The sequence below is a fragment of the Ammospiza nelsoni genome, chromosome 8 (genome assembly GCF_027579445.1).
Source record: "Ammospiza nelsoni isolate bAmmNel1 chromosome 8, bAmmNel1.pri, whole genome shotgun sequence".
Classification (NCBI taxonomy): domain Eukaryota; kingdom Metazoa; phylum Chordata; class Aves; order Passeriformes; family Passerellidae; genus Ammospiza; species Ammospiza nelsoni.
The window spans coordinates 4,575,303-4,863,660 of NC_080640.1; the positions used below are offsets into that span (position 1 = coordinate 4,575,303).

The 288,358-nt window shown below is 42.2% G+C and overlaps 4 protein-coding genes across 17 annotated transcripts; 2 read left to right on the top strand and 2 right to left on the bottom strand.

Annotated features, from left to right (window-relative positions):
- Positions 1-27,187: 27,187 nt before the first annotated feature.
- LOC132076372 (CD59 glycoprotein-like) lies at positions 27,188-30,863 on the bottom strand. The gene is made up of 3 exons (XM_059477419.1): positions 30,809-30,863; positions 29,881-29,997; positions 27,188-29,345 (listed from the first exon to the last, which is right to left on the bottom strand). The coding sequence occupies exons 1-3, from the start codon at positions 30,861-30,863 to the stop codon at positions 29,143-29,145; spliced, it is 375 nt and encodes a 124-aa protein (XP_059333402.1). The 3' UTR covers positions 27,188-29,142.
- Positions 30,864-31,455: 592 nt separating this feature from the next.
- Positions 31,456-159,699, bottom strand: TACC2 (transforming acidic coiled-coil containing protein 2). Of its 7 annotated transcripts, none has more exons than XM_059476624.1 (23): positions 159,597-159,699; positions 150,166-150,297; positions 145,626-145,703; positions 134,478-134,653; positions 120,952-126,561; positions 105,442-105,567; positions 99,825-99,956; positions 70,620-70,780; positions 62,804-64,106; positions 58,182-58,230; positions 56,910-57,117; positions 53,131-53,192; positions 52,203-52,318; positions 51,270-51,450; positions 51,017-51,157; positions 50,023-50,103; positions 44,131-44,274; positions 43,668-43,744; positions 39,551-39,594; positions 34,119-34,279; positions 33,689-33,795; positions 32,758-32,878; positions 31,456-32,023 (listed from the first exon to the last, which is right to left on the bottom strand). In XM_059476624.1, exons 3-23 carry the CDS (start codon positions 145,656-145,658, stop codon positions 31,958-31,960), a joined length of 9,099 nt encoding a protein of 3,032 aa, XP_059332607.1. In that variant the 5' UTR covers positions 145,659-145,703; positions 150,166-150,297; positions 159,597-159,699; the 3' UTR covers positions 31,456-31,957. The 7 variants fall into 7 exon arrangements, with proteins under 7 accessions (XP_059332607.1, XP_059332605.1, XP_059332606.1 ...); XM_059476622.1 differs by having other exon boundaries at positions 52,203-52,315; positions 58,182-58,242; XM_059476623.1 differs by having other exon boundaries at positions 51,279-51,450; positions 58,182-58,242.
- Positions 159,700-164,118: 4,419 nt separating this feature from the next.
- Positions 164,119-173,432, top strand: NSMCE4A (NSE4 homolog A, SMC5-SMC6 complex component). 2 transcript variants are annotated; one of them, XM_059476891.1, is made up of 11 exons: positions 164,119-164,622; positions 165,767-165,847; positions 166,405-166,535; positions 167,524-167,672; positions 168,617-168,716; positions 169,947-170,037; positions 170,522-170,616; positions 171,402-171,450; positions 172,117-172,208; positions 172,747-172,838; positions 173,337-173,432. In XM_059476891.1, the coding sequence occupies exons 1-10, from the start codon at positions 164,427-164,429 to the stop codon at positions 172,828-172,830; spliced, it is 1,068 nt and encodes a 355-aa protein (XP_059332874.1). In that variant the 5' UTR covers positions 164,119-164,426; the 3' UTR covers positions 172,831-172,838; positions 173,337-173,432. The 2 variants fall into 2 exon arrangements, with proteins under 2 accessions (XP_059332874.1, XP_059332875.1); XM_059476892.1 differs by lacking the exon at positions 164,119-164,622 and adding an exon at positions 164,923-165,287.
- Positions 173,433-174,299: 867 nt separating this feature from the next.
- Positions 174,300-244,474, top strand: ATE1 (arginyltransferase 1). Of its 7 annotated transcripts, none has more exons than XM_059476750.1 (12): positions 174,300-174,411; positions 175,623-175,686; positions 176,037-176,099; positions 176,599-176,702; positions 177,458-177,730; positions 180,193-180,422; positions 182,096-182,224; positions 192,419-192,451; positions 197,695-197,876; positions 200,673-200,772; positions 224,906-225,026; positions 238,926-244,474. In XM_059476750.1, exons 1-12 carry the CDS (start codon positions 174,324-174,326, stop codon positions 239,102-239,104), a joined length of 1,566 nt encoding a protein of 521 aa, XP_059332733.1. In that variant the 5' UTR covers positions 174,300-174,323; the 3' UTR covers positions 239,105-244,474. The 7 variants fall into 7 exon arrangements, with proteins under 7 accessions (XP_059332733.1, XP_059332737.1, XP_059332734.1 ...); XM_059476754.1 differs by lacking the exon at positions 182,096-182,224 and adding an exon at positions 183,139-183,267; XM_059476751.1 differs by having other exon boundaries at positions 174,344-174,401.
- Positions 244,475-288,358: the final 43,884 nt, after the last annotated feature.

The window sequence follows — 288,358 nt, forward strand, 5'->3', positions numbered from 1 at the left end:
CCCCTATTCACCACCATCCCAAATATTATTAATCAGCCCACAGTTTGCTCAGACAGGAAATTGTTACCGACCACTTTAATTTTACTAAACAAATGAAACCACCCCATTACTCATTCAAATCTAATAAACCGCAGCACACAGAGGAGGAAGTGAGCACTTCAAAATGGCTTGGAGAAAAGTTCTCACTTTGTTTTGCCATTTAATTAAAGCCAGGCTCTTTACAGGAAAGGGCATAATTAAATGGCAGCATGTGTACCATGATAATCTCCTCCATTGGCATCTCAACATGCAGCTGGCTACTGGAGGCAGACAGACTCTTTGTGCTGCTCTCTACACTCCCAGAGCCTCACCTGCTCCTCAGGAAGAAAATACACTGGGTACCAGCACAGCTCTCCTCTTCACACCATGCTGGATGATGCAGGGCTTCCTTAGGAAGGTGCCAATGAAATAAATTTCCTTATTGCTTAATGCCTGCAGATGTTCAGAGAGCAGCTTCCTGAAGATGGGCCCTGCAAATCACCTGGCAGCCATCAATTTATCAATGCCTTGGCATTTCCTGATCATCAGGTCTTTAAAACATAAACAAATAGTCCAGCTTTAATATTTGCAGTCCCAGCACTAGTTCAATATGTGATGTGATTTGTGTGCATATGTAAATATTGTCTTTGCAGGCAGAAGGCACACAAAGCATGAATGTACTTGTACCACAGAGAGGGATTGCTGTAATTGTTTGCCTTTCTTCTCGACATCAAATTACTGCTTTAAATGAAGGGAATTTCACAAACAGGCAGAAATGCCATTTTTGCTATGGGAATTCTACTTACTCCAGCTGCATGATGAAGTTTCACCTGAGAGAAGAGCTCATAAATGGGAATTATCCTTTGTGGTGTTTTGGCTCCCAAAAGATGATTAAAGACGAAAAACACAGATAATCTCAATAAAGGGCAAATATCACAAAGAAACCTAACACCCAACGTGTTTTTGTAGCACTGCAAAGGCCATGAAGGCGTTTTCAAGCACACACGAGTTTGTTCCTGTCTGTACAACATCCCCTCTTTGGGACTGTTGGCGTTTGGCACCTCCACACTCAGGAGATGGACAGAGTTTGCTGGAAGGTCCTTGCCAATTTCTTTGGTGTTTCACCTGCTTTGCCCTAGACAATCCTTAATCCAATGCAAACAGGACTAAAGTCAACAGGAAGATGTATTAAAGAAGCCTGCGTACTTAATAAATCCCCTATTAGTCACCATCAGAACGAACTGGTGTGTGATAAATCCTTTTTGTTACCGTGCTCTAGTCCCATGCATGCACCATGTTATCCACATGAAACCAGCCCCTCTTCCCTTCCCCATCACAGATGTGCTGCAAAATCTGCAGCACTCGATCTGCTCTCCTTCCCATTCTTCAAAATGTTCTCCCTACCACTCTCATTAGTCTTACTTAATTTGTTTTGCTCTTTGGAAGGAATTACAGATTTGCCATCCTAGAGAACAGCTGACATTTTTACAGGAAAAGAAGTACGTGATTCATAATTTTCCAGAAATCTGCACATTACAGATGAAGCACACTAGGACCTTCTGAGAAGCAGGAAAAATCCTGAGACTTGTACTTGTATTGTTCCTGTTTGTCTGCTTTATGTACCTGTGCAAACAGCACAACAAATCCCACAGGCAGCAAGGAAAAATTGCTGTGCCCTCTTGTGCATCATCATTCAGCTGAGAGTGGCTGCACCTTGAGGAGAAAATGATTTTAAACAGTGCCATTTTGCAATGGCATTTTCCAGTGGTGCAGAGGACTGTGGAAGATCCAAGGAGGTGGAATTTTGGGAGCTGTAGGATAGGCCTTTTTCTAAGCCAGAAAATGCACAAGAAATTGATAATGCAATCCTGATTCAGTGTTTGATTTCTGTCATCCTTTCTGCTTGTTGGTTTGATTTTGTGGGATTTTTTTTCTCTTTCCTTTTTAAAAGCAGCATTCTCAGCTTCTCTTATCAGGAACCATGGGGGGAAATGCTGTGATGAAACCAAGCTGTCCAACAAGGGTCCTGAGGAAAGCTGGCAAGAAATGCTACGGAAAAGTGCCATGGTCAAGGGGACATTCAGCTCCATCTTCTTGTCATTTTGAGAGGTGAACTTGAACATGTTGTACAGAGCAGAAAATACCCTCTGAGGTACTGGAAAAATATTAATAATTCAATCCAGTGAGCGTTTTATGTCAGTGAACACAGTCTCAGGAGGAAGAGCTGGATGTTTTTAATAATGTACTCCTCAGAAATCTTCAGAAACTCAAGAAATTATTTATGAAGTGCATGTGAGGACAACAGTGGTCTATCTACTAAGCTAAAAATGTCTTTACTTCTGTCCTCTACTTTTTAGCATCAGTCACAGGTACCTTATATCCCACAAGATGTACCACAAAAACTATTTTATATGTGCAACAGGGAAGCAGAAGCTTTGCAGGGCAGAGGTTGTTTCTCACACCCCTCTGGCCTTAATCAGAGCAGGACTTCAAGGCACTTTTTAGGATGCAATACCCTGCCTGGAGTGCTGCATCCAGCTCTGGGCCCTCACCCAGGAAGGTCCTGGACCTGCTGGAGCCAGCCCAGAGGAGGCCACGGAGGTGATCAGAGGGTGGAGCAGCTCTGCTGGGAGGAAAGGATGAGGGAATTTGGATTGTTCAGCCTGGAGAACAGGTTCCAGGGAGATCTTAGAGCCTCAGGTGCCTAGAGGGACTCCAGGACAGCTGGAGAGGGACTTGGGACAAGGGTGTGGAATGACAGGACAATGGGAATGACTTCCCAGTGCCAGAGGGCAGGGTTAGATGGGATTTTGGGAAGGAATTCTTCCCTGTGAGGGTGGGGAGGCCCTGGCACAGGGTGCCCAGAGCAGCTGTGGCTGCCTCTGGATCCCTGGCAGTGCCCAAGGCCAGGCTGGACAGGGCTGGGAGCAGCCTGGGACAGTGGAAGGTGTCCCTGCCATGGCAGGGGTGGCACTTTAACTAAAGTCCCTTCCAACCCAAACCATTCTGTGGTTCCGTGATTACTAAAAGCAGCGACCTGAGATAAGGAACAACCTCCCACATTTTCTGTCTCTGTTCTGGAAGTGACCCCTCCAGCCCCTGCAGGCTGAGGCACTGGGAGGAACCATCCTTCAGGCCCCTCCAGCTGCAGGAGCTCCTCAGGAGCCGCCGGTCCCACCCGATGCCGCCCTCAGCCCTGTCCCTACCCACAGCACTGCTGGGACTGCGGCATTTCCTGCTCTGGAGCTGCACATTCCCGTTGCTTCCTCGGGAAGAACAATCCAGGGTGAGTGAACAGCAGCCCTGGGAGGGAGGCCGCTCTCAGGGCCCTGTCCCTTGGCTCAGCACAGCTCTGGAAGTCCCCAGCTCGCGGTGCCACCGGGGCGGCTCCTCGCTGGTTTTTCCCTACAGATCCCACTCCAGAGAGGTGGGACACGACCAGCCCTCCTCTCCAGGGGTAAATTCCCTCCATGCAGGCTTTTGTGACATCCCTGGGCTGCAGGAGGCTTTGGAATGACAAATTCCCACTGGCACATGTAGCCACTTTGCCAGTAAAAAACGCCTCTCATACAAGGGCTGCGGTTCCTCTTTCTCCCCCAGCACCTTCCCAGAAGTTATATGAAATGATGGTATAGCTTTGTTAAACAAAAAAACAAAAAAACAAAAAAAAAAACAAAAAAAAAAAAAAAAAAACAAAAAAAAAAAAAAAAACCAAAACACCAAGCCCTAACTTTCAGAGCATTTTTAGAATCCTTTCCAGTGTACCTCATCCTTCATGTTTGCTCCAGCCACTGTTTAAACAGTTTGTGTTTGCCCAGGCAAGGAGATTTATATCCCGGATCAGTAAATAAACCTGTCCCTGTGTGCTTTCCTACAGATACTCCTACCTGATGATTGCAAAACACAGCAGGCAGGAGAGGATGACGTGCACAAAGAAAACTGGTGTCTTTAAGGAAAAAGAGCAGGAATTACAGCTCTGATTTGGTGTGTGGAGGCAGACACAGAGGCAGTCGTGGATTTAGCCCAGGATTTAGGTTTAGAAGTGTCTCTCTGAGCAAAAATGATGTCCAAGCTGGATGATAAAATATGAATCCAGAAAGTCTGTGGGTTAGATTTCACTGAGCTTTGGCTGGAGTTGCTAGATTGAGGAGCTCTGTCTCCTCTGGCTTAGACATTACATAGCAAAGCTTGTAATTTTTCATCTCCTCTGGAATGCAATTTTGCAAGAAATACCAATTCTAACTACTAGGTGCAAAGGAATTTTTTTAAAATAAACTTTTACCTTGTCCACCTGTGTTCAGAGTAGGTTAGAGAGTGGAAGGAAGGTGCCCCCCTATCCATGAGAGGTACCTGAGGGGAGCTGGGCTGCACACAGACCCAGCACTGATATTTCAAATCCTTCCATCTGAAAATAGGGGCTGGTGAGGTTTAAATCACAAACACACAATAAAACCCACTTGAAATGAGTCCATGTAAACGAAGGGATTGAAAAACAGCTCTGTATCTCTGTCCTATTTCCCTTTCCAGGAAGGAACATCTCTTGGGTAACCTAAAAACAAAACAAAGTAGCAGAAAACTTTATTTAACCTCCAGCTAATTTCCTATCCGGACTAAATTTAGCAGGTTGGATTTTGTTTGGGGGATGTGCCTCCAGCACAGTAAATTCAGAGGGATGTTGCCATTCCCCTAAAGCAACTCATGCAGTGCTCTGGTTAAAACTGGCTGGGTTAATTCCACATCACAGCATAAATTTTTAACATGAAATGTCACTTTCGGTTTAAACAGGGCAGCACAGGGGTCTGGTGGAGCTGTGGCTGAATTCTGCTCCCTGGAAAAGCCCAGCAGCAAACACACAGCAGAAAACCCACAGAGCAAACAGCTGCTGGAGCTGCCTTGCAGCCACCTCTGCCTCTCAGAGAGCACGGGAGGACAAAAACTTTGCCATGAAAGCTCCTCCACGCGTGTTTTGAAACAGACAGTCCTTAAATGAAAGAAGATCAAGTCAGGGACCAGCCCAAAACACTTAGATTATTTTTCCATGAGTCAAGGGTTATACTCAAAACAAAAATTAGCCTACAAATACCAAGGCCAGGCTGGTGCACTGAGCATTTCCCAGCACAGGTCACTGCTGCCAGCCTCCTGCTACAGAGAAAAAACCATCTGACAAACAACTTGGAAAGTTTCTGAAACTCTATTCACTCTGTCTGTCTTTGCCTTGCTAAAACCTTTCATTTCAGGGCCTGCAATTATTTGCACTGCTGTCAGCTTGAGGTGTAGAAATTGTGGAAGGAGCATAAAAGGACAACAAATACATTTAGAAACTCTCTGAAACTGGCAGCAAGTGTTTCTGCTGCGTGTTTGGGGAAGCTGGAGACCTGGACAAGGTGCTTCTCTTACCTAACTAAGAATTGCATCTTCTTTGTGTTGAGAATCTTTCCAGGGTATGGAGATACCGGGTTACCAAACTGTCACAAAAACCATGACTAAGAAGTGTCTGCTGCTCACATCAATCCTGAAATGCTGGAGGAAGAAGAGGAAGGGAAAAAAATCATTTTTAAGCAAGTGAATTAAAAAAAAGCACACACAAGAACTTGTACAAATAAAAAGCAGCAACACCTTTATTAAAGTAGTGCTTGAAGTTAATGTTTGAGCAGACAGTGTCTTTGATCCCATCAAAGTGAAATGATTGAAAGGGAATGGCAAATGCACTGGCAGGCTGGCTGGAAAAGGTGATTTCAGGACACTTCCCTGCACCACATCCCCCCAGACCCACCAGAATCCCTGTTCCAGCCCCTGCCCAGCCTCTGCCCTGTGCATGCAGAGCTCCTGGGGCTGGTTGGTTTTCCAGCCTGGCATTCATGGTCCCTGTTTTGCTACAGGGCAGAATCTGAATGCTTGAAATGACATAAAAAACCTTTCTGTGCTCATAAATGCAGGGGCAGAGGCTGCAGCCGTGTTTTCCTGCTGTGCTGGAAGCAGCAGCACCTGGCACAGCACTGGGAAGGGGCATCTTGCTCCTGACAGGTCTGTGGTTTTTTTATTTTCCTTTTTATTTTCCTTGTTTGTGAGCAGAAAATAAAATTAAACTGCATTAAAATGGACCCTTATTTTCGCCATGAACTAAAAGGTGCATTTGAGATTTTACCACTCACAGTAATGAACTGGATGTAAATGAAAAGAAAGCTGTCTTACACACATAATTTAGCCTTCTGTAATCATTAACACTCTTTCCTAAGTCCATGGTTGATTCACTTTGACGTTTTTTGTGGGATTTACAAAGCCATTTAGCCTCTGTTGGACAAATGAGACTGTGCCAGATGCAAGCCAGGGCTGAAGATGATTTAAGATTGTTTCCACTCTTTCAGCAGCAGTTTCTCCTTCTGTCTCTGGCGTTAACAAATAAACACAATTACAGGCAGAGGAAGAACAAAAAGTTGCTTACTAGCATGAAAGAAACTTTTAGGAAGAAAAAAGAAAAAATAGTTTTGCAGTAAGGGTTGTATTTTTCATCTGGTGACACTCAGCTCTGTCAGAGATCTGGGAAAGCTGATTCAGGGCTGGTTTGCAGAGCTCAGTGCAGGTGGTGTCAATGCCTTTAAAAAAAACCCTATGAATAATGAATAATACATAACCAAGCTTTTGTTGAGTAATTATTAATGGGAAACACAGCATTTGAGATAAAGGAGACTGTTTGCTGGCAGAAGGTGGTAGGGATCACCATAACACTGAAGTTGGCCATCCGTGGGGTTTACTTGGCACTCAGCAGAAAAGGAAATGTATTTTCCCTGCTATTTCCCTGAATAGTTGAGAGTGGAGCAAATCACCACCAATAGAAGGCAGGAAAAAAAAAAATCTGTTCCTGATGCAACTTCCCATGTTTTCAATCAGCATTTTCCATAAACTGCCTTTGGTGATGCATTTAAAAGTGATGTAAATGCTTGGATTGCAAAGAGTACACATATATTAAAGAGGCACAGTAATAACATAGATAATAATAAACAGAAAAATATATACATATATAGACATATGCATATATATATATATATATATATATATATATATATATATAAATGTATATACATATTTATGGGTTGGCTGAAGAGAGCCACTGCCAGGGCTTCTGTATGAAATGGGAGAGAAAAACTAATTATTTGCTTTTTCAAGTAGCTGTGCATTCGTGGGCCCTGGAAACACAGGTACTGTTTTGCAAAGGGCTCATTGCAAATGAGAAACGAGCTCCAACTCCATCACATCTCCTCCCCCTTGCTGTGAAAGGTCACAGTTGGCTGAGCTCCATTGTAGCTCCCCTCAGAAAGTGGGGAAGGAGTTCAGAAGTTGTTTTTCCCACCAGAAATAAAAAAGAAAAAGAAAGAAAAGAACAATTGTACACCATTTCCATTTTCTGAAGAGGAAATGGTGATTTGTCTCAGCTGTGCCATTGCCTGGGAATTCAGCAGCCTTTGGTATTAAAGGAGTTAAGCAGCAGGTTTGCCTTAAATCTGGAGGAAAACGTGTTGTTTGAATTGCTTTTTTCCATGGTAAATAAGCATGAGTCCTTCCTAGCACCTTCTCTCTTTCAGGTGCACCCTGCCCCTGGCTTGGCTGGTTTTTGCTGAATCCCACCTCAGCTCTCACCCAAATAATGTGCCACACCTGAGAGGTGCACCCACGCTGGAAAATCTCAGCCTAAGGAAAACAAGTGAGAAATGCACTGAAATGCTCTGAAATTCCATCTCCTGAGCAGACCTGAGTTCCAAGGCACCAATTAATTGTGTTCTGTGGGCTCCCTCATCCTGTGGGTCAGGGTGGAAAACCAGATGAGGATCCAGCAAATGGATTTTTCACTGTGACCTTTTAATCATCCCAACAGCATGGGTGCCCCTGGAAAAGCCCCAGATCCTCTTTTGTTGTGAACCAAACCCTACTGCAAAATTTCCCTCTGGGTCTCGTGTCCAAACACGAACCTTTTCTGTCTCCTCAGCATGAAATTCTGTATCCCAGCCGTGCTTTGGGGGGGAATCTTTCCCATATTTTTTATTTTTTTCATATGTGAAACCTGCTGGTTTCCCTCCCTGCAGAGGATGGAGCTTGTCTGGGCACGACCCAGGCTGATTAGGGAATGAGGCTGGGCTGCCTGTGACACTTGGATGGTTTGAGATGATCAATTCCTCACACAGGCACCAGCTATTAATGGGCTGCTTTCTGGAAACTTCTGATTCAGAGCTCCAGAGCTGTCAATAACTCATTGTGACCATTTATTTGCATGTCAAATAAACAAAATGCTGAAAGAACCCCAAGTGGAGCAGCATCTGAGGAGAACTGGGGAGCATTTTGGAACTTTTGATGTTCATTTCCCTCTGTCCTTCTTCCCCATGGGGGTAATTCAGAGGAGCTGAATCTTCACACCTCCAATTCATATAAAATCAGATTATTAATAATTTATGCTCACCGGGTGAGGGTGAGATGAGAATCATGGCAAACCTGATGGTGACATTTAGTATCACAACTTTGAAAAGCTGTTTTCAACAGCACATTGCAGGGTGCAGTTGCCAACAAGAAGACAGAACATGCAGACACCTCATTTTTGCAGGGTTTTCCACTCTACATCAGCCTTGTGATGACAGAAGTGGTTCTTATAACTATTTATTTAAGGCTTTATTATAATGCTCATGCCAGAGGGCCCTGGATTAAGATGAATTGCAAGTTTTAATTGTGTCATTTCATTGTTTTTGTGGACCTGCCTCGGCGCTTGCTTTTGGGCAACCGCTGGCTTTACAAAGAAAACTGTGTGAAAAGTCTGTCTTTTTCACTGCACTAACAATGGACAAACCCCCAGCTCGCAGGAGCAGTGTACATCCACTGTTCTGCACATTGTTCATGCTCTGAAAAGGAAGAGGAACGGGGCTGGGCTCCTCCAGAAATGAGACAGAAATGCCATTGAGGTCTCATTTCCTGCACGGGGCTGGCGAGAGCTGGGCTAGAGCTGGGCCGTGGTTTGTAGGAGCTGCTGCATCCTCCTGAAATCACTCACCCAGGGTGAAAAGGGCTAAGAAAGGGTCTGCTTTTAATCAGTTTAACATTCTGAGCTGGGGACAGTCCCTATGAGTGGGGAGCAGAGATCCCCTCATGTGACAGTGGTCACAGGGGTCTGAGGATGAGGGAAGAGGCGAGGATCTGACTCCCTGTTTCAGAAGGCTGATTTATTATTTTATGATATGTATTACATTAAAACTATACTAAAAGAATAGAAGAAAAGGTTTCATCTCAGAAAGCCAGCTAAGCTAAGAATAGAAAGGAATGATAACAAAGGTTTGTGGCTCAGGCTCTCTGTCTGAGCCAGCTGACTGTGATTGGCCATTAATTAGAAACAACCACATGAGACCAATCCCAGATGCACCTGTTGCATTCCACAGCAGCAGATAACCATTGTTTACATTTTGTTCCTGAGGCCTCCCAGCTTCTCAGGAGGAAAAATCCTAAGGAAAGGATTTTTGATAAAAAGATGTCTTCGACACCCTCATCTCCCCCCGGTGAGGAGTGGGAGCGAAGCCCCAGCGACATCTCAGCCTCCAGAGCAGCCCCAGTGTGTCTGGGCATCCAGAGACCATCCCTGACCTGTCCAGTGATGGTCAGCAGGGCCCTGGCCACCAGCAGCACCACATGATGCCCAGCTGGGCTTCAAACCTGCTGAAGTAATTGTTTAAAGTAGTCACAGCCAAGCAGAGTGGAAAATGTTAGAGCTGTTTTAGGTGCTGGTTGTACTCACTGCCACTCACACTCATTAATCAGACTCCAGAAATGATGGATGCCTTCAAATGTTGTTGCTTGTAAGTGAAGGTTTAGGGGCTCTGGTTGTTTGACACTGGCTTTGTGCCATTTGAGGGTTTTTTTGGGTGGTATATGATGATCCAGCTGCTTCCAGGGTGTGGGGCTTTCAAATCCATTCTTCCTCCCAGCTAAAAGTCATGGATTTGCGAAAAAAAAAAAAAATTGCGGTTTAGCAACACTGGGCATGTATTGTGTGGCTTTTATGGGACAAGAAATCATTGGTAGCTTCTCCTTTCCCCTGTGTGCTTGAATGGAGCATGGAGAGGCAGCTTCATCTCTTCATGGCTCTAAGAATATCAGTGAAATTGGAAACACTGCACTGCAAAATCCTTCATCACTTCCAGGAGCTACCCTGGGAGAACATAATGTTCATATCAACCAAAAGAAAACATTCTGAACCATATTTTAGTTTATATGTATATTTTAAATATATATTGTGTTTTTTTTCTGGGAAATTAATTTCCTCATCTCATCTTCCTCCTCCTTCCCTTTCACCTGAAGTGATGGACACCATGAAAGACATTTCTTGATCCCAGATGTGTTCCATTTCCTGCAGCTGAAATTGAAATCATTCTTCATAAATACCTGCCAGGGATGGAGATGCACTACTTAAGAACTTTCTGCAACTGCTTTGGTTAGAAGCAAATCAATCAGAAGGACTTGAGGAGGTAGCCAGTATTTTCTAATTTGTTTCTACTGGCAGAAGTGCTGCACTGAGGCTACATCCAAACAAATTTGGTGGCAGCATCTGCCTTATAATGACTTAAATGTCTAAATCTAACTTTAGAAAGTGACTTGCAGCAGGTTCAAGCAAGGCTTTCAGAGTTTTATTTCCACTGCTTGAAGTGAAGAGCTGGCCCATGGGGTTTGTGATTTTGGGATCCCTGGAGGGATTCTAAGCCCAGCACAGTCCCCAGCATGTCCAGAGGAGCCCATCAGTGCTGTTTGTGCTGTTCCACAAAGGGTTGGACACACCAAGAGATGGCTCTGGAGGCAGAGAGGATCTGTTTCAATTCCCCACCTGACAGCACTGGACTGAAATGGGCAAATGTGGCTGTTTAAAAGAAAAACTTCAACTGTTTTATGGTCCAGATCCTGCCTCAGTCTTTAACTGGGCTTTAGTGCACAGGACTCCTCTGAGTTTTATATATATATATATTAAAAAAAATAATAAAAATGCAAAAATCATATATATATATATATATATATATATATGATTTTTGCATCCAGGCTAAATAGATGCTGAAGAAAAAAGCTTTATTATGTCGTATCATACACACATTAAAAAATATAAATGCATAAACAATGCCGCATTTCGGAGCTACACGAGAAACTTTGCTCTTTAGGGGTATTTTAAATATTTAAGATGCTATTCTGGAATGAAATTAGTCACATTAATAATTCTATTAAAATGTAGGATCAGCGTCCAGAGATGTAAGGGATTATTACTGTACAGGATGTGAAGAAACAATTAAAGAGCTTATAAATGCCTCCTGTCCTGTGTAGTTTTGGCCTTTCAGGTATTTTATTGCAGGATTTTCTTTTCTCTAAAAGTTAGTGGTAAAAACACATCTCAGGTCAAAATAGTAAATAGTGAATCACCCACAAATTCAGCTCATTTCCTATCTCTCACTGCAAAAATGTTGATTCCAGGCATGGGAGCAGAGCTGTGAGCCAAACAGTAATTTCTTTATGGTGTGGATGACTCAGAGGAAAGAATGCCTCATGGGGATAGCAGGAGAAAAAACCAAAGAACAAGGAAAAAAAAGTAAACTTTCTTTAAAGAAACAGGCAATCAAGTGAAGGGCAAAAGGTCAGAAAAAGCCCTCAGCTGTTTCTGTGATGTTCCTGTGATCCTCTCAGTGCCCTGCAATGCCAGGTTTGTCCCCAAGGCAGGGGCAGCCCAGGCCAGGCTGAGCCCAGCCCCATCTCTGGGTTCAGACCCCCAAATCCCACCCAACCAGGATTGGGAACTCGTTTCACACCAGGCACTGGGACAGGAGTTTCCTTCCCAGCACTGCTCCAGGTGTGAAGCCCTGGGAGCTGATCCTGCCCTGGATCTCTGCTGGGAGAATGATGCAGAGCCAGCCACCTCTATTTCTGGGGAGGGGGATTTAATGTTTTCAATGTTCAATCCCTCTTTAGTAACTCTACTTAATATTTAGAGTTATTAACTCTACTTAAGGATTTTGGGACCTCCAGCAGCTCTTTTGTTTGTCCCTCTTTCCTTTTTCACAAATGTGAATAAAAGCACTTTAACCTCCTCCATTAATTGCTTTGTGATCTCTTGATGGGCCTTTAATTATTACAAATATTCCTTGCCCTCCCTGGGAAGTGTCTCCTCCCCCAGGCAGATTTATCCAGTGGGGTGAATTGATATTCATCAAGCCCATTTCATGAAGGCTGATTGAGAAATGGAACAGAATTTCAGCTCAGCTTTCAGCAGCAATATCTCATCTCATTGCCATTCCTTTTTTTTTTTTTTTTCCACGGTGATAATGAATGATTAATTTCAACAAGCATTGCTATCTACATTTACATAATTATTTATGTGCAATTAAAACATCTTGCCTGCTGTTCCAGAGTCAATATCACATGGCCAGGAGCACAAAACAAGATAAGGAGGCAACATTAAAATGTATGGTAGCTCGTCCCTGTGGGGTAACCATGTGCTGCTTTAATGTCACATATTTAAGGCCATGCTCAGGACCAATTAATTTCAGTCTGTGAAGACTGAGAAAATTATTTGTGTTATCTCAGTACAGATCATTACCCTCTCCCACGCATTTTAGGAGCTTTCAAAAAAAATGTCATTCAGGTTCCAGCACGATATAATTTGAGGCCTGAGGCAAATTTCCTGTTCAGCACCTTTCCTTCATAGGGATGCTGCAGCAAATGGCCTGACATTTATGTACAGTGATTGCTCTAAGAAATAAACCAGATTTCTCTGATTTTCCATGAACAGTTAAAATATGAAATAGAAACGTGCCTTTTGGAAGAATTATTTAAGAGTTAATTCTTGACAGTGTAGGAAAATGCAGTAAAAAATTAAAGTTTCTATTTAAAATAAAAGCTTGAATTAGAATTGAATTAACTTCTTTCCACTCAAATTCACTTCCTCACCTGCTAAAATATGGTAGAACTGTTTCAGGAGCTGGATTTATCCCTAGGAGTTGTTTCCAGAAGGTGAAATTCAGAGTGTAAATAATCTGCAGGAAGAAAAGACTTGTTAACAACAGATTGGCATAAATTATTTATTCCCTGTTAGCAGGCCAGGCAGAGCTGGGCCCTGTGACAGTTTCCAACCACAGCAGGTTGGGAAGCTCTGGGTGGGGAGTCAGAGCTTCCACAAACATTTGGGGATAACGAGACTGTAAATCCGGAGTGACCTTTGCTGCTGGGGTGGGATGGACATCAAAGGGCTGAGATTTCCCTCTGCCTGCCCAGGGCTGGGACATCTGAGCTACACCAGGCCCTGAGCAGCTTCTGACACACCACAGGTGAGAGCCAAGTGCTTCCCCTGGCTCTGGGCTGTCCTGGTTTGGTTTGGGTACAGGTGAGAGCCAAGTGCTTCCCCTGGCTCTGGGCTGTCCTGGTTTGGTTTGGGTTTGGGTGGTGATGGCCCAGAAGGAGCAGGATGACAAAGCTGTCACTTCAGAGGGCACTGCAGCTGTGTCACCTGTGCCACCCCTTGGTGCCCCAGCAGCTCACTGCCCCTCTCTGTGCTGCATTACAGCTTGCTGGAATGCTGGGGTTGAGTCCAGCAGGCTGCTTATCAAATGTCCTTATCAAAAGGATAAATGCCATAAATCCATGCTGTGCCCTCCTAACTGGAAACACACCAACCCCCCTCACTTTTTGTGTTGTCTTTCAACATGGGAAATGATTTCTCTGTTGTACAGATCTGCCTGATTAACAGGGAGAGAAATGGCAGGTTGTTTACTCATTGGAAGGGAAACAATGAGTAAAAGAACGGAACACATCCCATGAAGCATGTGGGAATTCCAGAAATCAGTTTTATTTAGAAATCTAGACAGATAGGAACTAAGTGATTAAGTTTTCCTTAAAAGAGGATCCAACTCTTTGCAATTGCCTGTGATTTGTGTCCTGCAAATGATGAAACAGCTGGAGTAGGGATACCCACACCATGACTTCCCATGGGCTGTGAGGATTTTGGGACCTCCAGCAGCTGGAGGATGAGTGCAGGCCATGGCTCCCCCATTTTGGCATGGGGAGGATAGAGGAAATTGCAGAACAGAGGTTCTGAAACAAGCTCAGGCTGCAGGAGATGGAACACCAGGAGCCCTGTGCTCCACACCCAGCGCTCCCTGCCCAGGATCCCACCTGAACCCCAGCAGGTTCTCCAGGCCAGAGAGTGGAAATTGTCCCTGGCTGTCCATGGGGAAAAACCCTGCCAGGGACAAGGTGGGTGTGGAGGAGGCTGCTCTGAAGGCGATCAAATGTGCAGGGATCCACTGCCAGGGGTGTTTGTGATGACAGCTGGGGGGAAGGAAAAGCTCCAGGTTTTCCAGTGGAAAAGGCGACATCAGGCGGCCTCAGGAGCTGGGAAAGCCCAGCAGGAACAGCTGAGGTCTCCACTCAACACTTGACGTGGAAATTGGAAACTTGGTTTGGGAAGGACAAGACAGTCAGTGTCAGTGGTAACCAACACCTCAGGAGTCGAGAGAAAGGGGAGCCCCTGCAGAGGGGGATCAGGAGGTGCCCAGCAGGCCGAGGGTGATGGTGCAGATGTGTCTGGCTGAATTAAACATCTGCTCTGGGTTTGTCTGTGGTTCCAGCAGCCCACACTCGGTGCCTCCAGCACCACAGGGGGTGGTGGGACACCCACACCCCCAAAAACAGCAGAGCAACAGCAAGGAGAGATGGATGAGTGCAGGAGCCAACTCTGCCTCAGCATCAGCCCTCGCTGAGGCACCTCTGAGAGATCAATGAGCAGCTCCACCACAGTTAAAGCTTTGCAGGCTACTCTTTCATTTCGAGTTAATTAACAGTAATGAGAATATTGCATGGATTAGGGGGTGGCTCTTGTTTAGCAAAGCATGGACTTTGTCTATCAGGACTATTCTCATTTTACTGACTCTCAGATCCTCATTAGATATTAAAACCAGGAACCTGCAGGGGAAAAGCCCTTCATCACATTTCTACTAAGTCAGTGTTTGTGTTGTGTAGGCTATGGTGCTCTCTAATTATTTCTAACTTTCATTAAATTTGAGGTTTCTTTCTTATTAAAACATAATTAACTGGATGGGATTGGAGAGAAAGTATGCTTAATATAAAAAAATTGAAGGTGGCAGAGCTTAGGAACAAAAGCAAGGAGGTGAGACTGTCAATATTTTGAACCTTCTGACAAATGCCCAGACTGTTTCATTTTAAAAGGGCAGCAACAACAAACCTTCCAGAAAATCTGCTTTCATGTTTTCGTGCCCATCGTCATTTCTTTGCTGTTTGTTTGTTTTAAAATGCTCCACTCCACTGGTGGCCATGGTATGCTGGGTTACAACACAGCGTTTCCAGACATGGAAGAATGTTTATATATCTGTGGGGAAACATTTAGCTATCTTTTAAAAATAAGCTATTTATGTATCTGGGTGTCAAAGACTGATGTTCAGTTCAGAGCCTGGTCCCATCAGCCTTCCCTCTGCTCTGGGTCACTGTGGTCAGATTTACAAGCAAGATCTGGAATTATATTTTATGGTTGTCCCTCTAGCTGGAAGACACCATCATGAACTTCAGAGCCTTCATAACAAGTAAACTCTCAACGATGCCAATATCACATAGAATATTTGCAGGAGTTTGAGATAGATCTGGACAAAACAGCTAAACAAAAAGAGGTTTCAATATTCTTTTTTAAAAGGGATCTTATTAAAATTTGTGTTCAGTGTAAGAGTTCTTACTTAGAACACAATGCATTACACCAGTCTTACATGTTGATTTTTATTTTTTGGGCCATTTCTCAGTGTATTTGCCTGGTTCTGCTTTCTGCTTTGGCATAAAGATGCAATCATTCTTTGTGAGTGAAAAGCTAAAGCACAACTAGTCCAGACACCAGCCTGGTGTCTCTGCAGGAAGCAGAAATTCCAAAAGGGAGCAGGACAAAGCTCACAAGTCTGGACTCATCCCACAGGAAAGGCTGGTGTGTGCTCCCAGAGCTGCTCCTGAGTGCATCCCAGGGAGACTCTGTCCTGCCTGTCCTGGGGCAGGGAGTGGCAGATCCAGGGTTTGCACACAGGGACAGATGGCAAGGGAGCAGCTTCTACCTCTGCAGACCCTGACAGGACAAGGGGGGATAATTTTAAACCAGAAAGGAAGAGGTTTATGTTGGATGTTGGGAAGGAATTGTTCCCTGTGAGGGTGGCAGGCCCTGGCACAGGTGCCCAGAGCAGCTGTGGCTGCCCCTGGATGCCTGGCAGTGCCCAAGGCCAGGCTGGATGGGGCTTGGAGCAGCCTGGGACAGTGGAAGGTGTCCCTGCCCTTGTCAGGGGGCTGGGAAAAGACAACCTTTAATGTCCCTTCCAGCCCAAACCATTCTCTGATTCTATGAATAAAACCAAACCTTCAGGCACATGGCTTGGGAGACATTTTTGATTTAACTTTCACAGGGGTGCTTTACAGGTAAGCTGACCCAAGGACAGCACAAATTTGGCTGCTTTGTGACGTTATTTTCATTGCTAGTGTTATCACCTTCCTCCTAAAGAACATGAACACCTACAAAGGCTCTATCTCCCTAATTCAGCCCTGGTTTGAATTAGAGATTTTTTTTTCCCGTGCCCGGCTCCCTGGGGCTGGCAATGGCTGCGGTGATTCCTCATCCCCAGCTCCTTCTGCAGCACTCCAGGGACGGAGCTGATGGATGCAGAGGGAAGCGCTTTTGGGAGGACGGCAAAATAATGTCACAGCCAAAGAAAGAGACCTGCCATCCTGTCCCACCTGGGCACGGGGGGTTCTGAGGGACACGGGTGGGATGGAGCCGCCTTTGGAAGGGGCTGTTTGCTGCTGGAGCGCAGAGCGGAGCTGTTCCTAAATGCCGGCTACCATCTGCTGGCCAGCGGGAGCAGTGCGGGATGGAGCGGGGACAGGGACAGGGATGGGAAAAGGGACAGGGATGGAGAGGGGACAGGGACAGGGATGGAGAGGCGACAGGGATGGGGCAGGGACAAGGATGGAGTGGGGACAGGGATGGAGCAGGGGAAGAGATGGAGCAGGGACAGGGATGGAAGAGGGACAGGGATGGAACAAGCAGAGGGATGGGAAAAGGGACAGGGACAGGGATGGAGCAGGGACTAGGAAGGAACAGGGACAAGGATGGGAGCATCGTCTGTGGCTGGGGAAGTGTTTGGGTCCAGGAGCATCCTCAGAGCCTCTGAGATGGAGCAGGGCTGGGAGCATCACCCCGGTCTCACTCAGGGCATTGCCCACTGCCCGTGGGAGTTTAACAAACAGAATCCTGGTTAGGATTAACAAACAGGCTGGGTTCAGCACATCATTCATGCCATACAATTCAAACCCCACAGAGAGTAAATTTATTGTCTGAAAACTTCTACAAGAGAGCTGGAGGACTTTTTGCAAGGGCATGGAGTGACAGGACAAGAAGAAAGGCTTTAAAGTGTCAGAGGACAAAGTTAGATGGGATTTTGGGAAGGAATTGTTCCCTGTGAGGGTGGGAGGCCCTGGCACAGGTGCCCAGAGCAGCTGTGGCTGCCCCTGGATCCCTGGCAGTACCCAAGGCCAGGTTTGCAGAGGGCTTGGAGCAGCCTGGGACAGTGGGAGGCGTCCCTGGGGCTAGAATGAGATGAGTGTCAGGTCCCTTCCAGCCCAAACCATTCTATGAGCTCATAAATTGACCTCAATGAATGGGCAAATTAATCAGCATCTCAATTTCGTGTAGGTGCCAGATTTCACCGATTCCAAGCCCAGTTTTTATCACCTAACACAATAAAAGCCATGTACAGAGATGCTTTACTCAGCTCAGTGCCTGCAGATGTTTTTCCCCAGAGCTCTGGGGTGTCCCCCAGCAGTTTGGAAGTTCCTGAACCAGATCAGCTCAGTCACTTTGAGACCTCCTACCCCAGGGAATGTCCCACGTCTGGCCAGCAGCTACAGATGCAGCTTGGCAAACTCCAGATTTGTTGAAACCTGTGATACAGAGAAAAAAAAATTACATTTATAAATATAATATTTTTAAGCACATAGAAAGAAATATCTCGATTTTGTGACCAAAAGTCAAAGGAAGTGAGTCTAAAAGGCCATTTTAGAGGTTAAGCTGGAGTGCGGGGAGGACTGTGGTTGCTAACAGCTGTTTGCCACCAGAACATTCTCTGGCATTTTCTTTGAGGAAAGCTCAAAAGGTCTTTTCACATTAGCAGTCCCCAGAATGGGTGTTAAGTTTCCTATTATTGTAAGAACGGCCTGGGAATCTCGGTGCCCTGCGTGGGAGCCAAGCACGGGCAGCAGCTGGGGAACAGTGCAGAAGCGCCCAGGAACTGCTGCCAGTCGGGAGAAAGAAAAAAATTCCCAAGGAAAAAGGAGTTCTCAGAAGGAGCTTGAAGTAGAGTTGGGGTGAGGAAACATGAATAAGTGATTATTTTAGTATATGGAGGGGGTAAAAACGGGGGGGAAATATGTTTTAGTGGTTGTGGGGAGAGCAGAGTGAGCAGGGATAGCAAGGAGGAGCTGGGGAGAGGGAAGGGCTGCAGAGCTCCAGGGCAGGACAGCTGCTCCTGCCCTCCACAGTCCTGGGAAAACAGGAGCTCTGAGCTGGGAGAGACTCTGGATGGATTCCACACCCTCAGAGGAAAAGGATTTTCAGTTTTGTACAACCTTGTCTCTAAAAAACAAATTGATTTTGGTATCATCAGTAGTGATTCCCTCAATTTCATTTTTATCAGCACACTCCAGGCCTGTTGGGTGGAATCAGCTTGGAGAACATCAGGCAGCTGTGGAGGAAATTATTGAGCCAAAAAAGTGACTCTGATCCCCCTGATCAGTCAGTTCTCCATTGCTGCTTGAGATCTTGCTCCATCACAGGAACAAATCACAGGCACAAATTAAATGCGATTTAAGGACACTTAAATATTAACAGAAGGGGCTGCAGATGAAATTGTAGTGGCTTTGAATCTTCATTTTCAGCATTCCTGTCAATCACTGTCATTACTTTGGATGTGCAAAACCAAGTTTTTTAAACACAAAAGATGAATAAATTGTACACAAACATAGGTGTGTATTCCTGTCTGTAAGAGAAGTTTGGTTGCTGCATGTCAAGAGGTTTCTGTGCCCAGAGAATTCAAGAAAAACTAAAAAGTTTAAATATTTCTGCATTGCTTCAGTTTAAATTGCCAACCAAGAGGAATTTAATATTATTTATATAATATATATATAATATATTTATACTTTTATATTATTTATTTTTAATATTTGCAGCAAGATAATAGTTTTTTGCTGTTCTCACTCTGGAGATGCTGTTGGGGAAGGGAAGGGAAGGGAAGGGAAGGGAAGGGAAGGGAAGGGAAGGGAAGGGAAGGGAAGGGAAGGGAAGGGAAGGGAAGGGAAGGGAAGGGAAGGGAAGGGAAGGGAAGGGAAGGGAAGGGAAGGGAAGGGAAGGGAAGGGAAGGGAAGGGAAGGGAAGGGAAGGGAAGGGAAGGGAAGGGAAGGGAAGGAAAGGAAAGGAAAGGAAAGGAAAGGAAAGGAAAGGAAAGGAAAGGAAAGGAAAGGAAAGGAAAGGAAAGGAAAGGAAAGGAAAGGAAAGGAAAGGAAAGGAAAGGAAAGGAAAGGAAAGGAAAGGAAAGGAAAGGAAAGGAAAGGAAAGGAAAGGAAAGGAAAGGAAAGGAAAAAGGAAAAAGGAAAAGGATACAGAGGGTCATGAGTGTGATGGTGACCAGTTTGCAGCCTCCTGGCTGTATTTCAGTTGGAGGGGCTGTGACAACTCAAAAGTCAGATAAATGCTGATGACACTCACTCTGATTTATGTGGTAATGATGAAAAGCACCTCCCCACTCCTGTGCCAGATCCTTCCTCCATGGCCCTGCTGCTCCTCAGCCCAGCAAGGGGTTCTGCAGATGCTCCCGTGATAAGCTATGCAAAAATAGGCTCAGTCTCAAACTAATTCAGGCACTAAGATAAGCTGAGAGTCTAAAGCTTTATCTGAACCTGCTCTCTGGATTCAGAGTGCACAGGAGCAGTTTCCACTGATACCTGCACACTGCAGATCAGCTCATCCCCTGCCCTGTGCTTGACATAATTATCTTAAATCAAATTACTGACAAGAGGCAGATTCTTCCTCTAGTGCTGCCACTTATTATCAATTTTAAGTTGTAATTACTTGGGTTTTGGTGGTTTGTGATGGTGTTCACAGGAGTCTCAGGTTGAGGGAAGAGATGAGGATCTGACTCCATGCTTCAGAAGGCTGATTTATTATTTTATGATATATGTTACATTAAAACTATACTAAAAGAATAGAAGAAAAGGTTTCATCTCAGAAGGCCAGCTAAGCTAAGAATAGAAAGGAAATAATGATAACAAAGGCAGCTGTCCCAGACTCTCTGTCCGAGCCAGCTGACTGTGATTGGCCATTAATGAGAAACAACCACATGAGACCAATCCCAGATGCACCTGTTGCATTCCACAGCAGCAGATAATCAATGTTTGCATTTTGTTCCTGAGGCCTCCCAGCTTCTCAGGAGGAAAAATCCTAAGGAAAGGATTTTTAATGAAAAGATGTCTGCGACAGTTGGGGTTTTTTTGTTTGTTTTGGTTTGGTTTTTTTTAATTCAGAAGGTCCCCAGCTCTCAGAAACAAGATATTTCATCCCCACAATTCAGGAAATGATGTGCTGAGAGGAGCAGACACTGTGGCAGGGGTTTCTCTTCCTGCCTTGATGCAGTTCTGTCACTGCTCTTGTTCCTGGGATAGCTGGAACCCCACAGAGCAGAGCTGGACTCTACCATGGTGTATTTGGAATTATCTGCTCTCTGTGTGCAGGGAACAGCTTGGGGTGCAGGACTCAGGCATTGCTGAGGAGCTGCTCCAGCCAGGGGCGTTTCAGGGCTGCTGAGCAGCACAGAATGGCCTGCACAGCCCCTGCTGCCTGCCAGCCCCAGCACGGTGCAGGGAAAGTGAAAATCCTCATTGCTGCCCTCAGTGTCCCTCTGTGCAGCTCTAGGGGTGTGTGTGTGCTGCTCCTGGCCACCCGAGCAGGTGATCTGACCTTCCCAGGGTTAACCCTGCCTTGTGCTGGCTGCTGGCCCTGGAGGCAGTGACAAAGCTGAGAATTGCCCAGCACTGCTGACCAAGGTGGTCACCCCCAGCTGCCTGTGCCTGCTTTGGTTCCTCTGAGAGAGGCAATTCCAGTTCAAGTGGGTGTGTTTGAACTGTATTTTGCAGTTAAAAAAAGCCACAAAACAAACAGCTTCTTCTGAGAACTCCCTGGATTCACCAGAGCCATTGTGGCTGAAAGCTGAATTCATTTTGTCCTGTCTGGAAGCCCTGAGCGTGTTCTGTGAGAGCTGCAGGTCCTGAATCACTCCCTCCTTCCTGGGGGGCTCACCTGGACAGGAGCAGCTCCAGGGAGAGCTCAGAGCCCTGCCTGGGCCTGAAGGGGCTCCAGGAGAGCTGCAGAGGGACTGGGGACAAGGGATGGAGGGACAGGACACAGGGAATGGCTCCCGCTGCCAGAGGGCAGGGATGGATGGGAGATTGGGAACTGGGAATTGTTCCCTGTGAGGGTGGGCAGGCCCTGGCACAGGGTGCCCAGAGCAGCTGTGGCTGCCCCTGGATCCCTGGCAGTGCCCAAGGCCAGGCTGGATGGGGCTTGGAGCAGCCTGGGACAGTGGGAGGTGAAATCACCAGCAAAGAGAGGAAGGTGATTTCTCTGCAGAAGCAATAAAGAACAAGAGCACTGATGCTCAATGAAAACACCTCAAATGAGCCCTGATTTGGCTCTGCAGCCTCTTCAGGCTTTTCATGCAGAACCAGGGGAGCCTAATCTGATTTTAAATGCATCCAAAAATTCCCAGCAGCAACAGCAGGGGAGTGGGACAGAGCTGACATCCAGACAGGCAGCCCTGAGAGGGGACCTGGAGCTGGGACAGGCTGGGACACCTGAGGGTCAGTGTCTGTCTGTCTGTGTGTGTGTCTGTCTGTCTGCAGACACCTCACCCCAGCCAGGGCACCTTCCAGGGCCACCAGCATCACTGAACATTGTCCCACTTGCAGCCACTGGGTCCAACCCCAGCTCCTCTGCCTGACTGGGGCTCGTGGCCCCCTCAGTCTCAGGTATGGAAACAACAGCAATGAAAAAGCTTCTGTAGGAGCTGGGCAAATCTAGAGCAAAAGTGGTTGAGACAAGAAAAATAAATATAAAAAGAGAGCTATTTTAAGGCATTGAGTGACTGAATTTCTTGGGACCAGTGCAGCCCACAGGCCATCTGTCTCCTGTTGGAGAGCTGCTCTGTGAGACTGGGCACACACACTGAGCACCCCAGGGCGCAGAAATCAGCCCCAGGACAGGCAGCAGTGTTTATTTGCTGCCTCAGGATGCCCATCCATGGGCAGTAATCCCCTCTTCATCCTCCTGAGGAAGCAGCTGAAGGAGGGGTCAGCAGGATTTGCCCCGAATAGCCTGGGCTCACAGCGCAGCCCGGAGCCAAGGCTTGGATAAGCATAAAAAGCTTTGGATAAGCCACATTAAAGCAAAGGTCAGATGAGATCACTCCACTCCTGATCATTCATGAGCAAAGTATTGTTCTCAGTTTCCACAAGGGAGCCTGACTTTGAGGAGATGGGTTTTCCAGGGACTGCTTCTGTCTGATGGTAACAGGAGCTGTCAAATCAATGCAGGGCTTTTTCCCCCCTGCTTATCATCATCCTCAGAAGAGTCCCATCGAGGCCAGCTCTGGAAAACTTCCTGGCTGGCACAGTTCCTCATTTATCCCTAATTTATCCCTATTTTATTATTTATTTATGAAATTGCCAGCAACTGATGAAACTCTGCAAGCTCCTCCTCATTTAAAGAGCACCAGACGTCCCTATGCTGCCATTCAGGAGAAAAATCTCCTAAATCAGGGAAAAAATGGGTGGGAAGGTGCTTTAGGAGAAGCTCCTCCTGTCCTAAGCTTTGGGGTGAGTGAACCAAAGCAACCCAGGGACAAACCTCTCCTTTTCAGCTGCTGCACAAAGCACTGCAGAGGAGCCTGGTGGATCTGTCCTGCTCACAGCCCTGATCCCAGGAATGCTGATAAACCTCTGCCAGTGCCCCCAGGCACAGCCCAGCTCGGATGATTTCCCAAGGAACATTTTTTCCTGCCCCCACTCCTGGATTTGCTTCATCTCAGCTGCTGATCTGCTCTTTGCAGAGCCCCAATCACTGCAACAGAATATTTAACAAAACCAGACGTGTTTATCCAACATGAGGAGTCAGAGCTGGCTGGGAGAATGTGGAAACAAGAGATGGAGACTGCCAAGTGCTCATGAGCACTGATCATGGTACAGTGCAAACAGACAGCTCCAAAAAGTGAAACTTAACCCTTAAGGACCAAAGGAGAGGAGGGCAGAGCTTGTTCCTTGCTGCTCCTCACACACCTGTGGTGGTGTTTGCAAGAGTCTCAGGATGAGGGAAGAGATGAGGATCTGACTCCGTGTTTCAGAAGGCTGATTCATTATTTTATGATATATATTGTATTAAAACTATGCTAAAAGAATAGAAGAAAGGATTTCATCAGAAAGCTGGCTAATAATACAATAGGAAAGAATGAATAACAAAGGCTTGTGGCTTGGACAGAGTCTGAGCCGGCTGGGCTGTGATTGGCCATTAATTAGAAACAACCACATGAGACCAATCCCAGATGCACCTGTTGCATTCCACAGCAGCAGATAACCATTGCTTACATTTTGTTCCTGAGGCCTCCCAGCTTCTCAGGAGGAAAAATCCTAAGGAAAGGATTTTTTCAGAAAATATCATGGCTACACAGACCCAGCTCTCAGGGATGCAGTGCATCACAAGGGAGGCTCCAAACACCACTGGACACTGCAGGGTGCTCATTTCCCTTCTGTGGCTGCAGATTTCTCCACAGGTGTGTCCTGACCATTGGGACTTCAAATGCTCACATAAAGCAAAATTAGAGCACAACTTACCTTGCTGATTAAGGCTGGTAATGAGCAGAGAGTGAGGAGGAAATTCAGAGGTTATCCTCCTATTAGAAATGTCATTCCAATGACACATAAGGATGAGAATTTGAATTTAATAACTGCACACTTATGGAGATTTTGCTTGCATTGGAAAGCCCTCAAAACATTGTAAAAGGGTTAAAGAAAAGTTGCTAAAAGGAGATGAACATCCTCAAGGATATGTTGCAAAAGTTCTCTTTAGGTTGAGAGAGCACACAAGCAAATCCTCAAATCAAAAGTTTCTTTAGGGAAAATCAGGCTCTGACCTGAAGAGAGAGCAGCCAGTCCCTCTGAGCTCCAGATCAACTGACACTGGGTTTTTTTCACTGAAAATTAGAAATTGAGAATGACTGACATTAAAACATGACATTGAATGTCTCCAGTGAAGGCAGCAGCAATCAGTGATTTGGACACCAGTCTTATTTTTTTGGCTGAGTCTCTGCCAGTGTTCCAATACCTTCTCCCCTTGAGTGTTTAAAGGAAAAAATTAAAACAATTTTGGTGAGGATGAAAGGCAGGAAGTTCTCAGAGAAGGGAAATAGCTTCAAGAGAGAAATTCCTCTTCACCTGTCAAGCATTACCTCACACTTGCAAATCTTTTGGGCTTGCAGCTAAAAGGGTTTTAGGAGGGCCTGTGGAGCTAAGTCAGGCTGCTATACAAGTTGTAAGGAATTTAAGGAAAAGTGCACTCCTTAAGGGATTACTAGTGCTAAACATGAAAGAAAGGAGGGTTGGGTGGCTGAAAAGGAGGGCAGGGTTAGGTGGGAATTTGGGAAGGAATTCCTCCCTGGGAGAGGCTGTGGCTGCCCCTGGATCCCCGGCAGTGCCCAAGGCCAGGCTGGACATTGGTCTTGGAGCACCTGGGACAGTGGGAGGTGTCCCTGCCACGGCTGGGGTGGCACTGGGAGGGATTTCAGGTCCCTTCCTGCCCAAACCCTTCTGTGATTCTGCGCTAAAATGCTCAGCCCCATCCTCCCACCCTCATTCCTCTCTTTAGTTGTGCTCCAGAAAAGTGCATCATCACCCGTCTCCCTTGGAAACCCATCCCTATGGCAACATGCAGGAATGTCTCCATGCAGGCATGGCACAGCTTTGGCAGCCCCTTCTCTGTCACACTTGTCATGGCACCGTCCTGAGGCTGTCGGGAGCTGACGGGAGCTCGCCTCTCTCAAGACACCACTTGGGAGATTTTCCACTGAGAACTTGTTTTCTGCAGTCTTTCACTCCCCTGGCTCTTGAACTCTCAGTCTGTGTATCACAACTGTGATTTTATATGAAATGTGTTGCAAAAAACCCCATGTATTTGCCTTTATCAGCAAAAAGCCCTAACCCCACATGAGATGTTTTTGACAATACCTACTTTCCATGGAGCCACCCTGCCAAGCACGAGCTGCTTCTGTGCTTTTTCCAAACTCAATCCCACACTGGCTTTTCACTTGTGGGGTATTTTTATCAGATGCTAAGAAAGTTCACCGGCACCTACACCACCAACACTGTGAATTTCTTGCTACACTTTTTAGGGGATTAACATTATTATCATTTTCCCCAGTCTGTTGTGAGTAAATATGCCACCTCTGAGTACATCACCAATTTTCCAATTAAAAACACCCCCTGCACTGCTGGCTGTGGGTGATAAGAGGGAGTGTGTGAGTATCCTGGGCTCCAGGACTGCACTCAGGAATTCTGATTTCAGAGGCATGAAATCCTCCCCAAGGGCATGTTACCAACCACAGCCAGCAGTGTCCTCAACATCTGCACGTCCAGAAAGGTTGAGACCCTTTGGAGTGATGCTCACAATGAAATCTGCCACAGCTGGGCTTTCTTTGCACACAAAGACATGGTAACACAGGCTGCAAGGATGGTTTTTGTTTAATCCCTACTGCATGAGTGAAATTTCACATGAGGAAAAAAAGGTTAAAAAATAAACTGTGGCTTGTGACAGCAAGATGTACTTGAAACTTCCATTAAATTGCACAGCCAGTATTGAGCTTATCTAGATATTCAAGACCACAAGAATTGCTTATTCCTCACCAAGAACAAGGGACAACTTGGTACCTTGTGCTCACTGTGGAAAAGCCAGGTGTGGAGGAACACTGACACAAATTAAATGGCAAATTCTCACTCTGTTTACAGAGAGCTCTAGGCTCTCTGCTCAGCTGTGCCCTCCTGAGAAGACCAAGAGGCTCTGGCTGCCTTTGACAAGACCAGGAAAATAAAGGAATGCTGTTTGTAGAGCCAAAAACAAGAGGATAGAAAGAAATAGTGGAAGTTATGATTTGGGGCTGTAGGTACAACTGAGATTTTCTCTCACTTAGAAATGAATCTTTTTGGACATCCTTCCTGGAGGTGAGAGAGCAGAGTTACACTCAAATACACTTACCCAGCTGAGCCATTACATAAATCCAGCTGATACAAGAGATGAAAAAGAAGTCCTGTCATTCTAAATTGCAGCAGAAAGCATTTCAGCATCAGATTCTCTGCTGCTGACATTAAGGAAGGGAGAAGGAGCCTGTGGCTGCAGCAGGAATTCACCTCAGAACAACCAACTTTCTATTGCACCTGTGACTGGGAATAGCTCTGCACAGACATGGCAACAAAACCATTAAAATGTTTTTTGCAATTTAATGGAGTTTAAAAAATATTCATCCTATTTTGTTTTTGTTTCTTTGTGCTTGTCTTCCTGTCAACGCTTATGCCAAAAACCATCACGAAACCGCTCTGAAAACACCAATCCACAAACGTGGTTCACCCTTCCTAGATATCCACATGCAGGCACACTTCAGGGTCATACTTGGGCAGGGAAAATGTATTTTTTTGCTGTAAAAAGCAAAGCAGGGCCTGTGAGGAGCTGGGAGGCAGGAGTGGATGGAGGCGGTGGGAGCTGCCTGAAGATCCCAGCCCTGGCTGCCGTCAGGAATGACAGATGGTGTTTGTCAAGAGGATAGAGATTTACCTTCTTATTTCACCATGGAAATACAGCAGCAAGAACACTACCAACATCCACTATTTTATCCAACAGATTTAAGAAATATATCCCGCATTAAAAGAAAAAACCAAAACAAAACAACAAAGACCAACAGGATTCCTGCAGGAAAACAGAGCACCAGATGCAGCTGGAAATTCCAATTAAAAGAAGCAGTTGTGTTTACCAAGAGACAATGTCTGCCATTGCATGTAATTTATTTTCTCATTAAGGAAATGCACTGAGCACATACAGAGATTACATTCAATACAGATTTATCATTACAGAACCATAGGAAGATAAAGATACAATCAATACCTGCTTCCTGTAGCAGAAGAGATTGAAGGAACTGCTTCAAGCTGAGAATGAAATTAAAAATACTTACACCAATTTAAATGATTTTTTATACAGATGAGACACTTGAATCCAAATCAACATTCTCAGCCAAGATCTGCTGCATTGTTGCAATCTTTATATTTAACAGCTTTATCAGAGTGGTGCCTAGAGACTAAAAACAGACCAAACTGCCTTGTCTGAGCCCACCTGAACAAACCCAGGAGAATCCAGGCAGTCTGAAGCCACAGCCCACATGAGATGATGGAAGGATCCATGCTGGGGAAAGGGCACAGCAGAACAAGGAGACAGCTCAGCCCCTGTGACAGCTACAAGGCAGGCAGGGTTACACTCTGCAGGGAGGGCTCACTCATTGACCTTGCAGCAGCTCTAGAGTTTGCAACCTGAATAAAATTTTGGTCAATGTGAAGAATTCTACTACACACTGCCCAGAACTGATTTTTCAAAGAATTGTACTGAAAAAAAGTCACAACACAAAGCTAGAGGAAAAACTACTTTGCCACTTATTTTGTGAGTTCCATAAATTTGATGACCTAACCTTTTTCCCACTAGGCAACTAAAACTAGAACTGGAAAAACCACCTCTACCTCAGCGACACCAGCTGGACTTTCAGCCAGTCCTGTGCATGTTGTGTGCCAGGGGTTGGAGCAGATCATCACAGCTGGACATTAAAATCTACAAATTTCACTCATCTGCTTGCCTGGAGCTCCGAGTTTTGGATCAAAGGAGGTAGTGATGCACAATGCCTTCTACTGAGTGACCCCTTCTGGATCATTTACTTGGTAAAACTGCCATGAATGGGTTTATTAAAAATATTGATTTAGTCCCTCTTTATGCCTCTAAAGCCCTCCAAGTAATTTCATTCACTTTGCAAAATGAAAAGATCATAAACCACCTCAACTCCATCACATCACTGAAGGGGGAGGCCTGTATAGATATATACACTTTTACTCCCAAAGACTGCAGTTTAGGGCAGTGGAGAATTATTTACATAACTGAAACCTCAAGAATTATAAACTCAAGTTATCATTTGCCTACAAGAAAGGGATTAATCACTTGTTTTTAAAACCAGCAAGAGAGAGGTTGAGCCAATCTTTGGATGGAGTACCAGTTCAAAAACAACTTCCAAACTCTTCTTTTTACTTCCTCTTCTGATGCTGTGGTAAAATTCTCAAGGGATCAGAAAAGAGAAGACTGGAAGGTGTTTTCTTCCAGGGAAATACAGACACAAGCATAGAACCATTGAATGGTTTGGGTTGGAAAGGATCTTAAAGATCATCCAGCCTCCCTGCCAGGAACATATCATATACAACAGAATATAACTCCATGCATTATTCTCTTAATGACCTTCTCTTACCAGTTTGTATTAATACTAAATCATCTGTATTTCAAGTTTCCTTTTGTCCAGCACGCCAATATGCTCTGGAAGATTAACTTGCTTGCTAGAATTTTCAGTCACTTTGTGCTTGAAAATTTTAGCTTGCTTTTGAATATCTGCCAACAGCAAAAAGCATTTGGCAGCCATTTGCCCTTGACCTTACTACCACGTTACCTGCAGCCAAGATTTCTCCTTATCCAAATTGCAGGAAAATAAGCAGCAGGGCAGCATTCCTTACACAGAGATCAAGACCTATTTAGCAGATGAAACAATTTTTTTATCTAAACATCTGTCAGGTCTTCCTACAGCTTTTTGCCTAGTGAGATAAAATGGTACATGGAGCAACGTGATTAGCAAATATTATCACCCCTTGCTAAGAAGGCAGAGTTGTTGCTTCAGGATACTCTTTTTTTCCTTTCCCCCCTCATGTCAGCTTCAGCAAGGGGAGCCAGAGCAGAGTGAGGATGAGGAGGGGGAGGCTGCAGGAGCTGGTGACCCTGGGAGCCAGGCTCCTGGCGTTGCAGTTGTTGGAGTAGCAGCAGTGGACGCTCACCCCGGGCGCCCTCGATCCGTCGCGCCTCGCCCGCTCGCAGAAGGACCTGAACGAGCAGGACTTCATGATGCCACCTGCAACAGAGCCACAGTGAGCCCACGGGGCTGCAAATGGCCTCCTGCACCCCAGCACCAGCCTGAGCACCCAGCACTGGGCAGCAGCCTCGGGTTGGGCTGCTCCTCAGGAAAATGAACACGGCCACAACAAGGCAGCGCACCAACAGCTCCCCCTTAAATAACTCTGAATTTATCTTAGAGGCAACTGGTGCAGCTTAAATACCTTTGGATGTGCCCAAGTGCTCATTAGCTTCTCTTCCATCCTAATTTCCAGCTAAGTCACTTAAGCAAAAAGTGGGCAATACTTAAAATGCTTCTTCCCAGCTTTCCCACAGAGTGGGTGCAGCTCATTGTGGCGCACCGACAAATCATTCCCAGTGGGATTTTGTGACAACAAAACCAGGACAGAGATTCCTTAATGGGGTTTATTTTAAGAGGAGACATTTAATTTTGGTTTGTCCCTTAACTTACTATGCAGTCTTCTCTTTCCAACACTGATTATTTATTTCTTTTGTGACAAATGTAACAGGTCTGACACATTTGTGACACTTACTTGCTTGTCCTCTAATGACTGCACAGGCATCTGCATGGCCTGGGCACTGCTGACTTCCTTGTCTGTTGCAGTCATCATCACTAGAACCTACACAGGTGTAACACTGCAGTGCTTCGCCTGGGTGGAGGGAGAAGAGACCATTTAGAATTTACAAGAAGTATTTAAAAGTATCAATCTTTCTAATAAGGTTTCATGCACACATTAAAAAAATGCAAAAAAAGCTTTGGAAAATCCAAAGAGTCTGTTAACCTTATCAATGTTTATTTTTTTTAGAAATGGGTCAAATATTGATAAAAAGATAATAATAAAAAACATCAACCACAGACTACTTAGTTGTTATAATCTGCATTTAAAGTAACACAAGAAACATTTGATATTCTGTAATTGCATCCGTATCTTCTTGTAATGTTTTCAGAGCAGAGCCCACAAATTGGTTTTTTCCCTCCCCATCATGATCTTTGGTCCACAGTACCATGAGAAAGCACATTGTATACACATAAAATCTTACAATGATCCAATTTTCCTCTTCTCCTGCAGTACCAATTCAGCTGGAAAGCACAGCAATGTATCTTGAGTTTTGCTCTTGTTTAAACACCACAACAACACCTCAATCCTCTTTCTTTTCCTTGCCTCAAACTACATGGCATTTTCAAAGGAAGGCAAGCATGAGTTATGAAGATTTCAAACACCACATTTGAAGCTTGCAGAGCAGAAATCCCACCCCTGCTATCAGTGGGGACATTTGGATCTGTTAGCACACACATTTGTCTTTACAGAGGTGCAGTTCTGCGCTGCCAACCACACACACAAAATAACCTGAAAGCACCCAGCCCAGGAGAGGAGCCCAGAACAGCAAAGAGGCTCAGCCATGCCTGAGGCAGGGAATGCAAATGAAGTAAAAAAAGGAAAGAAAAAGGAGCTGACTTACTTTTGAGGACAAAAAGGGAGCTGACAAGAACCAGGCTGAAGACTGTCCACATCATGGAGATCCAAGAGATGCACCATTAGGCAAAGAAAGCAGTTTGTTTGCTATTAGAGCCTTAATGCTTCTCCTCCATCCCTAATCCTGCGCAGAGGATAACTTACAGGATAAAGAGGTGTTCAAGAGTGCTACTTATGGAGCTTATTCTGGCTGCACCTCTGATCACACCAACCCCAGCTCCACCAGCCCTGCAGGCAAATTCTGCCAGGAGCAGGAAATTATTCACCTTTCAGTGCCAGACATGCTTAAAAACCATCCTGTCACCACATGGCACAGCCTCTGACTCCTCCAACAGCCTCATTACATTTGCCCATGGGATTTGCTGGATCAGGGTCAGAGCATTAAATATTTTGGAGGATTAAGCCCATGCTTGAGACTTGAGTGGTCCAAATCCAACACATAGACACATATATATATATATATTTAGAGAGACATTAAGATATAGACCTAGATATGTGCACATAAGCAGCAGACTCTTGTGACCCACAAAGTGTCCAAGCAGTGACCCATGAAGTGCTTTCTGTGGAGGAATTAATTCCCAAGAGCATCTGGTGCTGAAATAAGCAAGTGAAGGACACAAAAGAGAGACATACTTATCTTCAACTTTCAACGAAAAAATTTATTTACAATAGAGAATTTAATTTGTGACATGCATTTTCCTTCTTTTTTTTTTTTTTTGATTTTATTTTACAAATCAGCAAATGCAGATAAAGTTTACATTCCTTAAGGCAAGAGTCCCCATGCAAGTAATACATGTTTATATTAAATCCAAAAGACATCCAACATGGGAACTCATGTACAAAGGGAAGGCTAGGATCAGCAATTTGTATTTTCTTAGAGAACTTGACAATCTCCCTGATACAGGAACTTTGAGATCAACTTGCTATGAATTATACTATGAAAATGCAAACAATAGCAAGAAATTCTGATAGTCATCTTAGTACTGCATACAATTAAATCAACTTTATTTAGAAAGAAAATACAGTAGTGCATACGAAAAAGTGAAAATATAACCTGTCCACATAAATGTATGGACATCAGTGTGCCAATGGTCATATTGCACTCAGTATCGAAGTCCAGAAATTTGGTTAAAAGTTAGCTTTTCCCCATTTTGGCAATCAGTTCATCACAAATCTTTGTTAATTCTTCTATCTCTTTATTCTGGAAAATAAAATATGAAGTATTATGAAAAGGATTGTTGCATTAAGATGAGGAGTTTTTCTAATTTTAATGTTATCTAACCAGTGGGAAAGGTGTGGGAAAATTAACTTTTCTCCAATGCTGAGATCAGGAGATTTATACATACAGATATATGTGCAGATATAGTACAACTAAGTGTTCATATTCATAGTACAGCTACATGCATTCAAACAAATGCTTCCTTTTTTCCAAATTCAGCTCCTCCAGTTTTAATAAATCAAATTTAGCACCAAAGCAGACAGCCTCACAGCACTCATTCCTAGCACTCCACAATAATACAGAGTGGAAATTTGTTTCTAGGCTGCACTTTTCTATTTTTTTTTCATTATTTTCACCCTGCCTTGCAGAGCTGCAAGCAAGGACGAGCTGTTCTATGCCAAAGCAAGCTCCCTTGGCTGAGCTAGAGATATAAATAGGCATTTCCTACAGACACTTTGGAATTAGCATTGGAATTACAGCTAGCACTAAAAAGGGAAACAGAACCTGAGAGAAAAACCTGAGAACTGAAGCAAGCCAAGGCCTGGGCTGCACCCTGAGCTCTTCCCAAGGCTGAGCCAGCCCCAAACACTTGGGCTCACATCAAACCTGGCTCCAGCTGGTGCACACAGGGGTTTTGCCTTAAAATTTGGGGAGTGCTGCTGTCCCCAAAGCTGCAGGACAATCCTCAGGCAGGGCTTGGCTCCTGGTTTATTTACCTTTTGTTCCAGTGTTCTCTCCAAGGCATCCACTTTGAGCTGCTCCTTGCGAAGGCTGGCCTGGTACGCTGCCTGCTCCTGCTGGGCCTTGCCTCTCACTTGTGCAATTTCAGCATTGGCTCTGCAAAAAACACAGGGCTTGGTCACATCAGGGTCTCCACAGGAAAGGGCAGAGGGTGCCCAAGGGTGGACAGCACCTTAACAAATGGGGGGAGAGGGCAGGGCTGCCTTCTGCACATCCTGGGTATGTTGTGAGACTTGTCCCTGAGCACTTTGCACAACTCCCTCTCTTGCTCAGCAGGGGCTGCAGAGCCTTTTCTTACTGTCTGTGTTGCTCCCTTTGTGCTTCTCTCAGATATCTCTGCTGGGTTCACAAATATGACTCAGGTAGAAGTTTATGGCAGTTTCCAAACCTGCTCTCCAGCTCAGGGCACTGTACTATGAGCCCTGAACATGATCCCTAGAAAGGCTTAAGTGGTCATTATGTGGAGATCTAGAAAAAAGGAACTGGCTAATGGCTTCTTTCTTGATCCTCCCATGATAATACATTAACAAATGTAAAGACATTAGCTAAATATAGGAATTTAATGTGTTCTGTATGGTCAGGAGCTGGAAGAAACACCAGCACATTGCAGAAATTCTCATTATTACATTTCTTTCCACCTCTATCCCAGAGCAGCCTGTGCTTTGCATATTGCAGGATCAGTTTGGGATGTGAGGTCCAGCCATGGGAATCCTTCTGCAGCATGAACTCCTGAAAAAATGTGTACAGTCCATGCACCAGCCCTGGAAGTGTCCAAGGCCAGTTTGGACAGGGCTCGGAGCAACCTGGACCAGTGGAAGGTGTCCCTGCCCATGGCAGGGGGTGGAACAAGATGATTTTAGGATCTCTTCCAACCCAAACCATTCTGTGAATCCATGACTCAATTACCTGTCCAGTTTTTCCTCAGCATGAATTTTGAGTGCCTGGTACCTCTGCTCCTCCTTCTTCACTCGTGACAAGTATTCCTGCGCACATTTCTTCAACACTTCTTCATTCTTAAAAGAGAAGATGACATCAAATTTAAACCAAGAGGTTAAAATGCAGGACAGGGAGTCACATACACAGTTGTTTGAAGGGCTGCAGTCCAACACTGACACCCCCTGAAAGAGAATATTTCACAATGCAAAGAGTTTTACAATTTTTCTGTTTGCATTTGATAGCTGGCTGCAATCCTTCACCTGAAGATTATGGTTTGGCATGCAGAACATCAGAATCAGCTGGAAACAAAATTCCTGCCTTCTGTCCAGCAGCACAGCACATTCTGGTCCACAGAATCTGCTCAGCTCTGCTCTTTAAAGGAGATGTTAAGGTGACTCACCTTCCGAAACCCCTCCAGGACTTCCTTCATCTTCTCGTATCTCCTGAAAAGATCTGCCAGGGATTTCTCCACTGAGTTCAGATCGGCCAGAGCTTGCTCCTTCTCCACTATGAGCTGCTGAACAGTGTGGTGGGAGACAGATTTCTCTCTCTGTTCATCCTCTGAAAGAAGAGAGGAGTAGAGAAAAGAGAGGTTTTCAGAAGGGTAACAGGAGCAAGTCCACTGAGTTCACTATCATCTACAGTTTCTACTATGCTCTGCCCTATTTGTGTATTAGTAAGTTTACAGGATCCAGAAAAGTCAGATTTATATAAAGACACAAGCCTGGTTTGGAAAACAGTTGCTAAATACAGTGATATTTAAATATTTTGATGTTGGGGGAAAATGTGAATGTATCTCTGTACTGATTATTTCTTCACTCTGAACTCGAAAAGGCAGGTGCTAGATTTCCCCTGAAGATACATTAACTTAAAGAAAGGACATTTATGCACATTCCTAGCACTGGCCACAAGTTATTTGCCACTGTTGATAAATGCCTGTCATCTCCTGGCACCTTCTAGTCCTGCACAAACAAGGCACTTTGTTCAGTGCAATTCAATTCTTCCCTTGGAAAAGCAACGTTTTACCAGCTCTCAGGATTGCTGGAGCAAGTGGCAGAAAGGAAATCTAACATCAGACACACTTCCTAAGTGTAAAAACACTGCAAAAAACATCTGCCAAGCTCCTCCTGTTTATAGCTAAATTTGAGCCAGGGGTGGTGGGAAGAGCATAACAGGAATACAAATCCATATGGAGGAGGAATTTTCAAGGGACTTGACCTCATAATAAGTTGGAATATTCACATAACACTGGAAGAAAAGGTCTGGCATTGTCTTCCAAAATGCTGCATTTTTTCCTTCACATCCTAAACTATGATTCTTGTGCCCATGTTTTAAGGGGTACTTTGCATGATACTGAAAGGAAAACCCACCCACAAAACACAACAGTTTTATATTACCATTTTCCTTGGTTTATGATAGAAACTAAAATAAGGTTAAAAGTTCTCCTGTGGAAAAAGCATGGGGCATTTCGAAGTGTACCACTTTTCATTTGGGCCTTTATATCTGGAAACATAAAGAACTCAATAAATTTGTTGATTTTATTTGAATAGAAGATTTCATCTGAATTATTTACAGTGCCGGTCAGCTCCAAAATGCCAAAGCTGATACTGTCAATCCCCGAGATTCATCTCTTCCTTTTGCATATTCCATCCAAAAAATGCAATTTTTGTTGGCCTGACCAAGGCTAGAGCAGAGAAGATGCCACACTATGGATCAGCTCCTGGGCTCCTCTGCTCACCCCTGACAGCACCTGGCTGGGGCAGAGCCTGACCTTATTTTGCTCTGTGTGATACAGAAGATGAAAAGAACCAGAGAAGTTCTCAGGACCTGCTTGTAACACCTTTATTTTACTGGTGAACAAACACCTTTGACATGGCAGAGAAACCCAACAACATAACTTGGATATATTTAACACTTGATTAAAAAGAAACATTCTTTTCTATTTTGCTTTCTCAGAGACACCCTGTATTCCTCTCTAATGTCAAAATTATTGTGTTCTCAATTAAAACAAAAAAAATTGGTTATCTTTTGTTTATTTTTCTAAAGCTCAGAGGCTGTCTCCTTGTGTTCCAGCACTAAATCTGTTTAATCATGCTGGAGATTACACCCTGCCTAGATAATTCCAAACCCTTTCCTGGCAGGATCCTGCTCTCTGGCAACACTTCTGTCACTGCAACTCCATGGGCAAGAGATCCATGTGCATTCTCATCCAAAATATTTTAATGTATTTAATATCACATCCCTACTTTTTGTGAGACTGCTGTCTGAGGTATTTTAGCCACTTCCTTACTTGTTTCCAGGGCGATCAGGAAGTTAATAAAATTCATGTCACACTCCCTCACAACTACTGAGCTCCTCCTCTTCCTCCCAGCACATTGTGGGCCCTCCTCTCTGCTCAGCTGGATCAGCTCCTCCAACACTCAACGCCAAGCAACATTTAAACCATTTAAACTCATGGGAAATGGGCAAATGCTACAGAATCCCAGAATGGTTTGGGTTGGAAGATCCTTTAAAGCTCATTTAATTCCACCCCCCTGCCATGGGCAGGGAGACACTTCCCACTGCACTAGGCTGATCCAAGCCCATCCAAGTGATGCTCCCAAACCAAAGTGGTTAAATACAACAAAAGGCAGAAACTTGGCTGGAGGGAAACTAGAGTTTTATGTGATACTTTCATAAAATCACAGAATGGTTTGGGTTGGAAAGGACCTTCTATTTTCTAAGACTATGATTTAGTTTCGATAAAATGTGCTAAGTCAAATCTTAGATAAGCAGCCACACATCCTTAATTCTAAATATGTTTATGAGGTTATGTGATCAAAATATTTGAATTAAATGACTTCCACATCTGCAACACAGCCTGCCCAGGGCTCACCAACGATCACAGCAGTATGCTCAGGACTAGCACTATCCAAATTGACAGAATCAGAGCAGCACCACGGCAGATCCGCTTTCAGGCTCAGCTCACTACTACTCACACGACTTCATGGGAATGCAGCAAACAGAGAACAAAAGCAAAAGAAACTAAAGATGCAAAATGCTGGTGTGAAAGTTGGTGAAAAGCTTTACTTACCAGGCTTGCCTGTTTTGTTTTTGCAAGCAAATAGCAAGAAGCAACGAAAACGGAAGCAAAATAGAAAAATCGGGAATTGTTAGGAAAGCAGCAAATAAGTAATGCAACAACCTGTAATGCACAAAGCATAACATCTGTTTGTTTTTCACAAGGAGAATCTCATCATCTATTCAAATGTAAAGTAATAAAAAAGTCCTCATAATGTAAATCTCATAATGTAAAATCTCATAAATCTCATCATGTATTCAAATGTAAAAAAAAGGATACATTTTTAACAGGGAAAAAAAGACCAACAAACCAATATTAGAAACTTGTCAGTGAAAAGGAATTGGGGGTGGGGATTTTGGCTGTGAGCCAGGTGTGTGGAGGGTGCAGGAACACTGGGGTCACCCAGGCTCTGCTCCCTGGCTGTCAGAGCAAACAGCACCAAGCACAAAGCAGCAGCACAGCCCGAAAGCCTGGTCTGTCCTCTCCCCACTCCTCAGAGTAAACTAAAATGTGTTAGAGGCAAGTGTAAGAAAAAAAAGGGAAAAAAGGATAAAAGCACAAGTGAAAAAAAATACACCAAGTGACACTAAACAGGGATCTACACACTGGCAGCCTGCACAGTGTGGCATGAAGTAATCACAGCAGCTAAGCTGGGTAATTTTGGGTTCCATATATGTGAGACAGCAAATACTGAACCTTCCACAGCCCTTGGAATCAAAGGCAATTGTTTGCAATGCACATTTTTCAGTGCCTTTAGAAGCAAACATAGGCAGTCATATATTGTTAATATGGGACATTTTCAGTATTCATTATGCACACACCAGCCTGCAAAAAGCTCAGCAGGACCTATCAACCTTACTGAATATTCATCAAAGGGATTGGTGAAATTGGTTTATGTGCAGTGCCCTTCTAACAGGGCTGTATAAATAGTTCAGAAGGGTTAAATGATGAACAGAAACAGCACAGGCATTTCTTTTGTTAAGATGCATATTCTGCTTCAGCACTGAGGCATCACTAACAGGTCACTGAAGTACATGCAAATAACAAACACACATTTTCCTCCACATGTGGCATTCGGATGAGCGAATTCCTTTATCGGAAGGGACAGCAATTTACAAGAAATGGCATGACAAAGTGGGACAATTAGATCAAAAATTTACATTAAATGCAGGGAGAAGCCTCACATTTAATGTTTTACCATGCTGTAGGATTTGCATACTGCTCTAATTAACACAGAAAGGATGTTATCTGTGTAGCTGTTGTTGGTTCAGTTCCTTTGCAAACAGACAGCAAATTAAATTACTTATAGCCACAGCCCTTAAATACTCACCACAGAGCATCTGAGAGGCCCTGATACTCTGAATCTGAAGTTTAAAGAACTATTATATTACGGTCAGTGGCCCAATACTTACTGAACCTTCATTTCTTTGCAACAAGAGGAAGTGGCAATGGTGGAATGCACCATGTACACCAAGGCCTCTGCCTCAGGATTCCTATTCTGTATCTTACTGTTGCACTGCAGTCTCAAAATCTAAATTTTTTTTAAAATCTGTTTCTCAAAAATAGAATTCTAATTTATCTCTTGTTAACTGCACGCATAGCTTGGGGAAAAAAGGACAAGTCTTTTGTGTGTCTGTAGTACTGGTCAGGTTCACGGTGGAAGCCACACCAGGGTATGCAAACCAAAATGAAATAAGTTCTTTGCACACTCTGGTCACTCCTGATTGAACATTTGCATGATGACAATGACACACACCATGTCAGAAGGCAGAACATTGGCTCAGCTGCGCATACAAAAGGCAATGTAGGCATAATACCAGAGAGAATGAAGCCTGGCATATTATTATCATTATTATATGTATTTCATTAATTTATTAGTTATAGTTGTCATTACCATAAAACTTTGCAGGTGCATTTTACCCTTCACTTGAAATGAGACTAGGATGCCTCCCAATGGCCAAGAAATCCAGGAAGGCAGCAAAAGCACCAGGCACTGGTGCTCTTCTAAGCACCTCTGGCCTTGGAGACCCCAAAATTCCCCTCAACCATTTGCCTTTCTGGGAAACAGCTGGAGCTGAAGCAGTACAAGGCAGCACAAGCCACTGGTGCTTGTGCCTGCTATAGCCAGACTAATAAAAAGAGCTTTAGAAATCTTAGAGGAGGCTTTAAAATCACATCCCAGGGGCCAGACCTCACGTGCTCAGGAACCACACGAGCCCTGCAACCTTTGGGTTTGGAGTGCTACTGAGGGTAGAGGTTTTTATCTGTGAGACATGCTGTTAGCAAAGGTTTTTTAATTACTGAGAGGCAAAGCTTGTCACAATTTAGACTTGAAAGGAGACCCCTATGTCAGTAAGTTAACTGGGGGGGTGGACTGGGCACTTGTAAAGTCCCAGCTGGGATTGGAGTTAATCTTGGTTTTGGTCTGATCAATGCACTTAGCACAGATAATCCCAGTTGCTGTGAAGAGCTAACTTTGGTATCTGCCTTTAAACAGCTGTGAGCTGATGCCTAAGGGGTTTTTAGGTCACTGAAAGTCTCTCCTGGAGAAACCCATGAATTTGAACCTGTTTCCTAGGGAAAGCCCTGAGCTCTCTGTGTTACCTGAACTGCCCGGGGGCTGCTGGCTGTGAGACGAGGCCCTGACTTTTCCTTTCCTGGTGTCCTCAGATGCATTCACAATTCCCTGCAGCATCAGCAGATGCAGCCAGCATCAAAATGAAGCCCACAGACTTCAACCAGGGAGCACCTTTCACAGCAGGAACACCTACCTATCATCTGAGCAATCGTCTTCTCATATTCCGAAACTATTTTTCTGTAAGAGGGGAAAACAAAAAAAAAACTTTTGGCAAACAACATCATTACTAATGCTTACTTAGCAAATGACACTATCAGAAACTGAACTGTGGTGCTTTAAAGAGATACAGAATCCCGTCACACTTTTATATGTTCTTTATTGCCCAAATAACAAATAAAACAGAATTTTAACACTGCACCTGATTTTTAACTCTCCATAGGAATCCATAAAGGTGAGGGGAGCAAGAAGAGATTGCTTTGAAACAGATTCTGCTTTTTGAAACATCACCCATCATGATTATAAACACTGCCCTAACTCAAGTATTACAAAAAGCCTGATGTTTCCATTACTTTCTCCCCTCTTCTCCAAATTTGTGTTGGTTTCTTTTTAATATAAACTTCAAGTAAACTTATAATTGGCAGCAAGTAAACCTAACAGTAGTGTTGGCTATCATCCAAATTGTATCTCATCTTCTAAATTAATCTTCTCATGATTAAATGATTCACTACCACTTAAAAGAACAAGATCAAAATACTCAACTATGTAGCACAAAATCCATCATGTCCCATTTCCCAAATCTGTTTTTGAAGCAGAGGTGGCAAAATTTTACTTTTAAGACCATTTTATTTCATATACTCACAGTAGGCTTTGAATTTCCTTCTTGAAAAGAGGTTAGCCAAAATAAGCAGATTAAATGTGATTTAGAAAGATGATCCATCCCTTCCCAGAGCCAAATAAAGCTAATGAAATGAGACTAGCTTGATCTGTGCTTTGATTCATGAGCCACGCAGGACCGTCTACAAAAAACAAAATTATCCCACACTTCATCAGAAGTGGATATTCCAAACAGCTCACTGGAGTTGGAATACACCTCTCTTGAAACTCACTTTCACTTGCTCCATTTTCAAAGCTCTGCTGCAGTTGGTAAGATTACAGAAAGGATATGGGAATAAAAGTCAGTAGGGAAAGGAGAAACTTGCAGAGCTCCCAAAAATCAACAACAGCAACTCCAGAAGTGCCTCAAATGTGAATCACAGACAGAGCCCAGAGGCCTGAGAAGGTCACCTGGCCCTAAAGTCAGCAGCATCTCCCCTGCCCTGGTCCTGCAGAGCGCTCAGAGAGCAGGGCTCTAACCCCAGCACTGGGATTTTTCCTTTCAACCATAAATGACGCTTTGGAGAGCAAAGATAACAGCAAGGATTTTGCCCTAAAAGGAAGGGTTTGGTTTCATGTCCAAAGCAGATTACCTCAAAAGCCTGCTGTAAGCAAGGAGGATTTTAAAGCTCTGTCATGTCCTTGTGACACAAGGCACCTTTGGGAAGTTTTATCATCCAAGAAGGGGAAGCCAAGGACTCAGGGTACTCAGGGTAAGGAACACAACATTACAACACTGCAGCACTTCCCAGGGAAGGATTTGCTCCAGATTCATGTCAAAGGCCTCTTTCAGTCCAACAGCCTAAATAATGGTCATTAGAGCTGGGGAACCAAAGGATGCTGCCACATCATCCCTCTTTGGGAGGGCACATCTTAACCGCAGGCTGACACATTACACAGGCCTAAATGCTGCTGTTTGAGAACTCAGTCCATTCACTGACTGCACATTTGTAAGGCATAAAACCACCAGAATCTAAGGCTACAAAGGGCCTCAGAGGTCATCTGCCTGACTCCCCTTACAGAGTCATGATCAATCAGACCTCCAAATAACCATAATTAAGTATTTCTTGCCTGCCTCTGGTTAGACTCCTGGATTATGGTACAGCCACTGTGGTTCAGCTCTTTGATAGCTACTGCATTATTAAACCTCTCATTCTGCCTTCTGTTCTCTGGAGTGGAATTTCCTCCAAGTGATCTTTTCCTGGTAATTTAGATGAATTCAGGATGTTCCAGCTACACTATGCAGTACATGGGTACAGGAGCATTGCTTCTCCTTCTCTGGGAGGTGATGCTTTTGTGCCTGCAGCTCTAAATAATCCCTTCACTCCCTGCTTATCATTATGTCATATCTCATTGCTGCATCTCTAATTTACCACACATGGACTGCTTGAACATTTCAACTTCCAAGAGAAATCTTATCTTGGTGCACATATGTGTATTTATCATTTTGTGACAATATTAGCCAGATTTTTTTTCCTTTCATCCACACGTTCCAGGCATGTGCCTGTGGGAAATCTGGCTTGGTTATTGTGGGCTTATTTTTTTTTTTTTCAAATCAGACTTCATTGAGGGTGGAGACACACACAAGCAAATTACTGTGTGGAAGATGAAGGTGCAGCTGCTCTGTGTCACCCCTGGCTCTGCTTCCATGAGGGAAAAGGCTGGCAGTGCCCACTGGCAGCCAGCAGCCACGTGCACCCCGACATAGAGCAGACCAAGCCCCACACTCGAGTGTGAGCTGCACACTGAGACATTCCTCACAATCCCTCCTTCTGCTCCCTCCTTGTTTGGCTCCCTGGGTCTGACTGCTCACAGCCACTCCGTTCTGTTGCTCCTCATTAAGCATTTCAGGGCTATGCCAGGGCTTTGTTCCCCATCCCAGCAGAGCACAAGGGAGGTGAGAGAACTCAGCTGGGCACTGGGAGGTGGCAAAAAAGAAATAAAGAGGCTGCCCTTGCCTTTTGCAGATGCTTCTGTTAAGATGCCTTGGCTCAGAGCCCCGTGCTGCTGCTATTCCAATCTGCCATGTGCAATTCCTGGCATCCATGCAAGCGTTTGTGGAGCTCTGCACTGCAGCTCCCTTCTACTCTCCCTCCCTAAGCACAGTTTTCCTGGATATAAGTGATTGATTATGTAGGTCATCGCTAGATACAGAGTTTAGCTTTAAATCACTGAAACTCTGCATTTTTGGAAGAAGCTGGTGCTAGTACAGAAGGGATTTTGAAGAAAATACAGTCTCAGAAGTGATTTGTATAAATTATTATTTAAAAGAGGGATGCTAAAATAATGTGAAAGTGTCTTTTTTTTTTTGTTACTTAAGAGGGGGGACCATTTTTTCTGGTTTTGGAAGGTAGAAAATAATAAGCTTTAAAGCCTCCATGAAGTATTTTATACACTCTCTTCTGCAATTGATGGCTTTCTCAGATTCAGATCAATGAGCAAGCCAAGCTCATTGTTTTGTCCTCCTTATGGTCCTACCAACTGAAAAAAAAAAAAAAAGCTGAAAGCTTGAAAGGTTTTTAACTGACTGAATGGAAGGCATCAGTTTCTTTGAGCAGCACTGCTCACATCATCCACTACAGGGATTTTGCTGTCATCCTTGCAAGTGGTAGGACCTGGGCTAGAGAGGAGGATCAAACCATGTCCCAGTGTACAGATATTTAATGTAACAGAGGCAGGCTGGCACAGAAATAGAACAGATACAACCAGAACAAACTGAAAAGCTCCAGGTCCTTCTGTCAGCTCTCAAAGGGAACAAGAGAGCAAAAGCCAAGAGAACTATTGCTTTACTAAAATCAACCTTAGTGTGTGCAGCAATTAAAAAATCATCTTAGTTCAAAGAAAAGGGTGTAGAATCTCCCTAAAAGCCAACATTGATAGTTCAGAATGGTTCCTGTACAGGAAATGCTTTTCTACTGACACTGGTTTGATTTCTATTGTTGAACAACTTTACAATGATGTCCTGGAGGCAGCCTGTACTACTGCAAACCTGCATGTTCTTCCCTACATTCCTTCTTTTTTCCAAGTAGAACTAGAAGTGAATTTAATGTGCATTTAATGTGCACCCTCCTGCCAGCTCTGCAGCAACTCATCCAGTCTGCAACAGGAACCTCACCATGCAATCCTAGTGAGAATTCACACACAAATCAGAGGAACTCCTTCCCTGGCATTAACCTGGAGTAAAACCTTCCTTATCTCAGTATTCTGAGGGTGTGAATGAGATCACCAACACAGAAGTTTTCAGCGATTACCGTGAACAGTGGTGCACACCATACAAAGTAAAAAGACAAAGTATCAGTTCAGGATCAGTGCAAAGCCTTAAATTAAAAATAATGAAGCAAATTCAGCTAAGCAAAACAACTGTATGAGCCTGGTACTCTGTTGTCAGGCTGAGATGAAGCCTCATCTCTGACAGACTGATCAAGTTAATAACCCACCTCATTTCCATCACTTCCCTTCTGCTTTCTTCATATTTCTCTTTCCACTCAGATACTTCCCTGTCCTTGGCCACAATCTGAAACAGAAAACAAAGGGAATAAACCCCCCTGGATTATATCCATTTTTTCATTGCTATTGCTAGCCACACTAATATGATACATAGCTTTGTAAAATACATCATTTTATTCCTATTTCAAGCAGCATATATTTTTATATAATTATATCGCAATGTCAAGATGCACAGTGCACACCTGAGGTTTAAAACCATAAAGATTTGTGTTTACATCATATCTGCTTTTCACATCTGTAAAACAAGTAAAACTTGCAGTGTGGCACCTTTTGCTTTAGTGTGGCTGAGGACGGCTCCAAGAACAGAACAAGTGATCACTTTTGGCAGAAAACAGGCAAGAAAGGAATAACAAGGGGCAGGTTTTTCCTTTCCCAAGTTGTGCAGACAGTTACCTCTGCCCTGGCCAGCCGTAGTGCAGAGTCCAGGTCCTGCTGGGGGTAGAGCAGAGCCGTGGTGCTTTCTGCATCTGAGGCGCCGATGCGGGAGTACAGAGCACTTTTGGAGATGGAAACATCTGCTGGGACAGCAGGTTCTCTCTGTGGGTTTGTTTTTTTAAATACAAAGAAATAAACCATTAAATAGGTGTTTAGCTCATGGGTTTTCTGGGTGTGGTGCTAGGACTTCTAGTCTAAATTACAACACAAACAAGGAGCTCTGAATTCAGCAATCATAAAATATACATTGAAGATCCATAAGAAGCACCATGAGTCATAATTACCTTTACAGAGAGAAAACAAAGACAGCACTTTGCTATCAATATTTTAAAGTCTTATTTTAGAAAATATACTGTTTTTCACCACAACATCCACAAGAAATGCACATCAGCAGGAAGAATCAGATTTGAAGGCAGAAAGCTTGTTAAGGGGAATTCTGCTTCCATAAAAATAAATCAAGAAACCAGAAGCAAGAGGACAGCTCACTTTCTTAGGTCTGGCCTGTCAATACATGGCATCTATCATAAAGAATAACAGAAAAAGTGTGACTATGCAGGTGGCACTGCTGCCCCACTGGTGTCCAGCATGCGATTAGTCAGTTAAATGAGGCTTTTTTTGCAGCTGTCAATTCTGCTCATGTCAGCAGCCCAGATTAAATAAGGGAGAGCAGCATGTGAAATGAGGAGAGCAAAGAGCAGGAATGTGACACTGAGAGGCAGGAGATGTCTCACAAACAACTCTTGATGCAAACAACCCAAGCTACAGCACATGAAAACTGAGGAGATTCCAAAGGATAGTCCATAGAATGGTTTGGGATGGAAGAGACCTTAAATCCCATCCAGTGCCACCCTGCCACAGCAGGGACACCTCCCACTGTCCCAGGTGCTCCCAGCCCTGTCCAGCCTGGCCTTGGGCACTGCCAGGGATCCAGGGGCAGCCACAGCTGCTCTGGGCACTGCCAAGCCCCCACCACAATGGCTGGACCATGAGTGGGGAGGAAAGTCAGACTGATCAATGCCTTTTTCCATCCACTGATGGAAATAGATAGTCAAATCCTGTTTTCCTTGCTGCTGAAAAGGGGATAATGTATTTTCCCAGTTTACCTGTTAACTTTGTACATTAAAACAACGTATTCTGTTCATTCAGGTTCACTAATGCTGTTCCTAAGTCTTTAGGCTTTATCTGCAATAATTAAGAGTAGTAATCAAGAGTATTTCAAATATTTTTTTACATAAAAGAGAAAATAATTATTTTCTTGTATTTTCTTGTAAAAGAGGGTGGTGTGGTTTTGTTTTAGTTATTTTGTTTGTATTTTTTAAAAGAAAATAGCAGAATCACGCTCTAGTGACTGAAGCACAGGGATGTGAAAGGAGTAGATAATGTCGGGATCAAGGTTCAGTCCTCATTAATTTCAACATCACATGTTCTTGTCTCAGCACTGGTAAAGGAAACTTTGCCAGATGCTATTCCATAAAACATTCACCTCCTCACAGTTCTTCTCACACTGCCCAGCATCACAGAAAGCATCCAAACCCACTGCTAATTTTGTTGTAATCCCTTGTGAGTTCTTGTATCACACCTGAGTGAAGAAGCTGTATTTAAAACTGTACACAATGCACCCAGGACCAGATGTTCTGGATATCACATCTGTAAAGAACACAAAGAAACACTAACAACATTAAAAGACTAGGCAAGAAAACTGAATTAGAACAAGAATAACCTAAACAGTACTTACAGAACACCTCACTGCATCTTCATTTACAGGAGACTCTCACTAATTTATTGGTATTTTTTGTTTTTACACCTAGGAGTCAATTGACTCTCCTAGGATTTATGGAGCAGGCTATCCCTTCTCTGTTTTTGCTACCTTTAACATGAACACCTAAAATAATGATCAATTCCAGCACAATTAGGAGGTGCAAGCTCAAACTTGGTGGATTTTCCTAGCAGAAGAAAAACCATTCCAAGATCTGTCAAAACTGCATAGCCTGTGCTCTTAAAAGTATCTCCCTATTTAAATAACTACATAGGAAAAAAATCCACCTGGGACACAAGCTCAGACACCTCTGTAAATGCATAAATTAAAAAAAAAAAGGTTCTTTACTCCCTCCTTAATCACAAAGTAGAAATAACTGAGAGATAAAAGAAAGCCATTAGATCACAAAAGCTGTCCTCCAAAGAAAGGCCACCCCTCAGATCGATCTGTTGAACTGCATCTGCCACATTTCAAAAGCCTCCTGCAGCTTAATTTGCTGGATCTCATAAAGAGATTGCTGGAAAATATTCATTGTGCCAAGAAGAAACACAAACGTTTTTCAAGCTCATATAAAAACAAGTCAAAGTAACTGCTGGGAGGATGACAATTTTTAAAGAAAAAGATGTTTAGAGCATTTAATATGTACTTAGAGGTATTTTTATATAGTGCAGAACAGATCATTAATACAGTTATGTTTTCTCTAGCTCTCTTTGCATTTGAGGAAATTGTACAAAACAACAGCAATAATGACATGCAGAACAGCTTGAAATTTCAAAAAAATGACCATAAAAACTCTTGGAATTTAACCACTGAGCAGAAATGCTTGTAGCAGTGGTCCAAGCAGTGTTGCCCTAACTCTGCAAACACCCTGCACAAGTCACAGCTGGGCTCTCTGGCAGGAGTAACCAGTAAAAGTCATCATGGTTTTACTTCAAAAGCCAATTTTACACAGCTCCTAACTGATGCATATGACTCAGTAACTGTTATTTGCTGCCTGCAAAATATTCCTGCCCTGAGAAAATAACAGCACCTGACGAACAGGATGATGGTGTTACCCAAAATAACCCAATAATAATGCTTTAACACTTAATTGCTAAGAAGGTAAGCAGTTAATTGGGGTAATAATCATCACAGGGATTTGTAAGTCACTAAACCTCGCACAGAAAGATTAGAGTCTTCAGGGGAATTACTGCAAAATGTAGGTCACTGCAATCTTACTGTAAATATGTGAGAGCCCAACATGCTTCTCTTCCCAGCACCTTTCACAGAAACCAGGTATCTGACCAGAAGGGAAACAAATGCACATCTATTAACCAGCTGCAGCTATCTCACTTCCAGGAGGTCAGAGAGGGAGAAAATAGAGAAATGGAAGGAAAATGAAAAGTAGTTTTTATCCCAGCAGTTAGAGGAATGTGTGTTTAGCCCTGCTGGAAATGAGGCTGCCCTTTCCAAACCCCTGAAATGCTGCCTGGGTGTGCATGGAATGATGGATTCTTCTGATAGATATGTGAGCAGACAGGTCAATGCAGGCAAAGTGAGACCTACTTGTGCTTGCAAATACATGGAAAGGCAAGGAAAACCCAAGCAGAAGTTTTCTGCCTGTAAAGTTTTGCTAAAATTAATGGCATTGCTGTTTGTAGGAAATAATTCTCCTCCTGCCATGAGAGGCCCACAGAGCTGTAATGCACAAATCTCATTTTTGCCAATGCCTTTTCTTCCAGTTTTTATTTTCCTTGGATACTATCTCAGCACCCACAGGTGCTGGACACAAAAAATTAGCTCACAACATCCAAATGGAGACTGTTCAACAGAAAATAGTTCATTCATCTCAACACTGGAAGACAGAAATACTTGGCAATGTAAAAGTAGGTGACTGGGCCTGCTGTTGTTTAAGTCTGTGACAAGAAATTTGGGAGTGGTCAAATAACTCCTCTCTGCCTGAGAACAACAAACTGCACATCCTTATTCTCACTCCTAGTGCTAGCACAAAGTGCTTATATTTAATCTTCATTTTAGGTGATCTAATCATAACAAGTGCTTCTGTCTTTATTTATCATCCTATTCTTGTTACCCACTCAGTCATCATTTAGCAAATGTTAAATGTAATTATATAGCATTCAGAAAATAACAGAGGCCAGCCATCCAGAAGGGAATTCTGCCAGCAGCATCCAAATTTAAGTCACTGCAGTCATCTGCTGGTTTCTGTTCTACTTAATCCAGGCCATCAGTCACTGTAGGTCACAAGGGGTGTCATCACAGGCTAATTTAACACTGAAATAGCAAAGCCATGCAAGGACAAAAGTCCTTCCCAGCCTAACATGACACCCATGGTGCTGGCCTTCAAGCATTGCTGTGCTTGGACCAACATGGGGCACTGTCACCATCAATAACTGCTGCCAGTTCTCTGTCAGAGGGGGGAGTTCTGCCTGTTTTTCTCTCCTCACCTCTGCTTATCATTTTGTTATCTTTATTACACATATTAGTGACATTTTCTAAAAAGTCACGTGAAATCCGTTCCATATTTTTAAGTAGTTCAAAACTTGTTCCAACAAAACAAGGTGCTGTGATGATGCTGAACAACATCTTTAAAATGTAACCCCACATTCTGTAAAAATTCTGCAGCTCTCAATCTCCCATAGGTAACTCACAAGTACTCACAAACACACAAATGCATTCTCTTCAGTCTAAAAGAGTGCAACTTGTGAGTTTCTGAACAGCTGGCTGGTTGCAAAAATGCAGATTTTAAACAGAACAACATCTATGTAATATTATGTGTTTCATCTCAGGTGTTTCCTGATGCTGGAGGTCCTGAATCCTTCATGTTACAGCAAAGTGTTGGGAGGACAAGGAATTTGAGAGAGAATAAGGAGGTAGAGAGCATCTCACCATATTCTCTTCCAACACCTAAAACTCAGGGCAGCAGAGCAAGGGGACACAGTCACACAAAGGAAAATTATTTTTGTTTTTCCTCCTTTGCTCTTTATGTTCCTCATTACAGGTTTCAGCTTGGTTAGTCCTTCTAATGAAGACAACGCCATGTTTTTCTTAATTAAATAAAAGATTATAACCACATACTCTAAAATACTCTTAAATCCATGAGGAATGTGTTTACCTTAGTAAATATATGTGCACAGGAGAAACAAGGTGACTTATGGGCTTTAAGGTGTGTGAGATAAATCAAATATGATTATTGTTTTTCCAGAGGAGTACAGGTAGCCTTAAAAAACCCTTTACTTTTATGATGTAGCTGATCTTTAAAGCACAAAGAAATTCTACCCTGAAAGCAGCCCAAATGCTGTTGTGATGCAATGAACTCTAGACAATTTAGGATTGGGCAAAGACTTTGGGCTGACCTATTAATGGACAGTACAAGAGGAAGGTTACTGGAGAAGGGCATGCCAGAAGCACACTCTCCTCATTTGGAATGAGATGTCTCACTGCAGCAGGACACTGCCATCCCATTCAGCTGATACCCTTTCCCAAGACAGCCACCAACATTTATGGAATGACTTTTTTGGCTCTCCAAACACAGTGAGCTCCACGTGCATCCCTACAGAAGAGCAAAGCATCACTGTGAGGCACAATTAACCAGCAGGACCTGCAAGTAGCAATGAAAACAAATAAAGATTTAGATCTTTATGAATAAAGACACATTGTGATGTAAGGCTTTTTTTCCTTGGGAGCTCTGTAGCCCTTCCAACCCTGCTGCAGTCCCTTTCTTCAGATGCCTGAGGGCAAGGTTGACTGATTTCTTCCCTTCCAAACATTGAGGGTCAAAGGTGTCTGACTTCAAGCTGAAAATACTATCAGAAGACAGAATGTCCTTATGGCCAAAGCAGGCCTAGTACTCTTCACCATCAAACAATTCAGGACAAATCTTGCTTCAGAGAAATGACAACCACTACCTGGGCTGCAGAATCCATCTCCTGCTGCAGGAACGCTGCTGCTTCTTGCCTGTTGTTAATTGGGGTGTGAGTGGGGTGACAGCACTTCTGTGTCAGCTCTGCTGCCAGCATGCTCCTGGTGTCCCCCCAGGACAAGCAGCACTCGGGCTGTGCACACTCACACACACAGGGCAGGCACAAAGCAGGTACCTTGGAGCGCAGGGAGGACAGGGCAATCTGCCTGGCTAACTTCAGAGCTTCTATCCTCATGGCAGCAAACTCTAGCTCCTCCTGTCACAGGGTTTGGTGGGGGAGTCCCCCACAGGGAAAAAAATGCGGTGAGAGCATGGTAAGAAAAGTCTGACACACTCAAAAATGGGTTGTTAAATTTTAACGTGTAACTCAGACAATTCCTGGGTGACAAACACCCCAAATTCCTCTCATGGTGAGGACTGTGATGCAAAACTCCAGGGCTTGGTTAGTTTTGAGGTAGCTGTGCAGAAAAATAATTTGTGTTAGGTAATCAGTATGAACAATACTTCATGTAAAAGATATGTTTTTTGAAGTTAAAGATGTTTTATCACAGACTCCTCTCCCTTTCATTTCCATTTTATGTGAATTTATGCCACATGTCAATCTTAGTTCAACCTTTGCTTTTTTAAAAATTTCACTGTAAATATTCCAGAAAATATGTCCTGACATACAGAACTGCTCTGCAGATCCATTTGCTTTTCCTAGAAGAAACCATGCCAAATTCTGCATTAGAGAAATTACAAGAAAAACAAAGCCTCATTTTCATTTCAGCAGAATTAGGTCCTGAATCTCAAAAAATGAATCTATACATACAGACTTACTAAGGCCAGGTGACAAGACAACTCTCCACACATCAAGTCCTGTGCTCAAGCTTAAAATAATTTGCTTTGAAAAGACTTCTGGAAAATACATACATTAGAGGTACATAGGATAGGTGTTGATGAAATTTAAGGTTATGTGTTATATGAATTACATGAGTTAAATGAAAATATCTTTGTTCCTCAAGTCTTTGAAAGGGGAGAGTTAGTTTGGAAAGAATTAAATAATTATTTTAATTCTTTTCCACATGCCCTCCAAACCTCCCTCGACCCCTTTTAGATGAGGCAAAGCATTCCTTTGCCTGTGTATGGACAATGAGAAACAAAAGGACATTTATATTTCTGCTACAAACCTGAAGTTTCTGAGCAAATACTGGGGGGTTCTTTTCTGCTAGGTCAGGATCTAGGTATTCAGGCTGATCACATATTGAGGCTTTCTTAGATATCCTATTGAGAAGAGCATCAGCAGAGACAAAGGAGTCTTCAGGAGAAGCCTTAAAGGTAAAGAGGAGGCTGAATAAGCAACAGAGACTTTGCCCGAGTTGTTCGGGCCAAAAGCAAAACGCAGAATTTCTGGAGGAAGAGATTCCCAAACCATTATCATACAGGACTCACGATTTCAATGGCCTCTGGAGCTGTTCCCAGAGTCATGGGCTCCAGGTCCTTCTGCTTGGCCTTGTCAGGGGACTGTAGATGTGCCTCCTGGCTGGCAGCGAGGACTCGGGACGCTGGGTGTGGGATTTTCATGGCCGAGGACTGCTGGGCTTCGGGCTCTTCAAAACTCGACCTGGAAAAAGATTGTGCACATGTTTTCAGCTTCACAATTCTGCTTCTGGTAGCAGCTGGGCAAGTCCTCTTCATCACTTTCATGTGTATGTGCATATATAAAAATATATTTATACACACATTGTTTCAGCTCAAATTTACATCATTATATCTCGTAACACTTTGAAATATCCTTTCAAAACAATGCACTGGAGACATGAAAATAAAACCAGTTCTATCAGAAAGGTCACATTTCTTCAGTATTTCTCACTTGCCTTTTTACCCCTTTCTCACTGTGACCTACCTCTGTCCCAAAACACAACTCTTACTCACAAGAACAGATGTCCATGACAAGCAAAATTATTGGAAGTAAACACAATTCCCACATCCTGGTCTTATGAACAAGAGCCCTTGTTCAGAAAATGTACCCAGGGAAAACCAAGTGAAAAACTACAATTAACAGATTTCTAGATTAATGTGGAAATTACCTCAGTATCTGAGGAAAAAGCTTTAAGTAGGAGGCCACCACTCAGTAAAACAGTTGCCACTGTGATTATTTAGTCAGAATGTGAAGGAGAAATCCATGCCCTTATTCCACCATGAAACTTGTGTCTCTTTGCCCTCTGTTCTCTATCATATGTGCACACAGATGGGGATCTATTTTTAAACAAATAACTTGGCAGCACAGAGGCAGAGAGAGGAAGAAGTTCCTGCGTGTGTGCTCTGAGGGGAACCCAGTCCCCTGACAGCTCTGCACTGCTCACTGTGACCTACCCTGAGCAGGGAGTTGTGGAGTCAGACAATCTGATGGGAGGTGATTTCACTGGGCTCTCCTGCTGGGCATCAAACATTAGGTACAAGGACTGCTTCTTCTGGGTGCTGTCATCCTGCTGGCCACAGGGAAAGAGAAACTCATTAAGCAATTCAACCATTCTCCATTAAAGATAATTCAGGTCACTGAAGCCTTTAGTGAGCAAATGAGTTGACAGAAAACTAATAATACAGGGTTGTAATGCTGATACTGAGATGGATGCTCCCAGGAAGAAACCATTAAAGGACAAAACCTAAACTGTTCACTCTTTGTAGTGGCTCTTCTCCCAGTTTGGGGTTAATCAGATTTCTGGTTCTGTCAGGCAGGAGGCACCCCTTGGCTGAGGGTGTTACTAAAACATCCACTGAATATTCTCATTGCTTTAAGCACCACCTGAGTGATTTTCCTAATGTCCCCAGTGGATATCCCCTCATTGGATCCAGTCAGGTTATGAAATCCATTATTAAAAAGGTGAAAAAAGGGATAATGTACAGTGCAGCATTCCAGACCTCACACTAATTCTGTTTCTCTCCTGATTCCCTCCACCTTCTTCAAACTTTTACTCCAAATTTCTTAAAGAGTTCAGCAGTTGGTGTAGACAGCTCTGCACTCTGAACTGCTGGAAATACTGATTGGCTTTGAATCTCCAGAGAAAACTACTATGATGCTAGCTTAGAAATAAAAACATGAAATGGAACAAGCTTTACAGGACACAGGACAACAAAGCACAGGCAATTTACCCCAGTTATGCCAATTTCAAGGAACTGGCTTTGCAAATCTGCTGCAGGCACATTATGATTAATTTAAAGGGTGGTGAGGCTGAGGGCATTACCAGGGTAGTATATTCTGACAGGGGAATGCAAATGAATGGAAATAGAGGTGAGAACTTACAGGCACAGAGGAGCCTATTTTCTCCATATATTCTATTTCATATGAGTTGCCATATTCCAATTCTGCAACAGAAACAAAAAAAGAGGTGTTAATACATGCCATGACATGATTTTTTTTCAGAAGTAAATGAGAGATCTTCTCATTGACAGGGGCCACTCCCACTCTGCTCAATACTTTCCAATGACATATTAAAAATAGATTATACAGAGAGAAAGTAAAAGGTGTTAATATTCACTCATTTTCAACAATGAACCTGACACATTTCAGGCAAATCAGTTTGCCAGAAAAAAAAATCAGCTTTTTAATTTGCCCCAGGGACCAGAATATTGAGAAGGTTTCAGAGTAATTTCTGAGTACAGGCAACTTTCCCCTATCATATTATCTTATCACAGAAAACACATTTTTTTCAATAAATGGCAATGCTGATGCCAATTTCTTTTAAACATATTTTAACAGCTGTTGAGAAAAAATAATTTCTATTTTTTCATGTTTATCACGCTCTTAATTCAGAACAACTACTGGGCTATCACTGAAGAAAAAGGAACCTAAAATAGCTGAGTGCTTATGAACCAGGAGTGAGCCACCAGCCCAGCTTATGGGGCTGTTCTCACATTTTGTTTTCAGAGAAAGAGTCTAAGGCAGGAAGATTTACAAAGAACCCTAAGTCTAAAATTTAATAAAAATGCAAATCTTTACTGCTTCTCTGCTTCTAATCTCCCAGTTACACTGGAGGGGATAACCAGCATTTCTCCCCAGCCTGTGGTCACGCAGTAGTTGATATAGAAGCAGACAAATCTAACACAGGAAAAGAGATCATATCCTCCTGCACTCAAATAAAAGCAAACTTCCTACAATGACAACTTAATTTAAAATTAAATGCATAGTTAATTTGTCCAAATGCTGTACTTTGTTCTGTTTCCATGATTTAATCCAATAAACCACTTGCATAATTTGATTCCCACTCCAAATAAATCCTAAGGAAATGCACACTAGCATTTGCATTATCATAAAATCATGTGCTAAAATCCTTCTAGATTTGGGCAGCTTTCGAAAAATAGAGCTTGCATTAAGAAGATGATAACCACCATTAAAATGTTTGATGTTTAAAAACAAACAATCCTGAAGAGAATCTCTAGCCTGATTTGTTGATAAAGAAAGTTTTAGAGGGTTCAATGTCATGTTACAATGCTTGATTTGCTTTTTTAGTAATAAAAAACACTGCACAAGGACTTTAATTCCACAAACTACACTACACTATTTTGTCAAACGACCACTGAAGAGGAGGAGCCACAAGCCCTCAGTACTGGTTGGGAATGTTCACAGTAAAATCTGTAAGTGAAGAGAAAAGCTGTAATAGCAGGCTCCTCACGTTGAAATTCCTAGCACCACATGTTTTTAATGGTAATAAGGAGCCAGGCAAGATGGACAACCTCCTGGTGTCAGATACCAGCAACAGCCTTTCTCATTCACTTCTTTTCCCAGTGAAAGCAAAACCCAAACTGGAAGGATGAATTCAAACCCTCTGCGAGGAGCTGAACTGCAGGAGAAAGCCTGAAATCCCAGGTAAGAGCAGCAAGTGTTTAGAAACTGCCTCTCTGTACCCCATTTATGCACAGACAGCCCACTGAGGTGCATCAGGAGCATTTATGGAGCAGCTTTATGCTCCAGAGAGCAGCCCTGAGTGTCCAGGCAGCCTCAGGGGCAGCAGACGTTCCGGCACTGTCCTCTGCTGGCACAGCCACAGGGATCCTCCACCTGCCTGCAGCACTGCCAGCAGCCCTGCAATCCCAGTCCAAACTGGCTGCTGGGACAACACACACTTAACTTCACTGCTGACAAAAAAACAAAACCCAAAAACCAGGCAGGACACAGATGGAAACAGCCCAAGTAGAAACAAAAGGAATAACGCGGCTGGCTAAACGCAGTTTGTTTCGTCTCACTGCTCTCAGGAGTCTCCAGCACAATTCCTCTCTCTCTCTCCTCTCAGACATCATCTCCCCTCCAAAATCTTAGGCTCTAGTTATCTCTGTACATTCAAAATCAGACAAGCCCAGGATATCCCACTAAGCAAGATAATTATCTTTTATAAACACGTACAACAGACTTACTAAGTGATGTCCTCCAACTCCTCCTACAAATAGCTGCAAGATTACATCAGAATTTTCTGCTAATAATTAGAGCTTATTTCAGGTCTGTGCAACAGGAACAAGGCAGCAGCTACAGGCAGTGCCTGACACAGATAAGGGCTGGATGCACTGGCTGGCTCAGGAGCTGGGCTGTATCTGTACAGAAGCAGTGTTAGGTTACAGGGTAACACACAGGTGTCTGGGAGAGGTAAAAATATCTACACTGAGAAACAGCCCTCAAATTACTCAGAAATTTCTCAAAGCTGCAGGAGCAAGACTGTCAAAGAGAAAAAATTATTATTTTTAAGAGAGATGAAAAGCAGAAGCATTGTTGATTATAATGAGTGTGTAATCTGAAACCCTGACTGTACCATGCAGCACACATGAGACAAGACAATTACCATTTAATTAGGAGCTTTGCTCACTTTCTTCTACCCACTTTGAAAGCTAAAATGATTGTTTCAGAGTGTCTTTCACTATTCTTTTGTTCCATTTTCTTTCATATAGTTCCCATCTTCCCAGATTTAGGGGTGCTTATTTTCTAAAAAGTGTTTTTTAAGTTATTTTTTAAAATTCAAATACAGGGAAGTCAATGTCTAAAATTTATGAATTCATCCAGACTGAAATACTGATCTGTTTAGAATACTCAACAGATTTCAGAAAAGCCCAGGGCATGAAAGCATGTGCATATCAACAAAAGCACTGTGACTGTTGTTGCTTTTTGATGTCAAACACCTTGACCTAAAAGTTTTTAATCAGGCACAAATTTAGACCCAGCCTAAAATGGCAGAAAGTAGATTTAATAGTAGATTGGGACAGGGACTGAAAGGCTGGGGGGAAAAAATGAATCCTAATCAAGAAGAAAAAGTTTAAGCCAAGTTAAACTCAAACATGTTTCCCACCCACAAAGCTGAACATCTGCCTTTGGAGCAGATGTTGCAAAGCAAATTCCCTCTGGTAGCCCCAAGGAAGGCCACACACAAATTTTCTTAATTCTGTCCCTTCCAAATTTCACAGACCTGGAATGACAGTTCTCTAAACAGAAACTTCCAGCTTTAGCTCCCAGCTGCTTATAGGAAAGTATGGAAGGAAAAACTTTTATAGTTGACCTAGTAGGGAATTTTATCTGGAAATATGAATGGCAACTATCTTATAGAGGGGATATCCTGGACACTTTTATGCATGAAGATACTTGGAGCCCAGGAAGCTGGAAGAGAGATAGCATGGTATGGGTATTACTGCAATACAGAAAATTTGAGCAGAATTTTAACATGGGACCTTTCCCCATGCAGGTTAAGGAACAGGCTCGGGCAGAATCAGTAGTTCAGTGACTCTGGAGCAGTATCACTCCCCATTCTCCAGTAGAGAGAACACACTGCTCACAGAGAAGAACAATCAATCACACAAAGGAAACAAAACCTTTCTCTGAAGGCCCTCTCATTTCCCTTTAAGTATCTTTTCTTTCCTGAAAACTCAAGGCTGGACTGTTGGGGTTTTACATTCAGCTCCCCATAATTGCCATGCTCCCCAGAATGGCCCAGAGAGCACAGCACCATTTTTAGGGTTCCCTAGTAAGAGTCTGCATTCAGCAGAGAATACCCCTGGCCAAAGCAAGCCCTGTCTCTCAGCAAACCCCCCTGGCTGGAGCAGTACCCTCTGTGGGAGAGCTGAACTTGGTCTCATTGACAAAGGTGGACAGGTCAGAGGGCTGAGGGTAGTCCTGCTTGTCCGTGTTCAGGTCCACAGTCATGCAGGTCCATTTCTGCCCCGTCACAGAGGACGCCAGCTTCTCCTCATCCGTGGCGTGAACCACCGTGGAGATGACAGGAGGTGTTTCTGGAGTTGGCAGTGGAGTGGGATCCTGCAGCAAACAAGAGCCAGTTAATTCCATTATCTTTCACTAACACGTGGAACAGCTCCATCTCTGAATTCCCCTGCACCACCAGAGCCATCTCTTTAATTCCATAATCTCTGCTGCAGTGCTGTATAAAATACTTAATGGAAAATACTGACTCTACCAGCAGCAAGTTTTCCCAGTATAACTCAGCTCTTTGATGATAAACACTTGCATTGCAAAGCTGCTTTGATAACAGGGAAGAAAGAAGATCCAGAGCTGTTAAAATCTGTTATGCACTTGACACAAGTGGCACACATCACCCACCACTGAAATCCCTGACTATCAAAACTGACTTTTCAGGCTTCCTTCATAGGAGCAAACCCTTGTGGGGCCACGAGGTCACGAACCCTTTCCCCTCTCTTCACTTCTACACTGCCAAGCAGCACAAACAAAAGGGCAGGATGGAGAGCAGGAAGAGGAGCAGCAGCATGGAAGGAGCTGTGCCACATCAAAGCAGTCAGGCCTCTGTGGAAGAGCAGCTTTTGTCAACTTCTCTTCCAAGAAAACCACCTGCCAGCATTTTACAACATGGAATCAAGCTATCCAAGCACATGCTCCTGGGAGATCAGCCCACTTGGTTTATTTCTATTTCCCTTCCAACCCACCAATTTGATGCATTTAGTTTCTTACTTCCTAATCTAAAAATTCCACGGTGGATAGCGATGGTCTTGTTTTTCAGACAACTGACTGAAGATATTTACTCATATCCTTGCTCCATCTTAACAGAGGACTTCCCAAAGTACATTAGCTAATACTCTAGCTGGAATTCCCAGAGAAAATACTAGATCTACTATATATTGTATTTAGAGGACAAATGGTAATAGCCTTTATGGTAATAGCCTAATGTCCTATACTTGGGACTTATGCACATTTTTTACAAAAATCTCCTCTATTACTGAAACTGCAGGTCTACAACAAAAATATCTTCTGTTATTAAACATACAATTCTAATTAAATTAATAAAATTTCCTTCTTTTAATCCCTTCAAGGACACAAATTACATGCATCAAAATAAGGCAGCAATTTACCTGAGAAGGAGGATCAGATAGTGGAGATCTTTTTGGTGATTTTTTCACCCTAAATGTATCACTGAAAATAAAGTTCAAACTGTTAATATGGTAACAGCAGCAAGAATCAGGTCATTTCACACTTAGCAAGAGACATCCACAGACAATGCAACCTCTGTAACCCTTCTGCATTAAAATCCCATCCATTTGGAAGCAGCACCACAGAGAACCATGCCATGGGTACATATTTTGTCATGCATTTGGAACAGGCCTCCATCCCTCCAAAGCTGAGAGCAGCAGGATTGCCATATTTTTCATGCTAACTCCTGACACATTCACAGAGCAGACTGCATTTCAAATTCAGCTGCAATTCAAATCCCTGCTCCACCACAGGCTCCCTCCAGGGCCCTGTGGAAATGATTCAGCTTCTGTCTGCTTCAGTTTCACATCCCAAAATTAGGTCTAACCCACACCTTCACCTGAGAATTCAAACTGGGATAAACTTGGGCTCCAATGACCCCAAAAACCAGGAAGAAAAAACCTGGTTTGCTTTAGATGAACTATATAAAACCATCTGAGGCAGATGCTGCTCCCAGATGCAAGAATGAGCTGTGTCATTACAAATGGGCAGAACAGACCTTTTTAAAAACAAATAAACCAAGAAATATGGCAATTCTGCTTCCAGTTCCCCTGACACCTCACAGTGCAGAAGAAGCACAGACATTGTAGCCCTCCAAAACCCCACAGGTTTCAGTCAAGCAAAATGAATGAAGAATATAAATTATGTCATGATGGTATATAATTATTAATGTTGCCTTTACTCATAATTGGCTAAAAATATTTTCTAACCAAGAATAAACTAATTATTTGTCTATTTTCTTGATGCACATTGCTGGAGTTATTCAAAACTATTGATGTTACTAGCTACAAAAGGGAGAAAAATACTCTAGCAAACTCACTGATAAAGACTTTATGTTTGAACTGAGATGCAGTGGCAAAAATTACTGAGCCCACCAGCTCATCCCTGATCAATGACGGCAAGGCTGACACCAGAAATTCTAATGGTGGCTTTCCATGGGCCGAGGGTAAATCAATACCACATCTAGAGAGGAAAATAAATTGGGCAGCTGAATATTGGTGTGTTCAATGCCATTAATTATCCAGTTATGATGACAGAATTAATTAGGATAACTTTTTCCTTCAAGAAAGATAAGCATTTTATGTAGTATTTACAAGGAATTGATTGCACAATGTTGTTCAGTGGTAGAAATAAAACTTCCACATTTTAGCTCAAGGATACAAAATTTCTATAGGTTTTAAATGAGGATCTTCTTTGATAGGCAACAGATAATGAGGCAAACTCAATCACAGTCAGGCATCTTACTTAAAATAGCTTTCATATGTGCAAGTGAAGTGAAATCATTAACATAAAAGCTGCATGCTGAATAATAACTGATCATGCTGCAAAATAAATAAGTAAAATTAAAAAGCCCATAAATCAAAGAGGAAATTTGAATTGTTAGCTTAGAATTACTTACAACAGAGAACATACAGACATCACATCTTCTACCATCCTAAGACAAAGAAGACAAAGAAAAGAGAGACAGACAGAAGGAACTGACAAAAAAGATTAACCTACAAATACTGTTAATGTGTTAAGGCAATCTGATCATGCAGATTTTCTACCTGTATAATCTTAACCCCTACTTTTTATTTTGAAACACACAAGGAGAAAATAAAAATATTCATCAAGTCCTTCAATGTTTTCTAGTTCAATGTTATACTTTTAAAACGTTTTCATCTCACAAAACACATTTTTCAAAGCTGACACCTGAAGTTAATTCCTCTCAACACACTAACTGTCCTTGCCTGCCCTGATGGAGGCCCCCTGCTTGCTTTTCAGAGCACAGTATTTGTTATTATATGAGATGCAAAACTGTTGTTGAATGGCAGCTAAGCCTAAGGAGAGGGCACAGTTATCCCAGGTTTTGTCATGTTGGCTGATGTGTTGTGACAGCACAGAAAAAGCCACTTGACCATTTCAAGCCATCTACCCAGGTCAGGATAGAAAATGACATTTCTTTAAATCTCAGCTGGTTTGGTTCTCTCCAAAACCTAACCTGGTTTTCTAACACAGCAAATTAGTTACCCCCAAAGCAGAACCAAACCTTGCCAAACATCTTAAACTAAGAGAAGTTTTCATTTACTTATAAGCTTGGCAGCTTCTGCTCATCTCTCCTCACGTGCAATGCTCATGACAGCTGGCACCTTCCATTTCCAAACAGCCTCCAGCCATCCAAGGGCTGCCAGAGCCATGCCTGCACAAGCAATATCTCTACAAACCACTTATTTTTACTCATCACTGTGAGCTGGCTCTGGGGAGGCATCAGCTGCTCGTGCTCAGCATCACCTGAGCAGTGAGATTGTCTCCAAGCAGCTCAGCACTCGGGGAGATGAGAGCAGTTTGTGTCGAGCTCACATCTCTTGTAAAATCCTCATTTTTTATAGGGAGGTCAGTGCTTAAATTCTTGCAGTTTCATTCAAGAACAAAAATTGATTATTTTCACTGATTTAGCACATGTTAAACAGAGCACAGGGCTCAGATTCAAGGCAGTACAAGCTCAGCAAAGGCTTGAACTCATGCCTGGCTTCTTCACTCTAATCTAGAACTCACTGCCTTTCCACATGAGGAACTTGCTTCCAAACAGGGTTTGATTTTTCTGCACCCCTCAACAGGGCTAATAAAACCTCCTGCCACTGCCTACCCTGGCATCCCCTCTCAACCCTGAAGGTAATTTTCTTCTAGAAAGTACCACAGCTGCAGGCTGCAATGGGTTATTAATATTCAGCCTCATCTTTGTAAAAAAAAAAGAAAATCATTTGCAAAAGTAGGTTACAGGGCTGCAGTGAGAAATACACAACACAACCAGTGAAAGCAGAGCCAAGCACGGGCTGGGAATTCCTGCAGCCCTTCTGACCCAAGAACTTGTGAGCCCTGAGCTGGGGGAGCTTCACCTCCCCACCCTGATAAACACCAGCACTGAACTTTGGGATTCCAAGACAGAATGCTCCCATGATGGATTTTCTCAAGGACGAAAATGGCTTAGTAAACTCTCTGTAAACTCAACTTTGGAATTCTTTCCAGTATTCAAAGCAGATGGGAGAACCCAAGAGGCCACTCTGGGGGTCTGTCAGCTCCAGCTACTGGAAGACACAAGGACACTCTGGCTGGCTGCAAAATCTTAAAGATCTGGTGATATTAAAATTTCCCTCTGCACTTCCCCAGTAACATTCAAATTGTTCCTCCCTTGCCGTCAGACTTTTAAATCTTCTTGGTTTGGACCAAATCAGTTTGGACTGCAGGCATGGAGAAATGGCATTTACCACTAAATTTCAGGTAAACCTCAAAATGTAGCAACATCAGAAAAACCAGGCTCCTCTCCCAAAGAAAACAACTCAACTACAAAACTAAACTATCAATAAGTCAGAAACACCCCTAGAAACAAAATAAAATAAAGGCACAAGCTTCCTCAAATCTGACAAGGGACTTGAATTACAAGCTTAGAAGGCAGGAGGCTATTCAGAAAAATCTGAATAATCTCCATCTCACCCTGTACAGGAGATCAGCTTTTGTACTGCTTTACATTAACCACTTATCTTAAATTGGCATTTAAAAAATTTGCTCCCATGTTTGTTAGTCAGCTGAGACATTTAAACCATAAAGGAACACGAACTGAGATACTTTCTTACAGATATACACAGGAGATAAATTTCAGATATATGGGACACTTAAACTCAGTGGTCACCAACTCAAAATAACCATATCTGTGTAGATAAAGCAACATGCAAATCAGCAACCAGCCATAGGGGTTTTTAACCAAATATCTAACAGCAACATAGAATATTTATCCTGGAATTTGTCACCCATGTCTAAAAGCTGGATATTTCCCTAACATATAGTAGTTTTGGATATTTTAAACTCTGCACAATTGTAAGCTTTTTCATAAAAAGGAATTTTTTCACATCTCTTAGTAGTGTATATATTTTTAAAAAATGTATTTATTTCCATACTCCACTCTTCTGCTCCATGCAATTTTCTTTTAAATACCATAAGTCACTGGATGAAACCATCTTCCCGCTGTTTGCAGTACGAGATTGACACTGCCTTTCACTGTCACTATTTCACATCCCACGCTCAAAAACAATGATTCATAAAATAGTTGTGCTGGTGTGATTACTTTGATCATCTTAAAAGGCATCAACTTCCCAGAACAAGGTCACAGAAAATTGGGTACATAACTGATAAAACTGGGTACATAACCAATAAAATTGGGTATATAACTGATAAAATTGGGTACACAACCAATAAAATTGGGTATATAACTGATAAAATTTAACCAGGTTCAGAACTATGCTGAGCCCAAAGACTTGAAAAATGCAGTTGCCTAATGTGGCTTGGTAGTTCTGGAAATACCAAATTATTGAGGAAACAGGCTGAGAGCAAGAACAGCTCAGCATGGCTCCAGTTGTGGCCACCAACACCCAAAGTGACCTCCCTCTCTCTATTCAGCTATAAATCCTGTGTAACTTTGCTAAGGGATGTGCTGCTTCTATTCTAGAAACATCTTTGCCCTTTAACTTACGTTTTTAATGGCGTCTTCTTCTTCTTGGCAGGTTTGTTCAGGCTGTCTCCTTCTGTCCCATTTGTTTCGTTGGCACTGGCTGGTATCTCAAAGGAAGCTGGAGATTTGGAAGGCGAGCTGGCAATCTTAGAAGAAGTCTTGAAAGGATCAATGGAGTCCTCACACATGTCCGGCTCGAAGCTGTACGTTTGTTGAGGCAGTTTGGGAGACTCCTGCATTTTTGAACTGGACGAGAAGGGGTTAAAATTGGGATCGTCCCACTTGTCGATATCAAAAGTGTAAGAGCCTTTAGTGATGGGGATTTCGTTTGGATCAGTGGGCGACTTGGTCGGGGTGGTCGGAGCATTGTCAAGCTTCTCCACCGCCTTTTTAGTCTTTGGCCTCCGGAGCGGCATTTTAGCACCAGGCTTTTTCCCTGCTTTTTTGGGAGGAGGAGCGCTCTCCTGCTGCTCTTCACTCCCCCCTTTCACCTCGGAGTAGTCAAACTCCAGCCTCACTGCTTTGATGGGAGGGTCCTCCTGTCCCCCGGTGTCTGGTGGAGTCACCTCCACAGCCTCGGGGGCCGTGGTTAGAGGCAGCGTTTTCCTGCTGCCAGGGGGCGAGTTCTGCACCTTGCTGCCTCCGGAGCCGAATGCACCAATCCCTTCCAAATGGTCCAGATCCGAGGGCTCGGACCCTTCAGGCACAGACGGGGCCTCCTCTTTCTCAGCAGAGATTTTGGAAGGTTCAGTACATTCAGGCTTTGCTGAGTCAGCCTTCACCTCAGGTGCTTTGTCCTCACAAGCTGCTTGGCCAAGCTCGGGCGGTTCTTGTGGGGTTTCCTTCACCAGTGGAGCATCCAGAGGTTTTTTGGCTGACTGCTTCTTTTTTAAGGAAGCTGGTCTGGGTTTTTTTGTTCTCTTGAGGGTACTGGAAGCGCTGCTGGAACCAGTACCGTAGGCATCTGCTGAGGGTGCTAATGTCTCACTGTTGCCGAGGTAAGATGCTCCATCAAAATCACTGGCCTGCAGGCTGAGGGACCGAGACAACGTGGATTTGGACACTGGGACCGAATCCGTGGATTTTCTCCGGACATTTGCTTTGGGGTCACGATTCTTGGGCTCTGCAGAGCTCGGTCCTAAGGCATGGAGAGAATCAACCAGCTCAATGTTATCAAAATCCAAGTTGTAGGTTCCGCTGCTGGCTATGGGCTTGTCCTCGTCGAAGACAGTGGAGAAGGAGTGGCAGGGGGGACAGAAGGGGCTCTCCTGAACTGGCTCGCTGTGTGACACATCGGTTACGGGCTCAGCTTCTGCACACAGCCCTGCGGGGGCAAACAGAAAAATCAGGGCACTTCAAACACCTCGTCACAACTGGGGCTTAGGAGGTTTCATTGCAATCTAATATTACTACAAGCAAAAGGCATTAAAATCATACAAATTAGCAAACAAAAGTGATTTTCCAATATATGAACCAGATTGGGGAAAAAATAGATCTGTTCTCCCCGGAACAGGATTCAAGGCAAGTTTCACAAAAAACCAAAATATGTATTTGCAATAGCCTCTAAAGCACCCCCTCTAAACTACCACTTGTAGAGATGGATATTATCATAATATACTAAATATTGCCAATACCAGAAAAACTGCACATAAAGCACTTTTTTACTCCCATTTTCTACTACTATAAAGAGGTCACACAATTGTGTCAGAGCTCTTATGAAGTAAATCTCCTGTAAATTGACTGGTGCTTCAGTAACTACATGTTGACCTTAAGTTTTGTTCTCCATGTGCTATTTTTACCAATTTACCCAGAGGAAAATGGCTTCCTCTCCACAACCCATCAATGCTGCTCCTCTGTCTGCCCCAAGCAGTCAATAATTACAAGTTTATAATAAGACATGAATAATTGTGAACTTGATATGAAATAAATTATGGTAAAGGTAAAAGAAAAAAAGGTCATTTAGAGAACTCCACAAATATTTTCAGTTGAAAATTCTTCCTTTAAAAAGCTGGAAGCCCCTACTGGTTATTTAAACCATGTTTTTCCAAGTGAAGTTCTAACTTGTTGATGAAAAGAAAATTTTGTAGAGAGATTTATGTCAAGACTCTTAATCCAAGCAGCTTTCCACTGCAATTAAAGGTTCTCTTATTGAATAGAATCCTAAAATGATTTATTGAAGTCTCTTCACTTGGGATAAAACAACTGTTGGACAAAGTAGGGAAACAGTGCTTAACAAAAAAATTAGAGAACAGAGAGGTAGAAAAGCATGAAGGTGATGGTCCTTGCTGCCTTGTAGCTCATTAAGTTGATTATGCAAATGTTTTACTAATCCTGCATATGTTTTGCTCCTGCTGTGTCTGCACTACTCTGACCTGAATGACCCAGGGCCACCTCTGTCCCTGTGTGTCCCTGTGTGTCCCCCAGGCCTGGGACAGCTCTCTCCAGCTCCCAGCTCAGGCTGGGCTCAGCCAGCTGCTCTCAGCTCTCACAGAGGAGCAAAATCCCCCATGGCTCCTGTTGAAGCAACACAGCCTTCTTCACATTGTCATCTTTTTTTAATTATGCAATTATAAAGAAAAACAGTCAAAGAAAAAGAGTGTTTTGCTCAACCCTAAACGATTTCAGAGACATTTCTGCTCATCCTTTTCATTCCAATCCTGACATGTTTTGCAGAATAACTCTCATTTGGCCCTGCTACATTCATTAACACTGTTCATAAAAGCAATACAGACAATCAATTATTATGTTAGTGAGAAGCTATGAATGGATTAATAAAATGGAAAAAAATATTTCCTTAGTTTCAGAAGAAATTGTGTGTCTGCAAGGATTATTATTTATGGGTGTAGAGCACAGGAAAGGATTTAAGGGAATTGGACACATTTCCCAAAGTGGCACCATGTACTTCCAGAGATGGTCAAAGGGATGACAGCCACGCAGCTTTTCTTTTAAGACTGTGGAAGTTCACTAGGATACATCAATTAAAATAATATTCTAATGTGTTTTTTCAGCTAAATGAATGCTAATGGTGTAGCAGTACTTCAGAACAGTTTATTTTCCCCTAATCCCCACTGGTTTGGGTTGGTTTCAGCCTGGCTGAGGGGTCATTAATTAGGCTGGTGCTCACTTCACAGACACATCACTTGGTGACACTGATGGGACTCCTGTAAAGGGCACTCAGAGAGTGACACAGACCTCCAGCATCAGCCTCATCTGTCCCTTTCACCCTGAGAGGAGACTGGGAGGCACTTCAGGGGAATACATCACAATAAACATTGGGGTGCCAGTGGAGTACAAATGTAGGTCAGCAAGAAATCAAAGTGGGATCTGAACGAGGAGTCATCTGCAGTTATGCCCTGTTTTCATTCCTGCCTACGTCAAAACCCTCAACAGCATCGAGGCCCTCGTTCCAAGTAGTTATAAACATGCATTAAAACAAAGTAAAATATAATAAAATAAACCATTGCCTTGCAGGACTTGGACTGTAAATAGGAGGCTGAGGTTTGGGATGCATCATGCAAAGGGAACGTCCAAGGCTTTGTAGCTACTCCCAACAAAGCAGCATTTCAATTCTGTGTGCTCCACACAGTGCAAGGCTTTAATCTTCTTTAACTGCTTATTTCATGACTTCCTCCTCATCAAATCCCTTTTACTCAAGAGTACGGATTTCTGCAGAGCGCTGCTCGATATTTTCATTGTTTCTTTATGAAACAAGATGTGAAACTGTCCCAGCAAACAGCTCTTGGCAGAAGAGAAATGCTGCTGTCAGCCTCTTCTGGCTTTACAACAGGCCTGGCTCACTCCTGGCAGCAGCAGAATTGCTGGGGCAGGAGGCATAAATGGTACTCAAGGCTTTATTACCACAAAGCCATGAAGACCACACTTTCCTGACATTAACAGCCTGTTCAGAGAGCAGGGACATTTGTCCTTTTACAACACAAAATCAAGCCAATCAGTATCACTACAGTAGTTGATTAAAATGCAGTTTGAGCACAAAGGAACATACTACAGGATGCTCCTTTGGGATTTAAGGCAGGATTTACCTGCCCTAGAGAGAGACCAGCACAACATTTTAAATCAGGTTTATGCCTTCTATTGGTACTTGAGTCACCCACAATTTATACTGGTAAGAGCTGCCCACAAGAAGATATTAAATTTTATAAAGCTCTCCAAGAACGTGGAGGATAGCTGGGGAACTTACACTGCAATAAAAAAGCCAGGCAAGCTCCTCAAACCCCCAATTTCATTGATTAAAAAAGAAGGTCCAAGTTCTGCTCCTTCCACTGGGAAATTCCTCTGATTCAAACCACATTTTCACTGGATCAACTATAAAAAATTCCCAAACCCAAACTCAACAACATAAACCTCAGACTTCTTGTATCCAGGTGATGAGACCTAAATATCAGAGTTACCTGGCATATTTAACACTTGGCATTTTCACCTGGCACCTACTAGGGAAGAACCAGCAGCTGATGGAAAGTCACAGAATCACAGAATATCCTGAGTTGGAAGGAACCCACAAAGATCACTGAAGTCCAGCTCCTGGCCCTGCAAAGGACAAACCCAAGAATCCCACCCTGTGCCTGAGAACATGAATAAAATATTGTAACACTGTGTGTATTAATAAACAAAACAAATTTCTGCTGATTTTTTACAGAAGTAGCCAAGGCAAGGGGCTACTTTGCTGAAGTATCTCTAAAGCAGAAATAAACTGGAAATAGGCCTCAAGACTGCTGAGCTGGAAACAAAATGAAACACTCTTCTGACAGGCTTAGAAATAACATTTTAACAGATGTAATAAGCAAATATAGAAGAAATTGAATATCAGTTCTGTTTTCTAGAGAAAAAGCAAACAAAGGCAAACCTCTGGAAAATACATACAACACGCACCCAGTTACTATGTTATGAGGAAAAAATGCCAAAAGCATAGAGGAACTGGAATTGCCTTACACCAGAAATTTTGAAATACGGTTTATTTCAAGTCCCTTCTTGTTATGGAAACCCTTTGATGAGAGAAAATCAATTAGTACCACTTGTTTGAAGTTCTGTAAAAATACTTTTGTCATTTATTCTAAGATGTATTCTAACATTTTATATAAAAGTTTCTTTTCAAATTTTCCATATCAGGCTTCAAGAGGAAAAACTCTGAAGAAGAATGCTGCCCATACCAAAAATTTAATTTGTTTTTGTCTGGACCATTATGTCTGTATTGGAAAGCCTGACATCAAATTTCCCTGGCACCAGAAGGACTCAAAAATAGGATCTGCCCCATATCCTGATTGTTGGGCTGTAATGCACACAGGGGACTCCAGCTCTCACTTTTCCCCCTGTGAATACAATCTGAATTCAGTAATCATCTGGGGAAGGAATTGGAAGTGACAGAAAGTTGCTAAGCAGGAATTCCTGGCCAAGACCAGAGTATTTGGGAGAATGGGCTTGGGGGACATTCTGGTGCTCAGATGGATGAAACAAGGGACAAGAGGACACTGCTATGGGGAGCTGAGGAGACAAGTAACAATAATTTAAAACAATGACAATAATAATTGCAACCTCAAACACTCCAATATGAGATTATAACCGTGTTTCCCAGAATTATTCAGGGAGGAATGGAAGGGCTCACTGGAGGCAATTCCTGGGGCTCAGGGGGAGTTTCCATACTTGCTCTGCTGCTCCTCTTCCCCTCCAGACTTGCCCTCAGACTGACTCCCTCCTCTGCTCTGCTCTGATGGACCAGAGCCATGCAGCAGGTTTCACCCCACCAGGAGCTGGCACAAACCCAGCACCAGTCCAGCTTCGCTCACTTTCATCATATTCACTAAAGGACCACTGAAGTCAACCTAATTAAAACCTCTCCTCTTGCCTTTCCAGCAGTGGGGTCCAGCTGCTGTGCTAATGATATCATGCAACACAACTGCAGCCCTCTGCATAAGAAATTATTGTCAGCTAGAGATGAAAGAACCCTTTAAACACTTACTGTGCTCCCTCCTTCCACCCAAACACGCTCTGCCACCCATCCCTTGTGCAGACAAAGCCATGTGGCTGCTGAACCAGGAGCCCAGCAGGACACTGCTCCTCTCCCTGTGCCTGTGCCAGGCTCTCCAGCTGCCCATATTCCTCACTCCTCCTCCAGTGAATCCTGGTTTTTAGCTGTATGGTGCCATCCAGGAACTCTGCTTCAATGCCCCTGAGGAAGGGACTACAATTCTCTTTGTGAGCAGCCACATGCATAACTTATGAAATAAATAAACTATGAGACACTCAAGTGGTTTATACAGTACAAAATGTTTAACTTTTCTCATTTCTAAACACCTAAACTATAGTCTTAGTATTATTTATTTCTTCTAAAGATTTCCAAAACAAATGAATGCTTTGTGCTGCCCTCCTACATTTGGATTTTTTCTGCATTACGCATCTTCTTCCCCTCCAATAAATTCCCCTGTTGTATAACTGTGTTTTGTGTCATTTTGGATCACTGAACAGATCTCTGTCATTTTGCTGTAACTTGCCTCCCATGGACAATCTGATTTGCAAATGAACTGGTTTCCCTCTGCCATCCAATGGCCTCCAATAAAGTTCACACTGGCTGTGAATAGCTAAATTCAGTTTCCCAATTTTCTTCAGAAAGATCTGAAAAAAAAGGAGGGGGAGAACTGGGATGGAAGAAGACAAGAATCACATGTGCCAGGGAAGCACATGTGTAACCAGGGGCTTGAAGATAATCTACTGCAGTAATTAAAAGCACACTCCAACCCTGTTCAGCATGTGTGTTCCTTTTGTTCTCTGAGCACTTATTTTGTAATCGTTGGACTGCTAAAGATTTAAAAAAAGAAAAAAAGATGCAAAATGAGTAACTTTTGCTACAATGAAGAGGGAACTCTAACAGCAGAAAGGAAAAATCATCAGGGTGCCTCAGTATTTAGTTTTTATTTTGTGGAATCAGTTTGTAGAAAATCTTTGAAGGTTCTTAAAAACCTATCATAAATCAAGATCCTAAACAGCATTGCTTAATGAGTAACTCCCTTTGGTGGGATGCTACAACTCTTCCCAAACACAAGTGTTTAGCAGCTTTAGACTGCTGGGAGAAATATTATCTGCATACAATTTAGCCAGGTGATCAAGATGACTTGACTTTCAGATGGTAAAAAGACAGCATAATGGGGAATTCAGTCTCAAGCTGTTGAGCTGTCATCTGACAGCCCAAACAAAGCTATTTTGGGCTAATAGCATGCTTTCTACTCCCTCATATTCCATTACTCAATCTGGAGAACAAAGAACACTTTTTGGGGGAAAGAATTTCTTTGGGTTTTAAAGACATTTCTACCTTTTCAAAGATTTTAGTTTCCCAGTACGTACCAATTTTCACATATGTATACCATACATACATTCATATGCAGCTCCACGTTCCTCTCCTATAAAATCAGTAATTCTGTTTTCTGACTACCTCCTGTTCCAGTAACACATTTGAAAATGGCATTTTGTTACTTGTCATAGCTAATAGTGCTCACACAGGTACCTGCATCTGCAACCCACATCTCTTTTTTCTACTCAACTGACTCTGTAAAGATCCTAGAAAAAGAAGCTTGGTACAAAAGGAAGAAAGTTTTTTCTAGAGAGCTCCTCTTTTCTTTAATATTTTTGAAATGTTATGGACATTCTCCATACTTTATTTAATGGAGATTCTCCATTACTTTATTCCAGGAGGCAACAGGGTTTTTTCCTCTCTGCATGGGTAATTAATTAATATTCCAGAAGCCAATTTATTAGCATAATTCCTTGTCAGTGCTCAGAGAAACAGCTCCCTGCATATTCACCTCCCCCAGTGACATGTACCACTCTTTACCTGGATCTTCCACGGGCAGCTGAGGTTTTATTTCTTGCTCTGCTACGTCTGCAACAACTTCTGCTGCTGCTGCTTCAGGGGGAGGCTGTGGAGGTGAAGGTGGTGCCTTGACAGGTGTAGTGGACTCTGGGGTCTCAAATGCTTCTTCAGAGTCAGAGCTCCTGGGGAAAATCAAAGCAGAGACTGGTGAGCACAGGGAGGGCTCGTGTTTGCAGGTCAGGCTTGGCAGCACTGGGATTGCTGAGCTGGTGGCACAGACCTCAGCTCTCAGGCTACCCCTGTGTTTCCCAAAGGAGAGCTGACATTCCAGGATGGCTTCCAGAGCAGGATGTCATGGCTGTGGTTTTCTCCCTAGACGAGGATTTATGTCATTTGTGTTACAGAAGTGAACACACACTTGGAAATGAATCCATCCTGGAAATCCTGCTTCACTGGGTGAGGGAGGCTCAGCCCTCTCTGTGCACATCCCTGTGCTACTCCTTTCCACAAGCACACCTAAATAAACTAAAAAATACAAATAAAAAGACTATTATGATGAGAATTTCCAAACATATAAAACAGCAGCAAGTTTCTTTGTGTGCCCTCAAGGGTGAGAGAGCAGACATGAAGGTATCTGAGGTGCAGCCAACTCCTGTGCATCCTCCTCCCATGGAAATACTGCATCCTATTTCCAGCAGAATTTTACCAGAGCCCTTTTCAAACAGACCTTGTGACACAAGGGAAGACAGCCTGTAAAATGCATGGAATCCTGGTATTACCAATAATCCTTTTGTGGCACCATGTGCTCACAGGGACACAAAAACACAGAGACCACCATGGGTTGGTGCCAGCTCAGGAAATGTGTCAGCAGCACCCCAAATGGAGTCATTCAGGTGAAACACAAGCTTGAAAGGGAGCAACTCTACAAAATGATGAGTAACATAAAGATTAAGTGAAGATCTAAACCATTCAAGGACACATCACATGCTCTTGGAGGTATACAGCCATAAGAAAGTGTCCTAGGTCTGGAAACTATAGATCATACTTAAACTGAGCCCAAATGATAAACATTTCATCCTTTGTTTGGGAGCAAGGAATGCAGTAACAACGGTGTCATGTTCAATATGCACTGAACATATGCTCAGTATACATTCAATAAGCACTTCTGTTAGTCAGATGCAGTTTTGGACTGTTGATCTGTAATGAAGTAAATTGAACACAGCAGTTTGCTGAAGGACAGGACAGATTTGCCTCTTCCCAGTAGTTCTGTGTTGCCATAAAATGAGAAGCCATTTCATCCCCCAGGAGCACTCCACAACCCAGCCCAAATTAAGGACTCCTCTCATTTTGCTTGAGTTAGAAGGTAACTCAGAGCTGCCAGACTCTGTTTGGTTTCCTAGACCCATGATTATTTTAAGCAGCTCCACGTCAGAAGTACAAATACAGGATTTACATTCATTTGCCTAATTCTATCACAGTATAAAGCCTTAGGAGAGTTGGGGAAGAAGAGACCCCAGTGTCACTCCTGACACCTCAAGGAGCACAGTGGTCCCAATTTTCCCTCTCTCTCTTCTCTGCAGAATCCCAGAGAGAGCTCCCATCCCATCAGGATGCACATCATGACCCTGCACCAACCAAATCCTGGCTCATCACCCCTACTCCTGAAACAAAAAGAGCTCTACTAGGTTATAACTTTGGGTGTTTGGAGATTTCTTTATTTCCTCCCCAAACTTACACAGCTCAAAACCACTGTGTGTCGCTTTCCATTATATCTGCTCCTCAAAATCCCTTTGTGCCACTTCTTTAACCATCCTCATTCCTCAGGCCACAGAAGAGTCAAACTGGAACAGGCACACTGCATCACCCCCAAAGATGCACCATGTTTTATGTTCTACATATTTCAAGCCTAAAGAACAGCTGCAAACAAAAGGCTTCTATAAATAAAGCTTCACAATAGGTATTCAACAACAACAACAAATAAGCTTTCTCCTCCCTCCATGGAGCTGGTTCAGGAAACCTTAAAGTTGAAGAATCAAAGAGAAACAGAGTTGTGTGATATTTTCCCAGTGTCATAAAAATAAACCCAGGAAGTTGTCATCTAAACCAACAAAACGAGAAGTAATTCATATCTCTCAGGCTTTCACGTAGTTTTCATTGTGCTGCATTTAATTAATGTTTCACCCTTTACAATTTGAACTCCAAGTCTAGCTCTGTAACACTCAAACAATAATGTTTAGACTCCTTTTTCCCAAACTGTACAGCCTTGTAACATATACAGAAACTGGAATGGAAAAACCTCTATTTTCATATCCTACTCAAAGGAGGATTTGTTAAACTGCCTTGAGGGAGGAGTTCTGTGTCCTCCTTACTTAAATTATGTAAAGAATTGGTGCCTGTTTATCTACCTTTTAAAGGAGGTCCCTTTGTTTACTTGGTCTCTTCCTTGGATGAACTGGGCATAACCATTTGAAGTAAATAGAAATATTTGCTCTTTTTTTTTGTTCCCTGCTTGAGTTTCCACTCTGGAAAACCTCTTGAGTCTGTGGACAGACAGTTGAGGTGCCTGAGCTCCAGAAAATGGCTTTGTTTTGCCAATATTTAATAATTCCCAAAAGATTCTGATGCAATACTCCTGATTTTCAGCTAGTACAATCAAGTTAAGAACTGTCCTAACCATAACTCAAATCCTTGTTATGAGAAGCAGTTGTGTTCACAAAGAAAATTCTATTTAACAAAGAAACATGAAGGGAAGCTTAATACCAGAAAAACCTTCTTTATCATGGCCTGGGATCTGGGCAAGGGCATAAAGCCTGGAAGCACATTCCAGTACTGTGCTCCAAAGTCAACATGCATCCTGGAAATATTAAATATTGTGTTCAGTTTTCCTTAGTGAAAATACAGATGATCTGTCTTACATGAGGTATTTTTTCAAGACCACAGTCCTACGTTCAAATGGTAAGAAAAGATTTTCCCAGAACAACAGGATTTTCTGTGAAAAGGAAATTATGTATTTCAGCCAGTTCAATTCACAATGCCTTTTCTCTGAGAAACTCAGGGAATACATGGAACAGAAAGAAATAATGCTGCTGCTGTACAGTTCTTGGTGCAAAGCAAGATTGCCAAATTGTGACATACCCTGAGAGTTGGCACCAACTCAAAGCTGCACAAGGAGCAGCCACCACAGGTCCAGCTGTGGGCAGGCTCTCAGCAAAGGAAGAGTCTTGTACCTTCTAGAATATGATTCTGAAGCTCCAGCCAAGGATGCAGCAGAGTTTGAGCCTGCAGGACTTGTTTGTGGGGCAGTGATGAAGTGGGAACTACAGGAAGGAGCCCGGAAATTAGTGGGAGCTTACCTTCAGAACATGTCATACATATCACTCCACCTGTATCCTTTGGATTATGTACATAACAGGTGAAAAAATACAGATCACAGAAGTATCAAAACATTCTTTCAGACTGTCTCTTTCATGTCCCTTCTTGAAAGACACCAGTGAACAGTAAATCTAGCACATACAGATGGGGTCCCACAGTAGGGGAGAACAGGGAAATCCAAGAATCAGACCAGACCAACCAAATCTGGCAGCTCCACATCAACGTGTGGAGCCTGAGCACTCCCACTCTCACCTGGGAAGTCTGAGCTCTTGCCCAGCCTGTTACATAAATCCCTGGAGGAAATACTGAAGGCAGAACCAGGGCTGACCTCTCTTCCTCACCTCTGGCCATGTGGAAACCCAGCCTCATAAGTTACAGTACCTTTTTTTATAAACCACAGGTTCTTACAATTTAAATCCTCCCCGATTTCAGAAGGAAAATTTGCCTTTTTGTCAGTGTAGCTGGAAAGCAAGAATGAGATTTCTTCATTCCCCTGCCTCTCCTCCCTGCCTGCCCTTGCCAGGCAGACACAGCTCTGGAGTGAGGTCACCCCAGTTGCCACCAGAAAACTCAATTCATTAAAAAGTGGCTTTCAACAGAGGTGTGGCCTTGGGCTGTGGTGGGAATGCTGCCATCTGCCTTGGGTTCCTCCAATATTGACACTGCAGCAGCACAGCCAGTGCCACCCTGCTCCCTGCTCTCATTCCATAGCAGGGAAAGAGAATTTAAAATAAAATTAAAAGCAGGACTTTGACAGGAGGACTGAGCTCAGCAGCACCACCTCCCATGGAGGTGCTCAAGGGAGCAAAACTGGAAGTGGGATGTGCCAAGGGAGCTCCATGGGCTTTTGTGGGGTTACTTCATTTAATGCTAAATCTATACAGAATTTCTCTTTAGTGCATAGCCTGCTTCAGGAAACAAGACAAACAAGCCTGACTGCTTTATGGAGTACTGATCTACTGATGTGCAATATGAACAATCTGAAGAGGAAATAGGGGCTGATATTATGAATTTTTGAAGCCAGGAGCTGGAGCTGCATTACTGAGAAGTGCTGCCTGTGCTAGGAGTGAGGAGAGAGAGATGGAGCCAAAGGAGCTGCTCTCCATCAGCCAGGGTTGTGGATTCACAGCTAACAACAAGACTGGCTTCAGGGGGATCTGCACCACAGAAACAAAGGTGAACAGATTCTATTTCAATTTGTACATTTTCTTCCAAACTTTTCAATTAGGAAAGTGTATGGTTCATCTCCCTAATTAGCAGAACGTGTCCTGGACTAATTGAGGTCTCTCCTACCGGTCAGCAGCATCACTGAAGCCCTGCCAGCACTCCATAAACTCAACCTTCTCCCTGTTACCCAAAAAACTCTGTTCACCGATTGTTTTTCCCCTATATTTTATTGACATGACAATTTCATTCTCATGGTGTATTTAGAAATAGGACACATTGGGAGGAAATAAACCAGGCAATCTTACAACACACACACAACAACGAAACCAAACTGTGCTTCACTGCCACCCAGGAGTGCTCGGAGGGAGATGCAATGAAAGCAAGGACTGCAAAGGTTTGTGTGGATGTTTGCAGATTGCCCTCTCATTGTAGTGTGAGTGACATTTGGAGGTGTACAGAGAGACTGAGACTCTGAAGATGAGCAATCCCTCCCTGACCAGTTTTAACTGGCAATAACCCCTGCAGTCTTTTCCTGAGGTACAGCTGGACCCCCTGAGGGAGAGGAGATAGAAATGGACATTTTCTCTTTTTTTTCTCCATCTCATCTTTAGATCCCCATGTTCTTTACAACTGGCTAGAGCTGCAGCTCAAGGGGAAAATGTCTGTCCAAGTACATCCATCCCTCCAGGAAATGTAAACCCTCATTAAAGCTCTCTGCAGACCTGTCCCTGAGCCTCAGGACTCAAACAAGGAATTTGGCACCATGGGATCACCTCAGCTCCTGCACCAGGTACTGCAGGGACCTGAGGCAAACAGAGTCCAAGGCCATGGCATGAAGGACCCAGATGAGCAAACACTGCAGTGCTAATGCAAAAGCACCATCTGTGGCAAGAGCTAAAGGAAACAGATTCCATCAGGCCTGGCCCTGCAAAGCATTTGCAGCTGTTATATCATAAATTTAAGGTATAAATTTCACATGAGTATTTACTGAACAATTTATCATGCACCATGAGAGGAAACTCAATCAGAGAGAAAAGGAGAAAAAAGAAACCCAACCAACTTTTTAGATTGTTCAATTTAGTATTGAAGATTAATTTTGGCTTTCATTCTGGGTATCTCCCACTGGGAGATGAGCTGGAAATAAAAAGGAGGGATGAGTTCTGTAGTTTCACCTCCATCGATCATTTTCAGAGATGATCCTCATAAAGCCAGCATGAATAATTCAGGTGTGGTTTACTGATGAGCCCAGATCCAAGATAACAGGAGTGGCTGCATCCTTCTGAGGTCAATCTGGCTGTGTGTTCCTTAATCAGGCACCTTCACTGCAGTGGCAAGGCCCACACAGGCTGACAGATCTGGAAAGACACTCAGTAACTCCAGAGTTTCTAAAGCCAGAGAGACAAGGCACTCAGAGAGATGCATTGATTTCAGTCAAAGCTCATTCTCTGTAAAAATCTGATAAAACCCTTTCAGATTTCCAGGTGTCATTTTCAGTGGTTAAAATGATCTTCTCCTAAAAATCCCCCAAACCCAAGTAAGCTACAACACAAAAAGAACAGAGGCACGATGTTCCAGCAATACATCTCTCCAGATGAAGATCAATCCTGCTCTCAGCTCTGCCTCTGAACTGCTGCACATACACAGAATCATAAAACAAGTTTGGATTGGAAGGGACCTTTGAAATTCATCATGTTCAGTGCTCTTGGTGAGTTCAGTTCAAATTTGCCTTACCCACCCAGGCTGGGACCTTTAAACAGCAAGGACAGCTTCTTGTAGTAAATGTATGCAGAGTCCAGCGGGGGCAAATGACTGCTCATGACATTTTACATTTGAGGGCTTTTCCCTTTTGTTTATATAAAATTAAATAACTGACAATCTCTCATAATTCATCTTGTGGCATCACTTGTGGTTCAGTTACACAAATCTAATACAGAGACATATACAGTCTTTACTCCTTTTTTTCTTCAGACTCTTACAAACACAGCTCTGCATCACAATTCAAGAACATCAGGAGAGCCCAAATGGTAATGCCTTTCCTGGAGATCGAGTTACCACTTCAGGTCAGCAGCCATTAGCTGACCCAAGGGCCTACTCAAGAGGACCAAGAATGTTCTACAGCTACAAGAAAAGGTCATTTTCTTAACCCCAGCACTAGGTTAGGATAATATCAGAGATGGGCCAACTTTCTATGCTGTGATTTTTACATAATATTTGCCTACCCAGTGACTTCCAGCTAACATGACATTCCCCAATAATTAGCTTCTTTTTACATCATGTTAGCTATTACATGCTTTGAATATGAAATATCCCTACTGATTTTTAATTTTGATTTAAATTTGTACAGCAACCTACAGAAAACAGAGATGGAATGGTGGAGTTACCTGGTTATTTTAGGTATTAATTTTTGGCATCTACCAAATTGGAATTAGTCTCCCTATCAAACCCAGCACCCAACAGATCTGCTGAATACATGGTTTTAGAAAACAATGCAAATATATGTGTGAGCGGCATAAACCTCACAAACCATTTTCCCTTTCTCTAATAAAACATACCTTTGGAATTATAGGGTGTCTCAAAAGAATTCAGGGCCCTCTGGGGGTTGGAGCAGATGATCTCCAGAGGTCCATTCCAACTCCAACCCCTCTGATTCTGTGGAAACCTTTAGCCCAGAGCAGCGCACAGCCTGTAACCTCAGCCCAGCCTGCTGGAGCTGAAAGATGGGTGACACTTCAGGGACCATGGAAAGCCATCTGTCCTGCTGCCTCTGCCCCCTGGGAATGCTCTCAGTGCTGGATCTGATGCTTAAATTAAATCAGGAGCTGGGGGAGGTACCAACAAGTCACTTGGTGTCACCACACTCCATTTACAAGACAGCTCCTTCAGGGACACATTTCTGGCCATTAACTATTAATGGGCCTCTCTCACACTACTCTAGGGAAAAGTGACAAGATCACCCATCCTAGGATTGAATAAATTCACAACAAACCCATACTGTGAGGAAACCAACCACAAATGATGTTGGGAAGGAAACAGATCACCAAGCTTTCCTTCAGCTCCCATAGGCATGACACCATCATCCCAGAGGAGCTGGGATGTGCACAGACAGGATGAGAATAAAGCCTGGAGAATGTAATAAAATGATGTTTGGTACCTGCAAGGTGGACACAGGAAAACCACAGGGTACTGGTCTCTGAGGGTCTGCTCCAGTCATGTGCACAATGCCCCAGACCTCTGACCAGAAGCCAGTGGGAATTCAGATTTCTAGTGCTGAGTCTGCACTGAAAAGTGCATCACCTTACAGGGGAATCCCTCAGTCTGCTGGCTGGTGTGTGGGGCACACATAGAGAATATATATCCTACATATCATATATATAATGTGTGCACAGAAAAGGCAATCACACTTTGGGCTACTCGCCTGCAACACTCCTGCCACATTCTACAGGTTCCCTCCTGCCTTGCAAAGTCTGACCATCAAAACAAAGCCACAATTTCATCACAGGATTATTTCAGCTTAAACAATAATGCTAGAAAATAAGTCTAGTCCTACTTTACATAGATCCTATATTTAAGTCCTACTTTATAGCAAGAAGTTCCCCATATTGCTTTAAATCATGTTAAATTTTTCATTTTCATTTTATAACAGTCACCACCACTGAGTTACCATATCTCTTTTATTTTTACTTTAAAACTGGATATGGCTCAATGAAAAGTACAACTCCAGCTCCTTTTACCACAGCAATTTCAAATAATTTTATAGAAGAAATCTATGAACTGGGATGAGGTTAATTTCTTTGGTATCTTCATTATTTATTCTGCTATTTTTCTGATGCATTAAAGCAATAATTAAAAACAATACTGGAGGACAGACAGAATGAGGGCCATTTTTTAAAAAAAAATGTTTGTAAAAGAACACAATCAAAGCTGGAAGGTTTAAACAGAAATCATGTTTTGCATTCAGAGTAATATTCCACAAAATCCTCTGCAGTTTCTTTCTCAGCAGAGCCTTTCTGCTCAACCCGAGAGCAGGATAACATCACGTGTTCATTTTATGGCCTGAGCTATGGAGCAGAGAGAAGCATCCTTTGCAATTCTCACTTAAAATGAGAATCCAATTCTCACTTAAAATGTCAAATAAATCCCATTCCACCGAAACCACAATTGCACAAGAGCTCATATTGACAGGGATGTGTGCAGAAAGCAGGGCAGCCGCTCCTCTCCAGAGGAAGATTTTAATATTATTTCAGCTTAAACATTCTTACAGAAAACACAGCTCCCCAGTAAAATAACCACTATTACAACAAAGATGGCCCTTGCCAGCCCACAAGGATGTGTGGTGAGAGGCATAAAGCTGAATTTTGGGGCACAAGGAGAAGGGTGATCCTGCAGCCAGGTGAGAGGGGCGAGGCTGAATTTTGGGACACAAGGAGGATCCTGCAGCCAGAGGCAGGTGAGAGATGCAAGGCTGAATTCTCAGACACAAGGAGGAGGGTGATCCTGCAAACAGAGGCAGGTGAGAGGCACAAGCCTGAATTTTGGGACACAGGGAGGAGGATCCTGCAGCCAGAGCCAGGTGAGAGATGCAAGGCTGAATTTTGGGGCACAAGGAGAAAGGTGACCCTGCAGCCAGGTGAGGCACAGGGCTGAATTCTGGGACACAAGGAGGAGGGTGACCCTGCAGCCAGGTGAGGCACAGGGCTGAATTCTGGGACACAAGGAGGAGGGTGACCCTGCAGCCAGGTGAGGCACAGGGCTGAATTTTGGGACACAAAGAGGAGGGTGACCCTGCAGCCAGGTGAGGCACAGGGCTGAATTTTGGGACACAAAGAGGAGGGTGACCCTGCAGCCAGGTGAGGCACAGGGCTGAATTTTGGGGCACAAGGAGAAAGGTGACCCTGCAGCCAGGTGAGGCACAGGGCTGAATTTTGGGACACAAGGAAGAGGGTGACCCTGCAGCCAGGTGAGGCACAGGGCTGAATTTTGGGACACAAAGAGGAGGGTGACCCTGCAGCCAGGTGAGGCACAGGGCTGAATTTTGGAGCACAAGGAGGAGGGTGACCCTGCAGCCAGAGCCATCCCCTGCCCTGAGCAGCTCTGTGCCTCCCCTCACCCTCAGCCCAACGGGTGTCAAACCCTCTGAAGCTGCCCCAGAGCACCTCAGCTGAGGTGTCACTGATGGACACCGGGGTGGATTTGCTGTGAATGGGTGAACATGGTCACACACTGCTGCTCTGATGGCACTGAGTCACTTCCCAGCTCTTCCAGCAATGGGGGTTCCAAGCTGAAGTGCTGGGATAACTCAGTGTCTGAGTTCAGACATGAGAATCTGCATTTTCTCTTTTAACACAGGTGAGATAACAGAAATAAAATGCTATGGCTTCCCCTTTCAGATCATTATGTGGGACTTCAGCAAGGGAAAGTAAGACCTTGTGTGTTATCCAAGCCACAGAGATGGGTTTGGAAATGTGTCTGCTATAATAGATTGCAAAAAGAAAACTATGAATACCTTAAACATTAATCACTTGCTATAAAAAGGCTCGTTTTTCCTCACAGGATGGTTATATTTAGAGAACAGGATTAGAACTGCAGTGGAGGAGAACTAAAAGGGCATAATCATCTTAAAATAATGTTGAATTTTGGGTTTTAGCCTATTGTCTTATAAGCAGTCTTCCTACCATAACTGAAATGGGAAGAAGGAATTATTTTTTCCTGCTTTTTCTCCTTGTTTATTCAGCAATTTTGAGCACATTTTGTGCAGAAGCCAGATTCCCACTCCCCCAACAAAAGCCATTTCCTGCTTTCACACAGCAATGCTAGAGAAATGTCTCAAGCTGTGGGAAACCACATCTGAAGGAAAAAAGACTGCGGGATATAACATGGCACACTTACAGCAGCACTTCAATCTACTTAAATCATTTTTTTAACTGATTAGCAAGAAGTTCCCCATATTGCTTTAAATCATGTTACATTTTTCCTTTTTATTGCTTTTCCTGAGATCTGGCAGGGTATGTTTTTCAACACCACTGATATAAATGAATAATAAAACAATCCTCCATCCTTTCTGGCCAGCCTGCTTTCTCTTTTACTGGCTTCAGCCTGAATAATGAAAATATCTATGCCACAGAAACAGGACTCAGAATTGAAATTGTTTTTTAAATCCCTACGCTCTTCTCAGGGAGATGCTTTATTCCCTGAGGTACAACAGGAAAAAGCAATTTAATTAAAGGCACTCTTCTTCAGACATCACAACTGCAAATATACTAATGTGTCCCTAAATCACCAGAGGCTGCTGAATATTCAACCACAGAAATCTTTTAAGAAAGATGCAGACTACCCCAATATCAAAGGTGGGAAATGCCTAAAACAAATATAACCAGTTAATACACAATAATCACAGGCAGTGATGCATTTTGCTCACCCTAGTGGGTTAGGGGTTGGGGTTTGAATCAGTGGTTGATGTTGAAATATTTAATACCCCTGGTAGGTATCTTTCCTCTTCCTTTAGTCCCAAGGTCTCAAATTTTAATCCAGGAATCATCACTGTGTGAACTGTGCCCCATGAAGAATCACCCTGTGCTCCAGCTACACAGCATCACCAATGGGGAACGGATCAATAATTCATCAGGAGCAGAGCCACAGGTTGGGAATTGCTTTGTTTACTGCAGCCACCCTTTAAATGCAACAATGTGCCTTTGCAGAGCCTCCTCTCAGCTCTGCCACGCAGCTCCAAAGCAGGACTGGGGACAGAGCAGCGCGGGGGGATGTGTGACACCCACCATTCCTGGGCACTGGCCAATCCTGGGAGCACGGAGATGCTGAAAGTACCGGAATGTGGAAGGGGTTTTGCTCCTGCAGTGCCTGTGCATGGCCCTTCCTTCCAGAAAGGAGACAAGGATTACACGGGGGTGGAGAAGAGAGGCGGGGGGAACCTTCACTGAGAAGGAAACAGAGGAGGAGAGACCCTCTGCCTCCAGCCTGCCCCATATTCTGCATTTTGGGCCCCTGCACAGCCTCCCTGCAGGACTTTGCAAGATCCTCTCTAACCCTTACTCCTCTATTTCAACACCTAAAGCAGATGCATGCACAGACATGTGGCCAGCAAGCAGTAGGAAAAAAGAACAAAAAATATCTATCTTGACCTCTTAATAACAACAACAACAAAATCTCTGCTTGGGCTGTACTCATTCCATCTCCTGCCTCGGGTGGGTGAGATCCAGCTGCTGCTCCAGCTCGGTGCAGCTATGCAGGGTTTCCCACTGCCTTCATTCACCTCTTCCATGGGCACACGGTGCTGCTGCAACTCTCAGGGAAACCTTCCCTTCCCTTCCCTTCCCTTCCCTTCCCTTCCCTTCCCTTCCCTTCCCTTCCCTTCCCTTCCCTTCCCTTCCCTTCCCTTCCCTTCCCTTCCCTTCCCTTCCCTTCCCTTCCCTTCCCTTCCCTTCCCTTCCCTTCCCTTCCCTTCCCTTCCCTGGCTCAGGAAGCACCAACTCAGCACCACAGAGTGATGGAAAGAGCAAATCCTTGATTTCCAGTGGCATTTATTTCCCCAGCTCAGCCAGGTGAGGAGCAGCCTGAACCTTCCCTTCCCAAGCTCCCACTTTGGTCCTGCACTTGGGAACATAAACAAAGGGATCTGAATTCCTTGCCCATCTTTTCTCTCCTTTATCACCAAACCCTTTTCCCAGCACAATGCTGGACTCATTTCTAAGGAGAGCAATGGGCTGTTATTAACAAGAGCAATAAGTGCAGGTTTTTATGCTGAAGGAAATCAAAGCTCTAAAGGAGCAGGAGCTTATGTGACTGTAATTGTACCCTGTGTCAGATACAACCTGGTTTACATTAAGCTCTACAGAAAAAGCTGCTTTTGTTTAGGAAAAACGTACCATGTAAATTTGGACATAACTCTGAGGATTCTGATTAATCAAACTCAAATAAGCCTAAAATGGAAAGACACAGATTGTCTCAAAGTTTACATATTTGCCCCAACAGAACCAACAGCCCCAGTTCTTCCTCTCAGAGGTTTCCCAAGCATCCATTCATCCCCTGAATCACTCCCTGCAGCAGAGGGAGAGGAGCTGTAGCAAACAATACTGCAGGGCAAACAAGAAACAGAGCTCTACAGCTGTCCCAGGGTCTGTCTCAGACACATCCACAGTGGCTTCAACCAAAATTCAGTTCATGTGCAAACTCCAATTTGGTTTCCAGAGCCAGGGAAGGATCTCACTATCTTATCCAGTGTCACCATCAATGAAGGCTCTCAGGCCAACACCTGCCTTACAAAAAAATTTAAGACTGTAGCGGAAATAGGAAACTAATTCAATTTTTTCCCCATTAAGCTGCTTCTAATGGGAATACAAAACATGATATCCATAGCCTGCTACTAAATTCAGATGGTTCCTTAAGAGCATTTAAGGATCTGAAGAGAAATGACACTTTTCCTTTCTTTGCTTTTTCCAAAGTAAAAACACATTTGCTTGTTTGCTACTAACAGCAAACCCGCCCACTTTCTCCAAGAGAATGCAAACTGCATTGAATTTCTAGTGTAATTACAACTCTGCCTCTTGCCACTCAAAGCCTGTTTACCTGGACTACATAAGAAGCTTGGTACACAGCTAAATCCTTACAAAGCATCAGTGGTGGATAAGGATACTGTGTCCATAAGACATAAGCAAATATAAAAATGATGAGTGCATGGTCTTAAAACAAAGGAAATGTGCTTGTAAGAGACAGAACTGCTTTTCTGTGTGCTGTAATCATGTTAGAGAAACATTCAAAGCACCCAGACTATTATCTCTTGAAACACAGAGCGCTGAAGATCATCTTTGACTTAAATCTAACAATCAGTTCCTCTGACTGCTGGGTCAAGGCAAGCAAAAAGCAAAAAAGCAAACGCAGCCAGGGAAGCAGCTCTGCTGGTAATTGACAGCCACAATGCATGTGCAGGAAATGCCTTTTCATTCATGTTTCTACCACCTCACATCAGTTTTTATTTTCCAATTTGCCTGCATGTCATAATCCATAATAGATGACAGCAGCTCCATTCCAGGTGGCATAGGGCACCCCGCTCCGTATGGAGAGCTTTAGAGCACACATGGCTTTGCCAGACGTGTGCTGTGCCTTGTTAACACAGGGCTGGGGTCTTTTCATTTTATTTTCAAGGCTAAACGTGACCTGCCTACTTCCAGTGACAGAAGAAGTGGTTGATGTAACCACCTCTCCTATCAAAGGGAGCGCTGTCATTGACTTCAGAGATGAGATCCTTTGGGCTCAAATAAGGGAGGCTGGAATGAAAGACAGGGAAGCCTGACAGAAGAATCTCCTCGTTACTCCTGGTACATCTTAAGTAAAACATCCCCATGGCTTCCAGCAATTCACCCTGTTTAGCAGACAAGCCCAGCAGATAGAGCATCCTCTAATTACTGATGGGGGATGCTCACTGAAAGCTGTCAGTAAGAGGAAGAAGAAAACAAATTTATGTTTCTACATAATAAGCTGACAATAGGCAGAACTGTCTGTCAAGGGATTAACTCAGACTAAATATCAATTCAGTAACATCAGCTTCCCCTCCTCCCAAGACTCAAATTCTTTCAATATGTTTAAATTATATATATATATATATATATATATATATATATATATATATATATATATACACCCCACTCTTCCATGTATATCTATTTGGACCATTTTCCTCATTTTCCTATGTATTAGCATATAATACTGTGCAAATATTTCACCAGACTGATTTTCTTTCAAACTTTTAAGAACCGCACAATCGATTCTTCCAGGTTTGAAAGACAGACAACCTAGGGCTGTTTTTTTACACATATGGAGCCATAACTTTTATAAATGCATGTGTTTACAGACCCTTACACAAAGAAAACTGCTCACATCTCCTGTGCAGAAGGCTGAGACTATCCAGTTTATATTTTTCTGAGTCTCTCCGGTAACCAACAAACAAAAGAAAAGACCACACAGCAGAAGAAATATTGAAAAACAACTCACTGGGACACCAGCAGCCTGGCCTGCTACCAATGATCAGTGACATTCCATTTCTTTCTTGGAGCCTGCTCCAGCTCCCACTGAAGTCAGTGGGCGTTTCACTACCAACTTCAGTGGGAGCTGGCTCAGGCTTCAGTCATTTTCCTCTTGGATTGGCAAGGGATGCAAACGTTAGAGACGCAGCATGTAAAGCTCCTGATGGGAGGAAATAACACATCAGCACCCCTTTGGCTGATCAAGGAATGGGCACTGAACGTAAATCCTGCCAGTTGCTGCAAGGACAGCAACCATAATGCAACCAGAAAAGCAAGGTGCGGTTCGTGCTCAGGAGAAAGAAACCCTTTCCCCTTAAAAAAACCCCAAATGATTCAGGGATGACAAATGCCTAAGAGCTCCCAGCTTTTAAAACCCTAGCAACGTTTCCAGTTTGCTAATACTTAAAAAACGTTGCCAGGAGATAGAAATATACTGCTCTTACAAATCAAAGCACTGAAGATGAAGGTGGGAAATATAGTGCTTTCACAAATCAAAGCACTGAAGATGAAGGTGGCAGCGCTTGGCAAGCTGATCTGTGCTCACACCCTGAGCAGGGCAGCAGTGCCATGTCAGACAGAGCACACAAGGATGCCATCTCCAGCTGGGTGTGCACCCAACAGATCCGTGCACACTGAGCATCATCTCACTGTCACTGGCTCTGGTTTCAGCAGAGCTCACTCCTGTTATCTGATGGAAACGCGCCCCCGATTGAGCTCGGTGTGTGACCACCAGGGTGCCTGCTGCGATTTGCAAAGCACACGACAGAGCTCATCACGTCAGCAGCGAGGCCTGAGCCACCCCACTTTCATCTGCAGTTAACTTTTATTGTCAGGGGCTTCCCTTGGGCTCTCCCTTTTTTATCATTCCAAATTGACTTTTCTTTTTTCTTTAAATAAAAGGGCAATTGTCTGCTGCCAGCGAGTGCTAACAATCCACAATGAGCGACAGAACACCCCGGGCTGTCAGTAGCAATAGCGAGTTTATTGCAAATACTTTTATCCTGCCTGAAACAAATTTACATTAAAATTGGGAATTTGGCATATGCATGCAAAAAGAGCATATTTAATCACAGATAAAATCTTAACCTAGACCCCTTTTCAGCATGGATTCTAACACCAATTTATTTCTACAACTTTCCCTAATATTTCATCAAGAAGTCCATCATAGGATGGACGTTGGATACTTTGGAGGAACTCCTAAAGCAGCAGCTATGTAAGGAATTTGCCTCTGAAGTTTTTTTGATGCTGTTCTACTCCAGTAATGATTCCTGACTGACACCCTCCTACTCTAATGAACTCAGGGCAGGCAAAGCCAACCCTGCTGTCCCTTTGTGGAGCAGCTCTCCTCAGGTCAATGCTGATGGCAGCAGTGATGGCTTCAGGGATGCTGGAACTGCGTGGGCAGCTGCCCAACTTGCCTGGGACATGGCCAGATGTTTCTGCCTCTGAGCCATCACTGCCATTAAGGAATTTGCTTATGTGTGCACATCAAGCCAAATGCAACCTCATTTAAAAAGCACTGGTAAAAGTTACAGTGATAAGGGTAGAAAGTTAAAACCTCACACCAGAAGTGATGACCATGACATGCTACAAGGGTGTTCTTGTTTCATGAAACAGGCCCATGATAGAGAAACACCTCCATTCTTATCTCATTTTGAATAGTGTTTAGTTGTAGAAAGCAGCACAATCTCTTGGTGATTTATTTAATACAAGATTAGTAATACCTTCCACAAACTCTTTCCAATGACATCAACAGTTGCTGAATGATGGCTGTGCTAAAAGTGCATCTGTTGATTATGTCAGACCTTAAAAGATCATCTTGAAACCCCACAGGAATGACTTAATGCAAAACATGAGTAGGTTTGTATATAAAAGGAATCATTGAGAGAGATGACAATATAACCTACTCAAGTGCCCCTCAAATGTGTGTGTGTATATATATATATATATATATATATATATATATATATATATATATATATATACACCTTCATCAATATATATATAAATATATATACACACACCTTGGTCTTGTTCATCCAACAGAATGCATTCTTAAAAGGCTGTGAAAATTGAAGACAAAAAGCCTGAACACTGTTTTAGCAACATGTCTTTTATTGCCCAGTCCTTGGACCGCTGTTAATAATCAACAGCAGTGTGTGCAGATGAAAATGTCATTTATGGTGCTTTAAAGACAATGAGGCATCCTTTTATTCCACCATATTATTAAAATAGATGCTTTTTATAGGAATGTCAGATGGAACTATAGGGGAAAAATATTAATTGCTGAAGCTACGCATCAAAAGAACAAAGGATGCAGAAATGCTGTTAGGCCTGTATCTTACAAATATAACAAGACACTGTCAAGCAAAGCTATCTGCTGATATCCTGGAATATGACAATAGGGAGCAGATACCCACTTGTAAGGCCTATTACAGAGGCAAAACTATCAGTTACTGCTCTATCATTCCCCAATGGCTCTGAGGCACTTATCTCAAACACACAAATGATGTTTCAACCATAATCAGAGCTACCTTAACAAGCACACATTAAATTGAAAAAAAAATTTAAAGAGACCTATATGAGGCTCGTTTGTAGACTAGCCCTAATGGATAAATACCTAAAACTTACCAAAATACATATTCAGTAATGAACACAGTAGTCAGGCATGTTAAGATAAATGTGATTTATACAACTGTAATGACAAAAGGAGACAAGGCAGTCCATTCTAAAACCCATGGTAAGGTCCATGCTCAAGCATTCCAGCTTACCAGCCCGGGGTGCAGGGTTAAGGAGAAAAGACTGTTGGCTAAGTAAACTGCCAAATCCTCTACCAATAAACAACAAAATCCTATTTACAAATGGGAAACGATGCTGCTACTCCTACATGCACATTTCTGCACTTTTATATGTGATATAGCCACCCAGAACAGTGCTAACTCGCTCTGAACAAGCACAAATTGCCTCCTTTTTCCTTCCTCCCGCAGCAAATCTTTCCGAGCCGGCCTTCAGCGAGGAGAGACCTAAGGACACCTTGCTTATGCTCCACAGAGGATCTAACAGCATGGCAGGGATGGATGTGACAAGGCTGATGCTGAAAACACAGCATCCGTGCAGAGAGAAGCCCTGAAAAAAGCCCAGTGAAACGGAGCCCCACGCTGGGCGTTTTAAACCGACAACACCGAGGCGGCGGTGGGCTCGGGAACGGGGAAGGGGCCGGGGTTTTGTTCGCTGGCCATGCTCGTTGTGTTTGACGGACCAGGCACCCGAAACACGGACAGACAGAACGCACAGTGGCAGGCACACACGGAGCGGGGTGCCCCGGCAGCGGCACGGAGCTCTCCCACACCCCGCCGAACAAAGGCCTCAGACACCCCCACGGCAGCGCCCAGCCCGGGCGCCGCACGGCACCCGCACTTACATGGCCTCAGACGGCTCCCGGACCAGGCCACCTGTCTGTGCCTGCTGCAGGGACTGCGAGCCTCCCATCCTCAGCGTGCCCTGGGCTCGGGGCTAGGCGACAGCAAGGCCGGCTTCCTGCGGAATCCCCCCGGCGAGCAGCCCCGGCAGCTCCGGCTCTGTGGAGGCTGCGGTGCTGCACTGCAGATGGGAACAGCTGCTCGCATCAGTGGCAGCACAGGCACGAACACTTCGGCAGCTTCTCCTCTCTGAAGCGTTGCCAGTTTTGGCGGTGGGTTGTTGTTCGGTTTTAGGGCTTGTTTTGGTTTTTTGGTTTTTTTTTTCCTGCCCAGATGAACGGTGTTTATAAAATAAAACAAAATCGCGGCCGCCGTGACGGGGTAATCATCTGCTAAACAGCTCCGGTGCAGGCGCCTGGAACGGTACTATTGGCTATGGAAACCGGCTTAAAAAAAATAAAAAAATTAAAAAAAAAAAAAAGAAGACGAAGAAAAGCAGACCCTCCCTTTAAGCACACATTGTCAGCTACTGTGGCTCTCTAAGGACCTGCAGGCAGGACCATTACATTGTGTTGACTCAGCCGATTTGAAATGCAAATGCCCGTGTGCGCCGGGCGCCGCGCACACATCTCCCCCCAGCCCGAGCAGCCGCGCTCATCGGGACCCGGGCACGGAGCAGGAACGAGCAGAACGGCTGATTTCTGCTCCTTTCACACACCAGCTCATCCCTCTTGCGGGGGAAAAAATGGAATCTTCCGTGAGGAACGTAGCGAGAATATCATGAGCAGCCAAGGTAAACAAGCCAAAGTGGGAGCAGCTCCATCCGACACTGGGGCACTTTAACCATTCTGCTCCTGCCTGCACAGACCCCCTTGCTGGACAGGGATGCTTAATAAAGGTGGGGAGGATCTTTAGGACCACAGATTTCCAAATCCTGCAAATCAGCTCGTCCTTTTGCCATCGAGGAGGTACCAGGGCACTGGGAATTCTGAGATGCTGAAAAGGATGGGCACCATCGCTCTCCACATCCCTGTCGTTGGCAAGTAACAGATGATTCACATACAAGACGTGTTTCACATCATTAAAGGAGCAAAAAAAAAAAAAAAAAAAAAAAAAAAATCAGCTGCACTGCTGCCTGTATCAGGGATGAAACTCTAGGGATACAAATGGCTTGAAGCTATGTAACAATTCTGGATACATCACAGGGCGGAGGGGTCAAAAGGATCAGATAAATTTAACAAAAATATTAAAACGTGCTGACTTCAATGCCCCTATCAGTGCACAGCTTTTATGCTCTAGTGGAGGCCTCATTAGGCTCATGCTTTCAACAGTTTTGGGATTTTTTTCTCTGCTTGCATAAATCCAGTTGGGTTTTCTTGCTTGACAGAAGAATGACTACTGAATACATGTGTAATGTTCTGGTTCTCTGGGTGCACCCACAATAAATTGTTAGTGAGATAAGAGGAAACAAGAATGTTTAGAGAAGATTAAGAAATTTTCATTTCCAGAGGCTGCCTAAAATTTAATTCTGTTTTATGAACAGTATGAAGATAAATTATATTCTTCTTTTCCTTACTTTTTTTAAACTATAGGGGAAAGCCTGTGAGCCAGCACTTTGTTCTGCCACAAGCTTCCGAGCAAGTTATAATTTTGGGGTTGTTTAGTTTCTGACAAAAGCCAAACCCTCATTTCTAGCATCTCATTGCTCAAGACTCATCCCAAGTCCATCAGAGAAGCAGCAGCAGTGTCTCTCTCAGGGACTGAGCTCCAGAACTTCTGGAGCAGGGCTGGTGCCTGAGCCACAAGTGACCCCCAAACCCTGCAGCACTGAACACACAGAAAGTGCATAAAGTGTATGAAAATGTCCTATATACTCTCTGGCAGCAGATTTGAAATGGTTAATAACTCCAGGATTCCCATCCAGTATGGGAAATCAATGGTATTGGCCAACACACTAAAATTCCATCTCTGTATCCAGAGTCCCTCAAGTTGGTGTGTGGTAGCTCTACCTGGTCTTTGAATATCATAATAGCTCCCTGCTGGATTTCATTTCTACAGAAAGAAGAAAAATCCCTAGAAAGGCAAACACCAAATTAAGTAAAGCCCTACCAGGTACCTGGAAGCCAAGAGGGAGAACACAGGCACTGTTTGTCCTGGCACTGAGGGAAACAGGGATACTCCTAACAAGTGCAAAGAGTACACTTAAAATGCCTGTGTCAACTCCTTCAAGTTTCACTTGTACATTTATTAAATAAACAAAAACCTAATAAAAGAAAGCTGGGATTGAATCCTACTCTGAGTCAGCGTGGTCCTTTCAGGAGCTGTACAGTGCAGGTTTGCTTTTTTCCCATTCTCCAACGTTTCTATGCAACAAACATTCAAACTGAAATAGAACTGCAGGTCTTGGCAAACCTGCAGGACAGGAGGAAGGGCTTCATTCAGCCTTTGGAGCCCAGCTGTGGCCCTGCTCACTCTGTCTGGGTTAGAGGGGGCTCAGGGTTATGGTGAGGGGTGTCACAGGCAAGGCAGTGCCTCCTTCTCCCCTCCATCCCACCCCAGTTCCTGTGCACAGCTCAGAGATTCACCAGAGGACGGCTCAGCGCCTCTGAGCTTCTCCTGCTCATGAGGAGCACAGGATTTCTCTCTTCCCTGTGAGAAATTAACCACCCAAGCAGCTCAGCTGCAGCACTGTGAACTCCTGCTGGCCATGGTCTTGCACAAAAAGCTGTGCTGTAACTGAGCCTTGGACTGGAGGGACTTGGTTGCCTATGGGATGCAATAACAAACACTAAACTGATGTTTCTGGCCAACACGTGCAAGAAGCCAAAATGCAGATTTACTCCTGATTTGGCCATGAAATCTGCTACACTACAAAGCTGCAGCCCATCCTGACTGGTAAGAAATACCTCAGATGAGAGGAGCTCCACCTCTCCTGCCTGGCCCCAGCTCACCCTTCGGGCCTGCCAAGAAGCATCAACTTAGCACTAAATTTAGTGTGGGCTTTTAAAAATACAAGAACCGTGTTGACACTCTGAGTACATTTGGTAAGAACTTCTCTGGAACCTTAAAAACACACAGATGTAGCTCAGAAAGAAAAAAATCTCATTGTAGCTTCAAAGGATTTTAAAATGCCCCAGGCACTTCAGCCTAGGGTTTAAAAGCCATGTAACAACTTATTGTGATCCCACTGCTGAAAATCCTATTTAAGTATTCAGTACCATCCTTGAAAATTAATCATTTTCTCTTTCTGCCTCTTTCACCCATTTAAGCAAGAGCCATATTTTGGCCTCTACTAAATTAATGTTTTATTGAAACTGGATGTCCACTGATTAGTTGCTTAAAACACTCTACAGACTCCTAAATATTTGGTCTTATTCCATTTTGTGTTTATATATCAATTCAAACTTTGGTCACTTGCACCCAATTTGAAAATTTTGGCTTCCATCAAAAAACAATACTGAGCAGGACATGATAAGGTTTGAGATACTGAAATTTATGTTCTGTTTCTTTGCTCTTGGCTTCAGTGTCCATCGTGCCAGGCATTTACACAAGTTATAAACACGACCACACATACACACACGCACACAGAGAACATCAAAGAGCCTGCTGAAAGAAAAGCCTTCCTCACACATCTGTTCCCCAGGGAAGCAGGGCTGAATATTGAGCTGTACCTCCTAGCTGCAATGCATTATTGAGGTACTGTGCACAAACAAGCACCACATGAAAGAAAATGCAAAGACAGAGCAAAACCAAACATCCCAAGCAAAAAGGGGTTTCTCTGGTATCTGAATGCTGCTGCCAGAACTCTAAGGAACAGTACTTCCTATAAAAAATAAAAAAATCCAATCAAACAAAGGGTGGGGAAATGTTTTACAAAACAGATTATTGTTTAAACATAATTCTAACCCTCAATAATTTTTATGTATATATATGTATATATTTTTATTTAAATATATAGTATATATATATATATATATTTCAATATATATATGTATATAAATATTCAATTTTTTATTTATTTAAATGATACTGGTTTTGGGCCCCAAAGCCTTGAAGGCAGCTTGGGAAGAAGCTTTCACCCCAAAGCCTCTCTTACTTGTAGGCTGCCTGGAATCAAAGGGTTCATGGCAAGGCTGTCCACAATATCAGAGGAAGTATCTTATAATTTCCACCTCCCTAGAGGACAGTAATTTAAAATTCCTTTAATAAAAAGATTAAAATTTTTTATTCCAGCCAGGTCCCTCCATGCTCCAGCTCACCACCTGCACTGCTGTGGGACAGGAACAACATTTAGCACTGCTGCTGTCACAGAAACCTCCTTCAGAAAGTCACAGCTAAGCACAGAAACCCAACCAAACCATGTGATTAATTTTTTTTTTTTTTTGTTCCAGGGAATAGAAGAAAATTAACTATATTCCAGCCAAAACCAGGATAGCACAGAACTGCATGTGAGCAAACCACAGTTTAAAATTAAAAATCTTTATTATTTTGAAAGATGATAACCCAAACCAACCCTGGAGGGCCAAGCTATGACCTCTTGCTGCTATCAGATAATGAGAGCAATGAAAAAAAAAAGCAAATTTCTTTCTCTCCCTTACTTTTATGAGCACCTTTGTGCTACAAATAAAAGAACAAATACAAAAGTTAGCTGAAACATGTGACAAATGTATCCCATTTTGGTATACTGGCAAAAACCAGTGAAAGGTTAACACAAATTGGAACATCTGTGCTTTAGCAGTGCCTAATAAACAGATAGGTACTGCAGTTCATGGCCATGGTATACTTATTATTATAGTCTATAATTAGCCATTTAAAGATGCATTTATTGCCATCCTTCTAAATTCCAGTTATCCTTAGCTTAATTTCATTCCAGTATAGATAAATCAGAAATTCCTACACAGAGTGACAGACCTTCAGATTGAAACCATGGGTTCGTTGGTTTGGTGGTTTTTTTTGCTAGCTGTAGGTTTTGGATTAGTTTTTGCTCAGCATTTATCTTTTAATGGTCTAAGAGTGGGGCACTGATTCACCACTGGAGAGTGTAAATGAAATCTGAGCAGTAAAATAATTGCAGAGTGTTAAATCAGTGGGATATTTTTCAATACAGTTTTCAAGGAAAACAGAAGCAATTTGTTCAATTGCCTCTGTGCATCACCTGGCACAACTCAGCCTTATCCATGTCACCGTGGTACAAAATGATCCACCGCCAAACAACACCAGGAGATGCTGGGTGTAAAGCTTAACAGACTTAACTTGTTCTTACAGATCAAATACTTAAATAGACACATTGTCTGCTCCACCACTTATCTAGATTAACATAGAGTGAGTGCTTTATTTGCATTGATACACTCCTCATGAAAACACACAATGTCCCAGAGTTTTAAGCCTGAGCCCACTGACATCTGCTAATTCCAAGAAAACAGGAGAGACCTGTGACGATGCAGCCAGGATGGACACTGAAGCTGACAAGAAACAAACATTAGTGTGTGTTTCAAAAAAAAATAAAACCAAGACAAAACATAAATAATTGCACCCCTCCCCACTGATCCCTGCTTGGTTGCTAAGGTCACTGCTTAATCTAAATTGCAAGTGAGATTAATGGCATTAAGAGTTATGAATAACCAAGATGCCTGCTTAGTTATTGAAATGTCCAGCACGGGAAAGGCAGGGGAGGACAACAAAAGGGGCCCTGCTCGGTGCTGCTGGGGGGCTCCAGGCTCTCAGGGGCCGGCAGTGAATCACCGTCAGCGACGTGAGAACCGCGCACCCCGCAGGATTCCACGTTCCAAAGCCTCCCCTGGAACTGAGGAGCCACACCAAGAGGGACAGGAGGTTCCCAGGAGCTGAGCTCAGCCCTGGCTGTGGGTGCTGCCCGGCAGGAGCGGGGCTCTGCCCCACACAGAGCCTCAGAGGGGGCAGAGTTTGGGGTCAGGGCAGCCAAACCCCCACACCTCACTCTGCAGCCTCTGCTCTGCTGTTCGCTGCTTTGCTTTCCCTCCTGCCAAGGCGCAGACATTTCTGTTTTGGATTTTGGGCTCTATCATGCTACTGCTGTAAGAGCCAGGCCTGAATTCCTCGGATCACAAACAAAACTTTAAACTCCTATTTACCAAATTTCTGTCCTGGCCTTCAGACTGGGACCACAAGCATCACCACACCAAAGGAGGGATGTTGTCTTCCTGCTGAACATGCCTCTGCAGACCATGTCCACGAGCCAAATACCCAAATTCTGTTGGCATTTCCAAACAACAGAGTTGCAAAAACACCATCACAGACGACAGGAGATCATCCTGCTTCCATGCTTCTTTTTAAGTCTCTGAACATCCTGAGGTGTAAGATCCCTAGGGCAGCTGGAGCCAGGCTTGTGAGGGAAGGAGCTGCCTCATGCCAGGAGGGGACTGACATTTTTAAGGATTTTATGCACCTGCCCTGAGCTGACAAGATCAGTGCTGAAAATGCTCTCTGGGAGCACCTTGTTGCAGGAGATTACAGCAAGCAGAATCCAAAGGCCTGCTGGCCTCAGGGCCCAAGTAAAGAATTAGATGATGAAAATGCAGGATGAAGAAAGCAGACAAGAACAGCATCCCCCCTGGTGCGATGCTCTGCTCTGGCTGCTAAGGATGGGTGGTCAAATGACTGCCTTAAAGAAGTCAGCGTGCAGCTTCAATTTGATTTCATGAGCGTTAACACAAAATTGGTCTGAAGTATGTCTGGTGTGTTTCAATGGCTTCTTTAAGCTTTTGCTTTCAGAAGATTTAGCATTAGAGCACCCCAAAAGCCCATGCCATATTTTAGCATAAAATATTTTGTACTGAGAAATACAAAACACACCTGACAACAGTTTTAGCTTATTTATTACCTGCTCTAGGACAAGAGGTGATCCCATACAAATCCTCCACCCTCCTGGCAGTGTCAGGAGCTGTCCCTGTGTGTGCCACAGTGCCAAGGAACAGCATCCCAAGCCTAGAGTCTAATTTCTGAATATTTACTGCCATGGTTTTTGTAGGATGCAGAATGATCAGTGCTGTTCTCAGACTCCTTGTGGATGGATTAATTAGCGTAACGACATTTTCATTTTCATGCTGCTGAACCTGTTCTAGCAGCAAGGAAATTACCATAAATTGCCTGAGGGAACCTGTAAAATACACAGGAGTAACAGGCAGACAGAGGGCTACCATCACCCTTTTGTCCATGCCCTCAGACTGAGAGCAGCTTTACCAGACACACAAACAATTGCTCTCTTTGAGCAAACCTGCAGGCAGAGCACCCCAGCGAGCCCAAATTCCCAACCAGCAAGTGCTTAGAAAACAGGTGACATTTCCCACTTGTGTCAAGCACCCATTAATGCTTTGCCTTTTAAAAATGGAGCTGCTGGCAGCTATTTGTTGACTGTCCCCCACATCCTGGGTTCACCCAGATAACCCCACCACGCCAGTCCCACACCCAGCTACAAGAAAATCCACAACACTTTGGGCTTGAAACACAACAGACACCCCAGAGTTTGATGTTGTTAGTAATAAATTGAAAATGTCTACACAAAGCATCCTCCTGCCTGGGGCTGAGCAGTTCTAAACACAGGACTCAGGAGACAATCTCCTGTAAAAACTTGGAATGATGGAAAGGGATGAAGAGCAGCACTGTGGCTCATTCCTGTCCATTTTTTACAGGCTGGCTAGTTATGTGTAAGGGATCTATTTTTGCGCTGTTTTTCATGGTGTCAGCCACAAAGCCTCAACAAAAATCCTTGGGTTTAGTTTATAAGAATTAAACAACTTTATTTCAATGCCTTCTATCTGTTGCTATCCTCAAAAAGGCATCACTTCACTTGTGCACCAGACAGTCCAGACAAACACCTACTATCCAGTTCACATGAGAAACATAAAACCCACAAAAACTACACATTCCTTCTGCCCCAGAAAACTCCAAACCCAAAAAAAACCCTGCAAATTCCCACATTTTGGAAGGAAAGAGGCATTTGTATCCCTCAATTCTCATCTCTTCCTTGCTCAATGCACTTGTAAACTTAAATGTTGTAACACATTCCTTTCAAAAGGGTTAAATTCAGTCAAGAGAAAAAAACTGGTTTCTGAAACCCATTTAATTCCTTCTTGGTTTTGAATATATCATTAAAATCAACTCAGTCTAGGATTATCAGTGTTGGTCCAAAATGAAGGCAATACATTGAATTTTATTTCCTCAGTTTCAAACCAAGCCTCTCTGAAGGTGGGCAAAAGGAGAAAACTTGCTTTCAACACACAATCAAGCAAATAAAACCCAGAAGTCATAAAGCTTATCCTGTTTTTCTGCCTGACACCAATTCTTCAGCTTTGCTTCCTCCCAGGGAAGCATTATGAAACATTTTGGAAACCAACAGCACAGAAAGTAGAGCTTTGTGTAAATGCTGTTGTGACTTTCTGCTTTCAGAGAGATTTGTTGCCGTGCTCCCAATTGGTTCCAGGATCATTTCAGGAAAATTAGGTAAGACAGAAATGTGTATTTGATTTTAGAGATCAACAGACATTCCCTGTCCATCCAAAGTCTCTCAAAATGTTCAGACTCCAGTCTGCTGTAGCTTTTGGAAGAAAACTGACCTGGTATCTGACAACAGGGAGGGCCCAGCTCTGCATTCCCATCAGCCACACAGAACATCACAGGTGCAATTTTTAAGTGAGACTGCAGCAGAGGACAAGCTCAAAACCAGCACTTGGTTTTTGTTCTCCAGAACAAATCATGTCCAGCTCTGCTCCCCACAGCACAAAGAGATGGAGCAGCTCCCCAGAGACTTTCCAGCTCTGTCCATAGGCTTCCATAAAGAATCAGCTATTCTCTAGCAATATTTCAGCACTTCTCTCCAATTATGAAGTGTCTGTGACACGGTTCATAATGTGATCATCATAATCATAGAGGAGACTGCAATGCCTCAAGGATCCATTTTACAGAAAATCAGAGAGTGGTCCAGCAGCTGCACAAGTTCAGCACCTTGCCAGACATTTCTCATCAATGTGACAAAGTGAAACAGAACCCAATTTGCAGGCTATTATTTTCCATGGTTGATTTGACTCAATACACAGGAACCACATAAAAATACAAGGTAATCTCAGAAGCATTCACATAAGGGGCTGATTACAACAGCAGACAGCTATTTGAACAGAAATATTTTTTATTTTCAAGAGGGTGCAAGAGTGATCTTTTGTCCAACAAACAACTCTAATTCTCACCTCTATGCTCATCTAAAGTCCATCAAGATACAAACGCACCAGTTCAGCTGCAGAGAAAGAAGCTGTGGGTGACAGGATCACTACTCTCAAGGCATAGTGATGTGAGAAGTAAAAAGATTTCTAGATAGCTGTAAAAGCAGGCTCCAAACAGATAATGAGGGTGCTGGGAGTGCACATTTGGGCTGCTGACATCCTGGGCTGGATTTGGATTCTGCATTAAGAAGTTCTACTAACACAACATTTTTTTACATTTTGCCTGAACATTTTGCCTCTTTTGGCAACAACATGTTGCCCAAAGAGGCTGTGGACTTCCCACCTCTGGAAGTGTCCAAGGCCAAGAGTTTCTTATGCACACACAGACATTTACACTATTAAACATACATCAATATCAAAACAAAACAAACTTCAGAGGCACAAGCCAATCTAAATATGTAAGCACAGCAGCTGTGCTTGCCTGCAGAGTTCTGAAGTTACTTCTGTTGTTGAAGCTGAATTCTAGTGAAAAGGAAAAGAAAATCCCCATGTTTTAGTGGTTACAATTTGGATTTGTAAACAACAGTAATTTGTGACTGCACTACAGCACTCCCAGAATGTGAAATCCAGGCTATCTGTGAAGCTCAAACAATTCTGGATGATTCTCTGGAAAGAGCCAACATCTTGGGGTGAGCATTTTCCAGCTTAAAATCTCATATGCCCATTTTTCTCCAACTTCAATCCTCTCCAGATGACAGAAGTTGCATACTGCTGCAAAACACTTGTTCTCCATCAATGATACACAGGTTTGTGCACTGCAGTGTCATGGAAGAAAACTACAAAGACCTGGCCTAACTGTGCCTCAGCAGCACACACACTAAAGGTGAAGACACCATTTTTCTGATCAAAACAATCAGGAGTTAAGAAGAAATAATTAATCAACATTTCCTAGATATTAAAGTCAATAGTTTTTCACCAGCATTTGCTAATAGCTCTTTGTGCACTGTTCACAGCAGAACACGTCTATTGTGCACATTTTAATTCATAATTCAGAGTACCCTCCTGCTGACAGCAGCATCTTTTGGCATTTCTGAGCAGAGCTTTAGTGGCATAACTGCATTTCCTGTGGTGTCTCCTGTCGTGCATCCCACTTGTCACAAGCTGCCATGGGTATTGGTGGGGTGGAGAATGCTGCTCTCCAGGGAGTGCCCATTTCATCTTCTCAGCTGTGCTGTGACCTTTTCCATTAATAGATGTCACAATAAGGGCAGGCCTTGATTGCTGAGCCCCAAGAGCAGACTGGTTAATCACCACAGACAGGAATATCCAAGCACATGTCTTGTCTATATTTGAGATGGGATGGTTGGGACATGATCTTTATGGTTCCTTCCAACCTAAATAATTCTGTGAGTCCAACTCAAATTAGGGGTTTTCAAAGCAAAAACGTGCTGGAGCACCTGTGAAACACTATGGCAACAGTCAGTGTAAATCTGAGGGAGTGAAACATTTAACTTTGAAATCAAGGTAATATTTATTCAGCAAGAGTGAAACCAGCTGAAAAATTTCTTCCTTCACTACTGACAGTGGCAATGCAAATCAGGTGTGGGGTGGGGAAGTTGCTGGCAGCATCTCAAGGGGAATGAGCAGAACAGTCCTCTTAAACAGGACCTGATCTTGCACAGTTTCACACCCAGAAACAAATTAAAAAAAAAAAAAAAAAACCAGCAAAATTTAATTCAATAAAGGAAAATATTGGGGGAAAAAACATAAAAAAATAATAGTTTAAAAACAGAAGGAAAGATCAGCATAGTAATAACCAGTGTAGCCTAAGCTCCCTCTTCTGGTATTTTGGAGTAGATACACTGGATTAGCCAGGTATTGATAAGTCTAACATTTGGATTCAAAATCCAGCAGCAAAATGTTCATATAACTCAGACAAAACACCTGTCAAACTTAGTCAGCCTCTTTCACACTAGAAACATTTCTTAAGCAAAAGATGTAAAGACATGGCAAAGTCTTGTAACAACTGAAATCACACAATACCTTTTCTTTTCCCTTGTGAAACCTTTGGTTTCTTCAGCAGGCAGCTCTACACCATCACCAGGGGCCACAGTCAAAGGTGCATCCTCAGAAACGTGGTTATCAACTCCCTTGCAGCTATCAGGATTGGAAGTGCTGCAAAATAGGTATTAAAAATATGCTGACACATTTCAGAAATGCCCATGAAGCTTTAATACTCTCTTTATAGGATGAACTTTGGCTGGATCTACAAGGAGCTGTAAGGAGCACATCATGCCCTACCAAATTCCCTCTCTCCCACTTCCCAAAAATTACTTCTTCCTCCAAACATTATTTCACTTCACTTCTGGGCTGACCACATCATCAGCCTCTATAGACCATAACATTAAGTGCTAGACTTTAACTGTATATGAAATCAGTATAATAAATAAATAAATCACTAATGACTGCTTTGCTGTTCCCACACAGCCCTTTCTCCTCACTGTACAATATAAACATTTGATTAAGCAATTTGTGTTTTTGCAAAAAACCCTAAAATCTGGGACTAAAACAATCTCCTACTTTAAAAGCTCTCCCCAGGCTGCAAAGCTGAACAGAGTAATCCCAGAACTCATCCCATGGATGTGAGGTCCCCCTGCTCAGCAAAGCCCCGTGCTCAGGAGCAGGGCAGTGACCACAAACTCCCCCTGCTCTCAGCCACACTCATTAACAGAAAAGGAAATAAGAACCAATGACTTCATGTCTCAAAAGCAGGAGCAGTTCAAGGTCTTGTCATGCCACACTGGCCCTTCCAGGACAGAGGGACACAAATATCCTGGGGTAGCAGCCACACACAACAGCCTCTCCTGCTGCTGCTGCCAGAGATACAGACACCAACGCTGATGGAAATGTTGATGGAAACAGGATGTGACTGAGAAGGTTCTTACAGGTTTCCTGAATTAAATATGAACAGCTATCTTAGTCATTCCTTTCCAATTTTTCTCTCCTCTTCCCCCAGTAATTACACTGGGATTGCAGGCAGCAGATGGAATTGTGTTACTGATGGAGAGTTAGTGAGGTCCAGGGACAGGCTGTTCCCTTCTCTGGTGCACAAACAGAGCACAAGCCTAAACCACATCCCTGACTTCAGTCACAACAGGAGCACGAGAGCAGCCACCTCCCCAAGTGCTTGTCCACTCAGGCACTGAGATCTCCAAAGCTCTTTGTGAGTGTAGTTTACCTTGATTAGCTTATATCCACAAAGCTGCTTTGTGCCATATGGGGCAACTACCCAGCTATCTCTTCCAAGAAATTATCTCTGCTTTCCTCACTCCTTCCCTCCTTTCCTTCCTTCTGTTTTCCCAACTGCCCTGATGCTGACAGACACTCGAAATTTTCAGCCCCATCAAGCGAATACAAATAAATAAATAATGATTAAGAAGCAGGCTGTTTCCTTTTTCATGCAAAGGCCTTTGTCCTTGGCTAAAAATGTCTCTGTACTAATATAGTAACAGCATCCTCTCTATAGCAAGGCTGTGACTATATAGGGGCACAGGGAGAGCAGTGAAAGTAAGATTTTTAAAGCAGAAAGAAGTGAACTGCTAAAAATAAGTGAATGCTGAACATCTGTTTGGAGAGCAAACAAAGAGCTGCAAAACCCAAACAATTCACAAGAGGGCCCAGCCAAACGAGCACCAAAGGCACACAAATTATGGCCCTGGTGTTATGGACACACAAAGCTGCCCCAGTCTTACAGAAGCACCTGTGTTATCCACACTCTTCACACAGGTCCTAAAGATCATCTGCAGCCCTTCAGCTTCCCCTCCAAGCCTTTCCACACCAAATGAAACCATTTTCAGAGATATTCTGACTAATGAGTGTCATTCCCAACAGTAAAGCAAAGCTTGCCATCAACACACCAGCATTTCTGGAAAAGCTCTGCTCCCCATCCTTCCCAAAGCCCTGTGTCCACTCCTGCTCCTGTTCTGACACACTGCAAAATTGAGGCAGGGAGCACAGAACAGAAACCCTGTCCAAAACAAAGACTTTCTGTCCACTCTGAGCTCTCCAGCCTCACCCTGCATCAACTGGGGTCCATCTGGGACTTTCATCACCTCAGACGTGAAATGGCTACATCAAAACCTCTCCACAGCTCTTATTAAATCAAGATTTTCCATTAAACTTTTTTCTCAACTGGTGATATTTTAATGCTTGCAAGAAGAATACTACCAAAAGGCCCAAGCCTTCTCAGTGCACTATATACATTGACCAGTATTTATCCTACGGAGGTGAGCTGCTTAGAAAACAACAATTTTCAAGCACTATCTCTTATAAGAAAACCTCAAAAATAATTTTCTGACTATCTGTGTACACAGACAAGCGTGGGTACTCCCTGTTTGTGCTGCCAACACTGAGAAGTACACCATAAATACATGCAGCAAGTGCCTTCTAAGCTGTCATTTTTTCCTGGGCATTTGCAGGTTTGGGGTTTTTTGCCCACAAGCCAGGAAGGAAGTTTCAGGGAACAGACAGACACTGCTCAGAAGTGTTTCATACCCCTAACCTGGAGCCCAGCTAAGCTGTGGCCTTGTACAGACAGGGCTTTATTTGCCTTCTCTACCTTTCCAAGGCAAACATTCCTCCTACAACACACCAGTCCTGTTGCAGAGCTCTGCACCTGCAGAGCAAAGAGAAACCTGTGCCTGGCCAAAACTTCTCCTAGAGCAACGTGTACTGGCAAATCAGAGTGAACTTGGCCTTTCATTGCTGAACAAAAATGCTTGGCAGAACCACCAGTGAACTTTTTACCTAATTCTTTCCAGGGCACTTCTCTGTAGAGAAATAAAATCTTAATGAGCAGATGCTAGCATGTTGTCCTGATCAATATGGTATCAGTCAGTCTCCCCCAAGAAGCCAAACAAAGATAGAGTTTCTGACTGGACAGATGGAGGGACAACCTGATCTCTGACTCTGCCCTGCCATCTGGAAGCCATTTAGCACAAACTGACCCCCACCATCCATGCACCATGATTTTTCCCTTCAAAGTGCCCACCATCTGCATTATGTGACACTCCCCATTCCTGATGGGGAAATACACAGAAACAAAAGCAAATTTAGTAAATTACTAAATATTTTGGGGAAAAACACACACTATATGATTGCACCTTACTGCAGACAGACTGGAATAACACCATGGCATTCAGAGCCCCTGTAACATTTCCATTTTACAGAGGTACCCAGCAGGCAGCACAGAGACATCACATTGTGCATTAGGGAATTGTATCCACTCACACTGAAATGCACTGGTGCAGTGCTTCTACATAAAATGCCATAAAAGCAGAGACTTTAATAAGATTATTTTACTTATATCAGCAATAATCTGCTCCATGAAGGTGAATTGCTGATGACAGATAAGGCATGGAAGAACAAACATCACTGAGGCTCCTCCCTTGGGTGAGAGAAGCCCAGTCCTGCTATGTGAGCATAATCCCAGTGTTTTGACACTTTCATTTGCTACCAACTTTATATTGTTGGCAGAGCCCAGGGAAGCCAGCAGAGCTGCTGCTGCAGGAGGAGCTGCACCAGAACTGAGCACACAGGAGTTCATTAAAGCAGGGCTGCAGCTGCACTGATTTAACCCCTCCTCTGCCAACCTGCTGCCACCTGGGGGTGGGCACAGTGGCAGCCTCTGGGTTTTCTACTGCTGGGACAGCAGAGAACCCCTCTGCAAGGCTCACAGAGAAACTGGCAAGTGGCAACAGCCTGGACAGGAAAGGCAGGTGAAGGAGAATGGACAGGCTTTTATATCTAAAGCTGCACACGGATGCAAAATAAGGGAGCAAGGAAAACAAACGACACTGACAAGAGTTAACTTGTGCAGCGCTTAGAAAACAAACAAAGAGTTAAAAGCAACAAACAGAAGAAGCACTCACTGCCAGCTTCACTCCAACGTGTATTTCTCTGTCAGTTTCCTCTGTTGCAGGAATTGGAAAACTACCTACACCCAACGTGAAATACCCCTGGTTTGCCACTTTTTAGTGCTGAACCCTTGCAAAAACCCTTGCAGCTCCCTCAGGGCCAGGATTTGGAAACCAGCAGATGCTGTGGTTGCTGCACAGTCCCTGTGCCCTCACCCCTACTGGGCTCAGCCACCCTGGATGGGGCAACCACAGCCCAGCACCAGCACGGCCTGAGCACTGGGCTGGAGCAAGGAGACACCCTCAGACACTGACAATAGCACATTTAAAGGCACAAGTTGTGGAGGAGATCAAAAGGAAAGGTATAATACGATTAACGCGAAATTCCAGATTGGTGTGAGAATGCAAACAGAGGGAATTCATGAGGTTTACAAGAAACAGTGAATTAAAGCACTCTGAGACTGCTCTCCCTAAATGTTTAATCATAGACAGCTTGTGTGCCTTTTTCCCTGCAAACAGCAAATTATCACCCCAAGGGCACACAATCTTCTGTTCCAGACTGTAGTCCAAAGACCATATACAAATCTTTCTGGCACTCTTGGTGCCTTTTTCATGCTTCCACATTCAGAAAGTAGCTCACAGCTCCACCTCAATTAATGCTCACTCTTTTCTAAGTACCTCACTACTACAGCCAACAATCCATTAGCAAGAAAAGCAGAATCCACAAAAAAAAAAAACCCACCAGTAACCCAATTACATTTGTTAAAAACAGAAGAAACACAACTTTTTGAGTAAAAACTTACAAGAACTGAAAGAAATCCACATCATTAGCTTCCCACTGACAGCTTCTCTAGATCATCTTACTCTGACTGTAGGAAAAAGTTTGTTTCTCACAGTCTCTCCCAGCCAGCACTGGTGACTAACCAGCTTGGGGACTGGTGGCAGAGCAGGATGGGCTAAACAGCAAAGTCACCCAGCTTTTAAGGTGGATTGAGCAAACCACACAAGGTCCCTCCAGCCTTTGATGGTGTGTTATTGTGACTTCAGCTAACAAATGTAATGCTAGCTTAAATATACTGTGTGTGTTTACACTCCACTGAGCTCCTGGTGATTGAAGGGTACACACACCCTACAAGGCTTCCTCTATTGTTCAGATAAATTTATATGCCCCAAGATCCTGACAACCCCACCACCAGCAGCACAAAGAAAGCAACAATTTCCCTTTTCAGTGCAAGCAAAGGCAGACCAAAAGGCCAGAGTCCAAGAGAGATATCTGAATGCTTTATAATCAATGTTGTGCTGTTTAAGAACTTCTCAAAGAAAATGCTCCAAGGATTATTTACCCTGTACTAATGATAATAATAAAAAGTATAAGCACCTAAAATAATATAGGAAATATATTGCACCTTCAGACACCATGTGCTGAAGTGACAGAATCTCAGGGAAGGGTAAACAGAATTTTCATTGGAAGGCTTAGACAAGAGGGGATTTAAACTCTGGTCCAGATCTCTGCTGATAGATAGAGGCAGACCCAGCAAACCCATCAGCAGTGGCTCCAGCAGACCTTTATCCATGCAAGGAGGGTGGCAGCAGCTCCTCAGCCAGTGCTGAGCTCCTGGTGCTCCAGTCCCCTGCAGCAGGGAGCTCTACACCATCACCAGGGGCCACAGGCAAAGGTGCATCCTCAGAAATGTGGTTATCAACTGAGCAGCCCCTGCCTGGCCCAGGCCCAGCCCTGACAGTACCTGGCTGCAGTCAGCTCAGCAGCTCCCACGGGGACAGCATTGCCAGAGGCTGCACACACAGCTGAGGGATGCTCACAGGGATCCAGGGGAGAAGCCAACTGATTATCATCACCTGGCCCAGCAGGGCTGTGGAGAGAAAAGACAGAGAGAAAGGCACATTTAATGTCTGAGTTATTGCAGAATTACTCTGCTTATCCCTCTGAATCCCTGGACTTAAGCATGAATGAGCTAACTTGTGTGTTAGGGAACACAGAGGAAGTTGGCATTTTTAATCTGAGTTGCTTTTGTTCCCACAGGACTGAAGTTTCTGGGTTTTTGTCTGACTTACAACTGCAGAAGCAATGAGACAGTACAGCCCAACAGCAAATGAACCCCATTGTGCTCCTGATTATGAACAGCAAATGAGTAATGGAGCTGCAGTTTGAACAAGAGAAATGACAAGATTCCCTCTCTCAGAAACCACATAAAATACAAGGAGCTCAATGCTGGTTTCCACCTGAGCCAGGGGGGCTCATTGGTGGGGGCACAGAGTCAAAGGTGTCCAGGTGCTGTGGGGAACACCCACAGGGAGACATCCAGCCTTGTCCCATTCCTGGGAAAAGCAGAGTGCCACTGGGAACCAGCAGCTCAGGACGGAACAAACCCATTTGGAAACACTGCTGAAGCAATAGGAAAGGAGCTGTGCTGAAAAGAGACTTTGTTTATTTTTACAAGACACCAAACCATGGGAACCCCCTGAAAACAATGTTTTTGCTGCTACTTCAACCTGACTTTGCCATGTGACCACCCAGAGATCAGAACCCTTGAAACATCAGTTTTCCCTGAAATTCACCAAAATTCTCAAGCTATTTGTAAACCATAAAGTGTGACCTTAAACTGCTGATGGAATTTCACACTGCCCCGGATCCCTTCTGCCCATGATGTTTCCTGTAGTACCTAGTGAATACAGCACTGAACACACAGGGATGGTACCCCATACACAGATGGATTTGAGGGGCATAAACTCAAAACTGTCACTCAGCATTTGCAATTCCAGCTCATAAATAAAAAGCTCTAAATCAGAGAACTCAGCTTTGACTCTAAGTGATTACTTCCTTACCTAACTTCAAATCCAGATATCCTGGATGATTTCCTACTACAATTTAATTTTGAATCCAAAAAACATAAACAGTTAATTTTACTGTAACAATGTCAGTGCTATTCTGGTAATGACTGAAGGTACACCTGAATGTACTCACACTTCCCATATTTTATCTGAAGGATTCTGTACCGTGTTTATGTGGGAAAAACAATTACAACTCTGAGCAATTGACTGCCCACAGGTTCTCTGGTTGAACCACACCTGAGGGCTCTGCCTGTTCTAGGGACCTTTGAGCCAAGGTGTTTCCAGGTTCTAAAGTCCTCTGGCTTATTATCATAAAGGGACAGGTTTTCAATCATTGCTGAGCTGCAGCTGGGGTGTTCCCTCTGTTTTGCCTTAAAATGAGTGTTCAAAAAGTCAGTTTTGACAACAGCACCTCACAATTTATTCTTATGTACATAATGAGTGAAGTGAGGAGATGGGCAGGTTTTCTTCTTGCTGTCACAGAGCTCTAAGGCTGTTCCTGTAAACACCTAAAAAACACAGCACAAACCCAAACTGCAGCTGGAACTGCTGTGCCCCAGCCTGGTGAGAAGTGTTTGCTCCTCACCACTCACGTTTCCTGCACAACCAACTCCTGGACAGGCATTTTCATAGTGCATGGACAAAGTAACCTGAAACTCAGGCCTGGGGAGGTGATGGAGAAGCTGCTCCTTGCCAAGCCACCCTGCTCTGCGCGCCCAAACAATGGAGCCATCCACGAGCTGCTCAGACGAGTTCCACAAGTGACATTCCCGGGAATCTCAACTGCCCTTGGCTCTCCAGGGGCTGCCACCAGCCCTCTGCAGCCACCAGCCTCTAAGGCCAGCTTGCTGCAAGAACTGAGCTCCATAAAAAGGCCATGAGCGTTTTCCATTCTGCTGCCTCAGTTCTGGATCCAGCCTGGAAAAGGATCGACATAAAACGTTTTCCATTCTGCTGCCTCAGTTCTGGATCCAGCCTGGAAAAGGATCGACATAAAACTGCTTCCAAATTCTGCTTATGACAGGCATGACTGAAATAGTTTGCAGAGGAAAATACCTCAGAGTTTAACAAGCAGTTGCTCACCAACAGCTGCAGCAAGCACACTAAATTCAGCCCCAAGACCACGGGGCTCAGTCTGTTATTAGTGTGTCACAAGAGAAAGACACTGCCCATCAAGTGTCCTCAGGCTCTTGAGTTTCACAATTTCACTTTTAAGGCCTCTACTTAGCCCTGAAAAGAGATTTTCCAAGTCACTGTTAGAAGGCAGGTATGCAAATAACAAGTTTCAGGCAAAGCTGGACCCACAGTATTCATTACATATCAATGAATGAATGAGAAATAACTTCATAAACCTGTCAAATTTCTTCTTAAACACAGCAGGTCTGACTCTATGTGAGAAGGCTTCAGACCAAGGCAGAAATTTAAGATACCCACAGGGACACAATTTGGCACATGTGGACACAGAGACAGTGAGTGCTGGGTGCTCTGCTGGGTCTGTTTGCTGCTCTCCTCCTGACACCCCTGAGATGCAAGCCTTAAACCCCTAATTTCATAGTTATAAAACACTCTGATACTGGTGCTGGAGACAGAAGGCAGCTCCAGGCCTTGGCATTTACTCCCAGTCCATGTTTTTCCAATCAGGAGAGCTGGATGAGGCTCCCTTTGAACACTCAACAATAGCTCCAAGTTTACTCCAAGGGAAGCCAATCAGCATTTCAAACTCTGCTATCTCCCAGCCCCAAACATTTGGCTGCTTTTAATGAGATAAGAGCAAGATTTGTGGATCCTGCTCTTACTCCAGACATCTCTGGAAAATGGCACCAACAACCACGAGGCAGGACTGAGCTCTCAGCGCTCTCATCACCCAATGTTTTGTTTTCTTCAGGACACAAGATGTTCTCACTGGGTACAGCAAGGCTGACAAACAAAATCCTTCATATTTCATACTTGGCTTTCTAATACTTTGGGCCAAAGAGTCAAATTTTTAAGCCTCAGTTTACCCATACATAAGAAAAAGTATTAATCAATCCCAGAAAAATACTGAGAGAACTTGCTATTTCTGTTCAGTTCTTATACTGCAATTCTTTGGAAAGGAAAAAGATCTAGCAGCACCTACATCAGTTTCAAATTAATTCATTAAAACACAAAACTTGATCCATTTAATCAATTCCTTCATAATATTAACCTTCTTACAGTTCAGTTTGCAGCTTATCTCTTACATTAACCATATTCACTGAAATTGCCCTGGTGTCTAGAAAATCCAACAATAACCTGTTACAGTGACTCTGTCCCTTTGGTGTTTCTGTTGTTTAAAAGTATTTCCATGATTACTGGGATTCCTTTCAATGATTCAGCAGAGAAGGAGGTAAGAAGTTATTTCTCATGTAAGAAAACAACATTACAGATATCACTAAGTAAAACTAAACTTGTTTAGGACAGCTCAGACCTGCTGCATAAGATACAAACAAAGCATTAAAAACAAACAAATCCCTCTTTTTTCCCCTCCTGCACTACTACTTATGAACTTATTTAAAACCCATTTAAATATCAACAGCATTTCAGGGAAAATATGAGACTGTAAGATTAAAATGGAAAGTGTGGCTTTATTTCCCAAGGAACTAAGGGAACATCCATCCTCACAGAATGAGTCCATGCACCAGCAGCAGCTTAAAAGCTCAGACTGGGGGTCACTTTTGCTGGTCACTGTGTATAGATTTAGCCAAGGTTTTACTTTTGCCAGCTAAAAACACACAGTCATAAGTTCAAGTTTTGGGCAATACACTGCCTTTTGTAAACCCAACAAAAGACCTACTTACGCATTTAAGTATGAGATTTTGGAAAAATCTCTCAAATTCCATACTCTGAAGTAGAAACTATGCCTTAAGAGACTCACACCAGCACTTTGTATTTAGGCTCAGCCTGGGCCAGGCTGAGCCTGCTGAGCTGGAGCTGTGCAAACACAGTAATGAAGGTATCCAAGAAATGAACTGGCATGTGTTAATTAAAAGCAAATAAAACCCCTGTCACACGGGGGGGAACACGAGTTTGATGCCCAGTGCATGGCAGCAGAACTACACTTGGGAAAAAAGACACTGTCACTGAGAGACCAGAGCTGGCTCCTGGGGGAATGATTCCACATTTCCATGGTGTCCCTCTGAGCAGGACTCGAGGAATCCACAGAACAGGTCTGGGTGCCGGTGCCTGGGGCACGCAGGGAGGGTGGGGCAGCCCCCGAGTCACACCTGTCCCCAAGGGAGGGACGTGCCACCACCCCGGCTGGGGACACAGGACACGCGGCTGCCCAGCTCCGCACACAGCAACGGGAGAGCCCCGTCCCTTCCCTTCCAGCACAATCCCACCCCAACAGCACCAGAAAAGCAAACAGGAGCTGGTTCTGGAGAAATGATTTTCCCAAGGCTTGCTGAAGGCAATCCCCACCTGTGGAATGAAAGCAGCCCAGCTGTGCAGCAGCTGGCAGTGCCTGCAGGTAACTCCAGTGCTCTGCTGGAGCTGTCAGGGACCCTGCACAGACATTGCCAAAAAGTGCATTCTTCTGGCACTCCTTGTGGAAACCCTGACAAGATACAGGAGTTATCTTGGCAGGGGATGGGGTTTAGTCACACATTACCTGGGGGTCTGCACTTCCTCCCTCACCCAGCCCTCCTTGCTTAGAAACACCCTAATTTCTGTAACATGTGCACCCAGATTGATCACTGATTTGATTAGCTATAACAACAAAACAGATTTTTTTTTTTTTAGTGTTCTACACTACTATAGTCGCACTAAAACTCAGGGTGAGTTACTACATTAAACAAACACAACTACATTAGATCCAAATACTTAAAGGCACTGAAACATGTGCTACAGCACTACTTCCTTTGCAAAGTAAGAGAGGGACAGCAGAAAGCCACATAAAAGTGTCAGAAGTATAAATCACGCCTGCACAGGATGAATAAGCATATTTGCTGTAATAACTGTCAACCATTAAAAAAAGCCCATCACGTCACCACGAGCAGCTTTTAGAGCTCGGAAGGGCTCGGGAAGGGCTCTCGGTCACATCCTGATGTCAGTGGACCAGAGCTCCCAAATCCCCAAAGTTCCCAGCCAGCAAACCTGAAGCAGAAGTTCCGCAGTTCAAACAACACACACAGAGTCTCCTCCTCACTCCAGCAGAAAGCCCAAACCCGGCCATAAACCAGGGCAGGAGCCACAAAGCCACGGAGGTTTGCTTTTTTTGTGGAAGGGGAAGGAGAGTTAATCCTGACCCAGAGCTGGAGGCAGCGCTGTGGGCGCGGGAGAAACAGCGTGCAAAAAAAACTCAAAAAAGCCCTCAAAAAAAAAAAAAAAAAAAAAAAAAAAAAAAAAAAAAAAAGGGAGGGAAGAGTAACTTTCCCACTCACAAGTGTGTACTTACCAACGCCAGGAAATAAGCAGCAGCGCTCCTGCCCGCGGTCATCATCCTCGCCGTGAGCGCAGCCCCCCGGCGCAGCCCCTCACACGGCCACCACCGCCCCGCGCTGCCCTCATCGCGGCCAGGCACCGCCGAGCCCCGCTGCCTGCGCTGCTCCCGGAGCCCACACAGGCCGAGCACTGCGAGCCCGGAGCTGCCGCTGGAGCTGCTGGCAGGCTCCTCCCATGAGGCTCCCCGAGGAAAGGCCGGAGCGGCCGCGCCCGGGTCCCGGATCCTCCCCCGCTGCCGGGCCCGCGGAGCTCCGCCACGAAGCGGCCAAAAACACCGACTAGCCCGGCTAAACACCTCACACCTGCGCTGTCTTCTTTTTTTATTGAGGGGTTTTTCCCCCCCTCTCCTTGGTTTTACGGTGGAATTTCGGAGTTTCCATCCGCTGGAGGGGAGGGGATGTGGGGAGATTAAATTACGGTGTGTGTAACGCTTAAAGCGCACACACACACAGCTCGCTTTAAGGCTTTAAAAGTCGCTTAAGAAGAGCCTGGTTTAATTCATGGTGTTTGGCAATTTTTTTTTTTTTTTAAGTTTCAGTTTTGCCCAACTTTAGAACTTTCAAAAATGTTTTCAGGATGAAGATGTAAAGTTCTTAACAACTTTCACTGAAGCATTGTGTGTTTATAGCTAAGCAAGTAACATTTTTAAAAATCCAAACCAAACCATTTTTAATCCTGGTTTAATTGTTGGGTTAGATTCTCTCCTAAGGCTTTAAAAGTCGCTTAAGAAGAGCCTGGTTTGATTGATGGTGTTCAGCATTTTTTTTTTTTTTTTAATTTTCAGTTGTTTTGCCCAACTTTAATATAACTTTTAAAAATGTTTTCAGGATGCAGACGTAGAACTTTTAACAACTTTCACTGAAGCATTATATGTTTATAGCTGAACAAGTAACATTTTTAAAAAATCTAAACCAAACAATTTTTAATCCTGACTTAATTGTTGGGTTAGATTCCAGCTCCTAAAGTCACCCAGGTTTTCTCCTAGTTTTTTTTACCTGCCTTCTTTATAGGTTAATCTCCTTTTTCTGTATCTTCTTTCTCATGGATTTCTTTACCTGCCTTCTTATAACTTCCTTTACCTGCTTTCTTATAAATTTCTCTTTCTTTCCATAGTTTTTACCTATTTTCTTACAGCTTTCTTTACCCAGAAGAAAACTGAGCAGTTTTAATTATTTACCTGCCCTTATTAATTTCTTGGTTTTCCTATGGGTTTATTACAACACATAAGAAGGGTTTTACAGGTAATTAAGTCTACATGGGGATACACCAAATTGCATATACGAGCTGCCAGCACCCAAGGAATTAATTGTCTCTCCCCAGAGAGATTATTATCATGTTTATATCACATAAGCTTTATGATATCTCTCCCACAGCAAGAGAGTTGGTATACTGGGTATTTGGTAAGCAATAGAGATATACTGGATAAAATCTGGGGTTACAGAGAGTCAGTTCAGCTGAGTTAGTTTCCTAGCTGGCTCCATGTCTCCAAACTCCTCAGCTGTGGTGCCAGCCACATCATGGATGACAAAACTAAAACTTCCTTCTCAGAGCTCTGTCCAGCCCCTAGCAGGACTGTGCATCTCTTTTTAATGTTAAGGCACAGTAATGATAAGTGCTCGTGGACTTCTCAAAGCATCATTCAGAGCTGGGCTGCAGGGGGGAAAATGTATTATTCCATTTTTAATTTTTGACTCTTTTGTTAAAGAGTTCAACTGTTTCTATTTCTAGCCCTTGTCTGATCTTTTATAAGCAAAAAGAGGCAGCAGATTTTTGTTCAGGTCAATTTTGTGTTAGAGGAGAACTTTCCATTTAGTCTGAAAGCAGAAGACAGGGATTTCCCCTCCACGTGCTCATTGCTGCTTTTAACAATTCAGATACCTGAACAGGAAAAAGAAGACAATACCAGATGATCCCCAGACACCAAATCAGGCCCTGTAATGGGTTAAAATGCTGAAGGACATGTAGAGAGCCAGCACCATCTGGGCTGCAGGACATGGCTTTTCATGGGACAGACACCCATGAAAACTCCCCATGGTGTGGGGAGAGCTCATTTGGCTGCAGGAATTGGAGCCAGCATTACCCACTCTGAGAGCAAGAATTGAGCCTCCGAGTTAAAACTTTCTGGGGAGAGCATCTCTATCATATCCTGCTTCCCAAGCAGTAGGAAACCAGCCATGGAAAAATTTACAGTGATTTTTGATACAGGTACAAGGATTCAGGCCCTCTCTCATTTTGGGGGAAATTAACCTTTTTTTTGCCATCTGGAAGCCATTTCACAAATAGCTGCTGCAGGTATAACTGCCCTTGGTGGGGGGAGGGAAAGCCTGAAAAGAGGATGATTCATTAAAATAAATTTTTATTTTCTCTGCAAGCAACAGTGTGGCACAAAGCCACAGACAAGCCATGTTCCTGCTAACAGAACCAAACGCAGCCTTTTTGGAATAAATGGTCATTTTTCTCAAACAGCATACCTCTACCTGTTTATTCCTTAGCCTTTTGTCGTGCCAAAACCCTTTGACCTACAGTGATGCAATTTCAAGGCACTTTTGTCACAGAAACATTTGCAATTGTCTCCCAGTGCCCTCTGGTATTTAAAGGTGGGAGCCTGAAAGGCTGAAACTCCAGAACAGCATGCCCAGGTGTGTCTGGGCTACCTGAACCTGGGGAGTACAGAGGGAACCAGCTGAAAATCACAAGGAAATAAGAGATAAAAGCTCCCAGCAGACAAGGACAGAGCGAGGGTGGCTGGGGCAGACCAAAGAGCTGCCAAGGAAAGCCTTGCAAAGGTTTCTCTGGAGGCCAGAGCTACACCAGATGAGAGGGACTGGGAGCAGGAGACATCCCAGCTGTGCCAAAGTCTAAACCCTTCCCTGGCTCACAGGGAACCACAAGGAAAAGTCCAGAAAGCATCAGGATGGGTCATACCAGGGGGGACACTTAACAAATGTAAACTGTGATATCACAGAGTGGGTTTGGCTGGAAGGGACATTTATTTGAGCCACCCCTCTGCCATGGCAGGGACACCTTCCACTGTCCCAGGTGCTCCAAACCCTGTCCAGCCTGGCCTTGGGCACTGCCAGGGATCCAGAGGCAGCCCCAGCTGCTCTGGAAAATCTGTTCCAGGGTCTCACCACCCTTTCAGGGAAGAATTTCTTCCCTATAGCCAATCTAGCCTTGCCCTCTTTGATTTTAAAGCCATTCTCCCTTGGCCTATCACTACATAGCCTTGCAAAAAATGTATGTGTGATTTTAAATTGCTCTTTGTGAAAACTTGGTGCCTGTTTTGAGACTCTTCTGCAACAAATCCATATAAATGTGCTTCAGTTTTAGAATAGAACTGAAGTTTTATTCTGAACTATTCTGGAGTTTCTTGTTTGCAATTCCTGACCAGAGGTTCACAGTCTGCAAAACCACAGACCCAATTAACTGAGAGACACCAAGCCAGGTCTGTAACAAACACCTGAACTTTATATTCCCACTTCTTTCCACACACAAATTGCCCACAACCATCATTTGTGGTGGCTGAAAATTAGGTTGTGCATTTCCCAGCAATTTGTACTAGAGAGGCTTTAGGATGGCTGTCTCTTTAAGTTCCCAGATTTTAACCTTAATCTAAAGGAAAGTTCAGTATTAATCCATTTCATCTTGGAGGATGAAAGTGATGGGAAACTGCCATTCTGCAAATTTCCAATTAAGTAAGGCTGGTTTTTAGAAAATCCTGGGCTAGACTCAAAACCTCACAAATTCCCATGATAATTTCTCTAGGAAATCAAGTTTTTTTGAGTTTCTACCAGAAGATTTGGAAAATGGTAGATGTAATATAAGTTTCATGTACCATCTCAACATTCAAAAAAAAAAAAAAAAAGGAAGATGTGGAAAATTGTGGAGACTTTTAAATATACAGCAAAACTATCTTTTGAGTGTTTAATGACATTGTTAGGAAGGGGAAATGGAATTTTTAAGTGTCTATTTATTTTTTTCCATAGTTGTTAGTAACTGAGCAATGTATTCATGCTTTTGCTTCCATTCCAGGAAACAAATCCAATCTTCTCTGTCTGCTGCAGAGTTATTCTTAGCTGGCTTTGATATTTCTATCAGCTAGGAGAGCATAACAATGTTATCATGGTTACAAATTCCAAAGATTTTACATAAGCTCTTGAGTGCCTTAAAAAAAGTAAAAAGGCTTTATTGATTACACTGTTTGTGTTTCAATAGCCAAAGCAGCTAGAGAAAACAGTCTGGAGAAGAATTATTAAAAGGCATTTTGATGAGTTTCATGGAGCACATGCTCTGCGTTTTTCAGAGCACCATGGACAAAGAGAAGCCAAGAGGGACAAGCTGGAGGCTGGGAAACACCAGGCCAATGAATCACTTAAATCCTACTTGCCTACACACAGCCTGTCTTCCTAATTGGGTTTTTTTATCTGTTGGAAACAACTAGACACCCCTCTTGTTCAAGCAGAGCAGGACAACTGTGGTTGTATATTTATGTATATATTAATATATAATATATAATATATAATATATAATATATAATATATAATATATAATATATAATATATAATATATAATATATAATATATAATATACAATATATATTTTATATTTTATATATTATATTGTACATTGTATATTATATGTTATATATTATATATTATATATTATATATTGTATATAGTATATTATGTATATTGTATATTGTATATTATGTATATTATATACAAGCACTATATACACACACAACCACATATTTATATAAATATATGGCAGAATTTTATATATATATATAAATATAAGGGCAGAATTGTCCCTGGTTGAGCTGCCAGAGGCTCAGGGCCAAGTCCTGTGCTGGGATCACTCCAGTGGAGCAGAGATTTTGGGCCAGCATTTACCCCCTTGAAGGGCAGGCTGCAGCCTCTCCCACAGCTGTCTGGAAAGGAATGTACCAGGAGGGAAAGCAAGTCAATTAGTGAAATTAAATTGGAAACAACCCTGTGCAGTCCTGGGGCACTTTTGGACAGCTGGTTATTTCACTGAGGATGGTGGATACCAAACAGGGGAAGGGAAGAGTTGAACAAAGGGGAGGTGCCAGCACATTTCAGCCAGGAGGACAAGGAGGTTGCCCTCACATTTTGGGGCAGGTCCTTCACCACAGCGCAGGATGGTGGCAATCAGCATTTCACAGGGGCCTTAGGATCCAGAGCAACCCCGCTTTGAATGCAGCAGTTAACATTTCTGCAGTTATTTCTGCAATTTTTCCAAGGTACCCAGATGTTAAGGAATTGCAACAACTAAAAAATCCCCTCTTGTTTTTAGCAATGCATCTGTGGATTTCCACACACCTGGACCAGTATAAGATAGGCACCGAAGACTCAACATAAAAGACAGGAGGGGAAAAATAGAAAGAAAAGGCTAATGCAAAAACTATGGAGTTCTAGCTCTTCATCCCTGTGTCTGTAATTCTGTTTTCAGATGTCCTCCATGGGGTTCAAAGCTCGGTCTAATCCTATTTTGCATATTCTATTAGACACAGGGACCATGGAAGAAGCCCCATGGTATATCCAATTTCCCAAGAAGCCAGAAGATATTGTGTTGGAACAGAGAGAACAGGGGATCTGTAAGATGCAGAAATGATTTTGAGAAAATAGGCAGATTACTTGGAAGAAGCAAGGTTGAAAAATACATCTGGGGAAATCTAATTAGGAGGGAAAAAAGTAATCAAAGTAATTTTTCACTTCCTAGAAAGCAATGGGAGATGTCTGTTGGGTAGGAGCAAAGTTATCTTAATTTTTACTCTTCTGTGAATAGAAAAATACCAAACTTAAATGTCTCAGACTTCACACAGATGAAATTCCCACAGAACTGCCCATCCTGTTAATTCAGTTCAGGACTGCAGGCATCTCCAAAGGCACAACTGTACTGACAGCTGCACCTGCTAAGGATGACAGTGACAGTAAGAAGGGAGGAAAATAAAAAGAAAGAATTTAGATACAAAGGAAGAAGGAGAGATAAATAACCTGGTTAATTTTGTGCATTTCATTTACACAATCCCCTCCAGCTACTTTTTCCTTTGTTTGTGAGCCTGAGATGCTACACATCTGAATCGATTTTGAAGTTAAAAAATAAGGAAATAAAGAGCTGCACAATCAGTGTTTTGACAAGATTCCTTTTAACTCCAAACTCGTTTTCAGAGGCTAACAAAGCAAAGCCTTAGTGCTCAAAACCCACTTGCCTGATCTGAAAAGCAGTTCTACATTCCCCACCTCATCCAGCACGACTGTTAAAATATTTAATACTGTATTTGTCATGCAGACAAAAAAAAGACCAAGTCATATTTACTAAGGAGCGAACATTCTTTTTGGAGTTACTGAACCTGCCAATTTTTGATGGCAAGAACAAAGAATGAAGCAAATCCAAAAGTATTTCTGGACCAACTTTAGAGATCTTGTCTGACCTATGCAGAGGACGTAAGGAATGTTTTTGCTGACTCCAACTGCCATGTCCTTCCCATACAAAAATATTGTTTTGATTGGTAATTGATGGGAGTCAGTGCAGCAGAACTGTGCATTCTCTCAGAGCATGGGTGCCACTGCTTGCAGTGTGCTCACAGCTCCCTGTGCTCCTTCCTGACTGCACTCCCAGCCCAGCTGAGCCCCTGAGCATCTCTGGAGCCTGGAGCACCCAGGGGCTTGTGAACAAACCCAGAGTTCTGCCAAACCAGCACATCAGCCCCCACATGCAATGTGCTCTCTGCACCTGCACATCTGGGAATGGATTCACAGCCTCCCCTCTAAAATCTCCCTCTGATTTTTCCAACAGACAGTGGCAGCCTGCCTGTGCCAGCCATTTCAATTACAAGAGCTTATCAAAAATCCATCCCACCTCTAAACACCCCTACAATTTTGCCATAATTTCCCATTTTATTCCGTGCTCTGCCCAACGTCTGTCACAGCCCATGGTGCAAACAGGAGCATTTCAGGGACTTAAGGACTCCCTCCATAAGAGAAAGATGTGTGGGTTACATTACACAAATGTAGGTTACATTACACATATGTAGTATCAATTGCAAAAGGAGAAAAAAACAACAACAAAAACCAACCAACCAACCAAACCAAACTAATCCAAAACAAAAAAACAACCCAAATCTTGATCTTCTTTTCCAAGTAAACCTCAGAAAAGTGAAGCAAATGGATGCCCAATAAGTAGGAATAGTGGCATTTTGATGCCAAATTGTGGCCATTAGGAATACAGGTTTTCTGTTATAGACTTGGTAAAGAGAGTTAAAAACAACAAAACAAGTTAGGTTTGGGTTTTTTTAGTCTTTTTCTGTGCTGATAGACAGGTTTGCCAAAATCCAACTCTTCCCTGCTTCTGCTGCTGACATAGCTGTACCTTCTCTTTCTCATTAAGAAGGTTCTAAATGGTTCTCAGAACCATTTCCTGCTCCTAAACAGAATTTACTTCTTACTGATATTTATTTTGAGAGCTGGGGAGGAATCTTTCTTCCTGGAGTTCTTTATATCAGGTCCTTATCCCCACAGCCAGCTCTTAGAAAGGTGCACCTCATTTTGCATGGCTGTAGTAGTTTATCCTCTGAGGATGAACAGGGCAATAAACCACTGCAATAAATATCTTATTGGTATTTATTATTTATTATTATATAAATAATATTATTATTTATTTGTAATTATAAATAATAATCTTATTATTTATTATATAGATATCTTATTGATGTTTATGTTGCAATAAATAATTTTGTAATAAATAATTAATAATATTCATTTTGCAGTGGTTTATTAGGGCAATAAACCACTGCAATAAATATCTTATTTATATTTATTATTATTTATTATTATATAAATAATAATAAGTATTATACTTATTATAAATAATAATATTATTATATATATATTACTGATATTTATTTTGAGAGCTGGGGAGGAATCTTTCTCCCTGGAGTTCTTTATACCAAGTCCTTATCCTCACAGCCAGCCTTTAGGAAGGTGCACCTCATTTTGCATGGCTGTAGTAGTTCATCCTCTGTGAGGATGACAGGGCAATAAACCACTGCAAAGCACTCAAGGCTTTGTGGCTGACATACACAGCATATGGAATACACCTTGAAATTTCATGATACAAACAAAGCCAGTTTTAATCTCAGAGGAAAACTGGATTGGTCAGTGTGTTGGACCTGGTGAAGACAGACCTGCCAGCTCAGCTAATGCTGTCTGCTTCTTTTTTCTTTTTTTTTTTTTTTTTTTTTTTTTTTTGTGATATGAATGCATATTGCTCTAAACAAGATCCTGAGCAGAGCAGAGGCTCCTCTGGCCCCCTGAGAGTCCCCAGTGTTTCAGCCTTTTGGACAGCCACAGGCCAGAATGAGCAGCTGCCTGTTGATGCAAACCCTCACGCTGGAAAAACAGGTGATAATGAATTCCTGAAGCATATGCAAGCATTAAGCAACTACTCCATGAACTGTCAGCAGCTGTTTCAAGAGCCCTGCCCTGCCTGCCACAGGTATTTATTTAAAGCATGGTACCCACCCTGATATGAAACACATGCACAGACTTATGCACTGCCCTGAGTCCCTTATGGCTCCTGAACCAGCCCCTGCCTGCAATTTGTTTGGGAATTTCAAAGCTACCCCCTGTGAAGGGAAGCAAACAGAAAAGGAAGGACCTCGGGAGAAAGAGCAAGGTCTAATTTCCTTGTCATTTTATAGACAGATCCTTCAAGAGAAAGTCATGTAGCTGTCCTGGTTTCCAACACTTGTAATATTTTTCTAATAGGCATTCTGGTCACACAATTAGATAAATCCAGCCTCCATCCCAGTAGGCAGAACTCCCCCACATTCTCACCACAACTGAACCTCTTCAGGAATTTTCACTTACAATATGGTTTTATCACCTCAGCCTTGAAGGAATGTGGCACTGGGACATTTTCCCTCATTGGTCAGTTAGTGCCATCTATGTTTTTGGGATTACTTAGAAAGTTTCCACCTCTGCAGACCATCCATTGGCATTGTCTGATATAGTTTAGCTTTTCCCTGTGCTCTGCTGCTGTCTCAGCCATCCCTGCTTCCTCAGATACAGAAAAGAGAGGGACAGTGTGCAAGGAAGTTGGGAGGTTACAGAGGAAGCAGTGACATGACTAGATAAAGGGAAATCACCTGTTCTAAAATCCTAATTATCCTAAATTAACTGCACATCAAACTAGGAATTCAAACAGCAAAGTAAAAGCTCGTTAAAAAAAGAAAAAAAAAAGTCTTAATTTTAATAAAGCAGTTACTGCTAGGTTTAAAATAAAAATAAAAATAAATAAAACCAAAAAAGCAAGGCTCAACAAGTCCCAGCTCAGAAGAATTCACATCTGAAACAACTCCATGTCATTAGAAACACTGAATAACACGGTGATCAAAGGCACTGTCAGTGCAATTACTCTGTACAGGAGGATAAGAGGGAGGCCCAGACAACTAACTGTGAGTAATTGGGTTACTCCTTAGGCTTGTTTTTAAACACTGCACTACACCATGTGAATGCTGCAGGTCTCATTTAACTGGGTCACCAAAACTTGAGGCAAAACTCTCCTAACTTAAGGCTAGGAAGTGCAATTTGTATGCCTAACTTCAGGTGATGAGGTGAGAACACTGGGAAGCAAACCCACGCAGGTAAGGACAGGAATGTGGCCCAGCAGATGGAACAGCTCAGATCTCTGCTCCTCAGCTTTCAGGACCTCTCTGTCCTTACAAATAGGTATTTCCCCCCCCCCCTCCCCCCCCATAATCCACATTTAGAAGCAACATATATTTAAGATAAAGTAAAGAACAGAGTGAGTGACATGCCCTCCCAAAGTGCCCAGACAACGGGCACCTGCCTGGAAAATTGCAGCCCTCTCCAGCCCTGGGCTCCTGCCAAGCATTTCACGTAGTAATTCAAAGTAAATACCTTTCAGTGGGTAATCCTGCCACAGCCATATCTTGAGGTTCACTGAGGTCAAGGCTCTTAGGCTCAGTTAATGCCAGTGGTGATAGCTTTCCTTTGGCATCCTCGAGGGAGATTTCGTGCTCGGAATTCATCTTGCTTGGCTGATTTTCAGCAACAACATCACCTGCACATGCAGAATGCTCGCCCTGCTCCATCACAGGGAGGGCTGGAGAGTGATTTCTGTACAGGTGTGCCTCCTGCTCCTCAGTGCTGGTGTTTATAGCTAGGTTTCCCTCAGCAGTGACTAACATCCTTGCAGTACCAGTTTCAGGGATGTCTCCACTTTTTTCATTACCTGTCCTTGCTGAGCTTAACACTGTGTCACTGCTATCTTTCACCTCTCCCTCAGTCATGCTGCCAGACTTAAGTTTACAGTCAGATTGCAAGCAATCATCCTGGCTTACTTCAGTTTTTAAGTAATCTATTAACCCGTGCATGGTCACGTTCTTTTCTTGCTGCGCATCTTGAGAATTCCCCGATGTTTCCAAGCATTTCCTATTTACTGCTTCATCCTGTATCAACTGCATGTCACTCTGAGACCTAATGTCATGCACAGAACTGCTGTGAATGTTTGCCTCCTGATTTTCCTCAGGTGACACCCTGAAACTGTCTGGCAATTCTTCATGTCTGTAAGATCCTCCCGGGACGAGCGTTGGAGCTGCCATGTCAGAGCTGCTCTTGGCAACCTCTGCATCACCGTACTCACTTTCCCCCTGTTCATTTGGCTCAGGATCCTGGCACTGTGCAGCAGGAAGACTTACATCCTCTTCAGAGGGAGCTGGTTGTGCATTGCACTCTGTAATTAAGTTATTTCCCTCTGTAGCAGCAGCATCTTCTACGTCCCTGCCCTGCCCATCGCCGGCAGAGATAACAGCGCCGCTGGGTTGCTGCTGGCTCTCGGAACACGCAGGGAAGTTCTCAGCTGCTGCTGCTGCTGCCCCATCAAATGAAGCTGGTCCTTGCTTCTTTATCTCTAAGCTTATTAGTGATTCAGGATCAACGCCACCAGCACACACGCCCTCCTCTCTTTCCATCTCACTGCTCTCAGTGGGTTTGCCTGGCTTCCGCAGATTTTCCGCGGCTCGTTCGGCAGATGGAGCGCCATCCAAGCCAGGGACCACTTCTGAACAGCCAGAGGGCTGCCTGCTTTCCTCAGGGTCCTGGAGACTTGCTGGTGGCAGCTCTGCCCCTGTGTTTTCTTGTTGCAGAGATTTGCCCTGGGCAGCTTTGCAGGAAATCTCAGTAGGTAAAGGCAACTCTTGCCCCTCTGCTTCTGAGGTGCCCTCGGGAGCTCCTTCGCCCGCCTTGTTTGGTTCTGAAAAGTTCTCAGCACCACAGAGTTCTGCTGTGTCCTTGGCCACTGGGCTCTGCTTGAAGCCTGCATGGTTTTCAGTCAAAAGCTGGGGTAATTCAGCACTCAGTGTGCTGTGGACAGTTTTCTTAAAAATCTGGCTGATGTGCTCCCTGAAGTCTGGGATGCTGGAGCCAGTGTTCAGAGAGCTGGAAGTCAGAGCCTCATGCTCCGTTCCAGAGTTCTCTGCAGACTGCTCAGAAACACTTATGTCTGCCCTGGTTATGTTATTATTCTCTTTTGAAAGCTCTTCCATTTTTTCTGAATTCCCAGGTTTCTCTAAGATCTTGCCGTACTTGTCATCCACGCAGATATTGGTTGCAATTTCCTCATTACAGCCTCCTCGTAATGATGAAAGGCTCAGCAGCTTCCCCTCTGTAGTAGGGAGTGCTAACAGAGACTCTATTGAACTGTCACTTTGCTGTTCTTTGAAGTTTAGCTCACTTTTTGTTGTTTTGGATTTAATTGCAGAGATCTCTCTCTTCAGCTTCTCCGAATTGAAGTGTGATAAGTTTCCAGTTCTCTGCCCTACATTCAAAGTCTCTGACAGGGCAAATGTTTTGTCTCCATCACCCTGAAAACTTTGGTCTGGACACTCTTTTTCACTTACACACATATTCCCTGCAGAGCTGTTTTCTGAGTTTGCTGCTTTACCTGCGCTTACCCTGGGTGAGGGACCTAAGGGTGCTGACACCTGAGGACCTGGGGGACCCTGCAAATTAGAGTTACCTCCTGAGGTGTTTTGGGATGCTGCAACTTCCAGCTCATTATTTAGTGATCTCACCCCAGTATCCTTGTCCTTGTTATTTCCAGGTTGCTGGCTGGGATGGCTGAGTGCAGAAATTGTAAAGTCTGCTTGACAGTAACCAGGCTGCTCTGCTGCATTTTGAATGCAGCTGGATTTATGTGAGTTATCAGTGGGACTGTCCTCCCTGTGTGCCTGTAATGGTGAAGGAGATCCTTGTGCCCCTGGACTTGCATCAGGCTTTATATTGCTTGTTTCTGGGACAGAAGCACTGTCCTCACAACTCATCCCCATGTTTCCATCTTTCTGGATGATTTCCCCATCAGCAGTCAGAATATTTTCTGAGTTTTTTGCCATTAATGGCATTTTCCTTTGCATTTCTGGACGAGACATTTGGGGATCATTTTTCTCAGAATTATCAGAAGTATGTGCTATTTCCGTATCTCTTGGCAAAGCCTGTGATGTGTTAGTGGCACTTGCTGAATCCTGTGTCCCTGCAAGAGAGTTTACAGCAGCAGAGTTTTCAGCAGCATTATCCTCTCTCCTGCACACGCTGCCTGGCTGCTCATTCTTTTCAAGTCCTTCACAAAACGTGTCTCTCTGACATGCTGCTTCATGCTGCCTCGCTGAGATCAAAGAATTATCACCCTGCTCGGGCTTGCTGGAGTTGTGCTTACTGCAGCACTTCTCTCCTGCCTGCAGATGGGTTTTGTTTTGCTCCGCGCAATCTCGCAAATTACGCGCGGTCACACCAGCAGCGTCGTGCCCGTGTTTGCTCACGTCCTCAGCTCTGCTGTCATCCTTGTCCTGCTCTTTTGGGCTGTCAGAGCCACTCTGGGGCAGTGCTGGGCCTGGCACAGGAGATGGTTTCTCAGGGCTGTTTGAAATGTCCGGAGGTATTTGTGGTGTGTTGCTGTGATTGTCTGGGTCCGGCTGCTCGGGTTGTGGTGTCCTTCCCTTGTGCTGCTGATCACCTGCTCTGCTGGCAGCTCTCACCCTGCCCTGCTGCTCCTGCTGCTCCAGTTCTGTGTTTGAACTCCAGCCTCTGTCACCAGCAGCAGACAGTGACTGCTCTGCGTGCTCTGCTTGGGGAGGAGTTGCTGGAACACCTTCATTTTCCTGCCCCTCTGGGACACTGCTCTCCAGCACCTCTGAACAGCTGCTCGTGTCCCTCTCAGAGGGGCAGCTGTTTGCAGTGACATGGCTGTCACGCCTTTCCTCCATGTGAACGTGGTGATCAGTAAGTCCTGAAGTGCTGACTGCAGTTTTGGGGGGTTCCGAACCAGCCATCTGTGTATTTCTGTGACTTTCTGCAGCCAGCTGAGCTTGCACATCCGATTTACATTTACTTTTCTGAGCCAAATCTTCATCCTCCACAGAACTTGTCCCTGCAGTTTGGTGCTTCCCTTGTTGAACACCCTCATTCTGGTTTCCATCCCCATCACTGCTGTGTGCAGCTGCAGGTTCCTGCTCTGGATCTCTGTGAGGTGCCGTGGTGATGGGACTGTTCTGTTCTTTGGTTTCCTGTGAGGCCTCCTTGGTTTGTCCCATGGTCTCTGCCAACTCATTTAAGGCCTGGAGATCGAGTTTTAATTCAGGCATTTTTGCACTTTCTCCTGACTTGCTGGAGCTCTCAGGCTGTTCTTGACTCTCAGCTTTGTACTCAGATTCCAGCACAGCTTCTCTAGCAAAAGCCTTTTCCCAGGACTCATCCTGCTTACTCTGCTTGATATGATTGTTCCCAGGGTGTAGGAGCAGTGAACTGTGTGCACCATCTAAACAAACCTTTTCAGTCCTGTCACAGCCTGACTGCTCCCAGGGTTTGCCTTCTGCCTCAGTGTTAAGGCAATCAAAACTCCCTGGGCATTCCTCCCTTGCCAGCTGTGGGGAAGCCATGAGTTTGTTCTCCAGGCCATCTGGGGCAGCTGTTTTCTCCTTGCTCATTTGTTGTTCAGGTTCACGAGGCTGGGAATCCTCTTTGGGCAATTTAAAGTTATTGTCCAAATTCAGAGGCTTTCCCCCACCTTCTTCCCCCAGGTCACCTGTTGAAGGGTTTTTACAAAGATTGAATTTTTCAGGATTGTGTTCCAAGTGGGTATTTTCCATGTCCTGGTGGTGGCTACTAACAGAGCTCAATAGTTGTTTTCCTGCCCCACTTGAGCCCTCAGGTAATTCACTGATTTCCGACACTTGTGCATCCTCTGTTCTGATTCCATTTTTTCTTCCTGTTACATCCACCCCCGTTTCTTTTTGATACAGCTCTGTGGATCTGCTCAAAGAAGTACTTAATGCATATTCTTCCAGTAATAATCTTTTATCTACCACTGAATTTTCCTTGGTGGGACTGATAATGCTTTCTGTTTCAGAAAGTGTGGTGCTTTCTCTAGACACATAATCAGCTTTTATAATTTCATTGCTATTGGCTTCTTTTGGGCTTTCAGTTGTGACAGCTGATTTTTCTTCTTCCTGTCTCTCAAATGATAAAGGCACACTGAACTGCTCAGCACTAACAAGCTCATCCTCCTTTTGAAGCTCTCTTTGAAAAAGGGGTTTGTTTTTCTCAGAGGCTGTTTTCACTGCTTCACTCCTCACTGGATCTTGACAGCCATTTCCAGGCACATATTCCCTCGAAGGCTCTTCAGGCTTTGGTGCCAGGAAGAGATTTGGAGGGCTACAAGGACACTCTGACATTAAAGCACAGGGTTCTGATTGCTCCCTTTTGCTCCCAGATAGAGCTGGATTTGCCTCATTCCCTCTAGCTGTTGTTTCAGCCCCCATCTGTAGATTACAGATCTCACTGAAGCCCTGGGCGTTCACAATTGCTCCAAATTTTTCACCGTCTGGGCCTCCTGTTGCTGGATAATTTGGGATTAAGGTTTCCTTTTCCATTAGCAGACCCTCTCCACCATCTGTGTTCTGTCTACCTTGCTGCATTGCTGCCTGCAGCTGACCTACTTCCCAAACTCCCCTCTGCTGCTGCTCCTGAGCAGTAAAATAATCTCCTGCTGCTTCACCCCAGGGAAACGTGCTGCCATGTGGCTCCCTCCTGCCACCCAGCTGCTCATCCTGCTGGGGTGATCCTGATTCACCCAAACCCACTGCTGTGAGTGCAGGGCTGGGCTCCTGGGGCGTTCTGGGCTCGTTCTGGCTGGTTTTGGTGCAGGAGGCAGCAATATTGTCCACATGTGCTGATCCCTCTTCTTTGTCCTCCCCTGGGCCTGGTGGTGGCTGTGCTCTGTGGCAGCCTGATGAGGCGTGTGGTTTGTCACTGCTGCCTGTGACAGGTCCTTTGGCACAGTCTGTGGCAGGCAGGATGCTCTCCCTTGCTGCGGCAGAGTGCTTTAAGAAATCAGAGTCTGTTTGTCCTCCTTGCTCTTGCAAGGCAGTGCTCTGTCCCGTCCCTTCTGGAGACCCCAGGCTGGAATTTGGGCTGGAATTTGGGCTGGAGAGCTCTTCAGCACTGTGGCTACTGATGCTGCCAACAATGGAAACGTTTATTTGTTTCATGTCAATAAAGAAGCAAAAAAATAAGAAGCAAAGAATGAAAACCGTTTTGTGGCGCTGATGTTTCAAAGCCATGCAGTGCATGCACTGGGAAGCTGATAATCTGCTTTCAGCAGTTAAACCAGCAGATGAACAGTGATTTAAATGCTCATTACTCAGTGAAGTGTGTTCCCAGTGTTACCTGAGAGCCACCGTGCTCATGTCATGCATTTTAACCACTCCAGAATCTCAGGTAAGTGTGGGGAGAGGGGACACACATCTGACAGACTAAAGGAGCAACAGGGGAATAACAGGAAAAAAAAATAACACTGGGAAAACCCACAGCACCTCAAAGAAAGGCTTTATGTTTCTGCTTCCAAGAGACTGCTTTGGCAGAGCTACACAGTAAGTGCTGTTATCTGGCTGTGCTCGAGTGTGTGGCAGAAGATTAAGAGCCCATCTGCTGGATGTTTTCTCCAACTAATCAGCACAGTTGATTCTCACCAAAAGGTCAGAGGCTCACCCTGCCCAGTGTGGGATGCTGCCGTGCCACCATCCACACCCAAACGATGAGCTCATTTCATTGCAGTATTTGATTTCAGTGCATCCTAGCTATAACCCTTGGTGTGATCTCTTTCTCCACCCATTAAAGATATTATAGAAAAAAACAGAACCAGAGATGACCAACTGCAAGAAGGAAAAAGTTATTTTAAGTATTTTTCACTGTGTGGACCTCAGTTTTTTCCGCACTGAGGTTTGTAGGTGATGAAATAGGTTAACCTTGTTCTCTCACTCACCTTCCATGCCTGGGCATGGGAATGTGGACAGAAACATCTATTTCAGACTGGATGTGGGATTGTACAGAGGAGCAAGGGGCAGAGTTTACTTGACATGAAATAATGAATCCCAAGCAAAGCAGGACACAGAAAACACACTGCCAGGTATGTGCCAGGGCTCAGAGCTTTGCCACAGCTTAGCAGTGACAGGTTACATTTCAGAAATTCCCAGTCCTCTTTAGGCTGGAGCTAGAAAAGATGCTTAAAACACCTCCTGTACAGCCAAGCATAGACTGGATTTTCAGTAATCTCCAGAAATCTGAGAAGCCTCTCTCTGCTTCTCTGCCCAAGTTTTACACACAAAATACTTTGATGGAGAAGTGAGTCAGTGACCAGCTCTGGGGTAGGGACCAGAGATTAGGTTGGTGTTTATGCAATCACAGAACCTTGGGCTGTGCTGCCATGCACAAAATTCACTTCCAGCTGGGGCCAAGCCCCCTCCTTATTCTGAGAACTGCCCAACAAACCATTTCTTTAGGGACAGCTGACCTAAAGCTGAATATGAGTCTGTCTAAGGTCCTAAAAACCTTCTTCAGAGTCATTGCAGTGGAAAACAAAGTGGTCTTTAAAGAGCCATTGAAATTTACCTGTATTAAGGCTAAGCCTCAAATCTAAGGTAAAATACAACTTAAAATCCATATATAGTTAAAACAAGTTTCAGCAGTGCTTGGCATGGATTTGAACATTTAATTCATAGCACCAATACGTTTTATTTAAATGTTCAAAAAATGGTTTTGCTCAGAGGGATATTTCTTTCCCTAGCACACTGAAAACACTTATTCATATGAAATTTATGGGAATACCAGAGATGGCAACAGAATATTTGGTGTCTGCTGGGGCATGACAGGGCATGAGCAAACAGCAGGGAGATGCCAGGAGGTTTTCCCCAAGCAAGGAATACACTTTATTATTGACATTAATTTTGCACTCAGGGAAGCTTAATTAGAAGAGGGGGGACAGAAACCACAACACTGAACTGGGGAGGGGGTGGAGAAGTGGGAGTCAATTGTTATTCAGGATTTTTGCTGTGTTGCAGGTCTATCTTCTTACTGACTAAATTGCTCATTAGCTGTTTTGTGCCCAGGGTTCTTCACCCTGGAAGCCAGCTCCTGTCAGAGATCTGGTGATCAGGAGGAAAATAAAACTGGGTGGGGGTTGAGGGGGGAAAGCCACTCTACCCTCTGTGAAACTGAGCACTGGAAGAAGCAGAAAACACCATCCACAGTTATAATTGCTCCTTATCATTTATCTTTAATCTCTGATTGTTTCCTTATCATTAATCCCATCTGTCAACAGAGCTGGTAAATGCACAGTAATAAATCTGGGATGGAAATGTTGGTAACGTTCACTATATAGAGCATTCATCATCATATATTTGCTTTTTTCAGATTTCATCTGACTCAATTTTCTCTTAAGACTTTTACACACGACTTCTTTGTTACATTAGACTTCTGTTTGCAGCTATTAAATATGAAACAGTTCCAGACACGTCTGGAGTGGTTAAATATTCTTGATGACAATATCCAAACCCATGAACTGCCATACTGGTGTCAACCTTGTCAAGAGTTATAGTAATAAACTTGTGACTTAGCAGGTTCAAGGGAGATGGCAATCCTACCAACTAAGTTCAGCATAATGAATCAATCAAAACAATTTTTCTGGTATTCCAAAATGCTGAAAAGTTGTTCATTTTGCTGAGGAGCAGATGAAGGAATTGGGGCAAGTTTGTAATTAATGTATGCTGAAGAGAATTAAAATGAGAGTGCTGGCACAGGCTGTGACAGTGAGTTGAGCTGTCACTGTTAGAGTGGAGCAGCACAGATTCATCATCCTGCGGCTGCAGCTCGCTCAATGTTTTATTCAGAACGCAACAGAACTGAAAATCTGAGTTTTCATTCAGCAGGATTGGCCCAGGCTGACCTGTCTGGGACATCTCTGTTTATATTTCTCCCTCTGATGGAGCTAACAAGGAAAACTATTCAGGGAACATATCCTACATCTTCCTTTTCATTATTTGCAATCTTGCTTTTCTGTCTGCGAGGCGTGCTGGGGTTAGACAAACATCTGTTGGGAATGCCTTAAGCACAGCTGATCCTGCTTTGGGGCAGAAGGATGGACTGGATGACCCCTTAAGGTCACACCTAGTCCCATTATCTCCCACTCTTTTTAAAGGGAATAACACTACTGGGAAATTACACCACATGCTGAGGATAATTCCCCTGAGTAAAGCCCAATCTACATTAAATCAACAATTACTTTCAGGGAACATGTATTTTTAGACAACCCATTTAATACAATCAACATAAAGCTATGGCCCTAAAAGTTGGTATTTTTAAACACAGGAAAATAAAGTATGGTCTCTTCTGTGGGTAATCTGATCTAGCTCAATATTATTAAGGAGAAAATTAATTCCTATTTAAAAAAACATGCAAATGACAAAGTGTGGAAGAAACTTTGAGTTCCTCATAGTTCATGTAGAGTTTAGGGCAGAAAAAGTCATTTTGCTGTGAATAATTGCTGCATGTGATGGATGATGTGGAAAAAAGAGAAAATGCAGTCATTCAAAGACATAGGTGCATCTGAAACTTGAAATATGGGTGTCCCACTGCACTCAAGAGTTACCAAAGGGAACTTTTCCCTCAGCTTAGAAGTTAAGAATTTGCAATTTCAAGGCCCTAACATACTGAGCATATGAATATTTTCCTTCCAGTTACAGCATCAAATAACAACAAGTTAAATCTTTACATGCCTCAAACATTTGTTTTGCATAAACAATTATTGACAATTCGCTTGTTTGGAAGCACATTGCCAACTTAGCAATTAATTTTTTATAGCTGCAGTATACCTCTTCCACCCTCAGAAGATAATGTGGCAAGTCTGAATTTTCCTGGAAAAAATTAGGAGTCCTGCCCAGTTACTAAGCCTAGTTACTACATTGCCTGCTCTGTGTTTAGGGTGTGAAGCTATAAAGGATAATAAGAAATCCATGACTTTTGGTGCACACCCCATAAATAATTCCAGATTAAGAGCCATGCCCAGTCTATCAACCATTAACCCTTGAAGTCACAACTCCATCCACAGAAAAGACAAAGGGCCAGGAGATAAAACCAGCAGCAGCCAGACAAAATCTCTGGCATTTAGCATTTACTATCTGAGTGGGAGTGTGTGTGGAAAGGGGGTTTACAGATGCCCAGATATGATAAATGTACTGGATAAACAACAAGAAATGAAGAAATGAAGATATCAAGAAATGAAGACACCAGAAAATTGTAGAGTGTGTGTGGAAAGGGGGTTTACAGATGCCCAGATATGATAAATATACTGGATAAACAACGAGAAATGAAGATATCAAGAAATGAAGATACCAGAAAATTGTAGATAATTCAAAAATTCCATTTCTAATTCCTCTTCTCCCATTCTAAAACATGCAGTAGTTATTGAAAGGACAGGCAGCTCCCAACCCAGCCCCACTTGTGAGGGAAAAGCATCAAGTGCCCAAGGCTCTGGGTCCCAGAGGTCACACAGGGCTGCCATCCACGCTGGTGTCACTGTGAGCTGGGTGACTGCACTGCCAGGAGCTGAAATCTGAGCAGGAATTCAGAAAGCACCCAGGGGAACAAACGAACAGCCAGCTCTGCAACCACAGCACACGGAGAGCTGCCTCCCAAATGTTTCTGTTCTCTTTCCACCGACACATGAGAGATCAGTGCCTACATTTTGAGTTTACATTTGGACACAGTGTGCTGGAGCGCTTGAGTTAAGGAATCCTGCATTTTAATCTGTCCCTAAGAGGTACTGAAATTCAGTGAGGAACATGGAATTCATTGCCATATTCCCGTTCAAAAACAAAACAAAACAAGGCAAGTGACAGTTCTAGAGACAGGACAATTCACTTTTTGAACTTTTCAGTGTAAACAAGCACATGAGAAATCCATCACCGCTGAAGGGCTGCTAACAGCAGCCAGGCTCCCCCGCCCTCCCTGTGCATCTAAGCTTTCAGGAAAAAGTAGGAAGCAGGAATAATGATCTGTACAGTCCTCTGGGGAGCCATCCTCCCCTTCTCCCCCACCCCCAGTCACTTTTCACCTCCTTGTTCCATACACAGAATAAAAGGCAGGCCCTGCAGTATTTTATGTATGACCAAACGAAATTATTCTAACATGAAAGAGGTAAGCAAGCAGGGCTAGGCCTCCCATTCCATTCCAGGAGTGGCTCCTGGTCTCCATCGGAGATATCTGGAGTTCCAGCAGGAAGCAGGGCACTGACAGAGTGTCCCACAGGGTGTGTGGCAGCTTTGTCACCCCACAGAGGCTCTGTGGGTCCCACAGGATCTGTGTCCTGCACTCCGGCTGGGAGAGCAGCCAGGGTCATCCACAAAGAGTGCTGCACCCCCTGAACTGTTTCTGGGTGTGTTGTCTTTTAAATTGATGAGTTATATTTTAAATTGATGAGTTATCTTTTGAACTAATGAGTTACCTTTTGAATTGAGGAGTTATCTTTTAAATTGATGCATCTGCTTCTTCCTGGACCTGCTGAGAGAAGTGCCAGCTGGGGATCCTCCAGGCTGTGCGCCAGGAGAAGGGCATGGTTACACCTCTCGTGGACACCACTGCAAAGCCTGACCCTTCCTAACTGTCCTGGCTCTCCACCGTTTTTATTCCATGTGCAAAGTTCACAGATTAATTGTGTAGTAATTACTGATTCTGTGTATTAATTACTGATCTTATTTTCAGCACGCAGCACCAGCGAGTAACAGGTAAGAAAAAAATGGGGCTGAAACAATTACAAAGTTCGAGCCAGAGACATTTTGAGCTCCAAAGGACAAGCATTTAAAAGCAGCTTGTGAGGATTTGTGGAGGGCAGGAGGAAGGCACCCAGAGGAAAGGGAAACGTGGTAATTTTCCACGCAGAGATGCTCACACGCCCTGCAGGCTCTCAGGGTTCACTCCGGGGTGGAAAAGATGCGCTCAAAGCAGCACAGGGGAGCGGGTTAAAAATAAACAGCTGGAATGTGGAACTTCAAAGACTTTCCGTTCATTGTCTTTGTTTCTGTTTTGGCAAGGATGTAACTTAAAAGACACCCAGAGCAGGCATGTGCCAGCGCTCTCAGGAGTAAGGCTAAAGGACAAGTAATTGCCTGAGCTCCCGCCCATCCAGTAAATTTCCTGAAACAAGAATCCTGTGAATCCTTTCAAGCTGACTCATCCATGTAACATTTCATCTCCCACGAGTCAGAATTTTGCATGCTGCAGTGCAAAGCTCCTCCAGCCAGCTTGAATATCAATCTAAGTGTTCTAGGTACTCACATTTTGGGAAGGAGCCCCTACAGAACTGCCCTTCTGCCATTTTTGAACAATACATTTTTAAAATGCAAATTAGCTGCAGAATAGGATAAAGTTGCTATATTAATGTTAAAAAACAATAATAAAAAGCAAGACTGCACTTGCTGCAGGCAAGCCACATATATTCCAAGCCCAAGGTAAGAGTCTCCACTCTTACAGATCCACGTGGATTCTGGTACAAATGCTGTCTGATATTGTGAAGCTCCACAAACTCCACTATGCAGCAATGTTAGTTATGATAAATCTACTGTAAATATCAGCACTTAGCAGCACTCATCATTTCCTCTCTTTTTCCCCTTTTCCATAACCTGCATACTGATCAGAAGGGCAGAAAATTACTGTTTTGCTGTCACAAATCAGAATGCATAATTTTTTTAGATAGCTTCCTAATTTATCAAATAATTATGTTTTCTTCAGCAGGACAGCATGGTTACTCACAAACAATACAGTGATTATGCACAATACCATCAAGAGGAGCTAAAACTAGAGGATACATGTGGTATTTGTTAACTGAAATAACAAACAAACAAAATGCACATTAAAAATCTCACCCTGTCCAATTTTACATCATTATTCCAAAATTTTATTTTTTCCTAGATACTGGGAATGACATCTATGGCTTCTCTCATTAGAGGCACTCAAAGACAAGAGAAATTTATCCAAAAAAAAGGTGTTTAATGTGTAGACCTGGTGCTCAACAGTAGTGATTAAGCCATGCATCTCTAGGAAAGAAGTACAATCTCTCATCACTCTAAATTCATGCCTAAATACCTTTATCACTGTAAATTGACTTAGCAGTCTTAAGTCTTGCTCAGACTCCATTATTTTCAGTAGATAATTAAGATGTGCTAGTGGCAGTCAAAAGAAATAGAATTAATAGCAAAAATCCTCCTGTGTAAGAGCTCCACAGCACAGCCAAACTGTCCCTTCCAGAAAACAAGCTGCTCTTTTTTCCATAAATCCTTTTAGATTATGTCATGCGTCTGAATTTCCCTGAAATGTCCCCAGTGTGGTCTGTGATGATCTTATTTAATACCTAAATTAGGGCTTCAGCTGCCAGAAACTGTTGCAAATATCAATAATTTTAAAACAGACTGGAATAGAATAGAATAGAATGGAATAGAATAGAATAGAATAGAATAGAATAGAATAGAATAGAATGGAATGGAATGGAACGGAACGGAACGGAATGGAATGGAATAGAATAGAATAGAATAGAATAGAATAGAATAGAATAGAATAGAATAGAATGGAATGGAATGGAATAGAATAGAATAGAATAGAATAGAATAGAATAGAATAGAATAGAATAGAATAGAATAGAATAGAATAGAATAGAATGGAATAGAATAGAATAGAATGGAATAGAATATTGGAAGGGACCCACTATGACCCAACTGCCTGAGCCCTTCAGGGCTGACCAAGGGTTAAAACAAAGACTCTTCAGTGTTGCTCTGTCTCAGATGGGAGTTTATTAGTGCAAGCAAAAAGCATGGAAAGGTTGGGTCAAGGGTTACTACAACAGCTGGAGCCTGGTTTACAGCTCTGCAGTAAGGCAAGAAAATCAGTTTGGTGCTCAGTGAGCAGTCTGGTGATGTGAGGTTATTTTGAGGAGTGCATCATCATCATCATCATCATCACCATCATCCATCAGGATGACAGATCTCCCCTCCAGCTATCAACAGCATCAGGCTCCAATGCTTTTCCCAGGAGGAAATTTCATGTCTTACCCTGCAGGTGCTGCAGTGGATGGGGATGAGCTCTCCTCAGGCAGTGACACAGCAGCAGCGAGAGCATCTGAGGGGTCCCGACCTCCAGGCTTTGCTGTGCTCTTCTTCTCAGGGCTCCTTTTGAAATTGTGGCCATTACCAGGAGGTTGGCCCAGTTCTGAGTCTTGTGGAGTGTTCTAGAATGAAAAGAGAGAACAAATTAAACAGCTGCTGCTGTTTTGGCGAATACATAAACCAAAGGAGTGTTGTTATGCCCACAGACAGACAACATCTGTGGTGGATTTCCCTACTTTGATGGAACTTGCAGGTTCTAAAGACTTTTTTTTCTTAACAGCAGAAAAACAGAAGGAAATGGTTGGGCCAAAAATAATTACTAGGAAAAGAAGAGGGAGAGAAGAATGCAGCAATTGTTCTGAAGCAGCCAGGGCCTTTACTGACCCAAGGAGGGTATCATCTTCTCTTCCTCCAAGCCTGGCAAATGCTTCCTTGCTGAGCTGGTTTAAAATGAGAAAGGATGGAAACAAGAAAGGCTATAAACTTGGGCACTCATAATATCAGCAACATATTTGGAGTTAAGTTAGAGATGAAGCCAATAGCACTTGAATCCAAGTCCAGATTCCTTCCCTCCCACTTCAACAAAAGCTCAGAATGCCTCTGAATTGAAACAGAGGGTTTGATTCTTCACCAGGCTGCCCTTCTCTGATAACAGTGCCAGGAAATGCTGCAGTTTCTCTAGTGACAGCTAGAAATGCTATTCCACAACTATGGCTATGCTGCATCACCTCTTGTCACAGGGAAATAATTACCAGGCATCTCTATCCATGGAGAAATGCCTTACATGAGTGGATTTTTTGGTTTGTTTTTATTGCAAATTATTGGTTTTGCTGCAGAGAGGAAGAGAGTCCTGGGCAAGCACAGGGTTACATCAGTTAGTGAGTGGCACCTTCCTACTGAATTTTTTTTGGAAGAAGTATCTTTAGAACATGAAGAACTGGAAAAAGCTGTCCTGAACAGTAGCTGAGGATGCTCTTTGAGCATAGCAAAAGAACTGGAGCAATGGAGAGAAACAAGTGAAAAGCAAGAAAGTCTGAATGAAGGCCTTTATGAAATCCTCTGGCACATCAAGCAAGAGTTAAAAAGAAGGAAAGCTGCTTCACCACATCACCCTTAACATAAAGTCGCTGTGGTTTTAATTCTTAAATTAAAAAAAAAAAAAAACTGTGTTTTTAATTCTCAATTCTAGCTGTGAGAAGCCTAAGGCACACTTAACCTAAAGCCACATAAGTGTATTTACTGATGGCAGAGCCACTGCAGGGCAACACCAGAGTCTGAAAGCACAGTACACAATTCTATCTCATCTCTTGGGGTTTTCTTCACTCATTTTAATGTTTGTTTTGTCCTAGCAGCAGTCAGTAAATTGCAGAGAGCTGCTGTTGAGAGGATTACCCTGCTCTCTGTGAACACGGTGTGCTCCCACTCAGCCAAGAGCTGCCGGGGCTCTGAGCCAGCAATGAGACACCCAGTGGACAAGCACAGTGTAAGGAGCAACTGAGAAGGTCAGGGCACGCTGAAAACACAAAAATACTGCCTTTATACTTAAGACAAATTTGATTAACTCTCATATCCCCTGCCTCTCCCTGGAGGAGCCCCTTCACCACAGCTTTGTTCTCCTTTATCTCTCCGTGTTCCTCTGGGAGAGACCAAGGGCTCTTGGTTTCATGGTCATGAAGCACTTACCCAGCATGTGCTGACATCTGGCATTCAGAATATTTATATAAGTATGTATGTTGGCTGCAAACCCAGAGTATATGGCAAAAAAATACTAGAACATCAAGAATTATATGAGGAAATTTGTTTCCTTCAGCCAGGGTAGAAAAAAAATAGAGCTGAGTGAGCCTACAGGGCTCTGTTCTGATTTTGGCGCAGAGTTTTGGGCAGCCTTGATTTCGTTTGCATGAGAAATCTGCTTGGAGAGTTTATTTCAGTGTGCAGAGAGAAAGAGCAATGAAAAAAAATGTGTTATTAAATGAATTACCAGGAAAAAGCCCCAGTCAGTGGTTGGGTAAATTCCCACCCAGCCAGGTGAGGCAGCCGCAGTGCCATGCCCCTGCTCAGTCCTGTATCATGTCTCACCTTGGGAGGTACAGGTGGGCCAGATGCAGAGCTGGGCCACAAACAAATGCCTCACAGCAGCAGCCAAATTTAAAAATTTTAAAAAATCATTTTCAGGCCCCTTGCAGACAGAAGTGACCTCCTTTGCTTTCCCAGCAGGGCAGGCAGGGTCAGGAGAACCACACAGAGAACCCCAAGAAATTAGTCCAATTTATTAAATTGTCCAGATGCCTCCAGCAGTTGGCAAGAGCGGTGAGAACTAGTTATTCATTTTTTCTTCCTTTCTACTGCTGCCACCTCAGATTTTCTCAGCTGCTTTGGGTGCCAGGCAGGAGGAACACCTCACGTCTCTCCTGACATGAAGAGCTGCATGTTTTGTCTCCTTGTCTCCTTCTCTAAATTTAACATTTAACATTTTCCATAGATTGTTTGAGGTCAGGTGACTGGTGTTTTTTTTTTTGTTGTTGTTGTTGGGTTGATTAGTTTTGACTTTTTTTTTTTAAATAACTTTGTGCTTTCAGGGAACTAATGTTTAAGAAGTTGTGGTTCATCTCCAAATGATCCCCTAAGTGACTGACTTTGGCCACAGAAAAATCTGATTCTTGTTCTTGCAGTTCATTACCAAATTTAACATGTATTAAAACAATTTTAGCAGCACAGGCCCTGTTGGAGCAGAGGAGTCTGAACTGTGGACACTTCATTTCTTTCTGTTGGATGTTTGAGTGATCAAAAAGCTGCTCTAATACCTAGTAAGGTAAAAGTACACACATATGTTCAAAAGAAATTCAAAAGAGTATTTTAGCCATAATCTAAAATAAATCTTAATGGAGATATTTACATGCAAAATGAACTACTAATATGACAAGATATAGAAAATCTTTACAGATTGCTTTTCTGCATTTAATGTACTCATGTAATCATACAAAAGAATAGGCTTTGTGAATCTAAGCCAGACAGCAGAAAAACATAATTCGATTTTTTGATTAAATTTTTAAAATTTAAACTAGTTATGCAAATCAGGTGCTCAACAAGCTTTGCAAAGAAAGCTTTTTAATTTTTTAATTAACATGTGTGAAAACAATTATAAAGACTGTGTTTTGTTCACAAGTACCATCAGACAGCTGCAGTTAAATAAATTACTTTTGAGTTTCAATACATGCATCCTCTGAAGTGATTGACTACAGAAGCTTGCAGCTAAATTTGCTCTATATTTGTTTCAAGTGTAAAAGGATTCTCATTATAAAGAGTTACTTAACTGGAAGACTTAAATAATTATAATAAAAACCAGAACACAGAAGTTCTCAGCATTTTTAAGTCTAGGCTAATTAAAAAAAACCCAACAACAAACCAACCAGCTTTGTCACAGAGAACATACAAACAACAGGAGGAAAACTAAACAGCTCATACTTTTTCCCCCCTTTTTGGCAGCACAATATTTAAATGAATACAAGTGATTCTCCCGAAATATGCAATGTAATTTCCATTAAATCCTTCCAGAAACATTGGAGTCTGCAAGAACACAAAGTAAATCTACAGGATCACTTTATTTTCCCAATGACTTTGAACAGGATGCAAAAATAAGAAAAAAAAAAAAAAAAAGGAAGAAAACTCCATTAACGCTGCAGCCAAAAGGATTATGTGCACTGCTGCACTGGAGTTATCACAGCAGAAAGAAATGCCTTTATTGCTTCCTTTTCCAGCACTGCTGGAACCTGCCAGAGCTCTGAGGAGCTCAGAGTGATCTTTGAGGGGTTACATTGAATCTCCATTCCCTCCAACTCCCTCTGGTTTCATGGAGAGGAAGCTGGAGCAAGCCTTTACAAATCTCAGTCAATAAACCAGAAATTGCCTTTCCTTGTCCTCCATGTCTTCCATTACAAGTTGGGGGAGGGAGGTGTTTGAACAGGTTATTTTTACAAAAAGTCTGCTGCTAGAGGTTGTTCACATGGTTGGGAAATCAGAGTTTTAAAATGGTTCTTGAAACTTTTGAAGACAGAAAAGGATTTGTTGAAACCACATTTTCAGTCTTCTGGCTTTTGTTGTTCTGCAGGAACAGTAGCCAAGCTGTAAGTTAAGAGTTTTTTAAAACTTCATCTCTTTGGAGAGTCATTGTCTCCCCCTTGTTTGGAGAAGTGGTACCAAAACAAATAAGTAGACAGTGAGTGGATATTGCTCTAACAGCTGGAACTTTGCATTAAAACCAGTGAACACTGGTCAGCAAAACCAGTGAGCCATCACAGAAGAGTAACAAATTACTACCTAACACATTGAGCCAAGAATTACACTAAAACTCAGTTTTATCACCTTGCAAGCGAGCTAAATGTGATTTTAGCAAACAGCTTGGTGCATTGCTGCCCCTTTGTGAGAGCAGCTTGCAGGGGATGCCTGCCCTGACCTCTTCTTGCTTTTCTCCCCAAACACTGTGACTGCTCCATCAGTTGGGTGTAATTATGACATGATCAGATAGGAAGAGCAGACTCCATCCTTGAGGGAGTCTCTGTATAGGATTCTGCAATTACAGTAGATTTTTTCTTTAATCAGTAATGGTGTAATTTGCTGTTGCTTCTGGCGTGGTTTATTTGTCTCTCACGGGAGGAGAATTTTAAGTTCATACCTATTCTAATTAAAACCCTCAAAGGGGCAGGAATGCAAAAATTGGCATTGGCTTCTCATTTAATTCAATTTGCTTCTCACAAACACAAGAAGCAAAGTAAGTTGTGATATGGTAACAATGGTATTTAAAAAATTCTTACAGCTTTTGATTGCAAGCACCCATGACCTTCTCTTAGAGATAAAGGGCTGTTTTTCCTGCTGAGAAACATCTACTGAAATGACTCTGGCTGAGAACACAAAAATAAACACTGCTGTGTGTAGGGGTGGGTGTGTATGCTTATATATTCATAGTCACCACCTTATCCTTGATTTAGCTTTTTCCCCAGAACACACAACCTCCTCTCAGCCACAGCAGGAACAATTCAAACCTTCCGGCTTCAGTGCTTGTGTTTATGACTCTTCCAGTCCACTGAGGGCACCAAATTGTTTTCTTTAGATTCCTGTAATGTCAACATGGGTGTCTTCTCAACCCCCTGAGACTCCTGGCTGTGTTGGAGGAACATGCAGGGAGTTAATGATGCCTGGCTGTGGAACTCCTCCGTGGCTCTCCTTTATTTCACCTTCCCACCTGCCTGATGGGATCTGTGGTCAGCAAGCAAAGGAAAATTCAGAGTTAGCTTTGGATCTTCACAGTTGTTTTCCTTTGTCCCTTTCCTGGTGTTTGGGGAGTGCCTGGATTATTTTCTTAAGGATGGCAGGTGCATGAGATACAGCAGGGGAGAGAGAGAATAAAGGTGATGAATTTGGGAAGAAAATCTTCATCCCCTAACTTGCAATTTTCTGTCAGCATAGTTTTAGCTAATTCAGCTTTCTGCTGAGTGGTCCTCAGCAGCCTGGCAATGAATGACTTGAGAAGGTGCTGTTGGATTTAATAAAGCACTATAGGAAAATAATCTCCAGGTTGAGTCCCAAACTCTGTTGTGCTTCCCAGCCAACAGTGTTTGCCTGCCTAGTCATTTCAGAGCTGTGGAAAATGCAGGTCCAACATTTTCACACTATTTTTTAAATGGAGAAATGTAGTAAATAATTACAGAGGAACTTTATAAATATAATGTATTTTTCCTTTTCATCTCTACCCATAAATTCATGTCCCATGAGAAATGATGATGGCTTTGCGAAGGAAACTTTAACCATTAATTCAGAAGAGAAGGACCAGTCTCCCAACCTCCTTTTCACTGTACTTTCAAATTAAGAACTCTGCCACAACTTTGAATCTTCTTCTTTCATCCTCTCTCCCTCACTCACAGGAAAGATGTAAATAATAATGTGAATAATAATTATTCATTGCAGTGAGAGGTGTCCCAGAATTTGCTGCATTTGCATGAAAGGACATATAATTCTCTGGGAAAAACATGTTCTTTTTGAGTAAACTCAAAGAAATACTTGACATTATTCGCCATGGAATATTGGACCAGCAGTAATTACCACTGGAAGTAAGAATTAATTAATTAAAGTGGTGGCTGGAGGTCTGTCAGGACTATGTAAGCATCAGGAACAGACTGCAGCCAACTGACAGAAACATCCTGATATGCACTGGGTGAAATGGAAGGAAAAATGAAAGAGAATCATAATTCAGGGAGTAAAAATTGTGAATCCCAGTGGACACAACAAACCCAGAGAAGAGCCTGTGTAGGGTAACAGAGAATCACATTAAAATGCTCCAGGCAAAATTTCTGTGCAGAAAATTGGGGATGAGTTTTTGTTCCCAGCTGACCATGAACAATGGGATGTATACAGATGTTACTGCACTGTTCAAAAGGTGTGTAAACACCCAGTTTGAGCCCCAGAGCTCAGAGGGCTTTGCCCAGTTCCCATCTGTGGCATTGGAGGCTGATGCTGGGACAGAGCATCCCCTGCTGATCCCTGCAGCACCAGGGTCTGAAGGGAGATTCATCATCACAGCAATTACCCAGAGCCACTGCCACAGACACGTTTTATCAAAAATCCTTTCCTTAAGATTTTTTCTCCTGAGAAGCTTAAAAGCCTCAAAAACAAAATGCAAACATTGATTATCTGCTGCTGTGGAATGCAACAGGTGCATCTGGGATTGGTCTCATGTGGTTGTTTCTCATTAATGGCCAATCACAGTCAGCTGGCTCAGACTCTCTGTCCGAGCCACAAACCTTTGTTATCATTCTTTCTTTTGCTATTCTTAGCCAGCCTTCTGACGAAATCCTTTCTTCTTTTAGTATAGTTTTAATATATTATATGTCATAAAATAATAAATCAGCCTTCTGAAACATGGAGTCAGATCCTCATCTCTTCCCTCATCCTAAGACCCCTGTGAACACCATCCCAAGCCACCAGTTCAGAGGGACTGAAATCAGCTGAAAGATGGGAAAAGTAATAATGCAGAATATGAGCTGCAGGATGCTCAGCAGTCAGATTTGTTCCTAGGAAATAAGTGGAGAAATCTGAGCAGGATCACAGCAGGACAACTCCAGACTCCTGAGAAGTTGTGGCCCCTCTGAAAAGTGTTGCCTGTCTTCCACATTTCACAGCAGAAAACAGGAACAAAAAGATAACCACACATTAAGATCTATGTTTAAAGAGAAATGAACAGTAATAGAGATGTGGAATAACCAGCTTTGTTTGCTTTTTTTGCTTATTTCAGAAAACCAAGAGGAAGAAAGGATAAAGCAAAATATGTAGAAATAACTTATGTCTAACTGACTTTGAAATTCCCTCTTCAACTCTGGGGCAGAAGATGCATTACTGGAACTTCAATTCAGCAGCAGTTTTCACCTTCAAAGAGCATTAAAATTACTTGGTGACTTTTACTTTTCTGTAGTCGTGAGAAAGGCTGTGGAATATGACAGTTCTCCTCTTCAGAACTCTGAGTGGCAAGAATTAAAACCCTGAGTTAAAAGTATTCCATATTAGAAAATCCGGCCTATTCAAGTTTTACAAAATTTTATGCTCACGTCTCCAGTTATAAAGAACTCTTTTTGTTTTTAACATCCTCCACCCACCTCTTTAAAGTAAGAGGAAAATTGCCTTGGTAATGGCATCATTGTAGTAAAAATAAAGATCAAATAAAGTCAGGGAAGTCAATGATAATCCTGTAACGTGCAGTCACTTTGGGAGCTGTCCCTGAGCTCTCTGCACAGCTCTGGAACAGCATGGATGAGGCTGGGACACATCTGGGGTCACTCTGCATCCCACAGACCATGTCCCTGCCTGTGTCTGACATTTTAGGGAGCAGATTTGTGGGTCCTGCTCAGCTTGGTCTCATTTCTAAGTGTGGCTTTATGAGCTGGCACCTGAGCCCAGAAGTGCAGGGCTGAGGAAGTGCAGTTACATCAGCCTCTGTCAAAGTGTTTTCCTTTTATTAAGGCCATGTGGATGATTTTTGGACATTTGGCTGTCCAGAAAAGTCAAGGAAAAGAAGACAGTGTCATTCCTCCATGACACCCAGTTTTTTTGGGTGGGTTAAGAAAGATCTTTTTGATGGGCAGCACAACAGCTGAGACCTCCTATAGTTCCCTAAACTGCAGCACTTCCCATTAAAGAACACCTCCATTACTTCACCTGCATTTTGCTTGCTAAAGGCTGGATCCCAAGCATCAAACTGGGTCAAAGTATCTGTTCTTCCAGAATGTTTCTTTATCAATTTAAAGACCTTTCTCTTCATGTGGGGTTTCACTATTCAAGGAAAATGCATCGTAAAAATAGCTTATATTTAATCCAGCATAAGCCTAATAACTGTGCCACTGCAATAGGGCAGGGCCCAATCCTAAAATCTCTCAGCAGTTTGGGCTTGGTGTGCTTTACAGAGCATGGTTAGTGTCAGTATATGTGAAATCACTCTGTTAAACATACTGCTGGCCCCAGCCTTGTTTTATTCAAGCATTTTCTTTGTTCAGTGCCATTAAATTTAGCTGATATTCTCCTCAGAGGCTGGTCTCTACAAGCTAGATTGGGTATTTACTTTTTCTCCAAGTGTCTGCTACAGTCTTCCTAGTAGCACATTTATTCCACAGATCTTCCCACTCATTAAATGAGTTCTAAACTTAGCACAGGCTCTCCCAGCTTTAATGCAAACCATGTGTGAGGCTTCCAAATGACTCACTGAGAGCATGAGCCATGCAGGGGTGTTCTCTGATAAACACACAAATAAAAAACAACTCAGACCAACTGGTTCTCAGCATAAGAACAAGCCCAGCTGAGCTATTTCAGTGGCTGCTTCTCCAAAGCATTGATTGCTACTAAAGAAAAAAAGGTTAAAAGAAACCAGATTTTTTTTTTTTACAACTTGCTGAAAACTCAAATGTATCTGCCTTGCAAATGTGCAGCCAGTGTCACAAAAGCCAGAAGCAGATGCAGAAGAAAAGGAGCAGCCAACATTTTGAATGGAAACCATTTCAAATGGTGATGGTGCTAACATTTTGAATGCAAACCATGCAAACCATGTTCATCATCCACTGCCTGCTGTGCTCCTTGGCTTGGTGGTATAAGGATGGCTTTATTGACATTGGGGAATTTCTGACTCAGAATCCAAATATTTAAGTTTTGTTGCTACTTTTTGTTATCTCACTGTTAATAGTGGTTTTTAAAATAATTTGGATTCTTAGCATATTTTGTTTTGCTTTGGATGGTTGGGTTGTCTTTTGTTTTGGTTTTTACAGTCTGAAAAGGAGACCAGAAGCTTCCTTTCCTTTTAGAAGAGGTTTTTTACTACATTTCTTGAAAAATTCAGTCATTTTTAAATAAAGTCTTCTCAGCCTCAGGATGACTCCTGAACAAATCTATTTGACTTCCAAAAGCTTCCTGAGTACAAGCTGTACACTATGGAGAAGAAATTCTCATTACTTAGTTATAGAAATTAAGATATTCTCCTCTTCCCAAACCTTGAGGAAGGCTGGGACCAAATCTTGGGCTAACAATAAAACTTGGTAAGGATAACCATGAACTATGGAAGATTTTTCTTCTAAAAATGATTTATTAAAAGATTTGTAATAGTTGTAATAGTGATTGCCTTGAGAGGCTCCACTTTGCAATGCAGAAGGTGCAGCAGATCTGCTGATACCTGAAGTGGAAGCAAAATCAATCCTAATGCATTTTAGCAGCTACCACAACATAAGGAGGAGGAGAGGATAAAATTTATACCAGTGTTTTAATTGTCGAAATTAATGAATTGCAACTTTTATTCCAACTTGTATCAGCATGGAAATTTCTAATGTAATTGTACACCAGTAGCCAGAGCATTTCACTGCCTGCCTTCTGAAAATCTAAAAATAAACCCCCAAACACCACCATGCAGTAGCAGCACACCCTGGGATCATGGGTGCAAACAAGGTCCTTTCTGAGCCAGGAGCAGCTGCTGTGTGCCAGGGCTCTGAGGGCACCACGGGCACTGCCCAGCCCCAGGGCCTGCCCATGGCCCAGCACCCCATTTCAGCCTGCCCGGGGCTGCCATCCCCTGTGATGCCACAGGGCACACTGGTGCTGAGCCTGGCTGCCACCCTGGGCCCTTCCCTGTGCTCAGGGATGTGCCTGATGCTGGGGTGCCCCAGGATGGGGTGCTGGGATGAGCCAGCCCTGATAACAGAATTAGTGTTCCTTTAGTACCGCCTACATCCCATAAAAACCCTACACTATTCAATTTGCTGATAGTCAGGTGGCAATCAGATCACAGAAACAGAGAAGAGATGCAGTGGTCATTTGTGGGTTCATGATTCCAGTTGTGAATCCCAGTCCTGAATTTTGTGTTGATTTTTGAGAGTAAAAGCTTCCCTAAATGTGAAGTGGTGTCGCAGACATCTTTTCTGAAAAATCCTTTCCTTAGGATTTTTCCTCCTGAGAAGCTGGGAGGCCTCAGGAACAAAATGCAAACATTGATTATCTGCTGCTGTGGAATGCAACAGGTGCATCTGGGATTGGTCTCATGTGGTTGTTTCTCATTAATGGCCAATCACAGTCAGCTGGCTCAGACTCTGTCAGAGCCACAAGCCTTTGTTATTCTTCTTTCTTTTTCTATTCTTAGCCAGCCTTCTGATGAAATCCTTTCTTCTATTCTTTTAGTATAGTTTTAATGTAATATATATCATAAAATAATAAATCAGCCTTCTGAAACATGGAGTCAGATCCTCATCTCTTCCTTCATCCTGGGACCCCTGTGAACACCGTCACAGAGTGGGGAGGCAATATAAGGAAATATTTGCTGTGATTATTTTCCCAGTAGTAACTCCTAAATGTCAGTAACAACTCCACTGCCCAAACCGTGCCCTGATGCTTTGGAGCACTGTCATTGCCAAAGGAAAAAACCACACCAAGCTGCTTTCAATTACCATTAATGACACTTAAATATGAGTGTAATGGGGAGCAGAAGACAAATATGGGGTAGGTGGCCCGTGGAAGCAGTTTCTGAAGGGTTTGCTCCAGGCTAGGAGGGAGGAGGAACAATTGCCCAGTCACGCTCACCTCATTCTCTGCACTGCTGTTCTCGTTGCCCATCTCAACTCTGATGTCCAGGATCACACAGCAATTAAAGAAAGATCACTGGAAGAAAAGAAAAAGCTCTTAATGTGCTGTAAAAAAAAAAAAAAAAAAAAACCAAAATAAAACAACAAAAACCCTGGAAATTTTGAAGGGCTCAGCCACCCAGCCAGCTGCCCTTTCTGACATTCAGCCTTACAATGATTCTAAGTCATAAACTGGGGGAAAAGAACTCTTAGTGCTTTTATTTCCTCATGTCTCTCTGCTGTCTTCTGGAAAGACAATCCTTGAAATTCAATTTTGTTACTCTGGATTATCCCATGACACTTGAACATGCCAAAGAAAGACATTTCCTTGCCAAAGTCACTTTGAATGGACAGCCCATAGGAAAACCTTACTGGTTTAATTGTATTCAAACCATTTTTATGTTTTTAAATTCCTGACCAAGCTGCCAGCTCACATTGCCAGAACCATGGTGTAAAACCTGAATATCACTGTAACAAAGAATTTTCAATCAAAGCACTCAGAGAAAGAGTAAATAGATTTTTTTCTCCTGATCACTGGCATTGTTCCCTGCTTTTCTTAGGCATTGTTCTGTTACAATGTTGTGTTCTAAACACATCCTTTAGACTTAAGAGGATCTGCCTTCCATAATTACTATTGGTTTTATACTAGTTCAGTTCACGCATTGAAATTCATTGTATTTATTGTATTACTGAATAGGTGAAAATTACACATTATTACAGTCCCTTCAGTTTTTTTTCCCCAAAGAATTTGGGATTGCTCTGCAGTGTGTGTCAAGAAAAACTCCATTAAAGTTAGGCTGTAAAAGGGAAATTGCACTTTGAACCCCAAGGAAACCATACAAGCTTTTAAGGAATGTTGTTACTTATTACTACAATGCATTTTTTAAAGCTTGAAATATTATTTTTCTCCACAGGAGGCTTGTGGAGAGGGAAGTTTGGTGCTGTGTTTTAAGCTGTGTTCTGTTTGAACTTGATTGTCTTCAGGGGATACAGCAGTGCTTGAACTTGCTCCTGCTGGAATCACTGGGGCCAGGATTGCACTTCCAGTGATTAATTAGCAGCGTGAGGTTTTATCTGCTGAGACTGCTGCCAAATCCTCTCCTGTTTTAAACAGTTTTAGAACTGTTTTGAAACAGTTCTGAGCTATGCTGAAGGCTGGATATAACATTTTCAAAATCACTGTTCCCCAAGTATGAAGTACTCCATCACGGAGTAATGTACACACACAAATCTTCCCAGCTCAGCCCAGTGAAATGTTCCAAGACAACACATTAAGATTGTAATATTTTAAGTGTGTATTGATAAAATAAAGCATTCTCACACTGACTAAGGTTTAATGCACAGGAGGGAAAGAATAACTCCACTATAGCCATGTGCTTCCCTCCACAGCCAGCACAATCCTTCAAGAGTGAATATTGTGGCATTTCTGTTCCCCTGACCTGCTGAGCTTTTCTCTTCCCAGATCTTTTTCTGTCCCTACAGACATCATGTGAAAACACCTGAAAATTCAGACTGTGCCCTCACAAGCACTTGCAGTAATAACATAAACTGGGGAATTAATGAAATCTCCCAAATTCCCATGGAATTCTTTAGTTAGTTGGAGTGGGGTCTTATACATCAATTGTGCAAAATGCAGATTTTGCTCTTCCAGTTCTTCAATAGATTAGCCAATGTATGTCATAATGTTGTCCTATTTATTTTAGAGTAAATTCACTCCAGTGCATAATGTACTGTCAATATTTCTGCACCAGCTCAGCCATACTGACTGTTAAGGACAGCAGCTGCTAATAGAGGCCAAAGTTCTAATATTGAGCTGAAAGATAACAATACTTTTTTTACAGTTTTTAAATTAAAATGCACAGGAATCAAAGTAGAAAATGACAAGAGCACAGCAGAAGTGCCAGCTGTCAAAAATCTCCTCTAACACATCATATCATATTGTCTACCCACTCTTTTCTTTCCCTAGAGCATGAAATTTCACAATTTTCACACAATTCTCACATTAACATCTGCTTAATAATGAAGATAAATGTCGTAAATAGGAAATAAAGACATTATAGACTTTCCAATAATGAAACAAGCAATAACAATATTAAAGTGTGAATTACATTGCAGAGTGCTAAGATCATTTTTTAGATTACAGTGTTACTGTAATCCTTTTTACATACATTATTTCTAAATCATTCAATGCACAAGCATTACTTAGGTTGCAAACTAAAAGTGCTTTATCATATGTATAGACTTTCAAATAAACATTACAAACATGCTAAAAATCCATCCATTAAATAAACATAGCGTAACCAAAAGATAATATTCATCATCTTTCTGCAGTATCTTTCACAATTTACATGTCATTATTGAAATTATTTGAACACTACATATCTCAGAAACAGCTCAAATTGTTCTGTTCAGCCTGCAGAGACTTTTGAGCAGAACAACTCCAAAGTCATTTTCTGACATGGCTTTTTGAGCTGAACAAGAGGGAGCAAACAAGAGGATGTTGAACGTTGCACTTACATTCCAGGATTCATCTGGCACCTTTGGCTTCACTGACGCTCTTAGAGCCTGTCTTCAAACCATTCCTTCCATCTTCACCTCACCAGTTTTGCCCTGATTTTCCTCCTGCTTCTCCTCAGACTCATGAAATGCAGGGTTTCTCTCCGGGACCCACCTTCATAACCTGCTCAACAACCAAGCTGCCTCCACCCCAGGCGAGAGGGAAAACAAGTTACACCTCCTGAGCCCGGCCTCCCCCTGCTTGCCAGGCTGCTGAGCCTCCCCGCCTGCCAGAAATCCACTTTTCCACAAAAGCAGCCCCAGAGAACATCAATTTTGGGTCAAACATATTTCACTTCTACCGTTTCTTGGCATGTGGTATCAGCGGTGCTTCTTGCAGAAAATGGTTCAGTGGAACTGTGTCAATAACACACTGGAGTTATGTGTTGTTTTCAAGGGAAAATTAGTAATTGGGGAAAAGAAAAATAATTTATTCTGAATTTTGTGTCCAGGTTTGTTTATGTGTTTAAGCTCATCCTTCATTTTCTCATATTACCCTTGAAAGCTGTCAGAAATACCTGCTAGCAAATGTTGATGTGCCTGTTCAGGTTATGGTGAAATCATTTCCCATTTAATCATCCTGAAGGGTGGAGACGTGACAAAAACCCTTTGAAATGTGATGTTGCAAGAAGTACTGGTTTATGGGCGAGCTAATTGTTATTATTAACCCTGATTGTCCATTCCAGCACTGCTTCCACAAAACAAGAAATGCTTCCACAAAGGGTGCTCAGAAACACAGCTGGTAACCAAACACAGAGTACTTCTCATTAGTGGCAACTCCAAGGGATTCATGAGTTTCTGTAAATACCAGTGGTGCTTTTTGGGGCCACAAACCAAAGGAATGGGGCACTGTGGGTTTATTGCACCTCCAAGAGTGTGAGGAAGCATTGCTGAATGCAGCATGGAGAAGTCATACCTGGTATGGCTAAAGGGCAGGATTTCTTAGGGCAGCAAATGTGTTGTCTGCTGACTTTTGTTCCACAAAATATTGGTGTCATAAAATCTATAAACTCCTGACTTGGAAACATAGAGCCTGTTATGAGCTGGAATGCACAGTTGCAAGATCAAGGGCTGAATGAATAGCCCTGCCTTTTAAATCTTTCCTTTTTTTTTTTGAAGTTGGTGATCCAGCATTCTCTGGTCTCCCCAGCCCAGATCAGAATCTGAAGTTCATAAATTCAAAATTTTAGTGTGTTCTTCCTTAAAACCAAAGAAGGGGGCATTGCACAATTGATTGTCTTATAGACAACAAATTATGCAATGTTTTTTGTTTAGGCTCTCTGCCATGAATTTAAGAGCAGGGATCCTGTGGGAACTCAGGAAAACACAAGCCTGGTAATACATCCTCACTTCTGCTAGCTGCATTATTTCCTCATCAAAACAAACTGAACTCACATTTGGGGCCATTCCATGTCTAAGCTAAAGCCAGAAAATGCCACAAAGTGAAAGTGAAGAAGCTGCCTTCCAAAACAATTGTCTGGCAGAAACTTTGGGGGAAAACAACCTTCAGTAATCTGTAGATGATGATTTCTGATTGTGTGCTTTTATCAACATGCATGCAAAGCATAATCCCTCTGTTTGGCTGAGTTGTGTGAGGTTTGCAAAGCCACACAGGCAGCTCCTGCACTGGGGACAGAACTGTGAGCCCTGGGAATGAGGGCAGTGACACCAACACAGCCACCCTGTGCTCTGACCTGTGAGCCTGTAACAACTGACAGCACTGCCACTGTAGCTTTGGGTCAGTCTCCTGACCCACTCCCATGTCTAAATTAGGATTCACTAATTCACTTCTACCCCAGCTATCCCTTCTTCACTGCAAGCTGTTCCCACCTCGGCAGAGGCTGAAGTGTAAACCACCAGCTCTGAGAGAATTCCCCATGCTCTCATGTCTCTGTTTATTCTCTTTGATTTTATGATGGAACTGGTGGGGGAGGAATACTCACATTGAGCTGCTTTACTGTTGTTGGCTGGAATTTCCCCTGTGGTTCCTCATCCACTCTTCATGCTCATCCAGGGAGAGATTGTCTTTTCTTGATCAAAACAGGATTTAACCGAGGAGGACTGGAAGACTTAAACTAGGAGAGAATACAGCTCAGACTTAAAGGTAAGCTTTGTAGTGGGTTAATAAGTTGGTATTTCAGTAATATCCAAATAATTTGTCATGAATGATCAAATTTAATCCCAGTATATACAGTATTGGGTACACTTACCAACCATACTACACAGTATGTCAGTTTCTTGCATATTGAAGACATGCTACCTTAGGTAGTTTTAGAAGACCATTTGGTTTGAGGTCATTTTACTTTATGGTACAAATGCTGCCAATTTAAGACAAAATGTTTTATGTTCCTTACTTTCACATGATTGATGCTACATATGAAACATTGCAAAGTTCTGCTGAAGCACTGAGCATTACACACCAGCTGTTCCCATAGGCAAGAGAAGAAAGGGAAGGTGATCAGAATTTTACTCTTCTCCAATCTTGATGTCATAGTGCAAAACCATTCCCAATTTCTGCATATTCCAACAATATCTCAGAGATCTGCAAGAACGACTGACCTACGACAGTCCTTTGTCTTTTGCTTTCTCACAAATTCTAGAAGAGAAATACCAAGATCTGGGGCAGAAACCATAGCCCACCATGAGAATTAATGAACAAGTAATGATTTCAAGTGCACAACTGGATGGGGAGGAGGTTGCTTGGTAACATCAGCAGCTGGAGCTGCTGTAAAGCCGTGAGGTCACTTGGCAACGCTTGGAAAGCTGAACTGGATTTTTGGGAGAGTTGTGAAATTGTGTTTTCGTGCCCTTCCCCCAAGAAAACCAGATCTCTGCCTATGGAGATCACATCACTGAGCCCGTGCAGGACTGAGATTCAGAGGACAGCAGAGGATGCAGTCCAGCCTTGGCTGATGTGCCCCACTCATGTACAAGTGTGAAAGAAAAGAAGCAGGGATGCTGAGTTCCTGCCACTCAGTACCAAAACAGGTTATGAAAGTTAAAAATTATTCTTCCCATTTCTGGCTTATTTTCAGTCAGGATGATTGAAATCTGATTCAGCCTGGCCTGGAAAAATCCAATTGGTGATTGCTTCCAATCAGCCCCATGTGGCACTTCAGGGCACTCCTGCATCCTTCAGATGTTTATGTTTTATGGCACAGAAGTGCAGAAGATGACACATATTTCTTTGGAGATTAATGGACTTGCCCAAGGTTAAAAAGCTGGCCAAGTGGCAGAACTAGGATGTCAGCACTGGCTCCCCAGTTACCAGAGCCTGCTGGAATTTGAGTTAATGTTACTGGAACCTCCATCAGGAGGTGCCTTTCCTAAGGAAACATGGGGGTGCTAAATAATTTTGGTTTACTTTCCATCTAGTAATATTTACCCAGGTGAAAAAAGAAAGTCTATCATTTCAGCTCTTAACAGAACTTTCCTAATACTGTATAGTTTCAAGCAATAATAAATAAAAGTGATTATGGGAACCTTAAGTGTGATTCTGTTGTATTCTACTTATCCCCTAGCTGCCTCTCTGGAAGACATGGGTTTCAGATAATTTTGTGTTTTATCTGCTAGTCCTATGAGGATGCCATGGCTACCTCAGGGTGCCTAAAATGGTGTTCAGTGCCTACATCTGTGGATCTCAAAAATCTTTCTCTTCTGCATTGAGCATTAAATGTTTTCAGGTCATGTACATTCCCTTCTGCTGCTCTGGTTGCAGATGTCAAAAGAACTGCATAGGGCTTAGTCCTTAAAGTGATGACAAAAGTTTTTCATAAAATATATATGATCCAAATAAGAATATCCAAGCATTGGAACGTTTCTCTTTCCAAACCACATTAATACCAGCAGTATTTCAGCAGATTCCATATGCAGCACTTCAGTCAGTGGGGAGGCTGTGGATGCAGACAAAACACAGCTCTGTGTACTCTCTCTCCATGCCCACATGCACATTCCAGCTATGGAGAGCTGGACACTGATTCCTGTTGAAGTTCTGAACACCAGCACCAGCTGATGGGGCTTGGGAGCTATAGGGGAGGCTGATCTGCATGGCTGACCCGGTCAATCTGTGCCTATCATTGTGCAGGACTGCAAGATATTTCCTTATTATTACTGCTGGCCTTTTATAAACAGCTTATTATGATTTTTAAACAGTATCTCCTCAACACTTGTATTTTGAGACATATATGACTGTATAAATGTAAACTTTACATGTGTTTTCACACTCTAAATGCAAACAGTCATTCAGTCAAAGTGAGGAATTTCTGTTCCTAAATCTCCCAGCTGAGGCTGGAAGAACATGTCCTGTGATTTGGGGCAAAATTCTGGAAGTAGCAGTGGTAGGTCTAATGTGAGGGGAGGATTTTTAGAACCTGGTCTCTGCTCCTCAAACTGGTCTGCCTGCTCTGGTGTCAGTCTCAACACTGGGAATGGTGGGACACGACTCAGAGAGACAAATCCACATTATGTGAGGCAGAGGAAGAAACAAGGTGGGGATCAGTTGGTTTAACATGTCTAGAGGCACATGTAGGAAGAATGCATCACAGGATGAATTATTTCTTTCACAGAATTCACAGAATTTCTGGGTTGGAAGAGACCTTCAAGACCATCGAGTCCAACCCAGCCCCAACCCCTCAACTCAACCCTGGCCCCCAGTGCCACATCCAGGCTTTGTTAAACACACCCAGGGATGGGGACTGCACCACCTCCCTGGGCAGCCATTCCAGAACTTTATCACCCTTGCTGTGAAAACTTATCCCTGATATCCAACCTGTATTTCCCTTGAGGCTGTGTGCTCTGGTTGTGTCAGTGCTGCTGCAGACAGAGCCCAGCCCCAGCTGAGCACAGGCACCTTTCAGGAGCTGTGAGAGTGATGGGGGCAACCCTGAGTCTCCTTTTCTCCAGGCTGAGCAGCCCCAGCTCCCTCAGGGGCTCCTCTCAGGGTTTGTGTTCCCAGCCCCTTCTTGCCTCTTTTCAGGTCCTCCCTCCTTCAAATTATTTTTCTTGCTTTCCCTTCTGAGTTTACCTGTTCTTTCTGTTCATGCACTCCCTTTTTTCTCCTCCCTTTCTCCACGAGATTCAGTGGGAATACAAGGCAGAGCAGAGTTGCCACAGGCACTGGTTTTTCTGAGAGCTGATGGGCAGATCAGGGGAAAGGGGCTCCCTCCTGCTTGTTCTGCTTCAGCTCTGGGGTCTGAACCAGCTGCCAGCACTGTCTCTCCTAGCTGTGGATGGCAGCAGTATTTAATCTCCCCTTTCCTGGCCTGAGGTGTGTGTGTGTTGACATGTCAGGCTTGGCAGGTTGCAGCTGCTCTCTGGGCTTTGTGCTCACACACCCTCCGTGCCCACACAAATATCCCAGCAGAGGAGAACTCTCCTCGGGCTCCTGGAAAGCCTCCAGCACTCAGGGACTCTCCTGAGGATGTTTATTGGTTTTATTTCTGCTGACACAACACAGGTACACAGCCACCTACCACACAGTCACACATTTATACACATGAAATATTCCGTATATAAAAATGCAGATATCTTATGCAGATTATATCCTTCATCCTCAGTTAGAGGCCATGTAGCCTGAGGCTGTTTTTAATAATTTCATGATAGCTGTTAGATCATTCAGTGAGAATAAATTAGATAAAAACCCAGCTATTGAATATTTTGCAGTTGTCGATACTCTTACTGCAGAAATGCTGTGTTTTGTCAGTACTGAGAGCAGGCTATGAAAATAAACCTCTCAGGAGAGCTGCACACCAAGACAACTTGTTAATGGCCAGACAGGGGTTGGATTTCATATTCTGGTCCAAGCAAGTGTATTAGGTTTTTGCAGGACTAACTCTGGGAACTGAGTCACTGACCTCTGAAATTGCAGTCAAGATAGTGCTCATAAGTTGTTTACAAAGATTCCCAAGTTTGGATGAAAAATATTTACTTTGAAACTAAATTTGTTGAGTTTCTTCAGTCTTCTGCACCTTGAAAAAGTCAGATTTAGTAAACACAACACTTAGGTGCACTCTGAGCATTTAGCTGGATTACTGTGCAAGTTCCTCACCAATTCACAAAGCAGGAGAATGCTGCTGACATTTGAGAAAAGCAGAAATTGAGGCACAGGGGAGTTGAGTGATCAGGCTGTTAATATGTAATCCTGGACTAAGCAGGAAAGTACAGCTGGTGTTCAGCCCTCAGAATCATGATACAGAATGAAGATGATTACTGGTTTGATTTGGCATGACTGTTCTAAAAGAAGATTTTCTATTTTACATGGAATATTCCCTGGGTTATGGACTTCTCTAAGTATGATCTAACCCTGCACAAAAGGACTCCATCACATTTCAAGGCTAATCAGGACCAAAATGTTTCCTAGGTTTATTTGTAATGTCAGCCAAGAACAGTTTTGTGCAAAGTAACATCATCCATAAATTAAAAAAAAAACCAAACTAAACAACAACCCAACAGTAAGGTTAAAATAAATTTATGTGCTTTTCCCAAAGGATAATAATTACATACTAATAAGAATGTTTCATTCCAGACATTACCATAGTTTCATACCTGTTAACAGGTTAAAACTAATGTAAGGAATGAATGTTTATGCTATAAACATAATTATATATAAATTATAAATTATAAACCTATTTTCCTATAAACCCATAAATTATAAACCTATTTTCCCCCTGATTCCTTTGATTCAACTAAGCAGAATTGCAAAACAAGATTGAGAGGAGTCAATTACAGCCAGTCTTCCATGTATTTATGATGCCCTGGTGCCTGAACTGCATTATCCCCCTCCAGACCAGGTTTGATGTTTGCCTTTGTGGCAGTGGCTTTTTTAGAAGATGATCTAATGCTGTGCTGGTGGGAAGGGGTCCTGGTGATCCCTGATGGTTGGTGGAGATAAAGTTACCTAAGCTGCTCACTGTTGTTACAGATGGCACAACTCTTCATCCTCCTGACAGACCTAAACCTAATCAGCTTCACCTAATGACAGATCTAAACTCTTATAACTTATTGCCTTTCCCAGCTGAGTCTCCACTATTTATATTCATGCTCTCATTTTCCACTCGTTTTCCACAATATCCAGTTTCAGAAGTTCACTCTTAATTTACAGGTGTATTTTTTCATTGGCATTTCATCATCACTAAGGAATATGCCAGTTGCAGGCTTTACAGTACCTTAATCTCAGCTTTGGTTTGGGGAGGCCTCCCTGGAGACCAGGCTCACAAAATCGTTGTTATACATAATTATGCACTACACTGGCACTTCTAAGCAGGGATTATAACCTTGAATATATAAAAATTCCACTTTAAATAGGAAACCATGACAGCATGCAGGCAACCCAGTACCAGTCACCAATACCTAAACATGGATATTAAGCATATTTCAAGCCAGTGGAATGAGCACAAAATAAGGCCTACAATTGTTTGTCCAGTTTAAAGTTCATACGAATAAAGATTTAGGTTTCTTCTCACATAGGTACCCAAATGTGAGTATTTTGCCCTTGTTTGAGAAAACTCTTAAAGATTACTTGGTAAACTCCTGTGCATCTAGAAAGAAGTAATATTCTTCTCTGAAAAGTGTGATAGCCCATAGATTGACTCTTCAAAACTCTTCATACTTCATATGTAAGAATAGAACTTGCCACAAAATGATAATATGTAATATAAGAGTAAAATATTATAATGTAATAATGTAATACACAATATGAGAGTGCAATATATTAGTGCAAAAGGCTCAAGCATAATTCCTGAAACTCTTGAAATCTTTTTACCAGTAGAAATGGTTTAATAGTGCCATGACTGAAATATTTGTTTTGGGCTGGTGAGTCTTCATGCAGGAACTAAATATAGCATATAGGACAATTAAGAAATGTTAAGGCTTGTTTATTAGAATTCAAGAATATTTCCATGATCGGTGCTCCTGACACATTTCACCCCTTGGTGTGAGCATTGTGTGATTTAAGAGTCTATCAGAGAAACTGAATAAAACCCACTTTAGGCCATGAATTTAAACCTCCTGCCCCTTGCATCATGCAGAGATTTTCATATGGGTTCAATAAAAATGTGCAATGCTCCAAAAGTGTGGCTAAAATCAGGTCTTTCTCATCAAGAAAGTGGTTAAGTGTAATTTTCAGTTTACAGTTGAAAGTTGCATGGAAACTGTGAGTAACAGCAAAAATAAAAAGTAAAAAGCATGCAACTGAGCACAACAGATTCTAATAATGACTGTATTTTCAATAGTGTCAATATGCTGTAGATATAACACACAGACACAGAAGCACAGGCAACAGATCCTACTGCTGTTAGAACTGACAGCTTTGCATAATGGAGCACACACATCCCCCTGAAGTGCTGGAGAATAAAAACACACATTAAAATATGGGCAGATGAGGTCAAAACCTGCAGGTTTATGAAGCTGTGCTGTGAAAACTGGGATTTTGATACTCATGAACAGCTTCTTTGTACTTTTCCCCCCCTTCCCTTACGGCAGCAGTTGTGTTTCTGCCTTCAACCAGGAGTTGCTCACGATGTCAGTTTGTCAACATCAAAAATTGTTGGTGCTTCAGAAGATCTAGGAGGATCCTCTCTGCCTTTTTTGGAGGACTTGTGAAAATCTGACAGTGCCCTCCGTGCACAGAAATGGTGCTGCTGACACTTCACAGAATCACAGAAAACAGAGCTGAGGAACAAATCCTTCCCTATTTTTGCATCTCCCCCAAAGAGGTATTTTTTTACAAGTCTGTTGGAGGAAACAAACACATTTTGGGATGGGACAAAATGTTCTGAAATAATATTTACCAAATAATTCCTTTGTCTCAGTTTGTCAATTCCTCAGATCTGCTCTGCAGAAACATCTATAGTGTTGGTTCACTGATAAAGTTTTCTGGTTTATTTCATTGTTTCTAGGGAGATTATCTCATCATCCTGCGTTCTTACTCACAATTCTACTGCTCATGTTCCCTTCTAAAATATTCCTGTAGAAAATATGACAGCTGTTCATATAAAAACAAAAACATTAGCACTATATTAACCACAGTATGTTTTGGTAGCAGAAAAAAACTATTTTCACCCAGTCAGGTTGCCATGAACCTGCAAATCTTTTCTGATTACTTATACTCAGAAAAGCAGATTTCATCTAGGTAATAAAATAAATCATTCTTACCTTTTATTTATGCACAGACCCAATAAAGTCCTACAAAGCTCCCTGCAGCACACTACTGTTTACACATGAAGCAAATAAATATAAATATCTGAATCCATTTGCAGGGACTCAGAGCTGGCTGAAGCTTGGGTTTGACCAAGAATAAAGAGGGCTGGCTGGATCTTATGCTTGCTGGGAAAGCAGGGAAGTAAATGAGTCTGTCAAGTCCTAACTAGCATTTAATGACAAATTTAATTTGGCAAGAAGATATAGTTCAGTATTTTGTCAAGCTTGCTGAGGCTTGTATATTCTCTATATGGATCTTGACCAACTGCTGTATTTTCATAGGATCCTGCATTAAAGAACTTCTAATGAAAACATAGAAAACTTCAATCAAACTTTGTTTCACTGTGTGATTTTTGGTACTTAGAAAAGGATTATGTCAAGAAAAATAAAAACTAGAATCTCTGATGGCTCAACTCTTATCCTGGCTGTCAGCAGTGCAGCTCTTCAAACCATTAGTTTCTGCAATTAAATGTGGAATCAATTAACTGCACTTAAGCCATTCATTTAGCATTAAGCCTAGGCCATAGAAGTAGGGTAAAATGTTACTCTTTTCACACTTGTAATGGACTTTACTGATAAAACCCCAACTTTACAGATAAAACCCAACTACAATGTAACTCAGGTCAGCTCAGACTGGCTTTTGCCCAGACTGGGTTGCCTCCCACAGAGTGTTACATTGCTGGATGAAAACACTCCGTAGGAAATTCATGCATGTGCAAAGTGCCCTCTGATCTCCTTAGGCCAGGACAGCCAGGCCTGTCATTGTCACAGGACTCTGCCTTAGAGATGGGAAAATGACTGGATGTGATGCAGATGCAGATGGAGATGTCAGGCTACTTAAAACTAAGCCTAAGGTCATCCATCCATAGGCCCATCTGCCTTTTCTGGTCAACTTCCAGCATTTTTCCTGTCCAAAATCCTTACAAAATAAGATGTATAGGTTCTAAGTATTAGCATTGAATTAAAACTTGAATCTATAGGAAAAACATTTTGGCATGAAGGGACAGATTTTTTTTTAACTCCTATATGTATATTGCAGGTTTCTAATTCATCTTTTGGGTTTGTAAAGGGAAAATAGTCTGCTCCTAAGTTGTTAGCAGCTTGATCTTAAATAGTTGGATAATGAAGACAAAATTCAAGCTATAAGCACTCTATTTTGAGAGATTTTGTGGGAAATATCTGCTTTATAATACAGATAGAAGCATGCCTGCCATTGCCATCCTTTGCCTGCCAATAAGATTGTTAGTTTTGCCTGAAGATAACCCCATTTTGTTAAGCTTGAAAAACATTTTCCAAAACATTATGATAATGTAATTTATTGCTGTTCAGTAATAAAATCCTGAAATAACTGAAGTGGCCATGGACTTAGACACTGACAACAGATTTCAATGTCATGTCATCAACGTTAAAAACAGTAACAATTAAATTTTTGCTCATCTTATTTTGATTTAATTGGTTCTCCTTAATGGGTAAGACTGGAACAGACTTCAGCTACCTGAAGATCCATAAGTTTTGGGTCACCAGAGCCAATATTGCACCTACAACTGCTCAGTGTTGTGTTTTACAGCCTGAAACAAACTTTGCTATGCATGAAAGACAAAACATCATAGACAGTTCCCACTTCAGAACATCATCAAACATCTGCATAATCTGTCTAGTGAGCAGCCAGCTCATTTCAGCCCTGAAATTCTGCATGAGAAACACACATTCTTGTTGTTACATGGCAACTTCAAAACAACAAGCAATCCTTTCTGACACAAACCCTCAGAACTGTTTCTGCAAAAAAAGAAGAACAAGTGGAAGGGAGCCACATTTAACAGCTCCAGCATTTGCAAATAGTTATGACAGTCTGTAATGTTGTAACTTGTTTTTAAAACAGCTATTTTAGGACACGCACATTTAATGATCAGTCTCTTGGTCTTAGAGAGATACTGACTAAACAAGACATCATCCTGTAGACACACTATATAGGGTATGGGATTGTAAAACAAGTTATACAAGAGATCATGAAACTATAGAACCTCAAAGGAGACACTCTTTTTTTCTGGTAGAGAGAAAAAAAAATTCTTTTACTCATCAGACACTCCCTTTGCCTTTTTGTAATGTCTAAAACATAATTAGTAAACTGTTTTGAGTCTAGACATTTTTAAATTTAAAGAACTAATGAAAAATTACTTACCCAATTTTCCTCTAGACTAAAAATGAAAATGCACCACTCTGTCCCTGATTTTTATAACCTTCTGCACTCCTTCCCTCCTGGCTGGTGTGTGGATCCCCTTTCTCCCTGGATCACATGAAAGTGTTCTATTAATGTGAATTGGCTGATGTTTGAGAACACTATGCTGGAGAGCTATGAAGTGTAAGGAATCTGACCCAGGGAGCTGTGGGGCTCTGACACATCAGTTCTGCACAGGAATTCTCAGTTGCTGGATGGGAATGACAAGGGACAGGTCCTGTGCACCGGGTGCAGCACATTGGCACTGTGTTGTTGTTGTTGGGATATGGATTTTTTAATGCAGGGAGACAAGTTCCATGTTAAACCAATGTAACTGGGATTCTACTCTCTGGCTTTTTACTCCAAGTATCAGGCTGTCCCTTTCACCTGACCTCACAAGCAAAGATTGGGAAAATTCATCAATCTGGCATGTGACAAATGTAAATAACAACAGCACTGCTGAAAGTGACAGCTGCCTTAAGGAAACCACGGCAAGGCAGCACTGCTCTGCCTATTTCCTTGGAATCCTTGTGGAGCTCAGGATAAACACTGCAAGCCTAGCAATGCTAGCAGATTAGCTGGCAGGATGGAGAGAAGGAAAAAGAAGTCTTCTGCCCCCGTTGCATCCTTCATCCTTGGCCTGTGTGCAGTTTTCCCTTGCCCACGTGGGCAGGAGAGAGGGAATGCAGCTTTGTCCTTTCCCTCGTGGGATGAGATGGAGCTCTCAGCACTGCTTTGCACAGGGTGGTTGGAGATGGAGTGTGAGATGTGAGAGCCTTTCAGGGAACCAGCCCCTGCCGCCTCAGCACAGAGCTGCCTCAAGCATACACCCCAAAGCAATGGCACTGCAATGGGAAACCCACACCAATCACAGCAATGTCCTTTAGGCAGAGCATGTTTTCACTTATATGGCACTTTTATAAATCCTCCCTTGGAATACACTGCTCCAGAAAGGAAAGAAAAACCCATTGCTTTCCTAATAGGGTGTGAATTACAGGCCTTTAAAGTCATAAATATATATATATCCACACCAGTACAAGATATAAAGGGATAGGATTAAACCTATCCCAGAAGTGCTCAGGCTTAAGTCAGTTGTCTGCATGGTATTGGCAAGGTCCAAGAGGTGATAATTTCTACAGATTACTATAAGAAATAATGAATTTATGAATTTTCTGTGAATACAGAAATGATTAGCACATTAAAATGTTTATGTCCAAAAAATTGCCGTGCAGTTATGCAAAATATGTGCACAAATCTTTATAACACTTATTGGCTTTCTGCTTTTGCAAAAATCTGACATTGTTCCACATTTGCTTTTAATTTGTTTATTCCCCCATTCAAGATGTTCTGGATGGACCACCAAGGCTGCAGCAGTCTGGCTATTCTCCACTCTGAGGCACCACTGATGTATGCATATATTTCCTACTCCTTCTTGCAAAGATTTTATTTTATTTTATTTTATTTTATTTTATTTTATTTTATTTTATTTTACTTTATTTTATTTTATTTTATTTTATTTTATTTTATTTTATTTTATTTTTCTACATTGCTGTTTGATTGTGGGGAAAAAGTGGAAGGTTTTCAGCATTTTGGTCTCCAGCACCATGATTTCCACATGTTGTAGTAGTGACCTGGTGTCAGTCTTTCACTTAATGAAACCTTCCAAGTCCATAAAAAGAAAGGGCTCCTGGTGCCAATGAGGGTTTGATCCTAACAGGGTTTTTTTCCTTGACATCTCACCAAACTGGGACTATATTTTTTCATAGTTCTATTAATAATTGTTCTTTCATGTGTCTCTGAAAATACCTCCTTAGACTGGCACAATGTATATGGTGATGTGATGGGCTGTAACCTAATCCACACTGCTGAGGGAATATCTGGTGCCAGATTTTCACCTCCCACAGGATTATCTGTAAATACAGAAATAAAAGCTGCTGCAAGAACCAAGTATACTAAGTCACACTTCTGCATTACTAAAACAATTTTTAAAAATTACCTACACTCATTAAAAGTTTTCCCTCATCTGTGTTTGCTTGCAGAGCTGGCAGCTGAATGCCAAATATCTCAGATGTTTTATTTCTGATGTTTTCAATCCTGTGCTGCCATGTTTTTAGACAACTAATTTCTTGCTTTATCTCTTCATCCTGAACAGGAGCATTTATTTTCGGGTATTCAAGGGAAATGCAAAAAGGTTTATGCTTTAAAATCATAAGCAACACTCTGGGGGTGACTAAAAGGTCTCATTTAAAGACAAATCTTTTTCCATTAATGGCTGGGAACATCTGCTAGCAAATCAGGGATACTCAGATCAGGAGGGCAATTTCCAGAACTGCACAAGTGAATAGATTTGATAGTAAATGAAACAGTGGTGGATCCACATTTTAGGGGCTCTAGATAAGAGCACCATTGTGCTGGGTAGTTCCCAAGCTGAGGTGCACTGTGAATCCCTCTTGTAATTCACTGCTCAGCACCATAAAAATACCACATTATTGCTCTCTATTTGGTGACAATGGAAACTGACCTTTGCTTGCTGAAATACACTATCTGTATGATCATGGTATATAAAAATTATACAATTTTACATGAAATTCGGTTGGAGATCTGCTGCTAAATGCCAGAAACTCTACATTCATTTCTGCTCCCTGAGAGGACCAAAAGAGGGAATGATGAAAACTGCACACAATGAAACTCTCCTGCTACATCTGAAATGTTTATTTTAGGATTCCTCTACGTGTCTCTTCTGACTTCAATGAGAACAAGGTTTTATGTATGTGCATGAATGAGAACTGAATGAACATCAGACAAAAAATAGTGTTGTGTGTAAAGGCAACTGGAAAATCTTGCAGTCAGCTGCATGTAGGACACTTTTTTCACTTACTATTTTCACTGCTGACAGCAACAATTGACATAGATACACAGTAATAGCTAGGAAAGCACACATCTGCTCATCTGGACAAGCAGAACTCAAAACAAAAACACAATGCAATGTACTGCAGTATTGGGAATGTTGAGTTCTTATTAAGCATAGTGAGAAGACAGTAAAAAATTGTAATTCACATTTGCTAAGCCTGTATTTGCATCCTGAATATTTTTACCATGTGTTTATGTACTGCAGTGTACAGTGGGCCCTGGTCTTGTTTGGATCCTCTCTTGAGCCTTTCTGTGTCAGCATCTGAAAGCAAATTACTAATATTGAATTTGCAATGCAAATTTGAAAGCATTCTACAAGTCACACAAAGAATAGAAAATGGTTCAAGAGCTCAAATATAATTTATTAATATTAATCTGAAGTATTACATATTTTAAACATATTTTGAAAGGTAGCTTGTGCATAGTTGCAGTCTGTAGTCCAGCTGAAGTACTGGTTTGGGCAAACTGAAGTAGATCCACGTCTATATACTGAGTCAAGCTGATCTATGAAGATGTTTAAAAAAATACTCCCAAAAATACCTTAAAACCCCCACCACAATAATTAGAACAACATAATAGTATTAATCAACAATGAAGGGCTAAGTGTTATGATTTCCATTTTGCAGGGACCGTTTGCAGGAAAGTGATGATCCCTCTGTTCTCAGCATTATACCTCAAGAGGTACATTCAGTGTTGGGGCCTTCCCTATAGAAAGGACATGGAGGTGCTGGAGAATTTCCAGAGAGTTCTTCTGAGGAATGGATGAGGGAGCTGGGAGTTTTCAGGCTCAATAAAAGGATGCTCGGGGGCCTTCATCGCTGTCCTCATCGCTGACCTGCAGGAGGGTGCAGCGAGGTGGGACCAGTCTCTGCTGGGCCTGCAGTGAGACAACCAGAGGAAATGGCTTTAAACTGAGACAGGGATATTCTGATTAGATATTAAAAATTTGTTTTCACTGTCTAGGTGCTCAGGCATTAGGAATAGGTTCCCAGGGAGGTGGTGGAGTCGCCATCCCCGCAGGTGTTCGGGAGGAGCTGGGTGATGTGCTTTAAGGGTTACAGTGACAGTGCCGGGTAGGCAGCTGGACTGGATAATCTTGAAGGTCACTTCCAACCCTGATAATTCCATGATTTTAATCAATGGTCCTTAAAGTCCCTTCCGACCCAAACCATTCTATGACCCTATAATTTATTTCATTTGCCAGAGCACAGATCCCTGCTCGGCGACTAACGCAGGCGTTTCCATGGACCCATCCCTGTATTAGAGGCGCTGGGACAATCGTAGCGCTCCTTTCCCCCTCTCCCCTCAGAAGTTGCTTCCTTTCTCTCTCGCTTTCCCCCGCTCCCCTCAGATGTCGGCTCCTTTCCCTCTCGTTTTCACCCGCTCCCCTCAGAGCTGGCTGTCCCCGCCTCCCTCCTCATGGCCCGCGGTTCTCCGCGCCCGCAGCGCCCTCCCGAGGCGCCGCTGGAGCCGCGCCCGCAGCGGAGCGGCCTCGGCGGCCCCGCCCACGCCCGGCTTCATGCACCGCCCGCCGCCGCTCACGGCGCCCGGCCCCGGGCAGCGACCGGAACTCCGGGGAAGGAAGTAAATGGCAAAGGAACGCTGAGGCATCGGTAACCGCCCCTACGGCGAGTCAGAAAGGCCCAACCCTGTTTGCCGGGGGACAGGCAGCGCAGAACCGGGGCGACAAACAGCGCCAAGATGGAAGATCGCGATCAGAGCGCAGGGGCTCAGCGACCACCGGCGGCGCCCGCAGACCCCTCCACCAAGACCCTCTGAAGCGAATTGCGCAGGCTCGAGTCGGTGCGTGAAGCCCGGCAGACACGCGGGCCGGCGTCACCCCGGCGGCATCCCGCGGTTCGCGGTGACAGCTCCGCGGCCGCCATGTCGCACACCGGCAGCAGCGGCGACTCCTCGCCGGACTTGCGCCGCCGCCGCTCGCGCCGGCCGCACGCGCAGGAGGACACGGCGGAGGCGGCAGGCGAGAGGCTCCGGCAGCTCAACATCGGCGAGGGCGACGACAGGGAGCACAACAGGATGATCCGCAGCCAGTATCGGGAGCTCATCTCCACCGTGCAGCGTAAGGAGGCGGCGGGGGCAGCGCCGGGGCTGCGGCTGGGCGGTCCGGGCTGGCGGCCGGGGGGACCTGCGGGGCTGGCGGCCGCTCCTCGGCGTGAGGGGAAACGCCTGGGCGAGGGAGCGTTCCTGGCAACTCCGCTTACTCGGGCTAACGACGCTCTGGGTTTGGACTTAGATCGAAATTTGACTCTCAAGGAAGCAGGGAATCGCAAATCATGGATTGCCTGGAAGGGACCTTACCGGTATTCTCGTTCCAGCAGTGGCAGGGACGCCTTCCGCTGTCCCAGGCTGCTCCAAGCCCTGTCCAGCCTGGCCTTGGACACTTCCAAGGATCCTGGGGCAGCTACACCTGCTCTGGGCACTCTGTGGATACACCCTGTATCTAAACGTTTTCCAGCGTGAGGCCGTTCTCCCCTGTCCTGTGCAAAGTCCCTCTCCTGCATCCCCTGGGATAGCGAGGTTACGAGGGGTTCACTGCATTAACACACATGCGGTGCCTGCGCTGGTGCAGTAGAACTTTAGAGATGCGGCGAAATCCTTTAATTTCACTTTCGTGATGTCTGAGCTTTAGTTTGAAACTGCAGGTATCATTATGTGCCTGGATCAGAAAGATATTCTTGGGACTTCCAAAAAATGCTCTGTAGTTTTTAACATTTCTCCAGACAGGTATGTGAGTCCTTCTCCTATGTGCATTTGAGTGAGTTGTGCTTTTTTCTTTACAAAAATGTGGCCGTGGTTGTGTCAGTAGCACTGCCAAGTTCAGCAACATGTGGGATTAGTTGTTTAGTAAATACCTGATAAATTTGTTCAGTTGTTTTACAAGAGGCTGCAGTGCAGTTTTTGGGTGATCAGCCTGTTTATAGAAGTGACCAAGCATACAGTTTTAGGGACTGGTTAGTTTTTTTCTTGGAAATTCCACTAATTTCCCCAAGTCAAGCCTGTTTTGCCAGTGAGGTAACTGTTGAGTGATCTCTCCCTTATCTAGACCCATGAGCTTTTTGTTCTCTTTTCTCTCCTTGGCCCAGTTGAGGAGTGATGAAGCTTTGGTGGGCACCTGGCCTCCAGTCAGCATCAAACAAGTGCAGTGTTTCTCAGTGCTTCTGTGTTTAAGTAATTCAGGATTTCCTTTGTGTCTTTTCCCACAGAAAATCGAGAATCCATGCTAAATTCAAAAAGCAATAGGCTGACAGAAGCTTTGGAAGAAGCCAATAGACTTTTTGATGGAGGTAAAACAAATTCTGTGATCTTTCATTGATGTGTTTGGCCAAGTGCGAGGCAATAATGGCTTACAAACAAAAGAGGGCAAGAGTGAGGTCCCAGTACTTAATCAGAATTTTTATAAAATAGAAATGTTAAGTTGAAGATTGGTTGAGTAAGTTGATGTGAGAAAATAAATGTCATTACAGTTTATTTGCTCTTAGAAATAACTCCTTGCTTTATTTTGATTCACTGGAACAGTGTATATCAGTAATACACATACAAGATAGCAGTGTAGAGGGGTTCTTTCACTTGCAATGGTGGAAGACATGTCAATAAAAATGGATTTGTTGTCCAAGATCATCTGTTACTTTTCCATGGTTTGTCATTCTTTCCCCTTTTAAAATATAAATATAAATATAAATATAAATATTGTTATGAGGATTATGTGTGTTAGAGGTCATTGCAATAAAAGGATTTCCAAAGCACTAAAGCCAGGATAGTCCTGTGATAGTCCTGTGCTGAATCTGATAATTCTATTTGTGATAATTTCATATTAATCACCATAAAATCCTTTCTGTGCCAGTTTGCCGGGCACGAGAGGCTGCACTGGATGCCCAGTTCCTTGTCATAGCATCCAATATAGGAAAGGAGAAGGCCAACGAGTTACACTCAGAGATGTCAGCATTTGATTCAACAGCATTTGCAGAAGACTTGGTAAGTTCCAGGCTCTGAATTGGCCAACATTTCTGCTGGAGGTTTGTCCTGTTTGTTACAGAACTATAAAGCCTCAGATTGTCAGGCAGTACTTGGCAGTTCTGGTGGAATTTAATGCTCTTCCTGTCAATTTCTTTGATAAACTTTCTGGTGACTGTTGTTAATTGTCTTAAACTACCTATTAAGCACTTGCAGTAGGGGAAAATCTGACTTTAAATGCAAACACCTCCCCCATTATTACACTGCTGCTCCTTTATGGTTCTGTCAGTTTGTGCTCTTAAAGTCTTCTGCTCTTTTTTCAGTCATTCTCAGTAGCTAAGTTGTTTCTTTATCATGTCCACTGGTTTCTATGTTTTTGGATAGAGTTCTTGAGGCCCTGTGTCACTGACATGAAATGGGACTTTGGGAGACTTGAATGCTTTCAGACTGTTTGTCTCTTTGTACTGGGGGGAAGAGTTGGACCAGAACAGCTTTTAACCAGGCTGTTGGCTTCTTTGCTCCTTGAAAATGCTTCCTTATGTTACAGCAGCTCAACAAGGAATCATGAGTGTTTGCTTAAGTCTATAAAAAACATAAAGTTCAATTAAAATTTTTTCCTGGGTTAGTGTGCAGTGGTGGATGCAGGGATAGGCCAGATAAGGTCTGTGATATTTGAGGGGCTGGGCTTCCTGTGAGTGTGTGGTGTTTAAAAACTGTGAGACATCTGAGCTCTGAAATGCAATATGAGTAATGTTCTGCTACTTCATACATCACTGAAAATGTGTTGCAATCTAAGCAGTTTTGTTTACCTATGGCTTTCATTGGCTGCTGAACACAAGGGTGAATTTGAGTGTTTATCTGTTTTCATGGTGTCCTCAGGAAAGTCAAAGTTCCTAGGCAGTGGTATCAAATGCTAATTTATCAGGAAAACACAACAATTGTGTCACCATGAATGTATCTACTGCTTTACCTCGAAGTAATTTCTTAATGCAGCTTTTTTCTTTTGCAGCTGACCTTCATGGGTATAAATCGCACAGAAGTGGAAGAAGCTGATGACTCTGAGGACGTTCCAGGTGATTTTTTACCCAGTCATGCCTGGCAGAAAATGGGGGAAGAAGCACCCAAGTACTTCAGGAGAGCACCCACTTTTCACTACATGTAAGTTTCTTCAAGGAAGTAGTGTGTACTGCAGCTCAAGGTAATGGCCTTGGCTGATTCTTGTCTTTGATGCCCTGGCTTGAAATGAGTTAAACTGAAGTCACAGCAGAGTGTTGACAAGGTATGAGGCTGTCAACATACTGGAACAACTTTTGGGGCTGGTTCTTTGCAGAAATCTCTAAATGCGATGAAGCTTTAGGTATCAGTCATCACTTTGCACTTTGTTGAGGAGATCCACTGCTCGCTATAAAGATTCCTAAGCATGCAGCATAAACCAGATTTGCATGTGCGCGTTTGTTGTGTTGTGTCTGTAGGGAAGGGTTCTCCCTTCCCTCCCTTGTGCTTCCAGTTATCCCGACTCCTCCCCAGTTGCCTTGGAGATTAATGTATTCTTTCTCAAATCCCTCCTCAGTGCCCTGTCCATCACTCAGCGCTCCCACCCTTTTCTCTAGAACTCTCTAGAAACTTCAACTGGAGCATCGAGTGATTGGCTCAGGGGCCGGGGCTCCACCCTCGCCCTCAAGTTATCCCCATTAGTGTTCTCCCTAAGTCAATCTTTGTATCCCACTCCCCTCTGAAACCTTATTCATCCAAGGACTGACTCCTCCCTTGTTTCCCTCCCTCCTTATAAGCTGTTGTAACTTCCCGCTCTTTCTCTTGGCTGTCGGTTTCCCCTGGGATCCATAAACCTGCCTTCGCCTCAGCTGGAGAGCGCGCTCTTCTCTTTCTGCTGCCTGTAGCCATAAGCCCAGGCACGTCCCACCACAAGGTAGCGCTGCTGTCACGGCACAGGGCGTTCGCCTTAGGCGCTGTCCCGAGCCGCGGAGATCGGGATAGCGCCCACCTACTGCTAGCGGTGCTGGCTGGATAGCTCGCCGGGACGGCCCAGAGGGACAGTATTTCTCCAGCTGGAGCGCTTCATGTGTTCTTTGTGTTTTGGTTAGGATGGGATCCTTCAAGTCTGAGCCTCCTGTACGAAAGCAGCGGATTGAGAGGCAGAAGAAAGCTAGCAGAGGGAAAGCAGAACGGGCAATGCCTGCTCAGGTTTGTTAAGTGTTATCTTTATTAAAAATCACTTTAAAATCTTGGTTTGTTTTGGGTTTTGTAATTATAAACTGTGTAGTATTTGTGACATCCCACCCTTAAGGGGAGGGGAGTATCCAAGATCCTCAGTGCTTGTGCTGTGCTGTGCTTATCTCCAGGAGCCTGAACAAGGACGTTCATCCCAGAAAAGTGCTGCCCTACCTTCATATGGCTCCTTCTCCAGCTATATCCTGTTGTTTCTCACAGTGTGTGATTACCAGCACTCCTTGGCTGTTACTGCCAACAGTCCTTCATTGGGTCCACAGCCATCCAGCTGGAGTTGGAAACACACACACCAGCCCCTTTCCTTCTGAGCTTCTACTAATCCATTATTAGGCATCCTGATTTGTTTTGTGTGGACTGCAGTATTTCACTGAGTGGAAGGAAGTAAAGCAAGATTTACAGACCAATTTCATGTTCAGAAGTAGGGTTTACCAACTGATTTTCAAGTTATGAGCTTACTTGTTCTGTTGCCTGTTGCTTTGAAGGAAACAAAAAAGAAACTTCTTTACATTAGTGTGGTGTCCATTTTTCTTTAAGAAGTGTCTAACAGGGTGTGGCATTTGCACTAAAATGTGGTTAATAGCAGCAAGCTAATTAGCTCACATAACCACTTTTTTATATTTCCTTATTCTTTGTGTCATTCACTAGCAGAAAAGCAAAAGTCTGGGAATACTGCAAGAGGCTCACATCTGAAACTGCAAATATAATCCATGTTGTTACAGGGAAGCCTTGGCTGTGATAATGCCAAGATATAGAGGCAAATGGTTGATTGCTGCCTTTTAAAAGGCAGCCTGCTCAATCCAAATAGTGCTAGAAAGGATTTGTTACAGTTTGTACTGGGAACAAGAGGAGCTGGAGACTTTGTGGGTTGCTTCTAAATGCTCATCTTCATTAAACTGGCAGACTGTAGCACTGTGTGACCCAGCTCCTCAGAGCTATTGAAAAGTAAGGATACACCTGTACACAGGCTCAAAACATGCAAGCCATGGCCTTTCAGATTGGCATTGTCAGATGGGAATTAAACCTAAAGCTCTTCAAAGTTGTCTCATGTTTGCATAAGTGTGTTTGTTATGTTTGCATGTACAGAGAAAAATACAAGTTAATGTTACATGTTCAAAAGAAGCCCTTTGCATGTTCTGGTAGTTCTACAACAGTTATTTGAGGTGAATCTCTGTTTCTTTTTCCCAGTTAAAAGAAATGGAGCAGTCTCATCAAGAAGCTACAGAAAAAGAAGTAGAGAGGATCTTGAGAATACTGCAAACTCATTTTGAAAATGATCGTAAGTATGATGAAATTAAGCATTAACTAGGGAAAATTAATGTTCTCTGTCTTCTACAATTTGGAGTGGTAAAACTACAGAGACAAAATGAGATGAAGTCTGCAAGTAGATATCTTTGGTGAAGCACATATACCAACTATGTATTTTTTATGAACACTAATCAGCTGTTGTTTGACTGCAAAGTAAATGTAAATCCTCTCTCCTGATTAAATTCTGCCACTTTTAGATGGTAGTTAAATAGTCAAATATATGGATTTGTGTGGGGGAAATGATGGAAGAAAATAATACACTACATAATCTACTCTAGAACATCTGTTACTGCAGGCAGCTGGGAATTCTGGATTATAACTAAATTGAAAAACATCCCTTTAGCTTTTGAAAGGTGCACTGGCTCTCTTAAGTTTGTATTTACATGTGTCAGCTCTGTGTATACCACCTGTTTGTTTATTTGGTTGTTTGAACAAAGGTGTTTTTGCATCCCCAGCTAATACACCCATTTCCTACTTTGATTTTGTGATTGATCCGAACTCGTTTGCACGGACTGTGGAAAATGTGTTTCATGTGTCCTTCCTTGCCAGGGTAAGGCATGATGTCTTTTTAAAATATCCCTTTAGATACTAGAGTTACCTAGAAGTACTGACCTGGGTTTTTTCCTGGCTTTGATATTGAAGAATTAGGATTTAAATAGTAGGAATATGAATTTATTTTCTGCAAGCGAACTGGTAATCAAATTTGTAATCTTTGATTACTTTGGTAATCAAATTAAAAAGGAAACAGAGTTGACTTTATTTCTTTGCACTGCAGTCAGTTTACCAACAAAACAGCAGTGATATTTTTGCAGTCAATATGTTTATCAAAAAAGATTCTGGCTTGCATTTTCTGCACATGTAGAAAAATTCTCACAGAGTATGGAAGAGTTACTGAGGCTGTAGAAAACTATGTTAGTGCAAGGTTTTATATTCTTTTTGAATCCAGGGATTTACACTTCAAAACTGTGCTTAGTTTGACTAATAAATAAAATTAATTATGGAAAAAATGAAAACTACCAAGGATATTTTGACTAATTCAGGTTTCATGTTGAATAGATACATTATTATAAAGGGTTAGCTCAAGTATATTTAGAGAATAACAATTATTTTAATAAAGCATAACTTTTATAATCCAGCAGTTACACATTGTTGCTATATGGACTGCATTATTTATGCATAATTGCTGTATTAAACTAGTTTTTTCTTATGTGGTATTCTTTATCAGTATATGTACCTGTTCATGATTATGTAGTAAGTAAAAATACGAATTTTCAGTACATTCTCCTAACTGGAAAACTCTTAAGTTATAAACCTTTAAATCCCACTGTTGTTTAGGATGGTCTTGCAAAAATAAAGCTGGATGAAGATGCATTGCCAATAATAGGTAAAATACAGTTTTAAAATGTTCTAATTGTAACAACATTACATGTTACATGTTCACAAAGTTTTTAGGTATATTTTTAACTGGGGATATGCAGTGGATGTAATTGAAGGTATGAAGAGATCTATGGGCAGCTGAAAGGATTGAATCTTTTCAAATATTAATATATTTAAAAGATCATACAAATTAATTCCATTAATAGAAATCAAAGGTTATTACCTTTCAAGTTATATTTTTGCTAATAAGTTAATGAACATTATTACACTTGGCTGAACAAAGACATCTTTGGGTGTAAGAACTCTCTTGTCTCAGAGTTGGGAAGTGCTGCAGCTTCAAAACAGTTGGAAGGGAAATCCTTCATTCAAGGTTGAATGAGGAGTTCATTCTCCATTCTTCATACAAGATTGGCTTTCATTCCCACAGGATATCAGTGGGGTTAAGACTTTGGTGGGATATTGTAAGGAATGAAATATTTAGGTCCTCCTGAAAAAAGTCAGTCCTAAGTTTTTAAGATCTGAGACTTAAGGAAGTATCTCAAGCAGTACATGGTACAGGTTGCTGATAGAGACTAACTGGGTGGAATGTGTAGGATTGATCGATTTTTGTGAAGCTTTTGTGTGGAAACTGACTTGACAAGTGTAAATCCTGAAAATGCTGTGTTTGGATCAGAGCCTGTCAAACCCAGCGAGGGAGGGGAGGAGGACAGCAGAGCTGCAGCACAGAACCAGGTGGTCATAAGTCTGGACCAGAGAGAATGGAAGGTACCATGGACAGCACTTCATCCTTGGGATCAGTTCTTTTTTATTTAAGCCTCTGAGAGCTGTGCTGGGGAGGGCAGCTGTTCTGTGTGCAGAAACACTGCACTTCACCTTATGCATGCCAGAACAATCTCAGATCTAAGGGATTTTTGTAGCTGCAGGAAAACTGAGAATTTGGGTTGTGATTCCACCTTTGATTCCTGAAGCCTGGTCAGTTTAAGTGCTTTGAAGCTGTGCACTGGCTTCACTGTTTTATACAAGGCCTGGGTAAATATGGGATCTGTTTCTTCCCTGATGTACAGTACTTGTCACTGGAGGCAAAGTTATCCATGCAATTGCCTCACTGTTTGTAATAAATCTTAGACAAAAAGTAGTTTTGAGCACACATACTTCTCCTTTGTCCCTCACTCAGAATGTGCAGCAGAAATGTAGTAATTTGAAATAGTGCTTTAGTATCAGAAACTTTATTCCTTGCTTGGTGGTAATTAAATTGAAATAGTTAATCTCTGCTGACTGACACACTGCTGTCATATCTAACCAGGAGATCATAGAAACATTTCAGATAACAGAAGCTATGATTACCCCTCTTTATCAGAGCACTGAAGAAGAAATGGAGACAGAGTAACTGTTCAAGTAAGTTCTTTTAGCACAACTCAGTAAGCTCCTTATGCACGGGGGAGAACTTCAGGGAATCTGTGTGTGACAAATGCAAAAGAACTGTAAGCAGGGTGATTGTAACACCTGGAATTGCTGTGTTCTTGCCCTCTTCATGAAACAAAATGTCATCTAGCCATGTATGCAATGATTAACTGGGAAAAAAACCCCTTTATTTTTGAGTTTGATGGTCAGTTAAGTGATGAGTTATTTTTTGGAACTTTATACTCGGAATGCAGTGTTGGAAAGAATCATAGCTTAGTTTTTCTGTTTGGATTCTTAACTTCCTGACAGGTGATGATGTTAATAAAGTAGTGTGAAGAAGGACTTAGAGGGAACCAGGCTGTCTTTCCCTTCTGCTTCCATAAAATTCTTCCAGTGATTGGACTGAAGTCCTGTCACAGTTCTTTGGTCAATTCCAGATCCTAATGCATATTATCTTACTGCCTGCTCTTTTTTGTTTTTCTTTCCCCTTAGGTGCCTTAAAGAAAATACTTCAGGACATTTCTTCCAACAACTGTTTTATATGTATATGTTGTAAAATTAAATATATTTTTTTCTGGAACATCTCAATGCTTTATATGAGCTGCTTTGTTTTAAACCATGGAATGGGTTGGGTCAGAAGGGACCTTAAATCCCACTTAGTGTCACCCCAGCCATGGCAGGGACACCTTCCACTGTCCCAGGCTGCTCCAAGCCCTGTCCAGCCTGGCCTTGGACACTTTGAGGGACCCAGGGGCAGCCACAGCTCCTCTGGGCAACCTGAGGAAGTCTAGACTTGTGACAGAGTTATTGATGTATTATGGCTCAGTTTGCTACTTCATATGAAGTTTACTGTCACTCATGAAAAAGGTAAAAAGCAAACACTGTCCCTTCTTCCCTCTCTTGTCCCACCCCAGCAGCAGCAAGTGCAATTCATATGGTTAAACATCCCTGCTGGGATAATCTTGCTATCCTGTATGATTTTGGGTGCTGCAGGAGAATGGGTACTGCCCTGCTGTTCTTGCTACTCTGGAAATAAAGGTTTGAGTTTGGAAATCCGGTCTCAGTTACAGATAGCAGTTCCCCCTTCCTTCATTCCAAACTCCTCCTGTATTTGTTTGGTACTTTGGGCATTGGGCAGGCCAGCTCTATAGGGCCAGAACATTATTTTATTAAAAGTACTTGTATGGAAGTCTTGTTCCTTCTCAGAAACCGCTCTGTGGAAGAGCTCAGGATCTCTCCCACCCTTTTATCCTGCTGTAGAGGGTACACAGGGCTCCATCCCCACGGAAGGGCTGTTGGAGCGTGTTTTTGGGGTGAGGAGCTGCTCAGGCCGTGAGGGTGAGGGGGGACACGGCTGAGGAGCGCCAGAGCCTCAGCGCTCTTCGCTCTGCGATGCGCACGCGGGGGAGGCTGGGCCGGGCCGGGCGCGGCGGCTGCGGCCGGGCAGGGGCGCTGTGGGGCTGCGGGGCCGACGGCGCCATGCCCGCCGCCGTGGTGGAGTACAAGGGATGGAAGGAGGGCTACGGCTGCGGCTACTGCGGCGCGGCGCGGGGCAAGGTGTCCGCGGGTGAGCGGGTCTGGGGATGGCGGCCGGGCCGGGCTCGGGGCTCCTCCGGCCCCGCCGCGCCGCCCGCCCGAGTCATGGCGGCCGCGCCGCTTCCTGTGCGCGCCGCCCGCGCGCCGCCCGCGGCAAAGATGGCGGCGGGCGCCGCTTCCGGACGGCCCGGGGCTCTGACCTGAGGCGGGCGGGGATGGCGGCGGGCGGCGGCTCCCCGAGCATCGTCGAGTTCTTCGGCGGGGAGGATGGCTACCGCTGCGGCTACTGCAGGAGCGACACCGGCAACATCTCGCACGGTGCGGGCGGGGCGGGCTGGCAGCGAGGCCGCCCCGGGCTGGCCGGGAAGCGGCGGCTGCGGGGCCGGGGAGGGCGGCCGGGACAGGCGGCGGCTCGGCAGCAGCTCCCGGCAATCCAGCCGGGAGATCGGAACGGCTCCTACGGCCCGGTGCTCCCCAATGACTGTGACAGAACTGAGCGGCGGTTCTGTGTTGTTTTCCTTGTATATTTCTGGGGAGTGGGAGGTGCACAGGGGAACTTAGCGCTGGTGCGGTCAGAGAAATGGTTAATTGCATCCCGGATTTGTGTTGGGCTTAGGGTTTTTACATTTAATGTGGTTATTGAAATCAGTAATTACCATATTTAAGAATATGTCAGATTCCTGTGCATAAGTGGCCATTAGCTACTCAGATTTGCAATAACCGCAGAATCACAGAATTGTTTGGATTGGAAGGGACCTTAAAGCCACCCAGTGCCACCCCTGCGATGGGCAGGGACACCTCCCACTGTCCCAGGCTGCTCCAAGCCGCAGTGTTCAACCTGGCCTTGGGCACTGCCAGGGATCCAGGGGCAGCCACAGCTGCTCTGGGCACCTGTGCCAGGGCGTTTCCTCCCTCACAGCCACGAATTTCCTCCTATTATCCCATCTAACCCTGCCCTCTGGCAGTGAGAAGCCATTCCCTGTGTCCTGCCCCTCCATCCCTTGTCCCCAGTCCCTCTCTGGAGCTCCTTTAGGCCCTGGCAGGGCTCTGAGCTCTCCTGGAGCCCCTTCAGGCCCTGGAAGGGCTCTGAGCTTTCCCTGGAGCCTTCTCCTCTCCAGGGGAGCACCCACAGCTCTCCAGCCTGTCCCAGAGCAGAGGAGCTCCAGGCAGTTCTGCAGAGTTTGTTGTATTTTACAGACAAACCACGGTCAGTCAAGTGTGCTGCTGTGTTGTTTATTTCAGGTATGTGGGCGCATTCGATGACAGTTCAAGATTACCAGGATCTCATAGACAGAGGATGGCGAAGGTACATTGAAAAAGAAAATACAAAGCCATGTTGTCAGTTGATATAACAGTTAGAATCCACATTTAAATTTAGAATCCACATTTAAATTTAGATCTATAGATACACTTACATATCCATGAGTAATTGAACTATTTGTCCAGTGCTCTGTTACCTTTTGTAACATGACTTTCAAACAGGGAAATATTCTGTGATTTTAGAAGGACAATGCAGTCAGCAAAGAACTGAAGAACTTGCTCTTTGATATTTCAGCATGACATGCTTTGATGTGATTTTTATAAAAAAGCTTCTTCATTTATTTTGTAGTATAAACAGCAACAAAAAAATGAATGCATATTTATTACTCTTTTCAGAAGTGGAAAATATGTCTACAAACCTATCATGAATCAAACATGTTGTCCTCAATACACAATAAGGTAAGAAACTCAAAGTACACTTTTGTAAGGGATTTGACCACTTCAAATATGTTCCACCATATGTGTTTGCTGCTTGAAATACGTCATACTTGAGGAGTTAATCTACTTTTAATGATACTTTGAACAGTAAATGTATGCTTTTGGGTTTGTGCATAGGGACTTCAGCAACTCTGGGATATTTTTCTGTAAGGAAATAACCTTGTCTGTAACCCACAAACACTGCTTTAGCAGCCCAAATAAGAGAGGCTTACATTTGTATTTTAGTAATTCTAGAGATACACATAAAAAACATGCCCTAAGGACTGATATTATTCAGTAGAAGACAATGAAATTTCATGATCTCAAAAGTGTTGATAAAACATTTGACCACTCAATATAGAGAAACTTAAGAAATAAATAGAGATTACAGTGTAATTTTTGTAAGTGGTTCCTTAACCTTTTTTTTTTTTTTCCTTAAACAGTCTTTCACAAAAGAAATGTTCTTTTTGGTCTTTTTTAGGTGCCGGGCTTTGCATTTTCAGGCCTCCAAGTCCCACAAGAAAGTTCTGAAGAAAATGTTGAAATTTATTTCCAAAGGAGATGTGTCAAAGGTAGCGAGTGAAGGTAAGAAACAGTGAGTGTTTGAAAACCAATGCTGACGTGTGGAAGGAGGATTTCAGTACCTGCTTCAGTGGTCAGATGGCAAATGGGCTTTGAATTCTGTTTGTACACCCCTGGCTGGGCTGGGTCTTGAGCACTTCAGTAGCCCAGAAACCAAATTGTTCAGGGGGCTGGGGTTATTGAAGAAAATATTTCCTTACTTTTTCTATTGACCAGCTCATTTTCCTGGGCATGTCCTCACTTTCTAGCTGGGTGCTGCAGAGAATTAGATGCTCTTTTTACTTTTATCATGAAACTGATAATCTGGAGAGGACTAACTGGTGGCACAAAAAAGGAAGAGCAAACAGAGAGGGATTTTCCAGTTACCTTCCATTTATACAGCACCAAATCCAGCAATTCTTTGTGCTGGTGAAACTTGTATTGGTTCTGAATCATTATAATCTGCCTCTTTTGTATGTGTGGTATGCTAGATTTGTTTGTTATTTGTTTGAAATAGTTTATTATTTATTTGATTGTTATTTGTTTGAGATATTTGACTGTTCTGTTTTAGGGGAGGAAATAAAACTGTTCTAATAAATGAATTGATGTTCATAGTTCAGGATCATAAAGGAAACTCTGTGTTCAGACTGTTGCAATACTGTGGGAAAACACTTGTAAAATTGGAAACTAGTTAGTTTGGTACTAATTTTAGCTGTGGAAAAAGTGAGCTGTGGTTGTACAGAGAGAAATTCACTCATGCAGGTTTTAATTCTTGACAGAAGAGCCGATGGATTCCCATATAGAGGATGTGGCCACGTGTGATTTTGCATACAAAAGTGAGTCTCAGGTCAGTCAGTCTGACCTGACTCCCTTGGCTGTGGATCAGGCTGAGAGGGTGGAGAATGAAGATGAGGACTCAGGAGAAACAAAAGAAGAGGGCAATGTGCAGAAGGTGGAATCAGATTCTGTTCAGATCCGTGCAGACAAGGACACCCCAGTCCCTGCAGAACCATCACATTCAGCTAAAGCTGTTCATGCACCACCCAAGCCAGGTAATTTCTGCTAGTCATTGGAGTATCCTCTCATCATTTCACATCTTCTTGAACTCCCTTCTTTTTATCTTGCTTAGTAAGTTAATAATTGTTTTATTTTATTGTTTTGTTTTATTCCCTGCGTTCCTCCCAGTTTATGGAATTACAGCATGAAAATTGAGAGGTGCTGGATTTTACTTGTAATACTGTAATTTATATTTTGTTACATGAAAAAGTTATATTTATCTTCTTTTCCTCACCTTAAGTAAGAGTGAATCTTTAAGATCTGAAGCTAAAGAGGGGAGATTTAGATTAGAAACTTTTTATGATGAGGCTGGGGGTGCCCAGAGCAGCTGGGGCTGTCCCATCCCCATGTTGGATGGGGTTTGGAGCAGCCTGGGACAGTGGAAAGTGTCCTTTTAAAAGTCTCTTTCAGCCCAAACCATTCTATGATTCTGCCTTCTCTTGGGACATGGGTGATTTCTGGCAGAAAGATGGTAAGGGGTGGGTGGATAATTTATTTAAACCAGAATAATTTATTTAAGGTAGAATTGCTGACAGACACTTTGTGGCCCAGAGGCTACAGGTGAGGCAGCCTTGTCTTACAGATCTTGTTTCTCATTTTGTGTACCCTGTTTTAGCAAATAAAGGGAATTTCCTTCATTGTGGTGTATATGGTAGGGAAAATCCTACTGGAAACTTGTGGCTTTAGAGTTTGTGCCTGTGTTGGGACATCCTAATAATTCCTGATTTCACTCACCTCTTGCATGTTGTGCAGTATGTAGGAGAACAAAGTACTTCTGTCTTTTTCTGTAGCATTGCTGATTTGAAGTGAAATAATGTTTTTTCCTTAATAACCGCTCATCCCTATTGTATCTGATTTTCACCAGCTTAATAAACAATTTTTGCATCTGAATAAAAGGAAAATTTTCAGAAATACTTGCTCAGAGAATCAGCAGAGTTGCATAGAAATACTACAGAAATTTTAAAACCGTATTTAGTATTTTGATCTTATACAAACCTTTACAGCCCTTATATAGTTTATTGTTCATATCAATTTTATTGTGCAAATTTTCAAAGCTCTCTTGTTTTAAATAATAAATTAAAAACTTTGGCCCATGTAAACTTAGTATTGGAAAGAAATGAAGTAGTTGTTGACAGCAGATGGCAGACTTGGGTAAGGAATAGGAGTGTAAAAACTTGCCAGTGCTTTGGAAAAGGTGAGGTAAGGTCTTCACTTAGGTTAAGAAGAGCTTTGAATCAAACTTTAATAAATAAATGCAGATAAATAACATTGAAGTGCATTTCAGGAAAAAAAGGTTTAATTTTACAGAGCAGAAATATTCATGAGTGTGCTTCTTTCTTGTGTTTTTTTAAAGATACAAGTGAACAATAAGTGCATCAGAAGCTTATTTAATTTTTTTTTTTAATGCTAGCTGGTGTCACAGGTCAAATTTAGTTTAAAATTTTCCAGATTCAAAAATGTTTAGTTTTCATCTTGGAAAATGTAGACTTAGTCTGTAATAAGATTGTTTAATTGCATTTTTATTCCTTTATAAACAAAACAGGTCATTGTCCTCTAGGAATAATGGTCTGTTTCTGCACAGTTTCAGATAGAAAAGGAGGTTTGCTTATATCTCTGTAGGCACGGTCACTGCTTGAGGAAGTTTTTCTTGCTAAGTTACAGCTTACAGAAGATCCAAGACATGAAACAGATCCTGATACAGATGAAGTACTCATTCTTCAAATACATCATGGGAGTTTTAAATAAACTCTTCCTCTGACTTGTTTGCCTGAGGACAGGTCACACAGTGTCTGCAATTCCCTCATGCCTTTGGATCTGTGTTGCTTTACAACTCACAGTTCTTGTATTAGTAAGGAACAAATGGATCAAGGTGGGAAACAGTGCGTGGGTTTGACTTCTCCTTTCAGCAAATACCACTTCACAGATAGAATTCTATAAATGACTCATCTGTTAAACTGCAAAAAGTGAATTTATTGATTAAAACAGACAATCTGAAGATAGTTTTAAGCAAATATGCAAATTTGTGGCCTTTTCCATTACATGACCATAATAGCATTGGCAGCATTTCTACACCCTGCCTATGGATTCCGGGTTTTATTTTGGGGTGTGTGTCTTCACAGGAGTCTGTGCTGTAGCCACACACACACAATCACACGGGCTTTGAATGCAGAAGACCAATTCTCTGTGATTTTGTGGTTGTATTTCAAGTTTTTAAGCACACCCTTGGCTTTGGGGTGAAGTGGTCAAGGTGACTCCAGATTAGTGCTGCAGTAAGAAGCTGTGGGAGAATCACTGCATTAGTGTTGCATCAGGTGTTGGTGGTTGTAAATGTGAAAGGCCATGCTGAGTTCAGAGCCCAGGCTGCAGTAAATGGTGATTTTAACCATTTCCTTCCAATGATGAGGTGAGAGCTGTTTGTTATCAGGTGTGGTGTTTAACTCTGCCTGTGCCCTCATAGGGAAAGGGGCTGATCTGAGCAAGCCCCCGTGTCGGAAAGCAAAGGACATCAGGAAAGAGAGAAAACTCCAGAAGCTCCTGCAGAACCAGATGGGCACAGCAGAAGGCTCTCAACTTCAAGGAGATCAAACTTTCCTCTTGCAAAACTCTAAACCTAAAACAAACCAGCCTAAAAACATTGAAGACTTTGTTTTTGTCCCTCTACCTGATGATGCACGACACAAATTAGAGGTAATCTCTTGTTCACTGTTGTTGGAGGCAGATGAAGGAAAGGTCCAGTTAAGGAGTTTTTGAAAAGCTTAAGTGTGTATTTATGGCTTTATGAAGTAGTTGTGGCTTAAGTCTTGAAATATATGTGGTACTGAATGATGTATATTTATTTATATATATATAGATATATATATATAGATGTAGGTACAGATAGATATATATATAACTATACATAGATACATATATATAGATATAGATAGATATGCATCATAGGACTGTGTATATATATATATATATATATATGTATGTATATGTATGTATTTATATAAATTACACACTCATGGTGCAGCTGCACTCTTTTTAACCACAGGAGGGTACTCTTGTACTACCATGTTCTAGCAGTTCAGTTACTAAAATAACTTGCAAATTAATTTCATACGGAGTGACTTGAAAATGAAAAACTTTGTATTAACCAAGTGTTAAATAATGAGAGAAATTCACTATTTAGGTCTGCAATATATAAATACTTAAACTACCTAAGCTAATGAAATTTGACAAAGAAGCAGTAACTTCATTAAATTAATCAGATAACAAGGTAGTTGCTCTTTACACACGTCATTGGTGTGTGCTGATGTCTTTGAAAGCTGCAAAAATGAGAATAAAAAAGTTTGCTTAATGCACTGGTTGCCACTACATCTATGAGACAGTAATCTGGAAGACTTTTGGACTTTATAACATTTGTTAATCATAAAACCATTTTTCCTGCTATTTTTTCCATAAGCTGGAAAGCTGACTGAATGTTTTCTTGATCATTTTCAATGATGCTAATGGAGATGAAAATATTTGCTGACTAGAAGCCACAAAATTGATTTGTCTCCCTAACTCCACATTTCCTGAGGAGTTCTTTAACAGAAGCATGATGGCTTTGTCTGAGCATCTTTTTAGAAGATGAAGTATTAAAAGACATTTGCTCTTTGTGAAAATAGAACCATTCTGAAAACTACATAGTTTTGGAAATTAATATGACCTTAAATATTTTTGAAAAGGCATGCACTGCTGCCCCTGTTGTAGCATTATTTTGCTTAGGGAGCAATCATTTTTGCTAAGAAGAATGTTTAATTTATAGATTATTTTTTAAAATTATTTTTGCGTGTTTAATGGTGATGGTATGAGGATTGGTAACTCCTTGTTGTGGTTAACTCATAATTGAACATGGAAACACTACTTCATCTTCCTTTTTCAATTTCAAAAGTACCTGGAAATCCCCTTGGGATTATTGCCATAAAAACATGGATTTTGGGTGAAGAGCAGAGATTTGAGTCTTCCAAGCCTTTCAGGTATTTTTCAGTGTAGTGTGAGACTATGAGAGAATATTTTAAGTAGCACAGAAAATCTCTTTAAAATGATGATCTGCATACCACTTGTTGGTATTATTTCCTGAAAATTGTGTAGTTCTTCTCTAGGCATTTTAGTTAATTTGCAGTTTGAAAACCTGTGTTATTCAATGTCAATTTAAAAACCTTCAGTAGCATAAATTGAGCTGGAGAATTAGAAGACTCTTGGCTAATAGTAATTAATTTATGATGGCCCTTGTGCAGGAGGGTGAAATTTCTCTCTGTTGTGATGTTTATGTTATGTATAAATGTACAGTCATTGCATGATATTTTAATAATAAATGTGTTTAACTTCTGAAGGTGAGGGTGGTGAGATCATCTCCACCAAGTTCACAGTTCAAAGCCACATTTCAGGAGTCTTACCAGGTCTATAAACGTTACCAGATGGTCATTCACAAGGACCCACCTGATAAACCATCCATAAATCAGGTCAGGAGACCAAATTTAATTCTATGCAAAGCTTCCCCTCCATTTCACGTGTCCTGTTTCTAGGAGAAACAAATGTGGATTTTATATCCATTGTATATTCCAGGAGCTTGTAAAATACTGTATCCAATAAAATCAACATCCTGAAAGTGCAAACTCTTGATACCTCTCTGTGAGTGCCACAGATATTTGGTTTTAGTTGCAGGCAGAGAAGTTCTGGATGCTGTTGGGTAAGAAATGGAGAGGGTGAGGCTCTTGGAGATAGAGATGGGCCTTAAAAATACAAATCCCATAAGAACTAAATCCAGCTGGACACTCAGCCTGGTAACTGCTCTCCTTGGCTTTGGTTTGAGTGTTTCCATAAAAAGGATACAATGATCAGGGCCAACATGTGAGCAAAAGTTTGTCACACACACAGATTGTTGGTTTAAGGTTCACCAGAATGAAATAATTCTCCTCAGTTTCAGTTTAAGCCTTTAAAAAGTAACCTGTGCACTCCATCTGAATTTATAATTTGTTGCTGCTTCCTGCAATGAACAGGTGGAGTATAAAAGTGAACTGTCAGATGTGTTACATCTCTATTCTAGAAGGAAAAAAAATATATCATGAGTTTGGAGAAACAGTCTGAGTAGCAAGAACAAGTAATTGTTGAACCAGGGCAATCAATGAGTGATGTGCCATTAAAAACAAAACATTTTAAGAAGTCCTTGAGACTGTACAATAAAATTAAAATTTGTCGTTGATTGTTAGATATCAGTAAAAATAAGGGAGTTGTCTTATTATTTTTAAGGTAGAAAACTGACTTCAGAGGCTTTGAAGTGCATAGGAGGAGATCTTTCACTAGCCTGACCTTCAGAAGCAGATTATGTGATGCCATGCACTCAAAACAGAATGCTTCTATTTCCCTTGCTCTGAAGGTGAGGTTAGTACCTGTCTCCTTTGAGGACCCCCAGTTCAAATCATCCTTCAACCAATCTGCCACTTTATTTGCCAAGTATCAGATGTCTGTACACAAGGACACACCTTCTGACTGTGGGGAGAACGAGGTACAGTTCACTGCATGCACCTTTCTGCCAACAGCTTCTTCAGATGCACACCTAGATGCTGGGAAATGCTGGTCTAAATATGAAGTCATTGAAATTGCCATTCCTGAGGGTTTTTTGATGGCAAAATCATCTCCTGCTTTAAAGTTCTTTGGTACCTTTTTTATGTTTCTTCCTAATTTTTTTGTGTTCTCGCTTAATTTAGCAAGTGAAGGTTTTAAAAATCTCAGTTTTATTCCCATTCCATTGCTAAGCACACTGCTCAGCTGGAACTCACCTTTACAGTAGGAATAGTGCAGAAATGTCTCACCAGTTGATCATTTGAGGCTTGATGAGAATATGTTGCATATGGATAAGCCCTGCTCCTAAAAGGGTGTTTACAGAGGATAATCCTAATCTAATAATTGAAAAATAATTAAAAGTACTCGTGGGGTTCTGAACAAGCAGCAGTTCTCCATTTCTCTGCCAGGTGGCACAACCTCCTCATTGGCAGAATTAATGAAAATGCTACCTCAGATCTCTCTCTTCTATCTACTGCAGATGTGCAGCTTTATTATTGGTCAGCTAGTCAGGATTTTCTGTTCCTGAGAGTGAACTATCTGCAGAAGTGAAACCTTGTAAACTGGGGCTGCTTTCCAGGTAGAATTGTAAAACCACATCACAATTTTTGGCTTTAGTTCAAGAGTGTAAGGAGAGCTGGTTTTTATTTTTTTGTGAGATGTCTGTAATGCTGCTCTGAAAAGCCATAAAATCCATTTCACTTTGTTTAGTAAAATAATAGCTCTCATAACAGTAAGTAGTAGTCTCTACCCTTTTTATAATTGCTGGCCTAAGTGGGTTTAATTATAAAAATGTAAAAGTTGGAGGCATGCCAAGAGAGACAGAGCTATTTACTGGATTTGTACCCAGCATTACCTGGGCAGATTAGAGACTTGAATTTTCTGCTATGGTGGAAGCATTTCAGCATGGAAAGATGTGTTAGGGACTGTCAGGTTTCCACCTCCTGAAGGTGTAAAGGCTGTCCTGGGAATTGCTGTTGGAAGGAGATGGATTTCTGTTCACTGCTAATAGTTTAACAGATTTTTATCCTCTTTTTCCTTATTACTTGCCATAGGGGTTTCCCTGCTTTGCTTTAATCTCCTCTCTTTGGCCTCATGTTTGTGCAGGCTTAGAAAATTTCAAGGGAAACATAAAAACCTTCTCTGAAGCATCTACTGAATGTAAAAACTTGGTCTGATGCTGATGGGTTTGAATTTAGGTTCTTTTTCAGCCTTGGTAAATCATATTTTGTGTCCATGAGACTGCCTGGCCAAAAAGGTTTTTTTATTCACAGTTAGGAATTAACACTCTCCCTTCAGTCAACATTTTGTATTTGATCTCTGCAGGAAGTAAACTGAAGAATGTTTTACACAAAAATGTGTTTTCATGTAGTTTAGAATCCTTTTTTAATATTAAATTTGTGTGGGAAGAGTTATCTGAGTCACTTCTAAGGTACCAAGTAGGGTAAAACTGATCCAGATTACTGAGAGGAAGGGTAGAAAATGCTACTTGTAAGACCTCAAAACTTTTTCTGCTTCCTCTTTTTCAGACTTTTAAATATATCCTACAGACATTATGGGACCAAGGAGTTTTTTAAGCAAAGGGAATAAAATTCTCTCCTATACACAGGACCTTTTATCAGGATAGTAAGAAGTCTGCTTTGTGCTTTAAACTGGCAAATATCCAGGATTTTTTCACTTTTAATTTGTGCAAAATACTCTGTGAGGTTGTTGGGGTTTTTTGTTAGGGAGAGTGCTGCACACTTTTGTGTTTGGAAAGTTTCTAGTTTAGAAAGAGTCTTTAGTTTTATATTAACACTTCATATTTAGAAACCTGCCTATATTTAAATGCAGAATCATACAAAGATTGTTATGGGACTATTAACAACTTCTTTTGGGAATATATTCTTAGATTGTTTGCATTACAATACACTATCTGTTGCTAGGCTAGTTTAATATTAACCTTATTATATTACAAAGCAATTCTGAGAAGCAATTTAGAGTTTTGGTGGTTATTTGAGAATAACACTAATGGGAAAAACTGTAAAAATGTTCACAAATAGTAACAAAAAATATTTGAACAGGGAAGGTGGTTATTGCACAGTGAGTGTGGAGAAGGCCTTTTTGTACCTCAGTAATGTAAATTCAGCTTTCCATCAGGAGTTTAAGTCAGAAGGGAGAGTAGAGGATTGTCAGGGCAGGGAATTGTGGAATTGAACTTGTGGGCACTCTGGTTAATGCCAGTTTGAGCCAGTGATAATTGGTGTTTTGGTGCCCTTCATGATGCTGAATCTCTTTACATTTTGCCTTTTCCTCCTTTCCTTCTTCTGCTTCCCTGCTGAAGACTGCACAGCACTAATTACAGTGTGTTCATTAAAATATGGGGATTTTGCTGGGGAGAATCCTGCAGCACACTGTGGTGATGCAGTACTGATTCCTGAGTGAGGCAGTGACTTCTGTTTGTTCTAATAAAAAGCAAGGTGGAAAGTTGTGAAATCAACTTTTCCCAAGTTCCAGACTTGTGATGAAACTTTGCTTTCATGGAAGCATCACCAAAATCTGTTCCTCTTTCTCTGGCAAGGAGAGGATTGGGTAAGGTAGAAATAGAGTGTCTCTCTGCCAAGTAGGTTAATATTCTAGGAGCAGTTTAAAGTATTCCCTTGCTCCTGGAATTAAAACCAATTTAGCTTGCAAGAGAAAAAAAAAATCAAATTGGTTTTTATCTTGGCATAGAAGCCACAACTATTTTCTGCATAGTCTTTTAAAATATTCATTATGGCATTTTGTTCTTAGTTGGTCTGGTACAAGTTGAATTTACCCTGGAAATCCTCTCACCCCTCTCAAGAACTTTTGATCACTTGCTGCAGGAATTCAGCTTCAAAACTGACCTGGCTGTGTCTGTGCTTTGGAGTGGAGTCAATTCCTGATGTTACACAAACTTGTTGGCACTGAAGAATGTTTCTGTCAGCATGTTTGTATTGTATGGAATTGGTGTCCTGAGGAAAAACATAGCAGGCAATTTTCATACTGGAGGTTTCTTTATAGTCCTTGCTCTTAAAAAGGCCTGAGGAAAAATTGATTTTTCACTTTTCCTCTGTGGGAGCACAAAACTTTATTCAGCTACTGTGTAAATGCATGAGCATCCACTGTTTGAGGAATATATGTATTTTTATTATAGTTGTTGGAGAAAATGAGATGAATTAGGGGGAGCCTGAACAGATTGTGAAGTTAAAGTATAAATAGCAATGAAGGAGTTCAGATAAAAAAATGGAAATTAGGAATCCCTGCCTATTGGAGAACTTTATCTAAGGCTGCTCTTGAATTAGCCAGTTTCTGAGCTGCTCATTTTTGGAAGCTGTTGAAACAATCTGGATTAGTGTTTGCCCCATTCTTTGCATTTCTTCTGTCCCTTTATGAAAATGTTTGATGTGGCTCTTTATCTCGGGTTCAAAATGATGGTCCCATTCCCAGTATAACAGAGCTGTCTTTTTCTTTTTTATTTTCAATGGCTTTGTTTTGTTGTTGTTTTGTTTTATTTTGTTTTGTTTTGTTGTTTTCTTGTTTGTTGGGTTGTTTTTAAAGCAGTGGAAGATATAATCATGCTTAGCATGAGGAGCTGTGTCTGTAACATACAAACCCCCCACAGATGTAATCAATTGCAAGGATTTATTTGTTTGGGTTATTTCCTGGCTGGTTATATTTATTTTGTGAAATGGGTCAAGCTGTAAGGAAAAGAAATTAAAATCATGAAAACTTAGAAAAACTGAGAAATGGAGACCTCTAATGAGCAGAGAGATGAGAGTAGGCTGAGCATCCTTATATTGAAATAACCTTGGGACCCTGTGGCATCAGTGAAAGATAAGCTGGAGCATAAATTATAGAGCTGATCAGCATATCAAGAGTAAAATAATTATGGAGGAAAATTATGTGGGTGAGGGTTTGTCCACCTTTTTTTTTTCATTTTTCATAAGAAAAATAGTAAATGCTAATACAACTTTGTTGTAATAATTCATGCACAGAGAAATAGGTAAATATGGATTTAGGGTCTGTTTTTAAAATTGAGAAACTTTTAATAGCCTTTGGTTATATTTCTGTGAGAAAATGTGTAGATTAATATATGGAAGGATGATCTGAGAATAAGAAAAATGGACTTGTGTCTTGTATAATCCCAAGATTTGGCTCTTTGGGTGATCCAATTCCACTGGATTTATGGAAGCTGTGTAATGGCTTGTCTGTGCTTTGCTAAGAGCAGTCCTTACCTGCAAATGTTGTAACTTTGCTCAGCACCAAAAATCCTGTTTCGGGGTAAGAAATGCAGGGAGGGCTGTGCAGAATACAAATCACCTGGAAGATGCTGTGATCCAGCTTCAGGATGATTTATAAAATACCCGGAGATAGGTATTTCAGAACATTTAGATCATTTCAGATAGGTATTTCAGAACATTTAGATCATTTCAGATTGGTATTTCAGAACATTTAGGTCATTTCAGATTGGTATTTCAGAACATTTAGATCATTTCAGATAGATATTTCAGAACATTTTGCCACCTGAATCTCTTGTGTTTTAAATGAAGAGATGTGATAAATGAAATTATAGGTGTGGAACTGTGGAGATCTGGATCAAAGATTTTACATGAAACAAATACAGCCAAAACATTTTTTAGTCTTTTCATGCCAAGGAGGAAATTTTTGATCCCAATGCAATAATCAATGGCTAATTTGGATAGAACAGAGGTGTCTTTAGCAATTCTTAATGAAGTATCATCTCATCAGAGGCATCACATTTCTGACCTCAAGTCTTTTTAGAGTCTTTGTCTTTAGGAAACCCAGCTGAAGTGTAACTGAAACAAGCTTATGTGGCAGCTACACAAGCTAGAAAACATTTCCATAAAAGATCATAAAAATTCTACAGTAGTTTCCAGAGAGAGCAGGAGTGAACAGTTTATTGCTATTGCTCCTGAAGCAAACGTTTTATTTAACTTTTCACAAGGGTTTCATAATGACAAACTTGTAGAAAAACAGTATCTGTCTGTTCCCTCTGTGAAAGTAGCTGGACTCTCTCTTTGCTTTGTGCTTAGCTAAATATTTGTCTTGGAAGAAAAGAATTTCAGGACACACAAAAGATACACTGTTTGAAAAGGTGCAAAAAATTACTGAAATACGTGGAGTGGGGTTTTTCTTTCACCCTCCCCCTTTATTTTTTTTTTCTAAATTGCTTCCCAGGAATCCACTTGAACCAATAGAAAAAACTGAGAAATGCCAAGGAGCACGTTCTGATCAGCTCCAACCTGGTATCAGCAGCCAGTTGGAAACTTTTAGGTCTCCCTAACCTACTTTCCTCTCTTATATTCCAGTGAGAGAATGCTGAAAAATCAATAGCCTTTGTGGTTATTTTTAGCTTTCTGTACATTTTTATTCAGCTCCTGGAAGCCATGGCAGAACACCTCACTGCAGTGAACTTGGATTTCACATCCTGGTAGCTCTGACTTCAGGACTTTGAATGAGTATTTCTATATCAGCCCAATTTCTTCTTTTTATTTGTGTGGCCCTTGTGACTGCAGTGCTGTGGATTCATGGATTTTATCATGAAATATCTATAAAAGCAAAATGATTCAGACATCCAGACAATTAAATAATTTGTCCACAGTCATATCGTTTCAGTTCAGATTCTTTCTGCATCTCAGTTTATATTCTTCATTTTGCCAATGAGTTTTCTCAGTAAATCCATATATAATTAAATAATATTTACTATAATTCTGATAAACCTTCAGTATATGAGAGGAGATTTTTTTCTGAGCAAGAAAGCCATAGTGACTTTTATCACTCCATAAAGGAATTGGAACTGAAATAAATGTACAATATTTCATTAGTCCCATCCTTGCATTGAAAGCTACTTTTGAGACATGCATTTAAATTTTAAATCCCTCATTCCATTGTAAACTTTAAATCCTTCTTGCTACTTTTGAAGGCTCTTTCTTCACCTTTAGGTCTGTGAATATCTCTGAAACTCGGTTGTTTCTGCATGTCTGTATTTTTGTAAGCAGTTGCTGTAAATGCTAAATAGAGCCAGCCCTGGGATAAGTCTTTGATTCCTCTGCTGAACTCTAATTTATTGTCTGGTTCCAAGGTAAAAATGCTACATTTTGTCCTATTTTCCTGATTTCTACAGAAAGTTAAAGAATTTACTTCATTTTTCATCTCAATTTCATTGTATTTTCCTAGTGACTTTGTTTTTATTGTTTGGTTTGTTGTTTTCTTTTCTGTGGGAGAGGGTTGTTAGCAGCTGCTCCTTGCCTTACTGAAACACTGATTTATTTTTACTTTTTTACTGCGCAACTTTATGGTTAAGACTGATTCTGATCTGTTTTGGGTAAGGAAGATTATTTCAATTAAAATATGGCAGCACAGAAGCAAGAAGAAGATGCACTGGATTTGCAGGTTTTATGACTTGCCATCTTTATTTTTTTAGTTTCTTATGAGCCTTGGACCTCTGTGAAAAACAAAGCAAAAAAAAAGTGACCAAAAAATAAAATTGGTTTATTTTAATCCTATTCAGAAATTGGATTTTAAAAACATAAAGAAGGAAGGCCCACATCCCGTATTCATTGCTTATCCTTCTGTATCCCAAAAAAAGGGCAAGTACTCAACTTTCCTTGGCAGTGAATTGCAGATACGAGCAAACCCTTAATACTGTCAAAGGGGGGATGATAAATGAATGCTTGTTGTGGAATATCTCAGATAATTGTGCAGCTCCTGCTGCTGGCACCTGGAAGGTTCCTGAGGAGGACGTGGTGTCCTCCTGTGACATCAGGAGCATTTCCCTGCAGAAATCCTGAGCTGCCAGGTGAAACCCATTCCAGTTTAGCTCCTGAATCTCTTCCCCCTGTGCAAAGGGAGCAGGTGTTAACACTCTGCTTTATTGCCTCTTTTTAAAGCTCCTGCTCTACTCCAGCAAGAAACTTTGGGCTGAACCCAACCTGCTTTTTATTTTTCTGCCTTTTTTTCCTCCCTTTGATTTCATTCTCACTGATGTGTTTCTTCTTAGTTTTAATAATTATGTTGAAACTTACTCCCTGTTGTTGAGTTGATTCCTTCTGGCAGCTGTAATTAGCTTGCACCAAAGTAAAAATGATGTGGACTTCTTATATATTATAAAGCTTTTAAAAGTTATGTAAATCAGTTGGAAATTAAAATTAGAAAAGGGTGGCTTTGTGAAAGGAATTTGAATTGTGTTTGTGTGACACATTGAGTTATTTTACATACAACATCAGCTTTTGGCTGTATTTCCTTCATGCTTTATTGAATAAATTTTAATTGTGTTCATAGTAATCTTGCAGTGTTAGATGAGTTTGTTAATTTAGAAGCTGAATCTAATACTTTCTTTTTTACATAGATGTATAGATTAGTTTAAGAAAATTAAAATTATCTAACCTCTGAACTTCACCAGGTTATCATCAGGTGAAATAATTTATGACAAGACTTGGGGTTTTTTTTCCCTTAACGTTGTGATACAAATTCAGGTGCAGTTCAGAGGTTTTTTTCCAGCAGCTGTAACAGCAGAAGTCATTAAACTTCAAAAGTTCCCCTTCACCCTCAGAGCCAAGGGACTGGGCAGCAGGGCCTGGAGAATTGATAAAACCATTTGAAAAGTGTTGTGGGCTCAGATTTCCCACCACAGGGTTTAGTTTGCACTGTACAGCTAAAGTTACAGATTCAGAACTATTGGGGGTCTTCTGACATGAAAATTAATTACACATGGTTTATTTTTTTTGAAACCTGCACTTTCTAAAACCACTGGCTGTAGGGATGGATACACTCATAGTGTAGGAATTTGTAATTGTATTTTTACTTCAGGAAAATAACTCAATAATTCAAAAATTTAATTATATTTTTTTTCTTTAAATATTATTGGTGTTTTTTCCCCTTATCCACCAAACCAAAATAATTCTACAATTTAATTAAGATACCACAGTAATTTGTTCTTCCAAACTGTGAGTAATTTAGAGTGATAGTGACTAGATCTGAAATAGGAAATGTACAATCCCCTGCCTTCACCATCACAATATGGAAATTCAGTGTTCTTCCATAATTTCTGTGTCCAGAGGTTTCCCATCAATCCATAGATCAGCAAGATGAGGCAGCAATAATCTCAGAACTTAATGGAATTCTTGACAACAAAATCTTGACAACAGTCAGGTTTTTGAAGGTGTCCATATGTATTCTTTTTATCTAAATTTTAATTAAAAATTCCTATTTACTATTATTTGCAGTGTGGGAACTGCTGATTTATTAAATCACCCAGCCATTACAAGAGGGGGGATTAAACTGTATCTTAAAGCAGTTATTTAACAAGGGAATGTTTGGAGTTAAACACATACCAGAACTCTGTAACCTCTTTAATGTGGACTCCACCAATAAGGAAGTGTTTGTATCAAATAAGTAAATGATAGTAAGTGAATAACTATTGTATTTTATTACTCTAAGAATCTTGGACAAGCTCCAGATCATTAAAACATTGCCTTTTTGGGTAATTATCAGCAGCACATCATTTTGTATTGAGGCAAAAATCCAGGTTTGAAATGCTTGCACTTTCAGGTGGTTGATTTTCTTTCTTTTCTTTGCCCTTCCTCTTCTTTAAAATTAAAATGAGCTTGCTTTTAATTTTGAGTGTAAATTAATCAATTTTTGTTGAGAGGTATGAGGGCCCCATGCTTTGGTGATAGGGGAGGTATCAGTGGAACAGTGGGAAAAGACTCCCTGTTGCAATGAGTCCCAGAGGAGATTAATGTGTAATTTAAAATAAAGGACACAGAAACAGACCTGTATTACTGGGGGACAATTCTCTCACATCACATTTTAAAAAACCATCTCCTGTTTTATAGAAAATAAAGTACTTTGCATAGTTAATTATTATGTCTATTTGTACTTCTAAACAGAATGTGAGAGTTGAAGGGTTTAAATGAAATTTCCATAAACAAAGTCTGATGATGCTTTTCAAATATATGTATTTGAAAGAGTATATTTAAATATTAATGTATCCTAATGCATTGCTGATGGTTTTCTTTCTTTCTGTGCTTTGCATGTTCTTGGGCACTGCTGAACCCACCTGGGTGCAGTTCACACGATTCCTCTGTGATTCCCCTCTGGAGGTATGTGTTCACTCAGGATGGGAGTTTGGAAATGAATGTATTTCATTTATTTTGATTAATGAATGTATTAGTGTCCTCTATGTTGTCTGTAGACAGCCTGCCATGGTTAGAGGTGGTGGAGGTGGCTGGCACAGAATTCCTGTCTGGTAAGGAAGGTTCTGCTGTGTTTCCGAAGGAGCCTGAAGACTCCTTTGCTGGGTAAAAAGCTCCCTCTGAATTTCACAGCACTGCATTTAAAAATTGAAGCACAAAAGGCCGTGTCTTTCATGGTTTTTGATTTATTTCTATAGAAGAAAAGAATGAATTACTAAATAACTTGCTAAACTTGTATTTGACTATAATCTGAGGTAGAAGTTGAGGAGAGATGCTGTTCCTTCATTTCAAGTGAGCAAACTGCCATGGAATCCTTGCAGTGTCTCTCTTGTTAGTCTCAAAGAGCTCAGGACAGCGTGCCTGCAATGAAATTGTCAGGTTCTAGTAATTACACTGGTAATTTGATCTGTCGCACTTTGAGTGAATCCATGTGTGCAGAGTTTGTTGCTTTTCTCTGCTGAGCCCACTGGCCTTTGCATTCCTGAAAGCTGAAGAGTAATAGAGCTCATTAGACTTTATAGGAAAAGGGCTTTTATCACCTCATCAACTCGTGCACCAGACTGCCATTATATTCTTAATTTTGTATGGCTACGTACATGTTGATGCACACTACCCTGCCAGCTTTATACCCGTATTGTTTCTTACAGACACTTTTTATTGACATTTCCAAGCTTGAATTAAATTTTGTGTGGCACCACTACAGATGTCTTCAATTAGATGAAGTTAAATAAAAGGGGTTATGTATCAGAGGCCAAGGGATTCTTGAAATTCTTTATTCTGAAACAGTTGCCACAAGCAAATCTAGCAGTGTGTAGTCTGTTTACTCTTTTCAACAAAAATAATTTAAAATAAAATTTAAACCTTACATGTTTTCAATTTGTAATTTTTGGAGTTTTTAATGTTATCGTTAGCTGCAAATAGTATGAACACCCAAACTCTTCCTGTCTTTTTTATTTCCTCATTTTATTATCCAGTTTAGTTTCTGTTTTGGCTACGGGCTCTGGCAGAAAAAATGAATGCTTTAAAGAAAAGATACAGTATGAAGTAGCAGAAAACGAGGCAGTTTTCTAGCAGTAAACAGCATAATGTAAAGTGAATTGTTTGAGGTGTTTTTTACTTTATCCTTTGATTTTAGAGGCTGCATTTAACCGTTTTAACTGCATTTTAGCAGTTCCCACAGGCAGATGTGGAATGGTGGTCATGGTTCAGCACAGGGGAGCAGCCTGCAGGACTCTGTGGGCTGGGACTCTGCTATTGCCAAGGTGGGGGATTCCTGGAGAAAGTTCCAGGGGAAATCCAGACTGTTCAGGGTGATTCACCTTGGTTTTGGTGCTCAGTGAGCGAGGGGGATGTCAGGGACCAGTTGTGTCATCTCAGTGTTTGTCCTGCCCAATTGCTCCATCTTGTCCTGAAATAGCAGCTGGAAGGAGCCTCAGCCCTTGGATGGACCATGGTGTTAGGCAGTTCAGGGATAATTTTGTTTTATTCTCTAATTGCTGCTTGGATTTTTTAGTTTTCATCTTTACTGATGTTAAGCATTAAACTGACAATTTTCTAAAACTGTTGTCAAAATCTTCTCTTTGAGAGAGCTGCTGATTTATGCCCATTGTTTTGGGTGTGCCTATAGCAATATGTTTTCCAGCATATGGATGGGTTTATGAACATTTGGTATCTCCTCTGCCTTTTTGATCACTCAGTATTACAGGATCTTTCTGGAGCTATTTACATTCAGTTCTTTCTTAACCCTCCTGAATACTTCAAAATCCTCATCTTGGTTTGCTGCAGCATCATTCAGTCCTCACTGGAGAATGTGATAGATCCAGCAGGATGGAAAGTGATCTGGTTTCTGTTATGCAAATGATCATTTGTTCTCATTAACCATGCTGAGATGCTTTTGGATTCTGAAGAACTGAAAGATGTTTGTGAATCTCAGTCTTTCCTCTTCAAAAAGCACATCAGCCTCTGATTTGCATTGTTTTGTTTATTGATATGTTTTAATTTTCAGGAGAACTAATAAGTGGGAGCATTACAAGCCTGTAATTCCCAGGATCATCTTGTTATAAAATGATTTTTGACTCAAATTTGATGCAGTGTAGCTCAAATTCTAGACTTTTCTAGTCAGGCGCAGAATGTGGCTCTGTAAGGAGTGTCCTACCAATCCCTAATGGGAGTAGGACAGAGCTCTGGAAAAGAAATGTGTTGCTAACCAAGACATAGAAATCCAGGCAGGTTTCTGTGTGTGCCATTGGGAAAGGAACTGCTGGAATTAATCACTTTGCTTATTTGGCAAATAATTTCCACTGGAGCAGAGAACTCAAGGGTTTCCTGGCTTTTTTTTTTTTTTTTCTTTGATAGCATAAATTTAATATCTTCCTCTTCCCACAGCAGAAGGTAAAATGGAAAAGTAGAAAACAAGAAATTTCATTAGTTTCTTGAGAAATTTCATGAACCTCCCAGAGAAAAATAATCATGCATTGTACAGGCAGGACACATTTTTGGTAATTATAATATAGAAATTTTTGTAATTATTATAATAAGCAAAATACCAGTTAATATTAAAGTAAAAGAATTACCAATGTGCTTTGAGGAAATTCTAGTGCTCTCACCATCATTGAAGTTCAATTATGAGCAGTTACTACACTGAAGTACTAATTGGGCAATATATAATGACAGTTCTGTTAAATATTTAAATTTTAATAATGGGTTATAAAATGTGAGCAATGAAATGTGTTCATGGGATCATTAGCTAGCAGGATATGAAGACAGGTAGAATGAACATGGAATAAGTTGTATTTTTTTCTGCATGTGAACATTGTGAACATTGGAGAGAAAATTGTGGCTTCCATTTTGTCCTGGATTTTTTCAATATCATCAGATTCTAATAATTCATTATATTGAAGTAGGACTATAAACTGTTAATTTTAAATACTTTGGTCCTTCTGGATTGATTCCAGGGCTAGTGTATAATTTTGGGTAGATAAGATAAGCCCTTTCTGGTGGGGCATGCTCCCCTGATGTCACTGGTGTATTTTCCATCACCCTCGACAGACACAGTCCCAGTGGAGATGTCAGTGGTGTGAAATCCTGAAGCCTGCTGCAGGAAAATGTTTCCTATTCTAGACCTGGTTCAGGTCAAATTGCCTGGATAGTGCACAGGAAATCGAGTTAAAGGAGCCAAGTATTCATTGAGGAATGGGAGCAAATGGAATACCGACAAGCATTACAAAGGATTACATTGTATGAGAATTTTTGAAGGTGGAGGGAAACCTTACTCTTTTAAAAATGTTATTTGCTTAATGTAACAGAGATCCCTGTCTGTTTTGCCTGAAATCAGTGCTGTGCTCATTATGTTTGTTCCAGAACATAGACTCTCTTATGTTCCTGACATTTCACTGTAATTGCATTAGTGAAATAACTGCAGATTGTGCTTTAGCAAAAGTTTTAACTGATGTTAATGCTCAGTTTGCAGAGGTCCAGTGACCAAATCCATGTGCTGCTCTTTGGAGCTTTGGGGTCATACACAGACATTTATTTAAGTTCAGAAGAGCTTGCTTTAGTGAAAATCTTTTCCATGGTGGCTTAGACTATCTTCTTTAGCATTCATTAAATCCTATATGATGAATTTTTGACTAAGAAAGAAAATCTGTTTTAACTGAAGCTTACTTAAGCAAGTCTGTGTTCTATTACCAGCTACATCTCCCTGTGGCTTTGAGATGTTTCATTTTTCTGTCACTGACTGCGCTCTGAGAAGGGAACTTAACCTGTGCTGAGAAACCCTTAGAGAACATCTTTTGCCTGAAAATGTTACCACTGACCATGTGATTTCCTTTGGCTCTGCTGAAAAGCTGATGCTACTGAATGAAACCATAACTGCTGGATAAGTGGGCTTTACCTGAACAAGAAAAGCTGAGTTTAATGTGCTATATCTGGATTTAATGTTCTCACACACTGCAGATGGAGCTCTCAAATGTTTTCATCATTTCACTTTTAGAGTAGTTGTAGCTCCACACTTAGTTTGATGGTATATAACTATATAAAAATTCAAACATATTGTTATATGACCTTTATTTTGGGGCTTGCTGGTTGGGTAAAACAGTTGAAATGATTTTTGCTCACGTGATTGATTTCTTTTGACACATGTGGTACCAATTAGAGTAACTTCTCCTGCCTATCATCTCTTCAATCAGGGCTACTGTATCAAAATACTTGATTAAACCCACCTTCTGCTGATGTAATGCAAAACAGTTGGAAATAGCAGGCAATATTGTCAGATTTATTGAGTGAGAAGCAGCTTTCTGAAGACCTGGCAATGCAGTGAAAAACATGACTAGATGGATAATTAAGTTGAGCACAGTGGAATTCAGGATTAAAGTAAACTTGACGTGGGAGAAAATGGCATGCCAGAGTTGCTTGTGTAATACAGTTTAAATTAGGGAGATCATTTTCTTCTTAACTTCAAGCATCAGTTTCTGGCTCGAGGTGCTTTACCCCATCCAGAGTCAAACTTCAGTGCACATCCAAAACCACAGCACACAACAATAGCAATCCCTTGGTGCTCCTGCAGGATTTGTGCTCATGTGGGCTGACAAAGAAGAGGTTCCACAGATTTTGTTGCCACACAGTTTCAGGTTCTTGGATAAAAGGTGTTTTGTTATAGAGAGTAAACATCTCATAAAGAGTGGGCTGCTCAGTTTTTTTTATAAATGGTCATCTGAAATAAATTCAGTTGCCACTCTGAGGAAATAAATTTCTATGCTGAAAGTGTTTCCAGTGCTTGGGGACGTGGAGGAGAGAACCTGGAGGTCCTTGCTGTGACAGGGACTGTTGGAAGCACCAGGTTTGCATGTAATCATTCATTAATCACTTGAAAAATCATGTTGGTTTGTCCTGTCAGTACTATAAGTGCTGGATGGCAGAGGCTATTTCAGATTCATGTTGGGATGTGTTATATATGGGTTATACCCACTGTGACAACAGCAAAGGGCACAAAAGTTCCAGTAATAACATTGTTTTCCCTGCTTTTCAAATGCCTTTTTTCCTTTTTTTTCTAAATACAGGTGGCCAGCAAAAGTTTTTACAGTATTTACTTAGGTGTTGAAATTCTCTTTAGGATTGTTTTCATACTAAGTTAATTCCTCTCTTGTTCTTAGGCAGAGCATGCCCCAAACGGACCAGAGTGTGGCTATGGCTCCTTCCACCAGCAGTACTGGCTGGATGGGAAGATCATTGCTGTTGGTGTCATTGATATCCTGCCCTACTGTGTGTCCTCAGTCTATCTGTACTACGACCCAGACTTCTCTTTCTTATCTTTGGGAGTCTACTCTGCGTTACGGTAAGAGAACGTTTTCCTTATCTGGATGGAATTAATACTTGTTTCTAAACTTGGAGTTTTATTTTTAGTCTGAATATATGCTAGTAACACTACCTTTAGCAAAATAGTTGTGGGGTTGGTTGCCTTCCAGGTAAATTTTTAATTGTCATCCTTGACTAGGGATGTATCCTTCTAGTTAGCTAAATACTTTTACAGGTTAAGAAAACACACAGAAACGAAATGCCTCGTTTTTATTGCCACTGAAAATAATTTAATATTGCTTGGTTTCAGCAGGAAAAGCCCTTTTTTTTTTTTTTGTCTGAACAGAAATAATTTTTCCTTTGACCTTTTTCTAAGCCCAGTTACCAAATGAAATTAATCACTTTTATAGTTTTATGCACATTGAGATCATAAATAACAGAGTACCCAAAAAGTATTGTCTACTGAATTAGTGCTCTCCTGCTGTACTAGCACTATGTATATTTTTCAGGTATGTTAATCTCATTATCTTTCTCTTCAGAAAGCCTGATGGAGAGAGTAATCCTATGAATTTTAAAGCTTTAAATTAACTATCCAGCATGGTCTTGTAAAACAGTAGGAATTGTGGGTATTGCTTTTCACTGTGAACAAAACTTGTATGTGAAATTGCAAGTTACTGCTTTTCTTCCACGGGCAATTTTATGATTCCATTGTTACTATAAGTGAAAAATATCCACCCTAAATTAGTGGAAATACTTGTGTAACTCTATTTTTTCCTTACCTTTTTTGCTTCTGTGTTTATATGAAAGAAGTTGGCCACAGACAAATGTGGTGTTCTCATGAGCAGCTGGGTTTGAGCCGCGTGCCAGACACGTCTGTGTACAAGTCTGAGTGTGAGAAGCTGTACATGAATCTTTTCACCTGTGGGGATTTGCACTGCACAATGTCAGGTGCAAAAGGAGCCCTGGAATTGGGAGATCCAGCTTTCCCCTTTCTCCAAGGGCTCCTTCTCTCTCTTGCTCAGGGTCACTCTCCAGGGTGGGTAAATTGCATACCTTGAGCTGCGTGAAGCACAAACAGCACTTTTAGGAAACTTCTTACCACAATTAGTTCATAAACCTTTTCTATAATTAATAAACCACATGCAATTTAATATCTCAAAGGTCTAATCTGAAGTTGATTAGATTTGGATTAGGATCTGATAATTTTATAGAATTAATCAGAATTAACAAATGTGGAAAAACATTGGAACTCCTATAACTTAGAATTGATCTTTTTTTCTCTTAATGGTTTAGATTTTTAGAACTATTCCATTACAAATATCAGATACTTGAAATTAGAATAATATTTTCCTTGCAAGATGAGCATATAAAATACTAAGTCCTCCTAAGAATTATTTTCTAGTATTTGTAATATCACATTACTTTATGTAATAATAGACTGACATAATCCATGCTTACGAATTCTTTAAATGATTTTAAATTTTTTACATCATAAATTTAAAGGTTTGTAGCTGCACCATGAGTGCATGGCTCAGCTTGTGAAAAAGCAGCTTGTAAATTCTGCAGCGTTTAAGGCAATAAAAATGAGTTCCCAACAGTCTTGGAGGGAGCCAACCTTGTTCTTCTTTCAAAAAGGGGAAGAAAAATGTTGGGTTAGGGAGGACTTAGGAAGCTGCAAAGGAATCTGATACCTTCAAAGCTGTTGCCAGTTTTACTCCAAGGAGGTTGGACTGCATTGCTGTCACTTCCACTTCGTGGCACTCTGAGAATTGTTGCTGCTGAGTTGTAGAAAGGATGGGATTTGAGCATCATTGGAAATATGTAGGCATGTAAGTAGAGAGCAAGGGGAGAAGAAACTGCTTGGAAATGCCAGTCTTGCCACAGGAAAAAAAATCACGAAATACTGAGTAACAGTAATTTAATTTTAAGGGATAAATTGCCTCCAGTGTTTGTAGATGCTTCCTACATGAATGTACTCATGTCTTGGATCAGAGAATAGTTTGTGTTGGAAGAGAGCTTTTAAAGATCATCTATTCCAGCTCCCCTGCAGTGAGCAGGGACATCTTCTTATCCCTTTGACACAAAGTAAAACCAGCATCCTTTTTTTATCCAGTTTGTTACAGGAGTGATCTACACAGATAGAAATGCTGCAAAAACGATCATTTATAGAGGAAGCACTGGCTGAGGCTTTGTGGTAACAGTGCTTTCCTTGTGCCAGTAAAATAAAAAGCAAACTTTTTTTGGAATATATTGATATTTTTCTCTCAGGATAAGTGAGCAAATCATACTAACAAACATGGGATGGGTAAAAATACCTTTTTGCATAAAGATGGATGTTTTTACATGCAAATTGCTGGAGCATAAATGATAGAACAAACAAGAGACTTATTGAAGCTTATTTTTCAAAAATACCCTGATGTTTTCCTGAGCCTTGTTAACCAGTAGAATTCCAGAATACCAGTAGGTTTCTGTAGAATTCCAATGTACACAAATATTGATAAGAAACATTAAACAGAGGGTCTTAGTAATTTCTATTTAGATATCAAATTAGACAGCTGGCAGACTAAAACACAAAAATGAAAGTATTTTTAAGCCTGACATGGTGTTGTGCATTTTGATGATTTGTTTGTTAGGTTTTCAAGTAATAATTTTCAGTTTATTATGTTTGGGATTTTTAAAAACATTAGTTTGGAGTTTATGCTGCTAATTTTATAGAAGTCTAGTACTTTTATAAGTCCTAGATTAAGAGACAGCTGTAAAATATTTCAATATGAAGAGGTAAAATGCCTTTAAGAATTGTATTCAAATGTAATTAGTCTTTTCTTTCCCCTCCCAGGGAAATTGCTTTTACCAGACAGCTTTGTGTAAAAGCTCCTGATCTCTGTTTTTATTATATGGGTTTCTACATTCATTCATGCCCCAAAATGAGATACAAGGTAAAGTGTGTTTTCACTTATTTCCTTTGTGTGCTGTTATTCAAAGCTTTTGACAGTGTTCATAGTAATATAATATTTTGTAATTGTCACTTTGCATTTTAATGTAGACTTTATATGGTTAAATTTGAATGCTGGTTATTATTTAACTTGGCTTAGGGATTTTTTTTCCCAATTTAGTTGCATGTGCTGTTTATTACATCTTGGCTTAAGAGAGGTTTTCAAGGCTGTCAGATAATGTTTGTCATTTGGTTACCTGGCTATCTCATGTTTACAGTGTCTCCTTCATACACTAAAATTCTCCCTTTTTGAGGCTGGCATATTTGTACCTGTTGCTTAGTGACTCCAGGCAGTGATAAGATGTTTTCTTGGGCTTGGCTGGGTTTTGCTTTTTATTTTTTGTTAGAGGCTCTCCCCATGAAACCAGTGAGAAGTTTGGTGAACAGAGATTCTGAGGCAGAGCAGATTTTGAGGAGGGGATCAGGAAAACCCAAGAACATTTACAGAAACCATTCTGGCTGCCTTGTAACCCCTGGTGGCTTCACCTTTGTTCAGACCTCAGTGCCTAAGAATGTCTCTCTTGTGGTTTTAGATCTTGTGAATGTGGTAGCTTTTCTCTTTAAATGCATCGTTGCTTTTGGATATTAATTTCAGAGTAATGAACATTGATAGCAATTGCTGAACACTTACACATAGCCATTTTTATCTGTTAATAATCTGGAAAGATAAAAAATTCACAAAATCTAGAAAAAGAGGCAAAGTGTTTTCATTTCCTTTTTTTCCCCTCTCAAAATGTGCTAAAAATCTGCAGTGTTTTCAAATGGCCAAAAACTATGAGGCTCATTAAAGTGATGGTTTTGAAGGAATTTCAGCTTGATTATGGCCTGCACTACTGGTGACCATGAGGATTGTTTTCTGAAAATAAGAAATCCCTCTGGTTTTGGTAGATTATGTGTTTGTGTGTGTGTGTGTGTGTGTGTCCCCTTGGCCAATTTGAATTTTTATGTCCATCTGCTGGCCAAACAAAAAGAATATTAAGTTTGATGGAAGAAGATGGGTGAGTTGGAAAAATCTGCCCTCTCTCATCTGAATAATCTTAAAGGCTGTCACACAGCTTGAAACAAAGGTTTTGATTACTTTATCTGCTCTTTGGGGATATTTAGAAGTTTGGGGTGATTTGTTTATGTTGAGACACTGCAATTTAACATCCCTTGTCTCTTTTACAACCTGCATGGTACAAGACTTGTAAAATGAGTGGATGTTATTTACCAGGGCACTTAAAAAACAAATGTGGCAATAATAGCAAAAAAAAAAACCAAAAATCCCATTTCTGAAAGATATCATGGTTAAGAAACTTTTGGGTTCAGCTGCTTATAGTGCTGTGCTAAAAAAATGAACTTTGTGTATGTGGATTAAATGAAGCTCATACATCAGGCACTGCATTAAAGGAACCACTCTACATTTGTATTATTTATTGCAATGTTTTGTTGAGCCTGTGCTGCAATTTGAAAATGATTGCATCAAGAATACAACACTCCCACAATGCTTCTAGATTTCATTCTTAAATAATGGAAATTGATTAAATTGTAGTGGGAGTATTTTACTTTTTGTTTCCTTCACAAAAGCTCCTTTTCTTCCCTTGCTTAGAATTAATGACTATTTGATATGACTGTGATTTGGTAGAATATACATTTTAGTCTTCCAGAAACCTAGACAAGTCAATGTGTTGGGTAATTAAAGCTGGAGCAGGGACTGGGGAGGATAAGAAGAAAAGCCTGTACCTGTGTGATTAGAACTCGCAAAATGCTCTCTGCTGGGACAGCAGTAATCCAATAAATGAATTGCAAGGGCCTTTGTTCTAGTTTATATTTCCTTTCCTGGATGCATTTGTTTGAGAAGTAGACAAAAGGAATGAAATTGAAAATCAGGTTGACATTAATTCTGTAGTTCCACTTTTCCCTCACTGAAACAGAACACCAGAACCAAATTATCAGGCTAAGCTCTGAAATGCATCTGGATAATGCTGCTGCTCCTGTAAGTGATTGGGAGTGGTGAGGTAGGGTGGGGAAGTTCTGACTTTGCAGATTAAGTAATTTCAGTAGTGCTTGGCTGACTTGGAGGCATTTAACATTAAAGACTTGGCTTTATTGCAGTTTAATAGAGAAGTTAGAGGCTCCCTTCCCTTAATGATGCTGCTGTGGAGGAGTGACAGGCTGTGGGTGACTGATGTGAAACTGGTGTCAGGTAAAGAAAGAGAAGGAGCTGGAAAGCCATCCACTGGGTTTCTAGCCTTTTTTTGTAATTTTATTTGCAAATTCTTTGTTTTGGGACCTTCAGAAAGGGAGGCTGACCACAGGAACAATTCTCTGTATGAGAAGTGTCTTATGTGAACACAGAATTTACTTACAGTGAAGGCAAAGATTTGGGGGATATTATTGGGGTCAGTGTGTGACCATTTCCTCTGCAGGGTTCTCTTCCCACAACTGGTACAATTTGGTGTATGAATATGGGGTAATCCAGTGGAAGATATGAGGCCTGAAAGTCCTGGAAGCAGATCCCAGAGCTGGGGTTCCTCTGGCACAGAGACAGAGTTGGAGAATTCTGGATTCTCAGGCAGGAAGATGAATGGTTAGAGTATCAGCTAACCCATGGATCAGACATAATTACAGAGGGTTTTAAAATAAAGCTCCCTTTTGACTCACTGTTCCCATTCCTTTTGTTCCCCAGCAGCCAACATTGATTGCAATGTGATTTTGGAACAGTGGATTCCCTGTGAAATTTCTTTTAAGATAGGGGAAGGGATTCCATTGCAAAATTAGAATATCTTTTAGTTCCCAGCCTCTCTCTGATTTGTTCCCATGTATAGGTTAATATTTACAAACTAGTAAAATAAAATCTACATTAAATTGAGACAAAAAGATTCCTGTAGTCCTATTATGTTAATATGGAAAAATCCAGTGAAAAACCTTAAGCAATGGCTTTGTTCCATTTTTTCTGTGTAGGTTAGGGTAATACAAGATTTAAATGGTTCTCTGAAGAAATTCACAACCTTGTGGGAAACCTTCTCAGGCTCTGTTAGATGTGGTGGTTCTCACATTGGAAAATAGGCTCCTGGAAAATTTTCCAAGAGTCATAAGATGCAAAGTCTTTTTCCTAATGCATTTTGGAGTGTGTGATGAAGTTTTAAGCATAAAGTATTTTACTTGAAAATGAGGTTGGTCTCAGGGTTGCTTCTCATGTGTTTAAGTCCTGTCTGTGTGGTTGTTAATGTTTTCAGTTAAATGCAATAATTTGCAAGCATATTTATGGAATTACACAAATAAAAGAAGCACCTTTAGCAAACAGCCATGTCAGAGAAATGCTTGAGAGGACCTGGGATTTTTCTTCCTGGATTAATATTCTGTCTATTTTATGCTGCATCCTTCAAGTAAAAAATGCCACTCTGTGGCTCTATGTTACTAAATTCACATTTTCCAATCACTTCTGAACTCTTTAAGGTCCTTTCTGTTCTTTCCATTGCAGTCCTTTCGCACTGATTTTGAGTCTCATGGTGAGTGACATTGGATAGATTTTGAGGTTTCTGGTATAAATAATCAGTGTGTTTGCTGCCTTGCATTAGCCATTTGGCCTCAGTTGACCTTAAATCCCTTTCTCCTCTAAGTTCTTGTGCTGGGAAGGATTTGGTGGCATTTTTCTATGTGAGTTTCCTTAGTTCTGGGTTTTGTGAGGCTTTCTCAGTGTTGGGATATGCATAGATCTTGTGAATGTAGTGCCTTTTCTCTTTAAAGATATCATTACTTTTGGATGATACAATTTCAGAGTAGTGAACATTGATAGCAATTTGCTGAACACTTACACCTGACCATTTCTATCTGTTAATAATGTGGAAAAATATAAAGATAGAAAGTTGGAGCATGGATCATTCCTTGTTTGGGTCAAGGATGTGCTTCCCCTGGAGGCCACCCCACTGGTGCTGGTAAATAACTCTCAGAGCACTTGGAAGTGCACAGCAGATTTAATGTCTTTGTGCTCTCTTATTTCTGTGTGCCATTTTAAGGCCATTCTATGATGTGAAGAGGTGTTTTGACTGAAACCTTTATCCAGACTTGTATGGAGGCCAAAGTAAATGGAATTATTTCAAACAGTCTCCTTTGGTATCAAGTCATGGCCAGACTTCAGATAGATGGAATACTAGAAAGGGCTCTGAAATGTCAGAAAAGAAACAAAAGGCTGATTCAACTGTGATTAATCATTCTTAAACTAAATACCTCAGACTGATTGTGGTTGTGAGTGGTGCCCCTGGAATTTTATGGCACTTGAGAGCCAATTTCTTTGGCTGCTTTCAGGAATTTCAGCATCACTCCTCGTGCAGCAGTGAAATGCATCCAGGGGTGTCCTGCATGTCCACATCCACGAGATCCACAGGAGCCTGGCTCATCTTCCCCTGCCCAGACTCTTTCACCATGTCCCACTGTGGAATTTAGTTAATGTTTTCAGTAAGCTCAGATTTGCTGTGTGAAGTGAAATTGTGAGGGAAGGAGATTTAATGTGATCCTCTGGGATTTTGGGGGGTGTAAGCACATGCTTGTTATGGTTCTGCCACTGACCAGCAAAAAGCTTTGCTAAATGTGTCATTAGTTCCACATAAAAAGAGTTGGTCCTTTCATACCTTCATGTGTCACCTTTTTATTCTTATTATCATCTTTATTGTTCTTTTTTATTCTTTATTATTTTATTCTTTTTAGATATAAAAAGAATATCTTTTCTCATTGGTCTTACTATTTACTTTAAAATGGGAAAAATATTATTAGCTTGGAGTAGTTTGGAGGACTGGAGTTGCCCTGAAACTAGTGACTTTTCCAGGATTAATTTTGTAAGTTTGTAGGAATAAATCTACATTGCAATTAGCACAAAACAACTTTTTATGTAAACAGGTCATAAAGAGTCAACTAAATATCCTGAAGAGTCAGTGCTTGTTATAGAGTGCCGAGTTGTTGCTTGCAGCACCATTTGATAATAAAGAAGTGAAGTACCTGCATTGTAAAACCATTATTTAAGAAAGCAATAAAAGTTTTGGCAACACAGTGGTTTTGGGCTTTTTTTGGCAGGATCATTAAAAACAAACAGCAAATAATAAAGACAAAAAGATACAGTAGTAAAGTGCTGAGAATGATAAGCTGCACAAGTGAGGAGGTAATTCCTGCTTTTGTGTCTTATTAACATCATTTTTATCCTCCTCCTGCCTTCCTTCTGTTTTCTCCCTGGACTTGCCTGGGATCCTCCTCTGCATCAGCAGCTAAAATTGAACATTGATTTCTTCAGAGCTCTGGCCTTACCCAGCTGCTCCTTCTGAAGGGCTGGGTCAGTGCCTGAAGAGAGACTCCTGAATTCTGCTGCAGTTTGGGCGTTAAAACCCAAAGGGATTTTGAGAAAAGTCTTTTAGAGTGACCAGAACTTCCAGAAGGATTTTGCATGATTGACTTGATGTTCATGTGTTAAATGTGAAAATCAAGCTGCTTTAATGTTCATTCAAGGTTTATCTGCTGCAAAAAGTCCTTATCTCTCTACTTGTATTTTATCACATATGTTTGATTAGGAGGAATGTCTGGTTTTTGGATGTCAGAAAGCAGGTGCTCTTTTCAGGATTGCAGAGTCCCTTAAAATCTTTTTTCTTTTTATTTCTTCCTTCCATAAAAGCATTTTCCTTTCACCTTTCCTTATCTGAAAGCCTGCACCAAATAAATGGAACTTAACATGTTGAAAGAAACAACTGTGAGAATGTGGGACAGAATAAAAACACCATGGGTGAAAAATTATTAGTTCTTTAGTTATTGATGTCATGCTAGTGATGAATATTTAAAATCTTTTCTCCTTTACTTTTAACAGCTTCTTACAAAGTGTTTGAGGTTTGTTTTCTTCTTCAAGACACTTGTAGAGAGGTTGTGAAAACCACATTATTATTAGCATCAGCAAGCAGGAATAAAGAGATTCTCCATTCTGGATAGCAACAGCCATAAGTGAATGCTGACAGGGGATTTCTACTGAAAATGTAATTATGTAAAGCAGAATATCAGTCTCTGTGTATATTTCCATGTTTTCATAGCAGGTAAAGATAATGAATGTAATTACTCAATTGCTTCTTTATTTTTTCTCCTAAGCTGTTGTTTTTTACTGTGTATAATTGGTAAATTATTACAGTTGTTCCTCAGTCCAGGTGTTGAGGCTGTGCTGAATTTTACATGGCATTTTTCTGCAATTCCATTTTTCTTCTAGAAACAGACACAGACCCCAGCTTGTCTTTTGTCTTAACTTTATTTCTTTACTTTTTTTGTCAGTCTGAACTCCCTTGGGAGAGAATTGACCATGTCCCTGGGGATTTATTTTTCTAATCTTAGAAATGTTTATATTCCTTGTGTTAGAAATCCATGTTTCTTTTTATTTGTTTCTGGAGCTTATGATGAAGTTTGTAGCAGAAATGAAGTGAAAGGAATATGGATATTTATGTTTTACTATTATTTCTAGGCTTTATCAGGGCAGATGATGGTTGTTCTGTAGGTCTCAGCTGACCTCTGACATCAACAAGTCTCTTTCTCGTTATTGCACCTTGAGAAAATAAACTTGGTTTGGATCAAGTTATTTTCATGTGGTCCATAAAAAACCCAACCGTATTCTGTATGTTCAGGATTCCCAGTTCAAATGTTGTGAAGAATAAACATAGAAATGTGATTAATGTGGCATTAACTACCTACATTTGCACAGCAGGGATGTGCTCTACACCTTTTACTTGTTACAGGAATTTTGTTCATTTGGGACAACTTCACTATAATTTTTTTCTTAGTAAATGTGATTTTGCTGATTTGTGTAAAATTTAAGTGAGCTAAAATCCTGCCTTAAAAACCCAGGAGTAAGAGGCACAGCTAAATTGTTGGTCAGTTCTGTGCTTGTGGATGTTTTCAGATTTACTAGTGGTAACTTCCCTGTCTCTGTCAAAGGGAGCTGCTAAGAAGATTTATTCAGGATCATGTTAATAAACCTGAGACAAACCATCCTCTGAATGATGGTAGCTGGTGGAAATTCATCATGTCTAATTCATGACTCAGCACAGTCATAAATTCCCTGCTCATTTCTGACTTACACTAAATCTTAGTTGAAGGCTCATTTGGGGACTCCATAGCAACCACTGGCAGTTAAAGTGAGAACTGTAAATTGTGAAAGGCTGAGACAAAAGAGCTGGGGACTTTGTTTGGGTGGCTTTCTTGTGCTTTTGGTTTTCTGTTTTTTGGTCTTTATTTTTTTAAGGGAGAATAATGTATTTTACAATTTATATGTCTTCAGTTTTTTCCTTCATGTGAGAAATGAGGTCAACATTCCCATTTCAGAATTTGCCAATTATAATTCTACAAACCCATTAGTCCTTGCTAGTAACTGTAAGAATGCATGGAATTAAGAGTATTTTTAAGGTTTCTATCAAGCAAATGAATTGATGTAGTGCTGCTTCATCAGCTTCAGTTTTGTTGATTTAATAATTTTGGATGGTCCTCAAACACTATTTAACACCCTGTATTCTGAATTTTGTCTTTGTAATTTGTCTCTTTGTGAGAATTCCCAAAAGCGAGGTAATTTCAATATTCAGTGATGGACACTGTGCAGTGCTGTGATGAAAAAGGTGAAAACATATGGAGATAATTCTCTTCACTTTCCTGACACAGTCCCTGTGTAAAGCTGTTCACAGCCAGGCCAGCTCAGATGTTGGACAAAATATTTAAGTTCTTGTGCCCTACAGAAAAGTCAATCTGTCACCAAAGTATGAGTCCTTGAAACTGGTTCATTTTATCTGTGCACCACATTTATTGAAGATGGCAGCACTCAGAGTGTTGGCTCTCTCATTTAACTCCAAATCCAGCTGCTCTGATTTTTGCTGTTTTGCTGATTATCTTAGCTCTAATTAGGCAATATTGTCAAGTGGAATTTATTTGGTTTGAAAGCCTGGAGCTCCTGCTTTTCCTGGCTCTGCCATATTTCACTTGTGGCCTTTACAGTAGGAGCTGGCTGACAAGCCAGTTAATCTACACAAGAGATGCTTTCTCTCCAGTTTTCCAGGAAAGGTTTAATGGGAGATACTTTAATGAGGCCTGGTTTAACTAAGACCTTATTAATTTTACAGAGGTATCACAGTACACTCCTCTGAAGTGTTGCATGTAATCTAGATGACAATTCATTATTATGAATGATTATTTTCTTTCTCTGAGTTTGTTTAGCTGCTGACTGCATGGAGTCTACAAGTAAGAGTATAATTAATGAACAGGGTATATCAATGAGGTTCTATTATTTATCCTCAACCCTGATGTTAAACACAGCCTAGTTTGTAAAAAGCACAACATCAGGACTTGGATGGGAATTTAAGTCCCAGAATTCTATAGAGGTGAATGATGTGGAGCCAGGAGGGAAAAGTGGAATCATGGATTGTGTAGTCCATCCCTTACTGCAATACAGGTTCAGTTATATTTGTGTTAACTTTTAAAACCTGTAGGATGTGAGCCAAGGGCCTCCCTTGATACACTCCTGCACATCTCTGCCTTGCTGTGAGTATATAACAATATATAACATATATAATATGTAAAACATACATAATAATATATAACATATAACATGTTCTAATCTATTCTTGTTCTTTAGTGGTTATCGCACTGAAATTCTTTTTCTTAATGTCTCACCTAAGCTTTTTTTCCTAAAGAACAAGATTATTATTTATTTGTTGTTGTTGTAGTTAATTTTATAGAGTTTTTTGCAACACCCTTACTTTTAAACCTGATGGCTACGAACATGTCTCTTCCTGGTCTTCTCTAAAAATCCCAATCAACCCTCCATCAAAAATACCCCTCAATTTCTTCTCCAGCTCTCATTTTTTAAGCTGTTTGTAATTTTTTTACGCAGCCTAGAAGATTTTCATCAAGATTTTGTCCTAGAGAATGGTGGCTAAAATTAGTCCCTCAGCTGTTGAGGTCAGCTCGTAGCATTTGTTTATATAATATGAGTTACTGCCTTCATTGTGCTGAAGATGATAGCAACCTCTGGAGGCAAGGAGAAAGGGTGGAAAGGAGGAGAAGAAAAGGGAATTCTGCAAATACAAAGTTTTCAGAATGGACTAAATTGGGATATGGGCTGAGTTATTTTTAGTGTCAGGGTTCGTGACTGCGTGACTGTGAAAGAAAATCTGTTTGTGCTGTTGAATTTCTCTGCTGTCCATTGTGCTTTAGCTAAGTCTGTGTTAAAACTTGACTGTTTCTTTCAGGAGAGAATATTGCACTAAATGAGTTGACAGGGCATATAGGGTTTTATGGTTTTTCCTTCCACTGCTTATGGAGATCTGTTGGATGAATTGTATCTCCCTTATAGTAGTAAATTATTATTTATAGTATTACAGTAAATACCTGAAGTGACAGCTCAAAGTAAAAAATGAAGACTAAAACCTAGAGAAAGGCTATGATAGTACTGGGTTGCAGATGATGGTAATTAATTGTGTTTTCACACCACCAGCATATCCCTGGTAGGGGAGCAGATTATTTCATGTCATCCTGTGGTAGCCACCACTGTTACTTAGATGCAAATAATTTAAAAACAAACTTGTATTTTCTTTAATTGGTATTAGAGACAGTAGTTGAAGTTTGTGAAGTTTGTGGAGTTGGTTTAGCAGGCTCTTGGGTGGTTCTGAGTTTCCCAAAGTTCCATGAGGGCTCCAAGAGGCTGCACAGAGCAGGGCCCAAGCAGGAGGGTCAGTGGAGAAGTGAAATATTTTTGTTACAGCTTCTTTAAAGTTTTTTCTCATTCTAATAAAATCAGTTCCCAGAGGCTTTCAAAGGTTGCCTTATTGTGGAGACCTGGGAGCTTGATGAGTTGTTGCCTTTTCCAGTGCAAATTAAAAAGAAACCCAACGAATAAACAAAAATCAACAACCTCAAAGTCCTCCTTGGTGTTTTCAGACACTGCCCCGAGGTTTCTGCTTGTCCTATGGGAATTAACCACTGCCAAAATCTTTATTTATTACTAGTTATTCTCAACTGAAGAGTGGAACTGTTCTGAAAGGAATGGCTGAAGCTGTTCAGAGCAGTTATTTGCTGTGTTAGATGTGTTGGATAATTTGGGGATTCTTACTAGAAAGGTTTCAGGGGAGTAGATCATCCTTTTTAACAGATACTGTTTGCTTCCTCCCCTTGCCTTGTTCAGAATGAAAGCGTTTTCACAAATAACACTGAGATGGGATGACAAAAAAGGCTGTGAAAATGACTCCATTGTTCATTAATTGAAGAAGAATGGGTCTGTGGAGCAAAAGTACGTAGCACCCAAAATCCATCTTTGTCCCAACACAAATGCACTGTTGTTCTGTGAATGGACAGAAGACGAGATGAGCTTTTTGTTCCCCTGGTTATTGATTTTATTTATTTATTTAAGTTATTAGGGCTAGTGTTCTCAAGGGGTGCTTAGTGATAGTATGGGCGGTGTATCCATGATTTATTCACTGATTTTTTTCTTATGTTCTTTCCATTTTAGTCTTTACCAGTTGGCATTGTGTGGCTTGTTCATTGCTTTTAATTATCTTCCATTCAGGGAAAAGGGAGGAAGGTGGAGAGATGTTACAGTATGTTTTGAGGCAGAAATATTTAGGACCATTTTTGGCTGCTGTCCTTTAGATGTGCAGATCTCCATTCAACTTACTTGACTCAAATTGATTAAAGTTTTAATCATTTAAACTTATATTATGCCAACAAATATTGGCCTAGTGTATGCTAAGCATACAAGTGTTTATACCACTTTGCTGTCTATTTTAGAAGTGTGTTAAAAGTGCAGGGAAGTGCATGAAGCTGCTTTCTTCTTTCCAGATATGCATGCACATGAGTACAGGGTGCAGCTTATTGATTTTAAAATAAAGCAGGGTGATTGCCTGGGCAATTTTGAGTTATTTTTAACTCTGAAAAGCAGGGATTGTAAACTGTAGAATGGCAAAAAAGTGCTTGACCTCTGTAAGTACAGTTCTAACTTAATACTCCCCTAATCCTATATTGGTGGATGTTCAATACACCCTTGAATTACCAAGTTTTGGAATGATCAGGACTTACACAGCCTATACTATAGTTGCTAATTCCAGCCCATTTGCCTCCAAACTTTTTTTTTTAACGTGAAGGTGTTTATAAAGCAAAGTTTTCAGGTGTTTATAAAGCAAAGGTTTCAAACATCTGGCATTAAGAGAAAACTGAAGTGTTGATGTTTCAGCTCAAAGACTTTGGGGGATACATAATGTTAAACAGTCTGTTTTCCTAAACATGCAAGGAGACATTTGTGTACCTTAAATGGCAATAATTCAGATGGAGGCATAATGGGGAACGTGTTCTGCCCAGCTGAGAGAAGTGTTGGGCACTTTTACAGGGCCACAACCTTAATGGATGCAAAGCTGCACAAGGAGTGACTGCTGCAAAACCTCCCATATAATTTCATTTTGTTCAGCTTGTGTGATAAAAATGAACTTACTTGACAAGAATTCTAGGATTACAAGTTTTATGTTTTGTTTATAATTATGGAGACAGAGTTTAATAACAAAAGGAGGGGTTTGAAAACAAGTCCATGTCAAAAAGAACATGTTGAAAGGATACAATTATTTTTACTGTATTATGTCCTCAGGCAGTTTTTACTTCCTGCAAAACAGCTTAACAAAAATTCAGTACATCTCCATCTAGCCATATTTTGTGTCTTATCCCTCCATTTGTTTAGTGTCCCTATTCTTGGATTCTTTCATCAGTTTCTTATATCTAGCATGATCTCAGAGGGAATGAATGCATTGAAGCCCTGGAGCTCTCTCAGTTCAGTATTTTTTCTGACAATTAATGTAGCTACAGCCTGGTTTTCAGTTTGGAGGAGAGAAGAGAAGGAGAAGGAGAAGGAGAAGGAGAAGGAGAAGGAGAAGGAGAAGGAGAAGGAGAAGGAGAAGGAGAAGGAGAAGAGGAGAGGCAAATATGTCCAGGGCTCTGGGGACACCTCAGAGCCTCTTCCAGTGCCTGAAGGGGCTCCAGGAGAGCTGAAGTGGGACTTGGGACAGGGATGCTGGAGTGACAGCACCAGGGGGAAAGGCTTCCCACTGACAGATGGCAGGGAGAGATGGGATATTGGGAAGAAATTCTTTACTGTGGGATTGCCCAGAGAAGCTGTGGCTGCCCCATCCCTGGGTGTTCCAGGCCAGGTTGGACAAGGTTTTGGGATAGTGGAAGGTGTTCCTGCCCATGGCAGTGGGATGGCATGAGCTGAGCTCTGAGGTCCCTTCCAAGCCAGGCCATTCCTTGGCTCTGTGACTGCAGGATGATGGCAGCTGGTAGGGGCTGTGGTGGCAGTGTGGATTTTGGAGGCTGTTGCCTCTCACAACTGCTTGGGCTCGAGGTGGATGTGGCCCCACTTCACTCCCTATTTTCCAGGCTGGGACACCACCAGCCATCCCTTCTGGGGTGCCAGAACTGTCATGGTGTGGCACCCCAGGGTTTTGCTCTGACCTGGTGCAGGGATGGCTTCAGCTGAGCCCTGTGGCTGGAGCTGCACGTGCCAGGATGGTCCCAAGGTGGTGGGATGCTCTCCTGCTGAGGAGGGGCTCTGGGAGAACACAGAGGCTCTGGTTACAAATTCCCCTCTCCCAGCAAACAAAGCAGGCTTGTTTAACAAACCCTCCACAAACAACACGGACCTAAAATTAGAGTGCTTGTTTCATGAATGAAAACTCACTATGAAAATAAACATTTTTAGGGACAATAGGAGAAACTTCTTTTAAAACACACGTGTTTTGATGGTCTGGAATTTTTCTGCAGATACTCATTGATCTTTTGTGCAGATAGCTGTTGCTTTGGTTGCTGTTAAGGTTTAAGTTCTAACACATGCTTGGAACACTGGTAAAGTGAGCCTCTGTATTTATTTATTCAGTTTTTAATCTGCAGATGTAAGGGAGACAAGCGGGTTTAGATTTTTTGGCAGAGATGCATTACTCTATCCTTGTAATACAAATTGTAGGCACTGAAAGACTGAGATTTATCATTGCCCATTTTCCTCCTTCAGCTTTTTAGTCTGAATAACATGTTTGTATGTGCATTGGGGATATATTACCATGAATTTCACAATATTATTTAGTCAGGATCCTGCAGAAATTAAAAGTTCACTAATGAACTTTTCTGTGCTGTTGTCTCCCTTTGTCCTACAATTTTGCTCTTTTTCTCCTATCCTAAAGTTACTGTTAGTATGTATTTGCCTGTATATGCCACTGATTTTGAGGTTGTTTCTTCAGAGACAGGCTGTGTGCATTTCAGTGTTGAATGACTAAAGATAAATTACTTGGCTTTTACTCAATTTTTCATTGCTGGGCTTAAAAAGACTTGTCTAGTGTACCATGTATTGGTAGAAAACCTTGAAGTTAAAAATCTCATACTGTTCTGAATTACTGGCTTCAGAATATTATTTTTTTGTTCTTAGATGTATGAAAACAGCTAGAAATGAAAAAAACTGGACTGACAAATTTTAAAGTGACCTTGTTTTTCAACATGATCTAATTGTGTAAAGTTTTAAAACCCCACATAGCAAATCTTAATCTAAAGCCAACATCATGCATCTGAATTCTTAATTAGGAGTATATTTCAACTTGTGAATATCAGTGTTTCACAATTTGCAAAGCTGTCAATTAGTCTGTTATTTATTATGTCTTGAAATATCCCACAGGCTGAGCCGGTAGCTGGGCATTTGAGAAGCATGAAATTATTTATCCAGTATAAAGCTACCCTCACCCAGACTTCCTTGGGAAGGTCTTATTTGCTTGCCCTCAGAGTCTGGATGGATTTTTGGCAAGTTCTCTTTTGGCTGGGTTCTTTTAAACCCCTGTTGGAGGCTGAAGCAGGACTTTGGGGAAGTCCAGGACGGGAGTGGTGTCCCGGTGGTGTGGGAGAGCTGATCCCTAGGGCTGAGCTGGAAAAGGGGCTCTGAGGGGGATAAAGGGTTGAGTTTTGGAAGGTTTGGGGCTCCAGGCAAAACTCCCTGCAGAGTCATTGGAGAGACACTGGGAAAGATGGGGAAAGCTTGGACACACTGATGGACACTGGGGAAAAAGAGCTGGGAAGTAAGCACAGAACACAACATCTCTGGAGGCAGACATGAAGGCAGAGAAGAGTCAAAAAGGTCAAAAATGCAGAGAAACTGGGTAGGAAGAGCAGGTTTCCATGTGCCCTGTTGGTGCATAGTCCTGGACAGTTTTATCCAGGAGCTGGGAATGAAATTGCAGAAGCAATGCAGGAGTTGTGCATGAGTAAATTGAGTAAATGGAGACTTCATAGATACCTGAAAAATAATAGATAGATGTTGTAGATATAATAGAGCTGATAATAATAACAACAGATATAATATAGCTATATTCTATAATAGATAGAATATACCTGCTTTCCTCTTGTATTGTCCTTTAGAATTGTTGCTTAAAAGGGTGAGGAAAGTCAGGTTGGGGTTGAAGTGAGTTTTATATCACAAAATAATTTCTTGTCATTTTCGAAGAAGAATAAGAAACTAATTTACCTTGGTTCGCTGTTTGGCACCTCATAACCATAGCCAGTGTTTCTACAAACAAAAATAAAAGATTGTGCACCCCTCACACTCATTTCTATCATGCTGGTATTCTAATTCTGTTGAATTTTCATTTTCTGCTTCCTGCTGCATAGTTGTACAGAAAAAAAAAATTAAAACATGCTCACTTTCATTTAAATTATTTAAATTTAATTTTGTTTATGTTTTGTATTAAGTAAATGTGGTGTGTGGTGTTTTTACTTTGATAACTACATAGCAGAAGCCACTTTGACAGGGAATTAATTTAGTTTTCCTGTGGCAAATGTCCATAAACTACAGATGAAAGCTGTTCTTGCAGATGTGACTCCAGCTAGTGAGGTATTAATGATGAATGTTTAATGAATTAATGAATGTTTAAAGCTATTTGATATCAGTGTGACAATTCTGTGCCTCTAAGGGTAAAGCATGGGTATGACACATTAGGTTGTGCATATTTTTCCTGTGGTTATTTCACCTTATATTAAATATAAGAAAACAAACTTTAACACTTAATTTCATACATTTAATTTAATGAACTCAAGGAATATTGTCAGTTTATGGCAGCCCTTCAAGAGAAGGATATGGGATCCACATGATTGAAGCACTCTTTGCTTTTTCTGGTTTTTTTTGGGGTGTTTTTATTCTTTTGCTTCTTCCAGCTGCCAAAATAAACTCCTTTTGAGGTAGACCTGAGTCAACAGAGTTGGTGTGTCTCTAATGAAGCATTCTTCTTGAGGCCCCCACTTGGATTTTATCTTTTTGTCATAGTTCTTTTTAATCTCCCTTTCCAAGTTTAATGCTAGGGTCTCCTTAAGAATGTCTGCTACAGATTCAAAGTAAACAAGGTCCATTTCAGTAATCATAGGATTTTTATTCCCTCAAACACTTTTTTTGTAGTAAAAAGGCAATTAATATTACATTTTTTTTCTGTAATATACTTTAAGAATATCAAGTTGTTGAAAAAGTTGGCTAAAATTCAAGGAAGCTAATAGCCTTCAAATGTACAAGCTTAATTCTTCTTTATTACTGTTTTCCACTGAAGTTTCTCAAACTGTGCTGCTTTTTTTAGCATTCTTGAGTAGCCTCTCTACAGATAATACAGATTCTGACTTCCAGCTCCAGAACAATCTGTGTGGTACTGTCGTTAATTATCTTATTCCCAAGTGAATCTTAGATTGCAATTTCCAGTAAATGTTAACTGCTTTTATATATTTTATTTATGACTTTTATTTACAGTCACAAAGTCATTTTTCCTGTAAAATGTTTTGAGCACACATTTTTTCCTGTAAAATGTTTTGAACCTTTGGAGTTCATAGGGAATCTCAATCTCTAAATGTGCACAAATCCACCTTGAATTAGAAACATTCCTTGGAATCTCAGTCTCATGTGGATGTTACTGTTCTGCCAGTTTAGTGTCACTGGTACTAAATATTAATGCATGAGAGAGATAACGTGGCAATATTTAAAGCTATGGAAAATTTTCACATTCTTAGTAATATTCTTAATATTCTAATGTTCTTAATATTCTGGTGGCAGTCTCTGGAATTCCATCCAGTAGAAATTTTCTAATTAAGTACCAGAAGTATGCAACTTTTTTTGTGTTTGATGTACACAAAAAAGAAAAGCTTATGCAACAACATTGAAAACTCAACTTTGTTTCAATAGTCTGTTTTAATAAAATGCCATTGCATTGTGTACAGCACAGATTAGGAGATAAAAACGGGGAAAAAAGAAAGGAACTTTGGGAAATGTAAATAGTGCAAAATAGACTTATCATAGTTTGGTGATGTACGATAATTTAGAAAATATGCTTTTAAAGTGGCCCTAACTTTATGTAAGCTCCATACTTGTAGTATTTATCTTTGTTTCTCATTTTCAAGAGTTGTCTTCAAACTTATCTGTGATTTGGGTATTATTATTTCAGCTTTGCATAAACAGTAATCCTAGGGCAACCCAGAATCCACAAATTTGCTGTTGCTGCCATCAAAGGTCAGGAACCCTTGGTAAATAATGCATTTTATTGGTCTTGAAGGGACCATTTTGTGATGTTTGTACTGTTGGCTCTGCAGCGTGAAACACCATCTCCAGAGCAAATTCAGCCTGATGGGTTTAATCTGAATTGTGACTGCTAGTGAAGTCTTAAGAATCACAAATGTAAAATTTGTGTGAATATGTCTATCCATCTTTCTTACTGAGAGCAAGAGCAATGGAGTGGGAGGAGGCACAGATATTTAATGTCCTGTGTCTGAGTTAAGGAGTGTCACTGTCTCTGGACACCCACAGGTTTGAGTAAATCCCTAAGTGCAAAGAACAGGAATATAAAAGATTGACAACTACAAGTCTTTAAATTAAATTTTCATAAATATTCATGTAAATATATACAGTCATCACATTTTTATGTTGTAATTCCTGAACATAAAGATTTTTTTTTCCTCTTTTGTGCAAGCCTTATCACTACATTTATTCCAGACCCAGTGGCTTTGATGCTGTGACTTTTAAGAGAGTGGCTTTAGTTGCTTAGAACAAAGACAAAACTCTCACTTTACTGCTCTTTATCAATGACAAAGGACAAACTCTTAGCAAGAAGTCTTGGAGGAGAGAGCAGGGCTGGAAAGTGGCTGTGAGAGGATGCCCAGAGCTGTGTCTTATCTCCAGCTCTGGCCAGTTGCATCCCAGCTGATAAGGCAGAGATGATGCAGCAGCCCTCTCTAAAGCTCTCAACCACGCTAATTACTGCTCACTTTACAGCTTGAAACCAGAATGATCTCATTGATTAATTCACTGGTGTTAGAGAGGAGAGCTGCTGGAGTGTGGGCATGGCTGTGGTTCATCTCAGGCAGCACTTTGTTGGCTCCTTGGATGCTGTGGATGGAGTGTTTGAATATTGGTGTGCTGCAGTTGTAGCTGGGAGCTCCCTTGACCTGTTCTCCTCAGTGAGCACAGGGAAAGATAATAGTGGCATAAAAAAGGAGGAAGAAGAGCTTCACAGACTTGGAGACTAAAGGGGAAAAGGAAAAAAACATCAAAATCTGTCCCAAGTGTTCCCTTTTTGCCTCAGCGGAAAGCAGTTTTTTCTCTGGCAGCCCATGAGCCTTTTCAGACACCTGTTGGCTGTTTCCCACTATAAAAAACAAGCTTAAAATGTTCAATATTTCAGATAATTTCTAGGAAAGGACAAGGAGAAAGCAGCTATTTGGAGTGTACACTAAGCTGTGAAGATAGCAAAATCCAAACAACTCAGGAGTAACGTGTTGGGAAAAGAAAGAAACAAAGTTTCTGAAGGTGTTTTGAGGGAAAGGGGAGCATTTCTTTAAAAGTACTTCTTTGCAGAGCACCTTAGGCAAATAGAGTGCTGAGATTTACCTTCAATCTCAATGAAATTTAAGATAAAGCTAATTTAATTCCACTTTTGTGGTGGGTTAAGAACATGTAAGTAGTTAATAGCCAAATAATTACATGGTAATTGTAGGATACTGAATGTGAAACTTGGCTTCCTGCCTTTTTGACTTTCACTCATTATCTTAATCTGTTTTACACTTACCTGAAATATTCTGTTTACCTGGGGGACACTATGAAAACCTTCTGAAAAGCTGATTTTTTAAATGTTTAGTGAAGTACAGCCAAGTATGAATATATAGTCAATATCTGTAGGAAGTTATTTTGTTTGACATGTAGAAACAAATGTCAGAACTATTTTCACTTTGGGTTTATCATCAGTTATTACTCTTAATGCATTACATGGACTTGGGAAATAAATAAAAAAGAGGTGCAAGTTGGCAAATTATTTACAAATTTGCTTTGGACAGTTTAAACATCACTGAGGAACATTTAGAAAGACAATTAAAAGTAATAATGATGTAATTAATGGATCTAGATAAATATTTGAAGTAGATGGCTTTAAAGGTCCTTTCCAGCCCAAACCATTCTGTGATTCCATATTTCTTTTGGAAATACAACATCAAATTTTATTTGCATCTCACTTACAGGAATTTGGAGGTTTACATTGGAATTTTATATTCCAAAGAATATATGAGAAGGTTGGGTGTTTGCTCACACATGGAGTTTCCATGTTTGAGGTGCTTTGGGAAGCACCTTACAGCTCCCTGGCTGCCTGTAAAATTCCCATTACACAGATTTTGTGATGATGTAACTAAATGAGAACGAACACATCTTTCTGAAGAGCAAGGACTGGCACTTGAGTTCTGTGAGCTGCAAAATAAATTCTGGCTATTATTCGTAACATCTTTTAGGGATTACAACACATTATTCTTTAATGAAACAGAAAGGTGGCTAAGCTCTCAGGAATGCAGCTCTGGGATCCTAAAAATGTGCAGTCCATAATTATTTCAAAGTTTGCAGCTTGGACAAAATCTGCTTGTTTGATGCTGGCCCTGCAGTTTCAGGCAGCCTGGTGAGATCCAACTTGTTAATTCAGTTACCCAATGATGTAACTCCTTTTTGGGGTAGATTTTCTTGTAGGCTGAATACTTTTTGATGATAAAGGTGAAGTCTCCAGCCATCTCTCCTGGATAAACAGAGCTGCTTGCCTCATTCTGTGCCTATTGCTTATGGGGTTTTTGTTTGTTTAAAAAGATGTTTAAAACGGTGATTATGAGGAGTGAATTTGTGGGGGTAGTTCTGGGGCAAGGGGGAGGATTTTGTTGTTTTTCTGAAGTCTTTTAGGGCTCACCCAGCTGGATGCCATGTGAGAGAGGCTGGAAGCACAGAGGGGTTGGGATGTGCAGCTTTTGTCCAGGCTGGGAGAGCACAGCAGGTCAGGTTACCAGCCAAGGGCTCTCCTGGGCATCCAGAAACTCCATTTCTGGTTGTGGAATGAAATCAGGGAGCAGGGGGCTGTGCAGCACTCTGCTATGGGGTTTGGTTTTCAGGGAAAAGCTGAATTCCATAACGCATGGTGGGCAGCACTAAGGGGTCGCTGTTGATCATTTGGGGTTGCTTTGTTTGTGTAGCCAGAGCAGTTCTTCTTAGGCAGCTGGCTGGACATGGAGTCTTAATTCACTTTTAATAAAAGATCAATAGCTTTATTGTGAAAAAATAGAATACAGCTGTAAACTGTACCTGGTAAAAGAATTAAATGTGAGTTTAACCTTCCTGTTTTGTTTTCTCAGTGCTACTGGTGCTTGACCTTCATTTTTGAGACTGTTGTCTTTCTTGGTAGTTTTACATTTTAAGTTTTACTTAGACTACAAAAACAAACTCTGCTGGTGTTTTTCATCTCAAGTGCTTACCAAATCCCTCAGATTTTGCAAAATATTTAAGAAGTAATCTCCAGACTAAAGGCTCATTAAAACCTTTGCCCTTCCTGTGGAACAAAAGTTCAGAGAAGTTCTGGCTGATTGTAATTTGAAAACTGTAAAACAAAAACCATCATGGTGTGAAGTATTAATTTAGGCTTGGCAGTCTCTCTGTAAAATTTATTTCCAGAAGCTTCCAATTAAAATGCAGCATGGCTAATTGTATAAGGGAAAGCACCTTGAAGGTTCTCTCTTTTATATTATATTGGAAGAAAAATACTAGTGACAAATACTAGTGACAGTAAAACATCTTGCAGGTATTTTTTACTAAAAACCAGTCTCATTTATGGTGGAATGAGTTAACTTGAAGGAACTGTGTGCTCAGGAATTTCTTAGCCATACTAATTTTCAGAATTGCTTTTTAGCCAAACCATTTGATACATTAGTTAGATATTTATCTTTTTGTATATTTACCTAATCTTTTTGTGGCTTTAATCTAATTTGTACCTTTAATCTAATTTATACCTTTGTTATACATTGGGTTGTTATGCTCCTTGAGCAATTAAATTTAAAAGGTTTTCCCCTGTGGCTCTTTGCCCTTTTTCAAAGGAAAAAAAAAGCAAAATTGGGGAAAGGACGGGTTAACAAGGATGGTTAAAGGTATGGAATACCTCACCTCATAGTGCTGTAAAGAATTTAATTCCCTTCAGTCTGATGGAGATAGCCCAGAATGGTTTGGATTGAAAAGGACCTTGGAGATCATCCACTCCCATCACCTTCCTCTAGACCAGGGGTTTTTAAATTCCAAAAATATTTCAAAAAAGCAAATTTTGTGTCTTGGATATTTCTTGGCAAAATGTAGAAGCAGAGAGAGAAATATGTGCAGTTGTTTTGTATTGACAGAGTTCATTTCATCTGCAGGTAGTGTTGGGTTGGAGAAACTGAAACCTGAGACAAGTGCTTGGGGATGGTCTGTAAGAGGATACTTCTTGTTGAAAGTCTTGTAGTTAAATATTCCCAAGATGGTCTGGACAACTTAAACAGTTCTGCTGTGAAAGAGCTTGTATGTAATGAGATAAAAGAAAGCAAAATGTTTTCAGTTGTGAACTCTTACCATAGAGAGAATCACTTCTGAAATTGATGCTGATTTAATCTGAAGCCAAAGAGAAATGATTTTCAAAATCAGTTTTGCAAATGTGATTAAGTTCTAGTGTGATAAATCCCTTTGCAGCACTTCCTTTCAGGAGATCCCCTTTCTATTTTGGATTTATGTTGGGTGTATGCTGCAAATCAATATTAAGAATAAGAAGGAATATGAATAGTATGCTCAGAGGCAATTTATTTAGATGATGTAATCATTTTAGAATGAGTAATGAAATTGGAACATTTTTCTTGAAGTACAGATGCTCATGTACATGAGGCAGAATCTGTGGGGGTTCTCAGGTTTGGGTGGTTTTGCAGTCCAGGAATAAAGGGAGAGAGGAAAAGGTAGGAAGTGGATTTGTGTGAAGTGGTTTATTTTCAAATAAATAAATATATTGGTTTTAAATATAAGTAAATACAAGGTTTTAAGTATTCTGAAGAAAGAGTAAGTCCTTATACTCCTAGTAAAAGAGTAAATTGAGAGTAAGCCCTTATGGAAAGGGTGGGGGGAGGCAAAAGCCCTTAGAAATAATTTTATTTGATGTAATGAAGTCCTGTGGGTTCCCTTTTTAATTCCCTCAATACAGACACAGAGCAAACACTTCATTGGGAACTCACCTGGGCATGTCCTGGGTTCTCCTTCCTCTGGGGGTGACTCATGGGATGTGGGTTTGAGCAGCAGAGGAAATAAAACACCTTTACAGGAGAACTCTCTTCTTCTGGTGTGTTTGGAAACACTTCTGGGGAGGGAGGATATCAAAGAGAACCAAGGGCTTCTTTCATTTTTGCCTCTGGTTCCACTACGTGTCCTGGATCACTGATGTGTCATCCCCACAGCCTCCTGTGCATCCAGGCAAGTCATTAACAAGCTCCTAAATTTTGGGGTAAGAAAACATCTAAAGGAAGTCACCTGAGAACTATTTTTCCCTTTGCAAATTATGGTGTTTTGATGCCCAAAATAAATATTGAATCTACAATGATAGGTTGGATAATCAATTTTTCCTGTTACTGTGCTGCTCAGTGCTAAAGAAGGGTTTTTTAAAATTATAACCAAACCAGTAATGCTGCAATGCAGTTAATTTTAGAATTCTGTAATACTACAGAAGGAAGTGGGAAATTTGGAACAGGGCTGCACAGTGACTTTCATGTGTGGGATTCACAAATGTGATAAATTTGAAGATGTGGGAGCAGGATCTTCAGGGGAAACTGAGTGCCTGGGCTGTCTTTTCTTAGAGCCGTGAGTTAAATTCATGCTACTAGGAAAGATTAATTTGCCACTTGTGTTTTCTGTGTTCAAGCAACAGCTCTGAAAGACAGTTCCTTGGCTATTTCTGCCTTCTTGGCCAGTTGAGAAAATGTCTTTAAATCAACAAGTAATTATGTTCTAATTTTTAAAAAATATGACTGAAAAGGCATATTTTTTCCCCAAGTCCTTAAACTGTTTCATCTGGGTAATGATGATTAAAAGTTCTTTAAGCACTACCTTCACACAGCTTTCAACTATTTCTGTTTAGAGAGCATAACATTTCAAAGTTGTTTATTTAAAAATGTCACTTCCATTCTCTGGCTTTAGAGGATTTTCTGGGCCTTGAGGTTTAAGTTTCTGAATAGAACTGGAGGAATATTGTTTTAATTTAATATAAAAAATTTGCCTTTAATTAAAAATTACCCCAACAAAACCAACAGTAGTAGTTACAAGTCAGTCCTGGACGTTTTGCAAATGAGATAATCAGTCAGACAGACCTTTTCAGAAATCTACCTCAGGTATTTGATAAGGCTCTGCATGAAGCTTGGTTATTTTTATCTTTTTTTGCACAGACAGGGCAAGACTTTATCACAGATAATTCTTGTATTTCCTACTTAACGGTTTACTGTTGGTGGGAAATATTTTTAAAAAGTTAATTTTTATTTAAGTATCATGAAGAGTTGAGCAGTAAGAGTATAAAAAGGTCTGGGGATTTCTGGTGGTTCTGATTCCCCAGAATTGGGTGTTACTGCCTAGGAGTGTCCCTAAAGCAATGTCTTCACCCGCAGGCTGCAGCCACAGGAACTTTGTGTTGTCCCTTCCCAAACCTTGCTCAGCTTCATGGAAGGCTTTCTTTTAAATCAACATCATCTCAAGATTATAATCTTAATTATCCATTTAATGTAATTGATATGAAGAACTCTTAATAGCATCAACTGCAGAATGACTTCAGATAATGCCCAGTCTTATAATTTTTAATGTATATATTTAAACCTTTTCATTCTCTTTACTGTATGGCTGTTTTTCAAGCTGAGATGTGTAATGAGTTTGCAAGTGAAAATTTAATTTTCTGTTGCCACCATATGGCTGTAAATGTTGAGAGTGTTTGGATTGCATGAGTAATGCCTCAAAGATAGAATTTTGACTTAAGTTATAGGCCACTGAATAATCTTATTTTAAATCAAATGAAGATCTGATTAGGGGAGGTTATTATTGCTGAGGTGGTGATTTTCTGTGTAGCTGGAGGGAAAATAATTAAGGCTGTTTAGTTTCTGGGAATGTCTGTAAAGAATATCTTCTTAATAAATCAACTAAAAAATAGTCAAATTTCACTAATCATTACCTGTAAGCTAATCCAGGAAAAGCTCTGTGAATTAAAGTGTTACTGTTTAATCAGCAATGAAATAAATGCTCCATCACTAATGTAATAAAAACAGAGTCCTGCTTACTGTTCAGTGGGGTTTTTCTATTAGATTTTTTTTCTTTTTGGTCTCCATTATTTGCTAGAATTACCAACACTTGAGATGAGCTGCTTTTGGAGGTGCTGAGTTTTTTAGTGCTGGCCCCAGCTCAGCAGAGCTCCAGAGAATAACTTAAACACACAGTTCCAGTAAGCAAAGCCAAAACTTTCCTAGTTCATCTTGGATATCATGGAAGTGTGTTTTGTTAATTTTACATTTTCATCACGTGCCAAGGTTGAGTTTGTGCTCCTGAGATGGTGCTGAAATGACTAAATCCTGCGATTTCACTGAACACTCATTTGGTGCAGATTAGATTAAAAACTATTCTTGCTCTTTGGAAAATCGGGTTGTAGCCAAAGTTCTCGTGCAGCTGATATGACTGCTCTCTTTTTGGTTTCTTTTTTTCCATTTTCTCCCCTTGGCAGGGTCAGTACAGGCCCTCTGACCTGCTGTGCCCTGAGACCTACGTGTGGACACCCATTGAGCAATGCCTGCCCCTGCTCGAGCGCTCCAAGTACTCCCGCTTCAACCAGGATGGAAAAGCAGGTGAGGCTGCAAAAATGAAATAACTCTGATTTTTCTGTCTGCTTCTCATAAATCAGAATCATGTGCTGCTGAAACAACATGGGAATCTCACCTGTAAAGGATAAAAAGTGTGCAATTCACAGCTCCTGCAGCAAACATTTATCTTTTAAGCAATGCACATTTTAAGTATATTTTGTCCTGTAGGCTATAAGTAGTTCAAAATTAACACATATTGCTGCCTTTCAGATTATTTTCAAATTGTATTTGTTATTCTGGGCATGAACAAACCAATAAAATAATTGTTCCTCACTTGCATTCCTGTTGCATGAATGCATAAAGGAATTAAATTGGGATCAATACAGGGAAGTAGAAAGACTGGAGACGTTTAAAGGTGCTTTTGTAAAGAAACAGAGTGGCAGATTTAGTTTCACAATCAATTAAACATTCAGTTCAATTGATGTGGATATGAAGAACACAATAAACAGCAGAAGTACCTTAAACATCATGATGTAATGTGATACAGTTTTTACACATTGTGTAAAACAGGTTCTTAATTATTTACCAGCCCTGACTGGTTGAAATTGTTGCTGACCAGAGCACAGTACAGTGATGCTACTGGAAAACAAGGCAATCGAATGAAAAAAATACATTAATTTGTTTTAGTTACTGATCTCTGGGCCAATGGCAGGCCCCAAGGGAGCTGTGTTAGACCATGCTTGCTGTGGTGCTTGGGGGAAAGAGAATAACTTAACTTTTGTTATTAATTGCAACTTGTTGAATGTCCTCTTTTTGAAGTTTTCTTTCTCCTATGAGTAACAATTGAGTGTGGCTGTGATATTTTTCAGAGATGTGTGGCATTATTCAGGTTAAAAGCACTGTGGTTTGTTTCTAGACGCCAAACACAGATTTACCTGAGTCTCAGCATTCTTCAGCAGCTACTTCTTTCTTTTTACATGTTTTTACTCTTTTTACTTTTTTTTTACAGTGTGATCCTTTTACTTTTTACTGTAGTTTAGTAGGATTCCCATGGCAGTTAACTGCTCAAAAGACAGAATGTAGATAAATTAAAGGAATTTGAAATGAATGCTTAAGCAGGACTGTGAAGTTCTGGAATTGCTGTTGAGTTCCTTGCTTTTCCTCAACCTCTGCCTGTTACTTGGTTGCTCAATGGAAACATTAATAATAATAATAATAATAGTAATAATAATAATGATAATAACTGCAATAGCTGGGTTCTAATAAATCCATCATTGTTAGATTGGTGAGGGGAAATTGGAAAAAAAAAAATTACAAAATTAGGAGGAAGAAGGGAATGATTTTGGAGGCCAGTGGTGTTTGGGACACTTTTGGTGTTCAGAAAGGAGAGAGTGCTGAACTGGTGCCTGTGAAAGTGTTTATAACCCTGTGCTAGCAGAGGGGCAGCATCTTGTGCATGGTGTGAAATCCCTGTGGCATAGCAGGCGTTTGGAAACCACAGGAAACAAAGCTCTGCATCATTATCAGCCCAGAATATCTCACTGCAGACACTGCTGGAGCTGGGACTTGTGTCCTGTGGTTTAAGGAAATTAAAACATAGCAGCACGTTGAGATGCTCTGGGCCTGCTGGGAGCTCGTGGGCTTTGGGGGTTTGGGTTGCTGCTCAGAGGAAGCCATTTCTCACCAGTGAAATCCTCATTCTTTACTCTCTCCAGCAGTCACTAATACCAGTTTAATGAAGTTACAGTGAATTTTAGAAAGGGCAATACAAATGGTCGTGTGCTTTATTCCCCTTGAATCAGCTTTCTGTGGCACTGGCTGTAATTGTGTTTGTTAATTATCAGGAGTGGGACTTCCAGCCCTGAAACCCAGTGCAATAACCAGAGCCAGTAAACAACTGGGAGAAATGGTGTGACTTTCATTGCTGTCTGGGGCAGTGAAGGTGTCACTGGCAATGGCCATCTTCTCTTGCTGTCTGTAATGGCAGAAAATTTGGGAACTATTGTCTCACAATAATTTGTATGAGACATAATTAATGTGTTAATCATTTTCATGAGTTTTTGAATATGTTTTCTCTCCTTTAAAAAAAATCATTACAATTTACATCATAAATTTACCAATTGCACATGCAGTAGAGTGTCTTACGTGTTTTGATCTTTCAAGCTTCTGTAATATAAAAAGGATTTTTGAGTATCCATACACATTGCAGAGCTCCTTCCTAAATAAGATCTACTTTTACTTTTCTGGAATAAAAATAAAAAGATACTCATGAAAAGTGGCTTTTTATTTTAAAGCATAAGAAAGTATCAATTTGTATAATTCATGCCTTGGAACAGATTCTTCATTTTTGTTCTATTCACTTTGAAAAATTTAGAAGACCTGGCATCATCTTATAAATGAGAGAGATTAATGAAGATTCTGATATTAATAACCAGTAGCCAGGCATTTATTTAGGACTAAGTGAGTAGTTGGTAAGGTGGTGCACTAATGGAGGGTTTGGATACTGATGCAATCTGGAAATTGAGATAGTGCTGAACTTCATTTAATGGCCAAAGTGCAGATGGAGATAGGCTAAAGAAAGAAGAATTAATTAAAAGATTGCTCTGCTGTCAGTGACTTTGATAACAAATCAAACTGATGAGCAGAAGTCATTCACATGATAGCATTTGCTGAAATATTCCTGGCCATGGTCTGCCTGCCACACCCATTGAGTTCCTCCCAAAACTGCTCCTCAGGGTTTTACCTCATTGGTGTCTTCCCTACCAGCTGAAATAAGAGCTCTGTGGAAAGATCTAGAAATCATTTATTTGGTATCCCGGCAATATTTTTGTCCTTTCACTTTCCATTTTCTAGACTAACTCAGTGTCATGTTCTCTCTCTAATATCTGTTGAGATTTTCAGTTTGTTGCTCCTGGGAGCAAAAAATATCTCCATGGAGTAAAATATCTACTTTTGGGATAGTAATTAAATTAGTGGGAAACTTCAAATCTTTTTTCCCATCAGTGCTGGACTGTCAAGATGTTTAAAAAGCAACTTCAGATGAGGGCAGATACAGTCTCACTCTGAGAGTGGTGTCTTGAAGCCTTCATAGTGACATGACTGTGTCACATAATGTGGGGTGTACTTGGTGAAGCCAGGGTGAACATGGGGCTGTTACCCAGGTGAAAAAACTTTATCCAAATTTTTAGGCATGGCCCACAGCAATCCCAGTGGTGGAAGCTGCTTCCCACCTTCCTGTGTCTGCAGAAACACTGTGAGCAGAGCTTTGAGAGCTGCACTTCAAAAGGACTTCAGTGCTTGTTCTGTCTTAACCATTTTGTTTGCTGAAGTTGATAAATTGGCTAAGCTAATACACATCTGTTCAACTTCCTGCAGGTCTAATAATAGAGTGAAATCAAAATGGCACCGAATGGAATACATTAATTAAAATGAAAGTATTTTCTTCAGCACATTAGAAAAAAAACATTGCACATAACAAATGCATAACACAGGCTCCTCTGCCTTTGTGTGTTCTTGGAGACAAGACACTCTTTGCTGCAGAGGGTATGGTTAACACAAACCATGATGGATGCAGAAGGGTGGGATAAAGGCAGAGAGAGGCACTTCTGGGTTTCCTGGTCAGTTATATAGTAGACTTAATTATAGTCTATTAATAGACTAAATAGTATTAGACTGAACTGAATTTTTGTGAACATCACAGTGAAGGAAAGTTTCTAAGAGAGGGATCTAAGGAAGTGTCTTTGTTGTCTTTCAGAGCTTATGGAGAAATCTTTTGCAGTGTGAGAGTTTATGGAGAAATCTTTTGCAGTAGAAGAAATTAAGAGACACATAGCAGTTTCCTTGAAAACATAAATTTGTCTGGAATTGGATCCTGTAGTCAGAGGTGGAACTGCAGGCGGATTACTGCCTGCAGGTGCTGGGGATGAAGATGGAGTGAAGCAGAGTGGGGGAAGCTTTGAAAATTAGGATCTCTGGTGTTGATCAGGGTGTGGGAGCTGGCAGAGACATGGATAGAGGATGGGAGGAATTTTGCAGTGGTTCATGCAGGTAGAACAGTGAGAAGGGCTTGACAAGAGCAGGAAATAAGTGGCGGTAGGGTTCAAACTTGAGCATGTTACTAGATACTTGTAGAGGTGTGAAGGGAGGCTGTTATTTGGATACACCATCTAAAGAGGTTTAAAGAGATTACAAAGCCAAAAGATTCAGCAATCACCTCCCACTCCTTGCTGCAGACCAGGCTTTGCATCTGCCACCTCCTCACAGCACTGAGGACGTTTTTCCTTCCAGCAGAGTGGAAATCCTTAGCAGAGCTCAGGCTTTAGGCTGTGCCCAGCTGGTGTGAGCCAAAGGGATGATGGGCAGTGGGATCCAGAGGAGAGGATTTGTCTGTTCTGTGCTTTCCAGTGCTCAGGCTGGGGCTGCACAAAGGACAGATGTTGACATCCCAAAAGCCTTTGAAATTGCCTTGTGTCCACATGCCACCCTTAACCATGGGAATAAAACAAAACTTAAACCCAAGCCAACACTACGTCCTGGAACACCACACGAGGCTGTGGAGAGGTCAGAAAATCCTCACTTCACACTCACAAGGGTCACTGTAAAAAGCCCATTCCATGTAATACCTCCTGAGTTCATAGCAGATCATTTGTTTCTGAGTTATTGAACTAAGAAAATTACTTCAGATTTCCAGTCTTTCTCTGTATTAATCTTGTAACATTTATTACATGTTTGTACCAGATTTTTAAAGCTTTTAGCTGAAAAAAACTGTTTTTTTAGAAATACATCTTTATATGTATATCTATCCTGCTTATAGTAAAATGCAAAATAGTGAAATGCGAAGTAAAATGCAAAAAGTAAAATAGTACAGTAGTAAAATGCAAATAAAAATCCCAGTACTTAAGAACTTCTGGATCCTCTTAGTAGTGATTGCATTATGTATTTTAGTGCTTCTTTCAAGCAACTGAGTGTTATTAGTTCTAGTAAATAAAACTTAAATAAAACCAGAAATCTACAGGCATGTGCCGTTATACAAAACTGTTTATTTTAAATGTATGTTTTTGTGCATAAAGCTTCCACTAGAAAAATAATTTGTCACAAGTGTTTCAATAACTATAATTTCTAGTGTTGTGTTTTTAAAACATTTACTGTACAATTTTTAGTGCACTTTGTGACCAAAGAGTATTTCAAACAGGTTTTATACTTATTGTGTAATTGAACACAAGTATTTTATTGACTTTTTTTTCCCGTCCAGTACGGAGACTGTTTAATTTGACAATATATGTTAAAAATCTAGTATGTTAGTGTGATAGTGGTGTTGTTCCCCTCCTGCTTTGAACAGAAAAGCCACGATCACATATTTGTGTCCTGTGGTTGCCATTTGGTCACGTCTCAGAGTTCAGGCCCCTGGCAAAGGGCTGAATCTCTGTAGGATGGATGTAGGCAGAGGGATTAATGCAGAGGCCAGGATGTGTTAATGTTTATAAGGGTGGTGTGATGCAGATTAATGTTTACAAGGATAAATGCGCTGAACTTCTCGACATGATGAAAATGTGGTCGCAAAAACTGTCACAGATGGAAAACATTAAACCAATTGTTCAGAGCTCTGCAATCATCTGATTTGGGAGAAATTGCTGCTTTGCTCTTCAGCAACTGCTGCTTATAATTTATATTTTTTTAAGATAGTGTTGTGTACTTCAGAGAGTTGGGAAACAGTTTAAATAAACTCTGATGGATCACGAACTAAAGTCTTCTAAAGAAGTAACTTTCCACTATTATCAGAGCTATAGGTAATAAATTTGAATTCTGTAAGAAAAAGAAATTGCATTCTGCAGGAAAAAAGACAGTTCTTTCTAGCAGCTTCCCTAGAACAGACATCTAAAAGGTTCTCTCTGTTTCTAATTAAGTTCATGAGCACTTTGAGCCATCAGAATGCATCTTTCTAAATCCAGTGTGATCCTTGAGTGTACTGGATGTTTAAACAATGAAGATAATGCCAATAAGGTGTAGCCAGACACATTTTCCCCTCACTTTTTACTGTGTTTGGATTAAATTGAAGTGACTGGCATGGGGTTTTAGCCTCATATGCAGTGCTTCTGTAATACAAAGGAAATGTTATTCTCTTAATTTGTGGGTCCTAAGCAGCTGCCATGACGTGAATTGGTGTGTGGGTTAGAAAATGCAAACTTTAATAAATATTTGTGATTTAAAAGTTTGGATTGATTGATATTTTGAATATATCTGCTTTTAACATATATGTACAGACTAAACCAGTGCCCTTTGAGCAGCACAATTGTCTGACTTCTGGTGTGGTGCATGAAACCTTTGGCTTGGATTGCGAAATTCTCAAAAATGTGTTAATCCACGATGACCATCACAGAGATTGTGAAACAAATGGATGTATTTTGGATTTTTTTTTTTTTTTGGAGGGCTTTCCTTGAAAAATAAAGATATCTTGGCATACTTAACTTCTCTTTGTGTTGAAGAGATGATTCTTAGATGGATTTATGCTCAAGATACTCTTAGACCTTTTGAACATTGTGGTATTTGATTTTCCAGCAGAATAATTCTGCTTTAACTTTTTTTTTTTGGTGACGATTCAGGAGAATGCGGGGAAGGGCAAGGACTGCCAAATCCTGTAGGAATCATTTTCCATATGCAGAAGGTGTTAGGAGCACAAGAGCAGAAATTAAAAGTTCAATAACGTGGGACGAGCAGAGCAGTCGTGCAGATTTATTTCATGCTGAGGACAATGAGCGTGTGGGACTGGTTTCCAAATGTGATAAAAGTTAGCAGCTGTAATTAGGCTCAGGCACAGAGCAGCCATGGAAGGGACACCACAGGCATGTGCTGAGCCACACTCCAGCATCCACAGGGAAACCTGTGCCAGGGTCAGACCTTCTGGAAGGATCCTCGTTCACTCCCTGCTCTGGTGACATCATCCCAGCTCCTCACGTGGAACCTAATTGATTCCGTGTTTTAATTAATTTAGCCAGCAAATTGATTGCTGTAATTTGATTTATTTAGCTGATAAGCTACTGCCAATTGCTTCAATTTTTCCTATTTCATGGCAATGTTTGCGTTTGTAATTCTCAGCTTGACTCTTGTCTCTGTTTTTTTCCTCCTCACATGTCAGTCTTAATGAGGACTCTGCCCTTCTTTTTGAAAAATCCTCTGGCTGCTTTCTGCCACGTTCACTTCTATGCAGTTCAGATCTTTAAATAGTATTTAAGTCTCTTGCTCCTTCAGATTTTTTCCCTGTTTTCTTCCCATTCTTTTGGAGCTGTAACTCCTTAAAGCATTATCTCTAACTTTTGTCTTTTGTACTGGCTTTTCATAGAAGAATGGTGTCATGGAATGGTTTGGGTTGGAAGGGACATTAAATCCCACCCAGTGCCACCCCTGCCATGGCAGGGACACCTCCCACTGTCCCAGGTGCTCCAAACCCCAATGTCCAGCCTGGCCTTGGGCACTGCCAGGGATCCAGGGGCAGCCACAGCTGCTCTGGGCACCTGTGCCAGGGCCTGCCACACTTTACAAACATGTTCTTTTTGATCAGTGCTCTCAAAAGTTCCTATTTTTTGTTAGAATAACTGCAAAGATTTGGCTGATTGAGAATATCCTGAGCATTTTACTGTACTTCCTTTGTGACTTGTGCTTTCTGGTTTTAATTAAGAATTCTTTTCAGTGGATTTTTTTGTGTGTTGTTTATGCTTCATTTTAACTGTACTCTTATTTTGGTTTGAGTTAGTATTTTTGTACCCCAAGGCATAGGGGTCTTTAATATTCCTTAATGTATGAGTATAGCTTGAAACAAGCAATATGAGAAAAAGCACATTTCAGCTCACTGTTTTATATAAATATGACTATTAATGTGTATTGCTGATTGGCCTTTTTGGTTTTGAGGATGACATCCTATACTTTGCTGTTGAACAAAAGAAATTATGCTTTAAATTGAAATGAGCTTAAATTCAAAGGTCAGAAAGATTTGGCTTCTGATTGTGGTAGAATAATTTTTGATTTCCAGTAATTAATATCTCCTATGTTTCAGTCATAAAATTTGAAAAGTTAATGTGTTTCTTCCTTTTGCAGTTTCTTTGTTTTAAAATCATTGATCATTAACTGTGACAAGGTCATGTAAACCAGATGTAGCTTTTCTTTCAAAAAAAAATTCAACAAGGCTTTAGTGTTCCTCATATAAATTAACATCACCATAGTGTAACCAGCAAGGGATGGTGCTTCTTTTTGCCATTTTTACACCTAGTTTGAAAGCTTGAGTATCATGGAACTTTTAATCTCCCTGTAAATTTAATTTTTTTTCTTTGATTGTAAAAACGGGAACATTCTGTTCATCTTTAAAAGCTATGCAAATCCTAAGTGCTTCAAAATTGAAAATTAAAAACCACAAGCAACATGAAACAAAATCAAAACCCCAGCACATCCATGGGCTGAAAATGCAGCAGTCGTCAAGTGTTTATCTTCAGACTTTTTGTTCTGTGGATTTCATGCTTAGAGGTAAAATAATTCTTTTGAGATTCCATTTTTAAGCAAAATGGAAATTTAATTTACAGTGTGAGTTGCCTTCATTGTCTACTTTTAAAGTGAATCACCGGTTTCAGTTAATGACACAGATTTAAATATTTTAATTTTTGAATTAGGTTGGTTTTTTGCCTTTTCCTTTCTGTCTTTAACTATTTTATCCTGCTGTGGTGGAGGAAAAAAAATCCAGGTTCTCTGTGTAGTATGGATGCAGAATTACAAAATGATGATGGCCAAATACTTTCATGATTCTAGGGAGTTGAAGGAGCATTTAAAGAAAATTAAACTTAGAATAATTTCAGAGTTTAGCAGGAGTACCACATTTCTTGTGTTACCAGTCTTCAGTTAGGCTTCTTGCTAATTCTGAGTCCATTCTGTACAGAAGATATAGGAAATATTTTCCTCTGACTAATGTGGGTTGCTTGGAAATTGGCAGTTGTCCTTTCTCCTATTTAGAAAATGGGAAAGTCAATACATTTGTCACTTTACTTTTAATTATTTCTTCATTTGGTTTCTTGTAAGTGGAAAAAAAGCACTTTAAGGGAAAGTTAGATTGCTTCCATCTCTAGATGATACCCCAGAGAAATTAAACAATGTCATTTTTGTGAGGAGTCTGTCCAAGGGGAGGAAGGCTCTAAAGAGGAGCAGCACAGGATGCTGCAGCTCAGGCTGCCCTTCCACATCACTGTTGATCAAAACCAGCTTGGCTCAGCTCAGCCACCACCAAAAAGCTGTTTTAGTAATAATTTCTGCAGAAACTTTGAGCCATCACCCTTATTTCAGCGTGGTGTTGGCTCTCAGGCTCCTGCAGAGCTCACTCTGCACTCCGAGTCTCCCTTGTCCAGCTTTGCACGTGCTTACCCAGATTTCTGAGCAGATGGAGCTGGTTTTCACTTCAGCTTCTATTAGGGAGTGATAATAAAGCTTAATGCATGTGAAGAATAAAAATATTTGGATGTGGGCTTCCCCAAATAACATTAAAAAAATGCTAATCCACCCCTGAGCTCTAAGGAAAAGACCATGAAATTCTGGATTTCTTTAAAGAGTACACTGCTGTCCAGCTTTCTATTGCTGTGAATAAAAAAGGTGAAATCATTCCTCCTTATTTCATGCTGGTGTTTCAGCAGGAATGCTTATCAGCATTTGCAAATGGTGTTTTGGCTTGGGAGGGAGCTTGTAGTTTTAAGGGTAAGTTGATTTGTGTTGTGCAGAGAAATAAGGACTGGGCTGTACAGGAGTTTGTTTGGCTTCCTGCTGCTCATGTTCCTCCTCATCCCTGGAGTGTGGGAGCCTTTTTGGGTGAGTGCAGGCTGAGGCTGCCCTTTAGAATAGAAAGCAAATTCCCTTCTTGAATAGAAAGCAAATTTTTACCATTTTACCTTTAGGTGAGGGTGGATGTGCGAGCTGGGTCAGGAGCTCAGCCCAGAGCCTGCCCAGACACCCCATGGCATGGGAGGCTCTGGGTCACTCCTGCTCCCTGCTTTGCTCTCTGCTGGCATTAGTGCCTGATACCTGTGGGATCTCAGCACCTCAGGACGGAGGTGCAGAGAGGCCGAGACCACCCTTGGGGGGCTCGGGAGTCCTGGAATGTTGCCAGAAGTGTCTGGTGGCTGGACTTTGATCCTACACAGGAGATGACGCCTGTATGAGGACTGGGAGGAATTCACTGGGTGAATGGTGAAGGGATAAGTTAGTTAGAGTGTAAAACACAGGGTTTAGGATTTTTGTACAGGGGGGTCTAAAGAAGTAAGATGGAGGAATTGGGGCGTGTCCTGTTCTTCTTCTTCTTCTTCTTGGCCTCCATCTTCTGTGGTGGTGGTGGCACTTTGGGATTGGTCATTACTAAAAGTGCACCGGTTAATAAGGGTAGAAGGTATTGGGGAAAAATGATAAATATTGTACACGTAACTTCGGGTATAAAGATAAGTGACCGCCCGGGGGCTTCGGGAGTGTGCCCATGGCTGACTTGCTGTGCAGACCTCTGTCGGGCTGAAAGAAAATCTTTTAGATAAACAATTAATAAACACCAAGACCGAGACAAGATCAGAAGTCTCTCCTCGTCCTTTGAAGCGTCGGCTCTTCAAGGCCATCCCTGGGCCTTTCCAGGCCACCTAAACAGCCGAGAAAACTTACAGATACCCTTTGTGTCCTCAGAGAGGAAATCCTCCCTGTGTGGATTCCATTTAGCAGTGGTTTGGGGCTGGGAACAGAACATTTTAACACCTCTCTGCAGTCTTTATGGGGTCACAGAGGCAAGGTTGAATTAGAAGTGAAATCTCTCCTATATTCAAATTTCAACAGGCAACTGCAGCATAAGTAATTTGCTGCTTTAGGAGTATAGAGGAGAAAAGAAAGAAGTGACAGGTAATTTATTCACTAAGAATTCACCTGTGTTTTTAACTCTGAGACTTACAGGATAATATTTCTATTTTCAGTTGGCAGCTGCAGTTGCCCAGTTCCCTAAATTTACAGGAACTTTCAATCTGCATAATTGATTGCTCTGTATTTTGTTTATCTAGCATCCAGACCATACTGATAGATGTAACTGAATTAAGGGATGAAACCTTGTGTATTTTTTGTGTCAAATGACAGTGTCTCTTTCGTAGACTATAATAAATCAACAGCTCAGAGAGTGAAAAATGAGAAAGTGTGAGGAGGAAAAATAAGCACTTTTAAAAAACTTTTTAGTGGTAACAGTACTGTATTCAGTAATTACAGAAATGACTAAAATTGCTCTAATATACTGTTCCACTATCTGATCAGTCAGGGAAATGTAAGTCACTAAATAAAATTTCTTCACTAAAGTTTAAAGGGATGGGATTTTTTTCTTATTTTCAGCAAGGAGCTTTTTACAATAAAGCATTTGGTCTCATTTTGAATTGTGATTGCTGCTGTATCCCAGCATCAGCCACACAGGGAAGGCCTGCTTGAGTTCAATTGGCATAATTTTGAATAGAAAGCAGATTTTACCATGTGCCACTCAGCAGGAGCAGATACTTAATTTTTCTTATTGGGAGAGTAATTTCTTTGTTAAAGTGTGCCAGAGCCCAATCTGCTTTTATTTTCCATTAAATTACTTTAAATTTATTCTGCTTATATTTAAATTGTGTTTAAAGGGAATAGTTTCCTGAATTCCCATGATGTTGCCTCCAGACCAGCAGCAACTGAAAGGTGGCTGAGTTCTGACTTTCAGATTTGTTATAATGGTGACACAAGTTCCTATTTGCCATCTCTAAAAGCTTAACTGTGTACTTGAGATTATTTTACTTAACATCTCAGTAAAAGGTTTCTTTTACAGATGGAGTTTAAGTTACATACATTAAGTACTTTTACAGAAGGTTATTTTTGTTATTAAAGCTTTGATTTTGAGGGGAGTCAATGGAAGAACAGGTAATCATTGTAGAAATTTGGAATGTTATTTTTCATTGCAAGGAGTAAAAGTGGAGGAAGGGCACAAATGCTGAACAAGAACAGAGTTTAGCTGAGGCAGGAAGTGAAACCAAGGTACAGTAGCTTTAGTCTCTCAAAGAAATCAGATGTGGGGCCAGCAGCACTGCAAGCCAGGAGATGAACTCACCCACAGTATCAGGCTTTGGGAGCGTTTGAAATCAGTGAGTATCAGTGAGTATGGACCAGCTCTAAAGTGCTTTTGGCACAGAGCTGTGAGGGCTCAGCTTGGCCTCAGTCCATCCCAGGGCACAAACTGGGAGTCAGTCTAGAGCTGCAGTAAATAGAAACTTTCCAATTGAAGAAGTTAAAATACCTTTACACTTGTGTCACCTCCAGAAGCTAAACTTGCAGATTTTTTCCTTGGTGAACTCTCAGCAAGGAGGATGTAACAGAAGAGGCAGAAGGGCTGGTGGTAAAACCAGCCAACCCATTGGGATATCAGGGAGGTGTTGGCCACACATCAAAAACCTGATGGATTTCAAAGAGGGAGAGAAAGCCATAAAGTGTTTTTGACTTGGTGTTTATCTAAAGCAATTGCCAACAATAATTAGTGGGGAGCACAATCTTAGCAAGTGCTACTCAGATTTTCTTCCTTCAAACCATGTTTTCCCAGTTAAGTCTTAAGAAACACATTGTGCTTTCATGTCAGGAATCAAAACACAGATAAAAGTAATGAAGTCATTCCAAACTTGGTAAAGCAGCCTTCATTAAGTTTCACATACTAAATTCAGGCAATCAGCAGGAAAAGAGTTTACAGACTATTTCTGTGGATGAACAGGGGCAGGTTCTTCAGAGTGTCTTGCACAGAAAAGAGTTTCATGGCCTCCTTTAAAACATAAAAGCAGAAAGAAGGTCCAAAAGGAAGTCTTTGCATAGTTCATGTTGCAAAATACTGACATTCCAGTAAGCATCTCTGTTATTACTGGAGATGCTTAAACTGATTCTCAAACTGATGTTTTAATTCTAGGTTGACTCTTCTTGGTGACTTTTTGAACCTAAAGTTCAGAAAAGTCCAAGATTTCTTTTCCTATTATTTTGTAATAATTTTACTAATTTATCCTGCAGTGGCCTTTAGGTGTGTGGCATGTTCTCTGAGTTTCTTTAAAGAGTTTTCTAGCACTGTAGTGCAAAATTTTCTGACACACAGCAGCTATATAGTATTGTTCAGCAGTAGGAGTATCAATGGGATTCATGAAAATAAGGAAGCCTAACTTGTCCAGTGACACTCTTGTGTATGATTCTGCATAAATTAAGGCACAAGGGGTCTGTATGTGAAGGAAATAAAAATATTTAACTTTGGTGTATCTTTGAAGACGAATTGTGTTGTACCCACACAAGGAGTGCTTGCACTGCTCACCCTGTTGATCCACAGAGCTCAGGGATCAGACTTAGGTGAGGACATGTAACCCCTAAAATGTAACTCACAACCAGTATAACTGAGGGAAAAGCAGACTGGGGCTGGAGGGCAGGGAGCTTCACCTGGGAATGTGGTTTATTGCCTGATGCTTACCCAAGGAAGCAGCCTGAGGTTTCCTGCTGGTTACAGTACCTTTGTCCCAGCTGGTGTGGTGGGTTTTGCAGGGCGTTCTGTAATGACGAGTCTCCCCTGGTCAGTTCTGTTTGAGATTTTCCCAGATGGAGTTTGACTTTGGCTCCAGGAGCACTAAATGAATGTGAATTTTTAAATACAGCAGTAGAGGTGTTTTCAGAAGTGCCATCCATCACCATGAGAAATGTGTGATGCAGGATTTGCCTCTCCACACCCTGCAGCCACAGTTCCTTTGCAGGCTGGGTCTGGTGCCAGCCACGATCCAAGAACTCTCTGCAGCTCAGCTCAGCTTCCATCTATCTGCAGATGACTTCTCTTCCTTCATGCAGCTCTCATTAGGCATATTGAAGTTAGGGGCATAAATTAAGGTGCTGTAAATAACATTTTTTGTGTTCTGGTTGCCTCTGCAGTCGATGAAGGTCGCCTGAAGGAGCTGGGCAGGGTGAGGGTGCTGCACAAGAGAACCGTGATGCCTTACAGCGTGTACAAGAAGAGGAGGAAGGGGCCCAGTGATGAGGCCAGTGTCCAGCAATATGCCAGCCTGGTGGGACAGACCTGCTCAGAGAGAATGCTGCTGTTCAGGAGCTGAAGCCCCACGAGATGGCATTTCAATGGCTCCACATTTCATTGCACTGCCCCTGGGTGATGTGTACCATAGTCGTGTGCTGGTGTGCCCACTCAGACAGGCTGAAACACAGGTATATAGCCAGGCTTGTGTCAATACATGGTGCTGTGTGTAAAGGCCAGCTCCAGTAAATCTTACAGCAAGGCTTTAGCAATAGAAGTTTAGAAAAACACGCTTGCAGTATATTTTAATTAAGTAGTTCTAGCCTTTCTATGCATTATGAATAATTCTAAGTATCTAAGCAAAATGAAAAACAGGTGTCTTTTTTTTGTTTTTTTGTAGAGATGAAGGTTGACTAAATCTAGATCAAGAATCATTAAGTTACAGATGTTTTCAAATAGCACCTTGGGTATCTGTTGTTAAAAATTGCTGTGAAATTTGTGCTCACATTTGTATGCTCCTAAAATCTTGCAAGAGGACTGAAATGTGCTATTACTTCCCAGCATGATGCCATTTTATTTCAGCAGTATGTTTAAAAAACAGGAAGGAATTATTTTCACTGCACATTCTTCATTTGTTTAAAGCAGTAAGTCAGTGTCAGAGGTCCCAGTGAGTGTAGGAGTTCGTGGCAGGGGATGCAGTGCTTTGGAAAACTTTTCCCTTCAGAGAAGAAGCAGAACAGTTGCACTATAAATATACCAAAGATATGCAGCCAAGTGGCACAGTGGTTTTTGGTATAAGCCTTATCCTTTGTCTAACAAGAGTGGGTATTTCAATGCACGTGGCTGATGTGAAATAGAGCTCAGGAGGGTTATCCTGCAGCTCTCAGTGCACATTTCAGAACTATGCTAACAAAAACAAGACATAAGGTACCACTGCTGGGTTTTGTTGCAGGTGCTTTTTTTTTTCTGTAGAATTGTACAGGAATTAAATACCATATTCCAGCTTTTTTACTGACTGTTTTGTTTCTGGTGCAGCAGCTCATGGGTTAACACTTTTAATAACATTTTAGTAAATACTTCTGTTGGAAACACAGGAAGTTGTGATCCTTTATGAAAGCACTTTATTATCTCATATATGAGCGTTGTCTGTGTCCCCATTAAGTCATATAAGTTGGAGGAATTTGGGGAAATAACACTGTTGTATAATTCAGTAATGTATTACAACATTGTAACATTACCAATGCATTTGTGCTTCTTATCTTCTTGGATAACAGGGGCTGGTATTTACCTTGAATCCACTTGGAGTTTCCTGTTAGCCTTTGAACAAAGATTCTTATTCAAGGATGTATGGGTGGTTTTCTCCCAGAAAGGAAACAAATTCAGTTTTACCCTGTGAGGGTTACATCTCCTGTCATTCATGGATTCATTGATTTAATTTTAAACACTTGGCCACTATTATTAATCATTAATTTTTATGTGGAGCAGATGTAAGAACTGGGGAATCAAGTGCAATGCAGGTTTAACTTTGTTTTTCATATCTGTTTGATATGAAATTAGTGTATATTGCAATATTATTGATAGTCCAGCTTCAATAGCAACTTTAAAAAGTAATTTTCTGTTTTATTAATTGGGCTGTGCAGTATTGATCTGCTTCCAGAATGGTCATTCACGTCAGCATCAAATCTGGTGTGTGTTTATCTGTGGCCTGGTACTGAGAGGTTTCTTTGCACTGTTCCTTCTGCTTTGTCCATGCCTTACCTCAGCCTCCTGCCATGGGGAGAAGCACTGAATAATCCTCATGAAGATCATTATGAAGAATTCCTTTCTGTGGAGAAAATGCTTTTACCACTCTGTTAAACAGTGTAACACTTTCTGCCTACACAGTGTGCTGGAAAGCGGTGATGCCCATATGGCTTGCAACCAAAATAAATGAGGAAACCTTTTTATGTGATACAAAACCAGTTAACAGGCACTGAGGAGTTTCACTATGAATTGCAAAATCTTAAAGGTTATCAAAGCCATTTAATGATGGGCTCCTGGAGAAGTTAAAGTTTCTGTTCAGTTTCAAGGGAGCAGACTTAGTGTCCCCACTGAGGGTTCCATCTCTTTGTGCCCATATTTGTCACTGATATGCCTTGGATTAGACTTTTATCTGATGCTGTTTCTCTCGGGGAGCTTGTAAGGACTGGAGTTAAAGGAAAGGGAGAGAAGTATCAACCTAAAACCCGAGCACAGCTTGAGGTTGTCCTTGGTGTGGGCACTGGGGGTAAATGAGCATTTCCTGTGAGTCTGAAATGGTGCTTTCACCTTCTGACCCCCCTGGCACTGCAGCCCCACGGCACACTGGGCTCCTGCTCTACTCAAATATGGATTTATATTAAAAAGCAAAACCAGGCAGCGCCGAGATTAACTCCAAACTGAGTTCATCTCCTGTGGTTTGCTGAGATCTGACTCACTTTAGTGCTATTTTAGAAGGAAGCTGGGGCAGTATTTTTGAGGACTGATGCCTCTATCCCTGTTTTTGGAAGGGAGACAGAGGCTGAGGATGAAATTCTGTAAATTTTGCCTGTGACTTCAGTGGAGCTGAAAATTCACCACTATTACAATATTATTTAATATATTGTAATTGACAATTACTGAATTTAGAGATATTTAACTTAGCACAGAATATTTTATAAAAGTTTTTTTTTGTCTGTAGCTGGTTTGTGAGAGTCCATCTCCAATGTAAGGTTGCCTTGTTCTGTCATCTGTTGATAAACAAGCATAAAATGGTGATAAGAAAATGCAGAATTGTGACCAGTACTAAAAAATGGCATTTTTTGTTTTAGTTGGAAAGAAATGGGAAGCTTACACATGTCCAGTATCAACACTTGTCAGTAAATTCAAAACCTGCATGTTGAGTTTGTAATTGCTTTTTAGCAGGCCTGTTTGACTTGCAAGTGTAGAAAATAAAGTTATTTCCAGTCTCTGTGAATTATTATAAGAAATAATAGCTCTGAATGTGATTTCTGCATTAGTTTGTAGGAATTTCATTATCCTGGAGATTGACCAAGTGTCCAGTGAACAGCAAAATCAAAGAATCCATCAAAGGATTGCAGCCTTTAGAAGAGAGAACTTGCAAGTTTAAAATCATGTCCAAAACACATGACCTGTTTTGGAATGAAGTTTCAGTTCCAGCCAGCCAGATTAATGAAGGGATTGCATGAAATATAATTGATGCTTCTTTTCTGAGTAGAATAAAATAAAATAAAATAGACTTTTCACAAATGGAGACTAGAGAGGACCAGCTATTTATTTGAGTTCAGCTTGGTTGAACAAAAACCTGTCCCTGAATTATGGAGTCAAACCAGCAAGACAGAAATTTGGGTTGTGTGCATAAAGATAACTAAACATTAACATTAATATTACAAACATTGCATCATTTGTGACTGCATGAGGCAGAATTCCAGCTAATTCTGGATTCCTGAAGGAGGCTTTTCTCACAGCCCAGCACCAGCCTGGCTTGAAATGTTGGTGGGACTTTTTCTGTTCCGTCGCTCCTGTGGGCTCCACATGCATCAATCTTTTCCAGATTCTGTGGATTTCTTTGCCAGGGGATCACTCTGAAGCTCCAGCCTGATCAGCCAATGTTTCTGAGTTCCTTCTCATCCTGGTTCTCGCAGATAATCCCCCAGACATGATTTTGTGCTGTCCTGATCAGACTCTCCACCCAAGCCTTAATGTCTCTCTGCATGTGGAAGGATGGATGGAGGCAATTTTCAGGGCAGAAATCTTCACTTTTCAGGGAATCACCAACATTTCCCAAAGCATTTTGTAGCCACATCTTCTACCAATATATTTATAGAGCTGCACCTTCAGTCACAGTGAGTGTAAAATGCTGAATTACCTTTGCATTTTCCAAATTATTTCAGTTTTTTTAAGTTAGTCACAGTGATGGATGGCAAGAGCAGATGTACAATAGTAACTCATCCTAAATGTAGCTAATTGTGGTCAGTGGATTTCTAAAAGTGTTCTAGAAATTAATCTACTATATACATTTTGTAGTACAGGTAAAGTTCATCTCAAAGTGAGAGCTTTGTTTTCTAACAGCATTAAAATAAGAATGGAAATTAATTAAATTAACATGTAAGCCTGAGTTCAGCATATATTAATGCTCTCTGTACTAATACAGAACAATCTGAACTCTGAAAATGCCCTTGCTGCTGATCTCAGACAAGTAGCAGCTCAGAAGCTTTCTGGCTGGATTCTTTCTGGTTATGTTTTACTGTTTTGATGTTTATTCATTTCCTTATTAGAACTATTCCCATCAGATTTCTGTACTTCCCATCAGTTATTTCCACTTCACTTTTGACACATAATACATGTGTCTGCCAAAAGCCCTGCTGAGAGATTGCTATCAGGACAAAAGAAAGTGTTGGAAAGTCTGTTAAGCAGTGAGAAGAGAGCAGGGTCCACAGGGACAGTCAGTCTGCAACCTTTGTGCTGCAGAAAAAGCAGGATTTATTTATAATTTAGTCCGCTGCAGGCTTAAATAAATGTGTCAGATTTCATTCATTTCCCTTTGTCTGTGACATCTGATTGTCATTGTCCAGGAAGAATCAATGGTGCATTGTGGAACAGGAAAATAAATGAATAAATGCACTGCATTTGTGGCAGCAAGCTTGAGTTAAGGGATGAAATCACATGAATTTGGTTGGAGTTCTCACTCCATGTCTGCACAGGAGCAGGGAATGGGCTGGATGGGGCTTTCAAGAAGTGTTTGTTGCTTGAGTTAAGGGATGAAATCACATGAATTTTTTTTGAGTTATCACTCCCATGTCTGCACATGGAGGAGCAAGGAATGGGGGCTGGATGGGGCTTAGAAGTGTTTGTTGCTTGAGTTAAGGGATGAAATCTCATGAATTTTGTTGGAGTTCTCATTCCATGTCTGCACAGGAGCAGGGAATGGGGGTGGATGGGACTTGCAGGAAATGTTTGTTGCTTCTCCCCTGTCTGCTGCAGGCTGGAGCACGGCAAGGACACATCCACCACCCCGAGAGGATCCCTCACTGTGAGCATTCATCTCTCACACAGCTCCTGGGACTGATTCTGTGCATCACATACTGAAATATTGCAGGTTTTAACATCCTCTGTCTAATTTTCATCCTTAGGTTGCAGTGACCCTGCTCTGGTTGGTGCTGTCCTTGCAGAGCCACCCCTGAGGTTCCTCTTTGCAGCAGCACCAAACCTTCCTGGTGACGGTGCCAGCTCACCCTGCTGTGTTTTCTCTAAGCTAACAAATCCCAATTGCCTTTCCAAAATTTGTGGTTTCAAGATAATTTATTGACCTTTCTTAAATATTGTCCCACTGATCCACTTTTTTGTCTAGTGCCAGCTGCTCCAGTAATTGAAACAATAATTACTTCAGTGTTTTACATTGGCAAATAAATGTTGAAGTTTTTCAAAATTACAATCACTATTCTGACTGATTTTTTCTGTTTAACACAGATCCCTCTTTGCTGTTTATTTACCACACTTCAGTAAAATATGGTGGAGATACAGCCCTCACTGTCCCAGCAAACAGAATTTTTCTCTCCTTAGCTGCTCTGAACCTGCAACCACCAGATGGCATTTCCAGCCTGTGCAGGTCATTGCAGCATGAAAGTTACTTCTTGTCTGAGTATCCAAATTTTCTGAGTCTCTCCTATTAACATCTCACTCTGAGTTCAGTTTTTTACTCTGCTTTTAATTGGGGTCTATCAGGAAAAAAATAAAAATTGTCAGGTGGGGTTTATGAAGTTCAGCGCTGTTTTAGTTAAATGAAGCATAAAAATATTAAAAATTGGGATTAAAATCTGTTTCAAGACAACTAATCTCTATTTTTTAATGCTGAATTTGTTAGATATGTTCTACTACCAGTAAATTACTGAAAGCAAGATCCATAGGACAATTACAGAGGGGTCAGTTGCAGATTTACCTGTCCCCAAATGCTTTTGGTGCTGTTTATTTCCATGTTCCACCCAAACCACGTGCAGCTGGAGCACTCACAATGTCTAATGTGCATTATTTTTGTGCTCCATCCATGTTCCTCTTTCATTCTTAACCTTATTTTGATAGCAGGATTTCCTTCTCACCTCTGCAGGGAGTTCAATGATGTCAAAATAAGGTTTCTAATAGTGAAATCAGAGCTCAGGAGACTGCAACACCTGATTGCATGAAGGGCACTGCAATCCATTTGTTTTGTGACTAAATTTGTCTCTGTTGCTCAAGGTGAAAGCAAAGACACATCAGCTGAAAAAGCAAGGTTCCCAATTTTAAATTAATTATTATTTTTCATCCAAATACATTATTGTAGCACCCAGAAACCTGGAGGAGGCCTGGCTGCAGCAGCTGCTCTGTGTGTCCTCAAATTGAGATTGTCCTCATCCCTGACAATTTTGCAGTCCATAAAATCCCAGATGTGCTGAGCATTCTCCTTCCTGAGCTGGCTGTGCTAAAGGGAATGTAAAACTGCTTTTCCTGGGCAGGGACATCTGCCATGAGACCAGGCTGCTCAATCCAGCCTGGCCTTGGATCATTCCTGAGACCCCTCACCTCAAATCAGCCCAGGTGATCCCCTCAAACCTCCTGTGTCCAGGAAGTTTTCATCCTGTGTTCATCCAGCTTAATGGGATGGAGATATTCCAGGAATCCAGTGCAGTATTGGGGCTTCTGCATCTTCTTTTGGTCAGATTTTAATACATTAAATCTATATTTTTCTTTGGTTGCCTTGTATTGTAAAATAAAAATAGTTAGTGTTTACACTGTGGAGGAAAAGCAGAACAATTAAATAGAAAAATTAGAACAATAGAACAATTAAATAGAAAGATGAGATTTGCTAAAATTAAAAATGGACATTCCTGAAAAGACAGAACTCTCTTTAGAAAACCAAATCAGTCCAAAGGAGTTGTCAAAATACACCTCCCAGATGCAGAGAGGAATGCACTTTGTGTGCCTGAAGATTCTGATGCTTTTAAGCAGCTGCTTCTCCATCCACACTCCCTTTGTGTTTCCTCTTTGCTGTTGTGCCCTCAGTTTTTCTTGTGCACATCTCCCGGTTCTTCAGAGCCCTTAGGAAGGCAGACACTGCTCAGTGCCAGGAGCTCAGGAGCACGTTCAGCCCGGTGCTGTGTGCTGCTCCTTGCCTTGCAGAGTGACCTGGCAGAGCAGGAGCACGGTGACATTTACAGGGGATAATCTATTGATTGTGGGACAAAACACGGGCAAGCAGCAGGAGGGCTGTGATTGTTTGATTGAGCCCCACGAGCAGCGCTCTGTACATGGATCCAAAAATGCCTCGGAGCTGCAGCTTCTCAATGTCATGGCTCTCCCCATGGGCGCCTTGGTTTGTAATTTGCTGGTTCTTCAAAGTGTTTTGAACTTTCCAACATCACTGAGCCCCTCTCCCTGAGTGTCACCCTGTGCCAGGTAAGAGATTAAAATCCAGGCTGCTGAGTGGGAGTGGTTTCCTCCCCTTCTGTATTTGTTGAGGCCTTTAGAAGTGACTCCACTTTTCCCAAAAGTGAGGTCAGGGAAGCCAAATTCACCCAGATCTGGCCTTCACCATGCTCCTCATGAATGGGCTCCACTGAGCATGTTCATTTTTTATTACTCTGCATCAAGCAGAAGTGACATTGTGGCTTTAAAAGCCAGCAGTTCATCCTCATTGGAAGCCCTGCAGTCACTGGTGATGTGTAGAAATAGCTGGATATTTAATAAAAAGTTCAATTCTGACATTAATAGTTGGATATTTAATAAGAAGTTTGACATAAGACGAAAGCGGTTCCCCAGTTCCTCTTCCAGCCAACATCTGGGATTCTTCCCAAACCTCTCTGTACCAATGTTCATTATTGTATTTTATAGTAAGTAAAATCAGGTTTACAATCTCCTGAACCTTCTGGTGGTACTAAAAATACAGCTAATAATTGTCTATACATCTTGTTTTTACTGGAAATAAAAATCCTCTGGATTGAGACACAGCCACATCCTATAGCCAAGCTGTAAACACTTATCCTCCAAAAAAAAGTTGAAATAGAGTGGAACATAAATTTATAAGCTCAATATAAGTTTGTCTTAATTGTGTTACCTCTGACATCACAGGCTTGGTAAAATAACCACATCTCTCATGATTTCACCCTTTTCTGAGGGTTTTCACCTGTGGCTTTGTCCCTTTTCCTGCTGCACACCTGCCCTGCTCCCTTTGGTGTGTCAGGATCCATGCTTGGCACGCTGCTCAGCAATTCCACCTATGGAAATGTGTGTGGAGAGATGATATCTGGCCTTTAGATACATTACCTGAGATTTCACAACGCTCTCACCGAGTTAATCCTCCTGTTTTTCAAGGATTGTAGAGGTAAGGAGGGCCATAAATTACCTGCAGTATTGTTTTTGTTGAATTGAGCTAAGAAAAATGGAGAGCTTTTTATGTGCCAACCATTTGTTTAGCTCTCTGCAGTTCTGTGCAAGTTTTGGGTGAGGAGGTTTTTCACAGTTAAGTGTGGTTGTGCTTGAAACAGAAAATGGTAAAATCTGAAGCTGTTAGGGTTACAAACCTTCACCAAGTTTCTGATGATTCTGATGTTTGTAGCTTGGAATATTTTGCACACATGTTCCGACTTTGCATCCACAACATTTCTTAAAGGAACAAGTCTGCAGCAGACACAAGAGCTACCATCAGGAAACTTGTTTGACAGTTTAAACAGGCAGCATCTGTGTTTCCTACATTTCATAGTACACAAAAAAGAGCCAGGATTGCCCATGGCTCAATTAATTCAAGATGCTGTCACATGGTGGAACTCTGCTTTGGAGATGTTAAAAAAAATCTAATTGAAAAAAGGGATTTTGCCCTTATATTTGGCTGAGTTTCATCAATATCACCTCCTCAGTGGAATAATCCTGAGAGCAGTTGGCTTGAATTTGGAGAATTAAGATAAATTGGTGGCCATCAGGGCTGTCCTCCTGTGCTTCCAGCTACATCTCTGTTAGAAGTGAATTTGGGATTTTCAAATTTCAAACAATTATGGGGCCACTTAAGTGTCTTTTTAAAAGCACTGAAACTGCCACCATCATCAAGAAAAGGAGCAGTTGCCTTGCAGGGCTTGGGCTCAGCAGAACACATAAACAGATGCTTAAGGCAAAGCCCACAAGGAATGTTTTGATGAGGTGGACTCCAGGAGAGCCAGGACACCACAGTGAGGTCCAGCCTTGCAGCAGAGGACGTAAAACATCTCAACAATTTGGTTATAATTAAAAGGACTGTGTTCTGGCACCTGCTTCCAGATTTTTGTTTCTACAAAGGACTAATATAAAATAAAAATAATATAAAATTTTCTCTTCTGTGACAGAGTGCCTCCAAGTGCCTGGAAGTTGGCTGGGTGGGAGAAGTGGGAGCGCTTTCCCAGAAGCTGCAATCGCGGCTCAGGTTGCGATAGCGGCGTTGAATGATACCTGAGCCTGTGATTTCATCTCTTGGCTGCACTGGGGCTCTGTGCAGGGCAGGAGATTATTCCAGGTGTTGTGTCTGAGCCCCTGGCTCTTGCCTCTGGTGGCACGAGGTGCTTCTGCCTGCAGGAGCAGGTTCCACACACATGAGCTGTGCCACGGCCAGAGCTGCTGCCATGGCTGGTGAATTGTTGGGATCTCCAGCTGGTCAGAGTGACCCCGAGAAAAGTTGGAAAGTCTCTTTTCCCAGCCTGGCACTTTGAAAAAAAGAGTCAGAGCTCTTCATTTCTCAGTCTCAAGGTTGTTTATGGTTCCTTATCTATAAAATTTTTTCTCCTGTCCAGCTGAGGTCCACTCAGCAGGACAGTTCCAGGCACTCTGCCTGCCCCCAGGGCAGTGTTATGTCTTTATACTAAAAACTACCTGTACAATATTTACAATAACTTTCCAATACCTATCACCTATGTTAGACAGTGAGCTTCTACTCTAAACCAATCTAAAAGTGCCAACATCACAGCAGAAGATGGAGGCCAAGAAGAAGAAGGAGAAAGGCTGGATGTGCCCAGATTCCTCCATCTTGTTCCCTAAATCCCCATTCTAAAAACCCCAAAATCTACTTTTTCACCTTGTGATAAATTCAGTATCATTCTATTTAATTTGTCATGGCTTGCAGATCTTCATGTAAGGTTGGTAACTTGCTCCATGGGTCATAATCAAAACCACAGGCAATTCTGAGCTCTGTGCCAGGGTATCTGAGACCCCTGGCAGGGTGTCCTGGGTCCTGACAGTGAATTAGCCCACAAATAAAACCAGTTTTGGGTGTCAGTGTCTGTACTCAGAAATCCTTTCCCACACATCTTCCTGGCTTTTTGAACATGCAGCGAAAATCATGCACACTTACTTGAAAATTTATGTGCTGACCTGAGTATTATCTCTGGGGAGGACTCCTTGGGTCAGTCAAAGTGAATTAAAACCAAACGCGTCTGTTTTCCATGTTTACTCTTTCCATAAACACGGCACATATGCAGTGCGCAGCTGCTATCCTGGAAGGTTTCCTTCCCCCTGTTGGGGGGATCTGTGCTTTAAGAGCAAATTCTGTTGGTAGTGCTCTAGAAGGAAGAAGTGATGCCGGCCCACTTCACAAATCATTTATCAAACTGGAGGAATTTCAAGGAAGGTAAGATGAAGCTGGGGCTAAGACAGTCAGTGCACAGAGCATTTCAGTAAATAAAATAACAGGAATCAATGCCTTTCCCCTCTGCTTAGATCAACTCCGGACAAAACAAGATTGAAAGGTACAGGACATTTCCTTGGGGGAGGATTACCATTTATTTTTATTGATTAGGGCTCTCAGGCTGTGACCTCAAGCACTCCTTGCAGTTCCTTCTCCCTTTGGTCCCTCCCCACTGCTGGTGCTTGCTCTGATGGAGCAGCTTGTGTTCCCCTTTGCCAGTGAGGGCTCCCCAGAGCTGCTGTGATTCTCCATTTTGCTGTGTTCAGGCCAAGCCTGACACCAGGAATATGCTGAGCCACTTCATCCCTTGGATGCACCATTCCTCCTCCTGAAAAACAGGGGATGATATTCAATCAGCCCCGCCAGGAAATCTGACATCCTCAGGCAAGGACATGGAGGGGCTGGAGGGTGTCCAGGGAAGGGAATGGAGCTGGGAAGGGCCTGGAGAATCCCTGAGGGAGCTGGGAAGGGCCTGGAGAATCCCTGAGGGAGCTGGGAAGGGCATGGAGAATCCCTGAGGGAGCTGGGAAGGAGCTGGAGAATCCCTGAGGAGCTGGGAAGGGGCTGGAGAATCCCTGAGGGAGCTGGGAAGGGCCTGGAGAATCCCTGAGGGAGCTGGGAAGGGCATGGAGAATCCCTGAGGAGCTGGGAAGGGGCTGGAGAATCCCTGAGGAGCTGGGAAGGGGCTGGTGAATCCCTGAGGAGCTGGGCAGGAGCTGGAGAATCCCTGAGGGAGCTGGGAAGGAGCTGGTGAATCCCTGAGGAGCTGGGAAGGGGCTGGAGAATCCCTGAGGAGCTGGGCAGGGGCTCAGCCTGGGGAAAAGGGGGATCAGGGGCCCTTGTGGCTCTGCACAGCTCCTGCCAGGAGGAGAACAGGGACAGGAGCAGAGGGAACTGAGGGAACTGAGGCCTCAGGCTGTGCTGGGGAGGTTTCAATTGGATATTTGGAAAAAACTCTTCACAGAAAGGGCTGTTCAGCCCTGGCACAGCTGCCCAGGGTGGTGGTGGAGTCCCCATCCCTGGAGGGATTTAAAAACCATGTGGATGCAGCACCTGGGGACATGGACACTGGTGGAGTTGGCAGTGCTGGGTTGATGGGTGGACTTGATGATCTCAGAGAGCTTTTCCAGCCTTAGTGATTCTGTGATTCCATGAAGGGATTGTAAGTGCAAAGAACTACTGTGGGTGCTGCAGGGTGGGGTAAAGCCCAAGCTTTTTTTGCTCTACCAAGAAAATGACAGATAAGGTGAAGCTTGAGGAGAAATTGCAAGAGAATTTTTATGAATGAAAAACACAGTTGAGTGGGAATGTTTGGATAACAGGGAGCTGGACCTGCTCATCTCTGAAAGTCTTCCCTTCCCACCTCAATTATTCTGCAGTTCTGAGATTCCAAGATGGACTCATCCTGCCCCATCCCAGGGCTGGCACGTGATGGGAACCACCAACCTGGGGGAAGAGCAGGCACTGAAACCCTTTCCTGCTTGAATAGCTTTGCAGAATGTCAACCAATTTCCCCAGCAGCCAGGACTTTTGGGATTCATTCTACATCCTTTTATTGCTGTTGCCATAGTGAAAGACACTAATTCACCTTTGTGGGAAACTTAATAAAAATCAGTCCATGGATCATTAGAAATGCTTGTGGTGAATTTTAGAGACGGGCTTTTCACAATCTGTTAATCCACTGGCTGAAGAGTTGGTTATCCCATTCTCTTGTGTGGGATCTTTACAGGGCACAGAGTGGCTGTGCTGGCTTTGACTGCAGTTGTCTGGAAATGGGCAAAAAAGGTTCACAGCTACTGTGTGGTTTAATTTAAATGCCAGAATTACCTTGGGGGTGACTGTTTGCTCTCCAGAGAATGGAGCTGCCTGGGAAACCCCTGCAAAGTACTGAGCACACTAAACTGGGCTGGCATTCATCAGAAATTGTCATTTAGGGGCTAAATGAGAGGGGCTGTTCCACAGACACTGAGGATGTGTTTGGGCTGTTGGGTGAGTTAACAGGGGGGCAGATTTGTGCAGAACCTGATCTCAATTGGCACCCTGGGCCAGTCTACCTGAGTGACAAAATATAAAATACACTCAGCTAAAATACAAAATACACTCAGCTACCCTGCATGAACTGCTTCTGGTTTGAAGGTATGTGGATGCTGATTATAAACCCTTGCTTTTCAGAATTCTCTAAAAAGACGGAAGACAACGGGCAAAAACAAACCCCTGTGAGCACTGGGATATTTACTCAGTAAGGTTTTTCTGGAGTTTCACTTCACAGCAGACATTTCTGCAGTCACAAATGAACATTTCTCCCATCCAAACTCATGCAGCAACTCCGCCATCCTCAGCCAGACTTGGATCCCTGCTCAGGGGCTCTTCCTGCCCCCCCAAACCCCAAACCCCAAACCCCAAACCACATTGGGGCATCCCCCTGGCATGGGGAACTGCTTTTGGTTTGGAGGTGTGAGGGTGCTGATTATAAACCCTTGCTTTTCAGTGTTCTCTAAAAAGGCAGAAGGAAGACAACAGGCAGAAACAAACCACTGTGAGCACTGGGATATTTACTCAGTAGGTTTTTTTTCTGGTGTTTCATTTCACAGCAGACATTTCTGCAGTCACAAGTGAACATTTCTCTCACCCCAAGTCGCTCAGAGGCTCTGCCATCCTCAGCCAGACTTGGATCCCTGCTCAGGGTCTCTTCCTGCCCCCAAAAACCCCAAACCATGGCAGGGCATCCCCCTGGCATGGGGAACTGCTTTTGGTTTGGAGGTGTGAGGGTGCTGATTATAAACCCTTGCTTTTCAGTGTTCTCTAAAAAGGCAGAAGGAAGACAACAGGCAGAAACAAACCCCTGTGAGCACTGGGATATTTACTCAGTAGGTTTTTTTTCTGGTGTTTCGTTTCACAGCAGACATTTCTGCAGTCACAAGTGAACATTTCTTCCATCCAAACTCACTCAGAGTCTCCGCCATCCTCAGCCAGACTCGGATCCCTGCTCAGGGTCTCTTCCTGCCCCCCCAAACCCCAAACCATGGCAGGGCATCCCCCTGGCACGGGCTGGCTGAGCTGTGGCCAGTCCCCAGCCCTCAGTGGGGATCCCTGCATTGTGCTGGGGCTGGATTGTGCTCTCAATGGGATTAGCCTGGGGAAGGGGTGAAAGGCTGTGGGAAAACCTGCGTGTGTCGCGTTTCCCCGTCGGGCTGCCGCAGCTGAGCGTCGCCACCCGGCCCACAATGGGGTTAAAAAAGTTAAGGGAGGCTGTTGTGGTAGCTGGATTTTTGAATTATGTATTCATGGATCTGCATAATAGCCTTTCAGATGGGGTATTGTTGTTTAAAAGCACAATCTGGGGATTGTGGAAGGGGAGACGGGGATGGAGAAGCACAGAGGGTGGAAAATGTGGAAAACTTAAGACTTAATCAAAGGAGAGTGATAAATTGTATGAAATGAGATTTTCTCCCCTGCTTGCACTGTGCCTGCAAAACAGGACAAGTTTTCACTTGGAAATTCTGACTTCTCTCCCAGCCTGATCATATTTGTGTTTTCTCTCTTGGCTGGGCTCTGGGAGCCCTGAGAGGGAATGCAGCAGAGCTGTAAATGCAGATCCCTCCTCTGCTCATCCCTGCTCACACAGATACTTCTGGATTTTCCTGTCTGTAGCACAGATGAGAGGAGCAATGGGAGCTTCCCTGGTTTGTTCAATGCCAGGCTGCAGCCATCAGAGGAGATGGAGAGGTGTTTGGAAAGGGATGAAGGTGGGAGAGCCCCAGTTCAAGCTCCCAATGCAGCCTCAGTGACACAATCACCTTTTATCCACAGCTGGAAGAGGAGGGCAGTGATGGGCAGGAGCATGAGAAGAACCCTCTTTCCTGCCTCCTTAATGGACGCAACACAACACTGGGCTCCAAACACATTTTCTTGTGAGCAAAAAAGATTTTTTCTATTATTCCCCCCAGAGATTATCTAGGATATACAACAGAAAAAATTCTGTTGTATAAAATTTCTCCCCCAAGGAGTCCATTCCAAAATGCAAGAGCCTCTGATCATGCTGCAGTGGGCCCTCCTCAAAGCCTTCAAGAGCCTTGTTCAGCGTGCCAAACGTGCTCCTTGATGGGGAGAACACATCCCCTTTATTCCACAGCGCTGCAGAAGTGAAGAATTCCCTTTCTGCTCCAAGTGGATGTGCAATCTGCAGGAATGTGCCCAAATAAACTCGCTGATTTGGCAGGGCCAGCAGTAAATTCATTAGTAAAACATACATTACAATGTCCCCAATCAGCTCGGTGTGGCCTGTGCTGCTGAACAAACGTGCACATTGTCAGCTGTGACAGCCTCTGGAATGTGGCCCAAAGCTGCAGGGCCTTCAAGCACAGGGATTTTCCATAGCATCTATTTTTAGTAATTATATAGAGCCTGCTTGGAGTAATACCTGGACTCCTCTTGATGTTCAGTGTATTTATTCTCCCTGTGAGGTCGGCAGGAATGAGCACAAGCCAGTTTAGCTGTGCTGTGGCTCTTTTCTGCTGAATGGCTGCAAACTGGGGAGGTTTATGCCTCTTAGGGGAGGCCCAGCCACAAACACAACAAGCTCGAGGCCTTTTTAATGCATTAGGTGCAATTAGAGGTATTTCCAGAAATGTCAGGTGGCCACCTGCTATTGGTAGAGTGTGGACAATATGTTTTTCTCACTTCTTGTGTTTTTCTTGACATTTTGTATGTAAAACACCACTGTTATGTAGATGTAAACACAGTCCATTTTACATGACAACGCTGTTTTCATTGCCCAGAACTTATGAGCCAAGGAGGAGATGCACTTGATTTAACTGAGTTTTAAAGGGACTTCTTTAACTGAATTTTAAAGGGACTTCTTTCAATCCAATTCTTGGAAGTGGATTGAAAGTGACTATTTTTAATTTTTTTAGTTATTTATTCTCTCCTGGAGAGCTGGCTGTGCTGGGCAGTTTTCTCAGTGGGCCTTTCTCCCATGGGGCAGCTCCACTCCCTGTGGAGCCACAGCTCACTCTGTGTCTTCTAACTCTGGGTTTTTCTCTCCTGCCCCTCATGCCATGAGCTAGAGCTCATTAACCCTGGCAGTAGCACATCATCCACTTCTTTTCCCTTTGCCCTTGTGAGATAGAAAGAAATTTTACTTTCCTTTTCTCCTCTTTATTTCTCTCCTGGTGAGCCGTGAAGTCAGACTCAGTTCTTGCTCCCACTGCTTGCACAAGTGTTTTTACTCAGGAAACTCCAGTTCCTTGGCAGTCTGAGTCCACGTGGCTGAGTCCAAACTTGTTTTCTTCAGGAGATGCAATAGTGGGAGCCTTTGCCATCCCTGTGTGTCTGTGACGCCCCAGATGTGGGACAGATGTGACAGGGAAGTCCCACACTCACAGACCATGCAGGCTGGCTCACAGGGAGCCAGGGCTCCAGCACACAATCCAATTCCCCTGGGTCAGCAGGGATTTGGGAACAAGCTCACCTCTGCTGCTGGAACGGTGCAATTCATCCCAGCCTGGTCTGCACTGAGGTGTTTCAGCAAATCTTATTGTTTGCCTTTGGTGTGGGATAGAAGTGTGTGAGGAATGAGCTGCAGCACCTCAGCTGCTGGGGAGGGGGTTATGGTGCACTGGGGTCCAGAGGGATGTCCTGCTCCATCAATCCACAGGGATGTCCTGCTCCATCAATCCACAGGAATGTCCTGCTCCATCATTCCAGAGGGATGTCCTGCTCCATCATTCCAGAGGGATGTCCTGCTCCATCAATCCACAGGGATCTCCTGCTCCATCATTCCAAAGGGATGTCCTGCTCCATCATTCCAGAGGGATGTCCTGCTCCATCAATCCACAGGGATCTCCTGCTTCATCAGCCCTGTGGGATGTCCTGCTCCATCAGCCCCATGTGATATCCTGCTCCATCATTCCACAGAGATCTCCTGCTCCATCATTCCAGAGGGATGTCCTGCTCCATCAATCCACAAAGATGTCTTCCTCCATCAGCACTATGGTATGTCCTGCTCCATCTTTCCAGGGGGATGTCCTGCTCCATCAATCCAGTGGGATGTCCTCTTCCATCAATCCAGAGAGATCTCCTGCTCCATCAATCTATAGGAATGTCCTGCTCCATCAGTTCTGTGAGGTGTCCTCCTCCATCAGCGCTGTAGGATGTCTTGCTCCATGAATCCACAGGGATGTCCTGCTCCATCAACCCAGTGGGATCTCCTGCTCCATCAATCCAGTGGGATCTCCTGCTCCATCAATCCAGAGAGATCTCCTGCTCCATCAGCCCCATGGGATGTCCTGCTCCATCAGTCCAGGGGGATCTCCTGCTCCATCATTTCAGGGGGATCTCCTGTTCCATCATTCCACAGGGATGTCCTGCTCCATCAGTCCTGTGGGATCTCCTGCTCCATCATTCCAGGGGGATCTCCTGTTCCATCATTCCACAGGGATGTCCTGCTCCATCCAGTGTGACCAGGAGCAGCACCTGAGGATTTTGCCCACTCTGTGACCACTGTGGCCAACTCAGCCATGGGAAATGCTTCACCCCCCTCAAGGGCAGGCACTCTGCTTCACCTGAGGCTTGTGAGCCCCTCTGGGGGGGCAGGCTCAGCTGTAGCCCTCAGGTGATGCTGTGAGTCAATAAATACCACACCTGTATCCAGGTAAAGCAGCCTGAACCATGCCCAGGGGAATCCTCACTGCTGATTCCCACTGGAGGTGTCAATGACAGATTCTGAAGCATTGTGACCTTCAAAGACTGGTTTAAATGATTCTCCTTCATTTTCCTTCCTATTTTCCTCCTAATCCCCTGGAGTTCCAAATCAGCGTGGACAAAGAGTTCCAGCTTTTCTGAAAACCCTTTGGATTTACTGCCATGAGATGATTAACATCCTTGAGGTAATTTTAAATCAAATGAAGGAAACCACAGCATCAAACTGCAGCATTTCCAAGTAATTTCGGTAATGGAATATCATGTCTAGATGTCTGTGACATGTTTGATTTCTTTTAGGCTGGATTTCTAATTTTATTGAACCAGAGCATGAAGCTTTGCAGTCAGAGGCTTGAGATGTTCACTTTTGGAAAAGTATGAACGCCTCCTTGGCAATACTTGAGAGGAAAAATTTAGGTAGGTTGTAGGGCATAGGCCAACAAGCCTGTCACTTTGGATATAGAAAATGAGGTCATAAGGAATTATTTTCCTGCTGTTTTTAAACAGGTTGATGGATAACATGTTATGCAGAATAGCAGGTTGGTTTTGTAATCTGTAAATTTCCTGTTTGTTGACCATTGGACTACTTGTAAATGATTTAAGGGAAGGAAGGAAATATGAAATGGGAATAATAGGTTACCAAATACTGGAATTGCAGTGATTTTTCTAGACACTGTTCTCATGGACAATGTGCTTTATTTGAATGTCATGGTACATACATGAAATTATTGAATGTTACATTTCTGGGTGTGCAATAGCATATGAATCAAGTAGTCTGATTGCATTGATTTTAATTTAGGTTGTGCTGATCCTGAATGACAGTCCTAACATAAATTTTGCTTTGGAAAGTAGCACTTGGTACTGTGCTTTTGACTTAAAAAACCTGGGTAGCATTGGAAAAGCAATGCTTCAAAGAAAGTGGTCCTTTTCCCAACAGTTTAAAGAATTTACTGTAGCAAAATGCAACATGGGATTTTGTTCAAATTCATAGGTCAGGAAGCAGGAATATGTTGTCTTTGTGAAGCAAAGTTTTTTCACACATTCCTTCATGGCCCTGGGTTTGGTATATAAGGAGTGGAGAGGCTTCTTAAAACGCTGCCTTAAAATGGAATGTTGAGAGTTAATGTATAAACCCACTGGGATCTAGATAAGACTCTGGGGATCTTCAGTAATGGAGAAAATGAAGTGGACAGCAAAAGTAAACACTTGTTCCTATAAGAGTGCTAATGTACCTTTAAAGGCCCAAATGCTGCAATCCTTATAGAATTGAACAAATACTTTTTTTTTTTCCTTTTCCTTGCTAAGTGAATTGGCTCTTTCTATACAAGCAGCTTTGCTTGGTGTTGACTTAAAGCCACCTCAGGGGTTTGGCAGCTGTGACTGTCCCCTTGGAGCAGCTCTGGGCTCTGATGAACACCCAAAGAGCAGCTCTGGGTTTGGATGGACGTTCAGAGAGCAGCCCTGGGCTCTGATGGACACTTAGAGACCACCTTGTGGAGACTGGCTAACAATCCTCTGCATTTCCCTACCCATATTCCTTGCTCTATTTCTCCCCTATTTCCCTCCCATTCCTTTAATGTGGAAGTTGGCCTTACATCTTCCTTAATTCTGTAAACCTCTGTGGTATTTAAGAAAGCATCAGGATTTGCTAACACTCCCCTAATCCTTTGTATTACAGCTTTTGAAGGTGGGAAGAATCCCAGGTAGTTTGTTTTCTTCTTGGACGTGTTAATAAGACTGGATGTAAAAAAAAAAGTGAATTTTAGAGCGAACGTGTTCTTTCAGTTAATTGAGCACATTGTTTCAGGGTATGTTCTTAACTGCAGCTTTAAAAGTAAGCCAAAACCTGTCAGAATGGTGATTGAATAATGAGTGCAAAGGAATCAGGGAGCTGCTGGATAGAAATAACAGTTTAATCAGCCCTGATGGCAAGGCAGAGCTGTTCTGCCCCAAATTCCAGCTGGGGCTTCTCCTGTTGGGAGAGTAGCTAAGAATTGGAAAAGTACAAGGCTGCAGCTAATTCTAAGTCTTGCACCTGCAAGATGGCGTGTCTTTGGGCTTAGCTGTAGTATGATAACAAATAGTGCAAGAGACATGAGAAAAGAGAGATGTGACCCCTAAGGAATGGGGAAGAGCTGATGTTGTAGTGTGGCCAATGGACGGTGTAAATTACAGAATATTCGTGGGTTTATTACTTGCTGTATAAGTGTCTGATGGTCTCTTCAATAAACGGAACTTGCTGAACACTCATGTTGAGGGTCTGAGCCTTCCCTGCACCGAGTCCAGTGGCCAGCTGTGACATTCTGCCCTGGTGCAGCCCCGTCCCGAGTCCCCTCAGACCCAGCATTTGCAATGTGCAGCAGCAGCAGCACACTGAGGTTTTCCTCATGACCTGTTGTGCATCCTCCCGCCATGGGCTCCTGAGCCGCGCAAAGGGCTGCGGCTGTGCCCTCTGCGTTTCACACAATGGCAATGGCACCGCGCCCCCTGCAAGGGACACCCGTGCCTCCTTCTCTCCGCTATTCATGGGGGTTTCATTGCCAGCACATCAAAAGAGGGATATCCCCAATTACCGTCCCCATCCTGCCTGTCTCGGGATGCGTGCCAAGGGAGGAGAATGGAAGTGTCCAAATGCAGGCCAGGGGAGACGGGGAAAAAGGAAACTGGCACAGACAAGCAGGTGTTAAAGCTCCTTTCTTAAAAATCTTTCCTTTTTTTCCCCTTTTCCTTCTTTTCCCCTTTTCCTTTTTTCCTTTTCTTGTGTTTCCTTTTTTCCTTTTTTTTCCTATTTTTTTACTTTTTTTTAACTTTGTTTTCCATTGGGTTTTCCCTTTTTTTCCCTTTTTTCCCCCTTTTTTCCCCCTTTTTCCCCCTTTTTCCCCCTTTTTCTCCCTTTTTCTCCCTTTTTTCCCCCTTTTTTCCCCCTTTTTCCCCCCCCTTTTTCCCCCCCCTTTTTCCCCCCCTTTTTTCCCCCCTTTTTTCCCCCCCTTTTCCCCCCTTTTTTTTCCCCCCTTTTTTTTCCCCCTTTTTTTCCCCCCCTTTTTTTCCCCCCCTTTTTTTCCCCCCCTTTTTTTTCCCCCCTTTTTTTCCCCCCCTTTTTTTTCCCCCCTTTTTTTTCCCCCCTTTTTTTTCCCCCCTTTTTTTTCCCCCCTTTTTTTTCCCCCCTTTTTTTTCCCCCCTTTTTTTTCCCCCCTTTTTTTTCCCCCCTTTTTTTTCCCCCCTTTTTTTTCCCCCCTTTTTTTCCCCCCTTTTTTTTCACCCTTTTTTTTCCCCCCTTTTTTTCTCCTTTTTTTCCCCTTTCCTTTCCTCTGCACCTGTCTGCAGAATCTTTCCTGTCCTGGAGCACAGTGTTTTTCAGGAGCAGGAAAGGCAGATACACTGTCTCTGACACAGAGTTTGTGCCCTTCCATCTCTAGAAAAATGGGTAATGTTTAAGGTCCTTTCCACACAAACATTTTTATGATGCTCTGCACAGCACTGCAACTTTAGTGGTGCTTTTTGCAAGGTGCTAGATGCCCATTCCCTAAAAACACTGCTTCCCTCCAGCTCCTGCAGAATCTGCTCTTTGCCAGCAATAAAGAATTACTTGATGATCAAAGCAAATCAAAACCATGTTAAGAACTGGGATTTTGGGGGGAAAAAAACTTTTGTGAAAACCTGCTGTAGCATTGTTGAGTACAATCTTACAGACAAATAAACTTGTTTTGTTTCATCAAAAGGCAGAAATGCTCGCCACCCTGAAAATTCAAACTCTCAAAATTCTATGTTGTTTCTTCCTCTTCACCCCCTTCTCTGTCTGTATTTCTTTTGTACTTGTTTTGCACACCTAATAGAACATGAAGCTCTGTTTTGTTTGTTTCTGGTATGGTTTTTCTATTAAAGAAAAAAAAGGATGATTGCATTCCTATAGCATGGGAAGCTCCCAAGCTGTTTGCAAAGACTTTTCCCTTCCAGCTTTGCTGCAATGGAGATCTCAGACAGAAATGCTGATTTAAAAAGTTTGTCATCTCATGGAGGAGTCAGGAAACTTTTTAGGCTGATTATAGAGATATGTCTTCAAAGGAAGTTAGGAATTCAGAGAAGCCTTCACTGGGGCTACACATCAAGGTGAAGAATGCATTTGAATTAGTAAATGATGAGGAAATTATTCAAACTCCCTGGAGGTTGCCTAGATAGGACAGTCTGGAGAAAAAAAATGGCAGTGACTTGAAACCTTTCCAGAGAGACTTCCAGACATGAAAATTGACTTCTGCTCACATCCTGCATCCAAACCCTGCCCAGGATGCCTTGGAAATGCTTTGCCTGAAGGATGCCACCAACTCCCCAGGGAGCTGGCAAAGAGCAGAGATAGCTGAGTAGATCCAAAAAGTGATAACTTGCACCATGCTATGGCTGGGGCTCCCAAAAATTTTAGGTCAGTAAGCCTCAGTTTTGACTCTGTCTCTTCTTTGATTTTATGATTCTTAGCCTTGCTGTGCCACAACAGTCTCTCTGAGCAACAGTTCCTGAGTTTCTTTTAGGTGTGTGGGTTTAAAAACAAGTCTGTGAACAAGTTGCATCTTCAGGCTGCAATCCTGGAAATCCTTAATCATGTTAAATGCATGAATGGTGTCCTCCAGGGAAATGCTGCTGTTTCTGTGCTGCAGGCACAAAGATATCCAGTTTTAGGGCTCCTGGTGATTCTCTTGTACACATACGCAATTTCAAGTGGCTGTCTGTAAACTGCAAGATTAAAGGTGAAGAAAATGGGGAGAGACAGAAGTGTTTTCAAGTTTCTCTCAGCACAAGGAGACAGGACTTTTGTGGAGGCTGTTTAAGCAGCTGGAAAAAATGCCATTTGTCAGGGAGTTACGATAGTCTAGTCTAGACAAGACGAGTGCCTGCTTCCAAATCCTGACAAATTAATGTGTGCTGCAACTTGGAAACATAATTCAGACCCTGACAGAGATTTCTGCTGCATCACTGTGAGCACACACACATATGCAGTAGCAGATGCACCCACAGAGGGAAAATTCCATTTGTTTTACCTTGTGGGTTTATCCTCACGGCTTATAAGTGAGTGTCAGTCACTAGGGCCACAGACAGAGCAGAATGTTTGCAAATGCCCAATTCTGGCTAGTGGAAAGCATTTTCTCCCCTCTTGGCACTAGCTGAAAACCCCACCAGCTGTCATTCAGAGCTGGGTTGCAGGGGTGAGCTGAGACAGTTCACTGGACTGTGAACAGGCAAGTGTAGTGGAGATCATAAAGGTGATCAAAGTCTAATTTCAATAATCTTTTGGGTGATTTTTGATTTTTTTTTTCCTTGCTACTTCTGCATGTTGGATGCCCCTGCCCCTTGTCCCCCCTCCTCTTGTTAAGGAGAGTGTGATGGACACTGATGCTGCAGAAGGTTCTGCTTCACTGGGATTCAGCCCTGGCTGGCCAAACCCTCCTGCAAATGCATCATAATTTATCATATCATCAGCATCCAATGCCTGCACTAAAGAACCTGATCCCATTTGCCTCTGAGCATAAGACGACCATCTGTTTATTGTCTCAGAAAAAAGACTTGCACTCTTTTATAGCTGTAATAAAGCACAGTTTCATTGTCTGCAAGGGGTTATGGCCCTTCCTTCTACCTGTGGCTGTGAAAATTTGGATTTTCAGCTCCAGCATTCCCTGTTGCTGTTCCCCATCTCTCAGAGTGCTGTGAGCTGTTTCACTAAAAGCTGTTCCCCTTTCACACTCACTGAATGTGGAATTTCAGAACAGATTTTCCCTGCCAGCCTTGCTCCTCATTCTTGGTCTCTGCACTTCCAGCATCTGGGAGCAGTGTAGGCAGCACATGTTGCCATAATTTATTTATATTTAGGGGAAGCCTGGTGTAGGTTGTGCAGTGCTGAATTCCCCTCTGGATGCCTGTTTCCTTGATGTGTCAGCACAGTGTTTGCAGAGCTTTGGTGTTTCCTGTAGTAAAGACTTGATTCACTGTTGTGTCATGCCATGAATCCCCTGGTAGCCCCTGAAATGATATTTTTAGTTTCAAACAAGGGTTCTGATGCTCTGCAAGGCCCAGAAAACCTCTATTTCTCTTCCTCTAAACACTTCTTTATATCTTTGTCTTTTGGATCTTTTTCTGCTCATGCAGACCAAGGTCAATACTCTTCAAAAATAAAATTGGATGGCATAATTACTGTTCCGGCTCAGTTAAGAGCTTGAATGTTTCCATATTAATGTCTGTCATTCTCTTCTTCTGAATGACAGTGCTTCTGACGGGGAGCTGCCAAGAACAGTTTGAACATTAAAGATGCATGAGTAAAAACACTGTATTTTGTTAAGCTCAGTCCATTTGAATGTCTTAGAAATATGTGTTCATATCACATCAAAACTGCCAGCAGTGGCAGGGCTTTTCCTTTGCAGAAAGGGGGCCTTGTAAATAGTTGTATTCATTGGAGTTAAAATTAGGTTTCTGTGGTGTTGACTTGCAGCCAGCTTTTCCCACAGGGCAATTTATTTAAGGAAAAAAATAAGCCTTAAAATAGTAATGTACATATGACACATTCTGTGAACTCAAAAGTCCATTTGGACTAAAGCTTTCTTTGTATTTCTTTCATCCATGGTGCCTTAAAGGAGCAGCGTGGCAGCAAACAAATGTCCCTTGAAAATACACAGATAATGCAACACTTCCCTCCAATTTGAGCTCCCATAGGTGTCTTCTGTGGGGCTATAGATAGAGAAAGGGAATTAATTCTTCCTTGAACCATTGTTCTGGGAGAGTTTGCCCAGTACTTGGACCATGAAGGTGCCCTTTGTTCTCCCGCTACATTGATTGGATTTGAAAATTAAATCAGGGTTTAGATGAACATTACTGTATTTTGTTTGTGAATTGACCAGCACTTACATGCATCCCTGAGCAAGTGAGCTGGAATTTGTGTGGCACACTGTGGCATCCTGGGTTGGTCCCCTCAGAGGCAGAAGTGCCACGTCCCCAGGGGTGCCCATGCCCACTGGGGTACCAGTGAGGTTTCTTCCTGCCTTTTGGCCACGGTAAGGAATCAATCTTGGCCTTTGTCCCAGGAAGGCATTATTCATCTCCCCCTCTCTCTGTTGCTCTCTCCTGGCACAGCTCCACCATGCCCTGGAGTGCGGGCTCAGGAACATGGAGCCTTCCATGAGGAGTCAGTGTGAAACCTCTCATGGAAAACAAAGCTGATTCAATTAAATATAGGAGGGGAGAGGTGGTGTTGGCCTTCACAGGGAATTAGGATCCCTTTACTGAGTCTTCCACCCTCTGCTTTGCCAAGTGGTCCTTCATGCAGGTCACAGGTGGATGCTTGTTTTGATTTCTCTTGGAAACGTCTTGTGGATATTGATGGAAAAAGTGACTTATGGTTCAGGTGCTATTTTCATACAGATAATTTGTCCATCCCACTGAACACTTGGAGGGGTTGAAATACCAATTCTTGTATCTTTTGGCAGGGTCTGCTTAGTGCAAAATTTGTTATCCTCAAAAGCTTTTACTCACTATCAGTCCCAGATGGTGCTGCTGACCCTGCAAAGCAATTACAAGTAAAAGGATCCTCCACATATGCACATTTTGTTATTTGATTTTGTGGGGAGTAAAATGTATCAAACAAGGTTAGGTCTCAACTCTTGTTTTTTTGGTTTCTGTTCCCATCTTTGTCTGATTCCCTGCTACAGCAGGTTTCCCTGAGCTAAGTGCAGCCAAGGTGGAGCCTTAAAGATGGTCATAAATCAGCCCAGATACAATAGCTCTGCTTCTGACACCTCCTGTAAGCCCCTTGTGAATTCCACTGGGTTGATTTGCAATGTACTGTAGCTTGAAAACCAAAATCCGCATTTGGAGGGCAACGTTGCTCAAGAGTTATTCACAAAGACCAGTCACCCAGAAAAAAACACACATCAAAGGAAAATCTTTACACAGGACCTATATTAGTATCAATTATAAAGTGAATTCATGATGGTTTTTCATCAAGGAAGATTCATGAACCTTATGAGGGCATGGGAAGGCAGTACAAGGAACTGCAGTGCCAAATCTTCTTCCAGGAATGGTCATGATCATGAGGTTTGAGATGCAGTAAGAGATGTCTTCTGCTCTCTCTCTGGCTCACCAGAAATACCTTCAATTCTCTGTCTCCCATTTCTTTATATTTTATTAGCATCCTATTAAAGGGAGCCAAGAAGGATGAGACACAGCATGTTTTGTTTCTCAGCATGCAAACCCCACCTTCTCTGAGAGATTTATGCTTATCTTAGACTACACCTAAATTCTGTTTGTTTTATTTGAGGTTTCAGTGGATCGAGAACCTCTAAAGCCAAGTAGCCAAGGAGGAGCACAGAATGTGTGTGTGAAGGTGCACAAAAGGAGTAGGATCAACAAATGAAGATGCAATGAGTGTCCCGTACAAAGCTACTGAAATCTGAGATTGTTTTGTCCTGTCAGATTTTGCCCAGGCTTTCAAGGGTTTGCTCTAGAAAATGAACTTCTCTGCTTCTCACTGAATTCAGTTAATGGCAGTGAATAAATATGAATCCATGAATAAAGCTTTGTCCACTCCTTTATTTTTAAAGCTTTGTCTGTGGCGAGCTTTCTGCGTCTTGAGTAGAGAAAACGAACCACTCTGCCTCTTTCTTTTTATTTTTTCCTGCAGGGTATGACAGCTAAACTAACATTTCTGCCTGCCAGCGTCACTTGGAGCGTGAAATGAATCAAGGGCAAGAAAGAATAGCAGAAAGTCTGAAAAGCAAGATTTTTAGGTGTGTAGAAAGACCTGTTTCTGTTTGCCTTACGCAAGGCTCGTGGGGAGGGCTCTGAAAGCTCCCCCTTCCCTGTTTGCTTTGGCTCACTCAGCAGGAAAGTTGTGGAGCATCTCCCACCAGGCTTAGACTCCCTCTGGGTGGAGGACTTGGGGGAGAAAATGTGGAGATGCTGAGGGCTAAGCTTGAATTTCGCCAGCTGGTTGACTTTAAATTTATAATATTTTCAAGTATTGGTTGAAGAAAATGGAGTTTGATCAGCTGCTTGGGCCAGGGCTGGATGTGAGCCTGGCTGGTGGGAGTGGGGCTGGAGCCTGCGTGGCGGCCGTGTCTCCACTCCTGGCACTTCCAGCAGAGGCACAAAAACCTTTCCCTTCCACACACAACCTCCTGCCTCCCCGGTGCCAGTAAAAATAAGAGAGCAGCATGGCTTGAATAGCAGACCTCCCTCAAAATAACTCTGTGGTCGTGGGCTGAGGGCAGAAACTGCTCCTTCTCCGCAGCACATGTGAGATAAATGGTTTGTGTGGTTACTTCTTTCCCCTTCCCCCATTTTTGAAAGACAGGGTTCAGATTTTTGAGTGGTTTCCTTCAAGGAAGTGCATGAGAGCTATTAAATACATATTTCTCTTGGAAATATCACCAGAGCCTTCTTTTCCTTGCACTGCAGAAAAGAAGTATATTGAAATATTTTCACTGAGGGGAGCTTCATTGTAGTATTTTATTGGGTTATTTTGCTCAGTCTTATCTATTCTTTGTCACTTTTAGATGAAGTGATTCCTCTGGCAACAAATAATTTCTCCCAATCACACAACCCAGCCTGGGAATTTTCCTAATTTACTCCACAACAAACTTCAGCAGGTGGAGGAACAGGGAAAACTGAGGAATGCTGAGGCGCTTTGGCTCACTCCCACTTTCTGGCACCCGAGATTAAAGTTCTTTTTCTCACCACAAACCCCTGACCCCTTCTCTTTCTGGTAGCTCAGCATCCTCTAGATGGCCCTTAGGCACAGCTTACGCAGGATATGTGTAGGGGAGAGCAAGAATGGAGTTTCCTGCTGGGAAGGTTTTAGGGATTCTGTGAAATCCCAGAGAGATTCGGGGAAATCTGCATTATAATGCAGTGTTTGGGGCAGGTCTGTGCGCTGAGCGGGCCCACAAAAGGTAACGGAAACTAAATGTGTCAGGCATCGTCTTTCTAATCCAATGTGGCTCTGTTTAATCTCTTTCAAAAGAGGTCTTAAGAACTCCCAGTGTCTTCATTGAGCGCTGGGCTTTCACTGCTGCCCATATGGGGGCTGGGCGCTGGGGCTCTGAGGGCTGAGGCTTAATTAACTCATAGAGGCTTCAGCCTGGGCAGGAGGGCATGGATGTGGGGCTGGAGGAATTGCCTGCAGCCCTATAAGCAGCTCCTTGAGGAGAGAACTGGGAAATTCTGCTCTTTCTGTCTCAAACAGGAGGGACAGAAGAGCCCTGAGATGTGACTCAGGCAGGGCAGAAAGTGCCAGCTCATTCTGTCGGGGTCTCTAGCTGGTCAGAGTGACCCCAAGATGTGTTAGAAAGTCTCTTTTCCCAGCCCAGCAGTTGAAGAAGGAGTCAGAGCTCTTCATTTCTCGGTCTCAAGGTTGTTTATTGTATCTTATCTATAAAAAATTTTCTCCTGCCCTACCGAGGTCCGTCCAGCAGGGCAGTTCCAGGCACTCTGCCTCCCTGGGGCGGTGTTATGTCTTTATACTAAAAACTACATATACAATGTTAAAAATTACTTTCCAATCCCTATCACCCATGTTAGACAGTGACCTTCTACTCTAAACCGATCCAAAAGTGCCAACATCACAGCAGGAGATGGAGGCCAAGAAGAAGAAGGAGAAAGGTTGGACATGCCCAGACCCCTCCATCTTGCCCCCCTGAACCCCCATTCTAAAAACCCCAAAATCTACTTTTTCACCTTGTGATAAATTCACTGCCATTCTACTTAATTTGTTGTGGCTTGCAGATCTTCATCTAAAGCTGGTAACTTGCTCCACAGGTCATAATCAAACCCACAGGGGCATCTTGGGCTCTGTGCCCCCTGACAGGGTCTGGGCTGCTCAGGACAGCCAGAGGGGTGTCCTGGGTCCTGACACATTCCAGCTTCTAAACTCCTCCACCTGAATCCTCCTGTGCTTCCACAGCCATTTCATCCTTGCTTTGCCTCCTGCAGAGCCCTCTAGCTCAGACCCTGAGTTTTAGACTCAAAATTCAGTTCCTCCTTTCTCCCCATAAATTTGTCATTCTCCTAAGGCTGCTCCAGAAAGCTGAAAGTTGTGGGGAATGTGGGGCAGTGTTCAGAATTGGTGGGAGGGAAATCTGAGTTGAATATTAATAAAGTCTTATGGCCCCAAAAGCTGTAGCTCTACTGCTTCATGGAGTTTTTTATCTTATCATGGACTCACAGGATAGTTTGGGTTGGAAAGGTCACCTTGTTCCACCTCTGCCATGGGCAGGGACACCTTCCACTATTTCAGGATGCTCCAAGCCCTGTCCAGCCTGGCCTGGGACATCTCCAGGGATGGGGGCAGCTTCTCTGGGCAGTCTTAAGTTATCTTAAATGTTATGTTATTATGTTATATCTTATGTTGGAGCAAGGAAAAAAGTCTGGATTCTTGTAAGACTTAATGTGCCATTAACCACACAGTAAAGTAAGAGTAATATGCCAGGAAGAAAATGGCTGTATTGAGCAAGAAATGAATGGATGAGAAGTGAAGAATTGGTACAGGCTAAGCTTTCATCAACATGGATCTTTACCTGCTTGTGTAGTTTCACAATAGTAATTTTTGGCTACTTTGGGCAGCATAAAGCATGAAAGTAGAGCATAAAAGTAAGGACCACAGGGGCAGGTAATGAGAACAATGAATAGTCAATCAAGCAGGTTTTTTTTTCCTCAGTACTCGTCTTTATTTCAAAATTCTAGGTGAGCTTAGGAAGAAAACCTGAATACTTAAATATTAAAAATCAGGAAATGACAGCATTCAGAGAAATGCACACATCCTGCACTGAGCTGTGTTCTGTGCACAGAGCTGCCTGCTCTGGTTGTGACCCAGGTGAGCTACACTGTGACTCTATAAAATACTATTTGCTTTGCAAAGACACAAAAGAAAGGGAGAGGTAGGAGAAAAATGCAGAATCCCTTTATTTTAATCCACCTTCCAATGTTTGGCTTAGCTGCAGAGTAACAACAAAAGAACAGTGTGTATTTATTAACTGAACACTAAAACTGGTATTTAAATATCTGTGAAAAGAAGAAAGGCCTAACACCTGTGCAGCCAGCCAGGTTCTGTCTGTCCTTGTTGGCACTGGGACCTTCAGCTTCCCAAACTGTGCCTGATGGGTTTTCAGCTCTTCCTGGGGCAGAGGAGCTGAGCTTTTCCAGGGAATTCACCACCACCACCAGCACTCCATGCACGGAAAGTGGCATTTCAGGGGGTCACAGCATGAAATGCTGGAAGGATTTCAGGACTGTCAGTCACCCTTGGTCTTCCAAACTGCCAGCTGAAGCCATAAGTTAGTTTTTAAAGTGCTGCTTAGCTGATTTTAAAGCTGTGCTGGTGGGTACCCCAGGAATGCCCAGCTGGAAGAGACTGAAGCTGTTCCTGTCTGAACCAGTTTGTCAATAAAGCCATATATCAATAACTATTTACAGGTTGACATCCTGGGGCAAATTCTGGGTTTTATTCTGTCAATGCATTGGCACCAGTCTTCACCACTCGAGGGCAGAGGCCCCGGGGTTTCCTAGCAGGGATTTTAATTACCTTAATATATTCTCAGTTGATGACAGGCGACTGCAGCACACAACATATTGCTCTTCTATAGCTCCTCTGGCATTTTCTGGTGGTATTGTGTGGTTGGAGCTGGTGGAAAGGATTCAATTGTAAAACAAAATGTGAAAATACATTGAATATTAAAAAAAAAAAATCCAGACTTCCATGAAAATGTAGCTATCTCTTTATTTATTTGTTTTAAATAGCTCTTTCATGTGTTGGGACAAAGGGACATTGTATTAATCGTGAAGTGTGAAATGTTTTTCTTGTTTGCTTGGGACAACAACTGGGAATACATGGATTTGCCTATTCACGCTTTATTGTTATGACAACATTTTTTTCACAAAGTATTTGAAAGCCAGTGCTATGAAAGGAATAAAGTTGGCTATAAAGCTGGAGGAGTTTCATGCTTTTGTTTTAAGCTTGTGTGTGTGAGCTTTGTCAAAATTGTGAGGCTTTTATCTGTGGTGTCTGCCTGATTCAAGGGTTCTTTTCTTGTTCAAATATCCTTTAGTGAAACCCATTTGACTGAAAGGCTGTGCAAACACGAGCTGGCTATGATAAGAGTTCTACATGAAATCTTTAACATGCTTTGTCAGCATGAGGTTTTTTCAGCTGTGGTGCCCTAGTAAATATTCCCCCTCCTGCCTAAAATAAGTTCATTTTCTCCAAGTGCATTTCTCATTTATAATTGCTGTAATTTTGTGATGGATTTATGACAATAAGCCTTTATGCCTTAGGTGAAATGTTAATCCACTTGGATTAGAAAAATAGTGCCTCGTTTCAATAGTTACTTGAAAAACAGTGCCCTAGCCCAAGCTGTGCTACTAAAACAAGCAGCACCAGAACAGTCAGGTCCCAGCCATGCCTGAGTTTGCACTGGATCTATTTTCTGTGTTTCTCTTTCCTAAATGAGCTGCCTGTCAAGCTTTCTTTAGCACCACTAAAAGTAAGGAACCTCATCTTGTGACTTTGCTAGAGGAGGACACATAAATAGCTTAATCAAAGTCCAAATGCGTGATTTTTCTTTCAAATGGGGTTGTCACATCATGGCATGGGCAGGAGGGTTCACCTAAACCCTCTCCCAGCTCTCTAACATCCAAGAGAATTTGTGAAGAAAGAGTTGTTTGTTCTGTAAGAAACTATTCATATCATGCACGACACAACTTATTTTCTCTATCTGTTTGGTTCTGAAATGGGTTTATAGGAGGAACAAGGAGCAAAAGTTGTCCTTGAAAAACTCTTTGTTTCAGTGCTGTTCATTCCTGTGTTGCTGTTTTAAAGTCTGAGCTTTTCCAGCTCCCATTCATCCCCGCTCACCTTTGCTTTTCTTGGTAAAAGTCTGCATTGGCACACAGCTCTGAGACAGGAAAATGGAGACATTTTACCACATGCCTCTGCTGAACACAACTAATAACACGCTGGATATTTTCCACTCCACCCAAGCTGCATAATTGCTCATGGTATGAAATGAAGTTGAATCTGTGTAATGATTTGATGAGTAATTTTAATCAGGGCTGTGAAGAAACTGCTCTCAGGTCTGGAAATGTAAGTGCTTCCTGTAGTAAACAAATCTTGTGGTTTTAGCATTTCGCTTCATTTGGTTTTTCAGATGACAGAACATGTTCCTTCTCCTTCCTGATGGTCTCCAAGGCTTAGGAACAATTTTGTAGCCCAAGTTCATTTGTTCTAGCCTTAAACCAGTTAAAGGGGAGAGAGAAAATGTCATTCTCACCTTTCCCTTTGATAAGGAAAGTCTTGACCTTGACTTCTCTGCTTTCAGCTGTCCTTCAGACAGCAGGAGTGTGATTCTGCTGTGGTTCCCCTGACAGTGAGCAGCTTCTTTGCAGGGTGGCTGCTGGACCAGTGTCCTGCTGGAAGAGCACATGGGAGATGGGTGAGAGTGAGTGGGTTTGACACATTTCAGCACCTGGCAGTGGCTGCAGCACCTGGAGCCAAAGGGGTCCACCAAGGAACTCTCCTCACTTGTAGGAGATGCCAGGATGAATTTGGTTTATAAACAATCCTTATTGCATGTCCTGGGTGCTTTCAAGGCTCCTAAATACACAAGGTTTGCTCCAGTCTAACCTTTGAAAGCAGAAAGAAGCTGCAACAGGAGTGGTAAAATGTCTTTTTTTTTAAATTTTTCTATTGTAATGCACAAGGATTTGTCTGTCCTTGGATGGAAGAGCCTGATCTGATTCTTGGTTTGTCCCAGACAATCTGTGGCTACAAAGGCCAAAGTACTTACATGTCCAGAGTGAGTACAGAACAGAAATTCAAAACTGAACTTTTCAGTTGCCATGTATTTTATCCACAGGCAAATGAAATATATAATAATTTCTGCAAGAATATATAAAGGAAGATAAACCCCTAGATTGGCTGGCTGTTTATTTATTACAGCAATCTTACACTTTCAAACCCCCCTTCCCTGCAGGTTCCTGTGTGCTGCCAGGCAATGGATCTATGGATATATTGTGTATTGGTGAGAACACCCACCCCTGGTCACCCTTGGGAGCAGAATTCCTGAGAAAATGGGAATGCTTGTGAGTCAGGAATTCACGTTTTAAAAATGCCCTCCTATATTTCCATGTGATTCCTTGGTTTTATGAATTTTCCATTAATAATCTTGTTTCCCCAGAATGTTTCCAGCAAGAAAGTACAAACAGGGAAGTGGTGGTCATTTTAATATATATGTAAATAGGAGGACAGTGGTGTGATGCAGAGGATATTAACATCGAGCAGTACTCCACCATTTGCTCTTGGTAAGCACCATTTCACACTGCAGTTGGAAGTTTAAAGTAATGGTCCCATGAGCTATCCTGTCTCCCTCTTTTATTAAATTCTTTGTCATGGATCTGTCCTTTGCCAAACACATCACCTGCTCTTTCAAAACTGAGAATCTCCAGATGTTAATTTTTTACTAAAGCAGATTCAATGCTCCCCCTGTAAAATACCATGGCAAACAAAAGATGCATGCTGTTACAGAAATGATAGGCTTCTTTTTCTGGCAGGTATTCAGCAGGCTGAGAGTGCAGGGAGTGCCTGCTGAAGTTCACGATTCCTGAAGTGCAAGAAATGTCTTTTAATTCCACTCTGCAGAGAACAGGGATGTGCAGCTTTTGCTGGTCTGCAGCATCCGTGGTGCAAGCTCTACCCTGATGAGAGCAATGGGTGAGAAACTGTCCTACCCCTCTCTACAGACAGTCCTAGAAAATATTGCATTAAATTTCTTCACGCCCTAATTGTATCTCAGCCTTCATTTGGTAAGAAAATTTTAAAGGACCTCAACTTAAAGCACTTTTCTGTAGCAATCATTGTCCCCATTTGTGCAGCATCTGCCATGTGGTGATGACCTGGCTGTTGCATCTCCCTCCATCTGGGAGGAAGAATCCCACTACTCCTTCTTTACAGAGAGGACCTGAATAGCAGAATGAAATGCCTTGTGCAATGTCTCAATGAGGCAGAGATGAATTCTGAACTTTGGTCTTACCAGATCCTCACCAGCATCACAATTCCTTTCCCCTGTTCCAAAGGTTTCAGCAAAATAAGCCCAAATGGGCAGCATCACCCTGAGAGTGTGCAGTGGCTTCTGCTTGGCCCAGAAAATGCTCCTGCCTGGTTGGGGAAGGTTTCCCAGGGATTTATGTCACATCCCAAGCACTTGTGAAATTCTCACCAGGAGAACTTGGGATATGGAGATTTCAAAAGGAGTGGTTGGTCTGAAAGGGAGCCCAAGGCATGAATGCTGCCGAGGTGAGTTGTGGGTACAACATGTATTTAACAAAAGTGTAAAATATTGATTTTCTGTGGCCTGGATGATTTCACAAATAATTTTGGCACTATATTTTGTTCCCTAAGCTGTCTAGGGAGATACTGCATATCCATGTAAAAAAAAAAAAAAAAACTCATAGCTCAGCCCCTCCTTGTCCTTCACTGCAGAAGCACACCTGAGCTGTATCCACCTCCTCTCACAACCATTGTCCAATACTGCCCTTCCCTGGGTGTTAACCTGATTTATTTGCTGCTCCTTGAAAGACTGGTTTCTTCATTCAGCCTATGTCTTTTATCACCAGCCTTCTCCTTGGCTCTGTTGATAACACAGTTACAGCAAAACAGAGGATTTGATAATACTCTAATTTATTGAGGTTTTTAAATGTTAAATACTTCAGCTTCCATTTCCTGCAGACAGAGGAGGTTTTGATTCTGGCTGCACTGAGGGGTTTTAGGTTTGGTGAAGATTCGGGATGGACACGAACTGAACCCTTTTATCTTCTTTTCCTTTGTAAGTAACCTTCAGAGCCAGTCTGGCTGGAGGACATACGTCTGGCTGCTTCCTTTCTGTGCAGAGACACTGGATCAACACCTGTGACACACAGCTAGGGATGGATTCCACATATTGCAGCACTCACTCCCCTGCAGATGTAGGGACAGAGCAGATTGTCAGCTTCTGCTGCAGCCATCCAATAACCCACCATCTGCTTTCCATTTTTAGTTTAGACACAAGCAATAGACCTGAATCAAAACCGTGGTTCCAGACCCCGTGAGGGCTGATAGAAATTCTTCTGAGCATAATAATTAAATAAATGACAACAACAGCAAAGAAATAAATGGTTTAATCTCCCAGCAGAAAGGCAGCACGGTGCTGTGCACGTGCCTGCAGCCTCATTTCCTCATTCACTCCAGCCCCCGTGCTGTCAGGGCTTGTTCCCTGTCACATCTCAAGTTCTACCAAAATTTCTGCAGGGCAGGGACTGTGTATGTTTGCCTGGTCATGTATCTATGGGAATAACATGAAGTACTAATGGTATTAACAGCAAGTGTGAAAGGCAATTTGGAAACCAGAGTTAATTTTGAAATTTGGCTCATTGGTTCACCGTGAGTAACCAGGGAGGAAAAAGAAGCCTGTCATTAAATGTAATTAAAATTAGGGGTTTGAAATGAGAATTGTCATCCAAATCATAATGGCTATCGAGGATATGGCCAGTGAAATCATCAGCCATGGTCCAGCCCATTGCCACCCCAGTGTGGCCACCAGGACACCTCCTTCCCTTTGGGCTACAAGCAAAGGTGATGGATGTGGCACAGGGCTTGGGCACAGAAGGAGGAGAGGCTGCAGTGTTGCTCTTTGGGGCCTGATTTGGGATAAATCCATCCTGCCAGGGGAAGCAGTGACTCAGAGGGACCACTCCTCCTCCTGATTGCTGATTCCTGTCCTGACGTGGTTCGTGGTTCTCTCCCCACAGCCTCAGTCATCGCCTTCTCCTCTCCAGCTCTGATGATGCACTCCCAGCCTGCTGGCAGGAGTCTACCTAGAAAACCGAAGGAGCATTGATATAAGAGAATAATGATATCAAAATGCAGGATTTGAGGGTGAGGCTTTCCAGGGACTGTCTCAAGCTCCTGAGGATTGAAGAGTCATCAGGGTTAAATTCTAAAAAGAAGCTAGTTGCCAAAAGACCTTTGTCTAAAGTGGTGATGTCAAAAGGAGAAAGAGAAAAGGGAAAAGTCTCGTCTGCTGGTGTTTGTCACTTGGAGACAAAAGTGACTGCCCATGGCAGGGGTCTGGAACTGTGTGGGAACTTTAATTTCCCTCCCAGTACAAACCACTCTGGTTCTCTGAGTACCTGAGGGCTTCATTGGTGCTGTCAGAGGGTTGGAAAGCATTTATGGAGTGAGCAGATGAATCTCTCCACAGGGAGGGCAGTGACTAGGCCAGTCCTTTGCTCCCCAAACATCAGGCATTTCCTGACTGTGCTGGGTCTGTGGCACCCAGATTTCATTGCTCTGTTTCCAGTCTGTGGAGCCAAATACTGCCTTGGGATTTTCAGCAGCATCTCAAACAGTCCTCAGCAATGGAGCAGGCCTTGCATACTACTTTGTTCTCTACATGGCTGCAGGCCCTCTGCCAGGTGCTCCCAATCTCCTTGCGAGAGCACACAGGGAGCAGCCCCATTCCCATGGAATTACAGGGCTGAGGCAGAGCTGGATTTGCTGCACGGGAGGCTGCTGGTGGGAGAAGTCTGGCTGAGCTGCATGGCTGGCTGCTGGCAAAGGGATGGGAGATGTTTCCTCTCCTTGTGGCAGAATGAATAGTTTGATCTAGTTTGGTTTCCCCTGACATGGTGAACAAGCTGACAGCACTGGTGAGTGCCAGCTGAGGAGGGGAGAGGAGCAGCAGAGCTGCTGAGAGTCACAAGAATATTATGTGGGACTGGGGCAGGCTTTCCTCTAGGTCTCACTTATGTTTTAAAACCTGGATGTGGCCTTGGAGTTGGTTAGAGAGCGCTTCTACCTTCCTCCAGCCCTGCCATGAGACAATATCTGAGCTAAGGAACCACTGCCATTCCAGAGCCTCTGGTGCTATCCCCTCCCAAGAAAACAAGCATGTGGCTCTCTGCAGGGTGAGAGAGGATTTGGGCACTGCATTCAGGCCTGGCCCTGTGAATGGAAAGACTGAGCTCTGCACAGCACTGAGCAAAGCTCCTCACAGCTTTCTGCCCAGAAGCTGAGTCTCCTCTGCCAGCCTTCAGCCTTGCCCAGCCTTCCCAGGATGTTGTCCAAAGCCATCCTGATTTCTGCTCCCCACTGCAAGGAGGTCAGAATTAGGATTAGGATAGGTGGGTGTTGTCCTGGCCCCATTTTGGAAAGGCTGGTTACCAGGAGTTCAGCACTGAAAATACCTGCTATGGACATGACCCTGCACAGCTCATCCAATGTGAAGGAAACAGTTTTTTTCTGAGTCTCCCAAGCTAGGAAGAAAAAGTGACTTCATAATTTTTTTTAAATGTTTCAGCTTCTGCCTGACTGTTGCAACCTTCCTGTTATTTGCTGCATCATTGTTCATCCTCGCTGGGGAGGGACAGGGAGGGCAGCCCTGCTGTTTAATCACTTGCCTTCACTGCTCACTTGTGGTTAATCCTTGCTCCTCAGCACAGCAAGTGGAATGCAGTAGTGCTGCTTTGCATTACCGCCCTGGAGCTGAGAACCAGGCCAATATCATCAAAATTCAAGGCATTCCTTTCCCAAACCCACTTTACATGGAAAAGTACCCTTAACTCTCTCTAGCCCCGAATACCAGGCTTGAGGGCCTCTTTACCTGCCAATGATGCTGGGCAAGCTTTCAGCCCAGATAAATCACAGGCAGCTGGGGAATGGGTGGAGGCTCTCATTTCACCACTTGAAAGGCAACTTTTAAAAGTTGGTTGGAATTCAGCCTTTAATTTTGCACCCACAGATTTGAGCCTGTAATCAGATGTGAGCTGGGATCTGCAGATCCCATCTGCTGCAGCACCAACACCACCTCTGCCTAATCCAAGAGAACAGTTAGGTAATTAAAGGTCTGGATGTGTTCAGCTTTTCCCACCGCTGAATATGGGCAGAGCATTAAAAGGCTTTGGGTCCTCTGCACTCATCCTGGGTGAGCAGATTCCCGTGCTCCTTATCTCCTGGTCATTCCTTTGGGGTCTCTAAGTGCTCCCTGGAGCTTTCCCATTTATCACAGGCTGCTTTCCTAAATTAACTGCTCTGATACGCTGCTCCAAATGAAATTATTACTATTATTGTTGTTATTATCATCATACAAAGCTCCTAAACCCACACAATTCCAAAAATGAGACTTCATTTAGTGAGGATTCTTTAAAATATATTAATTTTATTTTCCAAAACCAAACTTCAGGAGAATTTTGTATGCAGCATCCATGGCTTGGGGCTGTGCCTGTGGGCAGCCAGAGCCTCAACACTGCTTCCAGGGGAATATTGCTCCACACAGCCCAGCAGAAAATTGTTGTTTTTACTGGCATTTGTGCTGCAGCAGAATTTGCTCTGCTTGCTCTTGTTGTCACTGGTAAAGAAACAAATAAATTTTAAAACTGCAGCCCCTGTTCTCTGCATAATGATGGGGAAAATGGTGCTCTGGCTCCTGCCTTACCTGAAATGTCACTGCACATCTCGAAGGAAAAGTCAGGGAAGTAAATGAAAAAAGAAATATGGTGGGGTTTTTTTCATTTTTTTCCTAAGTGTATGTAATAAGTATGGAAGGAGAAGGTATATTTTTGCTGGGATACTCCTTGAAGAAATCACTGATGTTTGTGTTTACTGCTGGATCCCATCATGTCAGACCTACTTCAGTCACAGAATGATGGATTCAACTCACAGGATGAAGTGCAATGGAGCAAAAGGATTGGACTTACTTTGAAGTACGTGACTCTCACAGGTGCTGTCTTATTTTATTAAGAAATAAATGAAATCTCTGCACATCTCTGCATGGCTGGGGGCTGGAGACTTCCCCAGAGAAGCCAACCCCAGGCTTCCAGCCAAGCCAGGAAAGCATCACTTACAGTCAGGCACAAGAGGGGAGATGGATTTTGCTCTGGGGCTGTGCTCTCAGCACCAGTTCTCAGTCTAGATCATGATTAATGCTGTGTCCAGTCTAAAAATTTAGATTTTTTTAAAATATATATAACTGGGCATTGAGCTTGCTTTTTTATTTTTATTTCTTGACTCATTTGAATGTATCAGACAAAGTCTTTTTCCTCTCTTGGAAAAACTCTGTAAATCTCTTGTCATGACTCCATCTTGGTTCTCCCCTCCATCTTCCCCTTCACTCTGGAACCTGCATCATGTGTATATTTGACACGATCACATTTGTATTTCTATGTCTTGAGATTCATTTTCTTCTTTCCATCCTTTTGCTTTCATTACCTTGCCTTGTTGCAATTCAGATTGTAAAACCTGTGGGGCAGAAATTTTCCTTCTACAAAAGCACACCCGGGGTGATAAGCAAACCATGGTGCAGAAGGCACATGGTGTGTTCTCATGGGGTGCTGGGGTGTTCACAGGGAAAAGCTCTTTATTGCAGATGAAAGCAGAGCTTGGAAAGGGAGAGGAATTTGTATTTCACAGAATCATTTAGGTTGGAAAATGCCTTGTTAAAGACCATGTAATATATATTCCACATTTGCTGGCCTGAACAACTGAGCAACGTTGCTGAGGGCTGTTACCTCTCCCAGCAGTGGCTGTGGTGGGGGTTTTGTGAGGCTGTGCAGGCTCCTTCAAGATGCAGGACCCTGTCTTAGGAATATCCTGTTTTATTATTTATTTAAAGGATGTTTTCATGACACTGCAATTTCTAACCCAGCATGGTGAGACCATAAAATAATAGCGGGTCTGTTAGGGAGGACGTGTTTTGTTTGGCACATTTTGGGGAAGAGCAGTACAAAGGAAGAAAATAAAGTTGCAATGAGCTGCGCTCTCTGTCCATTGGTAACCACTCACCACAAATAACTGCTTGCTGCTGCCCACACGTGATATTTTAAGGGCTTGAACTCTTAAAAAGAAGCTCTTAAACATCAGCAATATTTAGTGCTGTGCAGCCTCCTGGCCACACATAATGACTGCAGTGTTTTTTATGAAAATGAAACTCATCACATTCTGGGCTTTGCTTTAAGACCTCCCATCAATCACTCAACCCCAAGCCGTGCCTCACACCTTTTCAATTCCCAGAGTCTTGCTCTTTCCGTTACGTTGCTCTTAATGTCTCTTTTTTCTGCCTTCTTCCTTGCTGCCTGCTCCTTGAGGAAATATCCTCTTTCCAAAGCTGTTTGCTGAACAGTCCTCCTACTGATCTGGAGGAGAGAGGAAAACCTGATCAGGCCCATAAGGCAAATGCAATTAGAGCACAGTTATTGACTGTTACAATAAAAACAAACATAAGTAGTACAAAGATCAAGCAGCACATGAGGCAAGTAAAGGAAAAAAATATTTTTGTCTACCACAAAATTACTGGTGGTACTCACTTCCACAGGATATTGCAAAGGACAGAAATAGAGATTATTTTTTCAAATTAACTAAGAAAATGAATGAAGGCTGGATTCATCATCACTTGTTGTGAAATGCAATGACTCAGGTGAAAAAAGCTGCTGAGAAAGCTCCCAGGCAGTTGGTAGGAGCTGGGAGGACCAGGAATCCACTGCTGCTCCTGTGGGATGTGGGATGGATCTGACTCAGCCACTCTTACGTGCTTTTCAATCATGCCACCTGTCAGGAATAAAACAATTACAAAACATAATTACAAACTGCTACGGACTGCATAAATGCAGTTAACTCAAGGTATGGATTTGCCTTACTGATGAGATTACCTAGTTCTTCAACCTTTTCATCTATCAGTTTCTTCCTTTCTGCCTAATATTATCTTTGTCCTGCTCTGGTAATGGGAAGTTTTGTTTTGCTGCTTCTCAGGGCTGTGCCTGTGGCTTTCTGTCTGTAAATTTGTCTCACACAACTAAAAGTAAAGCAGTTTATTAATTTGTTTTTTCTTTCTCCCATTCCTGACAACCCCAAATACTCTGGCTCTCCTTGCCCCTTGGTCTCCTCCTCTCTACGTAGTGGAGAATAAACACTGCAGAAAACTTTTCCACTAAGCAGGAAAGCTTGGTAGGACATTGCCAAAGTGCTTGGTCCCTTATCACAGACCCTCATGGGAAAACTGGGGCTCAACCAGCACCAAGGCCACTGCTGAGTGTCTGAAAACTCTTCCCACCACTCTGTTTTAATTTGAGCCCCCCACCTTCTGCTTGTTTTGAATTAGGGTTTTGGCCTGGGATCACTGCATTACACTGTGTGATATGAGAATATATATAATATATATTGCACACAGAGCCCAGCACTGCTGGCTGGCTGAGCATCCCTTTATCTCTTGTGGCTGAGGGAGTGCAGGATGCAGGCAGCTGAATTTCTTACACTGACACAGCTCCTTCCTCTCCAAGGTTATGATATCATGAAGGAAATGCAAGATAAACCACGGCTTCAGCAATCTCCTTTCTCTTGTCCCTCCCCATCGAGCTGCTGGTGCACACAGACACTGCTGAGCTTTGTTTGGTGCCCTGCTGGGCAGCAGGACAATGCCCAGTGCCACAAGCCACCAGCTGTCCCACAGCAAAGGCACCCACAGTAAACAACCAGGGACAATGGGGGCTCTGGAGAGGGGGAGTGGGGCTGTACCAGGGCTGGTGACTGTGCCTGAGGTGACAAAGGGACAATTCAGCCCTTTGGGACTGTGCAGAGAGAATCAGTGAGGAGAGATTAGCAAGGCTTGGCTTGTGCAGGCTGGCACATGATAACATTATTGGTTGTCATTTGATGCTGGGTGAAGAATGCAGGAAAAAAAGCATACGATGGTGGTAAGGTTATTTTACGGCATTTTCTGCTCCCTTTTTCTGTCCCCTGCAGTCTGGTGGAAGACCACTCTGCTCCTTTCATCTACTGATATTCCTGGTTATCAGACAGCGCCAGGATGGTGGGATTCCTGCCACACCAGCACCAGCACAATACAGCCAGAAAATTTCTGGGTGCATTAATCCCTGGGCAGTTAACTGGGATCAATACACCCAGAAATTTTCAGGGTGACTCATCTTGGGCAGGCTTTGAAAGTATCAAAAACTGAATGCCTGGCCTAAAGCATGCAGAATGGAGGAAAGGAAACTCACCTGTATAAAAAATGGTCTGATGAGGATTTACACTCTGAGGAATTGGATAGCTCTGCACAGCACACAATGAGAAACCCAGCAGTAGGCACCTGGCCTCGAAGGTGTTGGTTTGTGTTCTCCAAGACATACTTTGTAAAACCAAAATCTGAGTGTAAATAGAAGATAAAGATTTTTTTTTTTTCTTTAAATGGCCCATTGCCATGACGAAATGGAGCTGGGCAAGCAAACAAGCAAAGGCAGCTGAGAGAATGAAGGTCCCATAACTCACAGTGCATTTGTTTACTTTCTTTGTCATGGGATGCAGGTGCGAGCTGGGTCTTTGTTTCTTGCTGCAGGCTGGAAGGAAGCCTGCCTGCTCCTTGCCATGCAGGTAGCATAACTCCAGTACCAAAGAATATTCTTTAGCCACCTTTTTAATGAAGGCACAAGTGCCTTTTGGAAAAAAAGTCCAAGGACCTGCAGAAGTTGAATAAATAAAACCTGCAAACTATTTCGTGTAAGGCTCTAAGGATGGTTTTAATTTATTCACCTCACTTCCCCCTGAAATAACCTAAACTGAATGTTCATGGATTACTCTCCCTAGTTTTGCTTCCTGGCCTAGATCTTTGCACATTTTCACCTCTCAGGTGTTGCAAATCCCCACAGACTCCCCCTGAGTGTAGACTCTGTACATGCTCTCTTCTTGGTTCTGTTAGTCTTTTGTATTTTAAACTTTGTAAGAATTTTTTTTTATAAGCACTTTTTGATTTTAGACCCTTTTAGTGCAAGTTTAATGGAATCACAGAGAACTTGTGGGAGGGCAAAGTGTAAGGGCAGTAGTGAGGATGGCTGAGTGAGCCCAGGTCGGAGTTGCTGGATAAACAGTTTTTGGGGAAGAGTTGCTACATCCAGGCATTTCAGGAAAAGCATTTCAGTTTTCAGAGCTAAATAAGCTGTGGGGAAGCCCCTCCTGGAGCTCCAGGTGGAGGAGGTGTATGTGCAGGAGCAGGAGGCAGACACCCAGCTGTGTAACCTCAACACTTTTCCTGTGGGATGCATAACAGGGAGGAAAGCAGCCTCGGTGGACTGACAACATTATCCTGTGTGTGAGGATGCAGAACTGCAGAGCAGGGAGAGGAAGAGAGAAAGAGCAGGCAGCTGCTCTGTGGATGCTCCGTGTATTTGGCTAATGATGGTAATAAAACAGGATTAGCTGCTAGCCCTGGATTGATGGCCGTGGCAATTGCCAGACACCCCGCTTCCCTTCTGTGAGCAAAGGAAGGTGGCTGCATGTGGGAATTACTTTTAAAAGCTCATTAGCTAGGTGTTAAGTCTCATCAAACAGTTAACATTTCAAACAACTACAACCTGGGTATAATTGCAGCCTCTCTAAATTTGTTTGCCCCATTAATACCTGCCACTATCAATTATTTAATTCCTCCTCAGCTGTTTGAATGCTCAAACTGAGCATTATATGGCTTTATTTGTTTGCTTCTGACCAGAAGATAGCAGAAGCTTTTTTAACCAGAAGAGATGTTTTCTGCTTCACGAGCCCTGTAATCTGAAGGTAAGAGATTAAGTGGGAGACAATGAGGATGGTGAGGTTTGGTTTCATGCTGCAAAATCTATGGGAGATTTTGAGACCAGGTTTGAGAAGATTGGTTTGGAGGACCTGGTTTGAGTGTCCCAGATGTGCCAAGGAGGTCCCACCAAAGCAAATGGAGCCTGAGTCATGCAGGAGACTCCAGCTCGTGTTTATTCCAGCAACGGGAGAACCATAGCAGCAGGAAAACAAACTTTGGGACAGAGGACAGATAAATGAGACATTCCTGGGCAGCAGGAGTGAGTTCCACAGGGATGCCAGAGGGGAGAGAGGGACCCCTGCCCTGGAACACTGGGGGAGTGTAAGAGGGGTAAATTGTCCCTGCCAGGCTGATAAGGAAAATAATAACCTGGAAAAACCTTTATTAGTGCTGACCCAAACATTTTTGCCATTTCTTACCTCGGAATATTTGCTTTTATTGCTGTTGATTCTCTTTTTGTCTGGCTGCTTTTTATTGCTGTTGATTCTCTTTTTGTCTGGCTGCTGTGTCTCTGCTGAAAGTTTTGTGGCACAGATGGTTCCCTGGTAATTTCTGTGTATGTCCTCCAGGACAGCTATTTAAATTTTTCCATTTTTTTAAAGTGGCACCTGTTGTACATGGGTATTAACTGGAGAGGGCAACAAAGTGGGCTGGCAGGTGAAAGCCCTCCTCTTGATCTCCCTGTGCTTATCTTTAATGCTTTTAAGCACAGAGAATCAAAATAATTAATTAGGGCGGCATTTCTGCGGTCAGAGGGAGAGCTTTGCTTTGGCTCCCAGCTCCCCACAGCTGCTCAGCTGCCACGTGAGCAGGCATTTCTGTGCAGTGCATATGTGGCACTCTGTGCTCCTGGTGACTGAGAAAAGGGGTTTATTTTGGAAACTGCTAATGGCTTTGTTTGCACGTTTATTCCCTTTGCTGAGAGAGGCTGTGGGCTTGTTGCTGTGACCTTTTGTGCTGCTGTGATAAGAAGCTGTTGTGGAGGAAAGCAGGTCTGATGCTTTGGGCATCCTGGGGCCTTTGGAAAGGCCTCCAAACCATCCAGGCAGAGGGAGGCAGGATGCTGATTGCAGCTGGAATCCATAGGCTGGGCAATGTTTGCTAGGGTAAATATTTGGAATGTAGGTGTAGGAATTTAGAAGGAAAGAGGTTAATGTATGGACTTCTTCAAGGCACTGGGTTGCTGGTTTTGAGAGAGCAGTTCTGGAGGCATCTCCAGCCATGCCAGGGCTGCTTCCAGTTCATTGCCTGCACAGCAGAGGGATGTACATGGAGGGGAATGTGCCTTCCTCCCATCCTCAGTCAGGAACCCTGCAAAGCTGTCAGACACCAGCTGAAAAGGGGCTTTTGCTTCCTGGAAAGGGAAATTGAAAATCACCCCTAAAGACTGAGCAGCAGCATTCTCAGTGTTCTCCCATCTCCAGACTATCTGTTAAATATAGCTGTAAAATAATTCAAGTTTAAATGTTATTTTTTATATAAGAAGCAAGCTATAAATTTTTCTTGCTCTTTATTTTGACACTAGAGCTGCAAACAAGGCATGTCATATTGCCTTTATAAATTAACCCCCCCAAAAGTGGCTCTAACTGACTTTCAAGATTTGGTAATATTGGTTTCCATACATGTTCCCAGGTTCTAGTAGTAAAAAAAGTCTACATACATGAATCATAAGTTATGAGAGGGAAAACTGAATTATGAAGATATCCATGTTGAAAGTACAACAATTTTTTTTTTTTTAATTATTATTCTTGGTTAGATAAGTAGCTTGGAACTGGTCATTTAAAGAAGAAAAACAATGCTGGTTGCTTTTTCAGTGGCCTCTTCAGCTTGTGCATGTAATAATATATAAAATGAGGCATATTTCCATAGCTGCCATTCTGGAGTGAACAAAGCTTGTTATTAGCTTGTCTAGCCTGGTTTGTTTGATTTGAACTTCAGTCAGGGGATGAGTGCATGCTTGACATTTCTTCTGCACTAAAATGTCTAAAGCAATGCCAGCCTGGGCTCCATTATGAGAAACAAGTAAAATCCATTCAGTATGTTCATGAGCAACTATTCTGACTTTTAATATACTTACATAGTATATAACCACTCTTGGCTGCTTATGCAGCCAAATGTTTTTGATATTTAAAAGAAGAAAAAAAAAAAAAAAAAACAAAAACTAGTGTAGGCTTTCTTAGATATGGAAAAAGTACCAGCAAAATCCATATTTGTTTTATGTGGCTGAACCTGTTTATATTGCCCATGCTGAGGATTATGTGCCCTTAAACAGGAGAGGAATTTTATCCTCAGCTGTTGTGGGGAGCCTTCATTATAAAAGATGACACAGAAAAAGTGAAGAATTTCCTTAATGAGTGTGTTAGTCATGAAAATAGAAGACAGATCTGTGATTTTTAGCTCATTCCTCGACCTCTGGAAATATTTCAAGTACATCCCTGATCTGATCCCTGTTGAACAAATAAATTGAGTATATCTTTGAGGTTATTAGTTTCAATGGGGCTTACACATGTGCTCAATAACTATGTACAATAAAAACTCTGCTGAGTTCAGGTTCCAGGTTTGCTTTTCAGGTCAAGAACAATGGCATTTGTCCTGAGAGCTACAGATAAAACCACTGTGGGTGTTCAAAGTACTGTTCTCCAAGCTTAAAAATGTTAAAGAAATAGACAAAGTGTGTTTCTCCCTCTTGGATTCCCTGGAGATGTCTGTTTTGGCTGATGGCTTGCCATCAATGTGATCATCAGATAATCCCAGAATGAAAGCATCATTAAGATTGGGAAAAGCCTCCAGCGAGCCTGAGCATGGCCAAGGCCACCACTAACCCATGTCCCCAAATGCCACATCCAGATGTTTAAATCTTCCAGGGATGATGACTCCACCGCTGCCCTGGGCAGCCTGTGCCAATGCTTGACCATCCTTTAGATAAGAAACTTTTCCTGATATCTAAACTCCTCTGGCACAACTTGAGGCCATTTCTTCTTGCCCTGTTGTTTGTTACTTGGGAGAAGAGACTGATCCCCCAGTGATGTTCATCCCTTTAGATATTGCTGAGCAAGCTCCAGGCATCTCTTTTAATTAATGGCATTCTTTGTCTCTCTAAGTATGCCCAAACCTTTTTTTTTCTCCTTTTGCCACAGCAATTAATTAGCCTAAAGGATGATATAAATGGCAGTGAGTGTGACCAGAAATCAGTGTGCAGAAGCAGCCTCTCCCACACACCTTCATGCTGGCTCTGCCTGCTAGGGCTCCTTCCCACAAGATGTGTCTGAGCAGGAGGCATCCAGGCTCTGCCCTTTTTCCAGCAGCAGCAGCAGGAAGTGGTTTCAGAGTTCCTCCTTTGGGTTCATGCCACCCAAACATGGATATTTTTCTGGTAAATACAGCTTGCATGCAGCCTGCTTGACCTCAGTAAATACTGAGTGAGCCTGACTGTAAACTTGAGGCCAGCGTGCCGTTGGTGACTTGGAGAGGCTGCTCTGGCAGCGGGGACCTGCCATCAATCACAACCTGATTTTAGGGTCAGCCCTTGCAAGCAGAGCAGGCTCTGTCAGTCTGTAAAAACTCCAGATGAGGAGGAGCTGACTGGTGACAAAGCAGCACTGCTGTGTGAGGAGATTCATCTGTGGCCCTGCAATGCATGCAGAATAACAACAAATCCATACCTTTCCCCAAATTAGTCACTGTCAGTTTTTTTCCTGGTTGCTGGCAGATATCACTTGAATCTTCCTAACTAGACTGAGTCCCAAATAGTTCCAAACTGTCCCCTGGTCAACTTGTATGGAGAAGAGAGTGAGTTCTTCATTCACAAACTCTGTAAATTTGTGTTTCCTTAATGAAATCCCTGCTTTGGGATATCCATGAGGTCTTTAAACTTTCTATCTCCAAATCTTCCTATAAAGGTCAAGGTTGGCACCTGGTAGTCAATGTTTTCCTTAACACTTCACATCAGACAGTGTAACTAACATCCTACTATTTATTGTTTTGTTCTCTGGGGGAAACTTGATTTTTTTTCTTTTTTTCTAATGATTAACCCAGTCACCCGAACCAGACATTTCTGTGATGGTTCCTGTCAGAACATTTTCAGTAGTGGCACAGTAGTGTTAAAGATGGAGATGAAACAAGACAATATGGTTCCAACAAAGCTAATAGGAAAAACTCCCATGAACTTCAGCAGAATCAGGATTTAATCCCTGCTATTGTAGAGTTAAGAAAAGCTCCATGAGAGAGAAGTCTTTAAAAGAAATTATTAGAGAACAGTTATGATCTCGCATGTCAAATGTATTTAATTAGAAGAATTTTTCCAGTACCTCTAGAGATTTAGGGACATGCAGTGGGACCTTTTCTGTTTGGAAAATACTTTGCCCATTGTGGGCACTAGGAGAGGAACAAAATTGAAATAATCTGTATCCAATTGCAGTTAGAAATGTAATACAATGGGATAGGGCTGAGACCCACAGGGAAGCAGTGGCAGCACTCCCACTGACCTTAATGGGAGCTGGACCACATCCCACACGGCCTCAGAGATGTTTGTGGGGGGGAAAAAATGTCTACTGCAAAGCTGAAAGATGAGAACGAAGAAACGCATGGATTTCAAAACTCTGTGGCTCGAGTGGGGCCAGAGCCAGAACCTGCTGAAGCAAGCACAGAGTCAACGGTCAGGCAGGCTTGGTTTGACTCGTTCTGTTGGCTCCTTTGTTTTGCAGAAAGTTTTGTGGGTTTGTTTGCTCCCACTGTTAAAAAATACCTGTTCATCAGCAGATAATGAACATTAGTAACTCCTCTGTGTAACTGATATGCTGGGTTTTATCCAAAACCACGGGTTTTATCCAAAACCACAGTGTGTTTTCACTAATGAAGTCCAGCAGGAGCTGGTGACCTCCACTCTCAGCAGTTCCAGTCCTAGAGAAGAATGTCTCCCATGGGATCACCTGAGCAAGGCCTGGGAAAAGGCTGGCAAAAAAGAGTCTTACAGTGGTGGGGTTTCTTTTGCTGCAAGTGGAGGCAGATCATGGTGGTAAAAATGCCGCTGTCTCACTGGCTTTGAAGACAGCAGAAAAATGATGAGGGGGTAAAATTTGCTAGAGGTAAAATATTTTCTGGGTTTGAAACACAGCTGAGGAAAGGCTTAATGGTGAAAAGGCATTTCTTTCATGTAGAAGAAAAGGAAAGCCCAAAGAAAGAGAATGAAAATACCTTCAACCTCAACAGGGCCAGCAAAGGCCAGAGAGCTCCCAAGCTGCTGTTGCTTCCTTGCCATTTTGTGACCACGAGGAAAGAGGTCTCCACCATGGTTCAGTTCACAGAACTCTGGTTTCTGATGTACAAATGTGGAGAGCTAAAGCCAGGACAAACACAGACCCTCTTCTGGATACCAGGATGAGCTTTGCTCTGTGTCTCTCCAAGTGCATTGGTTCTCCAAACTACATGGAACAGTTTCCAGAACTTTCAGCAAAGCAGGGCTCACCAACACCAGCTTCATAGTGAATTAGGAGGGTCCTCACCCCCAAAGAGCTCTCGGAGAGACAACACACAGGAGGAGCCCAGCTCCTGAGCAAAGAGCTGCCTGTGCTTCCAGAAGAACTTGCTAGAAGCCACAATGCATCTTGGAAGGAGCAGGGATCATATTTCAGCCCTGGATTTTAGGCACACGTTGTGACAGCCGGCGGCAGACATGCCAGGAACTTCATTCCATAAATCACATTTCTTGCAAAGGAGGCCTCTGTGCTCAGTAGTAGTAGCGTTTGTTTCTTCTTTTTCTTGGCTGCTTTGCTTGGAAGTAGTGTAAAGACTTAACCCTGGTGAGAAGGACCTGCAGAGAAATAATGGAGTATGTGAGAGCTCCGGCTTTTGCCTTGTTAAATGAAACTTTGTCTATATAAACACCCTTGAAAAAACCCACTGGTAATGCTGCAAACATGGGATTCAGCAGTGGGCTGTTTTCATTTAGCCTCTTGGCAGCATTTTTAACAAGAATGTTTTTTTGCGACTTTCAAACCAGACACATCATCTTGGATGAACTATAATGGTAATAAAAGCATTGCAAATATCTCTATTTCTAACCCAGGTTTTGCTGGAAACATCTTACTGCTCAGAGGAGAAATAGAGCCTTCATGTACTGAGTGCAAATTGCTTAGAATTGAGCATATTCCTGTCTTTACCTACACCCCAGCTCTACTCTTAGTGTTCTTTGGTTGGCCCAGTATCACCCCCCTTATTAAGGGTGGCTTTTACTTTCATCCAGCTGTGCTGCAGAAACTTCAGAAGCTGCTGACCTGATGTACTTTGCCTTTTCCCTGTGAAGTGTGTGATGTGTTTAATGCAGCAGTGTTTTGTATAC

What these genes read in the sequence shown, in the direction of transcription:
- LOC132076372 (XM_059477419.1), bottom strand. Translation starts at nt 30,863, where the DNA reads ATGATGTGGACAGTCTTCAGCCTGGTTCTTGTCAGCTCCCTTTTTGTC. An exon ending in CTCCCTTTTTGTCCTCAAAA is followed by an intron (nt 29,998 to 30,808) that starts GTAAGTCAGCTC and finishes CCCTCCACCCAG; the next exon opens with GCGAAGCACTGCAGTGTTAC. An exon ending in AGTCATTAGAGGACAAGCAA is followed by an intron (nt 29,346 to 29,880) that starts GTAAGTGTCACA and finishes GCTCTGTTGCAG; the next exon opens with GTGGCATCATGAAGTCCTGC.
- TACC2 (XM_059476621.1), bottom strand. Translation starts at nt 145,658, where the DNA reads ATGGGCAACGAGAACAGCAGTGCAGAGAATGAG. An exon ending in ACAGCAGTGCAGAGAATGAG is followed by an intron (nt 134,654 to 145,625) that starts GTGAGCGTGACT and finishes TTTTCATTCTAG; the next exon opens with AACACTCCACAAGACTCAGA. An exon ending in GCAGGATTACCCACTGAAAG is followed by an intron (nt 105,568 to 120,951) that starts GTATTTACTTTG and finishes TTCTCTCCACAG; the next exon opens with CCCTGCTGGGCCAGGTGATG.
- NSMCE4A (XM_059476891.1), top strand. Translation starts at nt 164,427, where the DNA reads ATGTCGCACACCGGCAGCAGCGGCGACTCCTCGCCGGACTTGCGCCGC. An exon ending in GCACCCACTTTTCACTACAT is followed by an intron (nt 167,673 to 168,616) that starts GTAAGTTTCTTC and finishes TGTTTTGGTTAG; the next exon opens with GATGGGATCCTTCAAGTCTG. An exon ending in AACGGGCAATGCCTGCTCAG is followed by an intron (nt 168,717 to 169,946) that starts GTTTGTTAAGTG and finishes TCTTTTTCCCAG; the next exon opens with TTAAAAGAAATGGAGCAGTC.
- ATE1 (XM_059476747.1), top strand. Translation starts at nt 174,596, where the DNA reads ATGGCGGCGGGCGGCGGCTCCCCGAGCATCGTCGAGTTCTTCGGCGGG. An exon ending in GTCAAAGGTAGCGAGTGAAG is followed by an intron (nt 176,703 to 177,457) that starts GTAAGAAACAGT and finishes AATTCTTGACAG; the next exon opens with AAGAGCCGATGGATTCCCAT. An exon ending in CAACCAGGATGGAAAAGCAG is followed by an intron (nt 225,027 to 238,925) that starts GTGAGGCTGCAA and finishes TTGCCTCTGCAG; the next exon opens with TCGATGAAGGTCGCCTGAAG.